The sequence below is a fragment of the Oryza brachyantha genome, chromosome 3 (assembly GCF_000231095.2).
Source record: "Oryza brachyantha chromosome 3, ObraRS2, whole genome shotgun sequence".
In the NCBI taxonomy this organism is placed as follows: domain Eukaryota; kingdom Viridiplantae; phylum Streptophyta; class Magnoliopsida; order Poales; family Poaceae; genus Oryza; species Oryza brachyantha.
Window position 1 is genome coordinate 22,270,499 of NC_023165.2, and position 261,503 is coordinate 22,532,001.

Here is a 261,503-nt window from a genome sequence, read left to right on the forward strand (position 1 = left end):
CTAATTATACAGTTATGGCAGAAATCGCGAGATGAATCTTTTGAGTCTAATTAGTACATGATTAATTATAAGTGCTACAGTAATCAATATGTGCTAATGATGGATTAATTAGACTCAAAAGATTCGTCTCGCGGTTTCCAGAAGGAATCTAAAATTTATTTTGTAATTAGACTACGTTTAATACTTCAAGTGCATGACCGTACGCGTCAAGTGACCACTCTCCCAAAAAAATTTCCTAACTAAACCCGGCCTTATTTATAGTCAATCTAAGGGTAGGTACAGTAGCAGACTATAAGCTAGTTATAAGCATATTTTAAGGAGATAAGAAATGAGAGAAAAGAGTAACGGCTGTAGATTTGTAGCTAGCTGCAGCATGGACTCCAAGACATACGTGTGCATGATAGCTATTGTATGAATTGGCTATTATGTTAGCTATAAACGATTTGGAGCCAGCAGTTGGCTCTACTACTGAACTTGCTCTAATAACCTTCACACAATAGTTGCCTACAAACATATACTACCATATTCCACATGTCATACATACATTGTGTCTTGGACTCCATGCTACAGCTGGCTACAAATATGTAGCTCACTCATCTTCTCTTTTCTCTCTTATCCCCTTAAAATATGTTTATAGATGGCTTATCCATAGTCTTGTATGGTATTCACTGAGCGAGTAAAAAACATGCTTATATGAAAGATGGATCATACATGGATGATATAGTATATATTTATATGCAAATACTATATAAGTTGAACTAAATATGTATAAGAGGTGGATCATATAATAATAATATAACATATATTTATATATAACTATTATATAAGTTGGACATAAACATATATTATATAATTAATGTATGGTTCATCTCTCATATATATTTAGTATTTTTGAGCTTATGATGTAGCTGTGAATATGTAGTTCATTTTTCTTCTCTCTTTTTCTCTCTTCTCCATATAATCACAAATATAACGTGGTAATTTTAGAGCATATTTATATTACTTGTTGTACTGGCTCTTAGCCTTCTCAAGCTTAGGATGCCTTCTTTCCCTCCTCCCAACCTCCCATCCCTCGATTTCCATACAAACGCTCCTGAAATATTAAATGGTATATTTTAAAACAAGTTTTTCATAGTAAATTTGTTTTTAAATATTTATGTTCATATATTTTTAAGTTTTTACTGATAGTAAATTAATCGTGCGCTAATTGGTAAAATTGTTTTGCATGCAGTTGAGTTAAGGCATATTTGTTTTAGAGGAAAATGAATTAGAAGTATTAATTTATATGAAAATCATTCGGTGTGTAAGAATAGGCATAGAAAAAAACAATGAAACTTTCTCTTTTCTAAAAGTTGTAGACAGAAAACATATGAAGATTTCTATCTCACCAAATCTCTTGAAAAAAAATATAAATTGATGTGTGGATCTATTTTTGTTCCTCTCATTTTTTAAAACTAGTTGAAATTTCTCCAAAGCAAAACAGCCCGAAGTTACTAACTCAGATGCTCGAACGCAGCCTTAGTCCTTATAGTTGAAAAGAAAATAAAAGATACAAACATTATTGGATATTCTGTACTTCCAAGTGCTGTAACTTCCACGTTGCTTTTTACTATGTACATTATTTTCGTGAGATTTAACAGTATTTTTTTTTATCGCTCATAGTAGGATAACTAGTAACGGCAAGTAAAAAAAAGAGGCTTTTTATAATCTTTTGTATTAGCATCCCATTTGCATTGGGGATGCTTTACGCTACACGTTGTTAAGCATAAATTATAGCAATCTTATATAATTTAAAGTACTATTGCACTGTACTTTCGTCGCAATACACGACATTAGCAAACAAACTTTCGTTGGCTATGCCACTAATCCGAACATCTTTGTTATAACTCTAGCAATATTGATGTTGGACTTTCCAATCTTTCTCGTTGTCCGTATAAACTGTAGAGTTAATGTAGGACAGAAGACCGTATAAACTTTTATATTTGAAGACGAGGAGAATCTTATAAGGCTAGTCTCAATTGGGTTTCATGAAGATGTTATGCACATTAATTAGGTGACACGCTATTACAAAATGGAATATTTATATAAAACTGGGATGAGATAGAAAGAATTAGTTTTATGGTCATGAAATGTTTGAGCATTGTTAACGAGTCTTCAGTAACGCAATGAAACTCGTATTGAGATGTTTGAGGTGTTTCATACAATCAAACAATGTCTGCATTGCAATTAAACTTTCAATAGTAATTAAAATGATTTATTTGATTCGTCTCGCGGTTTCCAGAAGGAATCTAAAATTTATTTTGTAATTAGACTACGTTTAATACTTCAAGTGCATGACCGTACGCGTCAAGTGACCACTCTCCCAAAAAAATTTCCTAACTAAACCCGGCCTTATTTATAGTCAATCTAAGGGTAGGTACAGTAGCAGACTATAAGCTAGTTATAAGCATATTTTAAGGAGATAAGAAATGAGAGAAAAGAGTAACGGCTGTAGATTTGTAGCTAGCTGCAGCATGGACTCCAAGACATACGTGTGCATGATAGCTATTGTATGAATTGGCTATTATGTTAGCTATAAACGATTTGGAGCCAGCAGTTGGCTCTACTACTGAACTTGCTCTAATAACCTTCACACAATAGTTGCCTACAAACATATACTACCATATTCCACATGTCATACATACATTGTGTCTTGGACTCCATGCTACAGCTGGCTACAAATATGTAGCTCACTCATCTTCTCTTTTCTCTCTTATCCCCTTAAAATATGTTTATAGATGGCTTATCCATAGTCTTGTATGGTATTCACTGAGCGAGTAAAAAACATGCTTATATGAAAGATGGATCATACATGGATGATATAGTATATATTTATATGCAAATACTATATAAGTTGAACTAAATATGTATAAGAGGTGGATCATATAATAATAATATAACATATATTTATATATAACTATTATATAAGTTGGACATAAACATATATTATATAATTAATGTATGGTTCATCTCTCATATATATTTAGTATTTTTGAGCTTATGATGTAGCTGTGAATATGTAGTTCATTTTTCTTCTCTCTTTTTCTCTCTTCTCCATATAATCACAAATATAACGTGGTAATTTTAGAGCATATTTATATTACTTGTTGTACTGGCTCTTAGCCTTCTCAAGCTTAGGATGCCTTCTTTCCCTCCTCCCAACCTCCCATCCCTCGATTTCCATACAAACGCTCCTGAAATATTAAATGGTATATTTTAAAACAAGTTTTTCATAGTAAATTTGTTTTTAAATATTTATGTTCATATATTTTTAAGTTTTTACTGATAGTAAATTAATCGTGCGCTAATTGGTAAAATTGTTTTGCATGCAGTTGAGTTAAGGCATATTTGTTTTAGAGGAAAATGAATTAGAAGTATTAATTTATATGAAAATCATTCGGTGTGTAAGAATAGGCATAGAAAAAAACAATGAAACTTTCTCTTTTCTAAAAGTTGTAGACAGAAAACATATGAAGATTTCTATCTCACCAAATCTCTTGAAAAAAAATATAAATTGATGTGTGGATCTATTTTTGTTCCTCTCATTTTTTAAAACTAGTTGAAATTTCTCCAAAGCAAAACAGCCCGAAGTTACTAACTCAGATGCTCGAACGCAGCCTTAGTCCTTATAGTTGAAAAGAAAATAAAAGATACAAACATTATTGGATATTCTGTACTTCCAAGTGCTGTAACTTCCACGTTGCTTTTTACTATGTACATTATTTTCGTGAGATTTAACAGTATTTTTTTTTATCGCTCATAGTAGGATAACTAGTAACGGCAAGTAAAAAAAAGAGGCTTTTTATAATCTTTTGTATTAGCATCCCATTTGCATTGGGGATGCTTTACGCTACACGTTGTTAAGCATAAATTATAGCAATCTTATATAATTTAAAGTACTATTGCACTGTACTTTCGTCGCAATACACGACATTAGCAAACAAACTTTCGTTGGCTATGCCACTAATCCGAACATCTTTGTTATAACTCTAGCAATATTGATGTTGGACTTTCCAATCTTTCTCGTTGTCCGTATAAACTGTAGAGTTAATGTAGGACAGAAGACCGTATAAACTTTTATATTTGAAGACGAGGAGAATCTTATAAGGCTAGTCTCAATTGGGTTTCATGAAGATGTTATGCACATTAATTAGGTGACACGCTATTACAAAATGGAATATTTATATAAAACTGGGATGAGATAGAAAGAATTAGTTTTATGGTCATGAAATGTTTGAGCATTGTTAACGAGTCTTCAGTAACGCAATGAAACTCGTATTGAGATGTTTGAGGTGTTTCATACAATCAAACAATGTCTGCATTGCAATTAAACTTTCAATAGTAATTAAAATGATTTATTTAGCTTTAAAAATGGTACAGTGAAACATTACATTGTAAGTAGTTATTTTATGCATCGTTTTATCGAGCTAGATATTTTAAAAACTGTATAGTGAAATTAGACATCAAGACTAGCCTAAGCACAGTTTGGCTGCTAGGACCAAGATAGCAGGACGGATGAAGGACAGAAAAAGAACAGGAAAAAAAAAAGGAAAAAAAAAGAAAGAAAGAAACAGAAAAGAACGGTTAGAGGGAGGAGGGCTCCAGTTGCAAATTCCCAATCTTGTGTGAGCTGTGACCGTCAAGGCATCATCAACCACACCAGAGACAGCACCGACCGGTGTCCAATAGTTTTTCTTTACTCCGCCCCTACCCGTGAGGGGCGGCACGCTTTCGGCCGCCACCACCAACACAACCCGACCCAACCGCCGTGACCCCGTCAGCGGAAGCTGGCAGCAAGAGCGAGCGAAGCGTGCCGCGTTGGTTTTCCGCGGCGTGACGGGAGCGCCACCGACTGATCGTACTGGATGAGACGAGCACGAGACGAGACGAGACTGCCCCCTCCGCCCGCGGCATCGTGTGGCGCAGGGCGCAGCTCGCGTGGGCTTTTGCTGCATCCGCGTCCGGGTCAGGAAACTCTTGTCGATTCCATTACTTGGGTCTAGATTTTCTTTTTATACTCTAGCCCTTTTCAAAAATCTATTTCAATATAAAGCCCTATAAAAATTTAGAGAAAATTTTATCTATACCAACGATATAAAAAATACCACAAAAATTTCTACATTCCTAACAGCACCACGGAACTCAACGGGAGTGAAACGGAGTGGAACAAAAAATAGCGTTCACATTTTATAGGACCAAACTACCCCTATGTGCAGAGTGGAGAAGAGGAAGGGGGAGTTGGCCGCTGGGCGAGCAGGATTGGCCGGCGGCCTGGGTGTCGGCCAGCGACTGGCGGGGCATCGGCCGTCGAGCGGAGCATCGGCCGGCGGGGCCAAGGTCGTCGGCAGGCGGGGCATCGGCGACAGCAGACAGGGCATCGGTCGCCGGCGAAGCATCGGCGCCGACAGGTGGGGCGTGGCCGCCGAGCGAATCGTCGGCCGGCGGGGCGGCAGCTAGCGGGCGGGGCAGCGGCCGGCGGGCTGGACAGCAGATGGCGGGCGAGTGTCGGCAAGTGACCGACCAAGCCGGGACCATCGTCGCCCAGATCCGACTTCTCTAAGTTTTGTTCGATGATTTTTTTTGAACGGGGTTTAAGAGAGGGTAAATATGTCTATCACGTAATTTTCCATGCCGTCCGGTTCCACTTCCGTTTTTTTGGTATTGTTGGAAAGGTAGGAAATTTTATGGTATTTTTTGGTACCGCTCAAAAGTTTATGGTATAGATGATTTTTTTCTAAAAAATTATTGCATAAATAGGTTTTAAAAATTGGCGCCGGCCTACGAGGCTGCTAGACATCTCAACTATATGTCATATTTGTTTCAGTTTAGGAATATTGCAATCTAAACTATAAAAAATAATATGAAACAAACTACTAAATTATTGTTATAACTTATTATAATCTATAGCCTAAATAATATTACAATATGATAAGCTCCTCTAAATATGCATTTTTAGAGTATTGGGTGGCTAAAGACTTATTACGCTTGCATACTTCAAAATAATTACCCGCCTTATTGTTTTTAAGAATGTTGTACTCATTCGTCTCATAGTACAGATCAAATCGATACTTTAATCTTACAAACCCACTAATCTAGGCCCTCCAATAATCTAGAAAAAACGAACAACTCATAGCTTATAATAATCCACTTTACAGTAATCCTGCTTATAATAATATAGCTCAATAATCCTAAGCGGACACAAACATGACCATAATCTCATTGGCGTCAAACCTCGATGCTAGTTTATAGGATGTCTGTCTCCTTCACCCAACCTCTGGTACTTTTATTCCATATTTAAGTACTTGAACCTACGATACTCTTATTTCATATTCAAGTATTACTTCAAAAATAGAAAAAAAATGCAAAAAGTGAAACAGAAAATGCTACTCTGTCAAACATATGACATAGGAAGAGGAGGGGCCCAAACCCTTATCATTTTAATAAATAAAAAACAAATTAAAGGAAATGACATGACACATCAATTTATCAAATTAGTGGAAGTAAACCATATGTGATACATTGAGTTTATTTTTTTATATAAATTTGACGGCAACGTCTATGTGATTCTAAGAGGGGTGGGAAGAGAAAGGTGGCAGAAAGTCTACACAAAAATGGACTAGCACCGAGGCTTGGGTTTTTTTTACACCGAGACCATCAACTTTGATGGCAACAGAGTTATCGGTACATCTTTATTATAATAATACGAAGGATCTACTTATAAAATAATTTTTTTAAAAAAATCAATTACAAATATTCTAGTTACCTAAGTTATCCCTTAGGTTTGGCTGCAGGACATTTTTCTCATGTGATTCCACATAATACGTGCATGCAATAATGCAAATTATATTTGTGCTATCTATTGAATTTTCATATGAAATTGTCATATAACTTTGACTTGCTGGTCTATATATGTGAAAAACATTGAGGCTTCTGTAGAACAAAAATTATACACGGAAGCATGTATTCGGATCCCACCATTTGTGGGCCCTCGATGCTTGTCATGAACTCCACATCATGGGGTAATTAGTCTATCGCAGCCTCGCCGAAGGAAAGGCTCAAAGTTTAGTTTGACCTGTTCTAAAAGGGCTACTATAGCTGCAGTGCAGAGAAGGAAACTAACGCCGAGGAATCCAAACCGCCTTTACACTTCGCTATCATCGTTTCAACTCCAAGCTAAGCAAGTGACTTGTTATCGCCACCACTTCGTTCTTGTCCAGCCAAGGGAGAAGGAAAATTGGATGTCGTCATGTCGGTTTGGGGAGTTATTGGGCACGTGCTACCGGAAAATTAGCCAGCCAAATGGCTAGTACCTATCTTTTCTGGTCAGCAACCCCAGATCTTGTACTGGTTGGATTTCTATAGTACTACTGTACCGTATAGATATATGCGATTCAACCTCCACGTGATCTTCAAATTCATATCTGGTCCAAAAGATTTACTATCTCTACCATATATGCAATTCAACCTCCAGAAGGATATGGTTTAAGTTTTGAGGGTAAATATTAGTCGAGGTTTAAGTTTTGAGGGTAAATATTAGTCAATTCCTCTCAGTCTTTTGCCATATGCCAAAGAGGCATAAAGACAATTTACACCTTGTCAAGAATATAAGTTTTATTCAGTTATTAGTAAGATGTTTTATGTGTTGTAATAGAGAAGTCACAATATAAAAAAGAGTGACGCCACGTGTTAGGCAAAGCTATGACGTGCTGTCACGCCTAGAAATTTACACCAAATTTCTGAACAATAGCATGTATTAAATTTCGGTCCAGGAATCAGCCCGAGTACACACTATGATAAATTAATACACAGTTCCACGACTTAAAAACAAATAAAAACAGTTATCTATCGAAATGCAGCGGAAAAAGAAAACAAACTAATCCATCTAATCTTCAGCTTCAGCTGGCGATGACGGCTCCACACCACAAGCATTCTCGACGGCGGACTGAACCTCACTTCAACCTTCGGAACAACCTTCTGACTCAGGCTCTGGCACTTGCTCTGGTGCGGGAAAAATTAAGCAAGGCTGAGTACAAACCACCGTACTCAACAAGTAACACCCAAGAGAGGGAGAATAATGAATGCAATAGGGTAACAAGGATAGGCTAAGGTTAAATTGCACAAAGCTACAGTAATTTAGCAAAACAGTAGATAAAATAGACTGAAATAAAAGTAAAGTAACATTTAAAATAATCATCCACTGTCCAACGTTACACCACGTTGCAACAGGCCCAAACCACTGTCGAATGTTACACCACGTAGCGACAGGGTCAACCCTCTGCCCAACGTTAAACCACGTTGCGACAGACCCAAACCACTGCCAACGTTACACCACGTTGCGCAGAGTCAAAACAGTTCCAAGATTAATAAAATCATTAAAGGGGTTCAACTAATCCCAGTGAGTCTGTCAGTTCGCCCAATAACCGCGGGCACGGCTATTCGAATAGTTTTACTCTGCAGAGGTGTACAACTTTACCCACAAGACATGGCTCCCAAGCATGTTACCATGCCCCAACGTATCACCACGATACCTCAGTACGGAAACCATGATAAGACCTTTCACCTAACCCTCCCTAGACAATCGCACCACACTTCAGGTTTCACCCCCTCCTTTACACCAAGTCGGGCAGTCCCCTCTTGTGCCTTGGTAGATCCGGAAGCAACAGAGGCTTTCGTTACACCACGATTGCCCGTCCATACTCCATCACGCCTACCCTTGCCTCGGTACGTCGAATAGGGACAAGCTAGATTACGAGTCTCACCGTTGCCCATTCTGGCTTGTGGTTAGTACGTGTAAGACCTTCAGGGTTTCCTGAGAATCGGTCCTTAATTGCCATGGGCACGACTCTCAAAACCATGCACCCACAGCCCACCATAAGCAATATTTTAGTTGTATTAATCCTCAACGGGAAATTAATAATGATTACAACCACTAAAGGTCTATCAAAGTTTAATCAAATAATTAAATAAGAATTGGTGAGCTAGTTGAACTAAGCATGGCTAAGCATTGACTAACCCTAACTCTAGTCAAATTAACCCTGGGATGACAATAATAATAAATGGGAATCAACGGATATATAGGTAAATGCCCAATAGATAAGTAAAGTAAATAGATTGCATAAAACAATGCATGTTTGGTAAAAGCGGGGGATTTTATAAACATAGGTTTAATATGATCAAAGAAGGGTGCCACTTGCCTTGCTTAGATCCACGAGGAACCTCGGCGACGACTTCGAGAACGAACGGCGCTTCAACGGGGTCAAAACCTACGACAAACAAGGCAAAACAAACAAAACAGGCTATAAAACTACTGAAACAGAGAAAGAAACTATTTTTAATGGATTCTTGGCATTTTTCTGGATTTAATGAAACTTGAATGGACCTAAACGGAGACTAGATGAATTACTTATGAATTTTAGAAGTTTTTTGGGTTTTTTAACTAAACAGAAAAGTCCTAAATCAATTATTGCGTAATTAATGGGGCTGCTGACGTCAGCGGAGGAGAGAGGGGCTGACGGCTGACAGGTGGGGGCCACCTGTCGGTGGGAGAGAGGGGAAGTGGGCGGCTGACACGCGGGCCCGACCGAGAGGGAGGGGCTGACGGGTGGGACCCGCTGGCCAGAGAGAGAAAATAGAGAGGGGGAGGAGAGCGGGGCTGGCAGCGAGCGGCGCGACGACGCGGTGGAGACGGCGAAGGGCGGCGACCGGCGGACGGCGGCGCGGACCGGCGGGTATGCGGCGGACGGCGGCGACCCAGTGGGTGGCCACGCGAGAGCTGGCGACGGCGCTAAGAGCGGCGACGCCGAAAGGAGAACATCAGCGGCTCGGGGAGGACGACGACGACGGCGCGACAGGAGGGCGACGGCGCTCCGGCGTCGGCAAGGTCGCGTCGGCGACGGCGAGGCGAGGGTAACGACGGGCGGAGGGGCGAGGGTGACGTCTGGGGCACGCACATGCGTGGCGGCGGCGACGACCTCAGCGACAGCGTGCGGAGGGACAAAGAGAGGGGAAGGGGGACGGCGACGGCTTTGGCCGGAGCGGAGGAGGGAGAGGGCGGCTGAGCGGCGGCGGAGACGAGCGGAGCGGCCAAGCGGCAGCGACAGAGGAGAGGAGAGGCGGCCTTGACGGCGGCGCGGGGGCAGCGACGGCCGGCGACGGCTCGACAACAGGGCGGTGGTTGGTGGTCGGCGGAGGCGAAGGTGGTGGTGGGCGGAGGGAGCTCAGTGACGGCGTCGCGAGGGTCGGGAAAAAAGAGGAGAGGGGAGACCGGGGTGGCGCCGAGCATGGCCGGGGAGAGGAGGAGGAGCGGCGACAACGCTCCGGGCTCGACGGCGCTCCAGCGGCGGCGGAGCCACCACGGCGATGACGAGGCGACGAAGACGGCAGGTGGAGGGGCGACGGCGACGAGCGACGCAAGGCGACGGGCGGCATCGCACGGTCCGGGGCAACGGCGGTGGCGCCGGGAGGTGGAGGCGGTAGCGGGCGCCGGCAGCGATGGCTTGGCGACCGCGGGGTGACAGCGACGCCGGGCGGAGATGCGGCAGCGACGCGGCGGCAGCGCACGGCACCTGGCAACGGCGCGACGGCGAGGGGACCCAGCGACGGTGGAAGAAAGATAGGAAGAGAGGAGGGGAGGGCTCACCGACGGCGACGGAGGACGGCAGCAAGACGGCGAGGATGAGGCGGAGGTGGAGACGCGGACGAGCGGCGGCTTGCGACGTTTGGTGGCGAGATCGGCCGACGGCGTCGAGACGACGGGCACGGCGGCGGGAGGGATGAAGGGGCGGCGACGAAGCTCGGCGACCACTGGTGGCGACGAAGGCCGGCGGAAGGTCGGCGAAGACGAGGCGGCGGTGGTGACGCGGGTGGGCGGCGACGTCCGACGGCGACGGAGGGAAGCTTCGGGCGGAGAGGGGGAAAGTGGCGGCAGGGCGGCGGCGCGGGGATTTTATAGGGTGGCGGCGCCGGCTAGGGCGGAGCGGCCGGTGGAGATCGAGTCGACGACGCGGCGGACTCGGCGGCGGCGGTTGCGGCGCGGCGGTTGCAGCGGCGGCGCGGCGTCCGGAGGAGTCGGGGCGGAGGCGGACTCGGCCGGCGCCCGGGTTCGGTCGCTGACAGGCAGGGCCCGCTTGTCAGTGGCGCAAGGGAGGAGGGAGGCGAGGCGGACTTCGCCGCGAGCGCGGGCGAGCGAGCGGGCAAGCTGGGCCGACGGCCCAGGCGGAGGGGAGCGCGCGCGGGAGGGGCGGGAGGCCGGCGGGGAGTTGGGTCGGCTCGGCTGGGCCGGCCCGGGAAGGAGGAGAGGAAAAAGAAAAAGGAAAAAGAAAAGGAGGGGAGGAAAATTGGACTTCGGCCCAATTTGAGAAGGAAGGGAGAAAGAAAGGAAAAAGGAGGGAAAAAAGGAAGACCCCATTTTTGCCGAATTTTAAATTAATTTGTTTGGCCAAAATTTATACTTCTGCAATTTGAATTTAAATCCTGTTAATAGATTTGCGAGCCTCGATTTAATTAAATTAATTCCTTTTAGAGGGATTTTTCCTGAGTTAATTAAGCCAATTGTTATTTACGAGTTCCTTTTTACATATTTTAGGCTTGGGATAAAACTCCGGGCGTAACACGTGCCCACGTGTAGCCAAATTCCAATGAGCTCTATAACAAAGAGGCCTACTCTAGTGTGATGGCATTATGGCATGCACGCGATGGAGCCGAGGCTATGCAAGAAGGAACTAGGAGGTACACTGATATGAGTGTGCAACACAATGGAGGCAAACTCCAAATCATTTGAAGAAGAATTGTGGATTTGCCTAAAATTTTTATTTCTAAATTGCTAACTAAACCATAAACATAACTAGAAGGCTACTGAACTGTTATTGTATTTTTTTATTTAAAAATTGTATGCAATCTAGTATCTAATGTTGTATTGGGGTCCGAGCACTCATAATTAGTCATGCACTGGCCACTGGCTATGGTAGTATCGATGACTCCCAGATGACGAAAAGAAAGAAAAATGTATAAAAGAAATATAAAAATTTTGAGTACTGTTATACATACGACCCTATTGTACAACTAGAAGTCAACCATAGATCAATCAACTGGGTAGTTGTTGATATGCACCGTTGATGTTGATTAATCTAAGTCGTACCAAAGTCGAATGGTTGAGCCGTATGCATGGCAATTCTGAAAAACTTTTCTCTTTTATTTTCTAGATATATAATTATATTTCATATACAACTATATCAATTAATATCTGCACCGTTCAATATAGAGCTACTATGATCTAAGAGTCCAAATCGTTTTTCCTGGATTAATATGGTTTAGCCCGTATAACTGATGTGGGGACTTTGTTCGGCCTCTCTATGATGCAACGAGTCCAACTTTATCACGGTAAGATGATTGAGATTGTATGATAGAATGAATTTGGATGCCGTTCATTCTGGTTATAACGCCCATGGGAAACCTACTTCTCGGTCTCATATTATATAGGATTTTGACTTTCTATTTGTAATGTTTGATCACTTGTCTTATTTAAAAAAAATTAAAAAAATTATTTATTTATTTTGTTTATTATTAAAAGTAGTTTAAGTGTTCCTTATAATTTTTTATATTTACACTAAATTTTGAATAAAACGAATGGTTAAAAATCACAAGTGAATAGTTCCAATCCCATATAATGTGGGACTGAGGGAATACTAATCAACTAACAATTGGATCAAGAACTTGACACAATTGCATAAGCATACAATCAACAAATATTTAAACGCTATTTCCCCTTTTAACAACTGTTGAATACTCGTAATTGTGACTCGATCGTGAGCTGCCTATGGGCGATGCAGCCCATCACGGCTCGAGGCCGGTGACCCGACCCTGTCTCGGCCCCACAAGCCAATTCCCTCGAGCAGACAGGCTAGCACCTTCATCGATGATCCTGGTCATAAGCGGGAAAAGTTCACTTAACATCTCTCATTCTACGTCTCTCGACCCCAAAACCGGGTATACCATAACCTCAACTTCTAACATTATAAATTAAGTCATTCGGTAGTATTGAGAGTTGTTTTAGATGACGTGTTATCTACATGGCTTATTTGACATAATCTATGTCCTAGGTGGCTCTTACATGGCGTTGAAAGAAAAAAAAATCATATACATGGGGTCAGGTGACTCAAGTCAGATGATCGACGTCCCCTTTCTCCTGTATAGTTTATGAAATTGAATTTGTTTTCGTACTGTACTCCGTGTGATCATAATATGGTATCCTTTATAAAAAAACAAGTTACGAATAAAATTTTTATATACATGTTTTTAGCTATTCAAAAGACAAGAGTAAAAAATAAACTACGATAAAAACCATAATTCTCTAAATTTAAGGTTAAAATTTTAAATTTTGGCTTATAAGCATAAACATAAACATAGACGTCAATGGAACAGGAAGGATGAACTAGGGTTGCGTGGTTTTATAAACTGCAAACATATACTTTCTTTCCATGATTAACTTATGTCTGATTTACAATAACTCACTTTAAAACACTGTTAAATAATTAACTCGATCGTCATTTTCCACTGTTTCTGCAGATTGAAGTACGTGGCCTCCCTCTTAACTAATCACACTTAGGACATATTTGCCTCGTTCTAATTTGAAACGCCCTTTTATGATTGTGTCTCAGTTATTGGATTTTTTTGTGCATGATTCGGGTGAGCCAGGAGTGATGGTTACAAGATTGATAAATCATGCTGCTTTCAGGTTCCTATGAGCAGTGTTAGACATTGACTCCCATCGTTTCATTTTTACATCTGCTTATAAAGCAGAACTTAAATCTAAAACTTAATTTTAGGGTTGAATTCATGTTTTCATTGAGTTTATTTTACAATAATTACATTTAAATCACTATAATGATATACATAATGTTTTTTATAAATATTATTTTTTGTGTATAAATAATCTATTTCGCCTTTTTTTAAAAGGATGGGAGATTGGGAGCCATTTCTCGTCGATTTCGGTTTGTCTTGCAACCTTAAAGCAACCACTGGCTATTTCAGTAACCAGCCTCTCACGCACCACTCGTTACGGCCGTTTATGGATGTATTCTCGTCTTTTGTTAGCATATTTTTTAAATATTAGACATATTTTTAAAAGATATGTAGAAGTTTTTTAAGAAATCAAATAAATCTTTTTTTCAAACTTGCATTACCTAATAATTAATTATGTGCTAATGACTCACTTTGTTTCGTGTGCTAAGAGAAGTCCATCCAAACCTTCACCAAAGAATACTTAGGCTGCATTTGAAGCAGCTATTTCCAGCCTCTATTTGTGTCTCGTAAACATGAGATAAATCATTCACTCATAATTAATAGTTATTATAGACTTAAAAAAACTTATCTTTTAAAAGAAACATCTATATAAATTTACACCATTTAACAGTTTGAAAAAAGTGCTCATGGTATATGAGCAAAAAATTGAGCTAGCTAAACTTCTATATAGAACGCAGCCTTGAGCATGTGAAGGAAACGAAAATCTCCTGATGCTTGGCAAGAGTGGCCGTCTCCCAAATTTGCTCAAGGAAAAGTCTGGTTTAAAGTTTGATGAGATTTTAAAATGGGAAGGTTTGCTTGATGATGAATAGAGATTCCATTGGTAAAATTGCACACAGCTGTCTGCTCTCCATGCCGTTACTCAAAACAGTAGTCGCACGTAATTAATTCGCTGTTTGTTTGCACATCCGGCCTACAGCTCACAACCATCAAATCTCATGCAGTGATTAACTGTCTTGTATTAGGGATGAAACGTCCAATAATTGGCACCAGCTAGCATCCATAGCTGCAGTTTTCCAGCTTCGTGTTCTCTTCTTCAGGCCATGACAAAACAGAAGGGTCTATTTCTTCTCTTGTCATACGCTCTTCGCTATCAATCAATCAGCGTTTCAGCTTAAGAACGAATTTGCCTTGCCTGGCCAGCCAACCAAAATGGGCAGAGCATGTCGAATATCTAATCAGAGAGATTCATTTTATGCAACAATTTTTTGTCAAATGCTCACCATAAGTCGTCAAAGATTCGTAGACATGAGTGTTGGTATCTTATACGCAGTGTCAACCAATCGTGTGCTGTTGGTATCTTATACGCAGTGTCAACCAATCGTGTGCTGTTTTGAAGGCCGTGGAGATATCTAGGGATGAAAGTGGTACGGATAGTTTCCAAGTTCCGGAACTGTTTTCGAATTCGGATAGCTTTGGTTTGGAATTTTTTCGGATTTTTTTGGATTTGGATTCGGATTCGGATATTTTTTATTGGATACGGATTCGGATACGGTAGCGCTGTTATCCGGCGGATAGCGGAAACGGTCGGAAACTATCCGGAACTTTTTACCGGATATCCGCAGCTCTTATATGTTATAGGCCAGCCCACGGCCCAAAATTCATTAAAGCCCACAGCCCATAACCAGTTAACGCTGTGCTGTGCTATTCGTGCGTGCGTGCAGCTGTGCTGTGCGGGCTGCTTGCGTGCGGAGAGAACGAGAGACCGAGAGAACGAGAGAACGCGTGAATTGTACTGCTATTGTTTTAGATAAATAATGAGCTTGGTTCGAGGGATTTTTTACATTGTGGTAATTATTCGTTACCGTATTCGTTCTGTTTCGTATTCGCTCCGTATTTGTATTCGACAATATTCGATTCCGTTTTCGTATCCGGAGTTTCCAATTCCGATTTCGAAAAAAAATATGAAAACGAATATGATAAAGCTTGTATCCGTCCGTATCCGATCCGTTTTCATCCCTAGAGACATCTTTCACTTGTAGTCCAAATCAATTTCGAAATGAAATATTTCCATTTCAGTTTTTGCTATCTACACTATTCGTGCCCGTACATCACAAAATAGGTTCCAATGGTCCCAACAATATGCTCCCATCGTTTCGCAGTTACAAACTGTTTATAAGCTAAAATTTAAATTTTTGAACTTAATTTTGAGTTTGAATTTATGTTTTTTTCACCGTGTTTTTTTATAACTTTTGTTTTTAAGTTATGGACACATATATAAAAGTTTTACCTGTAATTTTTTTTTTTGCAAAAACACGTTTTCTAAAAAGAAAACGATGGGATGACTCCATACACCATGTCACAAACCGCAACAAAAAAATAAACATACAGCCAGTTGGGATAAAAAAAATATTAGTAGAGGCTAGATAAAAGAGAACTGCCTCTAGTCATCCCTTCTACTGAGTAATACCAGAATTTTTGTTACGGGGCTAAGGAGGCTTCAATAATACAGATCGGGTAGGGAGCTAAGGCTCCCTACCCCCGGTGGTAGATCCGCTCGTGCATACAGCTAGATATCCTATACTCTCTGTCTTTCGTTGCTACTGGCTTGCTGCAATGAACACAATTTTTCATCACCTTTACGGTCACCGCCACGATGCCAACACCATTTAGCTCCACCATCTTCTTTTCGCTTGTATTTATGATTACAAGTTAAAACTTAAATATTAAAGCATAAATTTAGAAGTGATTGTCAGATTTTTTTCAGTGTAATTTAATTTTTTATTCAATTTTAGATCGTTAAAAACACATATATAATATTATTTTCTATCTATATTTGGCCTTTTTTCTTTAACGAGCGAAAAGATGACTAGTGTTTATCCTCTCCCCCTCCCACCCAATCCGCCACTCCCAGCTGGCCAGCTCCCACAGGTCCCAATCAAAGAGAATCACATGATCCTCGCCCATCCTCGAAAGCAGGTCAGGTCTGCTGCAATTCAAGCTGTAGCCACCGGCGCAGCGCCACAGCTACTACAGGCTACAGCTCGCAGCAGCAGCAAGGTTGCAAATTGCCAAATCCGTTTCTGCGGGGGGGAGAGAGAGAGAGAGAGAGAGAGGGTGAGGTGGCACTGGCAGTGGCCGCGTCTCCTCCTCATCTTTTTCTCGTCTCGTCGCCGCCTCGGCCTCCCGCCTCCCGAGCGGCGTCGCGACCCACGCCACGCGGGCGGAGCAGCAGCACCGAAATGCGACCGCGATGCGCCCCTCCCTCCTCCCGCTCCCGCTCCTCCTCCCCCTGACCCCCCCGCCGCCGCCCCGAACCCTAACCCTACCCTCCCGCCCTCGCCGGCGCGGGCGGCTCCTCCTCCTCGCCGCGGCGCACGGCCCCTCCTCCTCCTCCTCTTCCTCCCCCTCGCCGACGCCGCACGGTCACCGCCGCGTGTACCGTCGCCAGCGCGCGCCGAGCCCGTCGCCGCGGACGCAGGACAGGGGGAGGCAGAGGACGCCGTCCAATGTGGTGGGGCGCCGTGGGGAGGAGGAGCTGGAGGAGGCGATCTACGAGTTCATGCGGCGGTCCGACAAGCCCGGGGCGTTCCCCACCCGCGCCGAGCTGGTGGCCGCGGGCCGGGCCGACCTCGCGGCCGCGGTGGACGCCAGCGGGGGGTGGCTGTCGCTCGGGTGGCCCTCCGGTGACGCAGCCGCGGCCGCGGAGGAGGGGGGACCTGGCGCAGGCAGGGCCTCCTCGTCGGTCGGCGTGCACCCTGACTACCCGCCCGAGGCGACGGTGGCGGCCGCCGGCTCTGACCTAGCGCAGGGCCCCGCGTGGGCGTCCTCGAGGTGGGTTTGCTATTCGATCGCCATGGGCGTCTACTGTGTTCCTTTCTGCCCCCTTCCGTATGACGTATCACTGAAATTCGGTGCGTTTCAGGGAGGAGGCGGAAGCGTCGCCGTCTGGGCGGCAGCCGGAGACGGAGGAGAATACGTGGGTGTCTTCTCGCTATGATTGCTGTATCTGCTCCTTAATGTGTTCGTCTGTTCCTGATTGTGTTTGTTTGCTTGCTTGCTGCGCGGGGGCTGCAGGGAGACGAATTTCGGGCCTGGTTTGGAGGGGATGCTTACCAGGCTGCAGAAGGAAAGGGAGCGGGCACGGCCGCTCCCACGGAGCAGTGCTGGAGCGGGAGGACATGGTGACAATGTTGGTACGTGGGTTTTCAATTCTCAGAATTCCACAGAAACATAAATGATTTTCAGTTCTGCATCTTATACTTCCTTCACCAATGGTTGCATGTCCCTAAGGAAGCATTAATCTGACTGCACCTGAGATTATTAGTTTGTGTGCCAGTGAGCTTGTTGCCCCATGGTGTTTTGTTACAACTTGTGGAATCGTGGTTGGCTTGTTTTTAGTGCAGCTCCTTGATGTTCAAAAGATTAAATAATAAGCTCATACCTTGGGATTAGGATGGAAGTCCCCTAGATTTCAAGAGGCATTCATTTCGTTTATCCAAACCATCTGATTTTGCAGATGATGGTCTTGTCCAATGTCACTTTTGCTACTTCTGCCTCTAGTAGGAAATTTCCTAAACCTTACAGTTCTTCACTTTGAGTACATAGTAGCAAAGCTGCTTACCAGTTGTCTGCATATGGTTGCACAGGGGCCAAAAATTGCATTTTTCATGATGACATGTCTTTCTGATTGTAACACCAGTTACAATCAAGAATAATCCAAAAACAACGGAGCCATTATGTTTGTGGTATTTTTAATCACTTAGTTTTGTCTTTTGACAAACATCAATGATTAATAACTTGAAGTTTGGTGTGCGCCTATGCAGTACATTTTCAAATGCATATTCTAATTAAGAAAATCTCAAACATACCACTGGATAAATTGCAGTTTATCAGTATGCCACTGTGTTGGGCTAATGAAATGAAAGCAAACCTCCTTATAAGCCTCTCTAAGATTGACAATATTTTAGGTATATTACTGATTAGAACACATGCATGGTAGTCTTAGTTCACTTTTAGTATCGTTCAACAACAATTATGGCATCCTCTAGAAGTGAAATAGAAAGTTCAAATAGCGGTATCACTATTTACATTATGCATTGTAATTTGAAAAATTGTAAATGGAGAGTAAAACGAAATATGAATTAATTATATATCCCTCAATTTACAATATTATTAATAAACTTATGAACTGCTTTGATTTTTTGCCATTGGATAACCATTTTGTATGTATTTGTGATGTTCATTTTGGATGTATTATCTACTTCCTTTTCTATTTTGTATTTGCATTTAATGTGTGTGACTGAAACTGTCCTTCTGTGTTGCATATATGCAGCTTTAATGGGTCAGAGTGGAGCACCCAGTCACTCTGGGACTGGTGGCAGGTACACTCCGAAGTTACCTGAGAATGGACATATACATAGTTCTCATCCTCAAAATGGAGCACTAGAACACAACAAAGCCTCAAAGAGTTTGACTAACGATGCATGGCGAACGTGGTCCCTTGACAAGGGTGGTTTTTCAGATTTTCAAGGTCATATGACCAACTTAATTTTCTTCTGTACTGCATCCCATTTGTTGATGATTATTTGTTGACATGGTTAATATTGTTTTGCAGCTGCTGAAATCCATTCAACTAACAGCAGGAAATCATTTGGACATGATGGCATAGACATTGTGCTTGCACAAGATGATGTTCACAGGCCATCTAATGGTGTGGCTGTACATGATTATGGTATTAATGATGTAGACTCTGAAAGAGTTGATATACATGCACGGCTTCAAAATTTGGAGTTGGATCTTACTACCGCTCTTCATACATTAAGATCAAGGTTCGACAAGGTTATATCAGATATGGTGTGTATCTTTCCCCTTACGTTATCAACTTTTCCCTTTTTTTTTTGTGAATTACTAGTGGACTACATGATTTGGTGTTGAAGTTATTTTTTTTTTCCTTCTGAATCTGTAAAATTTTTAGTTTTACATCTGATTCTGCTGCCATGCAAGCAATAGAAGAAAGACACATCCATTTTTTTATTCGCCTTTTGTACATCTAATATGCCTTTTGCTCTCTTGGAGTAACAAAAGTGCCATCATGGGAAATATGCAATAAAATATGCATTTGGCTAACAGAAATGTGGAAATGATATGACTTGCATTCCCATTGAGAATTCTTTCACAATATTTTAAATTTAAACTATAATGTATGTTTAGAAATACTTCCATCTAGCAGCTATGTTCTAGTGCAATATGGTAGTTTTACAGGGCATACAAATAAACAAAACAATACTGGATGAAGTTGTGCTATATCATGCCTCTCATCTTGATCTTGCCAGATTAATTGCACTTACCATGCTAAGCATCCGATTTTGCTGTTTTGTTATCCAGTCAGAAGGTGATGGAGCTAATGTGCCCAATGGGCTCTCCGATGACTGGGAATTCGAAGAGACAAAAGTAATGCAAGCTCAGGAAGAGCTGCGGTCAATCCGTGCTAAAATAGCAGTGTTAGAAGGGAGGATGGCACTGGAGATAATGTAAGTCCACCTATTATCTGATTACCTTACTTATGCTTTAGATTCATATGTTCCCTTTTAGTAATTGTATGCAATGTCATCAGTGAGAAGAACAAAATAATTGAAGAGAAACAAAGAAGGCTTGATGAAGCTGAGAAGGCCTTGAGTGAGCTCCGTACTGTTTATATTGTATGGTCTAATCCTGCTTCAGAGGTTCTGTTGACTGGATCTTTTGATGGCTGGACAAGTCAGGTGAACACTATTCCCAATTCTGATTATCTTTCACAAATATTTGAACATCGCTAAGGCTTAGGATGTGGTTCTGTTATGGGGTGCCAATTTTGAAAGCTAATATGAAAAGGAGTGTGTTAAAAGTCTATTCTCTTGAGAGTATTGGTAAAAGAAAATATCATTTTCTGTAAAAATAATTTGTGTTGTGTGGAGTATTGAAGAAATCAAGAGCAGCAGCTATTCTGCTAGAGCTCCTTTAGGAGATATAATAAAGACAGAGATACATCTCCATGCATTGCGTTTAGCATAAGTTCTGGTAGGATAGTGGGCCTAAATATAATAACGATTTGGATAGCAAGATTTCTGTTAAGATGGATCTGAGCCTTATGTTTATGGGGTATTGTATTCTTCTTCTTCTTCTTCTTCTTCTATGTTTTCTCTTTGATGCTTAGTGATCCTGATAAAAATACATTTGGCTTTGAAGTATAAAAATATTTTTTTAATTTTTTTTACATGCTTATTGTGTTTCCATTATAGTTTTCAGAACACTCTGAACTCTAAATATGGGGCATATCATTAGAATATTTTTGTGCTTTGGTTATTTATCAACTGTTCCTGCATGAACACTCCACACCTGCATTCGTATCCATGAATCTGAATATGTTTTTTTGGTGTTCCATTTTGATGCTGGTCACATTTTACACATGATAGAAAATGTCAGCATTGACTGGCGGTAGTTACTGGACAGGCTTGTGAGTGCATGCTAACCCATAGTTATGGAATCTTCCTAAGGATATTATTGATTTTGCCCCTTTTAAGTATTTGAAGTTCAGTGGGAATGGCTTCACTAACTCAGATTAGCCTGCTCTTTGCTTAAAGTAGATTTGGTCCATAAGTCATAACTGCATTATACCTGTCTGGCTCTGGTTTTTGAAGAGCGATTGGCAATTTGGTGTAACAAGGGCTTGTTTTTCATATGATATAACTGTAATGTTAATGAAGCCAGTCTGTCACTTTACATAGTTCTGTGCTTGCATGCTTGATAACAATCTCAATGTTCCCTTTTTATGACTACCTCAGTCCAAAATAAGTGACCATTTTGGGGCTTAGAAGAAAAAAAAAAGGGCATGCACAATTATTGCAGATCATTCCATCACTAAAATGGTAGATAGATAGGGGCATTAAGGTCATTTTGCTTGAGTACTATTTTGTCTGAAATTAGCAAAGTAATCACCTATTTTTGGGACGTGGGAAGTATATACATTTTTACACCTGAAATCTGATGGTAATCTAATTCCATAAAATTGTTGGCTTTCTGCAGAGAAGAATGGAAAAATCAGAAAGAGGCACCTTTTCCTTAAACCTGAGATTGTATCCTGGTAGATATGAGGTAATGATCTGACTTATTATGCTTCCAGTCATTATTATTTTTACCTCATCTTATAGCCCTTGTACCAATTCTTCAGATTAAATTTATCGTTGATGGTGTTTGGAGGAATGATCCTCTGCGTCCCCTTGTAAGCAACAACGGGCATGAAAACAACCTTCTGACTGTCAGTTGACTTGAAGCTGCATGTGTCAGTTCTGGTAGCATTTTTGTAGATTGTTATCTAGATCTTTGTCAACATGATTAGGCCAATTCTTCCAGAACGGAAACAAAAATATGTGCCGGCTGGCTAGCTCAGTTCCTCCTTGTAATTAATCCGTTTCGCCGCAAGTCATTACCGCCCACCCCTTCTTTTTTTGTAGAGATTCTTACAACTTAAGCAGTGTAGGGTGCTGTCAAAATGCCTCACCTTGTTAGATAGGAGAAGAGAATAGTTGTTTATTCTTTTCTTCCCTCTCCTTTCTCCCCGGAGAAGTATAGTTTTTGTGATGGGCATTCCGCTTTCAGGTGTGTTTGTACACCTTGATTGATTGAATGATGGTTTGTTACTGTGCATAGCTTGTGGTGTCAAAACAGTCCGTTTTAACCTTCTGACCTCACTCGTGAATTCTGGACTGTGCCTTAAAGGGCCTGTTTTGGAAACTTCTCCTAGTTATAGCTTTTTCCAAAAGCTGCTTCTGTCAGAAAATGTCTTAAACAGTTCACAATTTCTGAGAATTTATAGTTACAGATTCTAGGAAATGATCTAAGGAGGTGTTTAGTTTGTAAAAAAATTTTACAAAAACATCCTATCAAGTTTTTGAATACATATTTGAAGTATTAAACGTAGTCTAATTACAAAACAAATTTCAGATTCCGGCTAGAAACCGCGAGACGAATTTTTTGAGCCTAAATAATCCGTCATTAGCACATGTTGGTTTCTGTAGCACCTATGACTAATCACTTTCTAATTAGGCTCAAAAGATTTGTCTTAAAGATTTCTTCCGTAACTGTGCAATTAGTTTTTTGGTTTATCTATGTTTAAGCTTTACTTAGGTGTCCAAAGATTTGATGTGATGTTTTTAGAAAAAATTTTGAAAACTAAACAAGGCCTAAGAATCCAAAAGTTGGAAAAGTTGGGTTTAGGAGCTTTTCCAGGTTCTTCGAAGCTAACTAACAAACAGCACAGCTGGTTCTTAGAATCTAAAGCTCACGAAGAGACCCTTAGCCTGATTTCTTATGCAAGAAGACTAAACGTAGGACTTATGAAGTAAAATGAAGGCAAAACCAAGCAAGTGCAGATTAGCCTGAAGGCGCCATTCAGAAATATAGTAACTTCATGAATCAGTCAAACAGCAAAAAGTAGCGATTTAGTACTAAGATTGAACATTCACTTATCTTTGAATTTTAACCACTTCCAAAGAAACCAACCCTTTTTGTTTCTTTCTTCACCTCTTTCCTCATAATCCTATAGATTTTTAATTCAAGACACCAGATACATAAATACAATAGAGAAATTGTGAGGCAGAGAGAGGGGGAAAAAAAAAGAAGAGAGAAGAAGATAAGCAGCCCTTGACTATGGTATCCAAAACACTCCACCAATTAATTATCTGCCCCTTGACATAATTAATTAACCACCCAAATGAACAAACTTTCACTTCTCAGTTGGCTGCTCCCTTGAACCTGTACCACTTGGCGCAGATCATGAAGTAGACGATGTTGAAGATGCCAATGCCGGCGATCATCCAGTAGAAGAGGTCGAGCCTCCCCTTGTTGAGGTCCTGCGCCAGCCAGTTGCTGCCGGAGCCGGTGGTCCGGTGCACGATGGTGACGAGGAAGCCGCTGAGGTAGTTGCCGAGCGCGAGGTTGCAGAAGGCCAGCGCGCCGGCGACGCTCCGCATGTGCTCCGGGATCTCCTTGTAGTAGAACTCGATCTGGCTGATGAGGTTGAACGCCTCGGAGAGGCCCAGCACCATGAGCTGCGGCACCATCCACAGGCTGGACATGGCGGAGATGGCGCCGCCGGTGATGGTCGTCCCCAGCGTCGGCTGCGTCAGCGCGATGTGCCGCCTCCGGTCCTCGACGATGGCCGACATCACCATGGCCACCGTGGAGAGCGCGATGCCGATGCCTTGCCGCTGCAGGAGCGTGAGCCCCTCGTCCTTGCCGGTGACCTTGCGGAGGCGCGGCACCAGGAGGCGGTCGTAGATGGGGATCCAGAGCGTCTGCGCCAGCATGGCGAAGACGGTGAAGGACGCCGCCGGGATCTGGAAGCTCTTGCCGAGGTGGCGGTCGGACTGCAGCGCGGAGAGCACCACGTAGGTGGACTGCTGCACGACGGCGACGTAGTAGATGATCCCCGTCGACCACACCGGGACGATGCGGATGAGGCACTTCACCTCCTCCACCTGCTGCACGCTGCACAGCCTCCACGGGTTGGCCGGCGCGGGGCCGCCGCCGCCGGCGGACCTCACCTCGTCGGGGCCGGCGACGATGGCCGCCTTGTCCAGGCACCGGAACTGGTCCGTGTGCGCCAGCTTGGTGACGATGGCGCTGGTGTGCGGCGGGTCGAACAGGTCCTGCTTGGGGTCCTTGGGCTGCTTCAGCGACCGCTTCCTGGCGGCGGCGGCGAACACCTGGACGATGCTGGTGAAGGGGCTCCCCTCGGGGGTGACGCGCACGTAGAGGCGCGTGCCGAGGAAGAAGAGGACGCAGGCGAGGAACATGAGCGCCGTGGGGATCCCCAGGCCGATGGGCCAGCTGACGTTGCTCTGGACGTAGATGATGACGGTGGCGGAGACGAGCATGGCGGAGGTGAAGGTGAAGTAGTACCAGTTGAAGAAGCTGTTGATGCCGCGCTTGCCGGACTCCGTGTGCGGGTCGAACTGGTCGGCGCCGAACGGCATGCTGCACGGCCGGATCCCCGCCGACCCCAGCACCAGGAACGCGAACGAGATGAACAGCACGGCGAACTGCCCCGACGTCGCCTTCTCGCACGCCTCCCCGACGCCGCACTCCGCCGGGTGCAGCCCCTCCGCCCCCGCCGTCATCGTCAGCAGGAACATGCCCTGCCATGCGCCATCCCTCCATGCGTTATTCACCAAACTTGGAGGGAAACCAACAAAAACTTTCAAGCCTTTTATTGGGCCCTTTTATGCACAAGCATTCGGCCCAAACATCAGCCCCATGCATGAGCCCTGACGCCTTGGCATGGCACGGTACGTTGGCCCGTTTGAAACCAACAGAGATTTTGGATTATTTGGTTTATTTACAGCTACTATTTGAGGGTATAAATAACTGGATTAATTGCTAAAAAGTAAAAAAATTCCTACTTTAGAAAGATCATACAAAAAAATTATATAAAAATGTTTTTAGGAGTTTGAAAAATGTGCCCATCAAAATCAATAACCCGCCGAATTTTGGTAGAACAGTTTAAATTAGCATTGATGTTTGAAATATTTGAATGGTTGGTTATCATATCTTTTAACTCCTTTTACTTTGAAATAAAAAAAAATCTAAACACATTACTGTGCAATAAAATTCGGTGACCGATCCCATAGAAATGATCAAGCTAGTGACCATCGCTACCACCATGGTCCCATAATAACCAAACAGACTACAGAGGGACACGAATCCTCTACCGTGTTGTCTCTACACTGAAAGCAACTAACAGATAGGCCTAGACGACGCGATGCATCAGTGATTGGCAGCAACTAATACTCTCTCCATCCATCTAAGAAAGAATCAATCAATTTTTTTGACACTGAACATGGACCACACCAGCGGGCGCAGAAAGCATCAGTGGCTCTCGCTATCAAACTAGACTCCACTCCACTCTCCACACACACTTATTATACCTTACCTAATGCCTAATGGCGTTCATGATCACGGCTGGCTACGTCATTACGTGGTTGGACAGTCAGGTGGTTAGCAGGGAGGTGGCTGTGACATTGATGTCGCGACGTGGGCTGCTCACTGCTCACTTCCTGGACGCACCACCTCCCCCACCGACTTCGAAGCAGGATTGTTTTCGTGACGAGCAAATGCGACACACTACACGTCTACACATCTAATGGTTTTCATATTATAAAATATTAATATATTAATAAATCTAGATAGTATACTCCATTATTAAGAACTAACTAGTGTACTGGAATGCAAGAGCAAGAATGAGTGATGGAGTACAGTAATGCTACTACTACATTCCATGAATCAGGGGTGAGCTGGTCAATGTCGATGGCCACACCAGGACATCACTCCCACTTGCGCAGTTAGTTGGCAGTCACCTCCACGCAGATTGTCCGGATCCAACTTCACTTGCCTCGGTGGCTGTACTGTTCATCTTGTTGCACTTTGCGCTTGGCAGAAAGTTCTTTTTCCTACACTATGAGCCCCTAGGCTATATAATTGTACTATAAAGAAAGTGTAGATTGTAAATCAACCGCACAAAATTACTGCGAATCCAAATACAAGAGATTCCGCATGCTAACTGTACACCTAGTGGTCTAAACTCTTCGGGTTCATCTTTTTGCTTATACTTATAAGCTAAAAATTTAAATGTCAACCTTAAATTTAAAATAGATTTTAAAGTTTTTTTATCAAAGTTTATGTTTCCAGAAAATTTAAATGTCAACCTTAAATTTAAAGTAGATTTTAAAGTTTTTTTTACCGAAGTTTATTCAATGACTTTTATGTCACTAATAATACGTATATAAAATTTTTATTCACAACTTTTTTTTATAAATATAGAAAAGCCAAACAATCTCCCCTGAGCAGGTTTATCAGTGTGAAAATTAGATGCAACGAGGTTGGATCGTGTGGCTTCAGAGGTACAGCCTTCCAGAGTTTGGCACTAGAAAAAGACACCCTTCAAGTCAAACAGAGCTGGACGCTCCCTCGCATCTCACCAACCAAGCCCCATGTACGACTACCGTGTTATTATTGAACAGAGTTAAAACTTGAAAACCATCTGTATTGCATGCCATGCCTGCCTGCCAAGCCAAGGCACAGTGACCCTCTCTTGGTCCCCATCCTTTTGTACTGAAATTTAATACATGCGAAATGTTTAAACAAAGCCAGCGAGAGGAGGGAGGAAGCTAAGTCCACCTCAGGATAGGATTCACAACACAGATCGAGATGATCCACCAACCCAACGTTGTTCAACTGGCTCACTTACAAATTAAATTAGTTTCCGGAGTTTTAAGGCGACGTGAGATCCACATCCTACGGACAACAACCAGCTGTTTTAGCTAAAATGTATGTACCCAAAGAACTTCATCTTTAACCTACATCATATATATCAATCAAAACTAATACCCTTTCATCCCTCAAATCCTAATGCACATGTTCTCAATTATTTTTAGATCCCAATAAATTTGTACACCATTTTATCAAACTCCAATACAATAATTGCACTAAAAATAAAATCATTTTGATGGGGCCGGATGCTAGTGTGGGCAGGCAGAATTAATACTGCTGCTCGGTGCTGTCACAGAGATAAAAAGGGGATTGGGGATTATTATATGGATTAGTAGAGCGCTAATGATGAGCTCCTGCACCGCTGCAAAGCGCCGCTTTGCCAAAGGTGACCGGATAATGCAGGGCACGAGGCTAACTAACGTAGGCAGCCGCCTCTTTGGGAAAGGTAACACTAACTTCAAAATCATGGCGTGGATTAGGATCAGGCCACCCTACGAACGTGCGATTTACCACGCAGATTAACTTATACCTCTTAAACAAACTTTATATTTTGAGATTGTTAGGGATAATAGATCAATAGATAGAATTTAACGTGAAAAAATCATAGAAAGAAAAAAAAACTACGGGAGACAATTTCACTATTAAAGATACTAAAGCATTTGAGTTTGATCTATTGCGCCGTCGTCGCTACCTGGTATATTTTTCTAATATAGATAGAAGTAATCAAAATTCTTTATAATAGGACAGAATTTTATACTGAGCAAAGTCGATAATTCCACCTCGGCCTCTCACCAGCTTGAACAACCAAATTCGAATCCCATATAATCGCCCAAATTAAGGATTAAGCTCTTCTAATCCACATTCGCAGCAGATTAATTAAAGATACAGGCGCACGTGGTTCCTCGTCGTCGTTCATATGCCGGCCATCACACAGAGAGAGAGAGAGAGAGAGAGAGAGAGAAGAGGGGGGAGCAAACGCGGTGGCCAACTCGAAAGTCCAACACCCAACCGACTGACAGGCCACCAACTCTCGAGGGCAAAAAAAAAACCAAACCAAATCTGAATCCGAGGAGTGATGAAATCGCGGCCCCAAAATTGCCCCCAAATCGAGCGTCGCGGCAGCGACATCCGCCTCAAATTCGAAGCCGGCTCCGAATTCGGAGGCGGATGTACTACTGGTAGAAGGTAAATTGGCAATGGTAGGCGGCGGAGGAGAGGGAGAGGGCGGGTGGAGCTTACGATGAGGGAGGCGACGGAGGCGATGGCGAGGGCGAGGTAGCGGCCGAGGTAGGCGTCGGAGAGGAAGGCGCCGATGATGGGGGCGAGGCTGGTGGTGCCGTTGAGGCCGTTGAGAAGCGTCGCCGCGTCCACGCTCCGCATGTGGAACACCTGCGTCAGGTACACCAGCAGGTTCGCCGACGTCCCCAGCGTCCCCAGCTTCTCGAACGTCTCGTTCCCTGCACCCCCACGCACCCACGCCGTCAGCCACCCGCCGCCGCCGCCGGAGCGGGGAAGAAGAATGCCACCGCACGTTACACGTACCTATGATGAAGGGCATGGCCCTCCAGCCGTGGTACTTCAGGGCGGGGCGCGGCGGCGTGTCGGCGCCGTTGGCGCCGTTCTCCAGCTTGTCGACGTCCATGCTCTTGAGCTTGTGGGCGGCCTCCTCGTCGTCCCGCCCGCCGCCGCGCATCCTCTCACCAACCCCTCTGCTCTGCTATGGTGGTGTGTGGTACAAGCTACTGGCAGCGAAGCAACCGACGGGGTCAGAGAGTGAGGAGTGGTATCCTGCCTTGCTGGTTTATAAAAGGGAAGCGGAAGGAAGGAAGGAGAAGTCGTCACGGCCTCGCGGGGGAGTGTTTTTTTCGCTCGCGCTTCGTTCGCTTTTTCGTTTATTACAAGAAGGTCCCTGCCGCTTGCTAACTCGTTTAAGTCCCAAAAACTTTTGTTAAAAACATCGTATCGAATTTTTAAATATCAAAATAAAACATTAAAATATATAAATATTAAAACTAATTATTTAGATATGGAGGAAATCGTTAGATGAATCTTTTGAGCCTAATTAGTATATTATTAGCTATAAGTACTACAGTAACTAACATGTGCTAATGATGGATTAATTAGACTCAAAAGATTTGTCTCGTAGTTTTCAGGCGAAATCTAAAATTTATTTTGTAATTACACATCTAATACTTTAAACGTACGACCGTACTTATCGATGTGACATATGTCCCAAAAGTTTTTTTCAACTGAACGGGACCTAATAAATTAGTTTGAGAGATCATAATACTCTTCTTCCCGCTTGTGCGCTTCTGCTTAAGCCTACTTTATAATAAATCTCGATGGAGTGTAAGCCAAAATTTAAAATTTTAATTTTTAGTTTGAAGTATATTTTGGGTTTTTAGTATAGATTATTTTTTAGCCTTGGCTCACTAAGAACATGTGTATAAACCTTCTATTCATAAGTTATTTTTATTTACTAATATGTCGTTTGTTTTTTTCTCCTAAAAAACCAAACAATCACTCCTTTATATCACCAGGTGATTTGTTTCTAAAAATTACACTAGTATATGTATATAGCAATACTAGTATATAATAGATATGTAAATCTCATATAAATAAAATAATCTCCACTAGTTACCTTGTAATTAAATATTAATTACATTGTGGTTATACTGTAGTTATATTATAGTTTAATTCGTGTGATTTTAAGAAAAAGTTATTACTTGAATGATTTATAGAAAAGCCGTTAATCAATGCTTCTCTTCACCAAATCAAATCACCATGAGGGAGGGATATTTGGGAGTAGGTTTTTATCACCGCCAATTTGTGCATATGGGGTATAACAAGCACTTTTTAAAAAAAGAAAATGCCTAATGAAGCAATTTAGGCATAATTTCAAATAAAAATCCAATGGTGCATTTGCAATTAATGCATGTATTGTACATCATTTTTTATATTTGATTGAAAGTGTAATGTTGTTGAGACCTAGTTTTACAGCTCCGTTGATTTTGTTTCTAGAAGCGTCTGACTTTATAGTTGCAAGTTAAATTTGTAGCTCAAAATATATCTGCCCGTATGGTCTAATATCGGAGGATAAATGACCTTGTTTGAGATAGCTGAGGTTGATATAATCTTTTTTATAGCTCCAAACGTATACAAATTGATTAAATCCTACAAAGTTGAAAAGCTGTTCTATAAAAGTATTTTACGGAAAAAATATTCAGATTTGTTTTTCACAAAATGTACTGGTTAGAAGTTTGGTGAATGGGCATTAAGAAATCCAAAATCCGGAACAAGAAAAGAACGGGACCAAAAGTTGAAATCCAGTAGTTGCAGGTCAATTGGGTGGCTCCATCCGCACAAGTGAGGTTTGGAAATGGACAAATGGAATGATCTTAGCTACCGAACTCAAGGCTGGCCACACTTCCAGCCTTTCACCCTTTCCCTCCCAAACTATCCCAAAACACCCCCATCTAACTATCTAAGCATGCTGCTCCCTCTAGGTTTTCTTCGTTTAACGCCAATGACTTCTAAATCTATATTTAATCACAGAAGTTGACGGCATCAAATAAAAAAGATTTATGAAATGAGTATTATCATCCCTAATTTCATTTCATTTTTATATATCTGCCATACCAATGACAATTTCTTGAAAGGGGCTAACTCCGGTGCATTTTTCCAATAGTAGAATTTAATCCATACCGTTGATCAATTTTTATCGGACGACTGTGATTAAGTTATACTACCAACAATATTAGGTGTAGTAGAAATTTGAAGGGGCAATATCATCCTTTTTAATGTGATCTTTATTGCAAAAAAACAAAAATACAAAATAATGCTAATCAAGTAATTAACAAATTAAAAAAATACTCTTTTTTCTATATGATAATATAATATTACAAGTAAAATATATCGAAGAGTTGCCATACTTGAAAACGGGTACCAGGTCCCGAGAATACGATAAGAGGAGAGCCAAGTAGATAGGAGCCGTCGTGGTCCTCCCCTCCGGATCGCTATCAGGTTAGGAAGGAGTGAACGACGATGAGCGGTGGATCGATCGAGTTGCCTTTGAGTCCACCGCACGGCGGCTTGGCTTTCCGGCGAACAGGGCCAGGCAAGCAAGCTGCCGCTGTCTCTGTCGCCGTCGTTACGCTGCTCGTCGCGACGAAAGTCTTTGGGTCGTTCTGCAAAAATTTTCCAAGCGACCCCACTTCGGTGATGCGCCCGCTGCTCGTGTCCTGTTGCTACCTCCAGTCCGATAACGTAAACGTCGACGCCGTGGTTGAGTCGTTGTTGATTTGGAGTGTTCATTCTGTCCAAGTTTGTTTTTTGCACACCAAAACCTGCCAAATTTCAGCTGATCCTTGCACGCCGTGCTAATTACTAGCATCATCGATCATCTGTACAGCAAGATCTGTTCCATTTGTTAAACTCTGAAGACACCGTATTGGGCTTGTTCGCAAGTGATCACGGAGGGAAAGAGGAAAACTTTTTTGTGTGTTTTTCGTGTGCACGCTTTTCAAACTACTAAACGGTGTATTTTTTACAAAATAAAAATATATATAAAAATTGTTTAAAATCAGATTAATTTATTTTTAAGTTTACAATAGTTGGTACTTAATTAATCATGTGCTAATGTTTTTCTTCGTTTTACGTATCCTGATTAAACTAGGTGGCACCATCAGGTGCGAACGAGCCCATTGATTGTCTATGTTAATTAGCATCATCCTCGTCTGCTCACGCATGCACACCCACGAATACGTCTCCTAACACGCGTTCGTAAGAGATGGAGCCCAATGGTATATATATTTCTGCTCCGATCACTAAATTTTAGTTGAAAGCTACATGTGCGCGTGCATAATATTTATGCGCCGTTCGAACCTTGTTAGGTGTAGTCATGCACCCACGACTCCACCGCGACTCTTATCCTTGAGGATGTGCTAAACCAACCGGTTGGGTTGGCCTCTCTTAATCACTTTGTTAATTTGCTTTCCGGTGAGACGTGAGATGCATGCAAGTATAGTATTGTTGACCTCCTTTTCCAGGTATAATAGTAGTTGAGAGGCAGAATAGAGAGTGGGTTTAGGTCATTCAGGTTAGGTGCATTGCATGCCATCAGGAGAGGAGAGATCAGAGAAGAGAAGAGGGGTTGTTGGGGTCTGAAAGCCATGAAACCGATTTGATCATGGCTTCCTACTTATTAGACGGTGCATGCAATCCGGTGCAGCTAGCTGCATACTCCAGTTGTTAGCATGGCAGCATCCGGGGTGACTAGTACGCTGCTGTCAGCGAGTGAGAGCAAAATGCAACCTCCTATCTATCTTTCTCTAGCTTTGCTATGCATGGCCATTATTGAGCTCATGAGGGTATCCTTGGCACATGCACAACAGCACGCAAAGCGACGCCATTTTCTTTCCTTCGTCCTTTGGGCCCATGGCCATGGATGCACATCACCATCGGAATGGCACACAAACTTCCTCTCTCTTTCTCTTACTAGGGTGGTGTACTACTACTAGATTAGTAGTAGTGTGTCCGATCGTTATATGTGGATGAAATGGAGCAAGAATCTGCGTTGAAAGTTCTAGGATTGTCTGCCCCTGTGTGTGTATATGGTGCTCTTCTTTTCCTTTTGCTTAAAAAGTGTAAGGCAAAGGTAGAAAGTTAAACGGTAATTTGCAAAAGTTAAACAAGTTTTGGATGATGAAAATGATTTACATCTACGGCCTCTTCTGTTGCCATTAGAAAACCAGATAGATTGATTTTTTTTTCTTTGCAACTATAGTTTGGGAACTAAACAAGTCATTAGATTAAGAAATTTTTTGGAAGAAGTGTCACATCAAATGTTTGATCGGATGTCGAAAGGGGTTTTCGGACACGAACGAAAAAACGAATTTCACGGCTAGCCTGGAAACCGCGAGACGAATCTTTTGAGCCTAATTAATCCATCATTAGCACATGTTGATTACTATAGCACTTATGGCTAATCATGGACTAATTAGGCTCAAAAGATTTCTTCCGTAACTGTGCAATTAGTTTTTTAGTTTATCTATGTTTAATGCTTTATTTAGGTGTCAAAAATTTAATGTGATGTTTTTTTTAAAAAAAATGAGAACTAAACAAGAAACAAGGCCTTAGTTGACTGGCATTTGTCATTGGTCAGTTTTGATAATCACGCTACATATGAATCGCAATAACTGATGCGATAGGCCTCAGGCCTCTCGTTTATACCTATATTTTTCGCATCGGTTCGTATTTATAAGCTAGAATTTTAATTTTTAATCTTAAATTTAGAGTTTTTTTTATTAAGTTTATTTTTCTGTCTTTGTTTTTCAATCATAACAGAACACATATAAAAGTTTTATTCGTAATTTTTTTATTTGTAAATATCATTTGGATTTTCCCTTAAAACACCCAAAAGATGACCACAAGAATCCCTAACTCTATTTTTTTTCGAAGACGGCAGCAGAAGACCTACTAGAATATATTAGGAGGAGTAAAATGGAGTTTAAAAAAAATGAAAGAAGAGCAAAACAGAGGGGAGGATTACACCTGGGATTGTAGAGCTCTAGTTCTCAAGGGGAATCCCTAACTCCATCTCTCACGAATTCTCCAATTATTTTTTCCCTGTGCAGATACATCTTTTTTTTATATCGTTCATGAGATGACGGAGAGAGCGAGATGCGTGAACCATTGTTTAACTGATTCCGATTGGTCGCCTCAAAAAAGTTTCTCAAGATTCGTCAAATGAGTGGGCGCCTTTGCATTGCATATTGCAATGGATTTTAAACAAGTGAACCAAACAAACATTACCACCACCACCACTACTACTGTACCTACCTTGATCGATCGATCACATGGTTGTTCACTAACTATAATAATTCAAAATGGTTCTTGCCACATGCATGAAGCTTCAGCTAGGCTTAAATTCATATATATTCATATGCAGGTCGTGTCCATGTATGCATTTTTTTTAATTACCAGTTGGTGCTTGCTTTTGGTCGTTATGGATCGACCTAACCACTAATTAAATATCAGCATTAGTAATATGTAAATCAAGGAAAATATATTATTGGTGTACATGGCTGTCTCCTGGATCTAGGGTGTAATATGTGTGAAGAAGCAAGGTTGACTAGCTGGAAGATGGTACAGTAGTGCTAGTACTGCAGGAGTAGTAGATAGACTATCATACTCAATACTGGTATCATGCATGCAACATCATGAACAGTGGCTGAGAACTTGGCAATGGCCTGAAGAATTAATTGACAAGATAGTCTTGGACTTGGTTTTGGATTAATTGTGGTACTAACAGTCAAGCTGATGACTTGGCTGTCTTCATTATCGATGAAAGATGTGATATTTTTTTTATTTCTGTAATAGTTATTTAATAAAATAAATAATAAAATTAACTATAAGTAAAAAAGAATAGTTTAAAGACACCGTTTAACAATTTTTGGAACGTAGGGGTAAAAGCTAATAAAAAATTGAGAATAATCTTATATGAAGAACGCAGCTAGTTAATCCGGCTTTGGGGAGTGAAAGAATCATCTCTCATGGGTTAAACGAGAACTACTAATTAACAAAGGGAGTAGTAGGAGTACTTCACTGACATATTATCTAAAAGAAAACTTTACTGACACGAAGGTTATCACACTTATCACCAATCCGATGTCTCGACGGCACTGACACGAGAGTCAGTGAATGGATCGATAGGCAGCCAGCCAGTGAACTACTGAACTGTGACTCTGTGAGTTGCCTCTGTTCGATGGAGAATCTTCTTATACACGTTGATCAGAGACTGGAGTTGTTTCAGTACAGTCCAATCTTGAGATAGGGAGGAGTAGAAGACTTTGAAAACAGTCTAATCCCCCAACTAATCCGCATGCAATTAGGCCGCTATGCACGCATGTGGCTGCCAACGTATCGGTGTAGGGCGAGGCTGACTGGCTGAGGCTGGTCACGCACGCCGGGGCCCACATGGCGGTGACACAACCCAGCGTTCGTTCAAGGGCAATTGGACCAGGAGTGTTCGCTGTCTTTTCGCTACTTAAGTCAAATTTTAAATTTTTAGCTTTAAAATTTAAAATTTATTTGAAGATTCTTATCATATTTTATTTTGAGCCTTTGCTTTTAGATCGCACACGTATGTGTTGCTGTGTGTATGCGTGCGTGCTAGCCACTCGGTCCACTCGTGTGTATTTTGGATTACTTCTTGGCTTTGCTTCGGACGCAGCTGCCAAACCTCCAGGTAGAGTACTCAAGGTGATAGATGGATCGATCGACGGAGGAGAGGAAAGGGGCAGGCATAGTATCTCGTGTCCTGCTTTGGCCGGGGCATATGACAGGTGCAGTATTACAGACTGACGTGTGGACCTACAGTATGTGGGATCTATTTGTCAGTGAGCAGTACTGCAGGTGCAGTATGCAGAGGATATGTATCCGTTTCTCTTCTCGGCTCGCATGCTCCTTTTGTGCTATAGCTTGACAAAGGATTTATACCATTGCACGGTTAGATGTTGGTGGTGAAAGGCTCAGAATAGGATCCTCTGTATTGTTATATGTACAGTAGATGTCATTGAACGTAGGCTCGAAATAGTTAGATGCTCCTATGTTTATACTTCATCTATTCTTAAATATAGCAACCGGGTACTAGATATAACATATTTAATTTCGCTATATAATAGAGAGAATAACACTTATGATACACATAATATATCAGATATATCAGAGAATGCGACTCATATTACTCCTATAAATTCCTATTCTCACTCAAGTTGTTACACTAGTTGAGGGGGGAATATATCTCTACATGCCTATAGACGCATGGGTTTTTCGTGCGACGGCTGTGGTCCACGAGTAATTTAAAGTTTGTTCTCATTCAACTAAATAAATAAATTTATTTAATAATTAAATTTAGTTAACTTAATTAAACTACAGATAACTCTAAATTACCCGTATGTCAAACCACTGCCAACCTTAGCTTCTTGTGTGTCGTCCTCCCATGCACGCCAAAGCAAGGCATATCCATGGACTGTGCGAGTGATTGGATCATATCGATCGATCGCCAGCCAGCCAGTGACTGTGAACGCCTGTTAGATGCAGAATTTTCTTATCCATGTCGATCAGAGATGGATTAGTTTCGGTACTAAAAGAGGAGAGAGAAGTAGTCTGCATGCGTGTCATGCTCGTGAAGGCCAGAAAAACAGTCTAATTACTCAATAAACCAGCCAATTTACTACTCTCTTCGTATTTTAAATTTTAATTGACAAAATTGTTGACTTTTTGACACATGTTCGACTTATTCATCTTATTAAAATCTTGTATAATTATCATTTATTTTTTAAGTTAGATTTATTACTTAAATACATTTTATTATAACTCATATATTAATATAATTTTATAATTTTTTTAAATAAGATGAATTGTTAAATATATATTCATAAAAATTAAATGCATGGAGCGGAGGGGTACCGATCTATTAGAGCTAAGTTCAATAGCCAATTACTAGCTCCAATTTATCTGACTACACATTAGTAGCCTACCTCTCTTCTCTCTTCCCTCCTGTGTCTTTAAAATATTCTTATAATTGGTTTGTAGCCTGCTATTATACTCTAAGCACCCCTGCACGAACGCATGCGTGGCCGTCAACACTCAACGTTGTGTCAACCTATCGTGATAAAGCCGAGACTGATCAGGCGGGTGGGGCCCACATGGCAGCGTGACAGCGGTTCCGTCCTTGGATTGCGTGTGCGAGTACAAGTATGTTGACGTTTGGGCGATTGGACCCGGAGTCTCACCGTTTCGTCACTGGTCGTCGCAAATGATTAATTCTGGGTTGCTTGGAGTTAGGCAGATCGGGTCAGGTCGCTAGCGCTCATGGACCTCATGGTGATACTTACATAGATTATGATCAGCATATTTACATGGTCTATAATGCCTATGTTTCATCGCTATTTTTTTTTCTACTACTAATAATTTAACTGTGTGTTACAATGGAACCATGCACATTTGATTATGGATACACACGACGTGCCAGAACAATATAATTTGAGATGGATGGGAGCAGGATTGGAGGAACCAAGGACGGTCAACTTCGCCGTTAGTAATACAGATATGCTTGTGAGATGTATTTAAATATAACTCCGCTTTTTTATTAATAGAGGTACGCATATAAAATGTATTAAAATATAACTATAAAAGAGCTCAATATTATTTTCTCATGTTAAATTTTACTACTTCAGTCTAAAAACTTCAACCGCAGATGCAGCTATAATATGATATGGATGTAATAATATTTTACTTACTTATTTAACTATTTAAGGTTTTGAGATTATTTGAGTGTACGTATATATTGTAGCACACGGAGGTAGTAATTGAATTCTACTAGCTAGATAAGCACCATGTTCAAATTAAACAGACTATATATAATGACAGCATGCGGAGAGTTGTTGTGCATGCCTGCCAAATTGATGAAGGGTCTAATTCGTTCCAGGAAAAAATGCTTAATTCTGTCACAACCAATACCCAGGAACCTGATGCGTGCACGCGATGCTACCTATACTATTGGTGTTATATGCAGATATTGGCACAATCATAATTATCATTATAATAATAACTTTGTTATAGCTATGCTTAACTACCCAGAATTGACGTCTCCAATGTGTAGTGGCATATGATTCTGTATATATGTGATGCATTACAATCAGTACTGCTGGTGCTGAATTACATATAAAATGTGCAGACACACACACATGGAGAGATAAAGGTTGGCACCTAAAATGTAGGGTGGCATTGTCCGTTCTTTTGTCTCGGACAAAAAAGATAGCAAAAGGTGGAGATTGCTTCTGTACACCAACCAATGCCACCGGTCTTACTTTCTCCGTCATAAAATAAATAGAAATAGTCTATGTATATATATAATTTATAAATATAAAAAATTAGATCCTACTAATAAGTGTAGCTACTCACTTCACGTCTATAATAAAAAATATTTTCGTAATTGTTTCTGCTCCCACCCAACAGAAGGTGTAGACAATGTTAAATCTCATATGAATGATACAACTATATGTATAGAGTTTTAACTTTCTGTTGCAAAAAAGCAAAAATATGTATAGATGTGTTTATGCACCTTAGACGTGAAGGGGTAGCTACACCTGTCAGTAGGATAGAGGTTTCCTTATATATATATATATATATATATATATATATATATATATATATATATATATATATATATATATATATATATATATATATATATATATATATATATATATATATATATATATATATACACACACACACACGGTATAAAGGTCGTAGCAGATATCTTTTTGAGTTGATTTGAACAATTAATTTCATATGTTGAATAGAGTAATACCTTGAGAGAAAAATGCGACCAACATGTCACATATTAATTCCATCCTAGCAACAACCAAATTCCCAATCGTCGGTAGGCCGGCGGCATCCTTGCATGCAGAAGCAGGGGTGAGCCAGAGCGGACAGATATATGAGATGATCAGCTTGTTCTAAGATGGAGGCAAGACAGGTAGCTAATCTTTTCACTTATATTTATGCTAATTAGCTAGAATTTAAATTTATAGTTAATTTTAAGATTTCGTCATATTTTATTTTTTTATTAATTTTTAGGTCACTAAAAAGACGTATATAAAAGTTTTATTTATGAATTATTTATCGTTTATAAATATGCCATTTGAAAAAGCCAAACCATTGCCCCCAGGACATCCAATGGTCTGATCATTGACGCACTCACCACCCCAACAACCTAAAGTTGCATACCATGTAAACCGATATATGGTTACATCCAAAATTCTTCAGATATTTGCAATGCGTGTGTGCGGATAGGGTGACATATCGTTTTCGTACCAACTTGCTTAAAAGAAAAATGGTGATCAGCTTTGGATTGATTCGTCGTCGGTTGGGCGTGTCGTGATAAGTAGGATGCGTGCAACGCACATTTTGGGGGGTCATTTGGGCCGTTCCGTTCCGGTGCGCCCGGAGTAACAAAAGTTGGTTGGTTTGGTTCGGTTGGTCGATCAGTTGGGGAGTGATTTGGACGGGAGTGAGGGAACCCAACGGAATATGTATTGGTTGGTCGGGTAATACGTCGGTCGTGGAGGCCATGAATGGAAGCTGCAGGGGTAGCAGAGGGAGAGGCCACGGCTTATTTTGGTTCTTTAAAAAAATTATTTTACAAATAGACACTTAAAAAACTTATTGCATAAATAAATTTTTTTGACCACGCCAACGTTATTGGCGCCGTTCTCCAAGTGATAATGCTATGTTCATGTAGCCCACATTGGTGCCGTCCTATATAACGATGGTGTCAATAACGTTGGCATGGTCAAAAATATCCATTTATATAATAAGCTTTTTTAGAGATCTATTTATGAAATAAATTTTTCAGAAGAACCAAAATATCAAAATTACAAGCCATCAGGCAAACCGAAGGACAAACCAACTGTCATGAATACTTTGGTGAACGTAATGCAGTAGTAGAGTCTACTAGAATAAATCTTGGGCTTATTTGAGAATCTTAAGATTTTAAGAAGCGGTAGGTGAGAACCCAGTTTCTTTGAATTTAGAAAAGTTAAGTTTCCTACATTCTGTCTTCTAATTCATATTTTTTATTTTAATGCTCTAGATTCTCAGAAGCCGAGTGTTGTTTAAGGAGTTTCTGATTTCTAAAAATTGCTGCAATTATGAAAAGCTTCCCTAAACAGTCCCCTTATGGTTCTGCATTGCCCTGCCAATCTTCGTTTCTCTGTTCTCTTTGTAGCACTACTTTACGTCCGATAGTGAAACCAACGACATATTTATAAATAAACAGTAATTTATGAAAAATAATCATATATACATATCCTTTACAATCTAAAAGCTAAGATAGAAAAAATTAGCCACGATAAAAAACACTAAAATTCTAAATTTAAAATGAAAAATTTAAATTTTAGATTATAAACATGGACAAAAGCGAAGAAGCGGGACGCTTGGATCGGTCTCTGTTTTGCGATGAGCCTGTGCAGCGTGGCAGCTGAGGTGAGCTGAGAGATCGAGAGGTGGGTGGTCGAACTTAAAAGCAGTACTGGCCACGCGGCCCATCCCAAGCTACCGGGCCAGGCCGGGCAAAAGAAGGCGAGAAAAGGTTATTTTGTCTCCCTCAACTATAATACGAGTTTGATTTGCATCCCTTAACTAGAAAACCGGTTACAATGCATCCCTCATCTTCTAAAACCGGTGCAAATCAAATTCCAAGGTAGTATTGAGTCCGGTTTTAACGCTGATGTGGTATTATAGATAAAACTAAAAAAATAAAAATTAAAACAAAATGTGTGGGGCTTATATCTTTACTACCGTAAAACCACAGTTTCCTCAATTTGTCGGTCCTCCCACACAAAAAATTCCCCACCTCATCTTTGAGGTTTTAAGTTTTAACTGAGTTGTATATTTGTCTTAATCTTTAGCTGACTTGAATAATTTGTCTTTATCAAAGATATTTAATTTAGCCCATGTTTCAACTAAGAAATTCGTCGTGCAAGCTAGCACACACCCCTCTGTCTCCCCCCACCCTCGGCAACGTCTCTAACGGCTACCGTTCCCTCGACTAGGCCAACGGCCGCGAGATCCTTTGCTCCATTGCTGCCGATTATGTGCCTTGCACGCACGTCCGCGCCTCATGCGCCAGTACCTGAACGGCGTCGCCGCGACTGGTGGGGAGGACCGTGATGCCTCGTTCAATCGGCGCAAGAAAATTGAATGAACCAAAGCATGCTCGATTATGTCATCGCCATGTACATGTACATGTTTGAATCTAGTAGCTGTACGCCCGCACATACTCTATCTGGATATTCAGTTAATTCCTTCAGCTACCAATCTCGTTTCTGTTATGGCCGGTAGCAACAGAGGGTATATATTGCCTGGCGGAATAGTTTTACAGGACCTTTTCTTTTTTCTCGTTTCTTGGTTGATCGATTGCATGCAAGACACGCATGGCAAGGTCGGAGGAGGAAGAGCACCAGGAGACGGCACGGCAAGATGGACCGTGGTCAGCGTCCAAGTCATCCGGTCCAAGTGCCATGTCACATGAAAATCCCTAGCAAAACCGCTTAGGGAGTTAAGTTGAACTGGCTTATGGAGTTAAGGGAGTCAAAGTGTCTGGTTTTACTATGGAGGGATGTGAATTAGATTTAGAGATGAGTTGAGAGAGGTAAAATGACCTTTTCTCAAAGAAGGCATTGTGCGCGTGGACCAGTAGGCCGGGCCGGCCAGCGGGCAGCGTATTAGTTATACCACGGACCAGAAAAATGTTAAGTGGGCTCCTTAAAGCTTATTTTCCTCCGTTCTATATGATAATGTTTTCTGGTCTTATCTAGATTTATATATGTGCTAATAAATCCAGGCTTATATATAAAACATATACATTGATATATAAATGAATCTAGGTAAACCCCAGAAAATCTTATAATATGGAACGAGGAAGTATGTATGAAACGAATATGCCCACTTTTACTCCCTCAATTATAGTCTGAGTTCGATTCTTACCTCCAGCCGCAAAACCAGATACAAAGACTCCTCCAACTTTCAATACCGGGTCAACCTACTTCTCTTGGCGGTTTGGACGATGGTTTTATCCTATGTGACATTACTATTAGTTTACACTCATCCTTCATTCATCGTTCTTCGAATCCGACGACTAAAATCATCTCTTTCATTCATCATTCTTCATATCTGACGGCTAAAATCATCTTCATAAGATCGGACAGTAAGATGGATTCCACTTCTCCTTATAAATACTTTTATATATTAGAAACTTTCTAAACTATAAGTTCTCTTACTACCTATAAAGTTTCCATATGTTAGAAATAACATTTCCAATTAAAAACAAGCCAAATACTTTTATATATTAGAGACTTTATATAAATATAAAGATATAAACTTTCAAATTATAAAGTTTCTATAAATATACATTATATGACATTAGAATAAAAGTCTAATCACAACATCGACGTGGCTGGTGCAGTAGCACAAGTAAGCGCAGAGTGTCATTATAACAATGACAACGTTGACAAGGCCTTTAAGTTTGTGTTCATCACCACATCATGGTTATGCTTATCATCAAATCGACCAGGGCTCTAAACCACTATTATTGGATGTCCAAACATCCAAATTACTAATAATACCATCAAATAAATCTCTAATAAATAGGAGTATTTAGGGTTGTATGAATTTGTGTTGGCACCGTATTTTGTGTGAAATAAATAAATTTCTTGATAGGCTGGTCCCACTATTTTTAAATTATTTTCTAACTAGACTGTTACCATACTAGCACATAACTTTTGTTGACTATAGAGGTAAATTGAACTGGTATTGAAAGTTGAGGAAGTATTTGCACCTGGTTATGTGGTTTGGGGGATAAGAATTGAGCTTGCCTTGTAGTCGAGGGAGAGTCAAATTTGACATTTTTTTACTATATAAAACCAACACCAAGAGTCCAAGAGGGAGGGAGGGCACTTGATTCATTACAAACCAATCGTTCGTTACAAGCTCGACCGATTGTATCTAGATCTATTTATACCTCTATACCTAGCTATATTAATTAAGATAATCATGCTAAGCAAAAAGACATTACCGTTGATTGTGTGGATCATATCATCTCAAGTCCCCAACTCTATGTTGTGTTAAGAAACTATGTTAATTAAGATTGAAAATTTTGATCTGCATATATTGAACGTTGCAGAATACAAATATATTCTTAACAAGAAGAAAAGTAAAACAAGCTGTATATAACATGAGGACACGTGTGCTCTTCTTCTCGTCAAACTTCTCTCTGATGGGCCATCAGCATAGGAAACCACGAAGCGAGACATATATAATATGTTCAGCACAATACTCCAACTGGAACAATCTCTTAGGGCCATTTGATTAAAAAAAAAGAGAGGTGTGTTATGAACTTATGATCTCCACATGTTTTTCAACTGGAGCGCGTACGCTTTGTGACGCAGATTATATTACTCCCAGGCTCCCAGCAAAGACGATTCATTTCACACAACATCACACAGCCAACATTAGGGTCAACCATGTAGAGATCGAAGAAGGTTTTCACTCATGCAGTCTTCGTAATTGGGCACATCATACATAGATTACATACCTCTGTTCTGTGCTAGTTACTGCTCTCTCTTATTCATATTATAAGTTTTTTTAGCTACGTGTAAATTTTATTTATTGTTGAAATTGTTTTTATATAAGTCTAGATGTAGATTATAAATCTTTTTATATAAGTCTAGATGAAAGGGTATGTAGCCTAGTGGTTACAGTGACCTGAGTAGCATCCAAGGTCCTGCTTCAAATCTCCATAGGAGTATGAATTTCAGATTAACTCAGAGAGCACAAAAGGCACAAGGCCAGGAATCTAGGCACGGTATAACAAGATTGCTCTTAGAAAGACCGGCGCTTGCAGTGGCACCGAGAGTGTGCTATTCGACATCTTTTCCTGACCTGTCAAGGATTGGCGAAATTTGTGTGGAATGCTGTTAGTTGTGCGTCCCCATCCGGAGCAGTCAGTACTCTCGTCCAATGTGTTTATGTTGTTCTTGAAATAAACTTTCAGAGTTTGAAATGACAATGAGTAAGGCGACATGCTCAGCGAACTAATATCATTAATTCAGTAAAAACTAGAATATTGCCCATGTTATGTACGTTATGTACCACCAAGAGAAGGTTTGTATGCACGATTTGTCCATTTATGTATTTTCTCTGTTCCATATTATAAGATTTCTGATATTGTCTAAATTCATATGTATACTTAATATTAATATATATATATATATATATATATATATATATATATATATATATATCTTAGATGAGGTCTCGTTTTGTGTGCCTCGTCAAGGAGAGCAAGAGAGAGGATATGGGCCACCGTAAGAGTCCAACCTTCTTATATTTTTTATGTTGAAAAATTCAAGCTCGAATGCAAAATCAAAGTTAAAAAAGAAGACATTACATGTCAGCTGTAATCTTTAAACAAGCATTGGTCAATCGAGCATTTTTTCAACTTTTGCTTAAGTCCGTTGCAACGCACGGGCATTTTGCGTGTGTATATATATATATCAAGACTAATACGTACACCCCTCTTACTATAAGCTATTGTACACCCCCCATCCTTCCAAGGCCCCCCAAAGCCCATCACACCTCCCACCTTCCTCCCAAGGCCCAAAAACTACTCCTATCTCATTTAAAGACTGGTCAAAAGGTTAATTCCGTGGGTCAACCTCTTGTATGGACTTCCCCTCATGCCTATCTAAGCTCACCTCTCGTCTCATAGGAATTATGCAGTAACACGACGACAAAAATGCAATAACACGATAACTAATTTACAATAACAACGCCAAAACATACATATGAGAGATCTATTTTTTTAAACAATTTTTTTTCAAACAATATGGTATAAAAGTTTTTAAAAAATAATATATGAGGTCAGAGATAAAGTTGTTTAAAGTTCAAAATCTTAAGAAATATCTATAAATGCAGTAATGATGCGCCTTTTATACAGTAATAACGCTACGTTGCTATAAAATATGTGTATTGTCACTGCACAATTGTAGTAACGTCGTGATAGAAGTGTAGTAACATCGCAATATACGTGCAGTAACATGTGTGTTGCACAATTGAAGTAACGTCGTAATAGAAATATAGTAACATCACGATACAAGTACAGTAACATCATGATTGTATATTGTTGCTACAGTACAACTAATGCATGTGAGAGAGTTAAAAATATTGTATTCTCAATCTTTAGAGAGCAATATATCATGTGTTTTATATTATTTTTCAAAACCGTTTTCATCACATTGGTTAAAAAAATGTGATTGAAAAATAGATCCGTCATGACTATATTTTGATGTTGTTACTATATTTTATAAGACGTGTTACAATATGTTTGTCTTTGTGTTATTACACTTTTTAGATAGACGGGAGTTGGCAAATGTGGGGTGTGGAGAAAGGTCAAAGGAGCGGTTTGACCGGAGGGGGAGGGCTTTGACCAGGCTAGTTGAGGGGTTTTGGTCTCTTGGAAGGGGGTGGGAGGTGGGTTTAGGCTTTATGAGAGGAAGGGGGCATAGAATAACTTATTTTAAGGGGTGCACATATTAGTTTTGCTATATATATATATATATTTATATATATACTTGATGAATTAGTCAAACTCATAAAGACTTATAATATGGAACGAGATAAGTACTACTAGAAACAACTCGCTAAGATTTTCAATATTTTAACATACCATCAAATAATTATGAGTGATGCTTCAAATCTCAGGCTTTGATTGTATTATACTTATATCGGTAGTAGGTGTAGTAGGAATATATATATATAGCCAAAATTTCAAATAATTTTTTTAATATACTCATTAAAAATATATTAGACTTAAATTTACTGCACTGCTATCGTTAGTAGTGTGGTTACCGTAACATTGCCTAAGATTTTACATAGCCAGTAGCCACTTGTACACTCGAACCCATATTCTTGCACGGTTATATCCATTTTTTTCTGATTTATTAAATGAAAATTGGCACGTTTGATTCGTTAAAAGAAACAAGATATGTCGTTGCGATGTGAGGTGTGACTTGTGAGGAGCATCTCAGAATAAAGATAGCAAACAGAACGTGGGTTATGCAACTGGTTAGCAACATTGTAACATGTCACACCCGGAGTTTTATCCCAAGCCTAAATTCGTAAAAGAAATTCGTAATTAATAATTGACTTGATTAACTTTGGAAAAATTCCTCTAAAGAAATTAATTTAATTAAATCGAGGTTCGCAAATCGATTAACAGGATTTAAACTCAAATTGCAGAAGTATAAAATTTGGCCAAACAAATTAATTTAAAACTCGGCAAAAGTGGGGCTTCTCTTTTTCCGTCTTTTTTCTTTCTTTTTCCCTTCCTTCCCAAATTGGGCCGAAGTACAATTTGCCTCCTCTTTCTTTTCTTTTCCTCTTCCTTCCCGGGCCGGCCCAGCCGAGCCGGCCCATCTCCCGCTCGGCCGGCCCTGCCAAGCCGGCCATTCCCCTCCGCGCGCGTGCCCTCCTCCCTCCCTCCTGGGCCGCCGCTCGGCCCAGCTCGCCCGCTCCCCGCCTCGGCCCAGCAGCTCGCCGCGCTGCGCAAGTCTGCCGCCACCTCCCTCGCTCCACTGACAGACGGGGCCCGCCTGTCCTCAACCGGTCCGGGCGTCGGCCGAGTCTGCCTCCGCCCCGCCTTCGCCGCGCCGCCGCAACCGCCGCCGCAACCGCCTCGTCGCTGACTCGATCTCCAACTACCTCGCCGCCCTAACCGCGCCACCCTCCCCTATAAAACCCCCTCGCTCTCGCGCCGCCGCCGCCTTTCCTCCGCTCGACCAAACCACCGCCACGCTCCGCAGCTCGCCGCCGCCGTTCGATCTCGTCGCCTTGCGCCGGACGTCGCCGCCTCTTCGCGTCGCCATCGCCGCCTCGACCTCGCCGACTTTCCACCGGTTTCCGTCGCCGCCGGTGGGCACCCGAACGGCCTCGCGCCTCTTCCTCCCCTCCGCCACTGCGCCCGACCTCCTCACCGCCGCCGAGCCATCTCTGCCGCCACCGCCGATCGACCGCGCCACCGGCCGTCATCACCTGTCCCAGGTCCTTGCAGACTTGCTGCCGCCTTCCATCGCCGCCGGTGAGCCCTCCCCTCCCCTCTCCCTCACTTTTTCCATCGCCGCAGGGTCTCCTCGCACCCGCGCCGTCGTCGGGTGTCGTGCGCTGCCGGCGCTCACCGCCGCATCTCCGCCGACGTCGCCGTCGCCGCGCGGTCGCCAAGTCGCCGCTGCCGGCGCCCGTCGTCGTCTCTCCCTCCCGTGCGCCGTCGTCGGTATCCTCGTCGCGCCTCCGTGGTCCGCCGCGTTCGTCACCCCGGCCGTGCGCCGTCGTCGGTCGTCGCCCGCCGGTCGTCGTCGCGCCGTCGCCGTAGCGCCGTGCGCCGCCGCTGCTGTCGCCCGCCGGTCGCCGCCGTCGGCCGAGCACCCCCTTCCCCGCTCCTCTGCTCTCTCTCTCTCTCTGACCGACGGGCCCCACCCGTCGGCCACCCCTCCTCCTCCTTTCCCCCCTCTCTGCCGTGCGGGCCCAGCTTGTCAGCCGCTCGCTGGTCCTCCCCCCTCTCTCCTCCCGTGGGGCCCAGCTATCAGCCGCCCACCTCCCCTTTCTCCCACCGACAGGTGGTCCTCACCCATCAGCGCCTCCTCTCTCCTCGCTGACGTTAGCAGCCCTATTAATTGCGCAATAATTGATTTAGGACTTTTCTGTTTAGTTAAAAAAACCCAGAAAACTTCTAAAATTCATAAGTAGTTCATCTAGTCTCCGTTTAGGCCCATCCAAATTTCATTAAATTCATAAAATTGTCAAGAATCTATTAAAAATACTTTCTTTTACTGTTTCAGTAGAGTTTGTGCCTGTTTTATTTATCTAGTCTCCGTTTACAGGTTGTTGTAGCACCTGTTGATGTTTTATTTACTTCGAGATCGTCGCCGAAGTAACCCAGGGGCTAGAGCATGGCAAGTGACACTCATCTTTGATCATATTGAACCTATTATTGCAAATCCCCCGCTTTATTTATTCAAATATGCATTGCTTTAATTAAAGTATTTACTGTATTTATTTCTCGGTAATCCTTATTATTATGCCGTTGATTATCCAACTTTATTCATGTAAGACCAGGGGGTGCTTAGCCGTGCTTAGAACAAGTAGCTCATGAGATTACACTTAATCTTTACTAGTTCTGGATAGCTGTTACTTATGATTCATCACCCGGTTCGGGTTAATGTCTACTAAAATATTGATAATGGTGGGCTGTGGGTGCATGGTTTTGAGAGTCGCACCCATGGCAATTAAGGACCGGTTCATGGGAAACCCTGGAAGTAATTCAGTGCTAACCACATGCTGAATGGGTAAGGTGGGATCTGGAGCATGGCTTCGAATTATTTGACGTACCAAGGCAAGGGTAGGCGTGATGGAGTATGGACGGGCAATCGTGGTGTAACGAAAGCCTCTGCTGCTTCCGGATCTGCCAAGGCACAAGAGGGGACTGCCCGACTTGATGTAAAGGAGGAGTGAAACCTAAAGTGCGGTGCGATTAAATATGGAGGGTTATGTGACGGGTCCTATCACGGTCTCCTTTCCGGTATGCCATGGGGGTATGTCGGCGCATGTTCAAGTGTAGTGGAGTCGTGTCTTGTGGGTACAGTAGTACACCTCTGATCAGAGTATAATCTATTCGAATAGCCGTGCCCACGGTTACGGGCAGACTCCTAGCTTCACTGTGATTAGCGAACCTTTAATGACCTGGGTAAACTGGTTTTCACTTGGGACTACTGCAACGTGGTGTAACGTTGAGTAGTGGTTGGGCCTGTTGCAACGTGGTGTAACGTTGGACAGTGTTGTGGTATTTTATAACTGTTATTTACTTACCCTTTTATGTATTTAATTACCTTTATTCAATTTAATCTCTGTTATTTATTTAAATGTTGCTTTATTGCAACTAACCCTAGTCTGTCCTTGATGATCCTTATGCATCATTTATTACCCTCTTTTCCGTGCTACTTATTGAGTACGGTGGTTTGTACTCAGCCTTGCCCAATTTTCCCCTCCAGAGTTAGAAGTGGAATCCGATGGAGGTGTCTCTCAAGAGTGAGCTGGTGTGCCGTCGAAACTTTGCCTGTGGACTGAAGCCGTACCCGCTGGAGCTAGTCTACCTTTCTTTCCGCTGCATTTTCGTTAGAATAAGTGTTATTTTTAGTTGTTTCTAAGAACGATGGTTATGTAATAAACATTGTCTTTTTGTGTACCCTGGCTGGTCCTGGAAAGGGATTTTAATACACAATTAAGTTCAAAAATTCATGTGAGAAATTTCTGGGCATGATAAGTTGGTATTAGAGCCTCCTTTGACCGTAGAATCAGCCCAATAGAAACCCTAAGAGCCCTCTGCTTTTCATGTTTGTGCATAGTTTGTGAAAGTTAGAGTTACTTTAAAAATGGGTTAGTGCTTTTCAAAGGCGTGAGTTATTTAAAAGCTAAATCTCTCTGGTTGAAAAGCGTAAATTGATTTACGGGTAAAACTTTATTTACTTTGTTTCTTTTATGATTTGTTTATCTTGAAACAAAATTTTGCATCCATTGATTCTAAATCCTTGTATTCTTTAGATGGGCAACCACCCCTTGTTTCATCGTGGACTTGAAATGGCTGGATTCGTGGCAGAGCTGGCAAGAGTGTTCTTCACGACAGGATACCCCTATGAACCGGAGTATACCACGATCCACCCTCTCGAAGGCGAGTTTCCCCACCGTGTCAGATTGGAGCTACACGGAATTCCCGGTTACCTTCCTAACATGGAAGCAGAAGGAGCCGGAGGCTCGCATGAGCATGCCTACAAGGAGGCCGCCTACAGTCTGATGACAACACTCAGGGCCAGGCACGACCTGATGTTTTGGCATTCGGCATACCGGTATCATCCTGGGTCCACTCACCCCGGTCGTGGACCCAATTCCATGGTTAGTAGGTTTCGGTCTGCCCGGAGTGAGCACCCTACCTTTGGTAGGATATGCACGGTGCTGCAAGGCCTCGACCAGATGCATCACGACCTCCATGAAGCGTCCAAGGCCTTGAACGACGCCAAGCTCACTCAGATCGTCCGTCTGCAGGATGAGATCGACCGTTTGAAGAAGGAGAACGCCAGGCTCAAAGGACTCCCGGAGCCCGGTGGTGCGAGGCTTCGTCTCACAGCAAGGAAGCGAACCCGCGGGCCACCAAGAGTTCAGTCTTACCTCGGTGCCCCGGATGAACCAAGACCACTGATGCAGATGGTGCCGATGTCTCCGACCCCGGTTTCCGAGGAAGGTGTCTCCCCTTTCAACACTGCAAGAAACCGCAATGGCACCGTCACAGTCTCTAGCAGCAGTGAGTCCGCCTCTGGTGAAGATGAAGATGATCTCCCCAACAACTCTAGGAGTCGTTCCGAAGACATGGAAGAAAATCCATCCCCTGCCGTCGATCGTCGCTCTCCCTCCGCGCACTAGACGTTACCTTTAGCTTCGTTCTTAGTCGTTGTGTGCTAGTTTTGGTGTGTTAGGTTTGCTTCATTTGGGGCTAGTGGTGAACCATAGCAGTAGTGGGGTTATGGTTGTACCGCCAGGAGTTGTGTGGTTTTTAAGCGTGTTTCTTAAGTAAGACAATTATAGTTCATTAATTAAATAAAGCCCTGGTTTGCTTAGTCGTTTCTTTTTCTTCTTTCTCTTCACCCGACCCTCCCGCTCCTGCAGATGGTGAACACCCGCAACGGCAACCGCGACACCGACCACTCCAGCACCGAAGGACCTCCCCCACCTCCTTCACCAGAGAACCCGTCACTTGCTCAGATTCTTGCTAGCCAGACGCAGATGCTCACCCTCAGATGCAGCAGATGCAACAACAACAGCAACAACATCAACAGGTGCTACAACAACTCTTGAACCAGCACCAGAACAACCAACAGCGGCATGGACCACCCCCTGTGCAGTCAAAGTTGCCAGAGTTCCTCCGCGTCCGTCCTCCGACCTTCTCAAGCACCACCAACCCCATGGAGGCAAATGATTGGCTCCATGCCATTGAGAAGAAGCTCAACTTACTGCAGTGCACCGACCAGGAGAAAGTCTCATTTGCTACACATCAACTGATGGGTTCCGCCTCTGCTTGGTGGGATAACTTCCTGGTTACCCGCACCGCTACCACAGAAGTGACATGGGCGAAGTTCTGCCTTAACTTCCGCAAAGCTCATATCCCTGACGGGATAGTCACACACAAGAAGCGTGAGTTCCGCGCTTTACAACAAGGTACCAAGACAGTGACAGAGTACCTCCATAAGTTTAATCGCCTAGCGCGATATGCCCACGAGGATGTTCGCACTGATGCTAAAAGGAAGTAGAAGTTCCTCGGAGGTTTGGAGGATGAGTTAAAGAAGCAGTTGCTTTCGGGTGACTATGCTGACTTCGAGAGACTGGTCGACAAGGCCATCCGTTAGGAGGACCAGCACCTCCAGATGGACAGGAAAAGAAAGGCCTCCCAGTTCAGGTCCAACCAGCCGCACCCGCAGAAGCCCCGGTTCCACACCGGCCCTCACCTTCCAAGTCAGCAGCACAGACAATCTATCTTCATTGTCCGCCAGCACCGTCCCTATAACCCCAATAACTTCTACAATGGTGGCTCGTCCCAGCGTGCTCCACCTCAGCGTGCTCTCCCAGCACCAGCTCCGCGGCAACAGAATGCACCTCCACCGACAGCTCAGCCTCCTCCAGCTAGGAAGGATACGGGTTCTAAGCCTAGGGTGTGCTACAACTGTGTCGACCCAGGTCACTTTGTTGACAAGTGCCCGAAGCCGAAGCGCAGCGGGCAGAGGTTCATGCAAGTCTGTGTCAACCACGCCACTGCAGAAGAAGCACAGGCTACGCCAGAAGAAATACTGGGTACGTTTCCTGCAACTCCGTACCTGCTACAGTACTTTTTGATTCTGGTGCTACACATTTTTTTATTTCAAGAAAGTTTGTGGGAAAGCTTGGGTTAAGAAGGGAAGAGTTAAGAAACCCGATGTGGGTTAGTACTCCAGGGCATAGTATGATTTCGGACCTGTATAGCCCTATTGTGCCCATAGAAATCCAAGGGACATCCTTTCTAGCCAATCTCATCCTTCTCGAATCCAAAGACCTAGATGTCATTTTGGGAATGGACTGCCTTACCAAGCATCAAGGAGTGATTGATTGTGCCAAACGTAGCGTCACCCTAACTAGTGAAGGTGGTGAAGTTGTGACATATCAGTCGCCGGAGTCAGTGATAATTGGGACTAGTTTGAATCAGATGGAAGCTGAAGAGCAACCCTCGGAAACAGTCAAAGATCCGAAAAAGTTGGAAGACATACCAGTGGTTTGTGAGTATCCGGAGGTGTTTCCAGATGATCTCACGACGATGCCGCCAGAAAGAGAGATCGAGTTCCGTATCGACTTGGTACCGGGAACTGCACCGATCTATAAGAGACCCTATAGAATGGCAGCCAATGAGATGGCAGAAGTGAAGAAGCAAGTGGATGAACAGCTTCAGAAAGGTTACATCCAACCGAGTACCTCGCCTTGGGGTGCCCCGGTTATTTTTGTTGAGAAGAAGGACAAAACCAAGAGAATGTGTGTGGACTATCGTGCTTTGAACGATGTCACCATCAAGAATAAGTATCCTTTGCCAAGGATTGATGATCTGTTTGATCAGTTGAAGGGAGCCAAAGTCTTCTCCAAGATCGATTTGAGATCAGGGTATCATCAGTTGAGAATTCGGGAAGAAGATATTCCCAAGACAACATTCACTACCCGCTACGGCTTGTATGAATGTACAGTAATGTCGTTTGGACTCACTAATGCCCTAGCATTCTTCATAAATCTCACGAATAAGGTGTTCATGGAATACCTAGATAAGTTTATGGTTGTCTTCATCGATGACATTCTTATCTACTCCAAGTCAAAAGAAGAGCACGAGCAGCATTTGCGGATCGTGCTAGAGAAGCTAAGAGAACACCAGTTGTATGCCAAGTTTAGCAAGTGGGATTTCTGGCTTCGTGAAGTGAAGTTCCTCAGTCATGTGATCAATGCTCAAGGTGTAGCAGTAGACCCCAACACTGTGGAGTCAGTAACAAAGTGGACGCCGCCTAAGACGGTATCCCAAATCAGGAGTTTCTTGGGACTTGCGGGCTATTACCGCCGGTTCATTGAGAATTTCTCGAAGATAGCCAAGCCAATGACACAGTTATTGAAAAAGGAAGAGAAGTTCAGATGGTCTATCAAGTGCGACAAGAGTTTTGAAGAGCTCAAGCAAAGATTGGTGTCAGCACCCGTGTTGATTTTGCCAGATCAAACGAAATACTTCCAGGTTTACTGTGATGCCTCCAGATCAGAACTTGGATGTGTACTGATGCAAGAAGGAAATGTGGTTGCTTATGCCTCTCGTCAGTTGAGACCACGTGAGGGTAACTACCCGACCCGTGATTTGGAACTAGCAGCCGTAGTGCATGTCATAAAAATCTGGCGACACTACCTAATTGGTAACAAGTGTGAAGTGTATACGGACCACAAGAGCTTAAAGTATATCTTTACACAGCCGGATTTGAACCTTCTCCAGTGAAAATGGTTGGAATTGATCAAGGATTATGATTTAAGTATCCATTATCATCCGAGCAAAGCAAATGTAGTTGCAGATGCGTTAAGCCGGAAAAATTACTGCAATGCCGCTGTGACCACAGAAGTTTGTGAGCAGTTACAGCAGGACTTTAAACGACTAAATTTGGGTATAGTCGATGAAGGTTTTGTGCCAGCCCTAGAGGTGCAACCAACTTTGGTGGATCAAGTTCGTCAAGCCCAAGCAATTGATCCAGAAATGACAGAACTAAAGAAAAATATGCGAGTTGGTAAAGCTCGAGATTTTTCAAAAGATGAACATGGAACAATCTGGATGGGAAACATGTTGTGTGTACCGGATAACAAGGAGCTAAAGGAGTTGATACTTCAATAGGCTCATCAAACCCAGTGCTCTATTCACCCCGGGAGTACCAAGATGTATCAAGACCTGAAAGAAAAGTTTTGGTGGGTTAGTATGAAGAGGGAAATTGCAGAATATGTCGCCTTGTGCGATGTCTGTCAATGAGTCAAGGCAGAACACCAAAGGCCAGCTGAACTTTTACAGCCTCTTCAGATTCAAGAATGGAAATGGGAAGAAATCGGGATGGATTTCATCACCGGTTTACCGAGGACCGCCGCAGGTCATGACTCGATTTGGGTAATCGTTGATCGATTGACAAAGGTCGCACATTTCATACCAGTTCACACCACCTACTCAGGGAAAAGACTAGCTGAGATTTACTTGGCTAGGATCATGTGTCTACATGGAGTACCTAAAAAGATTGTTTCTGATCGAGGAAGTCAGTTTACTTCGAAATTTTGGCAGAAGTTGCACAAAGAATTGGGAACCCGACTGAATTTCAGTACAGCTTATCATCCGCAGACAAATGGTCAGACGGAAGGGTAAATCAGATTCTTGAAGACATACTCAGAGCGTGCGCTCTCGACTTTGGTGGAACTGGGATAAGAATTTGTCGTATGCAGAGTTCTCATACAACAACAGTTATCAAGCCAGTTTGCAGATGACACCTTTTGAAGCGTTGTATGGGCGAAAGTGTCGTACACCCCTCTTCTGGGATCAAACAGGGGAGCGTCATGTTTTCGGAACTGAGGTTTTAGGTCAGGCGAAAGAAAAAGTCAGAATAATCCGTGAAAGGTTGAAAACAGCTCAAACCAGGCAGAAGAGCTATGTCGATAACGACCGAAGGGACATGGCCTTCGAAGCAGGAGACTACGTGTACCTCCGCGTCACACCTTTGCGAGGAGTACACCGGTTTCAGACCAAGGAAAAGTTGGCACCACGGTTCATGGGACCATACCGAATAGTAGAACGCAGGGAAGAAGTTGCGTATCAGTTAGAACTCCCTGCTAACATGGCCGGAATCCATGACGTGTTCCATGTGTCGCAACTCAAAAACTGTCTCTGTGTGCCTAGAGAGCAAACCAACTCTGAGCACATCGATTTATAGGAAGATCTAACTTATGTGGAGAAACTAGCACGGGTTCTGGAAACCAGTGAAAAGAAGACTCGGAACCGTGTGATTAGATTCTGCGGAGTTCAGTGGAGTCACCACTCAGAAGAAGAAGCGACATGGGAAAGAGAAGATGAGCTCAAGGCCGCCCATCCGCACCTCTTCGCCACCACCTCCGAATCTCGGAGTCGAGATTCCGTTTAAGGGGGGTAGGTTTGTCACACCTGGAGTTTTATCCCAAGCCTAAATTCGTAAAAAAATTCGTAAATAATAATTGGCTTAATAAACTTTGGAAAAATCTCTCTAAAGAAATTAATTTAATTAAATCGAGGTTCGCAAATCGATTAACAGGATTTCAACTCAAATTGCAAAAGTATAAAATTTGGCCAAACAAATTAATTTAAAACTTGGCAAAAATAGGGCTTTTCTTTTTCCCTCCATTTTCTTTCTTTTTCCTTCCTTCCCAAATTGTGCCGAAGTCCAATTTGCCCCCTCTTTTTTTTCTTTTTCCTTTTTCTTTTTCCTCTTCATTCCCGGGCCGGCCTAGCCGAGCCGGCCCATCTCCCCGCTCGGCCGGCCTAGCCAAGCCAGTCATTCCCCTCCACGCGCGCGCCCTCCTCCCTCCCTCCTAGGCCGTCGCTCGGCCCAGCTCGCCCGCTCCCCGCCTTGGCCCAGCCGCTCGCCGCGCCGCGCAAGTCTGCCGCCACCTCCCTCGCGCCACTGACAGGTGGGGCCCGCCTGTCCACGACCGGTTCAGGCATCGGCCGAGTCCGCCTCCGCCCCGCCTTCATCGTGCCGTCGCAACGGCCACCGCAACCGCCGCCGCCAAGTCCGCCTCGTCGTCGACTCGGTCTCCAACTCCCTTGCGGCCCTAACCGTGCCACCCTCCCTAATAAAACCCCCTCACTCTCGCGCCGCCACCGCCTTTCCTCCGCTCGACCGAACCACCGCCGCGCTCCGCAGCTCGCCACCGCCATTCGATCTCGTCGCCTTGCGTCGGACGTCGCCGCCTCTCCGCGTCGCCACCACCGCCTCTCCGCGTCGCCACAGCCGCCTCGACCTCGCCGACCTTCCACCGGTTTCCGTCGCCACCGGTGGGCACCCGAACGCCCTCGCGCCTCTTCCTCCCCTCCGCCACTGCGCCCGACCTCCTCACCGCCGCCGAGCCATCTCCGCCGCCACCGCCGATCGACCGCGCCACCGGCCGTCATCACCTGTCCTGGGTCCTCGCCGACTTGCTGCCGCCTACTGTCGCCGCCGGTGAGCCCTCCCTTCCTCTATCCCTCTCTTTTTCCGTCGCCGCCGAGTCTCCTCGAACACGCGCCATCGCCAGGTGTCGTGCACTGCCGGCGCTCGCCGCCGCATCTTCGCCCGACGTCGCCGTCGCCGCTACCAGCGCCTGCCGTAGTCTCTCCCTCCCGTGCGCCGTCGCCGGTATCCTCGTCGCGCCTCCGCGGTCCGCCCCGCCGGTCGTGGTCACGCCGTCGCCGCAGTGCCGTGCGCTGTCGCCGTGCGCCGCCGCTGTTGCCGCTCGCCGGTCGCCGCCGTCGGCCGAGCGCCCCCTCCCCCGCTCCTCTGCTCTCTCTCTGACCGACGGGCCCCACCCGTCGGCCACCCCTCCTCCTCCCCCCCTCTCTGTCGTGCGGGCCCGGCTTGTCAACCGCTCGCTAGTCCTGCTCCCTCTCTCCTCCCGTGGGGCCCAGCTGTCAGCCGCCCACCTCCCCTTTCTCCCACCGACAGGTGGTCCCCACCTGTAGCGCCTCCTCTCTCCTCGCTGACGTCAGCAGCCCTATTAATTGTGTAATAATTGATTTAGGACTTTTCTGTTTAGTTAAAAAAAACCCAGAAAACTTCTAAAATTCATAAGTAATTCATCTAGTCTCCGTTTAGGCCCATCCAAATTTCATTAAATTCATAAAATTGTCAAGAATCCATTAAAAATACTTTCTTTTACTGTTTCAGTAGTGTTTGTGCATGTTTTATTTATTTTTGTGCTTTGTCGCTTAGATTCGGACCCCACCGAAGAGCCGGTTTACTTCGAGATCGTCACCGAAATACCCCAGGGGCCAGAGCAAGGCAAGTGGCACTCATCTTTGATCATATTGAACCTATTATTGCAAATCCCCCGCTTTATTTATTCAAATATGCATTGCTTTAATTAAAGTATTTACTGTATTTATTTCTCGGTAATCCTTATTATTATGCCGTTGATTATCCAACTTTATTCATGTAAGACCAGGGGGTGCTTAGCCGTGCTTAGAACAAGTAGCTCATGGGATTACACTTAATCTTTACTAGTTCTGGATAGCTGTTACTTATGATTCATCACCCGGTTCGGGTTAATGTCTACTAAAATATTGATAATGGTGGGCTGTGGATGCATAGTTTTGAGAGTCGCATCCATGACAATTAAGGACTGGTTCATGGGACACCTTGAAAGTAATTCAGTGCTAACCACATGCCGAATGGGTAAGGTGGGATCTGGAGCATGGCTTCGAACTATTTGACGTACCAAGGCAAGGGTAGGCGTGATGGAGTATGGACGGGCAATCGTGGTGTAACGAAAGCCTCTGCTGCTTCCGGATCTGCCAAGGCACAAGAGGGGACTGCCCAACTTGGTGTAAAGGAGGGGTGAAACCTGAAGTGCGGTGCGATTAAATAGGAAGGGTTATGTGACGGGTCCTATCACGGTCTCCTTTCCGGTATGCCATAGTGGTATGTCGGCGCACGTTCAAGTGTAGTGGAGTCGTGTCTTGTGGGTACAGTAGTACACCTCTGATCAGAGTATAATCTATTCGAATAGCCGTATCCATGGTTACGGGCGGACCTCCAGCTTCACTGTGATTAGGGAACCTTTATTGACCTGGGTAAACTGATTTTCACTTGGGACTACTGCAACGTGGTGTAACGTTAAGTAGTGGTTGGGCCTGTCGCAACATGGTGTAACGTTGGACAGTGTTGTGTTATTTTACAACTGTTATTTACTTACCCATTTATATATTTAATTACCTTTATTCAATTTAATCTCTGTTATTTATTTAAATGCTACTTTATTGCAACTAACCCTAGCATGTCCTTGATGATCCTTATGTATCATTTATTCCCCTCTTTTCCGTACTACTTGTTGAGTACAGTGGTTTGTACTCAGCCTTGCCCAATTTCTCCCTCCAGAGTTAAAAATAGAATCCGATGGAGGTGACTCTCAGGAGTGAGCTGGTCTGTCATCAAAGCTTTGCCTGTGGACTGGAGCCGTACCCGCTGGAGCTAGTCTACCTTTCTTTCCGCTGTATTTTCGTTAGAATAAGTGTTATTTTCAGTTGTTTCTAAGAACGATGGTTATGTAATCAACATTGTCTTTTTATGTACGCTAGCTGGTCCTGGACAAGGGTTTTAATACACAGTTAAGTTCAAAAATTCATGTGAAGAATTTCTAAGCGTAACACAACACACTCGTCGCTGTCATCAAAATTTTCCAGCTTCCAGGCCGACATTTGCTGGGTTTCTATCAAGCATACTGGAGGATGGGCCTATCTGTTGGCTCTGCTTTTGGTTGGGTTACTATCAAGCAGAATATACATACAGCTTTGCTCCACACATCTTTCTTTCTCTGCCCGAAAGACCGGTTACCACTGTCCGTTTCGCTTATCCTGATTAAGAAGCCATTAGCCATACGAGGTCTGAGCGCTGGCTCCTCCTCTCTTCAACTTCGTTCGTTCAACACCATCTTGCCTTCGACCGACTTTATCTGCAGTTAACAGTACAAAAAGCAAGTCGATTATACCCAGTGACGAACCCAGAACAGTAATTACCAGGGATCTAATACATATTAAATATCTAAATTTTATACTTGTACATTAATTAATATAGTATAATTTACTAAGAATTAAATAATTTACCCGGAGTCCGAGGACCCCGGGAGGCTTCACTTGGGTTCACCACTGGTTACACCATAAACACAACTACACAAGAAGAGCAAACAAAAACAGTCCCGTTATACGTACGATCTAATTATACTAGCTGCGTATGACCAAAACACTACAATTATTGATTAGTTAAATAAGATCAAGTGAGTAACACTGCAGCCATTAAATGGTTAAGTCGTACGCATACCAATTTTTAAACAAAAAATAGTTCAACAGAGAACTGGGCACCGCTCGATTGGCTAGCGTAGCCCTCGTGTACGCAGCCCAGCCGGGTTTTATCCCGTAAAAAAAAAGAAAAATTTATAAACATGTCATTATAATTTTATAAACTTAGAGATATGTCATTATTATCTTAATGACATATGGGGCCGCATGGGTCAGTATGTCATATCTCTAATTTTACAAAATTATAATGACATCATTGTAATTTTTCCAAAAAAAATGGTTCCGCAATGTAAAGCCTTTCTCATGACAAAACTATTGTAAGCACACGCAATGCATTTATTTCCGAGGTATACAAGCATCGTAAGAGATGTGGCACTGGGCATCCTCCCTATCTATATGGTGCCACCAGATTCTACGAACCTTTAGTGGCGATATGGAGCAGATTTACAATTTACAGGGTTGCCCCAAATGCTGCCATCTCCAGCCTCTTTAAGCAGTCATTACGTTGTGAATGAGCTACAGCATGCTAATCCTGAGAGCAGAGAGTATTACGACGCCCTCATGCATTGGCCGGCTGTCAAATTGCCCCGCTCATTTTCCTGAACTTCAGGGGTAGGAAATTGTTTGAATCAGCATTCCTCTTCTTGCCAAAATTGCCAGGCGCGACACCAGATGGTGGGAAGGAGGGAGCGGTGGTGTTCCGCCGAAACCTCCCCATGTTCCAATATGAGAATCCATCATGTTGGCTTCCAGAACTAGGGGAATGCATAGCAAAATTTCTTGGTATCACACTTGGCTGTCGATCATGGATATCCTGCAAGAAATCAAGAGTTAATCTGCAGTAACCGAAATCAATAACATGTGCTAACATGCAAATGAATCCAGACTTGGGCTACAGTTGGTGATTATTGTTAAACTGCAGTTTCTGTTTATGATAAGACCTCTCTATGTTATCCCAGAACTGAGTATAGTAACCAAATCACCAATTCAACATACAATCATGGCAGCTAGCACAGCGTGTCATCCCTTCAGCCAGACAGTCACAGATACTGGCTTTAGAAAGAACCAAGGTGAATCTGCTGTTGACTTAGATGGTTCATTTAAGATACGACTTGGAGAATGGACCATCAATATGGTTGGTTGCTACGGAAAATTATGAGCTGGTGCTAGCAAGATTACTCTTAGATAACGTAAGGATTACTGGATTAGCAAGGTTTGATTATAGATATGGGAGAATGAAACCTTTGTGTGGTGTCCAGGAACTGAACTTTTGAGAGGATGACACAAGTTAGAGCCAAAATATTCAATTTTTTGGAACCATGCCAATAACTATTGTATTTTCCAAAAATCTCTTCTATTCGGTAGTTACCACTTGAAGCACTGAAAATCATCATGTGAACCACATTTAGATCTTGCACCTTGCTTTTAACTTGATATAACTCACCTATGGTCATTTGAGGCTCCTCACAATAACTACGTAAGCAAATTTATATGGGTAAGGCACTCATGTAGTACTGCAGCTGTACAGGCTTCTAAGAGCAAGTTCAATAGTACATTCAACTACTAGCTCCAATTCATTTAGAGTCAATCTAATAGCCCAATTCATACAATATTTATCTACAAAGCATTAATACATAGTCTCACATATCATACACACACTATGTCTTGGAGCTCATGCTACAGCTGACTACAAATTAGTAGCTCACTACTCCTCTCTCATCTCTTATCTCTTATCTCTTTAAAATATGTTTATAGTTGGCTTATAGTCTGCTATTGTAACTGCTCTAATTAACTTGATCCCAGGTAAAAGCTGACAAAAAAATTACACATCACTTCAACAAAATGATGTTTGGTGGTAGTAAGCTGAACTGTAAAAATTTAAGTGAACAGGAAAAAATAACTGCTGACACTCCCTGCTAAATAACTCATCAACGTAATGTATTTTAGTTAATTTTATCCTGCAATTTTTCATTAAAAACACGTGGGACCCCAAACCTTGGTTTTAAGTATTTTAAGAAGCAACAGTATTCCATCCCACGACTGCCCGTCTACCCCTGCCAACCTTTCTCACCCTGAAAGCTTCATTGTAACATAACATCTGGTGGTCCCAGGCAAGCATGATGCAGAATTAGCAACTTGACGTTGATACAAGTCAAATCAGTACTGTCAAGATAACTGCATCTTATAAGTTTCACTAGATGTCCAAATATGAATTGTCTCAATTAATGTCCTTGTCATTATTTGTGCACTACAATCTATCACATACCACCATGCAATGAGAGAAATAAAGATGAAAAACTTACCTGAAGAGTTCTTACGGGAACCATGTCCACAGGATGGGTAGGGTAAGCAGAACCTATGAAAAAAGAAATTTCATAATCAAAATTATTGAGATTCATTATAAAACCAACAGAAAGTAAGTATGTGTAGCTTCAAATTGGATAGCATGCTGAAATAGTATTGCACTAAGAGAATTCATTGGATTCTATTAGAGCTACAATATTTCAAGACGGAAGAGCAAAAAAACGTAAGGATCTGCAGAAGGGAATAAAAAAATATACTTGTATTGAACAAACACACACAGTATTTGAACCATCTTGATTATGTTAGAGAAAAAATGCTCCGTTTGCCTTTAACGCTTACTTCTGTTACATTTTCAAGCTTCCACTAATTTACATCATAATATTTCTTGAATGGAAAATTTTATACTAAATTCTGATGCCATGAGGGGAAAAGGAAGTTGAAGGAAATGGTTAAATGAAAATAGGAAGTTACATCAATTAAAAGGTGTCATATTAATAAGAAGAGCATATGTAACCTAGTTTGTTAGTTGATAGCAGGTACAGACATCCAGAAGCAGAATATCCTGCTCATATTTCTTGAATTGTCCTCAAATACTTCATCACCATGGCACAATTCTGTAATACTATGTACATAATGTGTCTATAGTTGCTTGGTAGTCTTAATACGCAAAGTTAAGCATGAAAATTCGCTGCTAACATCATCGTGAATGAGAAGTTGTACTTCCACATAGCCGCAAGGAGTGGCTAAACTTTGTATCTCTTGTGTTATCTCAGTGGTTTGATTAGACTAGACATGGGTACGCCAGTGATTGCGGCGTCTCGTCATGTATAGGATGATGAGCTTTATGCAGCCTCATTTTAAATGGAATTTTTGCACGATAAAAGCATGATGCAATCCTGCAACATGCTGGAACCTATATGGAGAACAAGAATATGTGTGCAGGGAAGAAAAAAAGTAGATACCTGCAACCCCCATTGCAAAACGGGCTACATGAGAGCTGCCTCCGGGAGTGGTCATCCGCGACGACAGCCCCGGGAACGCAGCGCTGCCGCTGCCGCTGCCGCTGCCGCCGCTGCTGCTAACCTCAATAAGTGGCACGGTATTCGAGAACTCCCCAACATCAGTGACCGGCTGCGGTAGCGGCGGCGCGGGCAGGCGGAAGAACGGCGACAGCATAGGGGGGCCGCCGCCGCCGCTGACGCTGCGGACGGGGGAGGAGGTGGCGCTGACGGCGTCCCACGCGCCGGGCGGCGCGGCCCGCAGCGGGCGCGGGCTCCAGCGGAAGGGACCGAACCCGGGCGCGCTCAGCGGGGCGGCGGGATGAGGCGGCGGCGGCGTGCGGGACTCGTCCGTGGAGACGGCGTCCTGGGGCTGCGCCGCCTGCAGCAGCGGCGGAGGAGGCGGGGGCGGGGGCCGCGGCGGAGGCGGCGGATGGTCGGGGATGGGGTGGAGGCGGCGGATCCAGACGGAGTTGAGTGGGTCCGCGTGCTGCGGCGGGAGGCGCTGGTACGGGGGCGGCAGCGCGGAGCTGCGGCTGTCCACCGAGCTCCGCAGCGCGGGATGCTCCGACATGGCTGGAGTCGACCGAACACTAGCGGCAGCTCTCTCTCTCTCTCTCTCTCTCGTCCCTCCTCCGCTCGCGAGTGGGGAGGTCTTCGTCGCCGCCGCCGTCGTCGCGTGGAGAAAGTGAGCGCTCGCCGCGCGGGGATGGGGGTGGGGGGTGGAGGGATAGGGCGGGTGGGCGCGAGCACGATCCGGCGGTGGCGTTGACACCACGGCGGTTTCACGGCTCCAACGACGGAACACGCACTATGTAGACACGTCACATTAAATCTTTAGATATCTAGAAAGAATATTAAATATAGATAAAAAACAAAATTAATTGTATAGCTAGGGAATAGATCGTGAGACGAATCTTTCGGACATAATTAGTTCATGATTAGTCATAAGCGCTATAGTATCTACATGTGCTAATGACAGATTAATTAGGCTCCAAAGATCCGTCTCGTGGTTTCCAGCCGGGTTATGAAATTTGTTTTTTTATTTATGTTCGAAAACCCCTTCTAATATCTGGTCAAACGTCCAACATGACACCAAAAAAATTTCGCGAACTAAACACGCACGCCCAAGAGAAGTAATAACGATATAAAAATCAGAAAGGGTAAGCAACGTCCTCCCATCCAAACAGGAGGAGTTATGTCCAAAACAAAACCTCTCTACGCACCCCTAGTGCTCCTTCTTCGATCACTTCTGCGAGGACGAGGACGTCGGCCCGAGGCTTGCTGTTGACGGCTCCAATGATGGCACTCACTTGTAGAAACTCAACACCGTCTCTTCCGCGCTCACATCGTTGCACACCACATCGCTCCCCTCCATCAACGTCGATCTCTGCGTTGCGATGTCATCGGGCCTAACCTTCATCCACTCTACTCCCCTCCTCTGCTGGCCACGCCGCCAACACCGATCTCCGCCGCCCTTCGTGCCTTTTCATACTTCTCCGCGCAATCCCTTCTGCCCTTGTTGCCCAATGACACTCATACTAGATGATATCAACTGTATCATCTAATACACCGCTATGGTACCAACTGATACCAATTGGTATCATAGGCACCGCGTGGCGAGGGTGACGCAGAGGTATAACGTGGAGTTTGGCATCTGACGTGTAGGGTAGTACAGGGGAGCGGTGTCATACGGCGAGGTATCGGTGTGCGACAACGCTCGGCACAATGGAGCGAGGAGGCACAACAGCGAGATGAAAGCGGAGGCGTGTGGCACGCGGCGACACACAGACATGCGGAGGCGTAGACGCCCAGAGGCAGCGGAGCTTTAATATGTATGGTTCATTAATCATCCCATTACAACGGAATGTTGTGCTATAAACAGACTATAAAAATATTAAAATTACTATGGTACATTTTTCACCCATCACATTACCATCAATAAAATACATAAACACAATATTTCTTTTCTCATTTCATCTTATTTCTTTTACAAACTCTACCTCAATAACGGCATAAAAGACGAAGCTATTCCAAGACAAATTACATAAGAAAAAAAATATGTTATTTGAGACAGAGAGAAGAGTTTAATATTTATGTCATTTCCTAATAGTATAAGATATTTTCCCCTAAAATATATCCCAAAATATAAAAGATTTTATGGTTCCAAGACATCAATTTATTTTCTATTTATCAATTCATGTATACATATTAAACTTTTTACTACTCTATTTATCATCTACCAACTTTTTTACTATTTAATTTCTCCAACAGCCCATTTTGGGATATGAGTTGTGCTTTTGTATTCCCTTTATCTTAAAAAAGAACATAATCCCTTATATTATGAGACAGATGGAGTATGTGATATACCACCATATAAGTTCAAAATTAACATCTTCATGTTAACAAATCAAATTGTAAGTCAACGTTGTATAGAACAGAAAGAGAAAGAAAAAACACCCTTGTTTTTTTTCATAAGAATGATTACCAAACAATTAAACTGCGTGAACTTTGTAAAAAGTCTCTACCTCTTATTAAGTTGATTTTTCAAGTTTTCAATAGCTAATAAATGATGAGATACATCATTTTGCGTGATCTTTATTCCTCGTCCTTAATCTCAAACTCACCCTAAGTAGTATCAGTTACATTTATTTAACATTATAGAACTTAAATTTGAAATTACATATTTGTACATGATATATCACACACTAAATTTGTTTTATCATTTTAATTTTTTTAAGAAAAAATGCATTAAAACACTTTCTCTTAACAGGAGCAATGTAAAAGCATATACAATAGTAGACTATAAACTAACTATAAATATATTTTAAGGAGATAAGAAATGATTGAAGGAAAGTGAGCTACAGATTTATAGCCAGCTGCAGCACGTGCTCCAAGACATAATGTGTGTATGACAGATGAGACATGGTATTATATATTTTGTATGTTGCTATTATATAAATTGCCTATTAGGTTGGCTATAGCTAAATTGAAGTTAGTTGTGCTCTAAAGTGCACACATCTACGGTCAGTATATGTCACGGTACTCGGAGGGCCGGTCTGTTTCGTACTATTGCAGTCGGTTCTCTCTTCTTTGTGTCAGACTCTACAGTGCTATAAACCGCTGATTGTTGAGAAATTTAACTTTTTACCACTCTTACGAGCGGCCAAAACAGATTTATCACTCGCTGTCTATGACATGTAGACCCTCATGAGTTTATGACAGGTGGGTCCAGTGGCAAATCTATTATGAAAATTCGTAAGAGTGGCAAAAAGTTAAAAGCCCCGTTGATTGTTCGGTTCATTTTCTGTTCCTTTTTACCGTTTTTATGCTTCGAGTGGCATGTTTGGTGTCTAGCAAAGAAAGAACAGGAGTTTAGCAAGGGGGTGTTCGGATCCCTGCTACTTTTTTTAAGTCCCTGTCACATCGAATGTTTGAACATTAATTAGAAGTTTTAAATATAGACTATTAATAAAATTCACCTCATATTCTGGACTATTTCGCGAGACGAATCTATTGAGCCTAATTAGTCCATGATTAGCGAATATGATGCTACAATAAACATTTGCTAATCGTGGATTAATTAGGATTAAAAATTTTGTCTAATGAAATAGCATTTATTTATATAATTAATTTTGTTATCAGTCTATATTTAATACTTCTAATTAATGTCCAAACATCCGATGTGACAAGAGAAAAAAAATCCTCGGATGCAAACATCCTCTAAGAGCATCTCCAACGGTCTATCTCCAACCGTCTTTCTACATTTATCTCTCTAAATGTCCATTTGGCAATTCCCCATTTTATTTGCAAGTCAAATTTATTTTTTTACTTCAACGGTCTCTCTATTCATACTCTTTGTTCTGAGTATCTAACATCGGGGCTTTTCTCCCTCTCCTCTCTTTCTCTCTCTTTCTTCTCTTTTCTCTCTCAGCAGCAGGGAGGCTGCCGGAGCAGTGCATGGAGGCGGCACAACGCCGGGGAGATGGCCAGAGCGGCGCAGTCTTGGGGAGGTGGTCCGAGCCGGCGCGATACCGATGACGACGGGGAGGGGGCCGGAGCGGTGCGGGTGGTGGCATGGCGCCGGCGCAGCGCGAGGAGGCTGCGCCCGGAGCTGGCGACGGCGACGATGGGAGCAGGCGCGGCTCCCGGAGCTGGCGTGGCGCATTGTCTTGCTAGGTTCAGTTCTGAAAATTTTTTGCTCGGTGGTGTGGTAAAAATTACTTGCTAAAAATGTTTATTTAATACAAATATTTCTTCACCACCCACCCTGACTCCCATCTCTAATCCGTCGCCAGCGGCGGCGGCTTGCAAAGCTCGTCGGAGCATGAGCCATTCGACGGTCACGCGGCGGTAGAAGCGGTGAAAAATACCATACATTTTTCTGTCGAAAATAATCTATCTACTGCTTAAAAGTCGCACGGGTCCGTCCCCCTCCCATCACGCTTCTTCAACAGTAAGAACTAAGAAATCCGAACCCCCCACACCACACCCCTGAGAAAACGAACAAAAACCAACCGCTTCCCCCCACACGCAGCGTACACTGTGTACGATAAAAAATTCTCTCCGTTTTCTCCGTGCCATCGTAAATATGCGTATTCAGAAAAATACCATTACAATTCGTCTATTCATAATCGTGCCACTTAAATTTTAAATTTTATAAAATTAGAACCATACTATCGCCGTAACGTTTTTCATCTCCTTTCCCTATCTACACGTAGGCCCACCTGTCAAATTCATCTTCCTTCTTCTTCCGTCATCATTTCCCGTGTCTCTCCACCGGCCTCCATCGATCAAAAACAGCGCAGCATGCTCACCCAGGGGTGGGAGATCCGGAAGCTGTTCACCAACTGGAGGATGTTGCGCGTCCTCCTGGCTGCCTGGGCGAGCAACTTCTTCTACACCTACCAATTCAACAACGTCAATGGCGTCCTCTTCACGCTCCGAACCAAGGGACTCAACAACGTCTTCTACTGGGGCGCTCAGATGCTTGGCTCCACCGCCATCGGCTACATCCTCGACTTCAGCTTCGCCAGCCGCTACGCGTGTTTCAGCTATGGATTGCTGGATGCCATGTTCCAGAGCCTCGATGAGCATGCTGCGCTGTTTTTGATCCGGTGACGGATGTGCGACGCCGGTGAAGATGGAGGCCGGTGGAGAGAGATAGGGGAAATGATGTCCGGAAGGAGTCGGATGAATCTAACGGTGGATCCCATTTGCAGATGGAGAAGAAGATAGAAAACATGACGGTGATGACATGGTTTTAATTTAAGTGGCACGACTACGAATAGACGAATTGTAATGGTATTTCTCTGAATACCGATATTTACGATGGCACGGATCAAATTAACCCTTGAACTTTTTAGGCTTGTCTAAATTTAAATAGATGTTAATAAATCTATATCTATATATATATATATAAATTATATATATTCATCAATGGATGAATTTAGATAAGACTAGAAAGTCTTAAAATATAAAACAAAGATAGTAACAAATAAATAATTTATGTTTCTGTTTGATCTAAATAAAATAATCAATTTATAATATATCAACATCTCACTACAAAGCACATCTAACTTATTAATCCCTCCCATTTTCTTATATGATGTAACGTTTTAATTATAGAGGGAGTACTATAATATTTGTACCCGTTAAAAGTCCAAACTGTTTATCCTCTCTAAGCTCCTCACACTCCACCCAAGCAGCACATGTTCATCGTTATCTTTTCGCTTATAAGCTAATTTAACATTTGATTTAAAGTTTTTTATGGTAGTTTATTTTCAGTCTTGACTTATAAATCACCATTATAAAGGTTATATTTATAAATTATTTTTAAATATATCATTTACTTTTTTTCCCTTTGAAAAGCCAAAAAAAAATCACCCCAGTTGCCACCTAGCATCATAACAACCATACGAGCGATACAATTTTTCATACTCAACTCATTCTACCGGTCTACTCCATTTCCCATTACAATGCACTAGTTTTGACTGCATCTACAAAATACTTTCTTTCTAATTTAGTAGATGATGCGGTTAATTTTCCAACACACGTTTGATCTTTCTTCTTTTCAAAAAAAAATTATACAAATTTATGAAAATGTCGTTAATTTTTGATACAAGTTTAATCATTCATCTTATTTAAATTTTTTGTACAAATTTATAAAAACATATGTTATAATTAAAAATATATGTAGTGATAAATTTAATTATAATAAAATATATGATAATTATATTAACTTTAAATAAAATAAACATAAAAAATCAATCACATCATCAATTTAAATACGGAGCGATCTGATGTACTCGAAGGAGGAAGCATCCAGAACAACGGCCCACACTCCCCCAAAGTCCAAGCGGCACAATAGCGGCGGACCGCTTTGAGATTCGTGCAGGGCAATCCGGCCGGCCCACGTCCATCTCCTCGCCGCCCATAAATGGCACCCCGTCTCCACGCCCTCGGCGCCGCCCCCTCCTCCGCTCCAAGCCCGAATCCCCAAAACCCTAGCCCATGGCCGCCGCCTCCCCGACCGGCTCCTCCTCCTCGGCCCCCGCCGCCGCGGTGGCGGCGGCGATGGCGGCGGCGGCCGAGGCCACCGACGGGCCCACCCTCAGCGTGGTGTCCAAGCGGCTCCGCGCCCTGCGGAAGAAGCACAACCGGATCCTCCAGATGGAGGAGTCGCTCGCCGGCGGGAAGAAGCTCAACAGGGAGCAGGAGGAGGTGCTCCGGTCCAAGGCCGTCGTCGTCGCGCTCATCGACGAGCTCGAGCGGATGCGCGCGCCGCTCGCCACCGCCCTCGCCGAGGAGCTCGCCTCCCGCCCCGCCCCCTCCCCATCCGCCGCCGCCGCATCTTCTTCCGGCCCCGATTCGTCCGTCGAGGATCTCCTCCGGCTCGTCTACTTCGGCACCCTCTTCGACGTCAAGCCGCACGACGAGTTCGTCGCCACCATGGTCGCGCGCACCCACGAGCGGCAGTGCTGCCTCACCTACGACTATGTCACGGACGAGGCGGCGGACATTCTCGTCGAGCCCGATCTCGATATGGTCTCCGCTCTGGCCGCCCTTGCCGCCTCACGGCCTGCTGCGGCGGTCGGCGTCTCCCACCGTGACGCCCTCCAAGCCTGTGCTCAGCACGCCCGCCTCTGGCTCCGCCGTGCTGATGAGCCAATCCACCCCGAGTCCAGCATCACTTGTAAGGATAGGGCTGGGCTTAATAATGCTGTTTGATTTGAACCGATTGGTTGATTTACTTGTGAATCATGTGATATATTATGCTTTACTTGTGGCTTATTGCTTGCAGATGCTGCGGTTAGGGCAAAGCTCGACAAGATCATGGCTTCAGATTACTACACAGCACAGCCGGAGATGGGGGCATCGGTTGATTTGTCAGCTGCTGTAGGGAGCTATGGAACTGGCGCTGGTGTGCAGGAGAGCATGGCTGTGTCACCAGAAGCACCGGCAGTGGAGGAGAGCTTAATAGCCGAAGGGCACAAGGTGAAAAAAATTTGGTCTTTTGTTGTCTTTTAACTTTATTACTTGGTGTGGCCCAATGATTGTTGTCCTGTTAACTTTATCATGCTGTGCATTGATGTTGGATTTGATTTAGTACAATATATTATTATTGTTGCTAGTGATGCTACTTGTACTATCTATATCTGGTATGTATTTCTTTGCCTAGTGCTATTATAATGATCCAACTGTGAAGAATTATTTCATTGTGTAAAGATTGTAAGGTAGAGCCCTTTGGATTTGTCAAAACCTTTTGGTTAGATAACTTGCATATTTGTATTGTTCTGGTTCTGATGTCACAAGTATCTCAAGTAGAAGCATATGAGTGTTCACTATTGGTTGCCAAGGGATCTAGATTCCTGCTGTTTGAAATTGACATGCTTTGCAATAGTGTATCTCTAACTGATTATTTCGTAGCAAACGAATATTCTACTATTGTTCTATCTTGCCTGTTATCATTTTCGTCTTGAAACGATCTATTTTTCTGTTTCATGCTCTTCTTTTTCTTCCACTTACTAATTTCCTTGTAGATTATACTGAAGTGCTTCTCTGATGACTTTCCAATGCATATAGTTTGAACATAAGCTTCTTTTGTTGTATTGTTTTTGTACTGTGAATATTATTTTCTGTTCAACCATGCATCCTTAATGTCTTGATGTCTGCAATTTGCACCTTAAACTTTGAGCTGCCTGCCTTGTTCTTTTTTTTTTCACATTTCACATTGGACTTCTGGTTGTCTCTGTACGATCCTGTTTTCCATGCTGAACATGTGTCATTTATTAGCCTGCGCTGCTATCACATTTACATATTGTTCTGTCTAGAGCCTTTGTTTTATATCTGAAGCCATCATTAATAAATAAATAAATACCAGGTTTGCTATTTGTCAATCACTTGAAAATTTATAATCTATCAACCGATTTTTTGTCCATCAGATTTGCTTGAAGATTTGTGCTTGTTGACCACATGCTAATTTGTTTGGTTTCGTTTGTTACCGTTCAATTTCAATCCAACATCTCACAAAATCAATTGATGGATTCAATTTTTTCAAGCGATTGACTTATAGGTGGCCCTGTAAATACTAGAACTAGATTATAGGCAACAGTCATGCCATATTACATAGTTCTGCAGTTATGCTATGAATTTGAGGTAAATTTCTTCTAAGCATGTTCAGAGCTTGGTTGGTTTGGTGGGAAAAAGGATTTGGATTCCTAAGGATTGACCTGTGCTATCATTCCTATTGCTTCGCTTTTCCTATTCCCATGAGTTAAAATTCCTCTAATATTTGGGTATGCCAACTCATTAAGGAACGATTGTCATGCATGTGTTGATTCTTCATGTTGATAAACACAGTGTAGAAATTAGTAAATAAAAATGAATAAAATCTTTCTAAGCCTAAAAGTTGGATCCACCATTTTCCCATTTGTAGGAATAGAACACAAGCTGAACCAAACTTCTAGTAAGTATTCTGCTTCATTGTAGTAAACTATACAGATAGTTGTTTTAGGCATAATCCTTTGTTTTTTATCATATCCTAACTAGGTAGGAGGTTGGATAACCTTGTTGCGTGTCAAATATTTGTTGGATATTTTACACTTATTTCCCTGTTCACACTCTAAGATGGTTCATATTATTTGTTATTTGTCTATAAGCTTGCTATAGAATTGCTGTATAGTCATGTCTATAATTATTTCTCACTTTGTAGTAACTATTATTTGGCTTTAGCTCTAGGTGATTTGGTATAATTCTTTTTTGGCTGAACAAAGGCTGGAAACTGAGCCCCATTGGAGCATGGCTGTATAGTTTTTTCTTTAGTTTTGGCATATCGATAGTGCCCTCAGACAGGGATACTAAATAGTGATGTACTTGTTTATAGTTTAGTGCCTATCTTGTCCATGTTTGTGCATGCCTTTTCTTTTCAAGGAATATGCCAAACATAGGTTAACTACTTTTAAGATTGTGGGCAGTTGTTTAGAGGAATGAATCATGACGTAGAAAGTTTTTGGATAAACTGTTTCCATACACAACTTGATTGTGCCTTTTTAACTATTAGGAACAAATCAAATAGAGGATTAGAAAATGATAAAGATTATTTGATGACTACAAACATTGTATATGTATCTTATTGAAGTCTAACATATCATATCGTGTGAGACAACAGAACGAGGGGTATATTTTAAGTATTTTATATTTGTAGATTCTTGTTTTGAGACATTGTCACATAACCTGTCTAGATGTGCTTGTTCACAACTTATAAAGCTATAGTTTGGTTTATTTTTGTTGCCACATTAAGTTTATACATTGGTATCTCTTTTTAGTATGATCAAAGTTGTGCCTTTAATGGCACTTCAACACAAAAATGTCTGGCTAGCCATATGTGGATATTTTTCTTTACTCTGGTGCTGTGATGAAGTGCTTTTGAAATCGCTGGCATACTGTAGTTCTGCTCATTATATTATTTATTATTTGCATGTTTGATAGTATCTTTTTTTATAAAGCTTGTATTTTTGTAACATCTCCGCATTCTAAAGCTTGCATCTTTTGGTATACGTTCGTATAGACTGCGTAATATCATATAGAACAGTTCATCTAAAATTATGAAGTTAGACATTGTCCATTAACGGTTGTTTTGCATGGATTATGTGTGGGCTTAATTGATGGAAATTGTCATTAGCTAGTAGCGGTTTTGTATAGGCATTTCCATAATACTGTTTCAATAGATGTATTTTCAGTTTAGGGAGACGATGACTTGTGGAAACGACAGGTCCATGAGACCTGTAAGTAAATGTAATGATCATTTTGTTGTGTTGTTTACTACTTTCTACTATTTCATCTGTTCCTAGTTAGTCCTTGGTGGCATGCCCATGTCTTGTTTGATAACATCTCATATGTTTTTTCGGTGACAGGATGAGAAGGAGGTTTCACAGGCTCCAGAAATCTACAATGACAATCAGCCCAATGTAGCTGATGCGCAGAATGTGGTATTTACCAGTGATCTATTGGGTAGTTCTGTGTGTGATATGTTTCTTCCTTATACTAACTGAATAACTTCAGGACGATGAAGCCCCAGTGAATCCTGAAGAATTCTCAGCAGAGGTGGAGCAAGAGAAGTTTGAAGGAGATGTGGAAGAACAAGAGAGGAATGCAGATCAACAGTTCACTTCACGGCGACCTTACCAGAACCAGCGTGGTGGTGGTGGTCGTGGCGGCGGCAGGAGGAGCTACCAGAATGGGGGCCGTGGTGGACGCGGAGGGCGGAGTATGGGCGGTGGTGGTGGTGGATACCAGAATGGCCGTGGCGGTGGCGGCGGTGGATACCAGAATGGCCGTGGTGGGGGTGGAGGGTACTACTACGAGCCTGGATACTACCAGCAGAGGGGCTACAACAACAGAGGCAGGGGTGGTCGCTCTGGTGGTGGTGGCAACTCTTATTACAACAACCAAGGGGGAGGTTCGCAGGGAGGTGGCCATGGGCATCCCGGGAGGGTTGAGCTGGGCGCAAACGCTTAGCTTCCTAACTATTTTGCTTAGAGGAGTGAGTGCTACGCGAGGAGAAGACATAATCTGTGGGAGCCATTTTGTTATTATAGAACTAACTTAGCCCGTTATTATGTCACACTTGCCCCCTCTTTGAGTTATTTTGTCACTCCAATGACTTCATATGGTTGGTTGGTTGATAATGTGGAAATACTTTCGGGGAGGTAGTTTCAGATCATATTCGTTGTCAATCGTTTTTTTTTTGGCGTGTGATAATATTCTTTCTCCTTTACCGTTATTTTGCGTGTGTGGTTTATGAAATTTATGTTTCGTCTAGATAAATCTAAGAAGGGAAGGAAAGCAAAAGGGGAACCAGTGTGTGTCAGGGTAAACTGTTGTGATAAAGGCTACTGATTTTCTGGTTCTAGCAGTCTCTTCTTTTTCTCCCGTTTATGCTGGTAAGCTAATCCTTAAATTCTCAGTTAATTTTGGGGGTTTTTAATTGCAGTTTATATTTTAGTTTGTACTTTTAGATCACTGTGATCATGTATATTAAAGTCTGTGATCATGTATATTAAAGTTTTAGACGTAGATTATTTTCGTTTGCAAACATGTTCTTTTGGTTTATTCGAAGAAGCCAAGAGAATAAGAGATGAGTATGCATCATATCGATGGATGCATAAGTTTTATTTACGTTTAGATTCATTGCTCCCCTTTTTCACAATAAGTTTAATTCTGTTTTTTATATAAGATGACTATGCATAGCACGCTGACCTTGCCAATGCCAAGACGTTGTCTCGGCTAAACAGGACATGATTTCGGCCCGTGACCGGATCAACCTGCGTGAGCTAGTGCCCCCCAAGCCACGACAGATTAGATAGCATTGTTAAAATTTGCTTGAACATGAATAACTCCTTTTTTTTATTCTAGGTGCAATCTTTCGTAAACTGCGTTTGATCTTGATCGCTGGCCACGTCAACCTACACGAACGAGAGCCCTGCCCGCTACCAAACACCGGTGTCGTATTTTTTTTATTTGACTATATTGAAGACTTTTGAATTTGTGTTTAATTATTATGTTATTTAAAAATTTCGTGTAAAACATACAATATTACAAGTCATTCTGGAAGTTTCTTTACTTTCGGACGGATGGAGCAAAATCATGGCCGGTTGCACGTCGCTTCATGCCGTAATCATCCCCCTGCATGTTAGCTCCTCCCAAAACCTTTGACCACAACCTTTTTTTTTCTTAATCAATTACCCATTCTTGTTTAATTTGCTTAATCCCCCAAAGCGGAAAGGCCTCGTTGCAAAAGCGAGCTTTGGAGCATGCACAGTGCCTCCATCCTTTCGCGCCGATTCCATCATTTCCTCACTGCCCTGTCCCTGTGGTCCTCTCCTCTCTTCCACCCAGTTCATTTTTATTTTACCCTAGCATATTATCTATGTGTTACAACGGGATATTATTAAAAATATTATTAGCATGTTATTAAAATAGAGTTAATAAAATGGTTTGATATATAAGTTTAAGTTATTTTTTTCAAAAATAAGAGGGAGTTGGTGGTGGAGTATGTAACAGATTCACTACCATTGATTTGCATGCCTATCAATTTCCTAAATAGCATGTACTTTTTCCAAAACAATTTTCCACAAGACATTTTTTTAGCTCTGGTATGGATCAATTTATTTGTTTATATTCTTCAATGGCTATCCGGAAGCCTGGGTGCTAATCATGGTCTAATTAGCTATCACAATTCGCATTTGTTTAGCTTGGACGAGTGCCACCGTTTTTTTAAGCTTGATTTAAGCTTCATTAATTGATGAATCAGCTGCCATGCTCTAGTACCAACTTGTGGTGGTGGTCGTAGGAGAAGAAAAAAACATCGGTATAGTACATGATTTATTATGGGTTTATGGGAGATGTTGGGAGTTGGATATGTGTCATGTCTTCTGAATTGATCACGAACAAAACATGCAGTCAGCGTAGCGTGTCCACACTTCAATTGTTGTTTTTGATGGCAACAAACAAACGGTGGCAATATTGCATCTGAGGGACAGTGATGCTGATGCACTACTAATGATGCAATTAAATGGGCAGAAGACCGCACACCAGCTCAATTCTCGTCCACTACAATTAAATAGTTACGAAAAATGTAGCTTGAATTGTGAATTTTGGTGACCAAAGACTATCTGCATTTATGGCGGTATATTTTTCTATTAGAAAGCTGTTGATTTTATACTATAGATATTACACGCTTACATTTTAGTACTTGCAGAATAGTTTTTGTAGTACACACTATATGACGGAATTAGGTAAACTGTCTAAGAACAATAAAACATCCCTTATCTAAAAAAAAGATAATCAGGATAAAATCAATTGATTATCTACTTGAAAGATAAGAATAGCTGAATAGGAGAGACATAAATCACTTGTGGGAAAACGTTACATGATCTCTTTGTGTATCCTACTTTCTCTCACAAATAATATTTACATAATATATGTATATAGGAATTAAATTTCAAAATATATGTTTTCTCGTGATTTTCCAGGAAGCATAATGTTTTTTAAAAAAATACTCTTTCTTTACACCTTTTGGTGACAACAAAATATGTTTCTCTAAAAAAATTTAGGAAAACAATGACTGAAATCAAGCAAAGATGAAGAGCCATATTTTTTTAGCAGAACCGTTGTCAATAGCATGCGTTGAAGTGAAACCCATCCTGCTTACATCTTTATATATCCGCTACAAATGAGAAAATGGACATTTGGCCACGTTCAAAAAACGGTTTCATCAGAATGCCATTCCGAAAACGTGTTTTTGTTAAAATGCCATTCCGAAAACGCATTTTATTAAAATGCCATACCGACCGAAGGCTTACAACCATTTTGCCATTTTTCTGGTTTTATTCAATTTCTCAATTTGTTTGCCTCATCCACCGGATGGGCTGACCAAATTGCCCCTCGGTGGATGAGGCAAAAAAAAAATTAAGAAATTGAATAAAACCAGCAAAATAGCAAAATGGCTATAAGTCTTCACTCGGGATGACATTTTAACGAAATGCGTTTTCGAGATGGCATTATGGCGAAACCGCTTTTTAAACGTGGCCAAATGTCCATTTTCTCGCTACAAATATAGTGTATAATTGCAACCATAAGAAGTTCCCTTCGGATGATGAATTAATGTATCATGCCAGCATAACATCGTGAGGACATTCTTTTGCACTTAACTTAACGTGGTTCTTAGTTTATGGTTTCTCCTTTAATTTTCTACTTTGGCATTATACACATATCTTATTTTAATTATTTTCACGATATAGCATTTAATCCATCTATATAAATAATTTATTCGTAACCTATCCAACCATATGTATATACGCACACTGTAACACGAAGGCAGATGAACATAGTCATTAACATCTTAAGCCAATTCCCGCATATTATTCACCACGCAAGTGGGGAAGTAATGCGAGAAGACGGCAATCCATCTCCTAACAAGTAACAACCCATTTCTACAATAGTCTAGCCTGAAGTCACTAGATTATATGCGCTGTTTATGGGTGAATCTATGCCATGATCGAATCTAACAGCTCGTCTTTCCACTTCCGTTTATGTTTATAAACTTAATTTTAAACTTAGAGTTTATTTTAGGGTATTTTTTTTATTATTTTTTAGCTTTTGCTTTTAGATCATTTAGTGCACGTATATAAAAATTTATTCATAAATTAATTTTTTATCTATAAATATTTCTTTTGGTTTTTTCAGTCAAAAAGCCACAAAAGATAAGCGGCTAAAATATTGGTGGCATAGATAGCGTGCACCTCATTGGGCAAGAACCGGTTACAGACGCACGCGTGTGGTTTTTTAGTACATCAAATAAGGGGGTGTTTAGTAGGGGATTGGAAAATTTTTGAATGTCACGTCACACGTTTAACCGAATATCGGAAGAAATTTTTAGATATGAATTAAAAAACAAATTTCACGGTTTGCCTAAAAACCACGAAACGAATTGTTTGAAGCCATCGTTAGCATGTACGGGAATCCGAATGCCGGGTCGTTTTCGCCCTTTTCTCCATGCTGGGATCCCCAGCTGCGCGACGTCAACACCGAACAGATCCGGGAGCAACCTACGAGGCCTCTACAAATTCTGCGTTGAGCTAGGCAGAGCTAGTTACACTTCCGACAGCAACAGAAATCAAAGGGGAGGGGAAAAAAGGGCACGGTTCTTTACCATCAACTAATCTAGATTAACTCATTTTTCATGGACACAATTTTCAAACAGCTTTTTTTGAAAAATTTTATATATGAAAGTTGATTTAAAAAATTATATCAATTTATTTTTTAAGTTTTATAAACAATAATTAATTAATCATATATTAATTTAGTACTACGCTTTTTACGGCGGTTAACTAATCTACGACCGAACGAGACCAAAGTCTTGTTTTTTAACCATGTTAACTACCGTAGATTATCTTGTTTCTCACACATATGCATTTCAAACCGCTAAACATTACGTGTTTTTAAAAGATTATATAAAAAGTTAATTTTAAAATCATACCCATCTATTTTTTCTATTTTTATGACTAATAATTAATTATATGTTAATTTATACTGTGTTTTTCGTGCCAATTATCCAACCGCCCCATAACACGCCCGAAGGGTAGATAATTAAAATAGAGAACAGTTAGATTCGAGAGAATTGTTGCAGTTGGATCGAGACAGCAATTGGAATCGACCGAGTAATTTTTCCTTTTATAATCCTGCCTCTTCGTAAAGCTGTCTGTCTGTCGTAGTGTAGGAGTACGTACTAGGAAGCTACGCACTCCGTGCTTTTCATCCCCGAAAAGCTCATGGATTTCACTCTCCCTTTCTTCTTCTTCACTCCATCACGACACAACGTAGCCCTGAAGCAAAGCTCTCTTTCTCCGGACGATCATGCGTGCACTGATGCTTCTTATTACTGATTGCAGTTTTATTCAGAGCTGATCAAGAACATAACATACATCTTTTTTACTTCTACTTAGATTTACCTACAATTCAAAGAATCTTCTCGAAATCTATCGGGAAGATTAGAAAGAAAGTATTATTATATGAAAACCTAGCAAATATTTGATAGGTTCTTTTTGTGTTTTCTTTTTCTGGTTTGGTCCGTGGATTCGTTCTCATTGCGTGCTGTGCTCTGTTCATTTGGACTTGGACCCCTTCAAGACCGCGACCGCTTCTTCTCCCTCCTCTCCTCTCTTCCTCGCGCCCGTCTCTCTCCATGTTTCAGCCGTAAATTCCCCTTGTTTCTTTCTTTTATGCTTCTTGCATATCCAACCTAATTAAGCTAGAGACATGGCTGAGAGGTGTAGTGGTATGTGGTAGCAGCTAGAGAGAGGAGGTAGCTGTGTGGCAAGGAAGGTTCTAGAAGGACGCCATGGGCAACGCGTGCGCCTGCTGCGTCGCTCCGGGTGCTGAGGCAGAGCCCAGGAGGAAGGAGGCGCGGCGAGCGCATCATGAAGCCAAGAAGCCGGCGGCGGCGGCGGCGACGACGACGACGACGAGGCAGAGACATGGCCAAGAACCGGGCGGGAGGGAGGAGATGCCGAAGCCCAGGGCGAGGGCGAGGGCGAAGGCGAAGCCCAACCCGTACGACTGGATGCCGCCGCCGGTGCCGGCGAGGGGCGCGGCGGCGGTGCGCGTGCTGGAGGGCGTGGTGCCGCACCACCCGCGGCTGCGCGTGACGGACAAGTACCTGCTCGGCCGGGAGCTCGGGCGCGGCGAGTTCGGGGTGACGCACCTCGCCACGGACCGCGCCACGCGGGAGCGGCTGGCGTGCAAGTCCATCCCGAAGCGGCGGCTGCGCACCGCCGTGGACGTCGCCGACGTGCGCCGCGAGGTGGCCATCATGGCGTCGCTGCCGGAGCACCCGGCGCTGGTGCGCCTGCGGGCCGCCTACGAGGACGCCGAGGCGGTGCACCTGGTGATGGAGCTCTGCGACGGCGGGGAGCTGTTCGACCGGATCGTGGCGCGCGGGCGGTACACGGAGCGCGCCGCCGCCGCGGCGGCTAGGACGGTGGCGGAGGTGGTGCGCGCCTGCCACGCCCACGGCGTCATGCACCGCGACCTCAAGCCGGAGAACTTCCTCTACGCCGGCAAGAGCGAGGACGCGCAGCTCAAGGCCATCGACTTCGGCCTCTCCGTCTTCTTCCGACCAGGTCAGCCTCTGCTTGCTTCTTCTTCTTCTTCACTTGCCTCACCTGCAATGGCAACGCATGCTTGCTTGAAAATTTCTCCTCCAAAATTATTTCTTTCTTTTTCTTCAAAAAAGACTCAATTGCAAGAAAATCTGGAACATAATTTGGAGCTTTTCATGATCCCAAATATCAAACTGCGAACAAAAATGGGAATCTTCACGGTTCCAAACATCAAATTGCAAGGGGAAAAAATGGAGCCTTTCACAATGGCCAAGCTAATTCCGCAGTTGTTTTGTTAGGTTGCACGTGGATTCTTGAAGAATTATAATACAAAATACAACTGGGAATAATTAATAATCCCCTGCTACAACTTTTGAAAAGATCCTTTCTGTTATATAAAAAAGATGACAACTTTTCTCATTTCTTAAGCACATCATCTTTATCCGACCGCCAAATCATAGAAGCAAAAGGACACCCCCGAGTGATCGAAGTTGATGTACATAAAAAAAACTCAACAAGAGCCTTTAGAGTTTATCCCAAAAATTACCAATCATTAACATTGTTAAGAATGCATGAGGCCCCATCTTAGAAACACGCCCGCCTACAACTATGTGCAGCAAGCCTCTCTTGCATATTGGCTTAACAGCCGTAGCCAAAATTTCAATTTCAAAGTTTGCACATATATATATATATATATATATATATATATATATATATATATATATATATATATATATATATATATATATATATATATATATATATATGAAAATTAGATCCTGGGTGTAGCTACTCCCTGCACGTCCATGATGAAAAATATTTTCATACATGTTTCTGCTCCCACCCAACAGAAAGTATAGATACTACTAAATCTCAAATGAATGATACAAGTACATGTACAGAGTTTGTACTTTGAAGAGAGAAGAAATATGTATAGAGGTGTTTCTGCATCTTAGATGTGAAGGAAGTAGCTACACCTAGTAGTAGGACAAAAAGATACATTTACAAGCAAAAAATAATTCGTGAATAATAGTTTTATGGGCAACTCTCCGGTGTATTTTACTACCAGTAGAAAAAAAAGTATTTTTGTACTTGTTAATTACTTGATTGCCAATATTTTGTAATTTTGTTTTTTTCAATAAAGATCACAATAAAAGAGACGATATTACCCCTTCAAATTTTTACTGCACCTAATACTCTTGATAGTATAATTTAATCATAGTCATCCAATAAAAACAGATCAACGGTATGATTAAATTCTACTGCCAATAAAACACACCGGAGTCAGCCCTTAATTTTATATATGTTTTTAGTGATCTAAAAGCAAATACTGAAAAACAAAATTTGATGAAAAACCATAGAATGAACTCTAAATTTAAAATTAAAAATCAAAATTTGACCTATAAGCATAAACAATAGCTAAAAGATGACGGTGCCCAACTCGAATCTTGGCCCAATGGCCCCATCGTTGGAGTTTGGCGTGCGTGCGCAGAGCGAAAAATAAGTCTTTGCCCTCCACACCGTCGCTAGGATAGAGGATCAGCACTTCGGTATCCCCTAGTGCCCGAGCTCCACCGGTGTGGGGGTGGGGTGGGGGGCATCGCGACGACGAAGGAGAAGAGTGTGCACCTACACTTGACCGCGACGCTCAGCGAAACCCGCGCCGACGCCGAGGGAAACCGTCAGGAAAAGACGCACGTACTCTGACGCATATCGCGGGCGACCTCCTCCTCCGTTCTTACTCGGTCAGTGAGTACGTCTCGTCGCGCGCAGCGACGCTGACAGACTCGCCGGCGAATCGGCCATTGGGAGCACAAGGCTGTTGCGAGGTCGTGGTCTCTCTTGCGCTGGACCAAACCGAGTCAACAGTGCTGTCGGGATCTGGACGATCGACTCGATCGTGTATTTGTCGTCAGGAAAAAAGGAAAAAATAAGGTCGCTCTTGGTTTGTTGAGTAATTGTTGCTCCGTCGTTAGATGTGTAACGGCTAAAATTGATTGAGCAGAATCGATCGGTTGAGAAATACTACTGGCTCTTTATTATCGATATTGACTGCCATGAATACCTGTAAGCTCTCCGTTTCAAATTACTTATCGTTTATTTTTTTTAAAAAAATGTATGTCGTTCTCACGTTGCATGGCGCTTTTATATTTATGTATTTTAATTAATGTAGCCATACTAGTGCAGTTATTCCTAAGAATGAAATTTAATGGTTGTCTTGGGAATATTGATCGGTATGTATTTAATGACGGTAACGATGTAATTAGACAATGATAAGTAAATTAAAAATATAGGGAATATTTCTTATACACAGTCTTTCATAATATTTTTTTACAGTGGTTTTACTTACAGTTGAAATGATCCAAGCTATTGATCAGCTCATATAACAATTCAATCATCATCATAAAACCTAAAGTGGAGTATGTTTTTTTTTCTTATACAGCCTAAATGTTTAACATAAATTGCTTTTTTATCACAAATAAATTGGCATTGGCATCGTAGCTTTATCAAAGTGTAATTGCATATCCAAAGCGACACAATATTTGGGACAAGAGATGGGCCAGCCTACATGGAATCTGTGCAGATAGGCCCAGTAGATTTGATACGGCCCATAATCCTCTATATATATATCTATACTACAAAAACAGCAGTGGTGACGAGTGGCGACATCACAAACCATTATCAATTACTATCTTCGTTTTATAATTTAAGATAAGATGTATGATTTTTTTATTATAACGTTCGATCATTCATCTTATTTAAAAATTTAGTACAAATATAAAAAATAACAAGTCGTGCTTAAAGTTCTTTTGATAATAAAATAAGTCACGAACAAAATAAATGATATTCCATAATTTTTTGAATAAGACAAATGTTTAAACATTGTAAGTAAAAAAGTCAAACATCTTACGTTATAAAATGGAGGGAGTATTTAACACAACACGTTTGAATATTTTAATTGCTACCCATTTTCAGCACAGCACTTATGAATACTTTAACGGCTATTTGTACTAGAAGCTCTGTAACTCAATTTTCTAAAGATGGTATTTTTATTTTTATTTTTTGGATGAATTTTTTTGTATATTTTTAAACACAGTATAAAACACAAGCGATATTGTTTCGACCAATTAATTTTTTCAAAAATGACTTAATCTTGCTATTTCAATAACATGTATTAGCTAGTATATATATATACCTTAAAAAAAAGAGAGAGAGAAAATACTGACTTGGTAAAGGAAAAACGAAAACGGAACAGGGGAGAGGTTCAGGGAGATCGTGGGGAGCCCGTACTACATGGCGCCGGAGGTGCTCCGGCGAGACTACGGCCCGGAGGTGGACATCTGGAGCGCCGGCGTCATCCTCTACATCCTCCTCTGCGGCGTGCCGCCGTTCTGGGCCGAGACGGAGCAGGGCGTGGCGCGCGCCATCCTCCGCGGCGCCGTCGACTTCGACCGCGAGCCCTGGCCCCGCATCTCCCGCGCCGCCAAGAGCCTCGTCCGCCAGATGCTCGACGTCGACCCGCGCCGCCGCCCCACCGCGCAGCAGGTGCTCGACCACCCGTGGCTCCACCACCCCGCCCGCGCCCCCAACGTGCCCCTCGGCGACGTCGTCCGCGCCCGCCTCAAGCAGTTCTCCCTCATGAACCGCTTCAAGAAGAAGGCCATGCGGGTGCGTGCGTGCGTGCGTCTGAGAGTTTTCCCGTTCGTTCTTGATGTCTTCTCCGGTGCCCGCCGGCGAGCTCCCTCTGACCGCCGTCTCTGTGTCCCCGTACGCGCGCAGGTGATCGCGGAGCACCTGTCGGTGGAGGAGGTGGAGGTGATCAAGGAGATGTTCGCGGTCATGGACACCGACAAGAACGGCAAGGTGACGCTCCAGGAGCTCAAGGCCGGCCTCACCAAGGTCGGCTCCAAGCTGGCCGAGCCGGAGATGGAGCTGCTCATGGAGGCCGTAAGCTCTTTCTTCTACCCTCTTCTACTTTCTTCGTCTTCTTGTACCAATGGGAGATCGAGCTGATGGAATCATGGAATGCTGCTTGTCGATCGAGCAGGCCGACGTGGACGGCAACGGGTACCTGGACTACGGCGAGTTCGTGGCGGTCACCATCCACCTGCAGCGCCTCTCCAACGACAACCACCTCCGCACGGCCTTCCTCTTCTTCGACAAGGACGGCAGCGGCTACATCGACCGCCCCGAGCTCGCCGACGCCCTCGCCGACGACTCCGGCCACGCCGACGACGCCGTGCTCGACCACATCCTGCAAGAAGTCGACACCGACAAGGTACCACATATACATATTGTAGCGATCTAAAAAAACATGTCTGAAAAATAAACTTCGGTAAAGAAAAACTTCAAAATCAAATTAAAAATTGATATCCGAATCCGGCGCAGGATGGGCGGATCAGCTACGAGGAGTTCGTGGCGATGATGAAATCCGGGACGGACTGGAGGAAGGCGTCGCGGCAGTACTCGAGGGAGCGGTTCAAGACGCTGAGCAACAGCCTCATGAAGGACGGCTCGCTCACCATGGCGCGCTGAGCGGGATTTCGGTTCACGCGTGCGTCAGGGTTCAGTTCACCGGGACGGCGACGGCGACGGCGACGGCGAGAGAAGAAAATGCGCCCATGATCGATGCAAATACTCGATTTTTTATTTGAATTTGAGTTTGGAGATCTTTGGTGTTCAGTTTTTCGTCGAATTTCTTTGTACAATCTACTGGTGCTGTAGATCGGTCGCCTGCCTGAAGATTGTGTAGGATTTGTTCAGCATATTCGTTGCGCTATGTCTTCGAAACTGTGTCGCGGTGTAATTATGTGGTACGGTGGTCGGTGGTAAGCAAGTAAATTCACGGCAGATTCATTGTGATCTGCAATTCGTTTTTCAAAAAAGCTGTGGTCTGTATATAACGTATCACAGGAAATTTTAACTGTTGGATTAAAATTCTGACCGTCCAGATCAACCCCCCCCCCCCCCCCCCCCTCGTTTTCATCTTATCCAGTTCCTCGCGACACGGTGGAGGCTATCACGAGCAGCACGCCGGACACCGCCTCCAAATCCCTACGTCATGTACTGCGGTAACCGCGAAGTTCGATAAGGATAACATGTTGAAAATATAATCATATATCTCTATCTCTGCTGAAGAATAACAGGTTGAAGAGTATTATATATTATCAAAGTTGAAGATGTAATTGTAGCCATGTCTATGAGTAAATAGTAACATCGGCTGCGTTCAAAACTGAAGGTCATAAAAGCCAATTAGCCACATAGAAAAAGATAAAACGTAAGTAGTACATGATTAATTAAGTATTACTTATTAAAAATTTATAAAATGAAGTTATTTAATTTTTAAAAATAATTTCTATAATAAAATTTTTTATATGAAATACATCGTTTAATAGTTTGAAAAAGATGCTAACAGATAATGAGGAAGAGTTCAGCCTAACAGCCTGAAATGAACGCAGCCATCATCTATCTAGATTTCTACCAGCAGTGTATTAAACTTGTCATTCATATGCCGAAATGCACGAGAAACGCTCAGGGGTTTTCCGGCTAGCTCCTCAATATGGTTGGCTAGCCGATATGGGTTCAAAGGCTCACTTCTACCTATTTAATTGATATATTAGGTCATTCCCTAATATCTAAGTTCTTTTATCTACCGAAACGCAATTCTATATCATAATCGGCATGCAATAAATTTATTAGGAGGGTTCTTTTCCGATGCTATCTACAGGTGTAATTATATCGCTAGTAGAATTAATTTGAGTTGTTGATAAAAAAGTATTTTAGCATTTTGTTAATTAATTGATTAGTAGTATTTTGTAATTTAGATTTTTTTTGCAAACAAAAAGGTATTTAGGTAATACGTGCGTGACCTTTGGTAGCCGGGGAGAAGAGAACATAGTTTCGTCCGGGGCAAGTATCTGTGGCTAGGAGGTTGCGAGCCACGGCAGTTGCCAGCCCAAATAACATAGGTTTTTCAGGTTAATAATTTGAAAGACAATAATACCCCTCTAAGAGCATCTGTAAGAGCTCGTTTATATTTGATCATCCAAATGCATATATAGATGATCATCTAAAAAATATTCCTCATCTATATCATTTTTCACTCCAATAGATCATCTATATTATCTCATCCATAGCACACTCTCCTACAGAGTATTTTAGTAATATCTTTCAACTAACCTTACATTTATATTAAAAGATATATTTTGAACTTACAGCAAAAATATAGCAACATATTTTAATATAGCTTGTACTTTATTTCACATGGCTTTTATTTGCTCAAACTACATAGTAATAAAAGCACACTGTGTTGTTTTCTCACGCAAGCTGCAGACAACAGAGGGCACAGCGGCGGGCGTGCTGCGTGCGACGGAGCGGTGGGCATCCGGCCGAGCGGCGTGCGTGCAGCCGAACGGCGGCGGACGTGCGGCCGAGCGACGGTGGTGTGCGGTCGTGCGGTCGAGCAGCTGCGGGTCGGCGTCAGGCAAGCGGCAGTGGGGTGAAGACGGCGGCGTCGGCGTCAGGCGAGCTGGCGAGCAGGGAAGAGGCGGGTGGCGGCCACGCACCGGGCAAGGGCATAGACCGACGGGGAGCTGGTGAGTACGGCGACGGCGACGGCGACGGGCGTACGGCCGGCCGCCGTGCTCCTTCCAGATCTGGTATGCCTCTCTCTCTTCACGGCTACCCTCTCCACTCTTTGCTGAGAAAAAAAACAAAAACGGGCACATGTAATCACTTTCGCCGGCCGGCGATGACGACGAAGGAGGGGAGATCACGCCGAAGGGGAGATCTGTTGGAATCTAGAAGGAGGCAGGAGTTCGCGAGCTCGTTGGGATAGCATGAGGAGAGAGACACGCCATCTTTGCCTTTCCTCTCTCCAAATTTGCCGTATGCTCTATTTTTGGAGGGCTTGATAGCGCATCCACTGGAGGTTGTTTTCTTGCATCTATCCGCCAAATACAGGATGGACTACCGGATAGCATATCTCCTGGGCTTGCTCTAATATAATTTAACAATAACTATTTGATAAAATAGATCGATAGTGCTGATTAAGTTCTAGTATTACCAAAGAGCACCGGAAAATGGCTCTCATGCAAAATGTTTTCCTTTTTCCCTCCACAGCACAGGACTGGTCGAGAGTAGAGAGGAAGGGGCCTCGCTCGCTCACGCCGATCGCGCGTGCGTGCCACCTCTCGACAACAAAATCGCGCACACCGACCATTCTCTTTCCATCGCCCGGCCATCTCTCGCCGGCGATCGATTAGCGTTGGCATCTTGGAGTGCTGCCTGGCTTAATTGCTCCGGCTGATCGATCAAGTTCATTTTACCATGGCGAGCTTGTTCCATGTCGCATTCTTCTTCTTTCTCCTCTTCCTCGGCATCACCGTTACTTTTTTTTATAAACGTTTGACTATTTATTTTATTTAATTTTTTATCAAATATATAAAGCTACATGATTTAATAATAAATAAAATGATATAAGAATAATTAATAAATATGTAATTTTTTAAGTAAGACAAATATCCAAACATTTATAAAAAATTAATGTCGTTGAACATTTAGAGAAGGAGGGAATAGTTTTTAAAATGGTCAAAAATTGTCAAATAGTGAAAAAAAAAGGTGTTTTCAGCCCCATGGTTGTTGTTTACCCCATCACACGCACGTTAGAACGAGAGACTTGATTGTGTCGCATGATTTCAGATTGGGCGTGTCGAAAACTCTTTTAAACCATTAAAAGGAAAATCTTTTTGTTTCGTTCATGTCATTTATGAAAAGATTAAAAGCATTGACAAAATATATTATTACATGATATCACTATACAAACGTACAATATCAAATTTGGCTTCTACAATTTGCAACAGAAAAATATGATTATGAGCATGCGTATAGTTTTTATTGTTTATTTGTTCGTTTTCTTATAATTTATCGAATTTAGATGCGGAGTGACATATCGCACATTAATTTAATTTTACTGATTTCTTTTGAATAACATAAGGAATAAGAGCGTGCTTCCTCGAATGATTGGAATTCATTTCCTGAGGTGTGTTTTTACATATACGAAAGGTGAATGGCTGGGGCGGCCCTCGCCCTGGCCACGTCACTTCGATTTTGTTGGCCGTTGGATCCAGCTTCGACAGATGGATGCGGTGATAGCCTCCGGGCGGCGCCACGCGTCGGGTCGATGTGCGGCGCGCCGCGCGCCTCCCTCGACTGACGATTTGGTTGCTCCGTGTCCCTCGCCGCTTCGGTTGGGCGGGTCTAATACGCGCCCAGTCGCGGGCGCGCGCGCGAGCGAACGGTTTTGACCGGCCCACGTAAAAACCAGCCCACCTACAGTACATATACATCCCCCTCTCTTCTTTATATATATATATATATATAACTTTAGACATGTAAACTTATATTTATAAACTTTATAAATATAAATTATATATATACACATAAACTTATATACGTAAAATTTATACATGTAAACTTTATACACATAAATTTTGTACATGCAAACTTTATATATATACACACATACATACATATAAAAATTACATATACACAAAAATAATAGATATAACCTTAATATAGAAAAATATTTGTACATATAAATTTATACATGCAAACTTTATACACGTAAACTTTATATATGTAGACTTTATACACATAAACTTTGTACATGCAAACTTTATATATACACACACGTACATATAAAAATTACATATACACAAAAAATAATAGATATAAACTTAATATATAAAAATCTTTATACATATAAATTTATACATGTAAACCTTTATATCTATAAAAGTTAAATCTCTATTTGTAAAGCAAAAACATGAAAGAAAAAAGAAAAAATGCCACGCGTCTGCAGTCTAATTGGGCCGCATCAGTATACGTGGGCCTTGGCATGGCTAGAAGTGCCGCGCGGCCCGCGCGCCTATCTGCGACAGTGGAGTGGAACGTGTTCGCGCGAGGACGATGTGAGCGACGAATTAGACTATTCGGCTTCGGTTGCTCCGCTTTTGTTCGTCGCCCCCCAAAACCCTAGCCCATTCCCTTCACCTGCTCGACAGCCTCCGCCGGCGACTGTGTTGTCGGTAGGCGGTGGTCCTAACAGCGGCGGCGTCTCTACGCCTGCTCGACGGCCTCCGCCGGCGCCTGTGTTGTCGGTAGGCGGTGCTCCTAACGGCGGCGTGGCTTAACGGCGGGGGCGGACGGCATGCGAGGCGAGCCCCCGGCCGCCGGCCGGTGGTGCCTGTACCGTCTCGCTCTGCTGTCGCCTCTTCGCTCCCGCCTTCGACGCCACCGCCGCCGCTGGCTCCGATTTCTTCCGCTCCCCTCCTCGCCGCCCTTCCCCTCCTCGGCATCTCCCGTCGCTCCCCCAAATCCCTCTTCCTCGTCGGCCGCTCCCCACCTCCCGTCGGCCGCTCCCCACCTCGGTGGCCTTCCTCTCCTCGCCGGCCGTTCCCCACCTCCCGCCGCCCCCCCAGATCCCTCTTGCTCGGCGCCCCCCTCCCGCCCTGCCCGTTCGCGCTGTGCTTCCTCCGGTCCCGCTCCCGTGCCTGGCGGTGGTGGCGCAGGTGGCCACGGCGACGTAGATACACGCGACGGAGCTCTGTGGAGGTACCCAGCATCAGCTATGTTCATAAAAAAAAATGAATCTGGGTGATGCATGCATACTCGGGTTCAGTCGGGGATGTGAATCACAAGGTGTTTCCCCTTTCTTTTGCCGAGGTGGGGTGGGGGTGGAGGGGACGATGGGAAGAGGCGGAGGAGGAGGTGGAAGGCGCCGCGGGAGGATCAGCTGGGGATGGTGCCTACCCGGATCTTCTCCAACGACGGGCGCACTCGGACGGCGACGGTGTACACGCACCAGGAGCGGCAGGGGATCAACCAGGACGCCATGCTCGTCTAGGATGTAAGTGGAAGGCTCCCCATGCTCCCTCCTCTCCTCCTGTGATTATCGGCGCGATTGGCTCCTTACTTGTCGTTCCATTGGTTGATCGATTGATCCTTACCTTGCTGTTGGTGCTATTGGTGATGGTGATGGCAGGGGTTCAACCGCGATGATGACGACGTTCGACGGCCACAGGCCGCACGGCCACGCCCTACCGCGCAGGGTCCACGAGTCGCTGCCGTTGAGTCTCATGTCAGCCGCACGCACCAACGGGGTGGGCATGTCGGCCTTCGCCTGCCCCTACAAGGCCATGCCCAACGACCTCCGCTTGCACCCTACCAGTTCGTCACTCTTGTGTCCGATGGGGTAATTTGCTGAAACCTAACACTTACAGTTTATTCATTGCTGCTCTGTTTCGTTGTACGATATTTGCCCGTGCAACGATATGAGTATCTATCATAGCAAATTCTTGCCGCTTTCTTTTCGCTGGAGTTAGATTAGCTGTGATGCAGTGTCCATCTGTCACACTTTCTCATTCCGCATGTTGTTAGTTACACATGACGGGCCTTGAGTATCCATGACATCTCAGACCATTTCTTTATAAGCTAAAATGCCATGATGATCATATCCACGAATGGTCTAGGCTTTTCGCTTCAGACCGCTATATCTTTCAGGATTGATTTCCAAAACTTCAAATTTCCTCTGTATGTGCCTTTTGTAACTGCGTATTAAATTATAATTACTCAGCTTAACAGCCTTCTTTGCTGCACTGTCACACACCTCCTGTTATCAGCTATACTCAGACTGTTAAATTTTATCCTTCTTCAACTTCGCCCGATTAATTGATTTAATTGTTGTTGATGAGATCATGCACACCTTTCAATAGTAGCAGTTAGAGATGCGGGCATTAAGCTAATGGCATATGGTTCCCCGCGGAGGCTGGTACTCTTGCTGCTGCCGTTGCTCGCCACCGCCACCGCTATATCATGAATTATGTTTTTTTAACTGCACTAATGCATTCTAATGAATCATGTTTCTCATGCCCTGTTTCCTTCTTCACCTATATCCTAACAAGGGCAAACTTTGCAGGTTTTTGATTTTAGGACATTCAAGTGGTCAGTATTAAGTCCTAGCGATCCAAACCAGTCGAATACTAAAAATAGTACCACAGACCAGTCATTCCCGGCAATAGCAGGCCATAGTCTGATATGAAAACTTAATTATTTTTTTTATTAGCTGCTACTCCTCCAATCCTGATTGGTATTTCTTATGCTAACCAGTGTAACCTCTCAGGCCAAGTAGAAAAATAATATTACAGTTGTAGCTGGGAACACAAGAACATCAACATCAAATAAGGTTTCAGGTACAGTTATTTTTGTAGATACTGAAATATAGAGCACAAACATGTTTTATCATGGATCTTCTTAAACCTATATATTGCTGCACAAGCATATTTTATCATGGAAGTTAAATATATATATTGCTAAATAATTCAGTCATGGCCTTATTGGCTGCAACACAACTGGTAAACATGATCATTTATGACCTCACCTATTGTATGGATGCTATATTCTGAATTGATCTATATATCTCACAAGTTTAGATGGACCTTTATTTATTAAGATAATTATCTTCAATAGGGAAACTGAAGTAATTTGTCCATTAGTTCAGATTTCAGAATCCTTTCCTGATTTTCGTACTCACTGTTTCTACAAGCAAAATATTACCAACTATTCCTTATTCTATGCCATCTCATATGTCCTGGAAAAAATTGAGATGAAGAGAAAAATGCTAACTTAGAATGGGTATTAATTACTCTGTAGTTTCATGTGTTTAAAGGCTGTTCGAATTGACTTCAGTATTGTTATAAGTGCCGATTTCTTCCATTTTCTTGTGTTTTGCACATGTACACACATCAGTTTATCCCACTGAACTGCTAGCAAATCATACATTTTTCACAACAAGTTTCACTTTCAGCTGCCCAAACTATGTTTACCAATTGCTAGCATGTACCATCATCCTTGCAATTTAATTATTGATCTTTCTATCACGATTTGTAAGACCAGAATTTATCTTGAATGATAGTGCTGACTATCTGCATGCAGTTTGGCTTATTAACATGGAAACAAATAGCTGGTCCTCTGTTGATACATATGGAAAAGTCCCAGTAAGAATCTTTTCCTTTTGTATTTAAACAAAATATTATTCTTCTGAAGTGATAGTGGTACTGAATGAGCAGATTACTTTTCTGCAGAATTTCTGAATATCGAGCTTTTTTGTTTTTCTCAACCACATATGCCGTGGTGGGCAATCTGTATCCCTAATTGGTTCTCGACTGATAATGTTTGGTGGGGAGGATAACAAGAGGCGTCTTCTGAATGACCTTCATATACTTGACCTGGAGACAATTATGTGGGAAGAAGTTAAAACAGAGTAAGAATTTACTTACTGATTGCACAATGTATCATTCACATATTGCTATCAGTTAATTCATTGTTTTCTTTGCGATTGTGAAATAGGAAATGTGGTCCACCTCCTAGGTATGATCATTCAGCTGCTGTTTATGCCGACCAGTATCTTTTAATATTTGGTGGTTCCTTCCACTCTACATGCTTTAGTGATCTCTACCTCCTTGACTTGCAAACTGTAAGTGCTGAATGCTCTTCATGTATCTTGCTATATAAACACACTTGTACATTGAGTCATATATCAATATACCAAAAGTTTCAAAGGCAAAAATTTACTCAGTATCTTGATGTATATGCATAATGCATTGATTGCTTATTGTCCAAACCACAAGTATTGGCAGTTTTAGGTTTGTATTAGGCCTTGCAGGTTCAAAACTTTATCCAATTAATAGAAACTATAGGTTTGAATTTCTAACTGCAGCGTCATGTACGACCAGCGCTCCCTCATCATCTCCAGCGATGCCGCCTCCTCATCTCCACCTCCTTCACTAACCCTGCAGCGTCCATGAGGTACGGCTGCTGTCCCCCACGGCGCAAGCACGTGCGATGGACACGCATCTGCGGTGGTACTACCGCGGTAACCTTGCTGCTCGTGCTCGCAGATGTGGCCCACGCTGGTGCCCGAGGCCAAGGACGGCGGCGCGGACTGCGTCGAGATTTAATTATTTATTTGATCTGCCCTTTGACTGCACTGCTAATACTATTCCTTTAATTTCCTCACTGCATCATCTGTTGTTAGGCTTCCAGCACTCCTTCCACTAGACACGTACCTCCTCCACTTCTTAATCCTCGTGAGTGCATTGTTCACCTCCTTCTTTGCCTTTTCTGTATTTATACAAGGTATTACTCATTTGCTGAATGTACGATGTTCCTGCTATCTACAGCAATCTTACAGTCCATACTAATGATACACAGACCATGTTCTGGGGGATGTCGATGTAAAACCTAATACTTCCAATAAACTGCTTGCTTTGCATCTCAGTTTTCACCTCCAGAAAATGGGGCTGCATTTTATGTATTATCTGATAGAGATGCAAGCACATTGCCTCAGATCTTCTTATGTTTGGTACCTGGGTCATCGCCTTGAGCAGAATTTCAGCCCTCCCAAGAGCCTGGTTGCTTTGCATCTGGATTTCATATCGCTAATATGTACACCGATTTTGATTATTCTGTAAAATTTGCTGTTGTGCTTATCTCAAAGGCCTTCATAGCAGCTGAAATAATGTTACATCCTCCACTTCTGAAGCCGTTTATCGGTTTTCCCTTCGCTTATATTAGTAGCGGTAATGTTTCTTGCCCTTGTAATATAAGAAAAAAACGAAATGGAGGAGGGATGGAATACGGGCGGGCCCATATGTCAGATAGACTACTCTTGGGTCCCACTTCCTCTATAAAATCACGCTCTCCCATTCTTCTTCTTCTTCTAGGGTTCCTCTGGCGCCGCGTTCCTCCGGCGCCGCCGCCACCGCAACCATGCCCGTATCTATTTTCTCATATGATGGATGGGTTTCACCACCTATCGCCCAGTTTTCTTTTGCCGTCTTTCTTCTCAACTTCCTTCGTCTTTGTGATTCTTGCTTTATCGTACTTTTGTGGGAGGAGTCGAGTAGGAAAGTGGCTCTGCATATGAAAATGATCATCTTGTTTGGTTGCAGTAGCATCCGTCACTCTTAGATCGTGATGCCATGTGCATGCCATCATCATATTCCACACGAGATTTCTGGTCATTTAACCATATGTATCTGTGCATTTCATTTCTTTCTTTCTGTATGTTTGTTTCTTTCATCTTGTGATTGATTTAAGCATAGAGTGTTTCCTTTGGGTGCTGCTTGAAAGGAATGATGAAAAATTTACTAATGTTGTGAGACAGCGATCGATGCTGCAATGATACACTAATTCCACATGAGATTTCTGACCGTTCAAGCTTTTATTTACTTCCATCTGCGGTCATTTTATCAGAGCGATGATGCATTTTTTGTGTTGCCTTACTTGCTCATATGAAAATGATCTCGTTTGGTTGCAGTAGCATCCGTCACTCTTAGATCGTGATGCCATGTGCATGCCATCATCATATTCCACACGAGATTTTTGGTCATTCAACCATATGCACCTGGGCATTTTATTTCTTTCTTTCTATATGTTTGTTTCTTCCATCTTGTGATTCATTTGAGCATAGAGTGTTTCCTTTAGGTGCTGCTTGAAAGGAATGATGAAAAATTCACTAATGTTGTGAGACAGCGACCGATTCTGCAATGATACATTAATTCCACATGAGATTTCTGATCGTTCAAGCTTTTATTTACTTCCATCTGCGGTCATTTCATCAGAACGATGATGCATTTTTGTGTTGCCTTACTTGCTCATATGAAAATGATGATCTCGTTTGGTTTCAGTAGCATCCGTCACTCTTAGATCGTGATGCCATCGTGCATGCCATCATCATATTCCACACGAGATTTCTGGTCATTTAACCATATGCATCTGTGCATTTCATTTCTTTCTTTCTGTATGTTTGTTTCTTTCATCTTGTGATTGATTTAAGCATAGAGTGTTTCCTTTGGGTGCTGCTTGAAAGGAATGATGAAAAATTCACTAATGTTGTGAGACAGCGACCGATTCTACAATGATACATTAATTCCACATGAGATTTCTGATCGTTCAAGCTTTTATTTACTTCCATCTGCGGTCATTTCATCAGAACGATGATGCATTTTTGTGTTGCCTTTCTTGCTCATATGAAAATGATGATCTCGTTTGGTTGCAGTAGCCCACACAGATTTCTGGTCATTCAACCATATGCAGCTGTGCATTTCATTTATTTCTTTCTGTATGTTTGTTTCTTCCATCGTGTGATTGATTTGAGCATAGAGTGTTTTCTTTGGGTGCCGATTGAAAGGAATGATGAAAAATTCACTAATGTTGTGAGACAGCGACTGATGCTGCAATGATACACTAATTCCACATGAGATTTCTGACCATTCAAGCTTTTATTTACTTCCATCTGCGGTCATTTCATCAGAACGATGATGCATTTTTGTGTTGCCTTTCTTGCTCATATGAAAATGATCTCGTTTGGTTGCAGTAGCATGCGTCACTCTTAGATCGTGATGCCATCATCATATTCCACACGAGATTTCTGGTCATTCAACCATATGCACCTATGCATTTCTTTTCTTTCTTTCTGTATGTTTGTTTCTTCCATCTTGTGATTGATTTGAGCATATAGTGTTTCTTTTGGGTGCTGCTTGAAAGGAATGATGAAAAATTCACTAATGTTGTGAGACAGTGATCGATGCTGCAATGATACACTAATTCCACATGAGATTTCTGACCATTCAAGCTTTTATTTACTTCCATCTGTGGTCATTTCATCAGAACGATGATGCATTTTTGTGTTGCCTTTCTTGCTCATATGAAAATGATGATCTCGTTTGGTTGCAGTAGCATCCGTCACTCTTAGATCGTGATGCCATGTGCATGCTGTCATCATATTCCATAGATTTCTGGTCATTCAACCATATGCACCTGTGCATTTCATTTATTTCTTTCTGTATGTTTGTTTCTTCCATCGTGTGATTGATTTGAGCATAGAGTGTTTCTTTTGGGTGCCTCTTGAAAGGAATGATGAAAAATTCACTAATGTTGTGAGACAGCGACTGATGCTGCAATGATACACTAATTCCACATGAGATTTCTGACCATTCAAGCTTTTATTTACTTCCATCTGCGGTCATTTCATCAGAACGATGATGCATTTTTGTGTTGCCTTTCTTGCTCATATGAAAATGATCTCGTTTGGTTGCAGTAGCATCCGTCACTCTTAGATCGTGATGCCATGTGCATGCCGTCATCATATTCCACACAAATTTCTGGTCATTCAACCATATGCACCTGTGCATTTCATTTATTTCTTTTTGTATGTTTGTTTCTTCCATCGTGTGATTGATTTGAGCATAGAGTGTTTCCTTTAGGTGCCTCTTGAAAGGAATGATGAAAAATTCACTAATGTTGTGAGACAGTGACTGATGCTGCGATGATACACTAATTCCACTTGAGATTTCTGACCGTTCAAGCTTTTATTTACTTCCATCTGTGGTCATTTCACTAGAACGATGTTGCATTTTTGTGTTGCCTTACTTGCTCAAGGAGGATGGTCTTCCAAGATCTCTTTGTTTCTTTGTCCACAATCAAGTTGTCTTCTTTTACTAGATCCGTGATAAGGTGTCAACAATTGATTAACAAATCTAACGTAACTGGGTCCACATGTCATAGACACATGAGGCATCACGTGTCACATACAGGGTGGCAAATATGTTAGGTGCTATTTCTAAAAGTGGCAAAAAGTTAAATGCCTCGTTGGCTATTAGATTGACTATAGATGAATTGGAGCTAGTAGTTGGCTATACTATTGAACTTGCTCTTAAAGAGTGGCAGAAAGGGCGCGCGGTGGGCTTGTCCACGTCGGTGTTTTCACTGTTCCTGGAACAGTGCTTTCCCCAGTGACTTTCCTCGCTACGTCATTGTGGTTATTTTGGCCGTATGATCCGAGATGAGTGGATGGATGGGTGAGGGGCTCGACACCGCCACGTGTGGAAGCGTCAGCGCTGTGCGCCGCCGACGCGCGCCTCATACACCGGAAATAACTTCGTGCCGCTTCTACACATCGGCGAGCTCGCGATCCCCTCTCAACCTCACAGAGATTGATGGTAGGTTGGTGCTGCTCCCCTTTCCCTCCCCGTCGGCCGCTCCCCCAATTCCTCTTCCTCGCCGCCTCCCTCCTGCCCTGCCCGCCCATACTGCGCCTCCTCTGGCCCCGCCCTCGCGTCTGCTGATGGTGACGCAAGCCCCCGGGGCGACAGACGTGGCCGCTGCGAGCGCTGAACGTGGGCAGTGTGGGCGACGGTCGGGTCCGGCCAACGGCGGCTTACGATAGAGCCAGGATCGGCGGAGCCAGCCGCTACGTCTGGCTGACGTTATGGCTGACGGCAGAGGCTGGGGCGGGGCAGGCGGCGGCGCCCGGCTGGCTACCGACGAAGGTCGGGGCAGTCTTCACCTGAGCTCACATCCGATTCATCCTTGCCGCTGGATCCGCCACCCCTTCCCTCTCACTTTCCCCTCCCTGCTCACTGCGGCGCCAAGTCCATTCACTTCCTTCGGTGTCCGCGGCATGGATTTGTGTGTGCCTCTTCCAGTCTTGCCTCTGGCTGTTGGTTGCTTTCGCAGGGTCACATGGCCACGGGGCAGCATTGCTGGCTCCCCTACCACGACCTCCTCTGCAGGAAGCCAAGACAAGAACCAATGGCGATGAAGATCACTTCGTGAGGTGGTGGCTGCTGAAAGTATAAGCACATAATGATTTAATCTATTGCGTAAATAAATCATGACATTGTAAAGCGAAAGCATGGCAACACATAGATGAACCAACATGTACAGATCTAATCTAAACATGTATGTGAAATAGCTACACACGAATAGATTAAATAGATGCAGAACCAAATTAAATATAATTGACCTGTACCGAAGGTTGTTTTGAAGAGGATTGGAAGCAGCACGAACGACTCGCGTCGTACGATGTTTTGACGACGGCAAGCCGCGACCGATCGACGGGGAAGACGAGCCGTCGTTGACGAACAGCAAGCAGTCGTGCAGAGTGCTTGCCAAATTCATTATTCGCCCTTTCCCGGTGCAAGACTTCACGAGGACGACGGTTCCGGAGACCTGCTTTCCCGATCGCTGGTGCACGGTGGCGAAGGGGACGGAGTAGACGACAGTGGCGCGCGCAACACAGAGAAGAGGCAAACCCTAGATTGTTTTTCACGTACGTTGCAACGAGGTAGCGGTCCGGTATTTATAGGATGTGTGATCAGCACGCCTACCACGTCGTAATCGAACCGGATAGGCAGCGCGTAACCTATCTGGACTCTACACTATCTCGCGCAAGAAAGAATCCGATACGATAAGTTTTTAAAACTGATTACCGGAATTTTCGTTTCACGCATCAAAACAAAATTGCAAAAGGAAGCCGCATTGCCAGGCGAGGCGAGCGGGCGCGTGTGTTGCTCTATTTTCTTCTTGCTCAAGAGCCTAGAGATCACTCTCCTATTTAAGGAGGTCTTACTCTCATAGAACTAGCAAGGTGGTACTAAATGTTCTCATGCATGCTTTTAATGAGGTGGGCTTTTATGATTTTTTTAGAAATTATTCTACACATAGGCCTTAGCCCAATTAATAATTCCAACAGTGACGCCGATCGAGGAAGAGGGCATATCAGCAAGCGGTACGGATCGAGGTGGGGGCCAGCAAGCTCGCAGCGGAGCAGATCAAAGTAGGGTGCACCACCATGGTCTTCTCTGGCATGGATCTTGCTACGGGGACGGTGCAGAGGTCGACACCATAATGGATTTTGCTCCCTCAACATTAGCAGCTTGGACATCGGTCATGCGCTAGGCATCATCGCAAGCCGCTAATGCTGGTTCGTCTCTGACTGAAGATCAGCTTCCCCAGTGCCTCCTGCCCCCAAAAGGTCAATTCTACACCCCCTTCCCCTCGAGTCATACTTTTCTGCTTCATCTGGTCATTCCTGACATAGGTTCAGATCGATCATGTTCACTACTGATCCTCTTCTGGACCTTTTGGTTAACCCCATATAGGTATGCAGAGGTAGCATCCGATGCATATTCTTGGATTTCGGTTCATTCAGTTCCACATAGGTGAAAAAGAATGGCAAGATGCATCGGTTGCCATTAGCTAGCTATTGCGAGTCTATTTTAAGTTATGAATGCTTTTTTCATGTTTTATCTAAGGCGATGCATCTGGTCATTACACTACTCATCAGATTAGTTAGGTTTAGTTTGATGGCAGAATACCGTGTTTATGCTGAGTGGATGATATATCTGTTCAGTATCTTCGGCTTCCTAGCCTTTCCAATAAATTATATTTAATTTGTTAATTCATTGCTCACTATTTTTATTAGTAGGATGACCAAGTATGAATGCATTGATCATGTTCATTATGGGGACAATCTTATATTGGCACTGTTCTTGAATAAGTCATCAATGATTATCTGTGAAACGAACAATGTTGGCATATTACCATATCCAACCTTTCAATCTGACCACTATAAAGGTACATTTCTTTATCTCCATTTTGATCGACCTATTAATTTATTAACTTCTATATGCATTTGGAGATAGTAAGTTTATTCCAAATTTTGACCACTATGCATTTTGAGATATGTTACTCCCAGTACATAAATATCTATTATGCAGTCTGTCTATTTCTTTACGATAGAGGGCTATAGTATTTGTCTTCCTTGCCCAATATACTCCTTTTATGTGATTCATTCAAGGATCTTGGAACTTACAGATGGGATGAAGAATATGAAGGTCACTGCTGACTTTATCTGCAGCAGACCGGCTTATCTTTTCCAAGTGCCATGGCCACCTGCTGTGTTGCTCGATACCTGTTAATTTTCCACACATCACATATGAGTATTTTTTTTTTCTTGTGTTGAGTTGGGAATTATAATGGATAGATGGCTTTCCCGCATGTGAGACCCAAGACATCATCACTTGTGTGCACCAGCGAGTAAGCAAGCATGTATCTAGAGGTGGAAGGCAAAATAAGTTCTTTCAAGCTGCCATCCCTTCGTCATCCGTATCATTTATAACAACAACAAAACTAATGATGATTTGACAGGTACTGATCACAAATGATAGGACATCCTCCTCTTTAGTTTGCTCCCTTGTCTGGTTGGCAAGGTAAGCCCTTTTGTTTGCTCGACTGAGGAATCTGTGTTCCATGGTTTGGTTTTCTACGGCAGTGAAAAATGTGTAGATTTCGTTGCTATATCAAAATTGGCGATTTTTCCTTATATTTTTGTTGCAGCACGCTTGGTTACTAAGTTTCATTTCGGACCTTGCTTTGGGTTGATTAATAAGTTCTTTCAATTGGAGATGTAATTGCAGCCATGTCTATGAGTAAATAGTGAATCATCTATCTAGATTTCTAACAGCACTGTACTAAACTTGTCATTCATCTGCCGAAATGCACGAGACATTTTACGAGATCTCTAGTCTGTTTTTGCTGGCTCTCCGTAGCACTAGGCATTTTACGAGATCTCTACTTTCCTCAGTTCCAAAAATACTTTATCTTTTATTTTTTGAGTCCAGCATTTCATCATACGTCTTATTTAAAAATTTTATTATAAATTCAGAAAATTTATTTATGCATAAAGTAATATTTATGCTTTATCATCTAATAACAATAAAATCATTTATCTGATTTTTTTTAATAAGACGAAGAGTTAAATGTTGTATTAAAAACTGAAAAGTGAACTTATCATGGGACGAATGCAGTATACTACTTCATAGACTGTAAAAATTTTTAAATTGTCTTCGGTGTTTGTGTTGCAGAAAGATAAAGGTCGAAGGCTCCACGGCGAAATATATAGTAGAAAAGATGTTAGAGGGACTTTAATACTAAAGATAAAATAATAATAGTAAACAAGAAAAATTAAGTCCAGAAAATCAAAAAGATACCAAATCAATACTTCATAAGTAAGATCAAAGGTACTAGTTAATTCTGCTTTGCATAGTAGATAGCATATTTGCGCCGATCATGCCTCCTCTACTGATGAACGCGTGCACTACACAAATGCAAAATCGTGCGTCCTACCGAAATAAGGGAAGTACCTCTATATTTTCTATTGTGGAAGTTATTCACACAACCATTACAAAAAAATTATTTCCGTAACTTGCCCAACACAGATTAATGGTTGACGCTACACCAACCTCTATATACCTCACGAACACGCTAAAATCTCTCAAAATTTTGTTAAGTACTTGTTCGGTTGATCCCTCCTCTAACGATGTCTCCACAAACGATGTCTCATGCATTTTAGTGCCCGTTTGGTAGGGCTCTAAACTCCAGATCCTAACTCTAAACTTCAACCCTAGTGAGAGCTACTCCTGTATGAGCCGGAAAGCAGACCAAAACTGTTTGGTTAGCTTGGTCTGCTCCAGAACTTCTAAAGATAGAATACGAAATAGATTGACAATAATAGCCTTGCAGATTATATGTAGTCATGATTAAACCATAATTTAATTATGTTTCTTTTCATGTAATTAAATACTAATTATTTTTCATTGAACTTCAACAACACAACTACTATATGGTTATAAAATACTAACACATAATATAAATATTTACTAATAATATATAGTAGTATGAGTGGCAGATTCAAGTAATTATAATAACATAATAAAGAGTAGTGGGTCTTTTGGCGTAGAGTGGAGCTATGGAGTAGCAAAAACCTGGCTCCACCCCTGTAGTTCATTTTTCAAGAGGAGCTCTGACAACTCCGTTTCAAAAAAATTAGAATCTGCACCGTTTGGCATAACTTCGGCTCTAGTTAAATTGGAGTTGGGAATTGGAGCCGTGCCAAACAGACCCTTAGTATCATGTGTTTGCAACCCCGCTCCAAGCTCCGGAGCATACCGGAAGGGGCTCTTACGCAAAGGGCTTCTTCGGATCCCAGAAATTTACAGGATTTTTAAAGGAAACAGTTCAATTATTCTATTTTCCTTTTGAAAATCGTTTAAACCGAAGATGCCAAAATGTGTTCCTTTTTCACTCCAGAGCACTCACTGGTCGAGAGTGGAGAGGAAGGGGCCTTGCACGGACGCTCGCTCACGCCGATCGCGCGTGCGTGCCGCCCCTCGGCAACAAAATCGTCGCACATCGACCATTCTCGTTCCATCGCCCGGCCATCTCTCGCCGGCGGCGATCGATTAACGTTGGCATCTTGGAGTGTTGTGGCTTAATTGCTCCGGCTGATCGATCGAGTTCATTTTACCATGGCGAGCTTGTTCCATGTCGTGTTCTTCTGCTTCTTCCTCTTCCTCCTCGGCGTCGCCGCCCAACGGGAGGTGCTTCTCTCGGTGCTGACGACGAAGGACGGTTCGCCCGCCGACGGCCTGTTCGTGGCGAGCCTGCAGGGCGCCGGCGACGACGGGATCCACATGGCCATGCACTACCACGACCTGTCCTTCGCTGGCTTCGCCAACCGGAGCCACCACTGGCACGTCTTCCGTGGCGACGAGGGCATCCTCCCCGACGCCAGTCCCCTCCCGTTCCGGAACACCTACTGCGACCTCATCGGCGGCCTCGGCAACCTGCCGGAGCTGCCCCTGGGGAGGGCGCCCACGCTGCGAACCATCCAGGCGCTCGCCTACTACGACGCGGACACCGCCGGCGAGGAGGAGACGGCCGCGGTCAGGCGGGCGGTGGCGGCGCTGTCGGTGGTGCTCACCCAGAGCGCGCGGCTGAAGCCGGTCATGGAGACCGTGGCGCGCGCGTGGGAGGGCGAGGCAGAGGCCTGCGTGGCGCCGGAGCAGCTGCCGTACATCGAGCACTGGGATACCATGTCGTTCGAGCTGGTCCGGAGGAGGCGAACAGGCGCGTGGGACGGGCCGTTCACCGAGCTGCTGAGGAGGAGCGCCGACGTCCGCATCGTCGAGGAGGAGGCGCTCGCCATCGCCGGCGTCCCGGCGAACCGCAGCTTCACGCAGCTGCGGGTGAAAACGGGATGGATATCACCGGTCCGCTCGCCCGTCCAAATTAATTCGGGACAAATTCGGATCACCAAATCGGTTATCCGGAAAATAATACGGGTTTCGGGTCAGGTTCGGGTATTTTTTCTCGGATACAGATACGGGTTTGGGAATGTGGTATCCGATAAATACAAGTTACTCGGCAGGTTAAATATCCGGATATGACCTGGATAGTTATAGCCCATCAAAAGCCCATGCTGCATTCATATATAATTAAAATCCAGTAAAAAAATATTATTCTAAGTGTTCCATATACATGTATTAACTTTATTTATACTTCTTATTCATATATACTAACATACTAATGACATAATCTAATAAATCAATTATATTTCCTTACAAGCTTTGCTAATGCTAGTCGTTATTTCCATGATATAGTTGTATTTAAGATTTATGGAATAGTTAAATAGCTATTATATATGTGATATATATATATATAGTTGTTGTTTTGATTTGATATCCGAATAAGTATTCGTAACCGAGATCATTCGTATCCGTCTTAGCACGTATACGTTCCGTATTTATATCTAATATTATCCGTCTTCGTATTCGTATTCGACAATATCCGTATTCGACCCGATCCAGAAAAGAAAATATGAGTTAGAATACGGGAAGGATGCTATCCGACCATACCTGACCCGGTTTCACCCCAGCTGCGTGACGCAGCTGCTGATGGCTCACAGTCGCAGTGCCTGATGCTTGCTTAATAATAATTGATCGTCATCTTTCAAATCAAACTCCCAATAAACGAACGTCGTTCGTTCTAGCGACTCGTGTCCTGACTTGGTTGTGTGCCTGAACTCTCGATTCTAAAGTACTGCCTTTTTGACTGAAATTTACACTATTTGATTATTTTTATAAGTAATTATGAAATAAACCGGTTTTAAATTTTAATTAGAAAATAAGCTGTTTTGCTCTGCGTCACCGCTGAGATACTTCATCTTTGTGCCTTGGCTCGGCACGAACTTTACTAAATAAGTGCGACCCATTCAGGGGACATGTGCCACAAAGCCAACCCAGTACAAAGATAAAGGACCTCCGCGCCATCGAGGGTAGCGTGGCGTAGCAAATTGTCTATTTTTAAACATAGTTTTTAAAATGGTCGAGAATGATCAAAGTAGTGCAAAAGAAAAATGGGTGTGTTCAGCCCCATGGTTGTTGTTTACCCCATCACGCGCATATTAGAACGGGAGACTTGATTGTGTCGTATGTTTTTTGGTTGAAAACTCTTTTAAACCATTAAAAGGAAAATCTTTTTTGTTTCGTTCATGTCAGAACGAGAGACTTGATTGTGTCGTGTGATTTTCAGATTGGGCGTGCGGAAAACTCTTTTAAATCATTAAATGGAAAATCTTTCCGTTTCGTTCATGTCATTTAAACAGTTATGAAAAGATTAAAAGATAGATTGTTACGTGATATGTCACGATACAAACGCATGATATCAAATTTGACTTCTACAGTTTGCAATAGACAAATATGATTATGAGTATGCGTATAATTTTTATAGTTTATTTGTTCGTTTTCTTATAATTTATCGAATTTAGATGCGGAGTGACATATCACATATTAATTTATTTTTACCGATTTCTTTCGTAATTATCTGAATAACATGTAGAATAAGAGCATGCTTCCTCGAATGATTGGAATTCATTTCCTGAGGTGTGTTTCAACTTAACATAATTGATTAATTTGCTGGGCTTGGTCCTGATATGATCAGGTGTTTCAACCTAACTTTTAGGCAGCTTATTAATAGCCGGTGGTGTGGGGCTTCCGACGAGCTTGGATGTATGTTGTCCTCAGTGCACAGCGCCGGCTGCTGATGCCTACTTCGGCATATTGGGCCGGTATTGAGGCCCATCGAGCACAAGGCCTTAATGCCCCTTCCTCTTCCTCGATGGCCTTGATCTCTCCCACCCAATTCTCAAGAATTCCCCTGCCCCGAATAGTTCAGCACTGACTGAATTAAGAATCTCGTCAGGAACTCAAATTTTGCACTGGATGTTGGTTCCTTTTGTTATTACTATTATGGAAATATTTTGAGCTAAATGCTACATAGCCTGGAATATACAAGCGGAGAAATGGAATATATACTAACAGGTGTAGCTACTCCCTTCACGTCTAAGGTGCAGAAACACCTCTATACATATTTCTTCTCTCTTCCAACAGAAAGTACAAACTCTATACATGTAGTTATATCATTCACATGAGATTTAATAGTGTCCATACTTTCTGTTGGGTGGGAGTAGAAACAGTTATGAAAATGTTTTTCATCATGGACGTGCGGGGAGTAGCTACACCTGATAGTAGGATCTAATTTTCCTATATATATATATATAAATATATAATAATAATAATAATAATAATTTACTCAAAATATTGTTATAAGTACACTGAGACTCATTGTACTCTAAGTGTAAAACTTTTTAGCTTTGTCTATATTCATTAGCATCTATATGAATATGAATCTAGACAAGACAACGGTGGGAGTAGTAAGTCACAAAGACTAAAGCAGTGATTGGCAAATGACATATTTGCAAATAAAAAATAATCTATAAATAAAAATTTTATATATGTATTCTTGGCGATATAAAACCAAGACTGGAAAATAAATTTCGGTGAAAAAAAACCCAAAATCAACTCTAAATTTAAGGTTCAAAATTTAAATTTAAATTTATAAGCATATGCACAAGAAAAAAATAGGTATAAAATAACCTTTACTTTTTTAAAATACCAATGTTTTGGCTTCTAGTAATTTTTTAAATTTCAATGTATCTGTTCAACACTTTACCAAACTCCAATATAATAATTGGCAAAGAAATAGTCTTTTTGAACAAACGATGAAAGTTAAAAGTAAAATCTTTATGGAACAAAGATAGTACAAAAGAAAAAGAACAAAAGTTTGATCCAAAAAATATACTCACAATTTCTAGCTTAATAAATACTATCCACATTATCCAGCTAGCCACACACAGAGATGGAATCCAGCAGTTGTTCCTTTCATGGCACAACGTGACAAATGCACGAATGAAGAGGCAAGGAGAATCATGTTTGAGCTCTACATGTTTGGTACTCTTTCGTAAAGGTGACAGTGATAATACGATAATAATTATTATCACAAGAGGCCCACTGCTGCACAACCGCAACATGTACTAGCACATTATTCGAATCGGGAACAGATTTAACGTGCATTTGATTGATTATAAAACTCAGTAGGACATAGTGCCTCTGCCTCAATTCGCTCTGGCAACCGTCCTAATCCTGCGGATCGAAACCAACCAAGTTTCCAATATGTAGTTGCAACTTGCAATTGGTTAGGTCAATTTTTATGGGTAATAAATAGGGTATCATGTCAATATTTTTGATGATGTGTCAAAATATTAATGAAGAGAGATGAAATGAGTTTCATGGAGATGAAACCTTCTCTGCATTGTTAGCTAGACGTCTAGCTTGTGTCTTACATGTAACCTAGGAAACAATAATAGATTAAACTATACATTAAGAGATGGGTGTTTTATCCTAGTTTCAAACTTTTAGATGACATGTCACTCTAGGTAATCGTGTCTATGAAACTTACATTTAGGATGACCTTAGTACGGAGTAGTTACCAAGAGTACCCTCATCGTTTCAAAATACATGTACTTTAATTCAAGTATTTATATGCTGATTTTGACGATTCCAGTTGTATCAATGATTTTTGAGTAAATTTCAACTTGGGCCAACTATATTTACCAAGATGCCACATTGGACCAGGGCAAATGCTATGTTTTCACTTAACACCACTTCTCTTAACCATCCATTGCAAATTGGACCAGGGTAAGTTTTGCCTTGGATCAGCGTCAGGTAGCGTTTTCTCGTTCGACGACGACGTGCCTAGGCAGGCATGACCGTAGTCCTATCCAGCCAGCTTGTGTGGGTGCGCGCGGCGACGGGGTCAATGATGACAGTGCTTACCGGCACCATACTCGGTAGGCTCCGGGATGTGCTCCTCGCGCTGCAGATAATCCCGCATGTCGTGTTTGCCATGATGCTTGAGCTCATTAGCAACTCGAACGGGTTCGTCAGGGAGATATGGATTCGATATCGTTTGCCTCGTGCTTGAGTGCGAGAAGATGAAGACATATATAGATGCACGAAAGCGCTACCGGACGCTGATCCAAGACAAAACTAGACCTTGGTCCAATAGGCAATAGATGGTTGAGAGAAGTGGTGTTAAGTGAAAACATAGTATTTGCCCTGGTCTAATGTGTCACCTTGGTAATTGTAGTTGGCTCAAGGTGAAACTTACTCATGATTTTTGGACCAATTATAAAACATATAAGATTTACATTTCGACCGCTGAAATGGTTAAAATGCTATTTTGATCTGATCTTGGTATTCCTTTATGGAACAATTTAAAAATATTTATATCTTATAATGGATAGAGCCCGTAGCTGTTGTCTCAAAAGTGTAGTAGCTAGCTGCCTAGCTGATGCTCTTTTGAGATTGGTTAACCGATCTGGATTAAGAACTGACGTCGAATCTGAACTGGGATTGCTACTGTCCTTGCCTTGTTTTCGCTCTCTTTTGGAGGTTTGTTGGCAAGAGGGATTAAGTAGGGGGTGTTTAGTTGGTGAAATGAAAATTTTTGTGTATGTCACATCAGACGTTTGACCGGATGTCGGAAAGGGTTTTTGGACAAGAATGAAAAACGAATTTCACGGCTGGCATGAAAACCGCGAGACGAATCTTTTGAGCCTAATTAATCTGTCATTAGCGCATGTAGGTTACGGTAGCACTTATGGCTAATCAAGTACTAATTAGGCTCAAAAGATTCGTCTCACGATTTCTCACATAACTGTGCAATTAGTTTTTCATTTTATCTATATTTAATACTCTATTTTGATGTCTAAAGATTTAATATGATGTTTGCGTGCAAAAAATTTTGGGGTCTAAATACGTCTAAATACCGGTTTGGATCGTGCAGCTACTGCCTACTACCGAACAAGGGGCGAGAAGGCACACGTGGGTCGTCGGTTTGTGGCGAGCCTGACCTGACGCCACCGCTTCTTGGTGCTTTCTGTTCTGCCCAGAGAAACCAACAATTTTTTTTTTGGCTGTCGTCAAACTCAAACCGTCTCTTGGTCTTTTCTGCCGTCGTTTGCATGTTTTTTTCCCCTCTCTCTGCTCGTGCCGACTAGCTAGCTGCGGTTGTACAAATGCTCGAGGCTTCTCGAGCTGTTCCACACCTTGATTTGCTGTTAGCTCGCATCGGTTCCCTCGTGCTAATGCTTATTCGTTAGAATTTAAATATTAAAACTCAATAATTCTTTCATGTCATTTTACGTAGTTGATTTTTTAGATCGTTTGACCATTCTTTTATTAAAATTCTATGAGAAAATCTAAAAGATTGCCAGTCTAAGCCTAAGAAATACCATTAACGAATGTGAGTTTTAACAAATATCATCGTATAAACGAATTTATCTAAGAAATGTCATTACCGTTAGGTTTTCATCTATTTTTTTATTGTTAAATACACTGTTCATACTGTAGCACTTAATGGAAAAAATTGATAGAACCCTAACAACGATGATATTCTTACATAAATTCGTATGTATGATGGTATTTTATAGAACTCACGCTTATCGATGGTATTTCTTATAATTAAATGTTTGTCACTGACATTTGTTAGATTTTCTTAAATTCTATTCAAATATGAAAAATTATAAGTCATACATAAAGCTCATGTAATAGCAAATCAAACTATAACAAAACCACCTATAATTATATATTTTCTAACAAGATAAATGATCGAACATAAAAATAAAAGCCAAAGATAACATATAAAAACATATAGAAAGTAGTATTTAACTCTAACTTATATATAAAAGTTTATAATCAACTCGTGCCGAGCTTGACGGTCACCGACGATGGAGCTAGCAGCTGGCATGCCACTTCAATTCCCGGGCCAAATACAGCAGTGAGCTGTGTGGATATCGCTTTGTGTGTGTGTGTGTCATCGCTTTCGCTTTGGCTTCTCCGTGGCAAACCGATTTTTTTTTTCTTTGCGAATGAAATCGATTTAATTCTCCCTATAATTGAGAAAGTATATCATCCAGAGGATAAAGACTAGTGTGTCAGCACGGCCACAGCGATGACAGTGATCCGTTTTCTTTTCCTCTTCTTAAATGGGAAGAGTAACCAACGCTCGTCATTTAAATTTTTGGAAGAAAAGTGAAATAGTTTATTTGGCAATAGTTTTATATTTATATTCGTATCGATTTAAGAGCAAATGTTGTGAAAGGTTAAACAATTTTTTAAAAAGATATTACGAGTAAAACTATTACATTCATGCCCATATTGATTTAAAAACAAATATTAATAATAAAACCACGATAAAAATATAAAATCAAATTTAAAATTAAAATTTAAAAGGTAACTTATAAACAATAACTCTAGCGCACCGCATACTGGGATTAACCTAGCAGTTGACTTACATACTGGTAAATGGCATGGTCGCTGTTTGTTTTATACTAGTAATCCACTAATAAAGCCAGAGTAGTAAACAAACTTTGTTGGCAACTTGTCAAGTCTCTAATGAAAGTTTTTACAATACTTGACAAACGCATGACTTTTGACCTTATCTTTTGTTTGACTTCCATGTACGCATGCAACCAAAAATTTGCAGGTCCAAAAGTCATATCAACCTCTCTCATCCAGTCTCATTAATTAATTATTTTAGTAATACGAAAAAAAACATCCTTTTTGAAACATTAGTTACATGTACCATAGCAACTTTGGTGCAGTGTGATGTTAGGATGGTTTTATAATTTAGCTAGGGTAGCTGAACAATATTTTGCTTTCGTTTCTTGATACGCTTTTTCCTTAACGATTTTGGGACGCGACAAGAACATATGTACCGTATGCGTTATGAAAGAAGTCAACTTGTAACGGTTTTCTCGCGTGGAAACAAATGTACTGCACCAGTACAAATCTGGTACTGCATAAGTACACATAGGCTGCCTTCTCGCTCGATTTTTCTCATATTGTTTATCGATTTTTGCGCTCACACCTTCTGAACCAGTTGTATTTCGCAAAAAAAATGTATATATAAGTAAATTTATGATTAATTTTTTATTTGTATCATTAAATAACTATTAAAAATTAGATTTTTTTATCTTTTATCATTAAAAGAACATAACCATATTCTTTTTTAAAAGGTTGTATATATTCGTAATACGAACCTGAATTGCTTCATTTAATACTAACATCTAGGATCAGCATTGATTCCAAAAATTTTCTTTTTGTTTAGTGCTATTGTAAAAAGGATCAAATTAACAATGTGGTGCTTAGCCGGTTAGTCCCAACTCATGGTGAGCAAACCATAGTGATTACTGACTACCCTGCTACTCCCTCTTTTTTTTTAATAGATCATTCGTCATGTTCAATTATATAAAAATAAAAAAAACTCAGTTATACTTAAAATATATTTAGGTGCGCTTAAAACCAATGGCATCATTTATTAAAAATAGGATGAAGTGGTACTTTCTCTATATTTTAATAAATGACAACATTAATTTGTTGGTACACATTTAACTATTTATTTTATTCAAAAGTTTATGGAAATTTAAGTTATAATCAATAAATGATAGTTTCATATGTTTATGAAAAAGTTAATAGTTAAACATGTGTTAAAAACAAATGACATTGTCTCTGGAGGGAGGGAGTAGTTTACAAATAAAAATGTAAGTGGGGACGGACATTCTGGGCCCACATGGAGATGATAATGTAAGCTACGATCAGATCCCCGGATCTCACATTCACCTGGGCTCCACCTGTTCCCGTCCAACGATATATATCTCGTCCCAGTAATTAATATATGATAAATTGCTAAGGCTCCCCGAGAACTGATGCTCAGCTCCGTGAGTTACGCAAGAGACTGGACATTATCACGTCCTAGTTACTGTATATTTTTTCCCCGTATCGTTACAACTTTTACAAGGCATCGTTCGTTTCCACTAAAGGAATATTTTAATTTTAGTGGCCATGTTTTGTAAGCTGCTAAACTTCGTGTCTTGTGAAAAAAAATTCAATATAAAAGTTCTCACCCAATATTTCTAGACCATTTTTAATTTTACGGTGGCTAAATTATTTGTTTATACCCTGAAAATGGCTATCATGAAATTTAAATAACCTTCAACATTAACTATCTGAAACACCACCTAAGTAAGTATGCGATGACAATAAATGTTGTATCGTTTTCTTGCTTTCATCTTTCCTGATTCATTTTTTTTGGTAACCCCCATCTATTTTGGTACATACTTGGGATAAAATAGCATTCTGCTTTTTTACCAGTAAGTATAAGAAAAGTAGCCAATTCACTCAAGTATGTTAAATTAGAAAAAGATGCATAGAGTTGGCACTATAATACCTACAAGTTTAATTCAGCTGGGAGGAAAAGCAAAGTATAGTATTGGATTCCTATGTATTAGTTTCTAAGAAAGCCATTCGGTTTGTGTAATGAAGTTTAAAAAAATCAAATGAAAGTTTTCCTTCCTACGAATTGTAGAGAGAAATCATAAAAATCTTTCCTCCACTCAAATCTCTCGAAGAAATTTTATAGATTAATGTGGCATAAATTCATATTACTTCATTTTTTTATTTTTATGGGTTGAAGTTCCTCTAAACTGAATAGACCTTTAGTTAATAGCGGGTCATTAGTTGGTATGCATCCGGCATGAGCTGCCATGACCCTAGCTAGCTACGTGAGAGGAAAATAATACACGTAAAAATGTTCTTATAATTACCCTTCTCTTTTCGCTTCTCCTTATATTTATAAGCCAAAATTTAAATTTTCATCATTAAATTTGGAGTTGATTTTAGATTTTCCATCGTTGCTTATTTTTTAGCATTGACTTTTTTAGATAGCTTTGAACGTGTACATCAATGTTTTATTCACAAAAGCCGATGTGGTAAATTGTGATTGTATGCTGACTTTTAGCAGATCAAATGGATGAGGTATTTGTTTGTAAGAATTTATAAGTGCGTATAGCAGTACTACCAAGTCCTGATAAAATGTGATACATGCGCTCCATTCGCATTAGCCACTAAGATCACAACACAATATAATATAGATAAGCACTCCACATGGGTATACATGGAGTTCTCTTTCAAAGCTTTTTAAAGGTACTCTTAACAACTACCTCATATATATATATATATATATATATATATATATATATATATATATATATATATATATATATATATATATCCTGATGTAACCCCCCATAAAAAAGGCCATGTGTGCATTTCTCTTCATCAATAGAAATCTATGAATACTTGATTTGAACTGTATACAAGTGGCATGATGTAAAACGGAAAAATAAAAATATTTATAACATTAGAGGTTCATATGCACATTTCCATACTTGTATATTGTACAAGGCAACAAATTGAACTAAAATGTTATTGTTCAATGTTCTTTTCTTGGTGGGGCTTATACATGGATAGGATTGTAACCAAATGATATTGTTATTCTGACTTGACTACTCCCTATGTTATTATGAACCCACCCTCCAAGTTCAAATCACTATCTTTTTACAGTTAATATTTAATTGATCATACACTAATGGTTTATCGTGACTTCCATGCCATTGATCATCTCAGCCAAACTTCCAATCAAACAGCATCTAATACCATAACTTAATTTACCATTAAAATTTAGATAACACATAGTTGGCGTATCATCTTAAAATGGTTTTGGTCTAGGTTATACCAGTAAACCGTGGTCGAGAATATGCAAAATTAGTCAAAGACATTAATAAGTGCCAAAAAAACAATATTGAATATTTAGCCATTCATAAAATTAACCTAGCAAGCTACAAAAGCGAAACAAAAATGCGATAGTAAGTGATTGGTCCATCTCAACTTCATACGTACATGACGCCCAACCACCCTTATGTAAGCCCTACCATACATAAACAAATGACGATAAAATTATACCGTTGCAAGTTTCGCTATAGTATATACATGCTATATTCAGGGGTGCCATATACTCTAGCAACATATGTATAGACACATGACAATCATATGTAACTACCCATATATTAAAGCTTAGTGTTTCTTCGGAACGCAAAATTTTACAGAATTTTTCACATAATTTAGTTTGATTCCGAACGATTGTAACAAACATTTTGGCCATAGTCCATGTTGTATTTATTTATATACTCTCCTTATCCTAAAAATATAACTGACTATTACACGCCATATTCACTATATCGAATCGATACGATATGATTTTGGTGAAAATTGGTAGTTTTTCGTCTAATGCAAGTCGTTCATCTACTTTTCCACTCCAATTCATATAAAACCCATGCTCTATCCGTTTCGCAATGTAAGTCTTTCTAGTATTGCGTAGATTCATATAGATGCTAATAAATATAGACACATATATAAATTATACATATTAATCAATGAATGAATTTAGACAAGACTAGAAAGACTTATAATATAAAATGGAGGTACTAGCTTTCATCAACACCATAAGAAAATAAAGTGATTTCTTGAAAAATGGACCTTTTATTTTCTTTGCGGTCTATCGAATTATACGTGTATGTAACGGTAATATTTTGGGATGCAAAATAGGGTGGCCACAGCATAAAACCCACCACCACCGCCTCCAACTGTGCAACCGATAAGAGGAAGAAGAGCCGCAGCCTCGGCCCCGCAGCCGCGACCCTCTCTCCTTCCTTCCCCCCTCCTTCCTGCCACTGCGAGCCAGCCTGCGGCTACCAACCCGGCGGCGCCGCGCCGCGCCGGCGGCGAGGAGAAAGAAAGCCGTGCGCGGGACACGGAGAGAGAGAGAGAGAGAGAGCCGACGAGGAGGAGATCAAATCTTCGCCGAGAGGAGGCGCCCCGCACGGCCGCACCTCCTCCCGACCTCTCGTAGCCACCGCGTGGGAATCTTTCCAGATCAAATCTCGCACGGCAGCGGGTGGAGGGGAGGGGAGGGGGGCAATGGTGGTGGAGGGGAATGGCCGAGCCGACAGGGTCACCATTGGCGTCTGCGTCATGGAGAAGAAGGTCAGGATCTTGCCGCGTCATCCCCCCTTTGGTTCGAGGCTCTCGGTTTGGTTTTGGTGTTTTGCTGGTTCATGGGTGGCTGCTGCTCATGGGCATGGCTTGTTGATCCGTTTTCCTTTTCGATCTTGTGTCTTTTTCTTTGATCGACTCGTGCCGTTGCCGTGCGTTTCCGGTTCTTGATCGATTCGTGTCGCTTTTGACGTTACTGCATGGTTTGGTCTGATCCATTTCTTGATTTCTTTTTCTCTCTATAGGTGTTCTGCTCTCCAATGGAGCAGATTCTTGAGAGGCTCCGCGCATTTGGAGAATTCGAGGTACGCGAGATTTTTTTTCTCCCACGCTGTTTCTCTTTCGCCGTTTCGGCCAATTTGCAAAAGTGGAGACGGGTGTGCGATTGAAGCTTGACACGGGGATCAGTGGATGGATGGATGGCGTAGAACTGCAAATGATAAAAAAAAATATCTTTCTGGGAAAAAATAGACTTTCTTGAAATATTTTATGGCGAGACATCCGTGAATCTTTTGTGGATACCAATTTATTCTGCATCTTTTCTTTGTGGATACCAATACTCGAGGTCCCCATCATGTGGTTTCTTTTGCGGTTTGTCCCCAAATGTCTTGTCTTATAGCAACTAGGTCCCTTAATCTGCACTGGAGATAAGTGATTTCTCAGATTCTTTGCAATATTCTTTTTGGGTGGACTTAAGTTCGCCTACTTGCTTTACCTATAATTTAGCTGCTACTGTCAATTAAATATTTGAATGTTGGGACTTGAATACTCGAGATATTCCAATTTTTTATGCACCAATGTTGACTCCTTTAAGTATAAGCTATTAAGTGGTGCTATATGACCCGGGATTCCCTATCAATATATAATTTATGGAATGCAATGGAAATCTTAACTTTCTGCAGATGATAAGGCAGCGGATTTGGTCTACGGCATGCATATATTAATCCTTTTGCATGTTGCTATAGGTTTCTTTGTGTTCTTCTAGGGACCACTGAACAAAATTTGCCTAGTAGGAATACTCAGTCATTCTTTATGCATTACTATAGTTCGAGCTTGCAGCACATGTTCACTAATTATTTCTCGCTTCCATTAGTCTATCATGTAGTGACTCACCTTAGTGTACCAGTAGCGCCATTTTTGAACTCTTTGCTTTATATTTCTTCTCTTGTTTTATCTTCCGTACTCATATCATATGTTTTATACTTGTTGATAAACTCAGACTGCATTTAACCATTTGTGTTAATATTCAAATTTCTCTACTTTTATCTCAGGCATACTTAATCTAATTAGTAATTATTTGAATGCCATTTTATTAATTGATGTTTTTCATCTGCAAAAAGTTGAAATGTTTCCGATCAGTTCAGTTGTCATTCAGCATTATTTTAACTGTTTTGCAGATTGTAATATTCGGGGATAAAGTTATACTCGAGGATCCTATTGAGATGTATGTAATGACAACTCAGGTTATTGATAACTTAAATCATTATTCTTTTCAAGTATAGGTTTATCCATATTACTTCTGTAGTATTTTTTATGGCATAAATATATTGCATGCTTGGTTGTAAGTTTAGGAGTATTGTCTCACTTATCTGCATTTTATTTTCAGTTGGCCAAAATGCGATTGCTTGATTGCCTTTTATTCGTCTGGTTTCCCTCTTAAAAAAGCTGAGGCTTATGCTTGTTTACGAAGGTATGGTTAACATCCTTCTATAGTTGTTTATATTGGAATATTTTCTATTATGATTTAACAGGTAGACCTCTGTTCTCAAAATGGTTTGTAGAACACTTCTCAATTTTTTACTGCAGTTTTTCATATATTTTTTCTTCAAATCTAGTAGATAACTGTGCATACTTCACGGAAGTACTCTTATTTTCAAGTTCTGTTTATCTCTCTTCAGTATTATCTTCTTAAGTCTTACTTTAAGGAACAGTATGAAGTACCATGCGCTGCACTGCTTTTCATATAAATGCCATACACTCTGATTCAAAAAATGCCACTAATTATCTTGAAATCTAAAACTTGACTATATTCATAAGGAGCAGCCATCCATGTATACATGTGTACGTGATGCAATTATTTTCTGAAAACCCCTCTAGGCTCACACTTGCCTGCAAGGACCCATGCACAGAAAACCTCTTTCCAATAAGCTTTTAATATGCATCTAGATATTCTCAGTTAAAATCCACATGGAACATTGCTATTGATCTGTGTAGTACACCAGAGATCTCACTGGATATGAGTTGTTCAAGATAGCACGGAGAAAATGCACTTTCACGTTATCACAACCGCTAGAATTTCTTTGCCACTAATAATTTTAAATAGATTCTTAAAGTAAGCGCTGCCTCACCAGCTCACCTTATTGAGGATGAAAGTTTTTTTTTCCTGAAGTGAATATAGGTTACGTTTTCTGCTAATTGGTGATGTTACTTTGCCAGCATCTCCCAGTTATCTTGTATTTTGTAACAGAAGTCTTGTTCTTTATAAATGTCAGGCCTTTTTTAGTTAATGAATTGGAGCCACAGCACCTCCTTCATGACCGCAGAAAAGTGTATGAGGTATTTCCATGGCATTCATAGTGTCTTGGCTTGCACTAAGTAAAACACATGATCTTTTCTCTCTGATTAGATGTACTCTTAGATAAATATATATGTTTTCTCTCTAAACTCTGTGAGAAGTGGTATTGTTATCTATGTTGGAGTAGCATATTAGCATTGACTCTATTAATAATTCCAGTTCAACAATGTTGCTCCCCAAGTGCCTTTTTCTTATAAGTGGATTTCCCAGAGTTCCGGTAGGTACTCCTGTCATAATTTTAGTTTCAATAAGTTATGTTAGGGGATTTCCCTTGCTAGCTAAAAGAATGTAGAACACTATAATTTTCCTTAAAGAAACATTTCTGTGTTGTATGTGGGGTGTTTACTTGTAAAATGTCAGCGAGTTACTTGGCAATTTTTTACTCGCCAGTGAGATGTTACTGACCAAGTTGACATTCTTGGAAGATTCATCTACAGGTAGTATAGAAGATGTTCATTTATACAGTTACTATCCAAATACTTGTGTGTAATATACCATATATTTTATGATCGATAAGGTTTATATAATTCTAACATTTGCAACCATACTCAGGCCTTGATAGCACATTTTTACGAGTCATATGCCATCTTTTATATGTTAGTGAGCAGCACATACATTTTACATGAGTACTGAAGAGTGTAGTGTAACAGAGGTCTTTTTTTTTTTTAATGTAAGGTTATTTCAGCTTGTGTGTGCAGTAGCTTCTTTATTTATTTGATTGGAATTGATTGTATTGGCTATAATTGTAAATATTGTATCTGTATGTACCTTTTATGTCTTGTTTATCAGACACCAAGTTGCAATAGTTTTCTAGTAATTACAGGATGTGTTTTCATGATTTCTTATTTACTCTTCCAAGATTTTCTTTGTAATAATTATTAAACTTTCCTAACTGCAATCATCTTCATGATTCAGCATCTGGAGAAGTATGGAATTCCGGTACCCAATTATGCTCTTGTCAATAGAGAATATCCGTACCAAGAGCTAGACTACTTTATTGAGCAAGAAGATTTTGTTGAGGTTCATGGAAAGCGATTTCTGAAGCCTTTCGTGGAGAAACCTGTTAATGGTAATTTACCAATATCTATCAAATTAACTTCTTTCTACTGTACTGCAATTTGTCTCCTTACTCCGAAATGTTGTTTTCATTGCCTCATTGGTATTCCTGTGGTTAATTTTGCTGTATGCAAGAAAGCAAAAAGCCATTTTTTTTTTGTTGAAGGTATAACAGTGGATGGGAAACAATCTATTTAGCCTCTTTATAATAGTATGACTTTATTAGTTAATGATCAATTATATGCTAACTGATTCCCTACTTCTTTTTCAGGGGATGACCATAGAATAATGATATATTATCCTAATTCTGCTGGTGGTGGAATGAAGGAACTGTTTCGAAAGGTAAATTTGAATGTAGCATGCCACAACAGTTTTAAGTTAGCTCTTACATAATGATATATTATCCTAATTCTGCTGTTGGTGGATCACATTCAATTCAAACCTACCACTCTTTTACCAGGCAACTGCAGTTACCTTTCCCCTTGAGCTCTTAAACTTGCCAATTGCTTAGATTCTTTGGCTTTTGGAAAACAAAAATTATGAAAACATCTCTGGAGTTATTTTGGGTTGAGGATCCATGCTTTTATTTTATGTGGTTTAATTAAAACGGGCCCTTATTTACCTAATTATAACTGCTATACTATTACGAGGCTTGAATACCTGATCCCTTGCATTTTCCCTGTGTAGAATTGAACTGTTAGCTCTTTTATTTTTTGTTATGTCAACATGTTAGCTGGTTTATAAAAAGAGGGGAAAACATTTTCCATTCTTTATGCATTCTTGGTATTTTTCTTGTATATGGATACTAAAAGATAAACTTTTTCACATTTCTGATTAAATGTAGGTCGGTAACCGTTCTAGTGAATTTCATCCTGATGTCAGGAGAGTGAGGCGTGAAGGATCTTACATTTATGAGGAGTTCATGCCTACTGGTGGGACTGATGTTAAAGTAAGATAACTTTTGCATGTGTTCTGTTTTTTTAGTTGGACAAGTGCTCTGTTTCTACTGATGCACATTAACATATAACAGATTAATTCCATTTTAGTGGTTCTGGTTGTTCTCTAAAATGGTTCTATGAATCTACTGTATTTCTTTCCTATGTTCATGCTTTGTTTTGGAAAACCCTGAAGTTGAATGGACCTACATCCTTGCAGCCCTGCCATGTATTTATTTATGGATGGGAAGCTTCTCACCAGATGTGGAAACTTTCTCATGGTCACATTTCATTTAAAAAAATCATTTAGCCTCTTCAAAGTGTGCTCAGCTTCTTATATTGGATTCCTTGTCTATTTTGATCAAGTTCATTAAACAGTTTGCATGCATGGAACATCTGTTCTACAAAATTCACTATTCTGGATTCTGTCTAAATTATCACAAAACTATTTTCAGGTTTACACAGTTGGCCCAGGATATGCGCATGCTGAGGCACGCAAATCACCAGTCGTTGATGGTGTTGTTATGAGGAACCCAGATGGGAAAGAAGTAAGTGATCACACTCATGTTCTTTGTTAAATTCATTTTGAACATCCATTGCTTCATGTCTTCAAAGTTTCAATTATGCCATGGTATTTGTTTCATGCAAATACGAAAAGTAACCTGAAATTTGTGTTATCATCACATAACAATATGGTTTGCACATATTTCATGTGTTTCCAAGCAAAAGTCACAGCTAAGTAGGTCGGTTTGCTGAGATTTACATATCTATTAGGTCAAATTGATACTGTTTTCCACAGTAGACTTCAGATTGTTATCACCAGCTTTAAGGTTTTATCCAATAACAAACTTAAACTTAATGTTTGCATATTACTGTGGAAAAAAATGTTACATAATGTGGCCAAGAGCAAGACATTGGATTGATTTTTGGTTGTTTGGAAAATTTTTAATTGACTGTATCAATGTGAAATATGGTAAAAACAGTATCAAAATATCGTGAATTAGCTTTTTTTATTACATACTACAAAATACTTAGAAGAAATAATTGGATCTATATTGGGGCTGAAGTGAGAAAGATTTGATTGTACTAGTACATTGCACCATTAGTCAGCGGGCTGTGGGCTGCATAGTCCGACACTCTGACCAATTTGAGGATCAACCTATGACTGAGGATTAGTAAAACCTTATTATTTTTGAGATCATGGAGTTTGTTGATTGATATGCACAGTAGCTTATATTTATTGGATATTGTTTATTATCATTTTTGAATTATGCTTAAATCAAGTATCTAGACTTGGAGATTTTCATCTACTCCATGAACAATGTGCCATCCTCTTCAATAAATGTTTTCAAGTCATCCAACTAATCGCGGTTAGTCATGATTAGTCGTCCTAGTCGGTACTAAGGCGACTTGATTCTAACCACGATTAGTCGCCCGATTAGTTGCAATTAGTCATGATTAGTCATCCTAATCGGTACTGAGGTGACTAGACTCAACGTTTAGATCTGAGAACATTGTCTTCATTTCTTGACAATCTTGTTTCCAATTGATCTTTCCTACTTTTCTTTATTATTTGAAGGTACGGTATCCTGTGCTTTTGACCCCTACAGAGAAACAAATGTCAAGAGACGTCTGCAGTGCTTTTAGACAGATGGTATGATAGCTTCATTTGTTATCTCTTAAGTTTATTTGGAAATATCCTATGTAATGAATGCTTAGACTAATTATGTACCTTTTTTTTGTTTTGCCTGAGAATGAATACTTCAACTGGTACTGCAACAGATTTGCAATCTTGTTACTTTTCAATTTGTAACTCAGCTGAATAGATAAGGTTCTGCATGTTGTCCAGTTTAGGGGAGAAGCAACATTACAGAATGTCTATAGTTATGCTTTAGATATTTTACAGATATCATGTTTGCTTGCATCTGATCTATCTTTTACCCCGAGAACTGCATTGTATCATCATATCATCCTAATATTCCTATCGTGCTGGTCGTATTTTTCAATATCCCTATTATGTTCTGAGGTATGGTCTTGTTTCCATAGGTTTGTGGTTTTGATCTCTTAAGGTGTGATGGAAGATCATATGTTTGTGATGTTAATGGATGGAGCTTTGTGAAGAACTCATACAAGTAATTTCCTCAATGCTCATGTTTTTTTCTTAGAGAAGATGTCTATGAACTTTAGCAAGTGCTGAAAGATCTGCGCAAACTTTTCTATCATTCAGGTATTATGATGATGCTGCATGCATCTTACGAAAAATATTTCTAGATGCAAAGGCTCCTCATCTTTCTTCAACCATCCCTCCAAGCCTTCCTTGGAAATCCAATGAACCAGTTCAGTGCACTGAAGGTCTTACACGACAAGGAAGTGGAATAATCGGCACATTTGGGCAGTCAGAAGAACTACGTTGTGTCATTGTCGTTATACGCCAGTAAGGATATAACTGCTTCTATGCTTGTATTTGAATGATAAATGTTGATGCTGTGTCTTGACATCTAACATCTGTTTAGTGGCGACCGGACACCAAAGCAGAAAGTGAAATTGAAAGTTACTGAGGAAAAACTGTTGAATTTGATGTTAAAATACAATGGTGGAAAGCCAAGAGCTGAGGTATTCCCTTTGCTGAGCATTCAGTTTTAACCTGTTGGTTCTAAAACTAAATCACCCTCCTTTTTTGCTATCCTTGTAGACAAAACTGAAAAGTGCGGTACAATTACAAGACCTGCTAGATGCCACAAGGCAGCTTGTACCACCTACAAGGTAAGGCAAGCCAGCATTAGTAATTTAATATGATATTTACAGAATTGCAAGTTTACTCAAGTACATATACCTCTGACTTTGTTCTTGTTCTATGTGTGCTCTTTTATTGACTAGCCACAATGCTCAAACCTGTTAATTTAGTCAGTTTGGCCTTCTATTTGCTCAACTGCATTTATGTTATCTAGGTCTGGCCGGGAAAGTGACAGTGATGCTGATGATTTGGAGCATATTGAAAAGCTTCGTCAAGTCAAAGCAGTACTGGAGGAGGTAATTTTCAATTCAAATCTGCCTGTCCATCCATTTAATATGGATATTTCTGCACAAGGTTAAAAGGAACATATCTAGTGCAAAATAATAGCTAGCTTCATGCATGCAAAACCATTTTAGTTTGACATCAAACAGTCATGAAAAACTCAATTTTTGATTATGTGGGATAGACCCTTATTTGACTTTGTGCTGGAAACAAAGTGATACAATTATTCTAATTTGCTATGGAGAGAATAGGAACACGTGCTATTATTTCTGCTAGAAATCCATAGATTTCCTTGTTGATTTGTAATCATTCTTTTCATTTTAATTTGAGTCCTGACACAAATTAGCTTATTTTATTGTTCCTAATAGTTTTCAGGTTTACACTGTATATACCCCATAAATTCTCTTAACTACTACCTCCGTCCCAAAATTATAGCTACTATTGGAATGATTAGAATTGCTACTTCCAAACCCTTGGAGGGTGGGATAAAATACACATACAAGGGCCACTAGATGGGCCTCACATATGGGCTACTTCCCACAGTCTCTGAACTTACCGGCGCAGTAGAGTTCAAGACTGGTCAAGAAGGAAAATACACACGAGCACCCCCCCCCCCCGCACCCCCCGCGCAGTCACAACTAGCCACTGGCTACGTTGAGACTGAAGCGAAACTCCGAGAAGGTCGAGGGGGGACCCTTGGTGAAGATGCCAGCAAACTGGGAGGTGGTCGGGACATGGAGAACCCGAACGTGGCCAACATCAACTCTGTCTCGAACGAAGTGCAGGTCGATCTCCACATGCTTCGTCTGCTGATGCTGAATCGGGTTGGAGAGATATACGGCGCTGACGTTGTCGTAGTAGATGAGAGTACTCTTGGCGAGCGGGCTGTGGAGCTCCGCCAAGAGCTGTCGGAGCCAGGACGCCTCGCCGCAGCCACGCCGTTAGCAACAACTCGGTACTCCGCCTCAGCACTGGAGCGAGACACAACTGGCTGTCGCTTGGACGACCAGGAGACAAGGTTGCCGTCGAGGAAGACGACGTAGCCTGTGGTGGAGCGACGAGTGTTCGGGCAGCCAGCCCAGTCAGCGTCGGTGTAGACGACGAGCTTAGTGGAAGGAGACCGGTGAAGGGCCAGGTTGTAGTCTACTATGCCACGAACATAGCGTAGGAGACGCTTCAGGACAACAAGGTGTGATTCGTGAGGATCATGCATATGAAGTCAATCCTGCTAGATGTCATATGTGATGTCCGGCCTGGTGAAAGTGAGGTACTGCAAGGCACCAGCGAGGCTCTGGTAGGCAGTCGGGTCAGCAACCGGATCTCCCAAGTCTGCAGATAGCTTGGCCTGAGTATCGACAGGACTAGAACATGACTTGCAGTCTGTCATCCCTGCCCGCTCCAGAATATTAAGAGCATACTGTCGCTGGTGAGAAGAGGCCAGAAGGACGAGGCTCAACAGTGACACCCAAGAAGTAGTGGAGCATACCTAGATCCTTCATAGCAAACTCCTACGGTAGGGATTGGATTATGTGCTGAAGCAAAGTCTGAATGGACGCGGCAAGTATGATGTTGTCAACATATAGCAGCATATATGCAGTGTCAGTGCCACGACGGTAGACAAACAGGGAGGTATCAGACTTGCACTCTGTGAACCCCAAGGAGACCAAGAACGTGCCAAACCGAGAGTACCAAGCCTGAGGAGCCTGCTTCAGACCATAGAGGGACTTGTTGAGGTGGCAAACCATGTTAGGACGACTGGAATCCACTAACCCCGCTGGCTAGCTGCAGTAGACTGTCTCGGACAGGGTGCCATGTAGGAACGCGTTCTTCACATCCAGCTAATGCGCGGGCCATGAGCGAGAGAGCAAGCGATAGAACCGCGCGCACTATGGCAGGCTTCACCACCAGACTGAAAGTCTCATCATAGTCCACACCAGGCCGCTGAGTGAATCCCCGGAGAACCCAGCGAGCCTTGTAGCAATCCAATGGGACATCAGCACGACGCTTATGCGTCCAGATCCACTTTCCCGTGACTACATTGCAACCAGATGGACGTGGCACGAGGTCCCACGTCTGGTTGGCAAGTAAGGCCGCATACTCCATCGCCCGACGTCGGTGAGGATCAGCGAGGGCGTCATGGACAGAGGAGGGAAGTGGAGAGATCCCCGGCTCGCCCGTGGTGGCGGAGAGGACCGGAGGCCGGAGAACGCCCGCCGTGTCACCATGGGATGAATGTGCCCAGGATCCCGATGGATGACAGGCGGGTGGTACACCACTGGATCGAGATGAGAGTGAGCCTGAGTGTGGACCGGCGGCGCGGGTGAAGGTGGAGGAGACACCCGAGGGGCCGGCTTCGGGGCCGGCACCGACCTACGCCGGTAGACAAGTGTGGGCTGGGCGTAGCGCGCGGACGTTGGAGAGGGCTCTGGGGCCACGCGTGTCTCAGTTGAGACCACCCGAAGCGATGTCGGTGTACCGGGGAGACCTGCGGGTAAAGGATACATAGATACATGTGGCTGTACCATCGGGTCAGTCAAAAACACGGACCCCAGCGCAGGATCAAGAGATGGAGTAGTGGAGGTGGAGTAGGGGAAATCCGATTCGTCAAACACGACGTGCTGGGAGATGAGGACTCGGTGAGAGGTGAGATCGAAGCAGCGATACCCCTTGTGGTCAGGGGAGTAGCCAAGAAACACGCACCGAGTCGAACGAGGCGCCAACTTGTGAGTAGTGGCGGAGGTGTTAGGGTAGCAGGCGCACCCGAAGAAGGTGATCATACTGAGGGTGGTTCCAAAAAGAGCATGGTGTGGAGTGGGAGTAGGGGAGACAGTGGACAGGAGACGGTTGAGAAGGTAGATAGCAGTGTGGAGTCCCTCGGCCCAGAAGCGGGCAGGAAGGGAGGCCTGGAGGTGGTGTGGATCATCTGCTCAGCCTTGCCGTTCTGAGGAAAGGTATACGGACAAGACATGCGCATGTGAACACCACAGGAGAGGAAGAAGGCACGGGAGGCGCGATTATCGAACTCGCGACCGTTGTCACACTGGACGGCCTTGATTGTGAGGCCGAACTGAGTAGTGACCCAGGCAAAGAAGTGAAGGGTGGAGAATGTGTCAAACTTAGCACGCAACGGAAAAGTCCAAGAGTAATGAGAGAAATCATCAACAATCACCTGATAATATTTATAATGTCCACAGATCACAGTGAATGGGATCGACTCGCATGCGAAGAAGAAGAAAAAAGAAGTCTAACATGACGATCTAACTGGCACGCATGAAAAAAATGCTCATCAGGTGTTCTAGTACATGGAAGATCTGCACTACGACTGAGACGAGCCAAAATGTTGCGGCCGGGATGACCAAGCCGATGATGCTAAGTTGTGGAAGTAGTGGCAAAAGCAGACGAAGGTGAAGTCGATGATGGAGTAGTGGAAACAGGAAGACAGAGAGTGTAAAGGGGGCCTTGGCTGTCACATCAGAGGAGTGAACGTCGAGAAGCCGAATCCTTCACGGTAAGACCTGAAGAGTCAAATTCAACAAAACATGAATTGTCAGTAGTAAACTTGCGAATGAAAAGAAGGTTGTGAACCATCTGTGGAGCAACAAGAACATTAGGAAGATGAAAGGAACCAAGAACAGTGCCCACAGAGGTGACAGGAAGACAAGACACATCTCCAACCATGATGCTGGAGGGACAAGAAGGATGGGGAGGATGGACAGAAGAAAGAATACCAGCATCAGGCGTGGTGTGGTACGAGGCACCCGAGTCGGCGATCCACTTCGCGTTGATCGGCGACGTCAGCTACATGGTGCTAAAGGACTGGGCCAGTGCCACCTGGTTTGTTGACGCTGAAAATAATGTGTCATACACGTAGGCCTGGGAGTTGCTCTAAGACCACTCCAGTGCAAGACCTAATTCTTAGAATGGTGGGCGTGCCAGTCAATTTGATCCTGTAACTGACAAGATATAACATGGAAAACAGTTAAACCCAAAATCGATATCGGCCGGATAGCCAATACTGTCCTAGGACCCTAGCCGATCGACGGGTTTTGACGAGCATGAACTTACATTGCGAAGCTGACAAACCTCGCACCAAAAGCCCAAGCAAGTCGTGAAGTTTGACGATGCGCCGAAGATGTGTATTTGATCTGATTGATGATTTACAATGACCCCGGGCACACATATTTATACCCTCGGATCTAACTAACCTAACCGGATAAGGATCCGTATTAGTAACTAACTTATTACATCCGAACTTTAATTAACTCTAAAATCCTAAACAAACTCTAAGATAAAAGCTAACTAATTTACATGGACTCGCAACTAATACCGAACCTATCTCTAATCTCCGGGCCCAATCAGACTCCAATTCCTGTCCGATTCAGACTCTATCGGCTACACCCGTGTCGTTTTCAATCTCCTGTCTCCAGCCGATTCGCCCATTCTTGTCTGATTCGGTCTTTAATTGCGTTTCAATCCATAACGATGATTTTACAAAAATCCGGCTTAAACACATGCCCCCCAATTTTGGAATAATTTATTGTTTCGAAATTTCTTCTTTCGTAACCGATTTCCGCTATCAGCTCATTTCTGTTGCAACGGTACAGTCCTAACGGGCTCCCTGTTCCAACGCACTGTGCTAACGGTTGTCTTTCCTTGGCTTGCTTTATAAGTTTAAGCCCATTTCCAAACTTAGTCATTCTCGCCATTGTTCTCACCTTCTCTCCTTAACTCCTGCGATCCTCTCGCGCGTTCTGTACTCCCACCAAGTTCCTTACTCAAGATCGCATTCACCGCCAGATCATGCCCCCTTTTTTGAGGACTTCACTGTTCTAAGCTCCGCCGTTCTTTTTCCCGACTTATCGTCGCATCAAGCTCCACCGATGGCAATGGCTTCATCAACTTCACCCCTTGACATGCCTTACGAAATCCCAGAGGTAAACCTTCATCTCCACCCCATTTCTGATTTCTGCTACCGCGTGCTCTGTCTTTTCTACCTAGGGTTTCTTGTTAGATTTTTCCCGCTCGATTTTCGTTCTTCTCCACACTGATTCGATATGCTGTAGTATCCCATTAGTTTAACCACTAACTATTGCACCTTCTTCTTCTCCCAGCAATTCAGCAATTCAAAAACCAGATCATGATTCCAAGCCCGAACCCTAGATTTTATTTTCTCGGTCCCATGGGCAGTTCTGACCTGACAGACATAATTTGCTCTAAAGCCAGTAGGGTCCCTTTTAAGAATGCTAGGTTGAACACGTTTGATTGGACTCAATCCTTCCGGTCATTCCCAACTCCCCTGACTAGTTGGAGGGATTGGTACAACCGGTTGTATAAAACTTATGGCACCCAATGGAAAGAACTTGACATCGGCCATTGTATAGGGCTTAGTCTATTTGAGATAGAAAAAGACGAACCCCTGCTAGCTGCTACATCTTGTTTCTGGTCCGATGCCTTGAACACCTTCTTGTTCGGCCACGGAGTGCTCACCCCCACACTGATGGACATGGTGATGCTGACTGGGTTAAACATCATGGCCCCTATAAACCCTTTCAACTTCTAATCCAAATTCCAGCATCGACTGCATACCAAGAGCATCAGGGGCTGGTCAAAATACATCGAAGCCCACCACAAGGATCCAGGAACATAGCGCCTTTCTCAACCTCTGGCTAGAGAGATTCGTATTTTGCGGACAGACTCTTGGCCCAACTACAATATGGAAAATATAGCAGAACACCTAGCCGATGGAAATGCTGTACCCCTCGGACAATACCTACTAGGAGCAGTGTACCACATATTGCAGCAAGTTTCCTCCAGGCTATCCATCGGCCATCCAGTTGGACATATCGTTGGACCCTATCGGCAACACTAGATTTCATACCAATTCACCTTCTTATTGTAGTGTCTTGATACTCGAGCTTTGTTCTCTTTTATTTTCTCAACTGCTCTCAACCGAGATTGTGCAACGTCTTCCAACTCGTCTACCATGAGGTTGTAATATTCATCGGCTGTCAGCTGGTCTTGTAGAGCCTGTCTCATGGGGTCGATGTTGTTCTCCCACGGCAACACTGCTTCGTGCCCATACACCAGTTGGTAAGGTGGGATTTGTATAGATCTGTGACACCATCCGATATGCCTAAAGCGAATCGGCCAGCGAAGTATGCCATCTCCTTGGATGCTTGGCTATCTTCCTTTTTATCAGCTTGATCAAACTCTTGTTCGATGCCTCTGCCTGTCCATTAGACTGAGCATAGTAGGGAGACGAGTTGAGCAATTTGATCCCCATACCGGCGATGAACTGTTGGAACTCCTCCGAAACAAATATTGATCCTTGATCCGTGGTTATCGTTTGTGGAATTCCGAATCTGTAGATAATATGTTCCTTGACGAAGTTGATCACATCGGCTGAAGTCACCTTCTTTAATGGTATGGCCTCAACCCACTTTGTGAAATAATCTGTCGCCGCCAGTATGAATTTGTGCCCTTTATTTGACGGAGGATATATCTGTCCGATCATATCAATGCCTGTTGGATAGTATAGGAGGGAGAGAATACTGCGAATATTAGATCTGTTATATTAAGCCTTAGGGGGCCGGTATATATAGGTCTACATAGAGAAGAGATAAGGAAGGATTACAAATATAGAAGTCCACATAAATCAATCCTATCCAAATATGACTCTTAACTACCATATCTCTATCACCCCCTGCAGTCCAAGCGTGAGCAGCGTGGACACTTGGACTGGAGAAGAAACCAGCAAGAGTGCTCAATACAGATGATAGCCCTTTGTGCCATTGTTGACGTAGCCAAAGTGATGGGTGCGAGAGAGCCATGGTTGATGAAGCCGTGCGTAGAGTAGTCGTGGCCGATGTAGCCGAAGTTCAGAAGTTGATGTCGAGGTAGCCGAGCCGCATGGTGCGCATGGGGTGCCGTAGAGTGGTCGTGGACGCACGGGAGAGCGTCATGGACTGAGGTGCACGAGGATGCGCTGAAGACGATGACGGTGACACAATCGCGGTGGTCGTTGAGGAAGATGACGCTGAAGAGCAGATGTAGTCGAACCGTGAAGGTGGAGACGTCACGCTAGGTTTGCCAAACCTGGGGACAACTCAGGAAGAACGCGCGCAACGGTGTTGCCAATACCGCGCAGGCTAGGCAGATGACCACCATGAATCTTACGCCAATGTCGAAGGAGACTAGCAGAGAAGCCCTCTGGGACGGTCGCGGTGCGAGGACGACGTTGAGGGAGAATTGTCGTAGCAGCACGCAGTTGCCGGAGAAGAGCGAAGTGTAGTCGAGGAAAATACAACGACGTTGGCGATGAGGCATGGTGGATGAAGACGAACAAAAGGTAGTGGGACCAACGGCCTAGAGCGGCAACGTCGGTAGCCATGTAGGATGGGCTAACTATCAGCCTAGGACGGCGACAGTAGTAGCCTGGAGATGCGACGGCGATGCTCGAAGATCTTGAGTGGCTGACGATGACCAGTGCGGACGACGAGGACGTCGATGCCCGAACGGCGATGAAGACGACAAAAGCGGCGAAGCTGAGGTCCGAGAGGACAACACAGCTATAGCTCCATGTCGATGCACCGGCGAGAAGTCCATGGGTAATGTCACCATGCTGAGGAGGACGCATCTCAGCACTACAACAAACAGTGGATGTGTGGACCACAGGCAGCGGCGCTATGACCGAGTGGGGAGACGCAGCGTCAACCCGAAGCTTGATGGCGTAGACGCGTAGTCGAAGACGGTCGGTGCCAAGTTGTCGTCGTAGCTGGGCGCTTGAACGGGTGATCAATCTGTCGATGCGTGAGCAGGACGATGTAACTGAAGCCGATGTCAAAGACGCGCAGATGTCGACGAGGCAGTGGGCGACGCAAGAAAAAAAAACTAGCAGCAGAACAGTAACAGCAATGCAGCACCAATCCTCTATTGCATGCACGAGTCAACAAGTCAACATCAGCCTTTTGACATGTCCTTCCACAGCCTTCCCTAGTCATATCCATCTACATGCATGTAGACAGATTGAAGAAAGAGAGGAGCAACAGGAGATCGAAGCAGGTGATGGTGGCGTTGAACAGCGTGCGTGCTTCGGCAACGTGACCGCAGGTGCAAAACAGACGGAGTGGCGCGTTGAGCTCGGCACCGCTGTAGTCACGCCCGGCGGGCAGCGGCCTGGCTTGACGACAACTTGACGAGGTCCATGCCATCAACGTGATGCTGCTGCTTGATGCTAATGCAGAAAGCTAGGAGGCCGATCTCTCTAGGTCGATCGACGATGAAAACGACGAAGAGAAAAAAAGTGACCACCCCTGGGAGATTAGATCGCTACTCGGGGGTAGCGACAACGGAAGCGTGAGAGCGGCGGCTAGATCGCCCGCTCTGATACTATGTTGGATAGTATAGGAGGGAGAGAATACTGCGAATATTAGATCTGTTGTATTGAGCCTCAGCGGGCCGGTATATATAGGAGTATATGGAGAAGAGATAAGAAAGGATTACATATATAGAAGGACTCCACATGAATCAATCCTATCCAAATATGACTCTAACTACCATATCTCTAACAATGCCCCATCCTCTGAACGACCATGGCTTAATGATCGGATTAATAGCCGATGCTAGTGACCTCCATATGTTCCCAAATTTTTGACACTCTTGACAACTCTTATAGTATGTAAAACAGTCTCCCAGCATGGTCGGCCAATGATACCCCCACTCTCGGCAGCTGCCACTTCATCTTGTAGGCCGATTGATGAGTACCGCATATGCCATTGTGCGCCTCGCACATTACCACTTTGGCTTCCTCTTTATCCAGGCATCTTAGCAGTACACCATTAATCGTCCTGTAATACAGCAAATCTTCTAGCAATACGTATTTAAGGGCTTTGTATTTAACCTTTCTGTTAGCCGACGACGAGGGGTCTCTTAGGTAATCGATGATTTCCTGGCGCCAGTCATCGGCTCCTGTGCAGGCTATGCTGGCATCTGCTTCTTTGTTTGTTCCAGCTGTGCAATCTCCGCTTCGGTTCCTGGGGCCATCAGCCTGTATCCCGATGCTCCTTGGGCAGATTTGCCTCGATGTTCTGTTCCCTAGGGATGTGAGTCAGCGTGACTTGCTTGAAATTCTCCATTAATTCCTTAGCCGCTTCGTAGTAAGTCCTGAGGATATCATCTCTGCGTTCATATTCTCCAGAGAGTTGCTTGATTACCAATTGGGAGTCCCCCATGACTTCAACCACCTCAGCACCTATTTCTTTTAGCAGCTCCAATCCCTTGATCAATGCTTCGTACTTGGCCTGGTTGTTGGTTCGATACGGTTTTATCGTGTATGCGAACTCAAAACATGCCCCTCGAGGCGAGATTATCATTAGGACGATCCCGCACCCGTGTCTGTAGACATATCCATCAAAGAAGACGGTCCAGGGTACGACTTCCATGTAATCGACCTCTTGTGGTGTTGGACTATGAAATCGGCCATGACTTGCCCTTTTACCGCTTTGGTCGATTCATACTTCAGGTCATATTCTGTTAACGCTAGAATCCACTTATCCATCCTTCCTTTTAGGACTGGCGCCAATAGCATGTACTTAATTACGTCGGCTTTGCACAACACAGTGCATTTTGTCGCCAGTAGGTAGTGCCTCAATTTGGTGCATGAGAAGTATAGGCATAGGCATAGTCTTTCGACTTCTGGTACCCGTTTTTGGCGTCGAGTAGTTTCCTACTTAAGTAGAACACGACCCTCTCTTTCTCTTGTACTTCTTGTATTAATACGGAGTCGATTCTCTTCTATCGGGTGACAAAGCTTGAAGGGTACCCTTTTTTCGGTGGCATGATGACTAAGGGGTTCTTGAGGTACTCCTTGATCTTGTTAAAAGCCTTCTGGTGACCCCCCCCACGAGAATTCTTGATCCGCTTTTAATCTCCGGATGAAAATAATTTTGCCGATCAAGGATTGGCTTGATCGTAGTTCTGTCTTGTCCACCGAAGGTTCTGTCTCATTTATACCCTGCAAGCATCTCTAGGTCACCTCGACTTTGGCCGATACAGTGAATGCGCACTTGATTGGGTTCATCTTCAGCCCATATTGTCTTGTTCGTTCCAGCATGCGCTGAAGATTGCTGAGGTGATCTTCAACTATATCAGACTTGACCACCATGTCATCGATGTAGATCTCCACCAGAGAGCCGATCTGGTCATTAAATATGTAATTCATGGCCCTCTGGTAAGTGGCTCCAGCGCTCTTGAGTCCGAACGTCATGACGACCCATTAGAACAAGCCGATTGCCCCCGGACACCTGAATGCGGTCTTGTGTATGTCTTCTTCAGCCATGAATATCTGGTTGTACCCTGTGTTGCCATCCATGAAGCTGATCATCTTGTGTCCTGAGGCTGCATCAACTAGCAGATCGGCTACCGGATTGGGTATTTGTCCTTCGGTGTAGCTTTGTTTAAGTCCCCAAAGTCCACGCATACCCTGAGCTTGCCGTTTTTCTTGAGCACTGGTACGATGTTGGAGACCCATTTTGCATACCGATAAGGCCGGATGAACTTGCATCATACAGTCTGGTGATTTCTACCTTGATCGGTTCATACATGTCTGGTTTGAATTTGCGTGGTGGTTGCTTGAATGGCCGATAACCTGGTTTGATCGGTAGCCGATGTTCAACAATCCGATTGGCTTAGCCCTAGCATCTCATGGTACTCCCATGCAAAGCAATCGACATACTCTTTTAACAACTTTACTAATTTATCCCAAAATTTGGGAGGTAAATTTGCACTTATGTATGTCGGCCTTGGCCTATCCCCGGGCCCTATATCTATTTCTTTTAACTTATCGGCCGACATAAATCCTTGACCTAGCTTCCTGTCTAGGTCATCAACTGCCCCGGTCAAGGTGTTTACTAGGACTCCTGGTCGCGCATCGGCTGAATCCCAGTGGCCGATACGCGCAGGAATTCCCCTGACCAGGGTTTTCCTGAGATGCACTTGTAACCCTCGGACTCCCATGTTGGCAGGTCTGTTGTGGTCACGTTGACGGACCTGTCTGCTGCGACTACCTCTACCTGGTCCCCTTGCCATTGTATTAGGCTCTGGTGCATGGTAGACGGTATGCAGCAGTTGACATGGATCCAATCTCTTCCTAGGAGCAGGTTTAGGACCCTTTACCATCAATGACGAAGAACGTGGTCGGCAGCGTCTTGCTTCCGACTGTAAGTTCAACGTTGAGGCAACCTTTGGCCTTTGACGAGTTGCCCTCGAAATCTTTCAGCACCATGTTGGTCTTGATGATGTCTTCGGGAGTTTTGCCCAGGTTCCTGTACGTGGAGTACAACATTAGGTTGACCACAGCTCCTTCATCGACCAGTATTTGGGACATTGACTTGCCGTCGACGTGCCCCTGAATGTACATCTACAGATGTACAGAGGTTTCAAGTGTCGATGGTCTTTTTCTGCTGGCTTCTCGAAGATGGCTTGTTGCGCGGTGGTAACACCAGCAGGGTAGTAGCCTCTTGCGCTTCGTCGTCAGACCAATTGGCCCTGTACTCCGCCAGCAGCAGGATGACCATGTTGACGTCCGCCGAAGGTTTGTGCACTTCGGACTTGACTCGCCATTCCTTGGTGTCCTCTTAGGAGCTGATGGCTGCTGTTCCTCTGCCTGCTGCTGCTGTAGCTCCCGATGCCAAATTCTTGGGATTCGTCTCTTTTGGTTCTTGGTGAACAGGCCGCTAGGGCACCACTGTTTCGGCCTCATCGGCTGGTACTGTTCGTACTCCTCGTGGCATCGCCTGATCTCTTCGTTGTTTTCCTGCTCCCTAGGGCCTAGCCTATCATGCATCGACATGTGATGCCTTGACTCCCTTGGTGGCGTCCTTGGCCTCCTGAATCGCGATCGTCGGCTGGTTTCTTGCCATTCTTCGGGATTGCACTCGGGGCAATCTTCCCTGGATGGCAACCGGATCCTCTCCTCCCAGCAGTACTGGAAGAAGGGGCAATCCCAGTGGTCGTCGTAGCGTAGCTCGCTCTTCGCGCTCCTGGTTTCTCTCCCGTCGACGGTGGTACCCGTTCATCATCGACGTCGAGGTGATGCGCAGCGTACCTTCGTGCTTTCTGAAGGATCGGCTTGGCCCGCGGCCAATGTCAGCGTGCACCATGTTCATAGGGAAAGGGTGCCCATCTATCTTCATCGGCTTCTTTGTCTCCTCAAACTTGATTCGGCCTTGCTCCACGGCCGATTGGGTCTTGCTGCCAGAAGATGTGGCAGTCATTGGTGTGGTGGGAGATGGAGTTGTGCCACTTACAGTATCTTTTCTTCAACTCTTCGGCCGATGGGATGACGTGTCCTGCTGGCAATTGAATATGTTTTTCCTGCAGCAGGAGGTCAAACATCTTGTTGGCCTTATTGACGTCAAAGTCAAATTTCTCTTCCACCTTGGCCCCTTTCACCCACGGGCAGCTGATCGGTTTCTTGTTTTTGGTCCACTCTGCCAAGCCGACATCAGCCTCATCGAGATTGTAGTCCGATGAGTCCCCAGCAAGGTAGGCCACCCGGCGTTGGAATTTCTCTTTTCTGGCCTCTTGCGGATTTCATGGGCCGATACCTTTTGCACCAGGTGTGCTAAGATCTCAAACTCTTGGGTCGAGAACTTTTCCTTGATTTGGCCGAGTAAGCCTTGTAATGCTAACTCGGCCAGCTGCTGGTCGCTCAAGTTGAGGCTGTAACAACGGCTCCTGATATCTCTGAACCGCTGCACTGGGTCTGGCTACCGAGGCTGGATTTCGTAGATCGGCACGTGCCTGTAGGCTGGTGGTGGCCGGTATTGGTTGTTTACCCGGTGGTATGGCTCGCTTGCCGAATATACATAGGTGGTGCTCTCCTGGTAGGGCTGTCTGGGCCTATCTGGAGACCTCTCGGGCTCAAACCGGGGAGGCTGCAGTATCGGTTCCTCGTCCTTTTGGGGATCCCTCATATCCTTGTGGAGCTGATACCTGGGCCTCTCCCCACTAGGAAGTAAATCGGTCCCCGCTGCCGTGAATCCTGGTCCGGGGCACCATCGGCTACCTGCTTGATCAGCCCGGAAAGCGTGTTCACCAGCACCCTCGACTGGTTGATGAGTGCATAGTGGACCGCCGAATCGACCATGTCTTGTAGATTCGGCGGGTTCTCCGGGGGTAGGTTGCTGCTCTATCCCGGATGCAATGTTGGCGTTGGGAGTCGGGATTTCTGCACCGGACCGCCCCTAGTCATGCTGAATGACTCAAGGCACAACTTCTGATAATTGTCCATGTGCTGCTGTATTAGAGCCTTCTTTTCATCGGTGAGCTTGTCGAGAGTGACCGGGAGGATGTTTCGGAGCTGACTTCATTCGCCATCTCTTCTGTCTTCAACGCTTGAGTTGTCTGATTGACTTGTGGTTGAATTGTGTCTTCTTAGCACTGGTCCCACTAGGCGTGCCAAAAATGTGTTACGCTGAAAATAATAACGTGTCACACACGTAGGCCTGGGAGTTACTCTAAGACGACTCCAGTGCAGGACCTAATTCTTAGAATGGTGGGCGTGCCAGTCAATTTGATCTTGTAACTGACAAGATATAACATGGAAAATAGTTAAACCCGAAATCGCTATCGGCCAGATAGCCGATAGTGTCCTAGGACCCTAGCCGATGAGCTAAACAATCGGCTTTACAGGAATTTCATGATAACAGATTTAATTATGCTCAATCGGCCGAATAAGAAGTAGGATAACCACCGAACAGGCCAATCGACTAAGTAATCTTAAAAGATCGGACTTAACCAAGACAGTTTTAGGATTAACCAGCCGATCAGACCAATCCAATACTTATCGCATGTAAAATCAGCAGTCGATAGGAGACTAAACATGACATTTAAGGGAGACCGGATTGCTATACCAATTACTAGCATAAAACAATAATAACTAATCGCATACATACTCACGCTAGACCTATAAGATCGGACTCAACCAAGACAATACAAATCTAAGCATAACCATGTATGAAATCAGTAAAGTATTGCTGTATACGAGTAATAGGATATCAAACCGGCGTAATCTACCAACCTACTCATTAACCTCAGCTGATCGAACAGATTCCCATAAGCAGATCGAACTAAACACGTATAGATCGGACCTAACCAAGACAGTATGCGATCTAGTATGATATAATTACAGGAATATGAAGATCGATGAACTTAATGAATAAACCGACAGATTACTTGGGATAATGCCGATTAGAACTCCAGCGATAAGCCCTCACAAGTACTCAATCTAATCTGATAACATAAATCCAACCAACTAGATTGATCAAACCAAATCGAGACAGAACCAAGTTGGCTAGACTCGTGCTATCAGATCGAATAGAGGAACTCACGAGGACTTGATCGAGAACTACTACTACTTCAAGCCAAAAACAGATTAAAGTAATAATACAACTCAGCCTGTCGATCAACTAGACAGGAGATCGGACTTAACCGAGACATTCCTGTTCTAGCCGATCGACGGGGTTTGACGAACATGAACTTACATTGCGAAGCTGACAAACCTTGCACCAAAAGCCCAAGCAAGTCGAGAAGTTTGACGATGCGCCAAAGATGTGTATTTGATCTGATTGATGATTTACAATGACCTCGGGCACATATATTTATACCCTCGGATCTAACTAACCTAACCGGATAAGGATCCATATTTGTAACTAACTTATTACATCCGAACGTTAATTAACTCAAATCCTAAACAAACTCTAAGATAAAAGCTAACTAATTTACACGGACTCGCAACTAATACCGAACCTATCTCTAATCTCCGGGCCCAATTGGACTCCAATTCTTGTCCGACTCAGACTCTATCGGCTGCATCCGTGTCGTTTTCAACCTCCTGTCTCCAGCCGATTCGCCCTTTCTTGTTCGATTCGGTCTTTAATTGTGGTTCAATCCATAACGATGATTTTGCAAAAATCCAGCGTTAACATGGTCCCATCCCCTAGGCCAGGTCAAAAGCTGGCTGGGCGGAGCGGGTGGAGTCCACCCCCCCAGGCCAGGTCAGATGCTGGCTAGGCTGAGGGGGAGGAGTCCAGGACATCGGGGAAGCAGGGCCAGTGAACATGGCTACGGGCTGGTGTGGAGGATGAGCCCCGCCTCCCAGAGTCTGGAACGGCCACATCGAGATGCTCCCTGACCATGGGTTGCTGAAGGATGGCCAGGAGCAGGAGCCGCTGCTGGAGGACCACAACCGCCCCTACGGTCCCCACCAGAACCAGTGTCACGCCCATCCCGGCGACGGCGCCTGCCACGACCCCCCATCCTCGCTTGGCCTAGGAGTGCCAAGAAGAGAAGTGGCAGGCGGGGCCGAGTAGTCACGAGAGCGGTGGAGGTGGACGCGAATGACGCGCCATGTGCGAGGCCCTGGGTGATCTCGTCGAGGGTGAGGTCATCCCGGACCTGCATGAAGGTGGGGAAGGGCCGCTGGTGAGGAAGCCAGGTCCGGAGGAGATCTTAGTTGCTGTTGAGACCCCTCAGGACATGGAGTACCAGGATCCTGTCGCTCACTGGGCAGCCGAGGTCATGAAGTACATCCGCCATGCCCTTCATCTTCCGGCAGTACTCACTGACGATGAGGTCCCTCTGCTTGAAGGTGCGGAACTGCGCATCAAGCTGAAAAGCGCGGGCCTCGGCGTTGCTTAGGAACTGACCTTCGAGGGTCCGGACGATGTCCTGGAGATCTAGGGAGATGGTCCCAAAGATCTAGGACACGACGATGTTGTCGAGGTGCAGCCAGATGTCGTCCTGTGCCTGAACAAGAGTATCGGCGAGGACGTGATCGTTGAGGGCATAGCGACGGAGGGCGAGGACCTGGTCCCGCCAGCGTCAGTAGGTGGACGAGGGGTCGAGGACGATGGAGACCAGAGCCCGGATGTTCTGGACCCCGACAGCCTAGAGGTGGAGCTAGGCGACCATTGGATCACGCGCGTTGAGTCAGGGACCATCGGGCTGAGGCGGGTGGGAAGAGGAGGCGGCGGTGTCGGCGAAGTGGACGACGGGCTGCGAACGAGCAGAGAGGAGCAGGTAGTGCTCCGCCTTAGCATCCCCGCGAGCGAGGGCATCCGCCTCAGTGCGCTCGCACTCCCAGGCGAGAGTAGCCGCGTGGACCCGCTCCTGAGCTGCCAAGGCCTCGGTCTTCGCCGCGAGGAGGGCAGCCGCTAGGGTGGTATCCGCGGAAGTAGAGACGGGGGTCGGGCCCGCGGTGTGGAGAGGACGACATGCAGGCGGCGGAGCGGAGGTGAAGAAGTCCGGCGGCATGCCCAGGTCGGTGTAGGAAGCGGCCACGGCGGTAGCGCCGCGCCGGCTTCCATGGCAGTGGCGGCGGCCGGGGCTGTTGGTGGTGGCGCGGTGCCTGAGGCGACGCCTCCCGCGCCTGGGCGCCCGCGCCCGCTCCCGCGCCTGCGGCTGTAGGGTGACGAGGGCTGGCGGCGGCTGTGCGGCGGCCAGAGCGGCGGCATAGGAGGAGGGGGGGGGGAAGAGAGAGGGAGGTGGGCGGCGGTGGCGGCCTAAGGAGGGAGGTGGGGGAGAGAGAAAAAGAACCCTAGCTTGATACCATGTTGGAATAATTAGAATTGCTACTTCGAAACCCTCCTAAATACACATACAAGGGGCACTAGATGGGCCTCACACATGGGCCACTGACATGGGCTACCTATACACCAACAGCTACCGTTAGAATAGTGCTAAGTCATACTTCCTCTGTTTCACAATTTAAGATTTTCTAGCCTTGTCTAGATTCATATAGATGCTAATGAATCTGGACATATATATATATATAATTATATGCATTCATTAATTGATGAATTTAGGCCAGGCTAGAAAGTCTTACAATATGAAACGAAGGTAGTACATTTTAAACTTTGACTATTACGACAAAATAATCAAAAAAGAATGATGCTTCTAGATTTATCATTAAACAAACTATCATAATATGCAAATCATTTCATTAAAATAACATATTTTTATAAATATTATTGGTCAAAGTAGCATCTCGACCGTGTCCAAACCTAAAGACAGCTATATTTTGGAACGGAGGGAGTATTGTGTAGCTCACAATTACTCCCTCCATCCCAAAATACAGCAACTTCTAGCATTCAAAATCCTAGAATACCATCTCTCATTTAATTTCTCCACCTACTTCCTCATCCCAACAAATCACAACCATCACCCATTTCATTTCACCATCTCTTTAATCCCCGTGAAGAACTCCAGAAGTGCTTATATTTTGGGGTGGAGGGAGTAGGTGTGCTTGCTAGCTACCTTGGAAATATTTATGTAGTCCTGACTAGTTGAGGATACCACTCCCCTACTCCTACTGGAAACATGAGCATTTAGTAGAATGCTTTGATCACACATTTCATCTTCCTTTCTGCTTCTCCAATCTCCCTATGACTTTTATTATGACAAGTATGTTGATTTCTGGTCATTCAGAAATTGTATTTTTTTTAGCTACAATAATCTTTCACTTTTATTTACTTATTCTTTACCTGCTGTTAATGGATCAAGCCCCCATACATCATCTTGCATACCTTCTAGTCAGACATAATGAACCTATTGGTAAAAGGACCATAACTGCTTGTTGTATATCCTTCAGCCTTCTAAAAGGTTGCTGGCTATCAGTCTTTTAAAGGTTGCTGACATCTGATAATTTTTATGACCATTGCAACACTAGGGTGGGCATTTCTCTGGTATTTATAGAAAAGTGCAACTAAAGCCACTGAATTGGATTAGAGTTCCAAAACGCAATGGTGATGGCGAAGAGGAACGGCCAATTGAAGCCCTGATGATTCTAAAATATGGTGGTGTACTCACTCATGCTGGGAGAAAGCAGGTTTTGTTCTCGTAACATTTTACTTTAATTTCCAACTGTTGGCCATTATATCCTCTCATGGTAAATATTTACCCTACAACATTACAACATAATGAATCAATTAACCAACCTAAGTTTAATTAATTAATTCTCAGAGCTAGAATTACTCTGTGTAGGTCACTATTTTTTTGTCACTCCAATCTGGTCAAGTACATTACCATTGCAATGAATTTTAAATGAAAATATCATAAGATCGTGAACTTGAAAGGTTCTGTATATATATTGTCCATAGAAGTTTCCATCTACTCAGGAATTGGTGGTGGGGATGGTAAGTCAACTAAGTTCTTTTATGTATTACTAGCCAATAGCCAAATACCTGTGCATTGTGGTCTAGAATAAGTATATCATAAATTTTGAAACTTTGTATACAGTTTTTAATTCACCAATTCACAAATGGTATAATTATCCATAGATGATTTTTTTAAAAATAATAACAAAACAGTATTAGTCTCTTTTTATAACAGTAGAGATGTATGGTTAAGTGAGCTATTCACATTCATTTCTTGAGGACAACAGTGTCATTCGCAAAATCTGGATACAGCAGGAACAATGTTCGTACAGTTACATTAGTAATCAATATAGTTCTAATGTAGTGATTTGGTTTCGTGCTTTTCATTCAGGCTGAAGAATTGGGTAGGTTTTTCAGAAACAATATATATCCAGGTAATATTCGCATTTTGTTGCTTCTGTTATCATATAAAGAAGCTTATTTCTATCTTGAATGCTCTTTTCAAGTGAAAAGAAAGATTTAGTTCGGGTATCCATAAACTTGAGCAGCAGTGGCTAGTCACTGCTCTAAACTCAAAGACCTCGTGGCAGGCTTGTGATGTTGACCATCAATTCCACTTACTAAAACAATTTTGGTGGTGAAAATTCTAATTAATATGGCAAGGAGGTTCATGTAAAAGATGACTTAGGTGGCATAATAAACATGTATGTGAGTTGTTGATTTGGCTTCTTGTGGTTATTGGTTACTTGAAGCTCATGATGATTGTAAAACTAAGAAGAAACTATATAACTCCCATTTTAAATCTTTGCGACTTATTTTAGCTGCTTAAGTATATGTACTATACCCACATGATGACATAAATTATGTTTTACAAAGATGAACCCTCTACTTCAGTAAATTGTAAGTCCACTGACACAAATGGAACAATTAGGGGGGGCCTTCTAGTGAAAATTTCTGTTATTTTCTTGACAAGTAAATGCAACACAGACCTTGCATTATTACAGGCAATGATAGCAAGAAGTAATTTACTGACATCACAAGTCTGCTGCAGGGATTCTTGAATTAAGAATAAAGTCTGACATGCATTTAAGCTTTAGTTTTGTTAATAACTTTGTGAGTAATGCACTGTTCACAATAAAATGTGAATGTCTTTCAGGTTGTCTTGCCTTGTTTGCATGTTGACCGACTCAAAGATATTTTTCCTTACTAATATGATGCCCTGAATATAGGTGAAGGAACTGGTTTGCTTCGCCTTCATAGCACCTACAGACATGATTTAAAAATATACAGTTCAGACGAAGGCCGTGTGCAGGTATACTTATGAACTTCCCTTCTCAATTTGTAACCCATTTGAAATAGTTCAATTTACATCCCCTAAAATAGGATTTTTTTTCTTCATTTGTTCTGTTTTTCCTTTCATTGACATTGGCAATGCCAATAAGATTTAGGAAAGTTTTACCTGTGGATAGGTAATGGTTATTGGCTACCTTTCAAATACTTGTCATTTGGTAACATGGTTTGCCCAATTCGTGCGCACGAAGCAGCAACCGAGCATCTGAGTCGGACGCGGGTTACCACGTGAGAAGAACTAGCTAGCGAATACACAAATTTCCAAATTCACATAATCACATTCAACTCAATTCAAATTCATGCTAAAAATTTTAACTCCAGTTTCAAAATTTCTAAAAATTAACAAACCTCAACAAAAATTGAAACTTTCAACTCAAATTATTAAAGTTTCTACTGATTTTTTAAAAAAACTCTGCTCAAATTTTGAAAATTCTAACTCAAGGTTTTAAAACTTTCAAGTCAATTGAAAGAACTTTCTACTGATTTAAAAAATCACCAAACTTTGAAACTTAACTCATCTATTTATTTATTATATTATATATAGGAAATTATTAATGTGATTAACAGTGTCTTAAGTGCTAAGCATGGAACATTAACCACACGTTGCGCACGCATATACTAACAAGCCTGATATCTTCTTGTGTTTAACCTTTAAAGTACGGAAGAATGGTGGTGGAAAAGATAACTTGAAGCCGATGAGAATTTTTTGGTTTCACGGTGATAAATGTTTTTTGTTCTCTAAATTTGGTTGATCATCCTGTATCGAGGATGGTCTAGAAGCAACACACCCTATAACTTATAAGGTTTGATCTAAATCAGACTAATATAAATCAATGTATATTCAAATTTCATAGGAAACTGTTTTATTCAATCAAATATATATCTCATTGTACTCGCTAGATACTTTGAATTTATGACTATTTCCCACACTATGGGATTAAATCACCACGGAAAATACATAATTTTCAAGCGCATGTCCATTTTTGGTACTTCCATACTACACTACTATTGGTAATTTCGACAAATTGTTGCACTTGAATACAGAAATACAGAAATTTTGAGAGAGATAATCATAGAAGTGGATGTTGTCACTGGGTATAGACGAGAGAAGGGATCAGCAAAATAGTATATGTGGGTATGTGTGATTTAACTCTTGTGATATTATATATTCATGATGGTGTAATTTTCAGATGTCAGCAGCAGCATTTGCCAAAGGGCTTCTTGATTTGGAAGGGCAACTAACACCTATACTGGTCTGTTGTTTATGGTTCTGGAGATCCTCTTTATTGCTTCAACCTCCTGCTTCTTTCTCAAGTTCGCCTTTGCACTAACTTCTTCAGGTCTCTCTAGTAAGTAAAGACTCATCTATGCTAGATGGACTGGAAGACGCTAGCATCGAGATGGATGAATCCAAGGTTTGCTTTTGTATTTAATAAACACCCAACATTTGTCTATGAAGTATGAAGTCTCAAAAAGAAACATTCACATAGTATGTTGTGAATGGTTCTGTATACTGTCATGTAGGAACAACGCTATGTTTGGTACTACTGTGGACCAGCCCTGGTGCTATCCTCTTTTAGCTTAGTTGAATAAGAGTTACTGTTAAGTTTGTATGCACCGACTAGTTGCACCCAAAAAGCTAAGCTGGTAGGGAAAGACAGACAATTCACTTTATACACTTTAATACTCCCCTCACGCGAGACCTCCTCAAGTTTCAAACGTGAAATATTGGAGTGAGCTACAATTATTTTATTTAGTTGCGCGCCAACTAGGATTTAAACTCGAGACCTCTAGCTTTGATACCATGTTAAGTTGCATGCACCGATCAGGTGCACCCAAAAGTCTAAGCTGATAGGGAAAGACAGACAATTCACTTTATACACTCCAACACTATTACCTGCTAGGATTTAAAGGGAAAAGCTGAGAGTTTGGATGAGATTCTGTTATTATGAAATTCTGTCCTCACGACAATTCTATATCTTCTTCTTTGTTCTGTCTTCCTATTTCTTGGGGCCAAAACCACCTTCACAGTTACCTGTTACAAATACCTTATAGTTCATGTCATGTCCATACCAACCACCTACCCATCACAGTTACCTGTTACGAATCCCTTATAGTTCATGTGATGTCCATACCTACCATGTGAACCAGTTCCATATATGATACAATTAGATATTTGGATGTTTTGGAATGTCTGCATCAATATCAGGAAGCTAGAACATTTAGGACTATATATATAATTGCGGACCTATCCTCAAATTGTATCCTCTAACCACTGTGGCAATAACTTTGACGGGTTTTAACTGCTGCTAGTGTTGAATCTAACCATTACTTTATTCTTCACCCCTCAGAAATTTTCATTAGAACTTGTAATGTTCCTTTCTTAGTTACTATACTATATTCCTAAATTCTTCTGTATTTTCATATCATCTCTTACTAATTAAGATCTCCCTGCGGTCTTATATATTCCTGTTCATCATATACTATTGCTAAAATTAAACAAACTTACATTTTCAGGCTAGATTGCATGAAATCATCATTTCAAATGCTAGAGCAAAGAATACCAACGAGTCTGTGGAGTTTCCATGGATGGTTGATGGTGCAGGATTGCCAGCAAATGCTTCGGAGCTTCTCCCTAAGATGGTTAAGTACTTAGACTAGATATAAGCTTGGTCTTTTTCATAATAATCTCTTAAAGAAGTAGAATGAGTCACTGTACTTTGTTTCAATGGTGCACTTCTAAACCAGTTTAGGGAAGGTTTTTAATAAGAAGACAAAAGGCAGCCATGGAAATTATTGGACTGTCTCATGTGGGCTAGTCTTTTCCTCAAAATAGATGGAAACAAATATATTGAGAACTTATGGTATGCTAATAAATGTATTTATGTATATGCTGATTATTAACAAAGAACAGTGAAAAGTATTCGTTCACATTCATCTCAAAGCAATGTGTTAGCAATGCCAACAGTGAAGTCTTTAGTACAACTGCTTTGTAGTGGATCAAGTCTTGCTTGAGTCATGAAACAAACATAATCAATGTTAGAAGTCATGATGGTGCAGGTCCAATAGAAGCCACCCTTTTGTTTTGAGAATTAATGAAAAAATATAAAATATGTGTAGTCAAGCTCTGTAAAGTTTTTCATTACACAAATAAAGAGAGGTGTTAGTGCTAGATATTTTAAAGTTACTATACCGCATATTGTTCAGCTGCCATGAATGATTATTACATGATTCTTATCTCCATACTGTAAACTTATTAGGCCAAGTTGACAAAAGAAGTAACTGCGCAAGTCAAGCTACTTGCTGAAGATGAAGATGAGAAGCTTGCATTAACAAGCTCGTTTTCTAGATATGACCAAGCAAAGGCTTTTGGGAAAACAACAATTGATGTGGCTCGTATTGCTGCCGGATTGCCATGTGGTAGTGAGAGCTTCCTCTTGATGTTTGCTCGTTGGAAAAAACTTGAGAGGGATTTATATAATGAAAGAAAGGAGTGAGTAAAGTTTTCAATTTTAGATTTCTCGATGTTCAGAAATCAATCATTGATCAAGCATAACTTCAATCACTTATGGTGCTCCATAAATCTTAATGCAGCCGATTTGACATTACACAAATCCCAGACGTCTATGACTCCTGCAAGTAAGTGAACAAGCCATCCATTGGCAACCTTTCATCTTCTAATGCTTAGCATCCATTTGAAGCAGCTAGCTTATCTTCGAAGGGTACCTAAATACGCAGTATGGCATAACGCTGTTCAGTGTTTAAACATGTGCTCAATAAATTTAGTATAGAATTTAGAAATATGATGCCCATTATTCTTCTTTTAAATCTAAAATGCTTTTTGAAATTTTGAAAGATCATTTACATCTAGCATGAAACATTCAACTTAACTGCTGAATTGCATGGCAGATATGACCTCCTGCATAATGCACATCTTAACCTTGAAGGTTTGGAACAGCTTTTCAAAGTTGCTCAGGTAAGCAGGCTTATAATTTGTAATTTTATTTGATCTCTTTGTTAAATTTGCATGAATGGACTTCTTGAGTAGCCACAAAGTCATATTGATTAAGCACTTGCTGTAGAAGAGAAATCAATTATTTTTTTCATGAATATGCAAAAGAGTTGCGTTTCATTTCATCATGAAGAGAAAAAAAGGGGAACAGGGAGAATAACCCCTCCCCTCACCAAGATCCCACAGGCCTAGGCCTTCATAAACTTATCCCGACGGGGCTACCGACCTATCTAAGAACTCCCTGAGCCTATTAGCTCCTGCCATGGACCAAAGGATATGCTCATTAGACACTGCTTGAAGAACAGACGCAAGGATTGATACAGTTAAACAGTTGTTTCTATGTTTCCAAATCTCCTACACCACTAAAATTATGAGAAATCAGTTAATTGCAAATGTAAATATATAATGTTACGGAATTGCAAAATATGGCATATTGTTTTGGTATGAACAATTGGGTAGGTAGGGCATTGAAGTTCTGAGGATATAGTTTAACACAAGTCACCTGTGCCACATGTCTTGGAAGGCACACTATTGTGTTGTGATCACATATAGGGCTTGACAAGACATTTTTTTCTCGAAAAAGCAAGAGAATTGTGTTTCATTATATTAAGGAGGAGTAAACAGAGAAAAATACAAAATAGGAGAAGCAAACTCCTCCCAAACACCCAACTCAACGAACACTGCGCTGGTTTGCCTATCCTAGTGGTTAAATTATACATTTCGGTTGCTGAGGTGATGTGACTATGTGAGAGTGAAAAACTGTATAGTCAGTGCTCCTGTTTTGATGATTCTTTGTAGAAGGTTCAATCTCACTTTTGTCAAGCCTTATGAGAGATGCAAGTGATAAGTTTGTTGTGGAACAGAAATTGTTTGCTCAGTGCCTCTATTTTGACTGTTCACCTTAGAAGGTTCAATTCTACATTCCTTTTGTATAATAATCTTATGGGAGATGTTAGTGAGGAATTTCATAAACTAGATCTCATGAATTGTTTTCAATGATAGTATACCTTCGCTCTTCATATTTTTGTCATTTCATATAAGCCAAGTATTTGCTATCATAGCTTTGATCTATTATAATCATCATGATGTTGTAGTTTTGGCTTTTCTGTTAATTTGTTCATGTATATTGGTTCTCTTTAATGTTTTTAATATGTCGATCATAGCTTATCTAACAGACTGATTCTTGTAGCTTCTTGCTGATGGTGTTATTCCAAATGAATATGGGATCAACCCAAAGCAAAAACTAAAAATTGGCTCAAAGGTTTGTTTTAAGCAAGATGTCACTGTTTGTTCCATCCACATAGACGATTTTTATATGCTCTTTGAATGCCATGAACTGATTAATCTTTTTGACATTTCCTTTGATTGTTTTTCCCTAGATAGCACGTCGGTTAATGGGAAAAATTTTAATTGATCTACGAAACACTCGTGAAGAAGCCATAAGTGTTTCAGATCCAAAGTTTACAGAAGATGAAGCTATATTCTTACCGACGAAAGAATCAGAGTACCAACAAAAGTTTCAAACTAGAAATGAGGATGGAAGAAGATCTAGTTCCACAAGTGAGAAATCATTGGACCAGGAAGATGAAGATGATAGAGAAACCAAATACCGTTTAGATCCTAAGTATGTACTTGGTATTACCAAACCTTATAAATTCATTATTTCCCTGATTTACAATGGCATGTGCATTTAATTTATCTAATACACTTTATTCCAGGTATGCTAACGTAAAGACACCTGACAGACATGTCCGGACAAGGCTTTATTTCACATCGGTATACAAGAGACTCTATGTTCAACATTGGTTTGTTCTTATCATCATTGTGGATTTTTATTTGATATTTGATACATTTTTCTTTACCAGGAATCTCATATACACTCCTTAATGAATGTCCTTCGCTATTGCAATTTGGATGAATGTCTACAAGGGGAGGATAGCCTTGTCTGCCAAAATGCTTTGGACCGATTGCATAGAACTAGGGAGCTTGATTACATGAGTAATATAGTCCTCAGGATGTTTGAAAATACCGAGGTATGGACCCATTTTCATATGGTTCACTAGATAACTTGCCTTTCTCTATTACAATTATACTGTTTTTATTCTCGGATGCATTTCCTTCCACAAATATTTCAGACTATATATGTTTCCAAACCACCACCTCTAAATCACTTGTGCTGGATCTCCTAATCTTATTTCCTCAACTATTATCTCCATTTTACACCTATCTGTGTTGACGTGCTGCAGTACTTACTGTTGGGATAATGTTAGCACCCAGAAGCTTGCTGATGCCATACAGGCATACAGCCAGTTCTCTGGAATTTGGGTGATGTTGTTTACATGGTTTTTTGCTTACTGAATTTGATCTTTTCAGGTTCCTTTAGAAGATGAGAGAAGGTTCCGGATTGAAATGACATTTAGTCGTGGAGCTGATCTTAGTCCTTTAGAGGTAATGCTCAAATATTCTTCATAATGCTGGACATGAATTCAGTTGTGATTGCTCTCTCTCTCTCTCTCTGCTACTACTACTACTACTATATGCATTTGAGCCTTATGTAATATATGTTTTGGTTCAGGATAAAACCAGCGAAAATTCTTCCTTGCTCCAGGAGCACACCCTACCAATAATGGGGCCTGAGAGACTGCAGGAGGCTGGTTCTTATCTAACACTGGATAAATTTGAGAAAATGCTTCGGCCATTTGCCATGCCTCCTGAGGATTTCCCGCCAGCTGCTGCGCCACAAGCATTTTCAGGCTACTTCAAAGGTTCTGGAATGCTTGAAAGACTGGCAAGTCTCTGGCCTTTTCATAAGGGCGCGACTAACGGGAAATAAGCGAAAAAGCTACAAAAAAAAAGGTAGAATTGATTCATGTGAATATTTCCCAGCCTGTTAGCATCTGGTGGCAACACCATTTGCCCAATTTTGGTAATTTGGTCAAATTTTCCAGAAACTGAATCCTTCATAAATGTTCTTGCCCAATGTCTTCGTAAAGCATAAGAATACCTGCAACTGTGTAGTCCTGATCATGGTCAAGTTTTTCAGTAACTGGCTTCTCAGACGGATCTGAACTTTGTAGTCCTGATCATGCGTTGGATAATGCTGGCATTTTTGCATCATCGACTAAACTACTGTATGTTGGAAAATAGCATTGCAAACAACGAAGCACTAAGTTTCCTTGCAATTGATTGCAACTTTGCAGCTGGCGCACAACTATTTTGCCACGCTTATACTCTGCTGAAAATCGTTGCTATCAAAGCGGCGCAGATAACATTGGCCATGCATCTACTCTAGATTAGCAACTCTGATGTTCTGATGGATGATGGGTTATGGATGAAATTAAGGCAATGACGAATATTTGAAGTTGCAAACAGAAGATTTAGATATTAGAAAGTTAAAAGGCTGATCTAAAAAGTGTTTATAGGAACTACGAAGAAATCCTTTTAAGCATCGTAAAATTTTGATTGATTATGGATGAAACTAGGTGCATAATATGCCAATTATTCAATGGTTGAAAAAAAACATATTTGAAAGTTAAAAGGTTGATTTGAAAAGTTTATAAGAAATACGAAAAAAGGTCCATAGTAATTCTTGAGAGGAAAACAACGCACCATTTAGCTGCATGAGTGGTAAAAGTGCATGCAGACGGGTGGTAAAATGTATGTAGCCTAGTGGTTATAGTAACTTAGAGCATCATCAGCAGCACGTCCATCCTATCATCCTCCATCTTAAAAATAGAGGATAAAAAGTAAAAAATTGAGTTCCAGTAGAATCTATTCTATAATCTATTTTTAGATATCATTCATATTAGGAGAGAAAAACTCCATATTTGGATGTTTTCTTCCCCATCCTTCGAATAGATATGAGGATGTCATATATAAATAATCTATTGGAGTAAAAAAAATGAAAGATGAAATTGTTTTAGATGATCATCTAAATAAAGATATGGATAACTAAATTTAGATGAGTTGCTAGGAATGCTCTTAAGTAGCACTCAAGGTCTTTGTGTTCAAATATCTATAGAAACATCAATTTCAAATTGGGTTATTTGAGGAAATAAGTTTCCTGCTTAGGCTAATCTCGAATTAAAAAATAGCTGCATATATCCAATCGGATACAGAGGTCGGGTAAAATATTATTCTCTAAAAAAAGCTGAGCCTCGAGTGTTTTCCTTTTATAGGTAAAACTTAAATTTTAAAACATTAATTTAGAGTTGATTTTGGGCTATTTTTATCGTAGACGATTTATCAACATTTTCTTTTAGATAAATAAGGACACGTATATAAAAATTTTATCAATAATTTTTTAAATCATTAATAAGTGGTTTCACTTGCGCTTATTAAAAGTAAAACGATGATGCTAGGATCTGGTCAAAACCTGCGACACTACACAGTCTATGACTCTACGCTCCCGTTTGACAGGACCTGACCTCAACTCCTAAATTTAATTCTAGAACCAAAATATGGAATGAAGCTGCTTGAACTCAGCTCCATATCTTGTTTCGTTCCTATTTTACCTGAAGCTGAAACCGTTAGTTAGGCTCTACCTCTGGCTTCAGCTTCGAGAGGGATGAAGCTGTGACAAATACTCACTGAGGCAACTGGCACCCCGGCAGATCATAAAATTAAAATAACTTCTTCTTTTTTTTTGCATGAATGATATAGAAATGACTCGAGATTTCCAATTGTTAAATAAATGAAAAATAGTGTGATGAAAGCCAGCACCTAGCCAGATAGGTGAATTAGGTGAGGGATTTGTGAAATTTGATATCGTCATCTTGTCTTTCTTTTGGCCATTTTAAAATGTTTTGACCCTACTTTAGATTTGGGACATGATTGGTTGTTCATCGATTACACGTTGCACTGACAAGTGTCGCTCTACATTTGAACGCTTCCATTTGACCATGAAAAAGGTTACAAGATCATCATTTCATTTTTATGCAAACACATTAAAACAGATAAGTATGCCCTTTGACACTAAGGATGATGATTAAAGAGCATAAAGAATGTGGCAACTTCACTGTAGTGGCCGAAGAGAAGTTGCCTTTTTGCATCAATTCAACAAGTGCAGCTTGGAATCATCTAGCGTTTCATGCCAAGTATTTGGACAGCAGGATTCGATGCATATGTGGTCTCTATCTCTTTGATCTCACTTTTTCATCATGATAAGTGTCTCTATACTCTTGTTATTATATTAAAAAAGTGATGCAAACTATTTTTTTTAAAAAAAAATCAAAATTGGACTAGCTTTATAACAATGGAGCTATAAGTTGAACTTGCCTATATATGTGTATATACAAAAAAAATAAATTCTATATTCGTTTGCAAGGGCATATGAAACTATATCTTTTAGCCAAATTTAAAACTCCTTTTGGCTATAAATATTTCATATTTAGAATAGCATCTATCAAACTTTTGAACTCTTACTATAATTTCTTTTAATAAGACGAACATCCAAACGTATATAAAAAAAATCAATGTCATCAAATATTTAGACACCGAGAGAGAAATTCGGTTGTTCGAAACTTTGTGCATTAAGGTAGGGGCCGTTTAGATGGCAAAATTTTTTGCGAGAGAAGTCATATCGACGCGTACGGTCACATTTTTGAAGTATTAAACATAGTCTAATTATAAAACAAATTTCAGATTCTGTCTGAAAACCGCGAGACGAATTTCTTGAGTCTAATTAATCGGTAATTAGAATATTTTGGTTACTGTAGTACTTATGGCTAATCATGTGCTAATTAGACTCAAAAGATTCGTTTCACGATTTTCCACTTAACTACGTAATTAGTTTTAATGTTTATATATATTTAATATGTTATTTAAATATCCAAAGATTTAATGTGATGTTTTTAAGAAAAAAATTAGGAACTATACGGGGCCGTAGTATTGGCGACGAAGTCCAAAGCAGTCGGCTGACCTGTGCAGCAGGTGGCTCCAACGCGGAAAACGTCACGTATGACGGGCATGCATGCGTTGCCTTGGTGAAATATTTGGACGGACAAAATCGATCAGTATTCGGTGAAATTTAATGTGCTGGCGTGGAGCATGGCTGCTGCTGACATGGCCACGCAAAGAGCTCTACATATCCACGTCATGCATGTTTGACCTCGGTGCTTGTACGTACGTCTGTCTGTCTTCGCGGCCCGAGCCAGCTGGAGTCTTTACTTTACCGGGAGGATTGTTATTTGAGAAAGACCAAAAGTTATCTCACAAAAAAAATTGTACTCGTTATGGGACATCACTACTCACTCCGTCCCACGAAAAACCAATTTTTTGGTTTTTATGTCGAGCATTTGACCATCGGTCTTGTTTGAAAAATTTTAGAACCAGGTTACAGTAAGTCGGTCGTCTAGGTTTGTTTCGACGATTTGTAGAAAGCTAACGATATCATCTTTTGAGTGAATGGGAAAGCATAAAAATTGTGTCTAGAAGCTCACCCTGAGCCTGGTGCAGGCTAAAGGCCTAAAGCTCGAAAAGAATTGCCAATTTCATTTTTTAAAAAAATTCTTAACTAAAATGTATCTCTTAATTACTCTATTTAAATGAACCATGCTTTTATACTGCTTTACTCAAAATTTGATCTTCTCTTACACTTCAGATTGGCTTTTAGACTCAAAATTGAGAGGCAGGTTTAGATTTCCCTCCCCATGAATAGGTCTGGTCCAAATATCTATTAAAACATAGGAAGAATTTTTATACCCTAGTATAGTTTTTCTCTCTCACAACGTGAATTTACAATGGGTTTTTTGTTTTACAAATGTTTTTGAGGTGACATTGTTCACAATGTACTGAGGTGGTGTTCAATGATGGTGAACTTATTTTTTTTTCTTCTAAAAGTATAAAAGGAAAACAACAAGGTTAGAAAAAGGAATCAAGTGTGTTCATTTGTAAAGAAGATAACTCGATTTACATTATTTTGGACTCACGTTTCCTATTTGGGGAGTCCCTAGAGAATGTCTATTGTGTCTCAGACATATACTGACCTGATCTAGGCTGTACCTCTTTAAGTTGATCACCCAATCAAAGGTGGTAGAATTTAAATCCTGATTTTCCAAAGCTTAATGACACATACTACGTTCACTTCTAAATTAAATACACAAGATCGAACTCCAACAATTTAATTATTGTACAGAAAAGAAGAGAGAACTAGATTGAACATCAAAGAAACCAAGAGGTGGATCTCTATCCAACGAACAAAGAACCATCCAACCTTTTCTTGTTGAAAGGTGCCAATGTAACCTATGTAGCTATGTTATCATAGGACTGCAAGAGTTATCAACGCTTACGTAATGTAATTAATTTGGTAGCGAAAATGGTATAGCCACAACATCGGGTTTTGTGACTGCTTTACTAAAGTCCACTAGAAAGGGTGACGTCCCTGCTCATCACTAGAGTCAAATATGCAATAAGAAATAATATATTTATGATCATATATATTTATATCCGTATCTCTTTTTAATTTATATACGCATTGATCGCTATTGTTAAATGTTTGTCTCTATGATCATTACACTTATTCTTAGGCATGATTCTTTTTTACATGAAAGTTAAAATAATTAGCCTTCTGTAAATACAATCAAATGCTTTTGCAACATAAGGTTTATAACCTAACATGGTACTTAAAACCTATTCTTAGCTGCAAATGTAAACAATCTATATAACAATTCAACCACTTAACTCATAGAAATAAATCTAAAGTACTAATTATTAAAAAATGTATTATCAGTTCACTATAATATTAGAAAAATAACATCGAACCAAATAACCAGAGGTGACCTTCTACGATAAAGAAAAAAAACCATCTAAAGCCACAAAAACATTTTTTAAAAATATGTTTAATATCCTCATGAGAAATTAGAATCCTCTCCCAACATGGACTTTGGGGTGTCATCTTTTCGCTTTTAATATAAAGAATCAAACAATATATTACAAACGAATAATAATTTATAAATATAACTTTATATACGTGTTCTTAGCGAACTGAAATACAGAAAATAAAATGCTAAAAATAAACTTAAAATCAACTTTAAATTTAAATTTAAGATTAAAAATTTAAAATTTAGCCCATAAATAAAAGCAAAAACGAGAATAGGGGATGATATCCAGCGACGTTGCAAGAAGGGTTAATCAACTACAAATGATCCTGATCTCCACATGAAAAAAAACAACCTTTTCCCAATCCAAAATCTCCCCTTTACCAGGGTACCTAACCTACCCTTTTTTTTTTGTTCTCCTCTTCGCTCCCATGTCTTGCCGTTTTTCTTCCGCATTCTTCTCGTCTCTTGTGGGCCGCGTGGAAAGCCGCCCCCTCCTCCTAAACCCCACCACCTCACCTCCTCTCCTCCGACCCCGCTCGCCGCTCGCTATCCATCCACAGGATCGATCCATCCATCGGTTGCTCGCATTCTCTCTCATCTCACTGGAAAAATTTCGCGTATAAATAGCTGGTTGGCGAGCAGGGAGGGGCTGGAGAGAGTGCGAGGAAGGAAGAAAGGTGAGTTCTTTTCGGCAGGGGGAGTGGGGTCGGTCGCCTCCATGGCGGAGAAGGAGGGAGGCCTCGACGCCGTCCTCAAGGAGTCGGTCGACTTGGTAACGCACGCCTCATCTTGGGATGGTTCTTGCCGGGTGCAGTGTGGTGTGTGGTGTCCGTTGCCAGATGTTTCTTTCTTGGGAGGTTTTACGGTTTTTTTTTTCTGGAGGATTCTTTGGCTTCTGGGTTGTGTTTGTGTTTGTTGGGTTGGGTTTTGGTTCTCTTGCTGTTCTTGGTTTCAAGGATTTCAGTTCAGGGTGACGGTTTCTGCTAGAGATGATTGGTCTCCTTCGTGCGCTGCTGCTGTTCGGAGGATCTTGGTTTGGTTATGCATGTTCTTGGATTTGCATCTGTTCTTTGCATGCGTGTTAGTGGTTCATGGAGTGGATCAGTGGAGTCGAGTCGGGGTTCAGAAAACGCTTGGTCAAATACGATATGGATGTTTGTGTTCTATAAGTTGTCGTCCGGTTGGTGGGCAGTGTAGTGTAGCAAAATTGACACGAGCCCGTTGCTTCCTGTGAATTCCAGAATGCCAGGTGACATTCCTGGAAAAAGGTTCATTTTTTTATATTCGAGTACTGTTCTTGCCACTCTCTGATCCCTGATTATATATTCCCTGTGACATGTATCTTTTCCCCACATGCAGATGTTCACTACTACTTGATTTAGTTTTCTCCTGTGTCTTTTTTTACTAGGTTCATATTATAGTTCTTGCTTCCTTGGAAATTGGAACAATAGGCAGCATGGTTGCATGTTGAAACAAACATCATTTTTCTTATTTTTAGACAAATCTTTATTTTTTTACTTGGTGCAAGTTCTAGTAACTTTCTTTCTGTTGATTTTTGGCTTGTAATATTTAAAATAATATTTCAATTGTTTGCAGGAGAACATCCCGATTGAAGAAGTATTCCAGAATTTGAGATGCAGCCGACATGGGCTCACATCCGAGGAGGCGAAGCTACGCCTGGAACTTTTTGGTCCGAACAAGCTCGAGGAGAAGGAGGTTAAGTTCCTTCCATCTTACTTGGTCATAGCCATCACAAATTTACCTTTTCTTGTCGGACAGTATAGTACTTCAGTTCAATTCATCTGCGTTACCTGTCCCTCTGTGCTGGATTGTTGATGGCTGCAGGAGAGCAAATTCCTGAAGTTCTTGGGGTTCATGTGGAATCCGCTGTCATGGGTCATGGAGGCTGCAGCTATCATGGCCATTGCATTAGCCAACGGTGGGGTAAGAACTTAGGAGTCTTTAGGCATAATGACAAAATTTGTCATTTAGTACTTGGCTTATGTCCTTTTCTCTGTTGATGAATGTAGTGTAAGTGTTCCTGTTCCTTCTAACAATATATGTGGTGTCATCATCAGGGGAAGCCGCCTGATTGGCAGGACTTTGTTGGTATCATCACACTGCTACTTATCAACTCAACTATCAGTTTCATTGAGGAAAACAATGCTGGCAATGCTGCTGCTGCACTCATGGCGCGTCTTGCGCCAAAAGCCAAGGTCTTTCTCCACTTATGAGACATTTCACTCTACTTGACATATCGAGGTGGAGTACTTTTGAATATTAGGTGCTCATGCTGTATTGGTTATTAGGTGCTCCGTGATGGACGTTGGACTGAGGAAGAGGCAGCCATCCTTGTGCCTGGGGACATCGTCAGTATTAAGCTTGGAGATATCATTCCTGCAGATGCTCGCCTCCTGGAAGGAGATCCTTTGAAGATTGATCAGGTTCTTTCTTCAATTCACATTAACTCATTTCAGTCTTTGTTTTAATTGAGGTATACTCATGTCACGATGTGCTCTCTTGTCAATAGTCTGCCCTCACTGGGGAGTCATTACCAGCCACCAAAGGTCCTGGTGATGGTGTCTACTCTGGTTCAACAGTTAAGCAGGGTGAGATTGAAGCAGTTGTGATAGCAACTGGTGTGCACACTTTCTTTGGAAAGGCTGCACATCTTGTTGATTCCACCAATCAAGTTGGCCATTTCCAAAAGGCAAGATTGAGAGGCCTCACTTCTGTTCATGTCTCATGATTTCATCCATCTGAATAAAATCAATTTATTACTCATTCCTGCATCCACTATTATGCAATTTGTGCAGGTTTTAACAGCTATCGGGAATTTTTGCATTTGCTCAATTGCTGTGGGGATGTTTGTTGAGATTATTGTCATGTACCCTATCCAGCACAGGGCATACCGCCCTGGGATTGATAACCTATTGGTGCTTCTCATTGGAGGCATTCCTATAGCAATGCCCACAGTCTTATCTGTAACCATGGCAATAGGGTCTCATCGCTTGTCTCAGCAGGTTTGTATCTTTTCAGGGACACTGTTAAACATATTGTGACCATACCAGAACTTCTGTACTATTTGCTGAATTCTCAATTTTAATTTTGCAGGGAGCTATAACAAAGAGAATGACGGCAATTGAAGAGATGGCTGGCATGGATGTTCTTTGCAGCGACAAAACAGGAACACTGACTTTAAATAAGCTCACAGTGGACAAGAACCTCATTGAGGTTAAACTGGAAAAATCATCTTTTGTGCTCTTAATCTAACATTGCTCAAAACAATTATTTACACTTTTTCATTCAGGTTTTTGAAAGAGGGATCACTCAAGACCAAGTAATTCTGATGGCTGCTAGAGCATCCCGAATAGAAAATCAAGATGCCATTGATACTGCAATAGTTGGGATGCTTGCTGATCCACAAGAGGTACAACATTTTGTTGGATGGGGAGGACTACATATCTTGTTTATCGAGCAATTAAACATCAGGAAACATTTACTGCAGGCACGTGCTGGTATTCAAGAGGTTCACTTCCTTCCATTCAATCCTACCGACAAGAGAACCGCATTGACATATATTGACAATGATGGGAAGATGTACCGTGTTAGTAAAGGTGCGCCAGAGCAGGTACCTAAAAATCGGCTGCAGATATCTTTAAAAAACATACTGAAATAATCCGTTTATATCATGGTGTCATTGATTTCACAAATTGACCTGCAGATCCTCAACCTGGCACACAACAAGACACAGATAGAACGAAGAGTCCATGCTGTAATTGATAAATTTGCAGATCGTGGACTTCGGTCTCTTGCTGTAGCATATCAGGTTAGCAGTTCTTTGCACAATATGAATTTTGTTCTGAACATTTTGTGCTAACGGAAATTAGGGAGTATCTAGAGTCATTATATTTGTTGAACAACTGGGTCAGCCTAATTTTTTTGATGGTCTCCTTTTCCTGCCATCCAGGAGGTGCCAGATAGAAGGAAAGAGAGTCCTGGTGGGCCATGGCACTTTGTTGCTCTCATGCCACTGTTTGATCCTCCAAGGCATGATAGCGCAGAAACAATTCGAAGGGCACTTAACCTTGGTGTGAGTGTGAAGATGATCACAGGTACTATTCCAATTGAAAAAAATCCAGATGTTTATTTTGTTTTATATTTTATAACAATTCCAAATAAGTCAATCCTTTTCTGGGCATCATGGTGGTGAGAGGGTAGTCCATGTCCAGTTATTATTATATGATGCGATAGTTACTAGAGTCCTAATCTAGCATAGCTTTGCAGTACTAAACCTTTTCAATCAGAAATGCATGATCATGATGAATCATAAAGTAAAATACTCAATTTTCATATTAAAAAAACACTATCCATTGCTTTTCTGTCATTGTTTCGAGACATGGGACCATCACCAGTTCAACAGTGCTCAGCTGCTGATATCCTTTTTTTTGTAGTCATTCCAGTCTTTACCATTGCATATATGTGTCCATTTACAGATCTAATTTGATACCTATATTGCCTCTTTCATGTTTTTATAATTTATTTAAATTATTTTGTTGACAATAGCTTATTTAAACTCTGATCCAAAATTTTCCTTTAAATTAACACTGTAAATATGCAAAAAAAAATTGTGCCAAAAGTAGAAAGTTGGTCTACTAAGAGCCTCTACTGGATGCACGCTGTCCTGGAAATTTATTGCAATTTTGTTAATCCCTCTGAATTATGAGAGTTATTTTTTTTTTAATCTTCAGGTGACCAACTAGCGATAGGGAAGGAAACAGGGCGTCGCCTAGGAATGGGTACAAACATGTACCCTTCATCTGCTTTGTTGGGACAAAACAAGGATGAGTCCGCTGCTGCTTTACCAGTTGATGATCTAATTGAGAAAGCTGATGGTTTTGCTGGCGTTTTCCCAGGTATGTATGTATCAGGTGCTGCATAATAACCAAATGGTTAAAAGTCACAACACAAAATATAACTGTGACGTCTTCTCTTGCAGAGCACAAGTATGAGATTGTAAAACGTCTGCAAGCACGGAAGCACATCTGTGGAATGACTGGTGATGGTGTAAACGATGCTCCAGCCCTAAAGAAAGCTGATATTGGTATAGCAGTGGCTGATGCGACTGATGCTGCAAGGAGTGCATCTGACATTGTGCTGACAGAACCTGGCTTGAGTGTGATTATTAGTGCTGTTCTTACCAGCCGGGCAATTTTCCAGCGGATGAAGAATTACACTGTAAGTCAAATGGAAAGTAACATACTAGAATTATCTTACTTCTGCTAATTTTGTTAGTTTATTTTTCTAATCCATGGATGTTTGCAGATATATGCTGTCTCAATTACAATACGTATTGTGGTACGTTTTCTTGACCTGAGAACTAGAACTTTTGGATTGCCCCACTTTTGGTACATAAATAGTTCATGGTTGACCTGAGAATCAGAAGCAAGCATTCAGATAAAATTAACAGAACTAAGCATGAAACAATTCCAGTGCATAATTTTTTATTCATATGAACCCTGTTGATCCCCTATGTGATGCTTTCATTTAAGTCTCTGAAACAACGTATGGACCTTATGTTTTTAATTAGCAATTAACGCATATGACTGTTTTTTGAACAGCTTGGGTTTATGCTGCTTGCTCTTATATGGGAGTTTGATTTCCCACCATTTATGGTTCTGATCATTGCAATTCTGAATGATGGTATGCCACATTCTTGTTCCCTCCATCCCTGTACATCTCATAATAGTGAAGTTGAATGTAGAAATATTTTCACTTCAAACATTTTCTGGCACAAACAGGTACAATAATGACTATATCTAAGGATCGAGTAAAGCCTTCTCCACTACCAGACAGCTGGAAGTTGGCTGAAATTTTCACAACTGGAGTTGTCCTTGGTGGATACTTGGCAATGATGACTGTTGTATTCTTCTGGGTTGCGTACAAGACTAACTTTTTCCCTGTAAGAAGCACCAATTATACTAAACAATCTTTCTAATTGAACTGTTGGGCTATTATGTTTTGTGATTGATTCTCATATTTGTGTTGGAACTTGTTGTTCAATTCAGAGGATCTTTCACGTCGAAAGCCTCGAAAAGACAGCACATGATGACTACCAAAAGCTTGCTTCTGCTGTATATCTTCAAGTTAGCACCATCAGCCAAGCTCTTATCTTCGTCACAAGGTCTCGCAGCTGGTCATTTATTGAACGCCCTGGCTTTCTACTAGTCTTTGCTTTCTTGGTTGCACAGCTGGTATGCTCTCGTCCACCAACTGATATTTCTCTTCTGGGTAGAAGTTGTGTTGGTCTAACTTTCTTTCCCTTCAAATGCAGATAGCTACACTGATCGCTGTTTATGCTAACTGGGCATTCACTTCAATCAAAGGCATTGGATGGGGCTGGGCTGGTATCGTGTGGCTCTACAATCTAGTTTTCTACTTTCCGCTCGATATCATCAAGTTCCTCATCCGATACGCTCTGAGTGGGAAAGCATGGGATCTTGTCATTGAGCAGAGAGTATGCACCCGTCATAATTGTGTTGGTTCCTTGCCTATTTGACTGAATTCCATGCAATGTGACTTAATGTTCCTTTGATTTCTACAGATTGCATTTACAAGGAAGAAGGACTTTGGAAAGGAAGAGAGGGAACTCAAGTGGGCACATGCACAAAGGACACTCCATGGCCTGCAGCCACCAGATGTTAAGCTGTTCCCTGAGAAGACTGGCTACAGCGAGCTGAATCAGATGGCGGAAGAGGCGAAACGGAGGGCCGAGATTGCAAGGTAGGACCTAATCTGCAGTAGACACTAGTACAGATAGAACAATCATAATTCTTTTCCATGATCTGCCAGCTTAAGCATCATAGAGGAGCACCCTGTCCTTTTTTTTTGCATCAATTCTCTGTTGCTTTCGCATTCCAAGATCAGAAGCATCTTGCTCTGTTTAGTTGCACAATGCCAATTTGCATCCCCCTGGAAGACGTGGCTTGACAACGAGGCAAAGCTAACAATGTGCTTCTTGTTGCTGATGAGTGATGTTACACACTTGCATTTGCAGGCTTAGAGAGCTTCACACACTGAAGGGGCATGTGGAGTCTGTTGTGAAGCTGAAGGGCCTGGACATTGATACCATTCACCAGTCCTACACAGTGTGATAATAAGAACACTAACAAGAGTATCTAAGAGTTGCTGCGGGGGGAAACTGTTTCATCAACTACTAATGGGTAGTTTTATCTCCTCTCAGCTAACATAAATGTAATCATCAACAGCTCACATAGTTTATAAATCAAATCATCAAAGGGGATTGTTGATATTATCGGTTCCTGTCGAGTTCTCCTGTATGTGTTTTCCTGTGATGCCATCGTGTTGTCCTCATTCCTGTCTTGCACGTTCTGATTGCTGCTATCATGCTGAGCTGCTAGTTTTAAACATGAGCTACACATAGAGCTTTTTTTAGACAAAAGGCATCGCGCCCAGCTTTACTAAAAGCATACGAGTACGGTACAGGGAGCTGCTGGGGGCACCAGCCTGCCAGAAACAGCCACAGAAAACTACACATAGCGCTTCAGCAGTTAGCTTTCTCAATTTTCTCAAATTGTTCAAAAAAAATGATATATAGGGAGGATATTATATTTAGAGTAAATTTTATAAAACCAATGTATTACCTACAGTAAAAAAAAACACATCAACAATACGCTACAATTTTTAGCAGTGAAATGTGATTTATTTTTTGTAAGAATGTGTTACCTTAAAATACTTCCATCTATCGTCTGTGTTGTTCTTAGGTATAGGTTCTGGTTTCTTAAGTACGAGTTGATGAAGCTTTAGAACAGCTAGAAGGCATAAATTGAAATACTTATAGTCTCACCACTTCGGTAAATTTTTTTTCCTATTGTCCTATTCTTAAGATGGTGAGATAGTATATATAAGAATGAAACTACTGATTCTTTCGATGGCATATTTCTAGTATCCTCCAAACCTCTGACGTCTCTAATCATGTCACATAAAATGTGAAATGTCCTCCTATTCATTCGGAGCTCACTTATGCAAGCAATATCACTCTCATAAATAAGTTGGAATAGTCTCTCACTCCTAAATTCTCTAATTTTGATCCTCCTCTTTATTTTCCAACATTTTCTCTTTATGCAGTTACAAACAATACAACCATGTAATAATAAGTATAACAGCAGTTATTATATTTCTAAGCCCTAAATTTCTTCTCCGTGTTCTACTACTCAAGGGAGGAAGACAGACCATAATAGTCTACAAAAATATAAAATAAAAAAATAACGTTATATGCAGAATATATTCAGCTAGCACACATAATTAAAAGAATAGATCAAACCAAGATTTAAAGTGTTTAAAGTGTTCTAGAGGAACATTATTTAAAGTGTTCTACGATACTGAACTAATTGAATACGATATCGATTGGGAACAATATTTAAATTGTTCTAGAGGAAGGATACAACAAGCATCAGACAAATCGGCCGATTGTTATATATTTGTAATCCAAATATTTATTTATGAGAAAGTAATATTTCAGCAGCTTAATACGTACTGCATAGGACGTAGAGAGAGAGATCAGCTGCTGGCAAGCTTGATATTTGTAGATCGATCGGTCGGCTAATGCAATTCTCCATCAGCTGCTAGCTAATGCACTAGCAGCTGCTTAAGTGCTGTAAATTAATTCCATCTGATTGGACATTTGGAATGCATGCGTCGACTGTTTCTCTCTCTCGTCGTCAGAAAAAGAACCAAGCTAATCATGCTTAACAAGAAGTGTTTGAACAAGGAAAAAAATAGTTTTTCTGCCAGGTACCTGAACAAACTGCGACGGACAGAGAGGAGAGCGATCAGCTCACTGCCCTGTGCGCACGCAGGGGGTGGTGGTGGCGCCCGACAACGACTCGTGAACTGCTTCCTTACCTGCTCTCCCCCGTCACTGTAGAACCACTCTTCCCCCATCGGCGGCGAGTGCGATGGGGGCGGGGGCGGGGGCGGCGGCGGCGGCGGCGGCGGGGTGTGCGATGGGGAGGGGTGGCGGCGGCAATGTGTGCGACGGGGGAGGAAGCAGCGTGATTTGCCTCCCGTGCGACGTGAGAAGACCTAGCGACTCGCCTCCCGTATCGTAATCAGATATATCACGGGCTGGGAGCGGTAACGAATCATAATTAGGCTGGGAGCGGTAACGTATCGCAAACAAACATCTCCTAACGGATTTGATTACCATGGTAATGGATACAGGCCGAGAAAGATCCAACCAAACAATTCCTCTAGAGTAACCCAAGATGTGATGGTCATATAACCACACATTTAACCAATTATTCTTTGATACGCTATTATTATGAATTTTAGAATTACATATGAAGTTTTTAAGTTTTTTCTGCCATCGTATATAAGTTGTAGCTATAAGTTTAAGCATTTTTATTGTACTATAATGACAAGTCAAATTGGTTAACGGTATGGTTTTAAGGAACTTTTGGATGATGGTACCCGGGTTACGTGCCACATGACAAAAATCTTATAGTTTTGTGTAAGTTAGATAATAATACTCATGGTTTTGCGAAATTTACTCTATATTTATGACATACTAGCTAAAATGTTTATGCTTTTTTTACAAAATTTTATATATTGTCAAAATAAATATAAATAAATTTTCTATAAGATGTGTTACACACCATTTCGTCTATAGAAATACTCACCTTAATTATCATTTAAATTTGATAGCTTATTAATATTCAAAAGTTTTAAGAAAAAACTTGCAGAATTTGTAATAGCATAACGGCAGATGGGGTGGCGGATTCACTGTGGAATCTGTCGCCTTGCTACTTTCTTTTAACTAGTATAGATATATTCTTCGAGGATACGACAGTTTCGCTTGTAAGAGTTCTTTCCAATGTTTGTGGATTCCACGATTTCACCAAACTAGCTGCTATACAATGCGGCCCAGACGACGGCAGCCCAGTGGACGGAAGTTCCTCGTAGCATCAAACTCTGGAAAAAACATACTTGCTCGTTGGACGGAAGGGTGCCATCAAGCTATATATTAACCAGTTTATGGCCATTTATTATGTCAAACAACGATTGTGCACTCTATAAGGCATGCAAGCATATCGATACACGTAGTATTTCATAACTCGAAGCTACTGAGAATAAGCAGCCTGTAGAGCATCTGCCTTTTCGGATGCCACTGAAGCATCTGCAGCTCTGCCATCCAATGTATATGCTTTCTCCTGGAAAGTAGAGAGGAAAAAACTTATTCTCTGGTTATTGGAATACAATGGAAATATGTGTATCGCACTAGTTTCTTCTTTCTGATTACCAATCAACTGAATTCGCTTGATCTGTTTAATAAAGGCATAAAACTTGAGGGCTGCTGTATTCAGAATAGGGCCTGGTATGAATATCAGAATAGGGTCAGGTTACGCAAGATTGCACGGAAGGGCATCTTTGATATTACTTAGTTCAGTCAATTTTGATATGTTGCATTTGGCACAGAGAGATTGGTCAAAGTGAATTGAGATACTTGAAAGAAAGACATATTAATCTCAAATATCATGTAGAATTCTTATCATATGCAAAGAGGAATGCCAGCAGTCTGTACAGATGGTGCAAAGTTGATGCAAAGATTTCTATTTTGCCTATAGCACAACCACCGACTTCTCTGAAAGTAGATTACAATGATGGTTTTTTCAGTCAATGTTCAGGCAATCATCTATGAGCTATAGCAACAAAGATTACATGTAATCCAATTTAAGAGATTCTTGGAGTTGATTTTTCAGAACTTTAACAAGCCAGTTAAGAAACTTTAATGAGAAGAAACTGTAAAATGCATAAATGGTAAAGACTTACCAGCAAGCGCCACAAGAAAGGTGCACCCTCTCGCTTCGCAATTTGTTTATCGAGCACCTCAATTGCTGCGTACAATCCCAATTGCATTAGCTCCTTAAATGAGCGACAAGACAGTAGGACAATTTTGTAACAATGAAGACCAATTAGGCAAATACCTTTAGAACTCTCTCCACTATTTATCAGCACAGTATACCAAACTTCATTGAATACATCCACTTGCTCATCTGATGCCCCAATCATCTACTTGTACATATGTTGATGTTCAGTATAACAAAATAATTTTGTAACTACTTGTCCTGAACAAGAACAAGGTTTATTAATCATACTTTATGACTGAGTGCATCAAAATCTGGACCCAGGATGTCAAAGACTTTCTTGTGATCTCCTTTTCCGTATTCATGGACACCCTCTGCTAGCTGTGATAAGGAAATAATTAAACAACAGAAAAATATTTTTTGAATAAATATGTACTTTTATCTTTCAAGATAATCAATTGTACAGTAGGCAAGCATGCAAGAAGTTAATAAATAGTCACAAGAAAGCAAATACATCACAAAATTAGTGAGCAGGTAATAATAGTAATACCAAAAAGACATATAGTGAGTAATGATATTGAGGCATCAGAATTGGATGCTTTTGGTTTTTCAAAAGTACTAGCCGAATGCTGATCTGCACTTTTTGTTGTGCGTTAGTACATATATTGCTTCTCTTTGTACTTCATCTTGCAAAAAGAATTTAGCATACCTGGATTGCCTTTTGCATTACTTGCTGCCTCTTTGTGTCCATTGAACTAACTCTGCAAGGTAATGGGTTATTCTAGCATTATTTACTAATTAGCAGTACATTCTTTTGTTCCCTGAAATAAAACTTTTAATATATCTGACCTTGACCTCAGTGATTCCAGCAAGCTATCTGCTCTTGTAATCTCACCCATACTTGACAGTGCCCATAATACAAGTAGATCAAGGAGCCATTCCACATGCCATATTGTCTGAACATAGTACAGAATTGAAACTGAAATAGTCAGAAAAATGAGTTCTATTAAGCTTTTGTTCAGACCTGTAAAATGCTCTTGGCAGTATACAACTTAAACCTGGACTGTTATATGAATATCTTTGAAATTATTGGAGTTGAGACATTACCTCATTCTTAAGTGCATCTAGCAATGCTGCCAATCTGTCTTTGGCCAGATCAACCTGACCACGAATATGCAAACGGAGTAGCAACCCTAGAGCATTCAGGTATACCTGATGCATGAGAAATTATTCAGTGCCTCTAAATATTGGTGTACAGGAAAAATGACCAGCATTAATACCTCTGCTGCCTCACAATCAGTTTTCTCAAGTTCTGTCATGATGTTATGATCGTATATCTCCAGAACTTTCCATGTAGGGAATTCACCTTCCAAGTAACAAACAGCAACATGCCACCAATTGTGGGTTAGCCTACACAAAGAAGAAAACGATTTTCTAAGAACTATTTCTGTGGTCATTACTAACAGTAAAAGAGAGGATCATGTGGAAAATTGTATACATAAATGATGAGCATGCTGCCCATGATGGAGAACACGATTTCATGAACTCAGTAGCTTCTTTGAAACGGCATTCCTGCTGGAAAACATGGCACAGCTGCAAGATGGAATAGCAGATGAAGCTTGTATTAAAGAGGTTTGTCAGTAGAATATGAACAACTAGACATATAGCTATTAGGGCGTCTGTTATGCCAAGATAAGCTATCTTAAGTAAAAAAAATTATGTCGAACGACTCGCATACATTATGTTGTGACCAGCAGTCATTCTTGTTTATGGCCAAGCCTTTCCGAGCAGCTCTTTCAGCATCATCCATCCTCCCAAGTTCTAGTAAAGGGAAAGCAAGCATGCCATATATATAGTTCTGGTCCTGATTCTCTGGCAAAACCTGATAAAGAATGAGTACAATAAAGCTAATGAAAAGAATAGTACCTAGCACTATAGTATACTAGTATTGATAAGAGAAGCCGTGTTGATCCCCACACTTTTATGAAGCTATTAAGAAAAGTTGGCATGCTGCTTTTTTGATAAACTGCTATAAAAGATTTTATTTTTATCCAAACTTTACAAGTCATGATATCTACCTCCCCCGTTTAATATTATAAGACGTTTTGGCTATACCTAGATTCATATTATTAATCAATACTTGTTGTTTATATATATGTCTAGATTCATTAATATCCATATGAATCTAGCAAATGCGAGAAAGCCTTACATTGTGAAACAGATGTAGTACTAAGTTGCTATGCTAATTTGATTCAACCTCGGTTTCCTAGTTTATATACATTGATTTTCGCCACTTTGTAAGCATATAGAAACATAAAGATGCCCTATAGTCAAGTTACCTGTTCAACAAATTTGAGCGACGTATCAGGGCGTCCCATGTAGAAGCAGATGAGCTGTGCTCTCTTTAGAGACATGAGATCCCTGGGGAATTCCTTCAGCAACTGCCACATGTAAAGCACACTACTACTGATTAGTTCTTGCCACTAATCAATTTGCCGCAGCAGATTCCAGCAGCAACCGGTCTCAATTTTAAAAAAATCGAGACAACATTTGAAGCTATATCGAAACCTCGAAGTGGCGGTCGATTGCCAGCTGCTCGTCCCTCTCCTCCCCGATCAGCGCGGAGAGCGCGCGGAACACCGCCCTCTCGTACTCCGTCGCCGTAGCCTGGAAGCAAACACAGCACAAGAAGAAAAAGAGGAGCGAGTAAGGGAGGGGCTCTGGGGAAGAAGAGGGGCGAGGAAAGCCGACACGGCGCGCGAGGGAGGGCGCCCCACGAGGTTGTCGGCGGCGGCGGCGAGCAGGGCGGCTGCCCTGGCGGGGTGCCGCGGCGCGACGTAGTGCGCGGCGAGCGCGGAGGCGAGGGCGCAGGTCCGGTCGGCCTCGGCGGCGCGGAGCACGGCGGGGCCGCGGCCGCGGCCGAAGCCCATGGTGTGCGCGTAGTGGTCGTCCAGCGCCGCCGCGCAGTCGGCCGACGCCGTCCGGTACTCCTGCCCCCACATGTCCCTCCGCAGCTCCCCCGCCGCCATCGTTCGTCCCCTCCCGCTCGCTCTCCGATCGCCGCTCCGGTGGCCGGTGGGTGCGAGTTGCGGTAGCTGCGCGGTCGCCTCGCCACGACCACACCGGAGTACCGGACGGCCCCCCGCGGGTTCCCGCCCTCTAGTAACAGTCACTGACAAGGTGGGCCACCTACCGCGGGGCCCGCCGTGGGGCCCACGTGCCAGTGACGTAATTCGCGCGGGTAAGCGTAGGTGCGCTTGCCGCGCCGGGTGGCGACGCTGCGGGGGAAGAAGACGAGGACGAGCATATGTGTCCAAATCCTATCATAGCCACCTGCAGCTTGCTTGCTTTATTTATTCATTTATTTCTTTTGTTTTTATTTGACTTTTCTCAGCGTGGATTAGTTTAAAATGCAAGTATTTGTACTTATTAAGATAGATAAAAAATATCATAATTTATTTCTTTTGCTTTTGCTTATATTTATAAGTTAGAGCTTAAATTTTTAACTTTAAATTTAAAGTTGATTTTGAGTTTTTTTAATCACGATATACTTTTAGCCTTGGCTTTTAGATCCATAATAACATATATATAAGTTTTATATATGAATTATTTTTTATTTGTAACATGTAGCTTTTTTTAGAAAAAAAGAAGTCAAAAAATTAACCCATAGTGTTTCTGATTTGAGAGTAGATTGAAATATTAAAAATATTTTTATTGTAAAATGGTGGGTATGTCGAACATTCATAATTGAAGCACATTATACAGTGGATTCGAAAATGCAAACCAAATCAACCAAATTTTAGTCCAGCGAGAAAAAAATAATTTACAAATAAAAAACCAAACATAAAAAATTCAAAAATAAACTTTTATATACATATTCCAACGCTGAAAAAAAAACCAAAATCATATCATTCCAGCGAACGTGTCACGGTGTGACGTCTCCATCTCTCCGGGCTCCACGTTTCTTGCTCGAGTCTCACCCAAAAATATCAACCAACTCGAAACGAATCGAAGCGGGGGAGGGCGGAGAGCGGTGGGACGCCATGAACGTGGAGGAGGAGGTGGGGAAGCTCAGGGAGGAGATCCAGAGGCTCGGCCAGAAGCAGCCCGATGGATCCTGCAAAGTAATGACTACTTCGTCTCCTCTCCTCCCCTCCCCTCCCAAACGAACGCCAGATCTGGCGTCTGCAGTGCGTGCATTATTTTTTTCCTTCAAACTTTCCGACGATCCCGAGTTCGAACTCCTTCTCTCTTCGCAATGCCTATGCCATTTTGCAGTGGTGTGCGGTTTCGAGTCGTACGATGTGCAGTTCCCCCAGAAATCATGGCCTATGTGTGTTCGTTGCCTAAAAAAGAGGGATTTTTGGGGTGGTCTTGTGGTAATAATGCTGGTGTGCGTCTCCATGGAGAGAAATTTTATCTGCTGGTATATACACTGAAGATCTCTAGTTAGTATGTAATTGGTCATGAAACAAATTAGAGGGGTCGGTGGTAGTATTGAAGATCTTGAATTGGTGAATTGGTGATTGGAAATTTTGAGCTTGATTAGGTCTTTTTGTAATGTTCACATACCCCCAATCCGTCAAATTGCATTTTACTACTACCTCCGTTTCATATTGTAAGACTTTCTAACCTTATCTAAATTTATCGAATGTATATAATATATATATATATGTCTAAATTTATTAGCATCCCTATGAATCTAGTCAAGGCTAAAAAGTCTTTCATTGTGAAACGGAGGGAGTATTAAGAATCGTTTGTTGAATATGTTTGATGTCCTAGTGACGAGAAAGACCATTGTGACTGTCAGGCTGTGGAAAGAGATGGGAAACAACAATTAAGAATCATAAATGTGAATATTTTTTCTCAGGATTCTTCATTTATGCTTCGTGAAATAAGAAAACTTCATTTGCATTATTTTTTTCCTACCGTCATTGCTCCTTTACCTGTGTATACTCATGTAAATGTATAACGGTAGCATGCAACAAAATGGTGTATGTCAGTAAGTGGTGATGCAATTATGCATCTTGTCTTCTAATGTAGCCTGCAGTTTACAATCATTATCTCATTGTAATTTTGCATCACACATTTTGTTTCTTAGTCGTGTGTTCTGTAAGCAGTATGGCGCCAACTGGTCCTTATCACTTTGATTAGACCTTCATTTTTCCTCTGGTGGTTGCAGCTTTTTACTTTGTTAATTATGTCTCATTTCCTTTTCCTTTCCTCTTTATTTTCATGTTAGGTACAACCAGTTAAACTTTACTCCCTTGAGTCAATAGAAATGAACAAATTGTATCTACTACCTCCTGATTATTCTCCAATTTTCTCGAAGACTCTTTTTCTGTTGAATCGACAGTCCGGCTATCCCTGGCACTCGTCTATATATACTCAAGAGGCATTGCTTGTCAGTTAGGCACTTCTATCAATTTCAGTTAAAACCACTTTTTAGCTATGTCTACATGGACTGGTGTTATTCGTTGATCCAGAATCATGTATGATGTTTTTTGTATTAGTTTTCAAGTATTATATTCTACATTACAATCAATATTTTATACACTGTATAACAGTAACTTTTGGATTCGGTCATTAACGTTAATTGTTTCAGGCATGATGAATGTGTGAATCAAGGGTTTATTTGAGCAGAATGGTCATATAGTTTGGGGTCTAATTTTCTGAATCATCCAAGTTATCGACAATTTATTAAATAATAGCCAGGTTTCGCATACTTCACATATTGAAATAGCATAGGGCAAAACAACGAACAATAAAAACCAGTATAAGAAGTAGCTGATTTAGCAAGTTCCTTTCTAACCTGCTGATAATCATATATGTAGGAGCAGGAACAGAAAATCACATAAATTTACTTATCCTTCAGAAAAGATTTTGGCCTAGCCATCTTACTTGTGCGAAACATACTAGTTCACCTCACTTAAATGTTGTGGTCTGCAGGTAACTTTTGGTGTTCTCTTCAACGATGACCGTTGTGCAAACATATTTGAAGCACTAGTCGGCACCTTGCGTGCTGCCAAGAAGAGAAAAATCGTTACCTATGATGGTGAGCTGCTTCTACAAGGGGTTCATGACAATGTGGAGATAACACTGTTGCCTCCTCCAGCGGTCGCTGCTGCTTGAATGGTTGCAACACCACCAACGCCCCTGGTGTCAAAGGCGTTGATATGCATATAATCTTTTTGTGTCTATGTTCTCATGAACCATTTGATATTCGAAGAAGACGCCTATCGTGTGATGTTTTCAACTAGAGCTGAATGCAATTTCTTGGACATGGTTGTATCAGAATTCAGAACAGAAATGATAAGTCCACTGCCGATATATATAGTGCAGTGTAGAAAGAATCATAAAATGTCCATGAATTGTTTACAGTACTGCATTCATGAATGCCTCTTAAATCACCGTGGTTCTTTACTCAGCTTGTTGTGCATCGGCATGGGGGCATTAACAGTTTACATAAGCAAGCAATTACAACACCTACTTCTACCCTGCCATTGTCATCCTGAGAGTTAGACTGAGACATCTATAGCGGCCTCATTCATGATTCTCACATCCTCACATATTTGTTGTGCATATTAATGCAAACTACATGAGAAAAAAAAATGGACATCTATGAGCTCTTTATAACACCTTCCTATGCATGAATGTCATATAAACCTACAAATGCTGAACGTAGGAAACAATATCGGTTAGATGAGATACGTCACATATTTATAAACAAAAAATATAAGTAGTCAGTAGTAAGTCACCTGGATAAAAAGTGTTGTCAGGCTAACCTTCCACGCAAGTAAGTAATGCTGCGATATTAGTTTATATGAAATCTCTTTCTATATATAAACAAATAACTAAGGCTAGCTACCGTGTTCAAATCCCTCTTTTTGTAGAGTTACATTGCATATAATGCTTTTATTCAGGCAAGGAGGACGAATTGTTGTGGTTTGTTCCTGTGCTGTGGACAGAAGACAAATGACTCGGTTGTTGGAGAAGACCAAGTATGTGCTTCCGCTCGGATCAGAGACGCTCCTAGCAGTCATTATAATGTTAAGTTAAACTAGATTCAAACCTGCGTATTGCAGTAGAATATTTAGATAAAATGTAAGGATGGTTACTAAACACAACAAACTAACTATGTTAAAAATATTAAAGAAATTAATAGTATTTGAAAGGTTGGTGAGTAGAAAGTGAGACAAGAGTCCTTGTGGTCCTAAGGTGTAGTTTGGGCATCATCAATTATTTCTGTAGACCCAAGTAATATAACCATGGATGTTTGATGGATATGTTAATCCAATGGTCAAAATATCTATTTAGTCTTTGTGTTAGTGGTAGTTATGTCTAGAGGGAGTATCTCTATCACAAATAACTAAAAGTTGAACTTTTAGCTATGTTTAACTCCCTCTTTTGTAGAGTTAAATTGCATACGCAATGTTTTATTTAGCTATGCGAGACAAGTTGTAATAAACACGGGGAGAACAAAGTGTTGTAGCTCCTCTTACAACTTTAGTAACTTAGAAGATATATAACCCACACACACATACTTACATTTTTAAAAGAAGGTAGCAATGGTGGTAGTGAATCTGCCACTCTACCCCGCCTACTCCTATGGTAATTTTTATGAATTACCCCCTGAACTTATTAAGATTAAAAACAATCAAATCTAAATGGACAACCTCATATAAAGTCACATTAAGGTGAATATTCCCTATAGAGAAAAAGACAGGTAATATATCCCAGGGTAGATATATTTATGTTTATATTATGCATTTTCTAATCCGTAGAAAAATCACAAGCATTCAACTAGTGTTGAAGAAGAGCCACAAGTGTGCCACTCCACATGGCTGAGGCCATTCACCAATGATGCTCCAGGCTCAATGCAACACCAACCTACTTCTTCATGGTTCTGTCTCCATCTTTGATACATAGACATACAAATGTATAGAATGAACATAAATAACAGGGCAATGGTGTAAGGGAGAAGAAAAAATGTGGTTTCATGAAAATCGTCCGAGCAATATATATATATGCTAGATTGCTAGCATTGGAGAGTCCATCTCATGTGTCATGAGATGTCCATTTCTCATAGATATTTGAGAGCATGAGGATGAGAAGCATCGGGAGAAAGAAATCTAGGGACAAGCAAATATGATGTAAGACATCCAAATGCTTATTCACTTTCGGAGATTCTGTGCGTCCCATAACAATTTTCCTATGAACAAACTTAAGAAGAACTCTAGGATATTGCATCCATATTTTCAGGGATATGATACATAGTAAAACACACACTTATATGATAGAATGGACAGGAGATAAGCATGTACCACATAAATCAAGAAAGGCAATGCCATTGTGATCTTTGTACATGATGGTTGAATCTGAGATACCATGCATTAGATAAGTCATATATATGTGGTGGTATTAGTTAGAGGCCAAGTATACTTGGTGACTATGGGGTTTGTTTTGTCGGACGAATTGTAGTATTTCTCCAAGCGTTGAGGTGGATTCAATGTATAGTTCACGGGAAATTGCCTTTTCATAGCGTGGCTTGTTTTAACTATGTTTCATTTGTTTGATGAAATTTGAATAAAATTAACATGGAACCAATTGGAACATGCATGATACTAGGTGAAATGTTCATACCATGTAGTGAAACTGGACGAGATGCCAAGAAACCTCAATGAAACTTTGAGAGGCATCGACAATACATTATGAAACCCTTAGATGACTAGCACAGTGGTATATTACCATACTATAACTATGGCTGAATTTGCTTATGTGATCTATTAGTTATTGCATCTATATGTGTAGTTGTGTATTGTATACTACTCCATCCGTCCAGAAGTATAAGGACATGTGAAGTTTTGTTTTTTTAAAGATATTATGGTTGAGACGAGGGATGATTATGATTGGTTGCAATGGAAAAATGCGGAAAATTAAACGTGTGATTGATATGATTGGTTGGGATGAGAAAAAATGGAGGTGCTCTTGTATTCTTGAACACAATTCAAGTTATTAATGTCTTTTTTTACGGAGGTAGTCAACCCATCTTTTCGCTTATGCTTATACTTATAATCCAAAATTTGAATTTGTAATCTTATATTTGGAGTTTTTCACCAAAGCTTATTTTCCAGCATTGATTTTTACATCGCTAATAATACATATACAAAATTTTTATTCATAAATTATTTTTCGCTTGCAAATTATCGGATGGTTTTTTCTATAAAAAAGCCAAACAATCACCCACAGTACTTGTTGCGTTATTGATTTTGGCATTATTTCTTTTGTTTTCATGGGTTTTGGCTATAGTATAGCATTTGAGAAAAAAATGTCATGCTCCACGTGGTCACTATTACAAATATGACATTATGCAATTAAATAGCAGAGTGATATTATAGCATACAATAACCTAGACTCAAGGATATATACAAGGTGTTGAAACTAGCGGAGGGAAAAACAGAGACAAAGCAAACCAGTTGTTTTAAAATAGAGAAACAAATGGCATGTAGGAGTAGTTAGCAAGTAGCACCAGAAAATGTAGACTTACCTTTTCTTCTGTTTTTCTATCTCAACCTTCATGTCCATAAGACTGGGATGCATCGAGAACAAGAAATCTGGAATGACAAACCCTTTAGGATGTCTATGGTTTCAAAACTGAGTAGGATGGGTTAGAGCCAACTCAGAAAGGTGAAATATGTTTGTTCAATTTTTATATTTGGTTCAACAGATGATTAGAACTCTTTTGTTTGGATGGAGAGATACGATGGGATGGAATGGTCCTATGCCATGCTTGGATGCGAGGATAAAGATGAAATGAATTGATGCGGTTATCTTCCTATATTGTGTTAATGAGGTTATCTTCACCGTGACAATCTCAAATAAAACAATAAGTTTGGTTCATATTTAGAAAAATAAGGATACCATTGCTGTTATATTATAAAATCATCAGGCGTTTAAATTGACTAAAAAAAACATATGTATGTACTCCAACAAAACCCTATATCACTTCAACTATTACAAGGTATACCATATCAGATTGGCTAGTGTGTTGCACTTTAGGCTCCAAATCACCACAGCTGCTCTGCACAAGGCCCCAATGCTGGACATGGATGAAAGTATGAAACCTACGCGGCTTCGGGAGCTTGTGAATATAGTGAATAATATTGAGCATCAACGCTTGAGGAGTACAAGCAAGCAATGACAGTAGCCACTCGTAACACCCTACATCAATGCAGCACCAACCTCATCTCCTTTGCTGAGTTGCAGCGTTTCGCATTCTTGCATGAACTTCTGAAATAAAATAGAAGAAAGAACAGAGACAAAGGCACACCGAACGCAGAGAGCGTTTTGCACCATCACCTTTTCATCTCTATTTATGCTTTATAAGCCACCTTAAATTTTAGGATTTTTTTATCATATTTTATTTTTCAATCTTTGCATTTAGATTTCTAATAAAAAATATAGATTGACAAAAACAATATACATTAACAAAAATATAGGAAAAAAACATAGAAATGCATGTGTAGCATAGGAATACTAGGCTTAACTTAAACTAACAAAGGATTAAATAGGAGTAACGTAGTCACCTTGGATTCTTTTTTAAAAAACGAAAAATCATATCCTTAGCTGCTAATCAGACAAACTACGAGTAAATAATGGAATGGGTATGTAGATAATAACCTAAACTGAAGGGTATATATAGGGAATCAAAACTACCCGAGGAAAGAAAGAAAAAAAAAAAGACAAACCAAACCAGTTTTTTTTTTTTTTTTTGTGTGTGTGTGTTGAGGAACAAACCAAGCTAGTTTGATTTGAAGGCAGATTTCACAAAGGAGTCCACCTTTTCTTGTCTTGATGTCTTAGGCCTGGTTTAGTTTCCAAAATTTTTCTCCAAAAACATCACATCGAATTTTTAGTCAGCTAAATAAATCATTAAACATAGATGAACCAAAAAACTAATTGCTCAGTTATGAAAGAAATCTTGAGACGAATCTTTTGAGCCTAATTAGCCCATGATTATCCATAATGCTACAGTAACCAACATGTGCTAATGACGGATAAATTAGGCTCAAAAGATTCGTCTTGCGGTTTCCAGGCTAGCCGTGAAATTCGTTTTTTCATTCGTGTCCGAAAACCCCTTCCGACATCCGATCAAACATTTAACGTGACACTTCTCCCAAAAATTTTCTTAATCTAAACAACACCTTAATTTCTGTGCCTATGAGAATCGAAATCCAGGGTGGCAAACTACATGCGTAAGAGATCATCTGTATGGTATATTTTTTGTTTCTCTAAAATTCCACTTCAATTGTAACAAATGCTTATGATACATAAGTTCTTCTCTTTAGAATAGTCGGTGTGTGTTTTCCTTAAGAGAAGTTGATTTTTAGCATGTTCAGTGACCTCTTTGGTTGACTCTACATATAACCCTTTTTTTTCAATAAATCTGGAATGAATTGAGAGACTTGCAAACCCTGAGGCTCATAGCCACCGGGGTATGTAACTTTTTGCCGCTCTTACGAATGTTCATAACAGATTTATTGCTGAACTTGTATGTCATAGACTCATGAGGGTTTACATGTCATAGACAACAAGTGACAAATCTCTTTTGACCACTGGTAAAAGTGGCAAAAAGTTAAATTTCTCATAGCGATCATGTTTCTTGAACAATATTTAGATGATGCAAAACTGCAGAAGACTGATTACTCAAGTCTGAGTCAAAAACTAACCCAAGGCCTAGAGCTTGTGTACTTTTAGTTAATTTCAGACCAGGCTGGTCCTAGAACAGAGCTACTGTGCTGTAATTAAGTTCGGTTACAGTAATAATCCCATTGATTAGAAGCAGCAGAGCTACCCACCAGGATTGCATTGTGGCAGGCAATAAGTATCATGAGATAACACAGAAAATGGGGAGAAACGACACTATTGGAGTTTAGTTGTTTCTAGTTAAACATTCAGACCTCCAAACAAGCAAAGAAATGTTCAGGCTTTAAAATAATTAAAGAAACATATAGGCGATGATACTGCATTTGAAGCACCAAATCACCAGGGCTGCACTGACCAAACCAGAAGGCCCTAAATTATTGTTGGACATGCAAGCACAGTGGACCCCATACAACACTGGAGAATGGAGTGAATAATTGAGCGTCAATACCCCGGAGCCTTTATATATCTTTGTTTTTCTAGCTTCTTCTTCTCGTGACTTCTCCAACGACAGCAGCTACCAACGCCGAGATCTTTGACTTATGAAACAACTTATTAGCAATTAAAAATAATTTATGGATAAAACTTTTTTATGAACGTTTTTAGTACACTAAAAACGATTTTGTTAAATAAATTACGATTGAAAAACCCCAAAATAAACTCCACAACTAAGTTAAAATTTAAATTTTAACTTGTATTTCTAAGTTGTTGGCAAAATGACGGAGTGTTCATCTCTGGATGTTTGTCCCCTATCCATACTCCACGCGAACAAGATAAACAAGAGTCTTAAAATAAAACCTAGATGAATCAACAAAATAAAACTATCAAAGAAAGACACATCTGCGCAAGCATGAGAAGTGAGTCTTAACAAGCCATTCACGCGTACTCAAGCCAGGCGAGGCAAGCGCATGTGGTTTTCTAATTCTCTTTCATATCGTTGCTCAAATGGTTAGATACCACCCTCGTTTATAAGGAGATCTCTATCTCGTAGAATAAGCAATATGGGACTAAACTTCACATGCATATCTTTTATGATGTGCTTTTGATATTTTATTAGGAATTATTTCTCCATTGGGTTAAGGCGCACGATCTAATTCCAACATCTCCCCTCATCTTCATTATATGAAGCTAAAAAATGAAATAAAAGGGAGACCAAAGACAAAAGACATGGACAAGGCAAATGAGAGAACATCTGTAATTTGGGTAATTCATCTAAATATTGATAGCATTATAAACTCTATCTGGTGTCCCATGAGGTGTTCGTTTCTGAATTTCTTTGTGTGAGGATAGGAAGCATCAGGAAAAATAATTCAAGAAGCATTGGACTAAATCGTAAGATATTGAGTGTGTGGTCGATCTATGAAACAGATGAAAGTACTACAAAATCTGATCAGGTAACGTGTTATTTTGATGCACCTACCTCTTCTGTCAATATGAGGAGCTTATGCAGAGTCATTTATTTGCTTAAGCATTTCAGTGTGTTTGAGTGAAAATGTATTCCATGTTTGTGAAACGTGTCACTGAATGAATTGAGTAAAAATATAATATATTCGTTTAAGTAAGAGTTTCTAGTATTATACAGTTTCATATAGATGCTAACAAATCTAAACATACATAAATAAATATATATTAATCAATAGATGAATCTATACATAACTAAAATGTCCTATAATATAAAACCTATAAAACAGAGGTAGTATTAGACAAAATTTAGATTTGAATTTGAGCTATTTTTCTGATACTAAGTTGATCTGCAAGGCTCGCAAGGTAAGGTTTCGTCTAGGAGGCTCTAGTGTAGCATTTTTTAGACTCGGCTTTTGCAGGTTGGCCTTTTAATGAAACTGTTCATAAGGAGCCCAGGATAATTTTTTAAGGTGCCTGACCAGCAGCTTATTGCATTTAAACCTGTTTTAAGGGTAATATGGTCATTTAGAAGAAGAAAAAAAAAGCTGATATGGTCCACAATTGTTGAACACCCGACTCAATAAATTAATGAAAGAGCATGTACAGCATAAAATCCTACAATTGAGGGGTACCCCTCCTTGGAAAAGAAAACAAAAAAACAATATCCATAGATAAATTCAGACACAAGTCGTTCAGATTTTATTTCTAGGAGTTGATTTTTTTTTTTAAGAATGGAGGGTGTATCCGTGTATGTAACTAGGAGATTGAAACCATAGAGGAGAAAAAAAATCAAGATAAAGTAGTTGTTTCTAAAGCTGATCATGGATCACATTTGGCTGGCACGTATTAGACTAGCAAGGAGAATTCGTACTTTTTTCCTTCGATTTTGCTACATCAACTTGTGTTTGCATGAGAATCGGAGGCATGGGGATCAAGACGAGATCAATGTGTAATTGCTAGGGTGAGCTAATCCAAAGAAGATTTTGAATACTTGAAATCGATTTTTTATGTTATTTAACCATTTTTGTTCCTTTTTTTATCTTTTTATTATCGGTAAGAAAGCAAGTAAAAAAATCTATTCAAATTATATGTATCTTAAAAATTAAATTTAAATTTCAAAATCATTTTAGAGTTTCTCTCCGTATTTTAATTTTTTAGAGAAGGGTATTTTTTTTACCCGACCTATATATCTAACCGGATATATGCAACCATTTTTTTATTCGCATTTGGGAACTTAGCCTAACCCAGGACCTTGGGTGCTACTCAGGTCACTGCAACTGCTAGGCTACCTACCCTTTCATAAAACTCACCGTATTTTAATACATCACATTATTGATTTTTTTGTTACATGTTACTACCCTAGCTAGCTCTGATGAGCTGATCCTCTTCCATGACATTATGGGGGTGATTGTATATGTTTTTCATTGACAAGTTAAACGGTATATTTGTAAAAAAAATAATTTATGAATAAAATTTATATATATATATATATATATATTCTTACTGATCTAAAAGTCAATATTGAAAAATAAACTTGGGCAAAAAAAATCTTAAATCCAGCTCTAAATTTATGGTTAAATATTTAAATTTTGGTTTATAAGTACAAGAACCGAAGAGAAACGTTGAGGGTGTGCAGATCCCCATGAGTTTTGTGGATCGCCCGCAGTGCCGTGGCCAGATCCAGTAGCCATGCATGAGCTTGGGCCTTGGGGGCAGGTCGGCTGAGGCAGCTAGTTCCATAGACAGCGGCAAAAGGTGGTGGCGCAATCGGTAGGTGCTCCTTGCTTGCCTGGCAGTGGACCGTGGAGGATTGCTATTTGCCATGGCCATAGGATTTGTGGCTTACATGTGTTCTGGTATTGTTCATGATATCTTAATTAGTTGAATATCTGAATAAATGATGTCCCTTCCTAACTGACACCGATCTATGCCCCTTGCCTAACTAATCTATCTGGGTTTTTTCATGTAACATAGGCCACGTTCAGCATAAGGGTTACGAGGTTTAGTTATCTGGCGCAGAAAATATAGTATTAGATTAGTGTATGATTAATTAATTATTAATTATAAAAAATATAAAATAGATTAATATGATTTTTTAAACCAACTTTTTATAGAAAATTTTCGCAAAAAATATATCGTTTAGTAGTTTAAGTGTGCAGGCGGAAACGGGGAATTTGGGGTTACGAGCCAAACACGGCCATAATTGACTTTTAGATCTATATTTAACTGTTCGTCTTTTTTTTAAATATGTAAAATTATAATTTATTCTTAAAGTTTTTTAGTAATAAATTAAATTATAATAAAATTATTAATAATTATATATTTTTTAAATAAAACGAATTATCAAATATAAATCTAAAAGTTAATGGTGTCGATTAAAAAGAACCGAAGGGAGTAGCACTAATGAGGTGTCTATCTTGTGGTAGTGCATTTTACTTGTATGAACTCCCAAAATAGATCAGCGGAAAACAGGCGACAGGAGGTAAGGAACAAAGAAAAACGAGGTAACGTTTTTGATTTTGGACAAAACCGTCAGAATAATTCTAGCATTGCAGAGTCCATCTAGGGCCTCACTGTGTTCGTTTCTGAATCTCACGTAGGCAAAAGAAACCTAGACGTATGGAAGCTCATTGCAACAATTCCAGGTATGGGGCATACCAATTTCTTTCACGATACAAAATAGATAGTATCTACTTCCGTTGTACTTGTAACATGTGTTCTTTCCATGCACCTACTTTACTGGCGATGTGAAATCTTACTGTTCAATATCATGTTAACTTGTAAGGAAGAAATATATGGTGACCTTTTTGCATTTTTCCCGGGTTACTTTGTGTGCCAAGAATTGCTGACAAGGTGAGAAACAGAGAGACCTATCTCTTCGCTTCTCTATATACTTACAAACTAAAATTTAAAATTTAAATCTTAATTTTAAAGGAGATTTTGGTGTTTTTTCATCGTAAATTATTTTCCAGCATTGACTTTTAGATCGCTAAAACACGTATATACTTTTTAATTTATAAATATATTATTTTTTGGTTTTTTTTTCTCTGAATAAGCCAATTTCCTAGGTTGTTAGACAGATGGAGGAACCTCATATATCAGTAGGTTGAAAATAAAAGTACCATTTACCGATAGTTTTCTTATTTTGCTTGGGCATCTTTTAGTGGTTTGATTATAAAGGAGATGAGATTGGGATCCTACTGTTCTCGAGGCACATGAAACTTCAAAAGCCATCAAACTACACCCGACGAAACCCTCAAGGCAAACTGACAGTCATGTTTGTATATTGTACTACCTCCGTCTCGGTATATATACTTATAATTTTTAAGCATTCATCTTATTTAAAAATTTAGTGTAAATATAAAAATTTATATGTAATAATTAAACTACTTTTAATACTAAAGATAATAATAAACAGAATAAATAATATTTTTAATTTTTTAATAAGACAAGTGATCAAACATTATAAATAAAAAATCAAAATTCCTTATAACATAGGACGGAAGGAGTAGCTACTTGCCGGGGATACAGGATCTGGATGAATGAGAGCTTGTCCCATTCTCCTTCCTTCAGCTGGCGCTCTCTCATTTTTGTCCTAAGAGCAAGTTCAATGGTAATATAGTATACAATAGCCGGCTCTAAATCGTCTATAAACAACTTAATAGTCATATTGTATATATAAACAACTTAATAGTTAATTTATACAATAGTTATCTATAAATATACCGTACATAATTAATATCCGATCTCACCTGTTATATATACATGTGTATTGAAGTCCGTGTTGTAGCTAGCTATAAATCTCTATAGTCCGTTGCTCTTCTCTCGTCTCTTATCTACTTAAAATATAATATATTTATAACTGATTTATATATAATATTGTACTTACTCTAACTAGTTTCACGACTGTTACGTTGCTCGAGTGACGAGACACACGTCGTGATTTTTTTTTCATTTTATTTCTGTTAGTTACTGGATGCATGTGATTTTATTTTATTTTACTGTTTGCGATCTTTCCTTTTGTTAGTTGTTTTTTCAGTCGTATGTGCAATTTTGTTTTTTGCAAGTTACTGGCTTACTGCATGCGTAGTTTTGTTTTTTTGGTTTTATTGTGCACGCCGTGATTTTTTTTTTGTTTTCCTTCTGTTAGTTGCTACATGCGTGTGATTTTCTTTTTCCTTTTTTTCTCAGATACGACCTGATTTTTCTCTTAAAGGAAATGGAGAAAGTAATAATCATGGAAGAGCATTTCCATTTTTTCGCTTCCCTGACTTCTTCCTGTCCTGACATCTGCGATATCAGCAGCTACTAAAACCCTGATCATTGCAACACCTAATCATGATCTCCGTTGCAGACTCGCAGTGTCTCGAATTTTTTTTATTTTTAAATATTTTTAATAAATAATTTTATTATTAAACCTAGGAGAAAAATATTTCCACTATATGAATCTTTTAGCCACGCCACTAACATTGGCATGGCAAAACAAAACTGCCACACAGAGTTTTTGGCGTGGCGAGCAGGGCAAGCACAACAGTGTAGACGGTTGTTGTCTATTTGACACACACAGACAGCTAAATAGACAGTTTGTACAATGATTTGTCTATTTATTTGTCTGCAAAAACATTTAATTTATCCTTTCACACATAAATCAAGGCAATTAATGGTGCTAACGAATAGACGAAACGTGGCATACAACAGTGCTAGCGGTATCGGTTTGGCATTGGAGCATGCACCTATGCCATCTCTTCACGAAGACGTTGTGGTCGTCTGTTAGATGGGGCGAGGTTTTTTTTTAAATTTTATAATATACAGACAGCTTAAAGACAACTGTTGTACGTGCGGTCGCGTGGCAGCGTTGTCACCGCCACGCTAACCAGGTTGCATGACAACGTTGTGTTTGCATACCAACTAGATTGCATGACAGCGTTGTGGTGCTACGCCACCAACACTAGTGTGGTCAAAAAGTTCGTACGGTGAAAATATTTTTCTCCAAGGTTTAGCAATAAATTATTTATTAAAAAAGTTTAAAAATAAAAAAAGTCAAGTGTCTCACCGTCTTATAACTCCTCTTCGGTGCATTCTACTGGTAGGATTGTGTTGGCAATAGAATTAATATGAATCATTTATTAGAAAGAGTAATTTAGTACTTTGTTAATTAATTTATTAGAAGTATTTTGTAATTTAGATATTTTTTGTCAATGAAAAAATATATTACTCACGTGTATTACATACGGGAGGTTGGATGTCTGGTAGAGTACATCATTTGTGCATCCGCGGTGATCACTTCAGCATCCACGGCAGCACTCGCTTCAGCATCCACCGCGGCGTTCGATTTGTCCGTGTGCGCATCTGCCGAGGTGCGGCTGTGATTCTTGAAGGTATGTGGCTAAAAAGACCCTTTTAAATTTCTACTATATCTTTCATCTAATATGGTTGATAGTATAATTTAATTATAATTATACGATAAAAATAAATCATTAGTATCGATTACCTTCTATTGCCTGTTAGAATGTACTGAGAGGGACCTTTATATAAACTTGAAAAGTGAAACAGAAGAAAGAATTTTAGTAGCACTATGGTTTATGTGTTCCGAACTGTGCTTGTTTCTGAATATCTGTTTGGGTGAGGATGGGAAGCATTGGGAATAACAAATCAAGAAATTTCTGTCTCACTAGTAAGAAATTTAGAACAATATAAAAGTAAAAAGTGAAAATAAACTAAGCATAAACAGAAAAAATGAGGTGTGTAGTTTAGTACAGAGAGAGAAAAATAACCTGAGCATAAGCGAAAAAAATAAGGTGTGTTAGTGCTATACACATGGAGAGGCTCTAGCTTGTCTCTGGTTTTCCTTTTGTCACGTTTCTCAATGTATATTACTCAATATGTAAAGGGTGAAAGTAAATAAGTAGGCGTAGGTCGAAATTAAAATATGCATGGCATGCAGTTCTCTGAAATCATGAAACCCTCGTAATTTTCTGTCTCTATCTTGGCGTTTTTTACTGTGTTGTTGGGGCGAGACGTGTCGTGAAAGAAGAAATGTAAGTATATCACGTATCTCCTAGATGAAGCAGAGAAGCACAAGGCTAGCGTTTTTTCTTTTTTTGAACCATTTTATTTTTGTTTTTAAATAGATCCTTATCAGACATATTTTTAAATCTGAATTTTTTAACCACACCGGTCTCGTTAGCATGGCCAAATAATTCGGTCACACTAGTCTCGCTAGTGAAACAATGTTATTTGGGTGGTGTGGTCATAAAGATCCTAATTTTGAAATAGTCTAGGAGGGTTTAATTTTAAGCATAAAAAAGTTCAAAAATATAAAAAATCCAGGCAAGCAATATGTATGGAGGCTACACCGAAAAGAGTCATCAAATGGAGGAATGGGTCATCTGATATAAATTAGGTAACTTCGAATCACTAATATATTGACCCACTTTGCTACGGTTTAGTGACACAAAATAATCTGACTTTGCATTAGGGATCTGCCTTTCAAGAGGGAAGGCTTAGTCTAAAGGGGTAGCATGAACACTGAAATGTATTTATTTTTCTGATTTGCTCTTATCCTCGCATTACCATCGCCCTGATCAGTGCACCACTGTCCTCCCAGCATCAAACCGTCGTCCTTATATAAACTTCCAACATGAAACGGAAGAAAGAACAGAGGACAAACAAACGAGAGAACATCTGTGATTTTTGGGTAATCCATCTCGATATTGTTAGTATTGTAGCTAAATTCTATCTTGCAATTCATTAATTGCTGAATCTACATGTGCTTGAGGATGGGAAGCATCAGGAGAAAGAAAACCAGAAATAGCAAGACATATACTTGGACAGTGTGATTTTTCGGTCTCCTTGCTAGTGCTATTCCTTTCTCCCTGATTTGTATACCTAATGCTTTAGTGATTCATACCGGATTTACTTGTTCACCCTTGAGGCTGACAAGGTGTCAAAGTCTTTGACGAGGCATGCCAGAAAACTAGCTCAGTTATTTGTGGGTCATGACACATTGAGAGTCTAACCTTTCCCCTGTGATTATGTTTATTTGTTAAAATTTAAAATTTTCAGCTTTAAATCTGTAGTAGATTTTGGGGTAAAGTTTATTTTAAAATCTTACCTTTTTTTATCTCTATGAATACCCTTGTGCTTATGCTTACAAATATGTCATGAATAAGGCAAACAAACATCCCTTGAGTGTGATAAACTTCTTGAGCGATATTAACCACCGCGAGTAAGAGACCGTGAGATGCTCTCGCAATTCTAACGATGATTTCTATATTCTTTATGCCATAAAGAAATTAGTACCAAACACTCATCTTGCAACACAAACAGCTACTAATCACATTTGAATTTAATAGCATTTTTATTTCATCATATTTTAGATGTTGTGTAGAAATAATGTATTTTTCAAGATATGGTTATCTTCTCTTCATTTACTAAACCTTTATTCTTTATGAACTTATTAATTTTATAGACATCATAATATTTATTGCATCATGAATTATAAGTATGGGCAAGCTGACCACAACGGTGCTCTCCTATATCGATAGAACAAGCTGATCGTTTTATTTTAATAAGTTACATGACTATTAATGTTTTGTTAATTTTAAGCTTGATTTACAGTTCTATAAATTTGTAAAGTAATTTTGAATTAGACAAACAATAAAAGGTAAGTTCGAAAATCAAGGAGGGGGTAGCTAGGGAAGAGTGGCAGGAAGACGGAAATGGTGGAGGGCGGGGCGGCCGTCGAGCCCTTTGCCGTCGTAGTGCGCGAGGAACTCCGCGACGGTGATGCTCCTGTACAGCGGCGGGTCGCCGGAGTCGGAGGTGAGCTCGGCGATGGGCCCGTACAGCCTGTCGCTCCGGCTGGTCTCGCACCCGAGGTCGACGTTGCAGAAAGCTGCCACCGACACCCGCGCCGCCTCCCTGCTCCGGTTGGCCACCACCCGGTGCTCCACGCTCCTCAGCCTCCCGTTGCTCACCAGCTGCAGCAGGTCGCCGACGTTGACGACGAGCGCGCCGGCCACGGGCGGCACGTCCACCCAGCGGCGCCGGCCGTCGCCTTCGTCCTCGAGTTCGAGGAGCGCCTGGAGGCCGCCCATGCCGTCCTGCAGGAGCACGGTGAGGAACGCCGGGTCGGAGTGCCGGCTCGTGCCTACGGTGAGGTCCGGCTCCGGGCACGGCGGGTAGTAGTTGCTCACCACGCTGACGCCGTCGGCGCAGCCCATCTCCCCCAGGCGGCCGCGCTCCAGCTCCAGCGCCGACGACAGGAGCTCCAGGACCGACACGGCCAGCCGGCGCGCCAGCTCGGCGTACTCCAGCAGCACGCCCCTCACGGCGGCCGGGAGCTCCTCCGGCCGCGGCGGGTCCGGCGCCGCCTGGACGAAGAGCGTGTCGCGCCAGTTGGCGGCGGGCGACTCGAACAGGTCGAAGTTGGAGTTGAACCTCACCTTGCGCCCCGGGTCCCTCGTGTACGCCTCCCGCTTCGCCGCCGCCGGCTGCTCGTGGAAGCGCCGCACCGCCGCCAGCGTCTCCTCCATGGCGCGCACCGGCACGCCGTGGTTGACCACCTGGAAGAACCCGACCGACCCCGCCGCCGCCCTCACCCGGGCCACCACCTGGTCCCGGTCGGCGCAGGCGAGGTCGATGACCGGGATGGCGCCGGCGGAGGCGACCGGCGTGGGGTCGGGCGGGTGGTGGAAGATGCGCGGGACGGCGGTGGCGCCGGCGTCGACGAGGCCCTTGACGCCGGCCTTGGTGTTGTCGAAGGCCTTGAGGTCGCGGAGGCGGGCGTCGTAGGCGGACATGGGTGGCAGTGGCAGGCCGACGGAGGAATCGGAAATGGAGGTCGCGGCGATGATTGATGGTGAGTGGTGGGTCGCTGGATCAGCACAAGGCGATGACGCCACTGCACTAGTGGCTGCTTTGCACTTCGCACAGCAATGATAGAGAGAGAGAACAGTGATACGAAATTGGAAGAATCTTGAACGTCCGTTTCAAGATGGATACATGTGCTACAGTTACAGGCGGAAATATATTCACAACACTATTTATTTTTTTAAAAAAAATTAACTCAAAACTCTATACAGTTGTATTTTCAAGCTGTTTTAAACCCGGCTCTTAAATTTTATTTTAAAGGCAGAATGTTTGAACTTATTTTCACCCCCAGCTACAGTACAAAATGGCTAATTCACGCGTGGCACTTTCCAAGCAGCAATTACTTTTATTGTTTTTCTTTATGTGTATAAAATTTATATGTATAAATTTAGGTGTATAAAGATTACTATATGTATTAAGTTTATATTTATAATATTTTATGTATATAATATTTGTATCTGTGTAGATTTTTTAAATAGAGAGTATATATACACACGCGTACGTACGTATGTACTTATACTTTACATGTACGTACTAATCTGATCGCAGTGGACCTGCCCGCTTCAGTAATTGCTATAGTATAAAGCAATAACTTCATTATTATTTTTTGCTATTAGTGTTTGCTGCCATACAATACCATTAAATCGTTACAGTATCCAGCTGTTTTCTTACTGTGCGTCTCCAAAATTGCTTTATAATATCAGAGGATGTGAATCCCTGTTCGCTCTGATATCAAAATAAACCGTCTTTACAAAATTGGCTTTAGCAAACTTCCCTTCACAAAAAAAACTTGGCAGTGTTAATGAACAAAATACAGCCTGTTTGGTACGGTTGATTTAGGGGTAAAAGTGAATAGTCCCTGCAAATTTCGGTACGGTTGATTTAGGGATGATCATGGTACTTTGTACTCTCCGTGAGCAAAAAATGATCCTCTTGCTACCTAAATTACACCTGACCCGATGACGGCAACATGGGCACTGACTATGTGTTAATTGAATGGATTTCAGGCCAGTTTGGTTTATGACCAAAATTTGACCATCTTAATAGTTTCTTAAATATTTAATTTGGTAGTGCCTTTGGTTAGAAGCTAAATAAGACTACACACTTTGTTTTTCTTTCTTTCTGATTTTGGCCTTAAAGTTGTCGACAATAATTCTCACGTTGGTTATTTAGGTGGAGTTGGGGAGTCTCTCACCTTTTGAGGTGCCTTTTAGGATGTAGCAAGATTTTCTTTGGATTGGCCAATAACTGGTATTAGTGTTGGTCTCTGGTACCCTACACACTCAAGTGACGTAGGCTTGAAGCCCAGTGGACCATGGGTTTTTTAAAACCTATATGTGCTCGTGTCAGAGGTCGGTTATTGTTGAGGGCACCAATATGTTACAGGGGAGATTGTTGGAAATAGACGCATGGTGGTTATTTAGAATAAGATTAGCAACAAGATGGGTCAAGGCTAGGTTGAACAAGAATGGCTAGACCCCGGCAAGCCCCTAACCTCGATCAGGGCCCCATGGGTGAACGATGAGGCTAAGGACATCGCACAGAGACACGTGGAGACAACGGTCAGCGACGAATGCAAAGGCAATGACAACGAAGAAGCGATGGGGTAGCGGTGGCGAGGATATGGGGGCAACGAGTGGACTAGTGAAGAGATGTTGAAATGATGATGTGGGCTGACAACAACAGATTAGAGATAAATTGAAAATTTAGGGTTAGGGTTTATATATATACTAGTAATTAGGCCTATTCGGTTGATTCTTTAGTGGGCTATAATATTTCAGGGCCTTGTGAGATTCCCTGTGGTGGAATTTTTTTGCATGTCCCCAACCACTTTAGGGTTGGGCCCTAGTGGACCCTGGCCCCAGTGTGGAAATTGCTATCCCTTATTTAGATGGAGTTGGATCAAGGAGGAGTCGCTCAGATTTTTTTTATTTTTTTAACCTTTTTAATAAATAATTTTATTACTAAACCTTGGGGGCAAATATTTTCACCATATAAACCTTTTGGCCATGCCAGTATTGGTGGCTTGGCAAGACAACACTACCACAGTCTTGTCACGTGACAAGACAATGCTGTCACACCATCGACAATGGCGTAGCAAGCCTGTCACGTCAAAAACACCACGTGGCGGTGTTGTTTTGTCACTTCAATATTGATGGCGTGCCAAAAGGTTCATACGATAAAAATATTTTTCTGTAAAGTTTAGTAATAAAATTATTTATTAAAAAGATTTAAAAAATAAAAAACGCTCACCTCTTGAGGGAGCTTTTGAGACGCAGAATGCTTTCTCCCGGTTTTTGCCAATAAAAGCAAATATAAGATTATCTTACCACAAATTTTAATAGACACATCTTGGTAAAGGCCAGTTTTAGCTTCAAACCAAACACACCCTCGTTTTTTTTTACCGCACTCCTGCCGTTGCTTGTTGTCTCTATCAATCGGATCCTCAAATAATGCGTTTGTTGGGATTTAGTACACGATTTTCTGTCGCGTGCAGAGTTAAGCCAAATTCATCAAAACACGGTTCACTTAAGGGTTCTTTTGCAATTTAGGAATCTCAAAACACGGGAAAAGAAAAAGGAAAAAAAATACAGGATTGAAGTGTCCTATAAATCAATAACTTGTATTTTTGCGGGTTTGTGTGATTCCAACCGGAATTGCTTGTGACAGTTTTTTCAACCATCGGCAACCAACTATGCCTTTATTTTTATTTTTTTAAGTATCAAATATGCTTTCAGATTGCTGCTGCAATCTTTTAAGGATGTGTTTAGTTCGTGGACGAGGTGGATTGTAGGATGGGTTGATTCTATTTTTCTGTTTGGTTGGATGGATTGGTCCCTGTTTTTTTGTTTGGTAGGAGGGACGAGATGGGATGCGTTAGACCTATTTTTCATTTGGTTGAAGGGATGAAATAGGATAAAGGCTACCTCTCATATCCAAAATAAAATATTAAATACTAGGATTAATATATGAAAAACCTAAAGTAATTGAATGTATATTTATATAAATAATATATTTTAAATAAATTTAATAAATAAAATGGACACTCCTCTGTGCATCGTGATCGTCCTGGGACGGATCCGTCTCACCGTTTTGGTGGGATGGGTTGAACCTGGATCTGAGAGGAATATTCTTCACCTGGGTCTAACCCATCCTACACATCTACCAACCAAGGGTCATGAATGGGTTGGCTCTATCCCAACCCATCCTATCCCTAAAACCAAACACATCCTAAGATTCCTGACGCGGAAGGAGTTTTCAGCCATTGGAGATAGACGACATATTTGCAAATAAAAAATAATTTATAACTAAAAATTTTTATATAAGTATTTTTAACAATCTAAAGTCAAGGCTAGAAAATAAATTTTAGTAAACCCCCTCCAAAATAATTTAGGTCAAAATTTAAATTTTAACTTATAAGTATGAGCAGAAGTAAAAAGATGGAGTGAAAATATAATGCTCCCGCAATGCTGATGGTGTGGAATTGAGCATGCGACCAACGGCTTGCGACGATGCAAGTTCCGGTAATATATATACGGGTTACATATAAATGATGTGATTACATTATAATCGTGTTACATTTGAAAAGTTTTGGAGTAATTTCCAATTGGAAGTTGTATAGATAGTCCCATCCCAAAATACTGCTCCTTTTGTTTACTACCATGTTCGCTGTTTGTTCCAGCCTTTCAGGCATTTTTTAATGTATTTGGTCGCCTAGGTTAGGGTCGGCAATAGGACGGGTTGAGGCCTGATTGGTCCAGCCTAACTTCTTCCCCTAGCTCTAGCCCTAAGCCGAAATCGGAGCCAAACCGTTCCCCCATCCACAACCCTGACAAGCCCCAACCCCGACTAGGACCCCACAAGTAGACGGCGGAGCCAATGGGTGGCCAAAGGAAGGGCACCACGATGAGGAGAGCATGACGACTAGCGGAATAGACGACGACCGGCTAGTGTGGTGACGGGCGAAGTCAACAATAGCCGGTGTGGCGGAGGTTGGTGCCAGAGGGTGAAAGGCGACGACGGAGGGTGGGCGGTGGGCAACAGGCGACCAGGGGCAAAGGGCATCGGTGGAGGACGGCCAGTGCACGACAGGCACCAGGCGGCGGGGGCGGCATGTGATAGGCGGTGATGGGTGGGAAGGAGCCAAGGAGGCGGGCGAAAGGCAGAAGGCGGACTGTGTTGGGTGAGATGCAGATTGTGTTGGCTCTTTGTTGTCCACTGTTTTGTTGTGCCTAGCCTAACTATTTTCATTTTTTTAAAAAAATTAGGGTCTCATAGGAACCTCACAAGTTATTAGTGTCCCCCGTCCTGTCTCCGATAGAAACGGGCTCCAACCCCTATTCCCCACGAGACGAAAATTGTCCCTTGCCCGACCCTGTTGGAGCGGGTCCCTGCCAGGGCCATCCCGGCAAATGATTTATCAACCCTAGCCTAGGTAAATATCCACCCTAGCTGGCGCCACCCAGCCTGGCTTAGAGCAAGTATAATAGCAGGCTATAAGCTGGCTATATATTTATGTGGAGAAGAGAGGGGATGAGAGTGTAAGCAGGCTGTAAGCTTGTAGCCAGCTTAGGCACATGAACCAAGAAACTCTGTGAGAGTAACATGTGGGTCATATATTAATGATGAAGAGCTAACTAGTATATAGGTGGACTAAGAGAAGGCTTTTTCTTATAGTCAGCTTGTTGGCTATATTATTAGCCTTGCTCTTAGATGGCCTAGTTTTACATGAGAAATCTAAAATTGTTTGGTGGTCGTACCTCGTATTTTACATGAGAAATCTAAAATTGTTTGGTGGTCGTACCTTGTATGTAGAGCCATGCCACCTAAGAACAAGTTTAATAGTATAGCCAACTATTAGGTCCAATTCATCTATAGTCAATGTAATAGCCAATTTATACAATAGTTACCTATAAAATATATACTACTATGTTCCACCTGTCATACAAGCATTGTGCCTTGAAGTCCATGCTGCAGCTGGCTATAAATCTGTAGCATACTACTCTTCTCTCTCCTCTCTTATCTTATTAAAATATATTTATTGTACCTGCTCTAAACAACGTATTTGGTTCACGACACACAATGGCAAAAATCAGGCTTGGAGCCAACAGAATATTGCCGAGTCAAGGTTTTATCCTTCCGCTCCAGTCAGGCTCGCGTGGAACGAGATCACGCATATTTTGAAATAGAGTTTTTATATTTTGAAATAAACTACGATGAAAAAAACTTAAATTCTACTCTAATTTTAAGGTTCAAAAATTAATTTTAGTTTATAAGTATAAGCAGACACGAGGCTGCAAAATGCATTTCTGGACTGGCAGGCCCAACCTTCACTTTCGCATAAACCTGAGACATACCCATGACTATCCCAAACAACCAAACAACCATAGGCACAACCATATGCCTGAATGAGTCAGGCCTGGATGAGACGCATGCAGCCTAACAAACACGGCCAAAAAGTATTGATGAAGGCAGTCACTGAAATTACTGATGGACCGGCTCCAGTTTTCGACATTTATCGACCGAGCCAATCAGAAAACGCTAACGAAGGGAAACGGTAGACAGAAATAGTATAAAATACAGAAATGGTTTGGTTGTTTACCGAGTGCTTCATCGGTAAACCATATTGTTATATGGTAATTACCATTTAATAATCCGGTAAAAAATTAGCGCTTTCATAGAATCTCTAGAACCCAAGCTATCTCCCTGGCCCATTGCACAGTCAATAACTCATTAAGATTGGTAGTTTTCTCAAAATTATAACTATCCAGCACTGAATACTTGAACCTATTGTCATTAATCAATTTGTCATGCATGCTGTGTGTAGTTGTGTGGAATGGACTTGAAATTGTTATATTTATACTCATGCAATCATGTTATATACTTATATTGCAGTTAAATGTGAGATGTTATAGTTCGGTTATTTCCAACTTGAATTACCTGCTTCTTACAACCAAGTTCACTTGATTATAAGAAAGAAGCCCACAGCAGTAATCACCATGGACGCCAGGCCGGCAACTGGCTGCTGCTAAGAGCGAGCTAGAAAATGGGCCAAGTGTCTCAGTGAATGCCAATTTGGGCTTGATCTAAAAAACTGTTTATGGGCTGAAAAGAACAGTAGACCCCAAATTATGGGGCCCCATGGTACGACAAATGCACTTACCCGGACTAGAAGCGAACCCATCAGCTAAAGAGGAACAGACACCCAGTCAGTTAACGAGCAGCTAGGCTGTGCTGTTGGTTAAGCTGTTGCTGTTCCCGTGCCTGCAATTAATGGATCAGATCACGAGCCATGTATGTACGCAACCATGCATCACCATCGATCGTCTCAACTTTACCTTAGTGCTTCCACTGTGCCCAGGATAGCAGGAGAACGGATTTGAGGCTCCCAGCAATCCGCGTTTCAGAGATAAGACGAGAAAGAAACCTCCAGTCCAGTCATCATCTGCCCTTTGAAAACCTGCAAGATTAAGCAAATTAATTAGCTGGTTTCCACGCAAGAACGAAAAAAAGGAAAGGAGCAATTAAAATTGGGGAAGAAAAACATGGACCTCTCATGCACGCTTTGCCTTTGCACCAAGGAAATCCGAGTCACAGATGGGGATAACCACCAACTGCTGCTGCCTGCATCGGACAAGAGAAGGATCAGGAGCCCCATCATTATGGTGAGCTTCTTTTACTCACAAGCCTCCTTTGGTTCCATTTCCCTATCACCTTTTGTTTTTTTCTGCCGCCGCATCACATGGATGCATCATGGCCCATCATCCTATGTAAGAATCTGCCTGATGTTCCAATTATCAGAATATGTGCCATCTTCGGAAAGATGTTTCCAGGCGCTAGCTTCAGCCCACAAGGGAAGTGAAGTCAGCAAACCCCTTACCAGACTTCAATTATCAGATGTACTCTGGTATCAGGCACCTGCAAAAGTTCTTCACGATAAACCTCTTTTCTTTGGTCCAGCTCGCGTTCCGATCATTCACAAGAAAAACATCATTTGGGGTCCCAATAGTAATTGAGATGGCTGAAACTGGCAGGAGGAATGGGAGAAACAACATAAGTAGACATATCTGCACAGGTATCAAGAGAAATTTCTAGCAAAAATTAGCTGGAAGACAATCATAGATAACACGAGCACAACAAAATGTTGGTTTAGTGGTTTTACCAGCAGCGAACCACAGTGTGTGACACCACATATTTTGCGCTATTTATTAAACTAAGGGTTCTTGCGAGATCAATCTGAACTTTAACTCCCTTCAAAGGATGTTACTTATATCTACAGCACTGTCAGTATAACTTTTACATCCTGATTTGTTTTTCTTGTTAAATGTGCTAGTAATCATGCACGTGTAGTAGGAATTGTGTAATGATGTCACAATTCTAGAAAATCTGATTTCATAATGTAATCTAGCCAAGATTATAATCCATGTCAAACACTTGCAGTAACAAGGTGGATGCAAGTATATAACTACATAGCTCGGCAAATGCATGAAAAAGATTTTTTAAAAAAGAGGTTCATCAGTTTCATCTCACTTTTGTCAGGCTAGAAACTACAATAAATACTTAATACATCTCTCTTCTACTATCAAGGCATTGCATAGTAGCAGTACACGATTGACAATAAAAAAGGCATGTTCTCAATCTAAAAATAGTTAAACACATTGCCATATTATCATCGATAATTGAACGAGAACATACATTCATCACACGTGAAAAGAAACAACATTATGTGCCGAAGGCACTAATATCTAAGACAACTAAGAGTGATCGCTAGCAGCTCATAATATCCTCCCCTTTTTATCAAGAAAGCATGTTTGTATAGTTCATATTTTAGGAACTAAGCATTGAAGAAGCGTTGGAAGGAACATTCAGCCATTTTGTAACTAAAACTTATGAACAAATTAAATGCAAGACAGGTCCTCTCAAATATTCAAGTGTTAAGAAGTTTCCACAATTGAAATTCCTTGCTAAAACTCTTGGATACATCCTTAACTACAGGCATAAGCACATATAATATGCCAGCAAACTAGAGTGTTTTATGAAGAGAAGAATCATGGTGTTTATTATGAACATTCCGAAATGCCAAACCAACCAATCGTCACTTGAAATCTGCTACAGCGTGTAAATAAGGCAAGTGATAAACATGTGTACACATAAAAGGAAGAATACAGGAGCAAACTCCATTGATATAACCTAGCAACACAACCTTGAGTAGAAATCAACATATTGGTAAAACTCACGTAAGGTTTCTCACTGAATTATGTATATTAGCTTCTTCATTTGAACATATATAATTCACTAGCAACCACAATTCTTAGAAGCGCAGCTTTCCAGCCATCTCAATCTTTTAAGAGTATCCACAAATTGTAATGATTAAGAACTCATGCTCAGCATCTTAATTTGCCTATGCATCTTTCATCTTATTACTCACTTATGATTTATAAATTAACATGAATGGGGCTATTACATAAGGTTTATGTATCAGGCTGGATCAGGTATTTTAAATTCAGGTGGCCCAAAATTTTTTTTTGAAAAACACGTCCACATATATCTGCAACAGAAAGATATGGGATGTTATAAACCTATAGATGAAATAAAATGTCACTGAAATAGAGACTACTAAAACTATAACAAGGAAGGGGAGCTTACCATTTTGTAGTTTGATAGTGTTCGAGAAATCTTTAAAGAAGTTATCATGGTCCTTCTCAATGTCAGGCCCCAATTTCCTTAGCCCTGGTGGGTTATACCCCATAACAGAGAAGTGTCCCTCTAGAAATCAAGATACAATAGCCAAAAAGAATTACCACCTAGATGGCTAGGCATCACAGAGAATTACTAGCAACAAATTAGATGTTTCAGCATGAATTTGTAACAAACATATAATAACTTTGCCTATGGCAATCAAACTTCTCAGAAATCATATAACTGAGAATTGTCTGGTCGAAAGGTTAGTCCTCAACAGTATTCAATTAGTCGATTGAGATGCTACCATTTTTTTAAAAAAAAAAAAAAGAAGTAACCGCTCTATGTGAATATCTCGGCAGATACCGTTAGTCATGCTGTCTCTTATAGCATAATGTATGCAAAGATAATTTCTATTGAAATACCACTATCAAGATAAAATTGATAGGGAAAGGTATATAAGTTCAAGATATCACCTGGTTTTTCATGAAAAGAAAATTAGGAAGCAACGCATCAGCTTTTGTTCAATCTTTCACTGTAATATTTCTTAGATATCCATCTTGAAATGAAGTGGATGATCCAAACTTCCACTACACGTAACACAAAATTAGCCTCTTTCCATAATCAGAATGTGAGCAGTAAGTCTCAGTAAGGTAAGCATGGATGGAAGAAAATAGTTGGGCCAAAAAAGGATAAATAACATTTATGTAGTAAGTACAATGCAATCCAAATTAAAAAAAAAAAAGATACCCTATAAATTACATCCGTAGAAAAGAGAAATTCAGAAAACACTGCACCACTAAGCACCCATGCAACAATGGCTAAAACCAAGGCTTCATCAGGATCAGTAGGCCATAAAGTACAAATGCACCGATTTATCGTCCACTGTATCCAAGTCAAATTAAATCCATGCCTGCAGTAGACAATCGAAATTTCACACTTTACCAAGTCCCTGAAGGAAAACAGAGGAAGACAAACTAAAAACAAATGTGCACCTATGATACTGCAGGCCTTGGCACCCCTGAAGCAGCAAAGTCTTCTCCTATTCCTCCAGCAACAGCATCTCGAGGAAGCAATTGACAAAGAATTCTGGCTTGCTAGGAACATAATCCCTCAGACACAAGTCCCTAATTTCCATAATCAAATAAGCATGCACCTGAAGCACATAGTGCGACAACTTCAACTCCAATCAATACAATTTATAGAAGTAGGAGACAAATTAGAAGCTACCTGACTGTGCCAAAGTCCCAAAGAACATTCTCACAAATGAAGTCAAGGCCAGGGTACAATGGTGCACGCCATCGCCTGCTGCCCCAGATGAATAACCATCATAGCCGCTAGAGGGCCTCCGCCTTTGCCACCATTGCACTGGGTATCAGCCTTGGCCATGGGGGTCTCATCTTGGACGGCAACCTCTCGCATTTATGATCACTGATTGGTCACCCATCACCATCATTTGCACATAGTCCAGGTTAGAAGAAGTAGAGGTGTGCAGCTCATGAGAGTATAACCATGGAGCTGGTGGCCACTATATTGATTCAGGGAGTGGCCATGGAGAGATAGGGAGAGGGAATGATGACTGGTAAGTGCAAGGGAAAACATGCAAAGGCACATGCCTACTTTGAAGGCTGTAATTTTTGTGGTCCAGGCAGGATTAAGGGGAATATTGGTCATTAAGCTAATTACTTTATCATTGCATTAGTACAGACATAGATTATTGTCATTAGTTGTCCCTGTAAGGCAGGACCATGGAATGGGTATCAGACCATAGATTTATCAGATAGGGCAACTAGAATTGTTCCATGCACGTGAAGATTCGTAGACATAGTAATGAGTATACATTAAGTACTAAATACTTGTTTTGGAGAGATCCAGGTTGTGGGGCAAGGATCCAATTTCAATATGAAATGCACAATGAAAACAACCAATGGCTAGATACTTGTATCAACTTTTGATGTATGGCTAAATTTTGAACCTGGTGCTTTTATATTATATATAAGTACAGATACATATGTGGTAAATGCAAGGCAGTAACTAGCCTGCACAATTGGATCAAATCCATAGCATGTAAAATACACTTGTTTTGTGAAATACGCGACTTTGATGCTGATTGGGCTGCTTAGTAATTAATTGATTGTCACATATGTCCTACTTGCTCTGAACTGGAAAAATTATCAGATGAAAGCCTGAACAGAACTAAAGAACTGAACTAATAGTGGGCATATTTGAAAGTCACTGAACTGAGCAGCAGTACTTTGAAAAAGAACAATAAGCAGACCTGTACATACGCTTGTAGTCCAATGCAAGTACCTTTGCTCCTTAATTGCTAGTGCTAATGGGCAACTAGGCACAGCCCACAGACCCTAACCTAATAACAACCTAATTGTTATTAGGCTTCCATGTAGATATGGCATAGATAATCCTTCCTTTCCATCCTTGAAGAAGCCATCCACTGTCTTCGTCAATAACAAAGTCTTTGTGATAAATGTCTTTAACTTTGTCCTTGGCTTTCATCACAATGTCTTGGTTTAATGGACATTGGACAAATCCAGCCCTCAGATTCCTCACTTGCCACTGCTTGTATGTCTCCGGTCTCTCGACCCTGTCTGAGCCTTCACATGCAATAACATTGAGCGCTTCTCGGCCAAATAGATCCCTCTCAATGAGTGCACGTTGGGCATCATCCCGCGGCACAGTTGCCTCAAGCATGTCAAACAACGCAGAGAAATGAAACAATGCCTCACGAAACCGGGTGATGAAGAAGGGGACACTGTATGACCCATTGACAATACCATGTATAAAAATTGCGGGGTTCACTTGCCTTATGGTATTGAGCACCCTATTCCTAGGACTGTCTACAGCAACTGTTTCATCAATAAGATTTCTGAACCGATACAAGCAATTAACAATCACTACTTCATCTTTCTTGATATTGAGATCCTCAACACGGATGGTTTCCCACTTTGAGGCAATGCCTTGGTACTCAAAAGGGACACCAATCTTCTCAGCATATTCTGCAAGCCTCTGCCCTGTCTCTTCGATGCGCTCAGTCGGACGGAAACCTGGCTGAGGTACATCAATCCCTGTGATGCGCAACTTTGGTGGCCCACCTTCCCTCTTGAAAAGACGCCTAATCAGACACGGCCATTGGAAGCCAAAGTAAATGCCAAAGTCAATGATATGCACCTTTGATGCATTTTTTGTCAGACTTAAGATTGTTTGATTGGAGAGGAAATGTGAGAGCCTCTTGAATGGGCATGCTGCAAGGTAAAGATGGTATGCCTTGAGCATGTCAGAGGCTGTTGTCCGTTTTGCCACAAGTTTATGATAAAGCTGGCTCCCTGTTCCGGCCAAGCGAGCCTCAAGACCATCTGCAAAGCAATATGCCAATCTTTGGGCACCATCCCCATTTGGCTTGGCATGCTGCCTTACTTGCTTTAACAACTCACTAGCAGTTCGGCGGTCATCAGCTGCCACTGCCTGAGCACAGTGGATGAGGATCGTCCTAAGGTCCACCACATCCTTCTTTGTTGGCTTCCTTCCCCGCGATCGGGTCCCACTTGCTCCTTTTGTCTGAGTGACTTGAGAATTCTTCGAAGCTTCAGTTTTCATTATGTTCATAAGATCAGTTGCCTTCTTCTCAGTTTGACGAAGCAGATCATCAAACATCTCAATCCAATCAGGTTCATCAGAACAAAATGCAGACTGTTTGATGTTCCGTCCTTCAATCAGGTCAAGGTCTTCAATCTGTTTGTTTTTCTTCACCTTCAAAACCTCTGACTTGCTGCCATTCAAAGAAACAGCCTTCCGTGCTTCTTGACGTTTTGCAATACCACCAGCTTCTAAATCAATCACTAGCTTATCACTACCTGGGAGAAACTTACGTGCCTCCTCAACACCTCTCCTGAAATCCCAGGTTGGAAAGCTCTCAAACAAATACTCAGGGATCCTGCCACTGGTAATCAAAGGATCTTCTAATACCTCCGCTGTGTTGCAAACATCGCTTGATGTGCTAACCAGCGGTTGAGATGGATGACCAGAAAAGCTCCGATGCTCACTGCGTCCAACATTATGCCGCTGTCTGCCATCGACCACACCACCAGTGTTGCTGCTAGTAACACTACTAGAAAAGGACTGCGGACAGCTGCTCGTGCTGCTCTCACTCGGGCTGTCCAGGGGCCAAGCTACCATTTGGTGGTCAGGGGATGGCGGGAACTTGTGCCCAAGAATGTCGTAGAACGGCTTCGCAGCCGCGCGGAGCGCCGCCGACTCCTCCTGGTACATGCTGACCTTCTCATCAATGTCTTCCTCCATGAGCATGCGGCTGATGTAGTTGAGCGACTCGTCTGATATAAACTCCCAGTCCTCTGGATTGTCAGCTCCTGAGTTGACGGTGACCCTCGACACCGCGGACGAAGCGTTCGAGCTGGTCCCGGCGTCCATCTGTGGCACGATCGCCGGCTGCGGATCAGCGAACCTGAAGTAATCACTCTGGCTGGTGTGCTCCGCGTAGCCATCATAAGACAAGCCGCAGAACATGCCAGATAGCTCGCCAAAATTGTTGTCGAGGCCCATCGATAGCCTCCAAAAACAGCAGACCTGTTCACCTTTCCATCGTCAGTGACAAGGTAACCAAGCAAAAATCAGCTCAACCACACGATTTTTTCTCCCCGGAAAAAAACAAATCGCTCAAAAAGTTTCCTAGAACTATAAACTGCTACTGTTACTACACCCGTACGCATCAAACAAATCCACGACGAACCGGACGGATTAACTGGAGGCAAAAGCAAACCAGAAAAAAAAAACAACCCAAGCCAACGAGGAGGAGGGAGAAGTGATCCCGAGAGAAGAATGAGGAGTACCTCCGATTCGATCCCGTACGGAACCAACACGGAAGCGGGCAGGAGGGAGAGGGAACCCCGCCGCGGCCGCAACCCACACCACCTCGCTGGCGCGGCGCTCACGCGAGCGAGGCGGAGGCACAGGCACAGGCACAGGCACAGGCGGGGAGGGCTACCGCAGGTCTCCTCCCGCCGCTGCCGTCGGCGCGCGCGCGAGATCGAGAGACGTGAGCTCCGGGGCTCGCGCTCCTGCAGATCGGGAGACGCCGCGGCGCGGATCGAGAGAGCGCGATGGAGAGGGAGAGGGAGAGGAGGGGTACACGGCACGGGGAAGAGAAGAGGGGGTGAGATGGAGCACGGGGAAGAGGGCATCTTGGTCATCCGCCATTTCCGAGCTTTTTTTATTTGAAAACTCTCGACGCACAGATTGCCATACGTTTTCTTTTTTTATTTAGCCCCATTTAGTTGGAAAAAAAATTAAAATGTCAGTTTACACGTTGACCGTATGTTAAAAGAGATTTTAGATATGAATAAAAAAATAAATTTTATAGCTCATCTAAAAACCGTGGGACAAATCTTTTGAGCCTAATTAATTTATCATTAACACATATGGGTACTATAGCATTTATGGCTAGCTATGGACTAAATAGGTTCATAAGATTTGTCTCATAATTTTTCTCCTAGCTGCGCAATTAGTTTTTTATTTCATTTATATTTAATGTTCTATTTAGATGTCTAAAGATTTAACGTGATGTGTTTGAAAAAAAATTAAAAGGGCCTTATATATGTATTCTACATCTAACTCAAAATAGTTGTGCTTATAAATTCAAAAGTTGTTCTAAAATATTAGTTGTCATTCGAGAGCTCTACTAGTTTCATGGATCATCTCTCGTTTTTTTCCTTTTATATTGCTAACTACGTAGTCATTTCTAACCATAGAACGTTTAGTACGAGATATCACAGTCTTTTCTTTTAATATATTAATATATGTTAAACAACCTTGATGACGGGCACTTCATTTTTTTTCCTTTTACTTATGTTTATAAGCCAAAAAAGTAAATTTCAATCTTCAATTAAGTTAATTTTGATGTTATTTTTATCATAATTTATTTTTATATTGGCTTTCAAAATAATTATGATGAACACGCATATATAATTTCTATACGTAAATTAATTCCGGTTCATGAAGATGTCGTTTGCTTTTATTTAAAAAAACAAAAAGATGAAAGGACGGGGAAGTACTCTTCCCAAATCTGGTACTAGAATATAATTATTTTATTTACTATGGTTGGTCTACGTGGCCTACGATTAATGGGTTGCTTCAACGTAGGGGCTCCAAAAATTGGGGGATGGAGATAGGGGCTCACTAATCTCGGACATCAGCATTGATAATTAACCGTGGATGACATAATGGTCATGGAAGAAAGATATTGCACCAAGTTTTTTTTATCACTATATGCCTATCCAGTTAGTTAACCATGAGTTGGTCGTTAGTTTTTTTAAAAAGAAAATCTAACAAATACTATTGGCAAACACTTAATTCTAAGAAATATCATCGATGAGTGTGAGTTCTACAAAATACCATCGTACAAACGAATTTGTCTAAGAAATATCATCGCCATTAGGGTTCCGTCAACTTTTTCCGTTAAGTGCTATAGCATGAACAGTATATTTAACGGGAAAAATGGACGGAAACCTAACGGCAATGGTATTTCTCAAACAAACTAGTTTGTATGATGACATTTCTTAGAATTCGCATTCGTTAATGGCATTTCTTAGACTTAGATGTTTGTCAATAGCATTTTTTTAGATTTTCTCTTTTCTAAATGGCCTTATTACCATTGGAATATTACTAAGAGTTAGAAATATCTACTTATCAATTATTTGTTGTTAAAAGAGTTGCAAAATGTAAACTACCCAATATTCAGGTTTAAATATCAAAAAATATGACACTTAAGAAATGCAAATGATATGGAGCACATTGTTTTGGATGGTGGATACAACACGGAGCCGATGCGGAGTCGGGTCGGAAGCAAATTAAAATAATCATATACCACGTGTATATGCGATCAGTATATTATTAAGTCACCAATACCACAGACAACCATCAATAACAATATCATAAGTACTTAATAACAATATCACTTAATCACAGGGATTAGCTACTAATAAGTTACAAATATAACATAAAAACATATAGCAAAGTCCAAAAGGTAAGAATTTGGGGTTATAGAGTTAGATTTAAAAAGATGGCCTATTGGGTTGGAATATACACTAGATCCCCCAAAAAAAAAATACTCGTAGCAATAAACCTAGACATCCGTAGTTCTATATTCCTCGCTAGAAGTTGGTTTTTGTTATAAGGATAGAGTAAGAGAAAGGTAGGATATATAGTCACGTTATCTTCTTAGCTTCCTACTCCCTTTATTTCACAATGTAACACTATCTAAATTTATATGGACGTTAATGAATCTAGACATATATATAAATTATATACATTCGTCAATTGATGAATTTAGGTAATACTAGAATTAAAGTCTTACAATATAAAACGGAGATAGCATATTCTTATAGCCAAATATATTGTTTTAAATTTTCGGTCAAAAATACATATTGTTTTTAATGGAATAATCTGTAGTGAAAAATAATCCCAAGTTGAGTTATATTGAGTGAAATCAAGTCTTTTGGGGTATATATCTCATGATAACAAAAGACCGCGTCTTTCAGTGTCCAGTGCAAGAGTTTGGCTTGTCGATCTTTGTCGGAGCCCACACAAGTAGCTAAACAGTGGAGCAACTAATTAAAACCAAGAGAACACAATCTAAGAAGATGAGATCTATCGTGCAAGTGGCCGCAACAGACCAATTAATCATCCGAATGCTTAGCTTTGACAGGCCAATCATGAAGCGCTGAGATGATACAGATGAGATCTAAGGCAAGATGGCACTGCAGCGCCGTCGAGACCGCAGTTCACGATCGGATTGTACGTGGTATAATGACAGGGTTATTGTTCATGGGACAGGCCAGTGGTGGCCGTCAGGATACACTACCGTGAAACCGCACGTACCTGACGGGGTAGGCCCTCGTCACAGAAATAAGTGATCACTGACGAGAAACTCTCGTCAAAAGTCATCTACTATGGATGTACCGTGGGTGATAAGTCACCTCCAATGGATTAAAATACCACCCGTCACAAATAACTTATGACTCATTATTTTTAATTTAAAATAAAAATGATTAGTTAAAACTAAGACCTGACACAGACACGCTCTTATTTGTGATGAATCATGCTCCGTAGCAGTATCTCAAACAAGCTACTTTTTGGCCCATAAGAGGGTAGTCTATCTCAAACGAATCGTATTTATCTATCCCAGATAATCTATGGATATTCGGAATTGTAGTACTAAAGCATAAAATAACTGAAACTAATTGATACTCCCTCTATATTTTTATATATAACACCGTTGACTTTTAGGATTATGTTTGACCATTCGTTTTATTCAAAATTTATATCCAAATATGCAAAATTATAATACATACTTAAAGTTCCAATAATAATAAATCATATTATAACAAAATAATTAATAATTATATAATTTTTTTAATAAGACGAATAGTTAAACGTGGACCTAAAAATCAACGACGTCATATAAAAAAAATATAGAGGGAGTATTTTTTTTCGTGAAATATTTATGGGAACTAATTGATATGTCTTTCCTCTATTTATTTGCGTACGATACCTTTTGTTTAACTTGACACTATCTCATCAACTCATCAAACAACAAAATATGAAATTCCCCGTGAAAAATAACTAAATAGAATTATCTGAACCAAGCAAACGAGGGAAATGAAGGGAGGAAATGGGCGCTTGATCCAGCCGTTGGTTCCTACCTAAATGGATTATGGTAATGACCTAAAGTTGCCATCAAATCTGCTACTGTACCTGATCCTAATCCTAATCCAAATCCAAATCCAAATCCAAATCCTTGGCTAAGACACACGTACAGTCGGAAAAACCGGGCCGGCCGGCCACCGAACCGATCAAGCCTCAGCTTCACCGGCTTACCGGTCTGAACGATGGCGACGGTGTTAGCCGGTTCGGTTGCCGAATCATAGGTTATTTGTCTGCGCTCTTTTTCACTTGATTATTCTAGATTATTTTTCTTAGTTTTTCTGAATTTTTTCAGATTATTTTTCTTGATTTTTATGCGTATGCTTTCTAAACTACTGAATGTGATATTCTTTAATAAAAAAATATATACATAAGTCCATCATCTTATATCTCTAAAATAGAATATTAACTTTATCGTAGTAATTTTATTATTTACACCATTAAACATCTGTTATAAGTATAAGATAACCTTTTATTTTTCGGCTACAAAGAACACAACCTTTGTATGCATATTTTTACTGCTTGGCACGCAAAGTGAGTTAGCAGGGTTCAATGCCCTCGTATTGCATATTTTTTTAATTCATTTGCAATAGACTAGCTTGGGCCCTGGCATGGAGAGTGGGGGCCTTTCTAGAATGGCCCATATGCTTGTCATTACCGGTTTTCACCGGGTCAATCGCATATCTGATCCGCGAAATCAAAAACAGAATCGCAGAATCGGTGGATGAGCTTATTTTGGTTTCTCTGGTTTAACCATAGGCCTGTGCCCTCTTTTTAACTATACACATACGTTTGAGTGTACCGAAGTTTTTTTTCCTTAGCTATATAAGAGAATCTCCTGCCATGTGCAATCTATGATTTCTGGAATAATTAACTTTTGCCACTCTTAGAAATAGTACTAACATATTTGCCACTGGACCCAATGTCATAGACACATGAGGGCCCATGTGTCATAGATAGCGGATGTCAAATATGTTATATGTTATTTCTAAAAGTGGCAAAAAGTTAAATGCCCTATTATTCCTTGGTACTCTTCCCATCTTTGCTATAAATGAAGCTCATGTGGACAAGAAAAATACCATTGACATCAACTGAAGTCACTAAGAGCAACACACAGCCTGCACGGATGAACAAACCTGTGTGTTTCTTCCCAGTGCAGAGCTCATTGTTCCTTTTTTTCAAAAAAAAAAGGCTAAACGTCATATTTATAAACGAAAGATAATTTATAAATAAAATGTTTATATATGTATTCTTAGCTATATAAAAGTAAAGACTGGATAATAAACTACTATGAAAAAACTTAAAACCAGTTTCAAATATGAGGTTAAAATTTTAAATATTGACATATAAATATAAGCATAAGCGAAAAGAAAGATGATAATCATATCGGACTATTTCTCATTGCTCCCATCACAATTTTTACTGAATGTTATGTTTGTGTCCTCCACATGAAGTGGTTGGGAGGTTTTGGGAAGAAGGTGGCCTGATTCCTATGAAATTATTGCCCATTATTTCTTTTATGGGTAACCGCACTACCACCTCCATGGCTGTGCTGCGCGCCATGACTATCGTTATCACACCACACGACGAACTGATGGTAGTGTCCATCTCCATGCCCCTGTGTAGAATCGACCCTCAGCGATAGTTGGTCAGGAATTCAGGATTGCTGGCCCCATTAGATGTGTAAATAGTTAGTGGATGAAAAAAAAAATGCCTAAAGGAATGTCTGGCACATCGCCATCCTTTTGGTGGCATCTCCGGTGTGTGGTTATAAATTAATGCATTTTAGATGACAGATGAAAGATTTTCTGATTTTTATAGGTGTTTTACTAGTATAAACCATAGAATTAACTATTTAAAATTATAAATCTACTTTAGAAATGTGAGATGATAAATTTGTATATAAAAACTTTCTTTTTAAAAAACGTATCGTTTAACAGTTCGAAAAAGTCATGAAAAAACATTAATTAATTTTACAGAAGAACACAACCTTAGTTGTTTCTTGGTGTCCTTAGAGTTCCAGAAACACCTTAGGTATTTTTGAATTGGTTAAGAATTTGGTTTCATTCGAATTTCTTCTAATCTGGTTGATGTTGTAGCGTTGCGTGGCCCAAGGCCCGCATAGATAATAGTTTCTTAAGTTGCTTTTGATTAATAAGTTTTAATTTTCCTCGATGAGATTTTAAGCCATTTCTTTCTTCAAATGGACCTCTAACTCGTCTTGCTTCCGCAATTAGCCTAACACGCATTGCCGGTGTACTAACTTCTTTCCTCATATATAAGAGAGTCAATCTCTCCTACCATGTGCAATTTATGGATCCACCCATCCTTTCCATCTTGGCTATAAATTACTTATAAGTCAAAATTTAGGTGTATAGGCTCAAATTTAAAGTTGATTTTAAGATTTTCCTTTCATCATAGTTTGTTTTGATGCATTTGCTTTTAGATTGGTGATATGAGCACATATATATATATAAATTTTATTGTACAAATATGTTATTTCGTTTTCTCCCACCATCAAGCCAAGCAATGACCCCTGTCTCCACAAACAAACACCATGCAAGCAAGCTCCGGTGCATCTCGTTGGGGGTTGATATGTGGTTGTCCTTCACATCACACGTGCATGAGGATGGGGAGGCATTGGGAAGAAGGCGGGCAGAGGCCCGAGGGTGCAGCGCACATGCAGCCATGCCGGCCGCCCTGGCCACGCCGCGGCGGTTCTCCCGCGACCCAATGAGCCGGGTCGTCATCTCAGTTCTCACGTCCCGGCCGATGGATGCTGCGTCCGCATTCGGCTCAAGGTTAGATGTCCTATTTTGAATAAGACGAACCCGTAGACATATCATCAGTGTTAAATAGAAAAAAGAAATATTAGGACTAGTTTGGGCAGTTCATCTAGGGGTTGGATTAAAGTTTTTTTTTCTCCTCAATACATACATAGGATGATGGTGAGCATGGGCCGTGCATGTGGGGTGTGGCGGCAGCGGAATTGCGCAACTGTGTAGAGAGTCGGCTAGCTCGATCCTCCCTTCCTCTTGTGTTTAGGCGTTGTTTAGATAGGCTAAACTTTTTAGTCCTATGTCATATCGGATGCTTAGACACTAATTTGAAGTATTAAATATAGACTCATAAGAAAACTAATTTTATAAATGAGAGCTAATTCACGAGATGAATTTTCTGAGCCTAATTAATTCATAATTACAACATGTTTACTATAGTATCACATATACTGATCATGGATTAATAGGCTCAATAGATTCGTCTCGCGAATTAGTGCAAGATTATGGATGGGTTTTATTAATAGTATATGTTTACTATTTATAATAAGTATCCAAACATACGATGAAAAGTCTCTTGTCCCAAACACACCCTTAACCGTGCCAAGTTGGCCCGATCGACAGGTTGTTGGGACGGACAACTTTAGACACTGGAGTCAACATTTGCCTTTTTTTATTCATTATTATTTCTTTGTTTATAAAGATGTTGTTTAGTTATTTTAGTGAAAAAATTATATATATTTAGTGATCTACAAACAAAAGCATCTATAAAATTAATTCTAAATTTAAGATTGAATATTTTAATTTTAATTTATAAGCGTAAGTATAAACGAAAGGGCGAGACCGATTGATGAGTGAGATGCATACCATCTCAGTGTGGTTTTTCTATTCGACAAGATTCGTTAGGCAACAGATGACCAACTTCGGGTAGATCGATCGATCATTATATCAAAAGTTTATAATTAGACGACCGATGTGTTGAGTTGTTGCTGCAAAAGGATTGGATAAGTTTGAAGCAAGATCATAGAAGAAGTTCTAGAGCTTAGTTCTATATTTGTTTTATTTCGATGCTTCTTTTCCTAGGTATGGAATCTAATTATTCATGTCGCTAACTTTTGGTTATGTATATAGAGATCGGATTTATATACATTATCTAGAAACTTCATATTATGTGGTGCATGCAATTTTTGTCGAATATATTGTCAATTATTCAACGCAAGAACAGAAGGTGGTGGGGTCTCCGATAATTGCCGTAAGGACATGTACAGAGGGCTTTCATTGCCGTCTATATCGCTGTATGCTCGCTGACATAGAAGAGAGACAACATGAGAGAGAAAATGTGTTGTTTTGCATGGAGTCAGCAAAATATCGACTCTTGGCACATAAAACACGATGAGACAATCAGAAAATCTGTTTTGTATATATGCTGACTCTAATCAGAGGCGCCGGGCAGATGGAATACAAATGAGAAATTAATTAGTCTATAATTAAAAAAGTCAGATTGAAAGATTATCCTTTATATAAGGAGTTTTTTCTAATGACATGGCTTAAGATGGAACCTATAATGGGCTCTACCATTGCTTGATTCGTGTGCCTTACCTCAGCGCGTGCGTGGTGCCTCACTTCTCAAGCCGTCAACAACGGGTGCTCTATCATAACTTACTATTTAGGTTTATATTTCTTCGTATTAACTTTTAAGATTATATTAATTCTCGTAACATTAAGCGTGAGTCTATGGATTTTTAATTTGATTAAATGGACCTTCAACCCATTAATCTATCGGTTCTTCTAAATCAATGCCTTGTATCAGAAACTCGGTACAGACAGCCCAATAAAATCCGTAATAATGTATCCTCTGCCTCACTTTGCTCCATCCTGTCCATATAAATTGTTAGATCAAAAGAAACAGAGCAGGGTGTGAAATTTACCTATTACTCAATGTATGTTTGTATACATATATTTTATTAGTGTTTAAATATATTTATATAAATCTAAAAATGTTTATAGCGTGAAATGGAGGGATACCTAGTCGCAATTAACGGGCAATTTTTTCGTCTGCTGCCATTCTCGTCCTTTATTTTGTCTACTGGGGATAGGAGGCGTCGAGAGAACATAACTGGGATTTGTTTTGCTGGATTGTGCGAGCATGCTATTGACATGAATATAAAAGAAAATAGAATCTCCATCAAATGATCAATTGCTTCATTTGAAGCATGACCAAGGACAGTAGCGAAGCTTCAACAAAATATCAGTGATTCAACGGACCAAAATAATCGGTAGAAATGTTAAAGGCTGCATTTTTATTAAATGGAGATGAAAGATTGAAAGAGTGTCTGATTTTTGTGATGACTATTTTATGGTATAAACAATGTATACAAGGGAAGCTAGCTATTTGTCACATTTCATTTGCACAATAAGCTTCACACACATGGCCGATTGCACAATAAGCTTCACACACATAGCCGACAGACGTACTTTTTTTTCTCTTATGTGTAGGTAAGAGTCTTCAATGTGCAATTTATGGTTCCCCTCACTCCCTTTCATCTTCGCTACAAATAAAGCTCCAAGTGTGGTGGTAGACTTGAACCTCTCTATTGTTGATTAGCAGCCCATCTTTTTAATTTTTTAGGCATAAACAAAATGATTTCTTCATAATTAAAAATAATTTATGGGTGAATTTATTATATACATGTTCAATGATCTACAAGCAAATACTACTAAATAAAGTCGGATAAAAAACCTCAAAAATCGTTTTCAAATTTATGTTTTAAAGTTTAATGTTTTATTTATAAGCATAAGCTTAAGTGAGAAGACGAGGGACAGATCTATTCCCTCGTGTGTTAGACGAATTCGGCTTGACGTCAGAAGATACAGCAACTGAAGACCATGTTTGGATGCTTAAGTCCTTGTCACATCGAATGTTTGGATACTAATTAGAAGTATTAAATATAGACTATTAATAAAACTCACCCCACACTCTGGACTATTTCGTGAGACGAATCTATTAAACCTAATTAGGCCATGATTAGCGAATGTGATGCTACGGTAAACATTTGCTAATCATGACTTAATTAGGCTTAAAAAAATTGTCTAATAAAATAGCATTTGTTTATACAATTAGTTTTGTTATCAGTCTATATTTAATACTCCTAATTAACGTCTAAACATCCAATGTGACAAAGGAAAAAAAAGTCACTGGATCCAAACAGCCACTAAAGGTGGGGCTTAAATCGTAGAACAATCGCCTAAGGGGATATGCCTATACTGGTTGTATTTTTATTGGCATCTCTAGTTTTGTTCTCCGTACTTCTTTATTTTGGGGATCATCTAGGAGTTCAAACTACATGACATGTATGGGTAAATTAATGGTTTGATTGTTGGAGACTATTTTTCTTGTAGGCAATGCAATATACTCCCCTGTGTCTAAATGTTCGACGCCGTTAACTTTTTTATACATGTTTGACTATTCGTCTTATTCAAAAAAATTACATAATTATTAATTATTTTTATATCATTTTATTTATTATTAAATATATTTTTATGCATATATGTAGTTTTACATATTTGATTAAAAAAATTTGAGACGAATAGTCAAAGAAATATAAAAAAGTAAACGACGACAAAAATTTAGAGATGAGGTAGCATGTGAACATATAATGCGCGTGTTCGATCGAGTCTCAATCGTGGCAGAACATGGCTGAAGTTAAAAGTATGGCGACTGACAGTGTATTTCTTATAGATTCAAAAGTCGGTTCCTAGTCAATTTGTTCTATTTTTTCGATCTTAGACCATCCTTAAATATTTTTGAATTGGCTGAGAATTTTGGTTTTATTCCTGTTTCTTTGAATATGTTTGAATTTTGTCTAGATTACTTCGAATTAAATTAAAATTTTCGTTACAAGATTTTAATCAAAGACATACCACAAACTCTCCCGAGATTTTCCTCCACAATGAGAAATTAATCGCTGCCTCACAGATATATGCAGTAACTCCACTTCATGCGGCTCAATACTATATATAGAGATATAACAGTGTTCCCTATTTTGCTTCTCTCATCCTATTTCAAAGGAAGCATGACTAAAAACTTATATAATCGTATTTGTAAATACCAGGATTAATTTAAACCATAGTGGTGAAACTACCTACCAATGAATGATTAATTCACACCACATCAATTAATGATGCTTCCTCAGTAAACAAAATCTATGGCTTTGTGAGAAGAGATTTGCTCCGGTCTAACAAAAAATATCTCGAGGTACCAAATTATTTTCTATCATTATATCTAGCTGAGTAGAATATACACGGCTAGATCCAATGATCAGAAACGATTTGGATACCGCTGGTACCGGTACTTTGAAATACTTTTTATTATTTCTTTGGACCGGAGCTTGTGAGAAAGTTGCGTGAATTGAAGTAGCTAGAAAACTAGCTCCCAGGTTGCAAACGGGGGTTTGTGCCATTTTCTTGTCCTTAATTTGTTTCAATAGGCAGGGCTGTGTGTGCATGAGAGAATTGGAGGTGGCGGGACAACGATACTCGCAAAATTTCTTGTATGAGCAGCAGCGGCATCATCTCCAGATCGGTGAGGATTTTTGCTGGATTATATATACCAAGATGCTTGATTATAAGTTTGCAAAGGAATGGAAGCCTCACTCAAATGACCTATTGCTTCCGTTGAAGCATCGTTAAGGAAAGAGATTTGTTTTAGTTCAACAAAAAGTATCTTTTAAGTACCGGTATCTCGTGGTACCAAATCATTTCTGATCGTTGGATCTAACCGTGTATATATATCCTATTCAGCTAGATCTAACGATGGAAAACAATTTGGTATCTTTGTTGGACCGGAACAAATCTCTTAAGGAAAAGGGAAGGCCTAATGTCTATCAACTAATTTGGGTGTCCTAAGGTCTTACATTGAATTATTGTTTTTGGTGTTCTAGAAAAAATTGTCTTTCTTTTCTGAGTCCACAGCTACATAGTTGAGCAATACAGGGTGTAAGTAGCAACAAAAACTAAGGCACGAATAATCTAAGATAATTAGATGATGACATGTGTTTTGCTGCAATGAATGAATGGATATTGTTGAAATTATAGATAAATATATGATAAAATATTATAAAAATAAAGTAGGGAATGGTGGTTTGACGTGCTTGCATATTAAGCTGCATAAATCAATGAACTGTAGATGATGTGGTATGTTTGCGTGAGCTTTATTAAGATATAATAATTGTTATCGGATGAGTGTCATGTAAATGGGATAATGACCGAAGAGCTAACGAGCAGACCTTTGTGTACCTCAGCCAATGTCTGCGATTTGTTGAAAAATATCTATATCAACAAAAATGTAGAGCATCCATCTCTCTCTATATATATCAAATGTATAAAGTTTATATATCTAGTTTGAAATGAAAATAGAATATCTATATACCAAGAGTGTATAGCTATAAATTTATATATAAGAATCATGTAGAATATATAAGAAAATCTAACAAATGCTATTGACAAACACTTCGTTCTAAGAAATACCATCGACGAGTGTGAGTTCTATAAAATGTCATCATACAAATGAATTTATCTAAGAAATGGCATCGCCGTTAGAGTTCCATCAACCTTTTCCCTTAAGTGATATAGTACGAACAGTGTGTTTAACGGCAAAAAATAGATGGAAACCTAACGGCAATGACATTTCTCAGACAAATTCGTTTGTACGATGGTATTTCTTAGAACTCACATTCGTCAATGATATTTTTTAGACTTAGATATTTGTCTATAACACTTTTTAGATTTTCTCTAGATGTATTGTTTTATAGCATGCTAGATATGAGTGGGCTTTAGGTCAAAAATGTTTGTGTGCCTAATTAAGGCCAGTATGAACATTCACTCATTGTACCTACCCTTTGCACAACAAGCCTAACTCATGTTTTATACATGTATCTAGATTCATTAGATTCATTAGTACACGAATAAATCGAGATAGAACAAAAGTCTTATAATATGAAACGGATAAAATAATTATTTATTATTTTATTATAGATTAATTTTACCATACTTATACTACTGTCAGACATAAGTCCAAAAACCAAATGATTCAATTAAAAAGCGTGCAGGTGCGGGGAGTATAAAAACATATCTAGTGTGGAGAAGTGAAATGCCAAAGACATCAAATCAAGCCAAGAGCAACGCACACGTACCATGTCCAGATGAACAAAAACATACATACAGTTCTTGCAAACATACACACAAGTCCAGTACTTTGTACGTGGTTCGTTGCCCATCACAATTTTTGTTGGTTTGGTGTTCTCTACACGAGGATGGGATGGGGTGGGAGGTGTTGGGAAAGAGGCGACTGGAATCCACTGAACGGGTTGCCCGGATCCACTGTAGCTCGCAGAGAGTGCGACACGGTTAATTACTGTTGTTTGATGAAATCTGGCTAGCACGCTGGCACCCGCTTGTGGAGGGGTCTGTACTGTCTGCCCTTGATGATAAGAGCAAACTTTAAACTTTGCCTTTTCTTCATCTAGGCCACTCGTTTATTGCCTCATTTATTCTGGCATACTGATTAATAGTTGTTTATCTTTGTAGAAAGAAGAACAACTAAGATATCTTTTCGTTTTTTCATGAAAAAAATAAAACGCCACATTTATAAATAAAACTATTATATATATATATATTATTAGTAATATAAAAGCAAAATCTGAAATTATTATATATGAATAAAACTATTATATATGTTTTTATGCAATTTCTTCGTGTGGATGTACTACTCCACTGAAGAGGATTTGAGTTCATCCTAGTACCCACTTCATTCACGGCCTCCACACGACGGCGGCGGCCGGATCTTGAGTTCGTAGCGGCTCTCACAGGCCTTGAGGGTGCTGCATGCGCCGCCGGCGAAGGCTGCGTGCAGAACGACAGGAAAGGGACCGGAGGAAACATCAACCCCGGGCGAGGAGGGACGAACGCTCCCGGCTGAGTTGCTGGTTGCAAGAAACTTGTTCCAGCACTTGGATCTTGAAGAAACCGGAGGAAACTTCCACCCTGCGCTGGATCCATCGTTCCCTACACCAAGAAATTGCATAAAAAAAACTACCCTCCGCATGGATTGAATAATGGAGAAGCAAAATACAACTAGCTGGGGGGGCATGAGCGATAGGGGAACTCAAGCTCATACCAGGGCCTACAGTCGGTGCGCCGGAGACGGAAGGGAAGCCACCGATGTTCAGCTCGGTCTCAATGCGATCTACTGCTCTGCAAATCACCGGGTTGGAGGAAAATGAACAGATACCGTGATTTTGGCGCGGGAGTGGAAAAGAATCACGCGGGATGGGGGAGAAGAGTGCAGGAGCCAGGGGCATTTGGGGGGATTGCGCCGCTGAGTACACGAGCACGAGGGAACAACGCCCACAATCCGGTGCCCTAGCCATGGAGTCTCTCTCTCCCCTGCGCAAACTAACGAAGAAACTGGTATCCCCTGCAAGACTTGAGCAACCTCACAGGTTATGGTTCACGATGTTTTTTGCCCTCTCTTTCGTACGTGGTGGGCTCAAAGGACGGGTCAGATCATCTGACTGTGAGAGGCCTAAGAAAACAAAGGAGCAAGGAGAAGTGGGACAGTGAAAATCAATCCTTGGGCACTAGCACGCTTGAATACAGAGTAAGTGTCTACCAAAGGAAGCTGCACAGGCAAGGAAGAATCCAAAATTCTTAAGCCAATTGCAAGACACGATGTTCAAATTGCTGAGGGCATACATAATGCAAGGGTTTCTTTGGAGTGGTTCTAGGGAAAAAGAAGATGCCACGTGATAAAGCCACACACTCGAAGATGCCACGTGATAAAGCCACACACTCCACACTGTAGACTACTTTTGGATGGCCCCACAATTTATGTTTTAACCTTTTCTTTTTCTCCCTTTTTCCACCGCCAGCCAGTCCGTCCCCTCTCTCACCCCCTCTCTTCTCTCCAAGCAGCCCACTCGGGCAGGGGGCGGGCCGGGCCGGGTGGCGGAGCTCGCCGGCTCTTCGGGGTGCGACGGCGCGATGGAGAATAGCGGAGCTTTGGGGCGCCACGGAGCGTCGGGCGCAACAGCGCGTCAGGCAAGGGGCAGTGAAGCTTGGGCGGTTGGGGCATGGCGAATCCCCTCGCGTCCTAGTGCGTTGGGAGCTTGGCGGCAGCCGCGTCCCGTGGCAGATCTGGCGAGCGACGACGTGTCGAGGCAGGCAAATCTGGGGGCGGTGGTTGGCGTCGACGGCAACCCAGGTCAGGAGCGGGGGCGATGGCCGGCGACCTAGGTCAGGAGCGGCGACGGTGGCTAGCCTCGGCATCGACGACGGGCAGATCTGAGGGCGCCTTTCTCTCCTCTCTCTCCCTATTTTTTCGGCATCTCTCCTCTCTCTCGCCGGCCTCTCTCCCTACCAAAGCTGCTAACCCTGACAAGGATGCCGCCCCCTCTGCAGGACACGAGGACCCCCGCGAGGTTGCGGTCCATGGCTAGCTGGCTCCGGTGCACCGACGTGGTGGGCTGGGGCTCTCGCCACGTCGGCGCACTAGGCATGCCCTGACAACAAACTATTCCTAAATCTGATAGCAACAGAAGACCTGATAAAAGGGGACTGTTCCCTGCTCAACTATCTATCTCTCGACTTTTGTGAGGATCTGCACATGACCCAGTACTTCATTTTAACTATTATAAGGTTGAATGTTAACATATAGCAGTTGAACCCTACTTCATTTGAATACCAGTATGCTACAATCACAGCTAACAAAGACTTGCATCACAGCACCAATTCCTAATCTCGTAAAGCTACTAAAATAAAATGTTTGCAAATCACATAGCTGTAGCGAGTAAAACGAACCATGGAGCCATGACTGCAACAGTTAATTTCAATTGCAGCGATTTTCCTTTCTTCGAGCTTGTTAAGTGCACATAGAAACTGTGATAACACAATCGAGCATACACCGGCGAGGCTGAAATATCCATATCTGAACTGAATCACTGTCACAAACAAAGATAAAGGGTATGTAACATCTATTTTAGTTTTCAATAGCGATCCTCTACTGCTACCTTTTCCCGACATTCGGGGCTTGCTTAAGAAATTTCTCCAATCCATTTCATTGTAGAATTTGCATGTCTCTGGCCGAAGTATTCAGCAGGGGTCCAGGGGTGTAATTTACAAAAGAACAAACCTCCAGCAAGTAAACATGTAGAGAAAAAGGATTACACACTGGGAGAACCACTTGCTATTGTACCCCCCAAAAACCTTCAGTTGCTACACCATATGAAACAATGCAACGAGTGTGCACTACACTGGAACTCGTTTTCCTCTGTAGCGGTCAAGGAACTGCAGATAAGGGAAATTTGAACAGTTAGAATAGGCAACAGATCAAGCCACATGTCTCCAGCAAGAAAAGGATATTATTCTGCCCGAAGTTCATACCGATGTGACAAATGGTTGTTGAAATATCCAGCCAATAATAGGAATCCTTTGCAAGAAAACCGCAAGAGTTGGCCAGAATCCACTGAAATAAACTCCAAGTTAGTCCATGACAGGCATGGTAAAACTTTTAATAGGGATGGAGAATTTTAATTACTGATTTTGCATATAATCATAACCAAAGTATTTAAACACTTTTTAGGCTTTGTCTAACACTTTTGAACATCAGGTTGCTGAAGAAAGACACAGTAAAAAAAAAATCCGACCTGAAGAGCACAACAAAGCCATATGCCTCTAAAAGCATGCCAAAAAAGGGCCACCCAATGAGAACCAGGAAAAATCCAGCACCAAATGAGATGGTACCCTGTTCATTACATCAGCTAATAATTAGATAACACAAAGTTGATGGATCACAGCTATTATGAATTAAGCAGTTTTTGAACCTTGTAATTCTTAGGCTTGGTGAAGAATTGCATAGTTGATTTCAGACCAATTGTCAAACCTAAACCTGACAGAAAGAGAATCTGAAATCGGGCAGAAGTAGTGAGCACACGCATATTCAGCTGACTCAGATCCACAAAATTCAAGGGAAAATATAAAAGATAAGATAATTACATTTCCCATTGCAATAAGCCCCTTGTCAAAGAAGAAAACTATTCCTAGGAAGGAGAAGAATACTCCAAAGCCTGTCAGGCCTAGCCCAATCTCTGGTGAAAGATAAAATACAGAAGTCATGAGTCATTGAAGTATTGAATGGAATGAAACCAGAACTATGCTACTACCATTGTTTCTGCAATGCTCCAGCCCTATCCCACACCAACTCTTAGGTCTCTATCTTCAGTTCGACTATTAGTTTTGCTAAATTGGCCTTGTTGGGTCCTAGAGGTTTACATAGTGTGCAAGCTCAATTATGTAGTATTGAAATGCTAGGTTATGGTCAGGGTACAACACATGCTATCTAACAATGCATCGATGTATCTAGATAAATGTTTGATCCTTCCACGCCAACCAATAATTAAGAAAATAGTACAGGACAAACCCCTGCACCCAATAAATACACCAACTTAAAATGATAGGAATGGCCCAAATCTTTCCACATGTATCATGATTAAATTAGCCAGCATCATAAGTTGTAAAATAAGTATAATACCATAGACCAGTCTTTCCATTTCTATCAGTCAGTCGCATCATTGACATTTCAAGTGTTGTTCGAGCATTCTATTGTGTGTTCGATCCGTGATACGCAAAGATGTTAAGACCAGAGGCAGAAATAAATTGAGCATAGCAAGTAAACATCGCCCCCAAGAGAAGTAACTGCTAAAAAGCAATTCAAAAAAATAAAAAGGAGACTAGTCCATACTCTTGAGGTCATTCATCTCAAAGGAAACCATCTTGTTGAGCAAAGAGTAGTAACCACACCAATGAAGAGTAGAACAAAAACCTGCAACTGCACAAAGTTAAAAAAAAAAAAACTAGGCACAAATAATGCAAACAAAACAGGGCAAACTGCAATAGTTAAAAACTTAAAATAGCTCCAGAAGAGCACCAATGCCTGAACCAACAGGCATATAAGATGACATGTTTCAGTCAAAGGCACGACAATCACCGCTTTGTTCTCGTTTTCGCCTTTTCGGCAGCATGACCCTCCTCTAAATCTAGCAACGGGCGTGGCGTTCGAGGCATCATTACCACTATGCATCAACAGGTTAACATAATCCATGAGACAACAGATATCCATGTGTAGCAAACTTAAAAGTGACTAGATCTGGGTGGAAACAATAGCTAATCATACCAAATAAACAACTAAAATTTAGGCCTTGAACATTTCAATCCACACAAATCAACCCAGAAAACGCATAAGCTTTTAGTGGATCTGGAAGATGCTCGCATGACACTAAATCAAGAGGAGGAGAAAAAAATGGAGGAGGAAAGGGGAAGGGGAAGAGAGGTCTCCACCTTTGCACTTACCGGAAGGGAGGAAGGAGGGGGATGGAACAACCGGTGTAGGAGAGAGGTGGCCGGCGGAGGACACGGCCGGCACTCACCGGTGGAGGAGGCGAGACGAGCACGTCGACAGCACCGAAACCCTAGCTTCTTCGGTGGTGGTGGGGGAGGAAGTGGGAGGGGGAGATCGTGCGACCCCGTCACGGGTGGGTGGGTGGGTGGCCGGTGGGTGCGAGCCCGCGGAGGCGGCGCCGGAGAAGAGGAGGGGAGCGCCGCGGCGGTAAGCGGGGGAGCGGTCGGGGCCGTGCGAGCGCCTGTGCGGTGGGCCGGTGGCGGTGCGGCCAGAAAAAATAAAATGTCAAGGACCCTCTCTCCCCTTCATTCCACGTGTCCAGCTACAATCTCAAAGCAGTTTCTTCCTTGTCACCGTGCCCTGTCTTTTCATAGGAATTCGTTTGGATGCTCTAAATTTCGGCTGCCGGTGTTTGTTTTTAGGGGCTAAACTTTAGCCCATATTATATCGGATGTTTGAATATTATTATAAATAGTAAACGTAGTCTATAAATAAAATTCATTTATATTCTTGGACTAATTCGCGAGACGAATCTAATGAGCCTAATTAATCCATGACTAGTGTATGTGATGCTACAGTGAAAATTTGCTAATTATGTATTAATTAGACTCAAAAAATTCGTCTCACGGATTAGCTCTTATTTATGAAATTAGTTTTTTTATTAGTCTATGATTAATACTTCTAATTAGTGTCCAAACATCCGATGTGACATGGGACTAAAAAAATAGTCTATGTTTAATATTTATGAAATTTTACAATAGGATGAGGAGAAAGCTAGTTAGTGAATTATCAGTATGGTGTTGTGCTCGACCTCTCGTGAGTTGCGAGCTAAGAAAGCTGCCCGTGCAAAACTGGCTAGTGATAGGAGGCCCCTGCTTTGTTTCGATGAGTCTGTAATGTGTTGCATATTTGTATATGCATGAGGATAGGAGGCATCAGGACAGTGAAGTGGTGTTTAGATTGAGAAAATTTTTAGGAGAAGTGTCATGTCAAATGTTTGACCGAATGTCGAAAGGGGTTTTTGGACACGAATGAAAAAACGAATTTCACGGCTAGCCTGTAAACCGCGAGACGAATCTTTTGAGACTAATTAATCCATCATTAGCACATATTGGTTACTGTAGCACTTATGGCTAATTATGGGCTAATTAGGCTCAAAAGATTTGTCTCAAGATTTTTTTCATAACTGTATAATTAGTTTTTTGGTTCATCTATGTTTAATGTTTTATTTAGGTGTTCAAAAATTTGATGTGATGTTTTTGGAGAAAAATTTTGGGAACTAAAGAGGGCCAAAATTCTTGCCTGACTAGCGGCGTCTCAATGTTGCCGAGGACATGAGTGTTTGTTTTGATAGATCGTACCATCATTCTGCTACCATGGTCATAGCTCCAACGAATGGAAGCCACTCTCCCTTTTAAGTATGATTAATTAATAATTAGGAGAAAGGATCAAGGCGGAGTTTCAGCGAGATATTAAGGCAGACTGTATGCTGTCGATCTACATATTACTAAAATGTCAAAGTATACTGCTAAAAAAGCAAATCCTATAAGCAATAAACTCTAGCCAAATTAAAGCAGTTAGCTGCAACAAGCCACTCCGGACCAACACCTCATCTATTCATTTCTATTGATGCTTCTAAGCCAAAATTTTAATTTTTAAACTTAAATTTAGAATTGATTTTGGGATTCTTTCACCAAAGTTTATCTTTCAGCTTTTTTTACTTTTAGATCGCTAGAATACGTTTACAAAAGTTTTATTCATAAATTATTTTTCTTTTAAAATATATCGTTTGATTTTTTTTCATAAAAAACTAAACAATCATCCTTAATATTTGCAAACGACATATTTGCAAAATAAAGGCCAAACAACATATTTATAAATAAAAACTAATTTATAAATAAAACTTTTATATGTGTATTCTTAGTGATATAAAGACTAAAGTTGTAAAATAAACTATGGTGATAAACCCTAAAATCAACTCTAAATTTAAGTTGAATATTTAAAGAGCTATCGCAAGTTTATCACTGGTTTGTTTCTATATCGTAAATATTGTAAACATTTTGATAGAGTGGGTGAATATTTAAAGAGCTATCGCAAGTTTATCGCTGGTTGTTTTTATACGAGTAAAGTATATGGCCAGTGTTTAAACTTATGACGCAGTACCACTTTGGTCCATAAACTTAGAAAGTGCGCGTTTAGATCCATGAACTCGTTTTAATGTCTAAAATCATGAACCTGAATGGTACATTAGAACGAGTTCATGGACCTGGATGTCACATTAAAACAAGTTCATGGACCTAGATGGTACAGTAAAACAAGTTCATGAACCTAAACGTGTATTTTCTAAGTTTATGGACTAAAATAGTACCGCGCTACAAGTTTAAGGACCGACCATATATTTACTCTTTTTATATTGTAAAGATTTTGATAGAATGACAACTTTAGTAGTATTTTTTAATCTTTTAATGATAATTTTACAATTGTAAATCAATATCAAATTTACAATTTCCCCCATCCTTAAATATCTAAATAATCTCAATGCTTTTACAGACCATTCATGAAACTTAACGTGCTGCGGCGTATCCGGGGAGAGAGTGAATAATGACTTAATGAGGGCTGACATCTCCAACAGCAAGATCCCGGCCATCATATTTCTCGTACACGTACATATCCCTCCTTTCATATACATATGTATAGGGATATATTGTGTTATCTCTTGCCAAATACTCCATCGTTCCCTAAATGTTTGACGCCGTTGATTTTTTTATATAAGTTTGATTATTCGTCTTATTCAAAAATTTACATAATTATTAATTATTTTTATATCATTTTATTTATTGTTAAATATATTTTTATGCATATATATAGTTTTATATATTTTACAAAAAAATGAATAAAATGAATGGTTAAACATGTGTCAAAAAGTCAACGACGTCAAATATTTAGGGACACAGGTAGTATTACACAATGATCAGAGTTTACATTCATGTATTGGATCATCCCCCCTAACCCTCCACCCCTCCCAAGTTCCTCAGCACCCGTAACAAAAAGGGAAGAAAGAAGCCCCCTTGCATACGGTGACAATCTCATGCAGAATAATCCAAGCCTATAACCCTAATGAATAAACCCGATCCTTGGAGGCGAGGCGTTGTAGGATACCTGGGCCTTCTCAAGTTTGGTTTCACCCAAAATTGATCACCGGCAACAACTAGATCAAGTTCGCGACCATATTCACAAATGCCACCAAAACCACAAAATGAGAGAAATGGCAATAACTAATTGTAAAGTAGGCTTAGCTTAATTGGTTATGTTTTTTTTTGTGGAACTAGCCTATCTGGGTTCAAATCGTATGTTACAGCGGGTTTCTCTCCGATGCATTTTACTGTAGTATTATACTACCAATAGAACTGATCTCATCCGTTGATTTAAAAGGGTATTTTATTTTTTGTTAATTAATTGATTAGTAGTATTTTATAATTCCGTTTTTTTGGCAATAAAGATCACAATAAAAACAACGATATTATCCCTTCAAATTTCTACTACACATAATATTGTTTGTAGTATAATTTAATCACAGCGGTCTGATAAAAACAGATCAACGGTGTGGATTAAATTCTATTACAAGTAAAATGCACCGGAGTTAGCCCTGCAGCGATAGACACTAGTTCATCAATACAAGATATGATATGATCAGTCTACCGTGTTTTGCATGGAAAAAAGTTCAATCACTAATTTCCAGTCACTTTCACCAAAATTCACATTAGAATTAGAATGATCATGTTCAGGCTATAAGCATAGATCTTAAAGAAATTAGGTCCTTGCAGCTTTAAACTCCAATACCAATGGTTCTTCCCCTAAAGTACGTCGATTTACTCAACGTAATGCTATGCTTTCGGGTGTTTAATTATAGTTTCTGACTAGATTATTATTTGGGACTGTCTTCATGATAGCTAGTCGAGTTAGGATATTTACGATGTAATGATTAAGATGATTGTTATAGAATTAAATAAGTTATAATAAAAATTGATGTGACAAGTGATTAATTAATTAAAACACAGTTTCTACAAAATCCTCAGGACATGATGAGAGATAAGTAGCATTAAATTCATACATGAACCAGCAGTGTTTATATTATAAATGTGGTGTTTAAGTACTAGTTTCTTTATAATATGATTTATAGTATGGAGAGTATAAAAATGATGAGTAATGTCTCGCATTAGGATTGTTGTTAGTGCGATCTCCCATGTTCTTGCTTGTACTCGTTTCTCCTACGTGTACCAACACGTACCATCAACACAAAACCTACCAAGTGCCACCATATTTTACTGCTCAATATGTTTGTGAAGTAACTCTAATCTGGAAGAGTTATTACAGCACAAAACTTACCGTGTGCCACCATCATCGATGCAACATTTTGACTTCCACAATATAACTCCTCTCTCACTCTCTCTCTCTTATCATGTTTCTTCCAATTCTTTCACTTCGTTTAGCCAACCTAAGTATGGGAGGTTTCAGGATAATGATTTCCAGCGTCACGGAAGAATTCAGTAAAGTGTGGCTCTCTTTCAGTCTTTCGGTTTGAGAGAATGGACATGCCGGAGTATCATAATTAGTTTTCGAAATCTCGCTTGTCGAGTGCGAATAGTATTTTTGAAGAATCTTGCAGAAAGATAGAGTAATGTGGATAGTATTTTTCAAGAATCTGGTAGAAAGATGGTAATTTATCATTATTGAAAAAGAAACATGATGTACTAAATTTTTCTAGGGCAAATTTAATATTTCAAGTTATGTACTTTGTACATCTAGATAGAAGATTGTCGTAAGTTCTCTTCATGAGCCCGAGATATATTATGACGTAGAGGATTTGAGCAACTCCAAAGCCAAACTAATCGATGAATCCGATACGTAATTGGGATTTTTTTAATAAAAAATGTAAATCCGATACTCGGTTGCTGGTCCAAAAGGGTGAATTCCATGCCAAACGGAATCAAAGCTCATACTCTCTCTGGTTAAACATATTAAGTTTACAGATTTTTATCAATCACTCAAAACTCTGACTACCGACAGTTTTTATAAAATACTACTTACTTTTGAAACACATAAATGACATATATATATATATATATATATATATATATTAAAAATACTTCCAAAATATCATAAACTTATTAGATTAAGTTTAATAAAAATTACAATTACAATCGTTTCCCAAGAAGATCAAAAAGTCACATCATAATGTTAGATCAGAGGGAGTAATCACTACCTCAGTCCTAAAAACATAATTTTTAGTTTACATGTCCAGTGTTTGACCATCCGTCTTATTTGAAAATTTTATAAAAAAAACTTAAAAAATTAGTTACGCGTAAAATATTATTAATGTTTTATCATCTAATAATAATAAAAAATCTTAAATAAGACATAGTCAAATATTGTATCCCAAAAGTAAAAATAAACTTATTTTGAGATGGAGTGAGTACTCATTAGTACTGTGTTCACTTTAAGAGTAAACGGAAAAGTTAGTCAATATTCAAGCATATTTAGTATGTATAAGCTACAGTTTTAGATTCATATTTTAAATTACTTTAATATATTACAAATCGAAAATGCTATACACACGACGCATGTGTCCGACTATCATACGACTAGTCGACGGCATCATCTGTGTAGTGGGCTTTCTGTGCGCAAGCAAACAACAACGAGGCCCAGCAACCCTAGTCATATATGACGTCGTCATTGCTCGTCTTTCCGCCGTTTCAGTCATACATGCATCGGACACATGCGTCGGACATATAGCAGAGTTGATTACAAATATTTTAGTAAAAAATAATGGTCAGATTATGTTTTAAAATTTTCTAAAATAAATATATTTTATGAAAATGAACAGTCAGAGGAACCCGTATGGCTTAGGCCCTGTTTAGTTCAAAATTTTTCGCGTTCACACGTCACATCGAATCTTCAAACATATCGAATCTTCAAACATATGTATAGAGCATTATATATAGTTAAAGAATAACTAATTTTAGAGTTTGGAAAGAATTTACGAGATGAACCTTTTAAGCTTATATAGTCCATGATTGATCATAACTGCTACAGTAACTCATATGTGCTAATGATGGATTAATTAGACTTACAAAATTCATCCAATGGTTTTCTGATACCCTATATAATTGATTTTTTAATTAGTCGTCGAAATAGTTTTACGACATTCGATCAAATATCCGATGTGACGCTCAGTTCAAAAAATTTCACGGACTAAACAAGCCCATAGTTGGGCTGCAGGCCCTTCCTCTGCTCCAGCCTCAGATATGGCAGACGGGCAGAGATAATAATGGTTGTATCAAAAGCATACAAAATTTGACGTCCAAATTTCATTTAAGTAATAATTGTTTTAAATTTTGAACAGTTTTGTTTATTTATGAACCACAGCTGGTGTGGGGACGGAGTTATTATGGGCGTACTACTCTACCTATCAAAATAAAATCCTAATATCAATGTCACGAACATATAAATACATTTTAATTCTTACATTAAAAAAATGACATGAATTTATCGTTCGTTGGTCTTCGTTTCTTCAACGCATCAACAAGCAGCACATGCGTGTGCACATGTAATTTGTAATGATGTGAATCATCACATGAATATATATATGCACAGGCAGATGAATTGCGATCCAAACACCACGCCATTTACCTTTCTTTTTTTTTTACACACTCATTTTGGCCGTGACTAGATTTGGGCATTTTGGAGAGTAATACAACAATGTCCCAAATTAACCAAACATCCCAATTCCTCTGACACATACATACACATTATTACAAAACGAGACTTCAAATCCTTAAATTTCATGACTGAAATTGGAGTTCTCCTGTTCTTCTGATGAGTTTTTCTTCTTCTTCTCTTTCTTTTTTTTACAGTTTGGAGTATTTCTTGAGCGCCTCTCCTGCATCTTTGACGCTCTCCGGCACCGGCAGATTACACAGGAGAGTCACTCTGGACTCCGAAATCTGAGCCCCCCTCTCCTTGGTGGCTGGATCCACCTTCCACAGCTTCACCTCCCACACCTTCAGAGTTTCAGAGCTTCAGAACCATGGAATTCTTTATGGTTTCAGCGCACAATTAATTTGTTCTTCTACCCAATTAGTGCGTGCTAAGCACCCAGCTGAAGCTTTCTAAAATGGTCAGTAAACTAGGGGCCGCGTGAAATGTACGGGTGAGGAAGCTTAATTTTTATTGTTAGATGCTGAACTGGCTGGTTTTGGAGACAAATTTATTAGAGCTAAGTGCCCACACTGTGTCCTGTAGTCCGTGCTGTAACTGACTATAAATTTATAGCTTATTGTTCTTCTCTCTCCTTTTCTTAAAATATGTTTATAATCAGCTTGGTACCTGCTCTTATTGCTACGGCAGTTTCTGCAGCTGAGCTTTGTCTGGGACAAGTTGCAGAATGCAGACTAGCAGCGTTTGTCTTATCCTTCTCCTCCATTGATGAGAAGATTGTTAGATAGCAGCAGGTCGACATGTTGCAGTGTTTTATAAGAGTAACACGGTCAACCCCGTCCAGATTGCTGTCATTACACTTTTTTTTAATGCGTAGTACTAATCTCGTTCTCATTTTCTCATGCGAGTTTGTTAGTATGTGTACAGATAAACATAAGTAGTTGTTTACTTCCACCAATTTGATAATACTTGCTGTTTGGAAAATAACACGGTCTTTTTAAATGTACGTTTGATCGTTATTTTTTATTGAAATATTTATATAATAAAAATTATATGTATTAAAGAACTTTTTACGACACATTTGTACATGTTATCCTAGTATTTTTAAACTATATATTTTAAAAGTTACTAATAACTAAAGTTTTAAATGATTAACCATAACTTTATCAAAACAGAAACAATTAATTACGAAACTATGGGTATAGGGAGTAGCTGACAACTACCCCAGAGCCCAGACTTACTAAACTCTATATTAACCCATAACTTATCAATGTCGACAACAGCGATCGGTCGCTGTCCTCACCGATCTTGGGAGGTAAAAGGATGGTTGCCTGTCGCTGTAGGCTACTATGCTGTTCGTACTGGCTGCTTGTCCACAGGTCTCACGGTGCAGCCTTATCGGTTCGCTTCTAGGGGTTGTTTAGTTGGTGAAATAAAAATTTTTGCGTGTTATATCAGACGTTTAATCAGATGTCGAAATGACTTTTTGGACAAGAATAAAAAACGAATTTCAAGGCTGGTATGGAAACCGCGAGACGAATCTTTTGAGCCTAATTAATCTATCATTAGCGCAGGTGGGTTACTGTAGCACTTATGGCTAATTATGTATTAATTAGGCTTAAAAGATTCGTCTCACGATTTCTCACATAGCTGTGAAATTGGTTTTTTGATTTATCTATGTTTAATACTCTATTTAGGTGTCCATAGATTTAATGTGATGTTTTAGGTGAAAATTTTTAGAAACTAAACGGGGCCTAATATGCATAATAGGTGCAACCACTTAATGACGATTAAAACATATTTTAGGGTAAACTTCTATAGGAGTGTTCTTAGTTAAAAATAAAATATAATAAAAAAACTTAAAATTAATTTTAAATTTAAATTTTAAAATACCAATTTTAACATATAAACATAAATATAAGTTATATCATGTCATTGTCCTGTAGTACTCACATGACGTTGAAGTACGACAGTGTTTAACATAGCTGAGATTAAAGAATTAAAGGATCTTCTAATTTTTATTTTTACTGAATTAACTAACATAAAGTGAAAATTGTACTTAAGGTAGATTAGATGAGTAACTTTTATATACAAACTTTTATTCCAAACATATTATTTACGAGTTTAAAAAGCATGATCACGAAAAATCTAAAATCCACAATCGGAGACAACACGGCCCATGTACCACTAGCACCGTGCGATACCAGCCAGCGTCAATGGAGACCACGACTTTGCAGTACAGTCGAACGACTGCAGCAGCAGATATGAAAACGAATTGAATACGGTAGAAACTCGCTTTATCATATTCGTTTCTATATTTTTTTTGAAATTGAAATCGGAAATTCGGATATGAAAACGAAATCGGATATTATCAAATACAAATTCAGAGTGAATACGAATCGAAACGAATATGGTAATGAATATTAATCGGAACATAAAAACCTCTTCTTCACATATTATTGAAAAAATATATCTTGTTATTTTTTAATATAAGTATATAAGTTATCAATATTTTTTAAATATAAGTGATTACTAATACCACAGAAACAAATATACGTGACGGTTATGTGGTCGTGGACGGCTAGACTGCTTCAAGTCAGTTAGTCAAAACCAGCTAGTACACTAGTTGGGTCGTTGAGATGGCTTCTTTAGGTCAAGCTGATTTGATTGAATGGTTAATGCATAGGTCCGGATATCCGGAAAAAATCTGCATAGTATCCGACGGATATCCAAATCCGACAGATATCACCCGTACTGCATTTGTTTCCGTATCTGAAGAAAAAAAATCATAATTCGAAATTTCCATAACCATCTGACCGAAGTTATCCGAATCCGAGAAACGATCCGATGGGACGAAAATTATCCGAATCACTTTTCGACGCAAGCTAAAGCTGCGGACCCACGAACTGACCCGCTAGCTGGTCCCGTTCGTGATTTTCCAACAGGGGATTTTTGCCATTTTGTATTTTTAGTCGTCTTTCTAACTTCCAAGCGTTAAAATTACTGTGTTTTGTGTAAAAAAATTTGTATAAAAGTGTATTGTTTAACCTTCCTTAAATAACATTTTCACTTCATAGTAATTTATTTATTTATAGGCTAAAATAACCATCAAGAAAAACAAGATAACCTTTTAATTTTTTTCAATATCCTAAATAGTATCACTCACTTTAATAATCTCTCCGTTTTATCCGTTTTATATTTGTAATGCATCTTGGCTACACGTAGATTAATATATTGATCAATATATATTATGTATATATGTCTAAATTTATTAACATCATCATAAAAATCTAGCAAATGTCAAAATATCTTTCTTTGTGAAATAGAGATACTTCTACCTCCGTCCCAAAGAGAATTTATTTTTTGGTACATGTGTATAGCATTTGACCACCCGTCTTACTTAAAAATTAATTAAAAAACTCAAAAAAAATTAGGCACACGTAAAATATTATTCATGTTTTATTATCTAGTAGCAATAAAAATATTAATCATACAGATATTTTAAATAAGAAGAATAGTCAAAATTATATAAAAACTGAAAAAAGAATTTATTTTAGGACAGAGAGCCGGTAGTTGAATAAGGCAATGAGCTAGTACTAGTAGCTTTGTAAGCGGATTTTAGAGACGGCTCGCTTGCATGATTGGGTATCTAGCACTAGCACGCACCGGCTCGAATGGCAGGTTGTGGTACTTGTCTTAATCAAGCACTAATCTAATATCGGCACCAACTGGTTAACTTTAATCGGCGTGGTCGAATTAAGGTTTGTTAATAATCAGGGACGAACTTGCTGGGGTTACAAGTAATTGACTTGTGATAATTAATAGCACCTCTGTACTCTGGTTGGGTTGCTAAATTTCTCACTTACCCCATCGCAAACTTCTCCGATTTTTTTAAAAAGAAATGTAAATGACGTATATGTTAAATTGTTTTCATTAGCTCTATTATATTTTTTTAATAAATTTTCGTGGTAATCGTACGAGCGATATGCCAGGGGTAATAAATATACAGTAGAGTAGTGCAGTGACGAGCCAGCCAAAAGGGCGTGGGTGTTTAGGGGGTGTTTGTTTGTACTAGCTAAACTTAGGTCTACTCACATCGGATTTTTTGAACACTTATTAAAAATAAAAGTAAACGTAGTCTTCCGCGTATAATCTTGGACTAATTTGCGAGACAAATCTAATGAGTCTAATTAATCCATGATTAGCTTATGTGATGCTACCGTAAACATTTGCTAATTATGGATTAATTAGGCTCATTAGATTCTCTCGCAAATTAGCTCCTATTTATGAAATTAGTTTTTTATTAGTCTATATTTAATACTTCAAATTAGTGCCCAAACATCCGATGTGACATGGGGCTAAAAAGTTTACCCCATCTAAACAACCCCTTAGTTGGTGAAATGAAAATTTTTGCGTACAGATTAGACGTTTGACCGTATGTCGGAAGGGGTTTTTGGACAAGAATGAAAAAACGAATTTCACGGCTAGCATGGAAACCGCGAGACGAATCTTATGAGCCTAATTAATCCGTCATTAGCGCATGTGAGTTACTGTAGCACTTATGACTAATCATGTACTAATTAGGCTTAAAAGATTCGTCTCACGATTCTCACGTAACTGTGCAATTAGTTTTTCAATTTATCTATATTTAATAATCTATTTAGGTGTTCAAAGATTTGACGTAATGTTTTCGGGCGACAACTTTTAGGAACTAAACGGGGCATAAGTGGGTAGGTGCTGTGACGAGCTGCCGGGAGGAGAGGTCATGGATGATGGATGAGGCGCGCACGTAGGGGGACGGGTACCTGGGTGGTGCGGCCGACGTGGACGGGGGCGGCGCGGACGAGGACGGTGTCGCCGAGGGCGGCGCTGCGGAAGTGGTTGATGCTGAGCTGCACGCCGGCGACGCGGCTGTACCCGGACGCCATGTGCGCCCCCATGCTGGCGAGGCCCTCCGCTATCAGCGCCGACACGCCGCCGTGCAGCACCTTGAACGGCTGTGCGCGCGGGGCGGCCGCCGGCGACGAAGAAGATCAGGCAGCTTTCAGTAACAGGAGCGGGGGAGGGGGAAGGGGGGGGGAGGATTACGCGCCAGCTACGACGACGACGACTGGTTGACTGACTGACCTGGCAGCAGGTGGGCGTGACGAGGAGGCGGCCGGTGACCTCCGCGGGGGAGACCTCCTCGATCTCGAACCCGATGGCGTGGAGCGCCGCGTCCAGCTCCTTCGTCTTGGCGCCAGGCCGCGGCGGCGGCGGCGGCGACGACGAGGACGACGACGTGGCGTCCATGCCGCGAGCGAGCGCGCGCGCGCGCGCGCTGAAGGTCTGGACCGGACGGACGGGGTAAACGAAGGCGAGCGGCGGGCCGGGGCGGCCGCGGCGAGGATTGGTTGGAGAGGAAAGAAGGCGGGACGCGCCACCTAGCTAGCTAGGCCGGGAGCTGACCGCGACTGGGTGGTGCTGGTGCGTGTGGGGGAGGAGAGGAGAGGAGAGGAGGAGGAGGAGGAGGAGGAGGAGGAGGGAGACTCACTGCCGCCACGCACGGCATTTGTTGGGTTGGGTTTGGGTCGTTGCGACGTGATTTATTATTCGTTGGAATTATTTTTGTTTTTTTCCCTCTTGCTCTCTCCTTCCATGCTTTGCCGGTCTGGTCGTCACGCTGACGTGTTGCCTCCTTCGGTTCTTCGGTGCCCGCCGGGCCACCACCTAGTCCTAGGCTCCTTTGGATTACATGGATTTTATACGATTTTTGAAGGAATGCTGTTTATAGGATTTTTTTTCCTTTTTCTATTGCAAAAACCCAATCACACAGGAAATCACCGGAAAAGATTCATATGTTGTCAATTCCATGGAAAAACATAGAAAAAAAAATTCATTGTCTTACCTTTGTCTTTCCTATGTACATCTAAACAACATATCTTATGTATTTCTGTGTTTTTTAATTCTCTGTTTTTCACCTCAATTCCTTTCCTATTCCTACGATTTTCCTATCCTTTATTTTTCCTATCATGCATTCTGAAAAGACCCTTAGATATACTCAGGGGCGAAGCTAGAGCGGAACAGAGAAGGTGCCACTATCTGAATTTAGATCGAAGGAATGAATATATGGTAAAAATTTATAAACTTTAGTTAAAATTTTTTCCAAGGGGTTCCTAGGAACCACCCTTAGTATATGCAGCTTCGCCAGTGGATATACTCTCCGTTCCGGAAAGGAAACAGTATTAGGCCTCGTTTGTGCGACCCAAATTTTCTCTTTTTCATATGCATATATTTCGAACTGTTAAGCGGTGTTTTTTTACATATTTTTAATAGAAAAGGTTGTTTTAAAACTCGTATTAATTTATTTTTAATTTTTATAACTAATAATTATCTAATCATATACTAGTCTATTAGTGCGTTTTCTGCGCTGGATATATAACCACGGCCGAACGTGGCCTTAGTCTATGTTATTCCGTTCGTAGATGGAATACTTGACTGAGTGTCATATACATATTTCTGGTCTGTCCGTCGTGTTTTTCTAATCTGCTTACATCTCCTTGCACGGTGCGGTTGCGTCACGTATTTCCTCTTATGGCTATTTTCTTCATCCCGCTTTGCCTCTTCCTACTCCCAACCTCCCTTTCTTCTTCCTTCTTATCAATGCTCGTATATAAACAAAAGTATGGTGGACAGCCTGGACCTGTGGCTGCCTCCTCCATCTCATGCTCACTGCATGCCAGAGACCATCAGATTTGGCTCACATATGGTCTTTTCTTTTGCCGCTATCAATGGAGATGAAGAGTAAGACCAACAAAGACGTCAGATTCGGAGCTTCGATTGATAACACTGGTGAATATCACTATGTGTCGAGGATCCATCGTGGACCCACACTAGGGACTGAGGGCTGGAAAATTGTCCCATGTAGGGTTCTCCATGGGCTCCCGAAGTTTATCATTCCACTAATATTTCTGTAGTTGAAGCCCAATGGGCTCAATAGCCCAATTGTAAGGATCCATATATAAACTCTCAAACCCTAGTTTCACAGCTTCCCTCCTCCTTTCAGGCTTCCACTCACCCCTATCGCCTCTTAGACTTGGCTCCACGTGTGTCGCTTTAGCGACCACACCCATCACGCAGCGACTGCCGTGTCACGTCCAGAAATTCCTCACACGAATTTCTGAACTTAATTGTGTATTAAAATCCCTGTCCAGGACCAGCCAGGATACACAAAAAGACAATGTTGATTACATAACCATCGTTCTTAGAAACAACTGAAAATAACACTTATTCTAACGAAAATGCAGCGGAAAGAAAGGTAGACTAGCTCCAGCGGGTACGGCTCCAGTCCACAGCCAAAGCTTCGACGGCAGACCAGCTCGCTCCTGAGAGTCACCTCCATCGGATTCCACTTCTAACTCTGGAGGGGGAAATTGGGCAAGGCTGAGTACCAACCACCGTACTCAACAAGTAGCACGGAAAAGAGGGTAATAAATGATGCATAAGGATCATCAAGGACAGGCTTAGGGTTAGTTGCAATAAAGCAACACTTAAATAAATAACAGAGAATAAACCGAATAAAGGTAATTAAATACATTAAAGGATAAGTAAATAACAGTTGTAAAATACCACAACACTGACCAACGTTACACCAGGTTGCAACAGACCCAACCACTACTCAAGGTTACACCACGTTGCAGTAGTCCCAAGTGAAAACCAGTTTACCCAAGTCATTAAAGGTTCACTAATCACAGTGAAGCTGGGAGTTCGCCCGTAACCGTGGGCACGCCTATTCGAATAGGTTATACTCTGATCAGAGGTGTACTACTGTACCCATAAGACACTACTCCACTATACTTGAACGTGTGCCGACATACCACTATGGCATACCGGAAAGGAGACCGTGATAGGACCCGTCATATAACCCTCCCTATTTAAACGCACCGCACTTCAGGTTTCACCCCCTCCTTTACAGCAAGTCGGGCAGTCCCCTCTTGTGCCTTGGTAGATCCGAAAGCAGCAGAGGCTTTCGTTACACCACGATTGCCCGTCCATACTCCATCATGCCCACCCTTGCCTTGGTACGTCAAATAGTTCGAAGCCATGCTTCAAATCCCACCTTACCCATTCGGCATGTGGTTAGCACTAACTTACTTCCAGGTTTTCCCGTGAACCGATCCTTAATTGCCATGGGTGCGACTCTCAAAACCATGCACCCACAACCCACCATTAGCAATATTTTATTTGCCATTAATCCGAACCAGGTAATGAATCATTATTACAGCTATTCAGAGCTAATCATGATTATTAAATGATCCCATGAGCTACTTGATCTAAGCACGGCTAAGCATTAACCTAGGCCTAACTCTAGTCAAGTTACTCCTGGTCTAGCATGAATAAAGTTAGATAATCAACGGCATGGTAATAAGGATTACTCGAGAAATAAATACAGTAAATACTTTAATTAAAACAATGCCTATTTGAATAAATAAAGCGGAGAATTTGCAATACTAGGTTCAATATGATCAAAGATTAGTGCCACTTGCCTTGCTCTGGCCCCTGGGGTACTTCGGCGACGATCTTGAAGTAAATCGGCTCTTCGGTGGGGTCCGAATCTAAGCGACAAAGCATAAAAATAAATAAAACAAGCATAAACTCTACTGAAACAGTAAAAGAAAGTATTTTTAATGGATTCTTGACAATTTTATGAATTTAATGAAATTTGAATGGACCTAAACGAAGACTAGATGAATTACTTATGAATTTTAGAAATTTTCTGGGTTTTTTAACTAAACAGAAAAGTCCTAAATCAATTATTGTGCAATTAATATGGCGGCTGACGTCAGCGAGGAGAGAGGGAGGCGGCGCCGACAAGTGGGGTCCACCTGTCGGTGAGGGAGAGAGGGGAGGAGGGGCTGACGGGTGGGACCCGCCAGGAGGAGAGAGGAGAGGGGGTCGGCGGCTGACCCGTGGGCCCGCGGAGAGAGAGGGTGAGGCTGACGGGTGGGGCCCATTGGTCAGAGAGGGAGAGCAGGGTGAGGGGATGCTCGGCCGACAGCGGCAACCGGCGGGCGGCGACAGCGGCGGCGCACGGCGACGGCGCGCGGCGCGGCGGTAACGACGTGACCGACGACCGACGACGATGGCGACGGTCGGCGCAAGGCGACGGGCGGCGGCGCATGGTGCCGAGACGGACGGCGACAGCGTGCGGGAGGGAGAGACAACGGCAGGCGTCGGCAGCGGCGGCTTGGTGACCGCGCGGCGAGGACGACGTCGGGCGGAGATGCGGCAGCGAGCGCCGGTAGCTCACGGCACCCGGCGACGGCGCGGGTGCGAGGAGACCCGGCGGCGACGGAAAAAGAGAGGGAGAGAGGAGGGGAGGGCTCACCGGCGGCGACAGAAGGCGGCGGCAAGTCGGCGAGGACCCGGGACAAGTGATGATGGCCGGTGGCGCAGTCGATCGGCGGTGGCGGCGAAGATGGCTCGGCGGCGGTGAGGAGGTTCGGCGCAGTGGCGGAGGGGAGGAAGAGGCGCGAGGGCGTTCGGGTGCCCACCGGTGGCGACGGAAACCGGTGGAAGGTCGGCGGGGTCGAGGCGGCGGTGGCGACGCGGAGAGGCGGCGACGTTCGGCGCAAGGCGACGAGATCGAACGACGGCGGCGAGCTGCGGAGTGCGGCGGTTGTTCGGTCGAGCAGAGGAAAGGCGGCGGTGGCGCGAGAGCGAGGGGGTTTTGTATGGGAGGATGGCGCGGTTAGGGTGGTGAGGTAGTTGGAGACCGAGTCGGCGACGAGGTGGACTCGGCGGCGGCGGTTGCGGCGGCCGTTGCAGCGGCGCGGCGAAGGCGGGGCGGAGGCGGACTCGGCCGACGCCCGGATCGGTCACTGACAGGCGGGCCCCGTCGGTCAGTGGCGCGAGGGAGGGGGCGGCAGACTTCGCACGGCGCGGGCTGGGCGAGCGGGCGCGGAAGCTAGGCCGAGGCGGCGGCCCAGGAGGGAGGGAGGAGGCGCGCGCGGGAGAGGGAGGCCGGTCGGCTAGGCCGGCCCGAGAGGAGGATGGGAGCTGGGCCGGCTCGGCTGGGCCGGCCCGAGGAGGAGGGAAGGGAAAAGAAAAGGGAGAAGGAAAAGGAAAAAGAAAAGAGGGAGGAAAATTGGACTTCGGCCCAATTTGAGGAGGGAGGGAAAAAGAAAGGAAGAGGAAGGGAAAAAGGAAAGCCCCATTTTTGCCGAATTTTAAATTAATTTATTTAACCAAATTTTATACTTCTTCAATCTGAGTTTAAATCCAGTTAATCGATTTGGAACCTCAATTTAATTAAATTAAGTTCTTTTAGAGGGATTGTTCCTGAGTTGATTAAGCCAATTATTATTTATGAATTTCTTTTAGGAATTTAGGCTTGGGATAAAACTCCGGCCGTGACATGCCGTCGCCCTCATTGTCCCCTGTTGGGACCTGGTTGGGGTCGGGGCCATTCTTGACCAACCCGACCTATTGCCAACATAAGTGTCATGTGTACTGGTTGATAGTTTTCTTAAGGTGGACAGTGCAAGCACATACGAGGCGAAGGCGTGGAATGGCGAGAGGGAAAAGTAGGTGCATGTGATGCTTGCACTATAAAGTGCCCCGTCATATCTATGAGATTTCATGTCCTCATTCCAAAATATTTTTTTTGACGTGTATGACTGCCAGGGCTTTGCCCAACGGTGTGATTTTCAATTAAAAGGAAAACGAGAGTTTATGTACAACACTCATATAAATCTAAAGGTTTTGTAACCAATGTAAAATGGATTGTTTCAAGGGGTCCTTCATTCTAATATGTACAAGTGTTTCTTTTGTAAGAAAGGTCTTCCGTGAATCCAATGATGGGGTTAGACCGTCAAAGATAAGTGTTTCTTTGCTTCCATATGTGCCATGAAGCGATGAAGAGAATCTCCAAAAAAAAAACCCTTTGTACCATTTCTGCTAAACCTCCATCTTGCAAGAGATGTCATCTGAAAGAATTACAGATTATGATTTCAAACAATACCCAAGTGTTGTCAATAGGACACACTGAAAGGACAATAGGACACACTAAAAGGACAGGTGAAAAATAGATGCAATCTTGTTCCTATTCTTCATCCTCTGCATATAAGACAGGTTAGATTATCCTCCTCCTTTGCACAGTATCTTCTATCAAGCATATCCTTTATATTCAGCCTGTCAGAGAATAGCAGCCAAGCGAAAAACCTTTATGCGCATAATACATTTGGTCTTTTATATCCAAACAAGAGGTCTTGGTGGGTTAAGACTTGAAGTTAAGCTTGTAGAACCTCTTGGAGGTGTAAATATGAGAACTCCATATAAAGTTCTAATTGTCACCATTTGAATCATTAAGGTTTACACCCGTCACTAAATTTCGAAGGTGCGGATACTCCTCATAAGCTTGGGTACTCAAAGGCAGCAAAAAAAAAAAACGATCCTCATACCGTACGGTACGCAGCCGTCGCCCCGGTGGACTCCCTCCCTCGCCGGCGGAGAAGACGAACAGTGACTCTCGTGCTGTATGAAGAGGTATGTGAAGAGACGCAGCACAAGGACGGGGATACGATAGTACAGTGAGGGCCTGTTTAGGGGAGTTTCTAGCAGCTGCAGCTTTTCCTAAAATCTGTCCCAAACAGTCCATAACTTCTGAGAATCTATAGTTACAGATTCTAAAAAATAAACTAAAAAGCCAGAAGTTGGAGAAGCTAGGTTTATGAGCTTTTTCTGATTCTCAAAAACTGACTACCACGCAACAGCAGCTTCTCAGAATCTAAAAGTCTCCAAACAAACCCTAAATACCAGTCCAGGCTACTTACTGCTGGGGTATTTGCACCGTGGGCCTTTGGAGCCTCAACCGTGTGGCCTTGGATTCACTCGGGCCATACCACTTGAATCCTCCAGCGTGGATCATGTGGCCTGATGGGAGCTTCAGTCCAGTTGGCAATTGGGGCTATAGCCTGGATTGTGAATGCCTTCAGTTCGGCCTTCCGGCCCAGGTACTGTCAGCCGAGCCACTGTCACGTGGGGCCCAACCGCCAGCCGCCGTGACGCCTGCAGACCCACCCCGTCGCCCACACGACGACGGCCACGCCACCGGTCCGCACCGCCGCCAATTTCAAACGCTGGAAGCGGCGGCGAGAAAAGCCAGAACCCAACGGCCCTCGCCGCGTCGTCCAGATCCGCCTCCGCCTCCTCCTCAGGTATCGCCCAGCGCCGCCGCGGCGCTGCGAAAATTTCAAATCCTTCTCTCCCACCTCCCACCCCCACACGACGTCTTCTAGGGTTTCCATGACCGGTCTCTAGCTCATGTCCCGCTCCTTCTTCCCGACCTGCTCCTCCCTCAAAGGTGGCGAGATTTGGGCACTCGGTTGGGTTTGGGTTTAGGCTTTTTGGTGGGCATTGGGTTGATTTTGCTGGTGTTTTTTGGTTGTTGCGCAGCGGAAATGGAGGAGATGTGCAAGGAGATGGACGGCCTGAGGTCCGAGGTGGAGGCGCTCACGGCGGAGTGCCGCGCCAAGTCGGAGCTCGCCGACGGGCTCAGGCGGGCCGGCGCCGAGCAGGCGGCGCGGCTCCGGGAGGCCAGGGCGGAGATGGAGAGGCAGGCGCGGGAGATCGCCGCCAGGGACGAGGAGATCTCCTCCTCCGGGGAGGCGCGCCGGGAGCTGGAGGCCAGGCTGGCGGAGAAGGAGCAGGCCCTGCGGAACCTCTGCGCGGCGCACGAGGCGCTCAAGGGCAGCGCCAGGGAGAGGGGCGAGGGCCTGGAGGCCGAGAAGCGGGGGCTCGTCGCGGCGCTGGAGGAGTCCGAGGCGAGGCGGCAGGAGCAGGAGGTGGCCGCCCGCTCATCCGGCGAGGAGGTTGCCCGGCTCAGGATGATGCTGTCCGAGAAAGACAAGAAGTGCTCGGCGGCTGAGCAGAGGGCGTTGGCGCCGAGGGAGGTGATGATGAGGGACGACATGCTGGTGAAGCTGGAGGAGGAGAAGTCCGCCATCGCGGGGAAGCTCAAGTGGAAGTCTGAGCAGTTTAGGCACCTCGAGGAGGCACTCAAGAAGGTGCAGGACGAGTTCAGGTCAGCGAGAAAGGAGTGGGGCTCCGATAGAGCGATGTTGGTTGATCAGATTGGCACTCTTGAAGTGAATTTGGATTCCAAGACCAGAATGGCCGAGGAATTTCGGTCGAGGCTCGAGATGTGCAGCCAGGCGCTAGCTCACGAGGAAGGCCGTCGGAAACGGCTAGAGGCAGAGATGTCTGAACTGAAACACATGTGTGGTAATGTGGTCTCCGATTACGAAGAAGCAAGGTCGATGATTGAGTCGCTTACCGCGAAAAGAGATGGAGAGATCGCATCCTTGAGAAGTTCACTGGCTGAGAAGGTCACGTTGCTCAAGGAAATGGAGTATGCGAAAGCACGTCTTGAGCAAGAAAACGAAGATATGCGAACTTCGCTGAAGGAATACCAGGAGGCTCAGATTGGTGCAGCAGATGCTGCGGTTTCGTTGAAGGGTCTGCGAGAGAAGTTCCGAGTGCTGGAACAGACACATAGAAGCTGCACTGAGAAGCTGAGAGATAAAGAAGCAGAATGTAAATTGCAGATGGAGAAGCTTGGGAGTGACCTGGATGCTTGCTTGTCTCAGTTGGGTTCCAAAGATATGCTTATCGGGCAATTGCAGAATGAGCTGCTGGGCAGTTATAGCTCACTGGATATGCAAATGTTACAAAACTGGGAAGCTTCAATAGCTCTTACTGTTGTAGAATCAAAACTTTATGATTCTTGTTCGTATTTTACTGCAATGGAAGTGGATATGCAGAATAGCCGTGCCCAACTCGAGCACAATTTTGCTGCTGCAAGAAAGCAGTTAGAGGAAAATGACTGTGCCATTGCCCAATCCCAAGCTGAATGGGCAGAACAAGTGGAGGAAATAGCAACATTGCATCAAAGAATTGAGCAGCTTGAACACATAGAAAAGGAACATGAAGAGATGCAAAGGCAGCTTGATACATACAAAGTTGACAGTGCGTCAAGACATGTTCACTGCTTAAAAGGTGAGGCTTCAGAAGAGGAAAATAGCCTGAATGAGAAACTGCAGAAAGCGCTAGGTGATTTGGATGAAGCATACTCTGCCCTTTATGAGAAGAAGAGTGAGCTGAGCCAGAAAGAAATCAATCTTCATAAGCAAAAAGAAGCAATGGAACATTTGGAAGAGCTCAAACTCTCTATGGAAAATGAACTCAAAGGCTATAGGGATGAGAACAATATACTGAAAAGAGATCTTATTGCAAAAACAGAAATAGAAGAGTCCCTAAGAGAAGAAAAGGAGAAATTACTGGGTGCTCTCAATGAAGCAAACTTTGCCCTTTCTGAGAAAAAGTGTGAACTGAAACAATCTGAAATCATTCTTCATCAGCAAAAGCAAACACTGGAGCATTTGGAAGAACTGAGAATCAATATGGAGACTGAAATCAATGGCTACATCCATGAAAATCGTGTCCTGAAAAGGGACCTGGATGATACCCATATTGCTAAATTGGAAGCTGAGAAGACTTACAGTGAAGAAAAGGAGAAGTTGTTATGTGCTCTTGATGAGGCAAAGTGTTGTCTATCGAACAAGAAAAATGAGCTTGACCAAGTCACAAATAATCTTCACAGGCAAATGAAAGCAGTGGAGCAATTGGAAGAGTCAAGAGTTGATATGGAGGTCAAACTAAGGCACTACATGGATGAAAACTGTGTGCTAAAGAGTGATCTGGTTGCTGCTCTTGATGCCAAAGTGGATGCTGAAGAGTCTCTTAGGGAAGAAAAAGATAAGTTATGCAATATAATAGATGAGAGATACAGGAATATTGAGGAGCTTCAGCAATACATCGCTGCGCTGGAACAAGAAAATTTGGATAAAAAACTTGACGTGGCAGCTCTTATCAAGTCAGATGTTGACAGGTCCATTCAAGAAGTGAACAGAAAGTACTCTGAAATTGTTGAGGTCTTTGACAAAAAGCTTTTGGAACTTGAAACAAGGGTAGGTTTCTTTGAGCAGGAATACACATGCAGAGAGCAAGAACTCATGGAAATGTTTGATCAGGAGGAAGCAGATTGGTATACACTAATTGCAGAGAAAGAGAACACTATTTCTGATATTCAAGTAATTGTGGAATCTGCTCAAGGTGACATTAAGAGCCTTCTTGAAGCTGCTGTAGAAAAGCTCGCAGAAGTTCAAATTGAGGTTCAGCAACTTTATGGTTTTGCAGAAAATCTTAATTCACTCAACCTTATCCAAGAGCATGATAATTTGTTCAAAGGAATGCTCATTGTAGAATGCGAAAGAGAGCTTGAGGCACTGCGAGTGAATTTAGCATTGGAGAAAGAACAATCAAGTAATCTAAAGAATGCTCTTGAGCAACACAAAGCCAGGACAACCACTGAGATGTTAGAAAAGGAAAAGAAGCATCTGGAAGTAACAAATAAGATGAAATCTTTCGAGGAAAGAAAAGAAATACTGGAAGAGCATGTGGTAGAGCTGAAGTCTAGAACAAAGGATATGTGCAATGCCTTCGTTCAAGAGAGGAAATACTTATTTGGTGAGTTAACTGGACTGGTTGACACAATTGGAGCGGCAGTTCATGTAGATGAAGATCTGATGACAAGTTTGACAAAACTCATGCATAAAGTTAATAATGAAGAAGCCTTCCGGAATTCTAGTAGCAAAGAAATGCTTACCTCAGAGAATATAAATGCGAAGAATTCAGCACCCTTGGTTAGAAACAAATCTGTACACCTCCCAGATAAAAGATTACCATTAAAGGAGCACAACTATTAGCCTTTTTAGATGAGGTCAGACTATACTGACATTGTTGTAATCTTTGTATCATGTTGCTCTGAATCCATATAGGCTTTAGCTTGACTTGCTACCTGTAGATTCGTTCTGCCATTTGCGTTATGTTGTTTATATGCAATGGCTATGCTCATCCAGCATTTCTTATTTATCAGTTACCTTTAAACTAATTTATTATTTCAACTACCAAGAGGAATGGCATTATTCCTTAAAAACATTCTGTGCTCGTCTCATTTCTTTTTAATCACCACAGCTGTACTGTTATTCGCAGTCGATTGCTTAGATGAATCAATTGTCATCAGATGTAAATCTGCTAGTTACCTTTAAATTGCCTGTGCATTTTCCTAAGCTCTGACTTTGTTTTACAGCAACTTCTGAAATGTTCATGTTAATGCACCTTAGTTGACTTATTAGTTGAAAATCCATTACTATAAAAGCTTTGAAAAAAAATGAAATAATATCCAAATGATGTACTGTATCATAAAAATTTGTCAGTAGCAAGTAGCATCACCCATTCCCTTGTCTGCGGGAATGTGCTGCCACTTGGCCTGTAAGATTACATATGAAAACTTTTGTTTTTGCAATTACATCTGTTGTAAATAAGTGAATTGTTTTTAGTCCTTGAAATTTCTCATTTGTCAAATGACCTGCGTTGATTGTCATAGTGCCTATTGTTCTCTGAGGCCACGAATAACTAGATATAATTCCATGGCCTTAACTGTTAAGGTAAGCAGCTCTTTTACATGTTACAGTGTTTATTAGTTGTCTGAGGGAGTGCTACTGACAAAATCAGATCAGAATCTGCTGGTAAGGTCATGGAAGTAAAGAAGAGAGCAGCCTTGTCACATGGTACTGTCCTTTGGAATATACTCCGTCATCTCTCAATATGCATTTTTTGTAATGAAATCAATCTGCATAATTTGCGGAACTCTATTCCTCACAAGGTTAATATCTTCTATTGTTCCTGGTAATTCATCTCCACTTGAATGAATTTGAAATAAATACTAGTTTGGTTCACTATCTTTTCTGTAAGGCTGAACAAGTGGTCTGTGCTATTTTTCAGTTTATACGGCCACTGGATTTTTCTTGTGCATGCTTAATCTGGTTGAGTGCTCCATCTTTATATAAATGTTTTTAGCAGTTTTTCCTGTTTGAATTGCTATCAAATTGTTATCTGCTAGTTCTTAGGGGTGTCGATTCTTGGTTGCTTGAAAAATTCTTTCTTAAACCTTCAGATTATTTGTAGTTATGTAGCCTACTACCCTGGTAATTTCATATGTGCCTGTTATTTCATTGGCAATGTTCACCGTGAGGTTAAAATGTAACTTTTGCATTGTGTTATTGCCAATCTATAGTTTCTTATTTGAACTAGTGAAATTTTGCATGCCAGGATGCTACGTGCTATTACACGAGACCTTTTGCTCTGTTGGTTGTGTGTGTTTTCTTTCCTGTTATCATTGAGTCAAAATGTCCATTACTTACTGGCTCACTAGCAACTGACCAGGTCAAAATCCTACAGTAATATTTTTCTCCCCCTTATTTCGATAGGACTGATTAAGTAGGGAACTATTATCACTCGGCTGTTTGATATCTCTGGACCATTATCTCGACAGTTACTCTGATATGCTGGTTGGATGTGAAATATATTGATCTACAGGCTTATAGTGCAGTGTTACAAAGTTCAGATGATGATACTTTCCATTTCGGCATCGTTCTAGAATACGACCTGAGATTTCCTATTAACTGGGTCTGATCGTAAGGTAGCTGAAGACAACATCAACGTTGTCTGCTTCAGAAAGATGGTTTGCCCCGGGGCAAACAGACAAAAACATCCCAAGCTGGCTAGGAAGTAGAAGGTATCGTTAATGCTGTGTGTTTCCGTCATCCAGGGAGAATCGTTCCTTGATCCAATTTCATAATGCAGACCAGGATGAAATACAGACATCTAAATGCCCTTTGGCCTGTTGAAACATACTGAGGCCATACCTCAAGATCTGAAGTTTATGCAGCTGTGACTTGGGCAAACCTGGAAAGCACCGTTGCCTGTTGATTACTGGCGTAATGTGGAGGCAATACGCTGAAGACATCAAGCGTAAATATGGGAATAATACACCGGCTTAATGCCTTGTTTTGATCATTCTGAACCTTGTCCCCAGTGCAGATCCTATCTTCTAATAGGCTCTTTGGTCTGAGGAAGTCAAGGTAACTTAACTTACTATCTGTATATGCATTATTTGTGGTATAAAGGAAATCAAGATAACTTCACATACAATCTGTCTTATATGCAGTATTTGTGGGTGGTCGCCGACGTGCAAAAGATAGTACTATGCTGGCCTGGAATCATGCACAAGGAATTCCATATTGCCTAATGTAAGCTTCTGTACTCAGCTGATTGAACTGGTTGAATCAGATTGACTTCTAGTAACTTCATCCAAATTTACTTGCATCTATAGATTTCTGTGTGCAATGTTTAGTCATTCATTTTATTTGAAAAGAATAAAAAAATTGTCACACATAAAGTATTATTTATGTTTTATCATCTAATAAAAATAAAGGTACTAATCATAAAACTTTTTTTAATAAGACTGACTGCACTCTTTCTGCGACGGACGATGGAGGTAATAATAATTGCATAAATTCCCTGCTTGCTAAGTCATTGCCATATGAATGCATGCAGGTGGTCAAGCAAACATATTCTCGATGTTATTTTGAAACAATCGACAGCACACATCACTACATCACCAATTAAACTGTACGTACCATTGTTCAGAGAGTTTACTTCATTTATTTACAAGAACTCATCTTTGCCAATCAATCAATCCATCCATCCTGTGGCCAAAACTAAACCACAAATTGTCCAAACTAACATAGGACGAAGAGGATGTTGCGTCCGCAAATTGCAAGAACTCTACAGCTTCGCTTCTGATTTCTGAAGATAGAAATTGAGCAGAGAAGCTGTCATCTATCTACAGAGGCATTAATTACACAGAGTTAACCGTAACTATCACTCGAACTCCCAGCATGCTCTTCGGTTGTCCAACTCCATGGCCACCATGACATCTTGACTTGTGTCCTTCTCCATCGCCTTCTCGGAGTCGGAGAAGACCGCCTTCGCCGAGGACACCGCAGGATCAGCTTCTTGGACGCCGGCCGGTCGCAAGTTCTTGGACATGGAGGGCAGCGGGCGCATCGGCGGCGGCGGCGGCGGCAGGGGAGCACAATGGTCATCACGTCGGCGACGGCAGCAGCAGCAGCTCTGGCGGCGGCGGTCGTAGAAGCACGGGTGCGAGTGGCTGCCCCCGGCGAGCTCCTGCGCGCTGTGCACTCGCCGCATGCGCGGCGTGGCGGGGAGCCCTGCCGGTGGGCACGGGCACGGGCGCGCGCGGCGGGAGAGATCCTGCTCGCTCCGCGTGCGGCGCATCATCGGTGGCGCCAGCGGTGGGCGGCGCTGGTGGGCGCCGGCGCCGGCGGTGGAGACGAAGACCCGGAAGCTGGCGGTCGGCCGCGTCGCCTTGAGGCGGTCGTACTCTTCCCGCATGTGGGCGAGCTCCTCGTCGCAGGTGACCGACACGAGCAGGTCCTCGTCGAGGCCGTCGTCGGCGAGGCGGTACCTGACCGCGGTGACGGCGGCGCCGGCCTTCTCCGCCAGGCGCGCCCGGAGGTCGCGGAAGGCAACGTCGCGGGGCACCACGAGGGCGCGCGTGTCGCCGCCGACGTAGCGGAGGCCGGCGTCGGGGCCGCACGGCACGAGGCGGCCGCCGTGGCTGCAGAGAAACCTCATCGTCTCCTCCCCTCCGCCCATCTCGATCCAAGTCGATAGATCGATCGATCTTGGAGAGAGAGAGAGAGAGCGAGAGGATGCAGATGTGCGCGCGCGAATCTGGCGCGAATTTATAGACCGCTGTACGCGTGCGCATCCATCGATCCGTCGTTCGAAATCCGACTCGGAATTCGACTTGGAAAAAATCCCATTCGAATTCGACGTCGACTCGGTGTTGATCCTACGGTTCTGAAGGATATTTCCTTCATGGGCCGTAATTCGATATGTTGGCCCATGAGAGGATATTTCAGGTTTTCTCAGGACTATATCTTATGTGCAAATGTAGGTGTTTTACGGTGCTCCAGAGGTAATAGCTTTTGTTTAATCCTGGTCGTTAATTATTGACTAATAAATAGTAATTAGACTACTAATGCACACATAATTAGTCTTCCTTGCTTAATACCCATACATGCAGATTACCAACTGTGAATAACCCAAAATTTATTTTTTTTCAATATAAATTACTTGTTCTGGGATAAGAAAACTTGACCATGGTTTGAATTTCCTATTTTCTATTGAACAAATTAGAAATGATTGGCTTTTCTCAAAAAGAATATATGAATTATGTAAATACATAATAAAAAATAAAGTTGAAAGTGAAATTATCTTATTCACTATCATGATATTTTTATTTTTTTGCAAATTTAAATTTTAATAGTATATATATTTTTAATCACATCTATTAAATTCTTGTATAGAAACATGGCGTAGTTCCTTATTCTAATATAATGGTGTTGTCGCTATCGGCGGTCACGTCCAGGTCAGCCTAAGCAACGCACAGTCCCTCCTCACGTGGCGGACGAAGGTGAAGACGTCGGGAGCGACGAGGAATACTGGGGAGGCCAGGCATGGTGTCGGAGCTCTAGCTCCTCGAGTCCTCCCCGAAGCCGCCTGACGAGGACGTCTTCCGTCTACGTCATGCTATTCAGGCTCTGTGAGTGGCACCACGTGGTCAAGGCCCGGATGCACGCGTGGACGTGAGTCGACGGTGAGCACCCGAGCTTCGGGGAAGCGGGGTTTGTCTTGGGAACGTCATGCTGAGTATGCTTGTTAGGTTTGGGGAGACCTAGCATGTGTGGAGGTGTCGCTTTTCCTCCTGCCGTCCTGATGCCGCTTTGGCCACCGCCGTCCTCAACAGTCATGTCGTCCTAGCTACCCTATCTAGGGTTGTCGACGGGGCTGGGAATGACTAGAATGCCTTCAGCCCTAACCCCAAAATTAATCCCTAGCCCTGACCCTAAAATCAAATATGGGGGAAATTTGTTCCGTGTCCCCATCCCTGCAGGGTCCCTAGCCTTGAACAAGGCACAGTTTTTCTCAAAGGCGTATCTATCCAAGGGTGTGTGATCGGTTACGTCCTTCTTCATCGGTGGCTATAAGCGGAGGCCATTGGCGGCGGTGGATGGCGTCGGTGTCGGACGGAGGATGTCAACGTCGGAGGGTGGCGGCGGCGAAGGGAGGTGGCGGGAGGCGGGCGGAGCTATGGAGGAGAGAGGCGGCGATAGACAGAGTGCGATGGCGGAGGTAGGAGGTGGAAGGCGGCGGCGAGCAAATAGCTAGCAGATGTGTTAAGAGTATTCATAACTAGTGTTTATTATTCATATGGGCCCAAGGCCTAATTTTTTTTAAAAAAATTTTGGGCCGCCATGGGAATCCACGCCAGGGAATATTGTCCCCTGTCCCCGTCCCCGAAAAATACAGGGCCCTAACCCCGAATCCCTGCAGAGGAGATTTTGTTCCTGAACCCAGCCCTGTCGAGGCTCGGCGGGAAATTTGCCAACCCTAGCTCTAGGTGCCACCAGCTGTCTCCGTTCTCCCTTGCCATGCTTCCCTCACCTTGCCTGCTGCGCCCTAGCTCGACCGGCCCCGTTCGGCCAGCTTCCTGCACCCCTACGAGAGATGTAGAGTAGACAAGAGAGTAAGAAGATGTTGTTGACATGTGGGGCAAAAATAGAGTCGATAGTATCCTGAGACCTTTGAACGGTTTGAATGAATTTAGGATTATGCATTTCTTGTTGGGGGTTAAGTGACCTCAAACAGATTCAACATTAAGTTGAGAGGGCTATGGTGAACTTGTTTCTTTTCGGCCTGGTCTGGTACTTGAGCATGCCTACCTCTAGTGCTAGCTTCCACCTGTTAAGTATTCGTTGGTTACTTGAACATATCCGATTAATGATTTGTCACATATATGCCTAGCCATATATATGTCAGGTAGCTTAGCCCGTTGAGTCTAAATGAGCTAAAAGTCTAAGTCACGTTTGTTAAGCGTATTAACGAGCTATATCTCATTGAAATCACTTCTATAAATTTAAATTTTGCATGTTATCATATTTTTACATAATAATAGACACCAGTAACTAATAGAGAATTTAGATATAGCTAGTTTGGATATAATTATAATACTCAGTCCTAAGCATACAAAGATTTAGTGACCTTTTATTTTGACTAGCTAAATGAGTGGTTCATGAGCTTGCTAATTCTAGCTTGGCCGAACTAATTAAGACTACGAGTTCGAGCTGATTTGAGTTTAGCTCGGTACAAGCAGATCCGAGTCATGAGTTTTGAACTCTCTGTCCACCCGATGTCGAGGAGACAATGAGTTAATGATGAAATGTCACTCATGTAATTTCGATTTGCTTGGATCAATTTACATACAAGCTGCCGAGATTGCAAGAACTCTACAGCTTCACTTCTGATTTCTGAAGATAGAAATTGAGAAGAGAAGCTATCATCTATCTACAGAGGCATTAATTACACAGAGTTAACCCTAACTATCACTCGAACTCCCAGCATGCTCTTCGGTTCTCCAACTCCATGGCAACCATGGCATCTTCACTTGTGTCCTTCTCCATTGCCCTCTCGGAGTCTGAGAAGACCGCCTTCCCGAGGACACCGCAGGAGCAGCTTCTTGGACGCCAGCCGATCGCAAGTTCTTGGACATGGAGGGCAGCGGGCGCATCGGCGGCGGCAGGGGACCACAATGGCCATCACGTCGGCGACGGCAGCAGCAGCAGCAGCAGCTCTGGCGGCGGCGGTCGTAGAAGCACGGGTGCGAGTGGCTGCCCCCGGCGAGCTCCTGCGCGCTGTGCACTCGTCGCATGGGCGGCGCGGCGGGGAGCCCTGCCGGCGGGCGCGGGCACGGGCACGCGCGGCCGGAGAGATCCTGCTCACTCCGCGTGCGGCGCATCATCGGTGGCGCCAGCGGTGGGCGGCGCTGGTGGGCACCGGCGCCGGCGGTGGAGACGAAGACCCGGAAGCTCGCGGTCGGCCGCGTCGCCTTGAGGCGGTCGTACTCGTCCCTCATGTGGGCGAGCTCCTCGTCGCAGGTGACCGACACGAGCAGGTCCTCGTCGAGGCCGTCGTCGGCGAGGCGGTACCTGACCGCGTTGACGGCGGCGCCGGCCTTCTCCGCCAGGCGCGCCCGGAGGTCGCGGAAGGCGACGTCGCGGGGCACCACGAGGGCGCGCGTGTCGCCGCCGACGTAGTGGAGGCCGGCGTCGGGGCCGCACGGCACGAGGCGGCCGCCGTGGCTGCAGAGAAACCTCATCGTCTCCTCCCCTCCGCCCATCTCGATCCAAGTCGATAGATCGATCGATCTTGGAGAGTCAGAGAGAGAGCGAGAAGTTGCAGATGTGCGCTCGCGAATCTGGCGCGAATTTATTGACCGCGTACGCGTCCGAACCCATCGATCCGTCGTTCGGAATCCGACTTGGCATTCCGAATTTCCGATTCGAATTCGACGTCGACTCGGTGTGATCCTTCGGCTCTTCATGGACAATTCTTTCGTGGGCCGAAATTCGATATGTTGGCCCATGAGAGGATATTTTTAGGTTTTGAATTTTTTGAATTTATTTATTAAATAATTTAGAAATAATTTTGTATTTTGAAAAATCATAAAACTAACATGCTGCCGTCCTCTAGGAGGGCGGAAATGTGACATGGCAAACTGCCGCACCGCCAAATACGACCGCAAACGGCGGCCCGAGCTTTTTTCATTTAGCCCCTGGCCGCGCTCTGTAAAGGCGGTAAGGGGGGAAATGAAAAAAAAAGTTGCCCAGCCAAGAGGTGAGAGAGGGAGGGTGGACATAGGGCGGAAAGAGGCTAAACGTAAAATCGTCGAGCCACCGTCATCACACGTTCTTGCCGTATGCCACGTAGGCTTTCTGCGCGGTAGGAAGTTAGATATGTGATTTTTTAAAATACAAAATCAATTTTGTAAATTATTTAATAAATAAAATAAAAAATTCTAAAAATTCTTTAGGTTTTCCTAGGACTATATCTTACTCGCAAAAAGGTTGGGTGAACATAGTGTTTTTATTTGTTATTAAAATGTGCATTTCCATCTATCTTGATAAAAAAATAAATCTAAGATTGATTAGAATAAAAAATAAAAAATAAATTGCTCACCGAAATTTGTCTATCTTGTTTCTTCATATTTATGTTGTCTCTGCATTTTCACCCTATTTTCTCGCTTATGCTTATAAGATAAAATTTAAATTTTTGAACCTTAAATTTAGAGTTAATTTTAAGGTTTTTTTTATCAAAGTTTAATTTTATCCTTGGTTTTTAGATCGCTATGGATACATATATAAAAATTTTATGTATAAATTATTTTTCGTTTACAAATGTATCTAACAATCACCTTCTTTGACTTTTATAGAGCAGTAAGTGTGTTGATATAGGATCACCTTACCTCTATTCACCTAATGCCCTGTTCGGTTAGAGGGGGATTGGGTGGGATTTAGCCACAGCCCCGTGGATTTCTCTCCCGCAGAATAAATCCCGTCCCATAGAAAAATCGCTGTTCGGTTAAGCCTAGTCGGGGTTTTAGCCCGGCCTATCGTAGGATTTTTCCATTGTCTTGGCCGAGGAATTAATGCTCTCCATCGGTGGTATGAAAAAAATCCCACCATCTTATGTGATAATGTGTAAAATCCTAACCTGCTACTTTCTATAGATTTCTGCCAAAATGAACGGATGTTTTTATAGAAGGGAATATGAGAAAGTTGGATATTCAAACCCCACGGGGATTGGGTGACACGGGAATGGTTTACCTAATCTCCGAGATAGATTTCTCTTAGGAATTAAATCCCAACTAACCGAATAAGGCCTAAGAGAATTGAAGCATATTGTGATGTATATGTTTCATGAGCATATTATGGTGTATATGCATTACGAGTAGATTGTGGTGTATATGCTTCACGAGCGTGTTAAGATGTATGTGCATTATGAGTAATTGTGGTGCAATGTGTATCATTAGCATGTTGTGCTGTATATGTATTGTGATTTGTGAGTATGTTGTAATGTATATACTGCACAGGCACCATATGCAAGGGGAATGGGAACATTTGGAGTACAGCTCGAGAAGTAATGAGCTGAAGTTTGCTCGTTACGACTTCACAAGATAATTCCCCGAGTTTTGAACTTTCCGTCCACCCGATGTCGAGAAGACGAGTTAATGATCAAATGTCACTCATGGGTAATTTTAATTTGCTTAGAATATTACTTTACATACAAGTTGCGAAAAATATAAACGACACTTGCAAAATAAGTCGTGGGGTTTTCAAATCGACCACTCAACTAAAGCATGGCTAGCTCTGCCCTTTTTGCAAAACAAATTAGCACTAAATTTGAAACTAGGGAAGAGATACACACAGGAATACCACACAGCATCTGGCAAGCAAGAACAATTTGCAACCAGGAAATATGCAAATTAAGGCCTTGTTTAGTTCTCAAATTTTTTCCCCAAAAGCATCACATGAATTTTTGGACACCTAAATAAAACATTAAACATAGATGAATTAAAAAACTAATTACACAGTTATGAAAGAAATCTTGAGACGAATCTTTTGAGCCTAATTAGCCCATGATTAGCCATAAGTGCTACAGTAACCAACATATGTTAATGACGGATTAATTAGGCTCAAAAGATTCGTCTCGCGGTTTCCAGGCTAGCCGTGAAATTCGTTTTTTCGTTCGTGTCCGAAAATCTCTTCCGACATCCGGTCAAACATTTGACGTGACACTTCTCCTAAAAATTTTCTCAATCTAAACACCACCTACACTTGTGGAAAATGCAGGTAGGTATGAGCACACGGCTGGGAGTACATAGGAACAGCCCAACAACGGGTAAGCCACGTTGGTCCCCTGTACACCATTGATTTTTATAATCACACCACATATATTTAAGTTATGTGTATAGTGATGCTAGCTAATTAAAGTACGTGCTTTTGATGATAAAATCTACTAACATAATTAATCTTCTCCGTATCGACCACAAATGATTTTGTATTTTGCCAACTTGCACTACTGCTAGTGGCTAAAGTTTTAAAAAATATGTCTACCACACAACCCACAAATCTTTTTAAAACAAATATTGTGAAAGGAACACGAGCAGCTTCAAGTCAAAGTTGGCGACTTTATTTGTGGGCTACCATAACTCCAGCCGTTGAGCTGTGTCCTTGACTGTGACGTACGCCCAGCCGACGTCGTCTACGTACCACAGCTGAGCTTCTAGTTTACTGCGCCCTCAAAAATCACTACAAAGATGATCTTTACGTACGGTCAAAATTGATTTTCATTGGCAGTTATAAGGTCCGCCTGGTGCTATTTTTTGTAAAAAAAAACAGAATTTTCGTAGGTGCGCGAAAATCAATTTTACCCAGGAGGGCCTTAAGTTAGCCGTCTGCAAAATATTTTTTTAAAATAAAAAACATGTCCGTACCTCTAGGATCTGCCAATTTGATCATGCATTGTCGTATAGGGCCATAACACCTCTCTTGTGTGTCCACCCACCACCGCCACATGGACATCTTGCCGCCCTATTCCTCACCACACAACCAACCAAAACCAAGAAACCCATTAGCAAACACCATAGCAGCAAGAAGAGAGGGAGGCATAGAGGTCGGTAACACATATGGTGGAGATGACGAAGACGAGAACGAGGAACAACCATAGGTGGGGGAGCACACGTTGGGTGGAGCCATCGTCGTTTTCCCTACAAAGCGCAAACGACCTAATCGACAACACCGATGGGTTGAGACGGTATAAGATTTAGTCTATGAAGCTCATCATCACCAATCATCATGTCCCTGCCGTAACCAGTACCCAAATCCCCATCAACTCACAAATCACCACGTATCCAAGACCGGCGTACCTTACCTGACGATGTTGGGGCCCATCAAAGCAGAGGAAGCGCTCCGCTAACCGTCGAGGTGATGCCACCATTAGAGCAAGTATAATAGCAGGCTATAAGCTGGCTATATACTTATGTGGAAGAGAGAGTGTAAGCAGGCTGTAAACTTATAGCCAGCTTGGGCACAGGAACCAAGAAACTCTATGAGAGTGACATGTGGATCCTGCATTAATGATGAAGAGCTAACTAGTATATGGGTGGGCTAAGAGAAATCCTATAGCCAGCTTGTTGGCTATATTATTAGCCTTGCTCTTAGGGGTACTGGAGTTGCCAACGTTAGGGATCCCGATGGAAGCGGAGAATGGAGGCAACAACTAAGCCTGTTCAAACCAGGCTTAGCTCAGTCTAGTTGACCTGACCCACCCAACCATGCACCTGGCCAGGTTTGGGCCTAGCTATTGAAGCCTCGAAGCCCGAGAAAGCATGTTATGGCCCGAGTGAATGGCCTAGCAACAACGTAACCTGGAGCAGAGGATCCCTCATCTCCCACCTGAGAAGTCACGAGGCAAAGGAGATGCGAGTCTTCACCAAGGCAGTCGGTCAGAGGTGTAGGCACAAAGAACCCCACATAGGAGGCATGGTCGCCGGCTGAGGAGCGCACCGCAGAGGGAAGAGAGAGTTGAGAGGCGAGGAGAGAATATGATCGCTACCGTTTTTTTAAAGAGGGGTGAGGGTTTCATGGGTTTGCTGGGTCGCACACTAGCGAGCAAAAATGATTCTTTTAAGAAGTTATCTTAAGAGGTCTATCTAGAAAAATAGAGCTTTTTTTTATATGTGGACCTTTTCAGAGGACTGCCTACCAAAAATATATATTTTTTTGCTGATGGAGCTTGATCTATAGGGCCTGTTTGGGGAGCTCCTATAAGATCATAAGCATGATTAATATTTTTTGATGAACAATTGGCTTGCGATTTGGTTTATAAACTGAATTTGGTTTGGAAACAATTAAGGTGTTGGTGCGAGTGTGTGTAACTAATATGATTCAGGTTGCGATATCTATGCTCGGAAACGGTTGGTTTGTCTCTAGTTGTGCAGGTGACTTGAGGTCAATATCGGTCAATGGCGGTGGGATCGTGACTAGGCTTAGGGAGGAGCTGAGGTCCGGACGATCGAGGATGCCAGGTGACAATATTGAATACGAGTTGGCACATGGTGGAGGAACACCGTATGGGATGAAATCGTAACGGGCTTCACATGTTGTATGTGTAAGCGCCGGAAAAATCGGGAAGTAAATCGGATCAAAACAGGATGAGAAAAGAAAAGGAATTTGCTACAGTACTTGATTCGGATTACTGTAGCAGGACACGGGCCACTGTAGCAGAATCGGGATGTTACTGTAGCGAGTCGGATTACTGTAGCGACCGCGTACTGTTCGCGTCCGGCCACTGTAGCGCGCGTTCGCGGTTTGGGAAACTGGATTCTAATTGGAAATACTTTTCGAGGATGAGTCGTATTAGTATAAGGAGTCCTACTCCTATTTGGTGATAGACTTTTCGATATAAATAGAGACCGACGAGTATGCCCCCGGTGCGCTTTTTGTGAGATTTACTTGTTGATTCTAGATCGACGATTTTGATAGGAGTGTTGTTGGTGCACTTTGTAAATACCGGTTGATGCAATAAAGTCAAGATCATTCAATCTACGTTTTCGGCTTTCATCTACTGGTGATTTTTTGGATTCCGACGATCCGATCGACGTCATAGGAGTGGCGCGATTCGATGATTTGTTCGGCGGCACATGAGCGGCGCGATGAAGGTAGCGGTGACACAGGAGCGACGCGATCAAGGTAGCAAGCCTTCGTCAATTTCATCGATAGAGGTAATCCTTTATTCCGCGAAAGATTTTTGGGTTTTGTTTTTCTCTACCATTCACCCCCGCTCTGGGAGGTTTGTTTGATCTTGTTCGATCCTACAAGTGGTATCAGAGCCTCGTTTTCTATTTGATCTTCGCCGATCTTTAGATTTGTTTGCCATGGCTGAAAAGTTTTCAAACAAACCTCACATATTTAATGGATCTGATTTTGACTATTAGAAGAAAAAGATGGAATCTTATATTACATCTCAGGGTTATGATATTTGGCTTAAAGTTAATCAACCTTATGAGATTCCTGTACGCATTGATACTCCAGCTCTAAAATTAGAATTTGAAAATAATTGCAAAGCGCGCAATATTATTCTGAATGGGATTTCTCGCTCCGATTTTTATCGTGTTTCGCATCTTGCAACTGCTAATAAGATTTGGAAAGCTTTAAATGATTTTCATACTGGAACTTCAAATATCAAAGAGTTGCGAAAGGATATTTTCAAAAAGGAGTACATAAAATTTGAGATGAAACTTGGAGAATCCTTGGATGACTATTTGGCTCGTTTCAATAAAATCTTGAGTGATCTTAGATCGGTTGATGCTTCTTATGATGTTAACTATTCTCAAGCTGAGATTGCTCGTCACTTTATGAATGACCTTGATATGAAAGTTTGGGATGTTAAAGTTACTTCAATTCAAGAGTCTGTTGATATGAATGCTTTAACTTTGGATATTCTTTATACTAAATGGAAAACATATGAGATGAATATTCTTTCAAAAAGGACTGATTTGAAATCTACTGCTTTAATATCCTCATCTGGATCTTCTTTTGAGTCTATTTCTTTGGCAGCCTTTGCTGCTTTTACCGCCTTGTCCGATGATCAACTGGAAGAGATCAGTGAGGAGGGCTTGGTTTTGGCCGCTAACAGAATTTCTCGAACTGTGAGTAATATCAGGATCAGGAGAAGAGGAGGACCAATTCGATGCTTTGGATGTGGTTAACCCAATCACATCCGTTCTCAGTGCCCCAAGCTTGGAAGAGGTAAACAGGAAGAAGCTAAACCTCAAGATGCATCCAAAGATGCCAAGCAGAATAAGAAACAACTCAAGAATATGAAGATGAAGAAGTATTATCAAAAGGCGTTGGATGAAGCTTTTGCAGCTGTTCAAGAAAACAGTGACGTTGAGTTTGAAGATGATGAAAAAGAAGACAAGAGTATGAACATCGTTGGTGTTTGTCTCATGGCTAAAAGTTTTGAAGATTCTGACGATGACAACGAGGTAATTGGTCCTTCTAGTGTTGAATATTTTCAAGAAGTGATTGCTAGACTTAGTTACAAGATTTCTAAATTTGAGAAAAAAATTAGTCAACAAGAAGTTACTATTGATTCTCTTAATATTGAAAATAGTAAATTAAAATCTCTTGCTTCTAATGATGATGAATGCAAATCGTGTGATGTTTTATTTGCTGAAGTGAATGCTGTAAGAGAAGTTAATCAGAATAATTGCAAAAAACTTGATGTTGTAACTAAGAAATCTAGAAAACTTGAATCTTGTCTTGCTCTTAGCTTTACAATGAATACTAGATTGGTTGATGAATTGTTCTTGGCTAAGAGAGCTTTAAACAAATATCGAGTTGATGTGTTTGCTAGTTATATGTTTAACTTGATTAGCTATAAAAGAATTAAGCAATCTAGTGCTAAACCTTGCTTGACATGCCCTGCTAATGAGATGAAACTTAAACATGCTTTGGAATGTGTTAAACAAATAGAGGAAGTTGTTAAAAGAGATGAAGTGATTTCTTGCAAAAATTGTGCTAGTTTAACTCAAGAGATTTCTTATTTAAAAAGTTCTTTGCAAAGATTTTCTGATGGAAAAAGGAACCTCAACATGATTCTTGATCAATCTAAAGTTAGCACACACAATCGTGGTTTAGGTTTTGATCCTCATGTTCACTTTTCTAGACATCCTCCTACTGTTTTAAGTATTGCTCAGAATGGTGAAATTTTGACTGAACCTGAACCTAAGACCACTGTATTTAAATCTGCTGGCATCATGTCTTCCTTGAGTGCTTCTTCATCAAAAGTTGTGAGTGCTAAACATGTTGTGAATGCTAAACCTGCTTTTAATACTAAATCTGTTGTAAATGCCAAACCTGTCTTTAGTACTACATCGGTTGTTAATGCTAAACCTGCTATATCAACTTGTGCTTCAACTCCTCGTGATAAGTATACATGTTTCTTTTGTGGCAAAGATGGCCATATTGTTGGTTTCTGTTTTAGACTTGCTAGAAAGCAGAAAAAGGAACGGGAAATTACTTTTGCAAAACAAAGATGGCAAAAATTGGCTTTTACCTCGAGACAGGCGGTTAGACTGCAGCAGTACCAGTAATCAAACCGGTGTTATAACCCCCGTCAGAACAGTGGTAAAGTTTTGGTTAGACCGCAGGTTCCTAAGCAGTTAAACCAGCCTCGGGAGCATTTTTCTAAAAGGAAACATATTGAATTTTCTACTGGTTATGTTCCTGTTAGATCTGGTCGTGTGTCTCAGTACTGGATTCCTAAATGTTTATTATCTAACCCCAGTACTGAGACTTCGGCATCTGCTTATGCATAGGCATTTTTGGCGAGGAAGGAGAACGTGTGGATTGTGGACTCCGGTTGTTCGCGACATATGACCGGTGATAAAAGTTGGTTCTCCTCTCTTGTGAGGGCATCAAGGAAGGATTCAATCATCTTCGGTGATGCTTCTACTAGTACGATCACTGCAACTAGATTTGTCAAGACTTGGACATATTGGCTTTGATCATCTAACTAGGATTAGTGATTCAGATCTTATTCGTGGTTTGCCTAAACTTAAAAAAGATGTCGATTTGGTTTGCTCGCCATGTCGTCATGCTAAAATGGTTGTATGCTCGCATACTCCTACATTTTCTGTGATGACGGATGCACCAGGACAGCTCTTACACATGGACACTGTCGGTCCGGCTAGAGTTCAATCTGTTGGAGGAAAGTGGCATGTGTTGGTTATAGTTGATGATTTTTCTCGCTATTATTGGGTTTTCTTTATGGTTACCAAAGATGAGGCTTTTGAACACTTTAAAAGTTTGTATCTTCGGTTGGCCATTTAACTTCTTGGATCTTTAAGAACCATCCGAAGCGATAATGGTGGTGAGTTTAAAAACGCTTCTTTTGAGAGGTTTTGCAATGAAAAAGGTCTTGAACATCAATTTTCGTCTCCCCGGGTTCCTCAACAAAATGGTGTGGTTGAAAGAAAAAATCGTTCTTTGGTTGAGATGGTTAGGACTATGCTTGATGAGTACAGTACACCTAGGAAATTTTAGGCTGAAGCTGTTAATACTGCATGCTATATTTCCAATCGTGTTTTCTTGAGATCAAAACTTAGAAAGACTTCTTATGAGCTTCGTTTTTGACATACACCTAAGATTTCTCATTTACGTGTTTTTGGGTGAAAGTGCTTTGTGTTAAAGTTAGGAAATTTAGATAAATTTGAATCACGCTCTCGTGATGGACTTATGTTAGGATATGTTGCCCATTCTTGAGGTTACCGTGTACTTGTTTTAGAAACTAACAAAATTGTTGAGACTTGTGAAGTCACTTTTGATAAGGCTAGTCTAGGCACTAGACCCGAAATTTCAGGTACAATATCACAGGTTTAGGGGGAGGATATATTTGTGGAGGAAAGTGATGACGAGGACGACGACGAAGTGTCGGCTGGTCAGACCGGTGGCACAATGTCAGTCAGACCGCAGGCAGAAGAGCGGTCAAACAGGCCTGGAGGATCTTCCTTATGTGCTTCAGGTGCGGATGGTGGTGGACCTCCAGAAACCTCTAGTTCGTCAGAACAGGGTACAGAACATGAAAATTCATCTGAAGCCACTGCTCCACTTCATATTCAACGACGACATCCTCCGGAATAAATAATAGGTAACTTGGATGAACGTACTACAAGGTCGAAGGTAATAACTCGTGATTTTCATGTGAATTCTGCTTTTGTTGCTAATTTTGAGACCAAAGATGTTACTCATGCCTTAACTGATGAATCGTGGATTAATGCCATGCATGAAGAACTTGAGAATTTTGAAAGAAATAAAGTTTGGTACTTAGTTGAACCTCCTGTTGATCACAATATTATTGGAACTAAATAGGTTTTCAAAAATAAACAAAATCAGGATGGTTTGATTGTTAGAAACAAGGCTAGACGTGTGGCTCAGGGTTTTACTCAAATGGAAGGGTTGGATTATGATGAAACTTTTGCTCCTGTTGCTAGAATTGAAGCAATTAGACTTTTGTTGGCTTTTGCTGCTTCGAAAGGTTTTAAATTATTTTAAATGGATGTTAAAAGTGCTTTTCTAAATGGCTATATACAGGAGAAAGTTTATGTGAAACAACCACCTGGTTTTGAAAATCCTGATTTTCCCAACCATGTTTTTCGTTTGTCTAAAGCCTTGTATGGCTTGAAACAAGCACCTAGAGCATGGTATGATAGGCTTAAAAACTTTTTACTTACTAAAGGTTTTATAATGGGAAAAATTGATAAAACTCTCTTTATTCTTAAGCATGGTGATGATCAACTGTTCGTTCAGATTTATGTGGATGATATCATCTTTGGTTGTTTCTCTTACCCTTTGGTTGTGGAGTTTGCTGAAATGATGCACAGGGAATTTGAAATGAGTATGATGGGCGAGTTGACTTATTTTTTGGGATTGCAAATTAAACAAACACCTCAAGGTACGTTTGTGCATCAAACAAAATACACCAAGGATCTTTTACGACGTTTCAAGATGGACAATTGCAAGCCGATGACTACACCTATAAGATCTGCTACTGTGTTGGATCCTGATGAAGATGGTGAAGCGGTTGATCAAAAGGAATACAGAAGTATGATTGGATCATTGCTTTATCTCACTGCTTCAAGACCGGATATACAATTTGCTGTGTGCTTGTGCGCTCGATTTCAAGCTTCTCCGAGAGCTTCACATCGCCAAGCGGTTAAACGCATTATGAGGTACTTACAACACACTCTTGAATTTGGAATTTGGTATTCTACTTCATCTTCTATATGCTTGAGTGGTTATTCGGATGCGGATTTTGGAGGCTGTAGAATTGATAGAAAGAGTACCAGTGGTACATGCCATTTTCTTGGTACTTCATTGATTGCATGGTCTTCTCGAAAACAATCTAATGTTGCTCAATCAACTGCTAAATCTGAATATGTTGTTGCTGCTAGTTGTTGCTCCCAAATTTTGTGACTTATCTCAACCTTGAGAGATTATGGTCTTACTTTTGAGAAAGTTCCTCTCTTTTGTGATAATGCAAGTGCTATTAATATTGCTAAGAATCTTGTTCAACACTCACGCACTAAGCACATTGATATTCGTTTTCACTTTTTGAGGGATCATGTTGAAAAGGGAGATGTGGAATTAAAATTTGTTGATACTACATTGCAATTGGCTGATATTTTCACGAAACCTTTGGATTCTTCTCGATTTGCTTTTCTTCGGGGAGAATTGGGAGTTATTCATCCTTTTGGCATCAATTAAGGGGGAGTTTTTGGCTCCGTGTTGCATTCATAGTTTCTTTTTCCTCTTTTGATTTTGTTTTTGCATACATGTTTTAATTAATGCATGGTGTGTTTTAAAACCAAAAAAAAAATCAAAAAAAGGAAGAGATTTGTTTCGTGCCTTTAGTATATTGTAGTACTTGCTTGCAATACTTGTTAGAGAATATGATTAGTAATCTAGCTTGTCTGCATTTTTGGTTTATACATGAGCTTTTGATATTGCTTTTAAGGGAGATGATGCATGACACTTAAATTCTATACTTGAATTAAGTAAATATGCAATATTGATGCTAGCATATGGGTTGTTTTTTAAATGCTTATATATATGCTTTATTGATTTGTTATTTCTCAATAGCTTTTTAAATTGCTCAAGAGAATAAAAAATATCTATGAGAGAAAAAAATGAATACCGAATCCTTGGACAGTCTTGACGACAAGGACGTATTCGATGTGAGCAAAAATAATGGGTGCCGAATCCTTGGAAACAGTCTTGACGACAAGGACGTACCCGGAATAATTGAGAAAAAAAAATTGAGCAAAAAGGCTCAAGTAAAAAGGTTAAAAATTCTCTTGGTAATTTTGTGCTATAGCTAATTTGAGAAAGAGTGATAAATACAATGGGTATATATGTACAGTATTTATTTTTCAATCTATGTCCTTATACCGATGTTGCATTATAACTCTTTGAAATCATGAATTCTTAATGTTGACTTGATCTTAATTGCCATATCTCAAGTTCATGGTTTTACTTTAGTGCATGCTTGTTAGTTAGCTAGTCACTTTTTCTACCTTGTTATTGCAATACAAGTTCTTGAGTTACTATTGGTACATTACAAAGCTCTCCGAGAAAAAAAGAAAATAAAAAAACCTTCATTGATGAATTCATTGTCAAAAGAGGGAGAACAAGGTAACAAAAAAAAATTTGTGCATAATTGTCATACTCAAAGGATTTTCTTTCTTTTCAAAAGTGAGAGAGTTTTCCTTGAATTTTTTTTGCATTGCATGCTTTTTGGAGTTACTTCACAAAAACAACAAAATAAATTTTGAAGTGTTTGCCAATGTGTTCATCAAGGGGGAGATTGTAAGATCATAAGCATGATTAATATTTTCTGATGAACAATTGGCTTGCGATTTGGTTTATAAATTGAATTTGGTTTGGAAACAATTAAAGTGTTGGTGCGAGTGTGTGTAACTAATATGAGTCAGGTTGCGATATCTGTGCTCGGAAACGGTTGGTTTGTCTCTAGTTGTGCAGGTGACTTGAGGTCAATATCGGTCAATGGCGGTGGGATCGTGACTAGGCTCAGGGAAGAGCTGAGGTCCGGACGATCGAGGATGCCATGTGACGATATTGAATACGAGTTGGCACATGGTGGAGGAACACCGTGTGGAATGGAATCGTAACGGGCTTCACATGTTGTATGTGTAAGCGCCGGAAAAATCGGGAAGTAAATTGGATCAAAACTAGATGAGAAAAGGAAAGAAATTTGCTACAGTACTTGGTTCGGATTACTGTAGCAGGACACTGGTTACTGTAGCGGAATCGGGATGTTACTGTAGCGAGTCGGATTACTGTAGCGAACGCGTACTGTTCGCGCCCGGCCACTGTAGCACGCGGGTACTATAGCACGTGTTCGCGGTTTGGGAAACTGGATTCTAATTGGAAATACTTTTCGAGGATGAGTCGTATTAGTTTAAGGAGTCCTACTCCTATTTGGTGATAGACTTTTCGATATAAATAGAGACCGAGGGGTATGCCCCCGGTGTGCTTTTTGTGAGATTTAGTTGTTGATTCTAGATCGACGATTTTGATAGGAGTGCTGTTGGTGCACTTTGTAAATACCAGTTGATGTAATAAAGTCAAGATCATTCAATCTACGTTTTCGGCTTTCATCTACTGGTGATTTTTTGGATTCCGACGATCCGATCGACGTCATAGGAGTGGCGCGATTCGATGATCTGTTCGGCGGCACATGAGCGGCACGATCAAGGTAGCGGCGACACAGGAGCGACGCGATCAAGGTAGCAAGCCTTCGTCAATTTCATCGATAGAGGTAATCCTTTATTCCGCGAAAGATTTTTGGGTTTTGTTTTTCCCTACCATTCACCCCCTCTGGTAGGTTTGTTTGATCTTGTTCGATCCTATAGCTTCTTCCAGCTGCAGCTTTTTTCAAAAGCTGCTTCTGCCAGAAGCTGCTCCAAATGGTCCACAACTTCTGAGAATCCATAGTTACAGATTTTGGAAAATGAATTAAGAATCCAGAAGCTGGACAAGCTGGGTTTATGAGCTTTTCCAGATTCTCAAAAGTTAGTTACCAAGCAGCTGCTTCTCAGAATCTAAAGCTCTTCAAATAGACCTATAATGTCTCCTACGAATTTTAGGAGCAAGGAATTCATAGATCCCCTTGGGATCTATAGGGTCCGTCTACGAAAATCGTACTGGTAGTAGGTAATACTTATCGTTTAGGAACAATTTTTAGTCAATCTTCCAAAATTTTGATAACTAGTTTCATGTTAGAATAAATTTATAAGATCTAATAAGTTAACAAGTTTATGATATTATGGTTGCACTTTTCAAGGAAATTATATGGATATCATTAGTTATGTATTTAAAATAAGTATTTAATAAATTACTGATGTCCAAAATTTTATAAGTCTCAAATTCTAGTCCTAAACATTAAATATTTTTATTGGAGAGATTAATGTATTAAGGAAGTTGGTGAAATTAAATAAAAAAATGTTGCGATGGGTTAAGAAGATAAAACAGGTGAACGTTTGTGACTGAATAAAAAAAATATAGGTGTAGTAGCTATTATATTTTAGAACAAATTTTGAATGTGTTATTACACTCTAGGATCTAGAGAGCAGTAATTCTTGTGTTTATCCACCGTTTCTGACCACGCAAAACTTTTCTGTCATCTTCATCTCGAAGGATTGGCCTTTTGGCATTGCGTCGACAACGCAGTTGACAAATGCAGCTAACGCTTTCATGCGCTACGACTTTTTAGTGATCTTTGGAAACCAAAGAAGTCAAGAGTTGGAGCGAAAAATAGTCAGCTCAGTTGTTGTCGAACAGTCAAACCCACATGTTTAATTTTATAGCAGCTAGCAGCACCAACCATTTGCACCTAATTAAGCATTAACATTTCACAGCTCCATGCCTCCAACATTATTCATCATGGAGAAGCAGCATTGGGAAATTTGATTAACGGCTGGGTGCGTGCAATCAGCTAAAACTTAAAGAATGGATTGTGCTTTGGTCTATTTTTTGGGGGGCAAAGTTGATTACCGTTTGGTATATCTTCTTCTTCTTCTTTTTTACTTAGAATTAGTTAGATTTACATTAAATCGCAGTTTAGAGCATTCAACTCTTTTCTCTAGTAAGATCTAGCCACTTCTCCGAAAAAAATACGAATAAACTGACAATTGAATTTAACATATGCTTTTATACTTCTAAAAGTCAAATTTGCTTAGAATCAGTTTGAAGAAAAGAACTCGGTGTACTTGTATAAGCGCAGCTGTTCACACTGTCTGTCATCCTTTTGGCTACCGCTGATTATAATATATCACCTTGTCTTTTCACTTATCTTCAGGCTTAGAAGATATATTTTATATTTTTTAGCCTTTGCTTTTAAAATATAAATAATATATATATATATATATATTATAATAATAAATTATTTTTTAATCGTTATTGAGTTGTTTCGCTTATGTTTAGTTTCACCGAACAATGAGTCAATGACACCGATAATGAGTCAATGACACCGATAGTATGTGT

The 261,503-nt window shown here is 41.5% G+C and overlaps 17 protein-coding genes and 2 long non-coding RNA genes across 31 annotated transcripts; 9 read left to right on the plus strand and 10 right to left on the minus strand.

Annotated features, from left to right (window-relative positions):
• The first annotated feature begins 16,814 nt into the window (after positions 1-16,814).
• Positions 16,815-22,523, plus strand: LOC102721916 (protein FLOURY ENDOSPERM 6, chloroplastic). Its single transcript, XM_015834535.2, has 9 exons — positions 16,815-17,613; positions 17,705-17,758; positions 17,857-17,975; positions 19,115-19,312; positions 19,397-19,635; positions 20,167-20,312; positions 20,396-20,543; positions 21,844-21,912; positions 21,989-22,523. The coding sequence occupies exons 1-9, from the start codon at positions 17,033-17,035 to the stop codon at positions 22,082-22,084; spliced, it is 1,650 nt and encodes a 549-aa protein (XP_015690021.2). The 5' UTR covers positions 16,815-17,032; the 3' UTR covers positions 22,085-22,523.
• Positions 22,524-23,234: 711 nt separating this feature from the next.
• LOC102722203 (protein NRT1/ PTR FAMILY 2.11) lies at positions 23,235-28,846 on the minus strand. The gene is made up of 3 exons (XM_015835403.2): positions 28,630-28,846; positions 28,327-28,544; positions 23,235-24,956 (listed from the first exon to the last, which is right to left on the minus strand). The coding sequence occupies exons 1-3, from the start codon at positions 28,778-28,780 to the stop codon at positions 23,550-23,552; spliced, it is 1,776 nt and encodes a 591-aa protein (XP_015690889.2). The 5' UTR covers positions 28,781-28,846; the 3' UTR covers positions 23,235-23,549.
• Positions 28,847-59,040: 30,194 nt separating this feature from the next.
• LOC107303796 (WAS/WASL-interacting protein family member 3-like) lies at positions 59,041-62,887 on the minus strand. Its single transcript, XM_015834536.2, has 3 exons — positions 62,122-62,887; positions 61,159-61,211; positions 59,041-59,669 (listed from the first exon to the last, which is right to left on the minus strand). The coding sequence occupies exons 1-3, from the start codon at positions 62,729-62,731 to the stop codon at positions 59,433-59,435; spliced, it is 900 nt and encodes a 299-aa protein (XP_015690022.2). The 5' UTR covers positions 62,732-62,887; the 3' UTR covers positions 59,041-59,432.
• Positions 62,888-68,628: 5,741 nt separating this feature from the next.
• LOC102722759 (heterogeneous nuclear ribonucleoprotein A1, A2/B1 homolog) lies at positions 68,629-73,392 on the plus strand. The gene is made up of 4 exons (XM_006651638.2): positions 68,629-69,352; positions 69,461-69,654; positions 72,573-72,647; positions 72,721-73,392. The coding sequence occupies exons 1-4, from the start codon at positions 68,671-68,673 to the stop codon at positions 73,174-73,176; spliced, it is 1,407 nt and encodes a 468-aa protein (XP_006651701.2). The 5' UTR covers positions 68,629-68,670; the 3' UTR covers positions 73,177-73,392.
• A 4,685-nt stretch (positions 73,393-78,077) lies between these two features.
• LOC102723041 (calcium-dependent protein kinase 9) lies at positions 78,078-84,263 on the plus strand. Its single transcript, XM_040521715.1, has 5 exons — positions 78,078-79,340; positions 82,576-82,988; positions 83,100-83,267; positions 83,368-83,598; positions 83,709-84,263. Exons 1-5 carry the CDS (start codon positions 78,560-78,562, stop codon positions 83,853-83,855), a joined length of 1,740 nt encoding a protein of 579 aa, XP_040377649.1. The 5' UTR covers positions 78,078-78,559; the 3' UTR covers positions 83,856-84,263.
• A 3,865-nt stretch (positions 84,264-88,128) lies between these two features.
• LOC102716767 lies at positions 88,129-99,384 on the plus strand. Of its 8 annotated transcripts, none has more exons than XR_001549920.2 (11): positions 88,129-89,229; positions 89,365-89,574; positions 90,298-90,571; positions 91,314-91,375; positions 91,463-91,641; positions 91,728-91,854; positions 92,098-92,186; positions 92,279-92,467; positions 97,918-98,199; positions 98,650-98,801; positions 99,042-99,384. It is a non-coding gene; the product is annotated as an uncharacterized LOC102716767 (long non-coding RNA). The 8 variants fall into 8 exon arrangements; XR_423317.3 differs by having other exon boundaries at positions 98,653-98,801; XR_005811291.1 differs by having other exon boundaries at positions 92,078-92,186; positions 97,918-98,801.
• Positions 99,385-101,453: 2,069 nt separating this feature from the next.
• On the plus strand, positions 101,454-102,577 carry LOC102699492. Its single transcript, XM_015835178.2, has one exon. The coding sequence runs from the start codon at positions 101,534-101,536 to the stop codon at positions 102,452-102,454; it is 921 nt and encodes a 306-aa protein (XP_015690664.1). The 5' UTR covers positions 101,454-101,533; the 3' UTR covers positions 102,455-102,577.
• Positions 102,578-112,945: 10,368 nt separating this feature from the next.
• On the plus strand, positions 112,946-147,438 carry LOC102716945 (inositol hexakisphosphate and diphosphoinositol-pentakisphosphate kinase VIP2-like). 2 transcript variants are annotated; one of them, XM_006650360.3, is made up of 30 exons: positions 112,946-113,350; positions 113,605-113,664; positions 114,757-114,803; positions 114,966-115,049; positions 115,852-115,915; positions 116,850-117,003; positions 117,262-117,332; positions 117,835-117,939; positions 118,381-118,473; positions 119,505-119,579; positions 119,972-120,057; positions 120,153-120,359; positions 120,439-120,538; positions 120,618-120,688; positions 120,874-120,955; positions 138,670-138,828; positions 139,488-139,530; positions 140,326-140,408; positions 141,637-141,699; positions 141,787-141,861; positions 142,964-143,089; positions 143,707-143,939; positions 144,041-144,085; positions 144,356-144,422; positions 145,648-145,719; positions 145,838-146,082; positions 146,177-146,234; positions 146,324-146,491; positions 146,832-146,906; positions 147,034-147,438. In XM_006650360.3, exons 1-30 carry the CDS (start codon positions 113,285-113,287, stop codon positions 147,289-147,291), a joined length of 3,135 nt encoding a protein of 1,044 aa, XP_006650423.1. In that variant the 5' UTR covers positions 112,946-113,284; the 3' UTR covers positions 147,292-147,438. The 2 variants fall into 2 exon arrangements, with proteins under 2 accessions (XP_006650423.1, XP_006650424.1); XM_006650361.3 differs by lacking the exons at positions 112,946-113,350; positions 113,605-113,664; positions 114,757-114,803; ... (1 more) ...; positions 115,852-115,915; positions 116,850-117,003 and having other exon boundaries at positions 117,270-117,332; positions 117,873-117,939.
• Positions 147,439-152,879: 5,441 nt separating this feature from the next.
• Positions 152,880-159,593, plus strand: LOC102699769 (plasma membrane ATPase 1-like). The gene is made up of 21 exons (XM_015835243.2): positions 152,880-153,050; positions 153,875-153,994; positions 154,124-154,222; positions 154,357-154,494; positions 154,588-154,722; positions 154,809-154,988; positions 155,095-155,301; positions 155,393-155,512; positions 155,589-155,708; positions 155,787-155,909; positions 156,003-156,107; positions 156,249-156,393; positions 157,030-157,194; positions 157,278-157,516; positions 157,604-157,636; positions 157,900-157,981; positions 158,080-158,240; positions 158,347-158,532; positions 158,613-158,795; positions 158,883-159,061; positions 159,336-159,593. Exons 1-21 carry the CDS (start codon positions 152,997-152,999, stop codon positions 159,430-159,432), a joined length of 2,871 nt encoding a protein of 956 aa, XP_015690729.1. The 5' UTR covers positions 152,880-152,996; the 3' UTR covers positions 159,433-159,593.
• Positions 159,594-162,300: 2,707 nt separating this feature from the next.
• Positions 162,301-166,297, minus strand: LOC102700045 (tetratricopeptide repeat protein 38). The gene is made up of 13 exons (XM_040522801.1): positions 165,942-166,297; positions 165,733-165,831; positions 165,504-165,605; positions 164,903-165,046; positions 164,663-164,757; positions 164,445-164,574; positions 164,272-164,376; positions 164,014-164,120; positions 163,874-163,925; positions 163,456-163,545; positions 163,285-163,369; positions 163,130-163,194; positions 162,301-162,510 (listed from the first exon to the last, which is right to left on the minus strand). Exons 1-13 carry the CDS (start codon positions 166,191-166,193, stop codon positions 162,421-162,423), a joined length of 1,416 nt encoding a protein of 471 aa, XP_040378735.1. The 5' UTR covers positions 166,194-166,297; the 3' UTR covers positions 162,301-162,420.
• Positions 166,298-167,120: 823 nt separating this feature from the next.
• On the plus strand, positions 167,121-169,567 carry LOC102717416 (costars family protein). The gene is made up of 2 exons (XM_006650362.2): positions 167,121-167,288; positions 169,114-169,567. Exons 1-2 carry the CDS (start codon positions 167,208-167,210, stop codon positions 169,294-169,296), a joined length of 264 nt encoding a protein of 87 aa, XP_006650425.1. The 5' UTR covers positions 167,121-167,207; the 3' UTR covers positions 169,297-169,567.
• A 14,178-nt stretch (positions 169,568-183,745) lies between these two features.
• On the minus strand, positions 183,746-185,449 carry LOC107303434 (DIBOA-glucoside dioxygenase BX6-like). Of its 2 annotated transcripts, XM_040522375.1 has the most exons (2): positions 184,470-185,449; positions 183,746-184,376 (listed from the first exon to the last, which is right to left on the minus strand). In XM_040522375.1, the coding sequence occupies exons 1-2, from the start codon at positions 185,073-185,075 to the stop codon at positions 183,966-183,968; spliced, it is 1,017 nt and encodes a 338-aa protein (XP_040378309.1). In that variant the 5' UTR covers positions 185,076-185,449; the 3' UTR covers positions 183,746-183,965. The 2 variants fall into 2 exon arrangements, with proteins under 2 accessions (XP_040378309.1, XP_040378308.1); XM_040522374.1 differs by having other exon boundaries at positions 183,746-185,449.
• Positions 185,450-190,628: 5,179 nt separating this feature from the next.
• On the minus strand, positions 190,629-192,069 carry LOC102700325. The gene is made up of 4 exons (XR_001549857.1): positions 191,697-192,069; positions 191,484-191,605; positions 191,309-191,409; positions 190,629-191,184 (listed from the first exon to the last, which is right to left on the minus strand). It is a non-coding gene; the product is annotated as an uncharacterized LOC102700325 (long non-coding RNA).
• A 2,336-nt stretch (positions 192,070-194,405) lies between these two features.
• On the minus strand, positions 194,406-198,849 carry LOC102717691 (scarecrow-like protein 9). Of its 3 annotated transcripts, none has more exons than XR_001549954.2 (5): positions 198,687-198,849; positions 196,103-198,423; positions 195,055-195,255; positions 194,820-194,951; positions 194,406-194,737 (listed from the first exon to the last, which is right to left on the minus strand). XR_001549954.2 is itself a non-coding variant. In XM_015835617.2 (2 exons), exon 2 carries the CDS (start codon positions 198,397-198,399, stop codon positions 196,204-196,206), a length of 2,196 nt encoding a protein of 731 aa, XP_015691103.1. In that variant the 5' UTR covers positions 198,400-198,423; positions 198,687-198,848; the 3' UTR covers positions 196,006-196,203. The 3 variants fall into 3 exon arrangements, 1 of the variants encoding a protein (XP_015691103.1); XR_001549953.2 differs by having other exon boundaries at positions 194,407-194,737; positions 194,820-194,980; XM_015835617.2 differs by lacking the exons at positions 194,406-194,737; positions 194,820-194,951; positions 195,055-195,255 and having other exon boundaries at positions 196,006-198,423; positions 198,687-198,848.
• A 13,224-nt stretch (positions 198,850-212,073) lies between these two features.
• Positions 212,074-212,851, minus strand: LOC107303884. Its single transcript, XM_015835167.2, has 2 exons — positions 212,509-212,851; positions 212,074-212,396 (listed from the first exon to the last, which is right to left on the minus strand). Exons 1-2 carry the CDS (start codon positions 212,759-212,761, stop codon positions 212,140-212,142), a joined length of 510 nt encoding a protein of 169 aa, XP_015690653.1. The 5' UTR covers positions 212,762-212,851; the 3' UTR covers positions 212,074-212,139.
• Positions 212,852-214,423: 1,572 nt separating this feature from the next.
• LOC102717969 (vesicle transport protein GOT1-like) lies at positions 214,424-216,909 on the minus strand. 2 transcript variants are annotated; one of them, XM_006650364.3, is made up of 7 exons: positions 216,738-216,909; positions 216,130-216,210; positions 215,385-215,476; positions 215,213-215,293; positions 215,036-215,133; positions 214,773-214,854; positions 214,424-214,676 (listed from the first exon to the last, which is right to left on the minus strand). In XM_006650364.3, the coding sequence occupies exons 2-7, from the start codon at positions 216,158-216,160 to the stop codon at positions 214,638-214,640; spliced, it is 423 nt and encodes a 140-aa protein (XP_006650427.1). In that variant the 5' UTR covers positions 216,161-216,210; positions 216,738-216,909; the 3' UTR covers positions 214,424-214,637. The 2 variants fall into 2 exon arrangements, with proteins under 2 accessions (XP_006650427.1, XP_015690211.1); XM_015834725.2 differs by lacking the exon at positions 216,738-216,909 and adding an exon at positions 216,376-216,706.
• A 6,485-nt stretch (positions 216,910-223,394) lies between these two features.
• LOC102700611 (1,4-dihydroxy-2-naphthoyl-CoA thioesterase 1) lies at positions 223,395-229,035 on the minus strand. The gene is made up of 3 exons (XM_015834539.2): positions 228,631-229,035; positions 228,309-228,500; positions 223,395-223,847 (listed from the first exon to the last, which is right to left on the minus strand). Exons 1-3 carry the CDS (start codon positions 228,793-228,795, stop codon positions 223,695-223,697), a joined length of 510 nt encoding a protein of 169 aa, XP_015690025.2. The 5' UTR covers positions 228,796-229,035; the 3' UTR covers positions 223,395-223,694.
• Positions 229,036-235,616: 6,581 nt separating this feature from the next.
• Positions 235,617-239,541, plus strand: LOC102700886 (uncharacterized protein At4g38062). The gene is made up of 2 exons (XM_040522802.1): positions 235,617-235,700; positions 235,939-239,541. The coding sequence occupies exon 2, from the start codon at positions 235,944-235,946 to the stop codon at positions 239,307-239,309; it is 3,366 nt and encodes a 1,121-aa protein (XP_040378736.1). The 5' UTR covers positions 235,617-235,700; positions 235,939-235,943; the 3' UTR covers positions 239,310-239,541.
• A 6,377-nt stretch (positions 239,542-245,918) lies between these two features.
• On the minus strand, positions 245,919-246,712 carry LOC121053831. The gene is made up of 2 exons (XM_040521796.1): positions 246,192-246,712; positions 245,919-246,048 (listed from the first exon to the last, which is right to left on the minus strand). Exons 1-2 carry the CDS (start codon positions 246,710-246,712, stop codon positions 245,919-245,921), a joined length of 651 nt encoding a protein of 216 aa, XP_040377730.1.
• Positions 246,713-261,503: the final 14,791 nt, after the last annotated feature.

Bases quoted from the DNA above. Each gene is read 5' to 3' on its own strand.
- LOC102721916 (XM_015834535.2), top strand. From the start codon at position 17,033: ATGCGCCCCTCCCTCCTCCCGCTCCCGCTCCTCCTCCCCCTGACCCCC. The intron at 17,759-17,856 runs GTGGGTGTCTTC...CGGGGGCTGCAG, and splicing joins CCGGAGACGGAGGAGAATAC to GGAGACGAATTTCGGGCCTG. The intron at 20,313-20,395 runs GTAAGTCCACCT...CAATGTCATCAG, and splicing joins AGGATGGCACTGGAGATAAT to TGAGAAGAACAAAATAATTG.
- LOC102722203 (XM_015835403.2), bottom strand. From the start codon at position 28,780: ATGCGCGGCGGCGGGCGGGACGACGAGGAGGCCGCCCACAAGCTCAAG. The intron at 28,545-28,629 runs GTACGTGTAACG...GTGGGGGTGCAG, and splicing joins GGCCATGCCCTTCATCATAG to GGAACGAGACGTTCGAGAAG. The intron at 24,957-28,326 runs GTAAGCTCCACC...GGCGCATGGCAG, and splicing joins CCTCCGTCGCCTCCCTCATC to GGCATGTTCCTGCTGACGAT.
- LOC107303796 (XM_015834536.2), bottom strand. From the start codon at position 62,731: ATGTCGGAGCATCCCGCGCTGCGGAGCTCGGTGGACAGCCGCAGCTCC. The intron at 61,212-62,121 runs GTATCTACTTTT...CTTTTTTCATAG, and splicing joins TTTTGCAATGGGGGTTGCAG to GTTCTGCTTACCCTACCCAT. The intron at 59,670-61,158 runs GTAAGTTTTTCA...GATTTCTTGCAG, and splicing joins TTCCCGTAAGAACTCTTCAG to GATATCCATGATCGACAGCC.
- LOC102722759 (XM_006651638.2), top strand. From the start codon at position 68,671: ATGGCCGCCGCCTCCCCGACCGGCTCCTCCTCCTCGGCCCCCGCCGCC. The intron at 69,655-72,572 runs GTGAAAAAAATT...TTTCGGTGACAG, and splicing joins TAATAGCCGAAGGGCACAAG to GATGAGAAGGAGGTTTCACA. The intron at 72,648-72,720 runs GTATTTACCAGT...GAATAACTTCAG, and splicing joins TAGCTGATGCGCAGAATGTG to GACGATGAAGCCCCAGTGAA.
- LOC102723041 (XM_040521715.1), top strand. From the start codon at position 78,560: ATGGGCAACGCGTGCGCCTGCTGCGTCGCTCCGGGTGCTGAGGCAGAG. The intron at 83,268-83,367 runs GTAAGCTCTTTC...TCGATCGAGCAG, and splicing joins TGGAGCTGCTCATGGAGGCC to GCCGACGTGGACGGCAACGG. The intron at 83,599-83,708 runs GTACCACATATA...AATCCGGCGCAG, and splicing joins AAGAAGTCGACACCGACAAG to GATGGGCGGATCAGCTACGA.
- LOC102699492 (XM_015835178.2), top strand. From the start codon at position 101,534: ATGGCGAGCTTGTTCCATGTCGTGTTCTTCTGCTTCTTCCTCTTCCTC.
- LOC102716945 (XM_006650360.3), top strand. From the start codon at position 113,285: ATGGTGGTGGAGGGGAATGGCCGAGCCGACAGGGTCACCATTGGCGTC. The intron at 115,050-115,851 runs GTATGGTTAACA...TATAAATGTCAG, and splicing joins GCTTATGCTTGTTTACGAAG to GCCTTTTTTAGTTAATGAAT. The intron at 120,689-120,873 runs GTAAGGCAAGCC...TATGTTATCTAG, and splicing joins CAGCTTGTACCACCTACAAG to GTCTGGCCGGGAAAGTGACA.
- LOC102699769 (XM_015835243.2), top strand. From the start codon at position 152,997: ATGGCGGAGAAGGAGGGAGGCCTCGACGCCGTCCTCAAGGAGTCGGTC. The intron at 157,637-157,899 runs GTACGTTTTCTT...TTTTTTGAACAG, and splicing joins CAATTACAATACGTATTGTG to CTTGGGTTTATGCTGCTTGC. The intron at 157,982-158,079 runs GTATGCCACATT...TGGCACAAACAG, and splicing joins CATTGCAATTCTGAATGATG to GTACAATAATGACTATATCT.
- LOC102700045 (XM_040522801.1), bottom strand. From the start codon at position 166,193: ATGGCGGCGGGGGAGCTGCGGAGGGACATGTGGGGGCAGGAGTACCGG. The intron at 165,047-165,503 runs GTAACTTGACTA...ATTCTTTATCAG, and splicing joins CGCTCAAATTTGTTGAACAG to GTTTTGCCAGAGAATCAGGA. The intron at 164,758-164,902 runs GTATGCGAGTCG...TCCATCTTGCAG, and splicing joins ACTGCTGGTCACAACATAAT to CTGTGCCATGTTTTCCAGCA.
- LOC102717416 (XM_006650362.2), top strand. From the start codon at position 167,208: ATGAACGTGGAGGAGGAGGTGGGGAAGCTCAGGGAGGAGATCCAGAGG. The intron at 167,289-169,113 runs GTAATGACTACT...TGTGGTCTGCAG, and splicing joins AGCCCGATGGATCCTGCAAA to GTAACTTTTGGTGTTCTCTT.
- LOC107303434 (XM_040522374.1), bottom strand. From the start codon at position 185,075: ATGTCCGCCTACGACGCCCGCCTCCGCGACCTCAAGGCCTTCGACAAC.
- LOC102717691 (XM_015835617.2), bottom strand. From the start codon at position 198,399: ATGGGCCTCGACAACAATTTTGGCGAGCTATCTGGCATGTTCTGCGGC.
- LOC107303884 (XM_015835167.2), bottom strand. From the start codon at position 212,761: ATGGCTAGGGCACCGGATTGTGGGCGTTGTTCCCTCGTGCTCGTGTAC. The intron at 212,397-212,508 runs GTATGAGCTTGA...TTCTTGGTGTAG, and splicing joins CGCACCGACTGTAGGCCCTG to GGAACGATGGATCCAGCGCA.
- LOC102717969 (XM_015834725.2), bottom strand. From the start codon at position 216,409: ATGCTGCCGAAAAGGCGAAAACGAGAACAAAGCG. The intron at 215,134-215,212 runs GTTCAAAAACTG...TGTAATGAACAG, and splicing joins CCAAGCCTAAGAATTACAAG to GGTACCATCTCATTTGGTGC. The intron at 214,677-214,772 runs GTATGAACTTCG...CCTTATCTGCAG, and splicing joins AACAACCATTTGTCACATCG to TTCCTTGACCGCTACAGAGG.
- LOC102700611 (XM_015834539.2), bottom strand. From the start codon at position 228,795: ATGGACGCCACGTCGTCGTCCTCGTCGTCGCCGCCGCCGCCGCCGCGG. The intron at 228,501-228,630 runs GTCAGTCAGTCA...CCGCGCGCACAG, and splicing joins TCACGCCCACCTGCTGCCAG to CCGTTCAAGGTGCTGCACGG. The intron at 223,848-228,308 runs GTACCCGTCCCC...GAAACTCTGAAG, and splicing joins ACGTCGGCCGCACCACCCAG to GTGTGGGAGGTGAAGCTGTG.
- LOC102700886 (XM_040522802.1), top strand. From the start codon at position 235,944: ATGGAGGAGATGTGCAAGGAGATGGACGGCCTGAGGTCCGAGGTGGAG.
- LOC121053831 (XM_040521796.1), bottom strand. From the start codon at position 246,712: ATGGGCGGAGGGGAGGAGACGATGAGGTTTCTCTGCAGCCACGGCGGC. The intron at 246,049-246,191 runs GTGCTTCTACGA...GCGTCCAAGAAG, and splicing joins GGGGGCAGCCACTCGCACCC to CTGCTCCTGCGGTGTCCTCG.